Consider the following 273,362-nt stretch of genomic DNA (forward strand, 5'->3'; position numbering starts at 1 on the left):
ACCTGTCCCATGACCCAGCAATTGCACTGTTGGGGATTTACCCCAAAGATGCAGATGCAATGAAACACCGGGACACCTGCACCCCGATGTTTCTAGCAGCAATGTCCACAATAGCTAAACTGCGGAAGGAGCCTTGATGTCCATCGAAAGATGAATGGATAAAGATGTGGTTTATGTATACAATGGAATATTGTACTCAGCCATTAGAAATGACAAATAACCACCCTTTGCTTCAATGTGGATGGAACTGGAGGGTATTATGCTGAGTGAAGTAAGTCAGAGAAGGACAAACATTATATGTTCTCATTCATTTGGGGAATATAAATAGTGAAAGGGAATAGAAGGGAAGGGAGAAGAAATGTGTGGGAAATATCAGAAAAGGAGACAGAATATAAAGACTCCTAACTCTGGGAATCGAACTACGGGTGGTGGAAGGGGTGGAGGTGAATGGGTGACGGGCACTGAGGAGGGCACTTTTCGGGATGAGCACTGGGTGTTATTCTCTATGTTGGCAAATTGAACACCAATAAAAAATAAATTTATTATGAAAAAAAGATTATATTCTATCTTCATTCCCATTCTGCCTCCCATTTTATCTTATTTATGTTTTGGTGGTCAATGTTGGGACTTTCTACAAGTATTGCTGTTTTATATAAATTTGGGAGTGAGCATCTGTAACATACAGAACTTAATACACTCAGAACCAAGAGGATCACCCTCTGACCACTCAAGGTAGACTACATTCTCCCTCCACTACAACTTCATCACTACCACCATCTCCGAAGTCCCCCCTTTTTTTCTTCTTCTATGTTTTTCCCTCTTTATGTTAGCTTTCTTTTTTTCTTTTTTGGGATTCTTGGCCTTTTACTTTTTAGTATTTTAGATTTGTTTTTCACTTTAGTGGTCCTTTTGTTTTATTTTGTTGTGGTCTTTGTTTTCGTTTTCTGGTCTCTGACCTCAATCATCTAGGATGAAATTTACTTAGGTCATGGATGATATTCTTGACTCAGCCCACTCATACAGCCATTCTGCAATGAGCAAAGTAACTAGAAGGAAGAATTCACCACAAAAGGAACAAGCAGAAGCAGTACTCTCTGCCACAGAGTTACAGAATTTGGATTACAATTCAATGTCAGAAAGTTAATTCAGAACCACAATTATAAAGCTGGTGGCTCCGGAAAGAAAGCACTAAGGATTCGAGAGACTTCATGACTGTAGAATTTATATATAATCAGGCTGAAATTTAAAAATCAATTAAATGAGATGCAATCCAAACTGGAGGTCCTAAGGAGGGTTAATGAAGTGGAAGAAAGTGAGTGACATAGACAAGTTGATGGCAAGGAAGGAAGCTGATGAAAAAAAGAAACCATTAAGAGACCATGAGGAAAGGTTAAGGGAAATACAGGATAGCCTCAGAAGGAAGAATCTGCATATAATTGGGGTTCTAGAAAACACCGAGAGGGCCAGATGCCAGAAAGCATATTTGAACAAATCATAGCTGAGAACTTCTCTAATTTGGGGAGGGAAACAGGCATTCAGATCAAGGGGGTAGAGAAGTCCCCCCTAAAAAATAAAAAGTGTTTAACATCTCAACATTTAATAGTGAAACCTGCAAATTCCAAAGATAAAGAAAATGCTAAAAGCCAGCAAGAGACAAAAGATTTTTAACTTATAAGAGGAGAAATATTAGATTAACATCTGACCTCTCCAGAGACCTGGCAGGCCAGAAAGGACTGGCAGGATATATTCAGGGTTCTAAATGAGAAGAACATGCAACCAAGAATACTCTATCTAGCAAGGCTCTCATTCAGAATAGGAGAAATAAAGAGCTTCCAAGATAAGCAGAAACTGAGAGATTATGTGACCACCAAACAAGCTCTGCAAGAAATATTAAGGGGGACTCTGTAAAAGAAGGGAAACCCACAGAAATAATCCACAAAACCAGGGACTGAATAGGTATTAAAGTGACACTAAATTCATATCTTTCAATAGTAACTCTGACATTAATGGGCTAAATGATCCCATCAAAAGACACTGGGTTTCAGATTGGATAAAAAAAAGCAAGATCTATTTGCTGTCTACAAGTGACTCATTTGAGACCTAAGGACACCTACAGCCTGAAAATGAAAGGTTATAGAACCATTTATCATTCAAGTGGTCCTCAAAAGAAAGCAGGGGTAGCAATCTGCGTCAGAAAAATTAAAGTTTATCTGAAAGACTGTAGTAAAAGAAGAGGGACGCTGTATCATACTTAAAGGGTCTATCCAACAAGAAGACGAACAATCATGAATATTTATACCCCTAATGTGAGAGCTGCCAAGCTTATCAATTAATAACCAAAGTAAAGAATACTTAGATAATACACTAATAGTAGGAGACTGCAACATTGCACTTTCTGCAATGACAGATCTTCTAAGCACAACATCAAAGAAACAAGGGCTTTAAATGATACAGTGGACCAGATGGATTTCACAGATATATACAGAACTTTCCATCTGAATGCAACTGAATACACATTCTTCTCAAGTGCACATAGAACTTTCCCCAGAATAGACCACATACTGGGTCACAAATAAGGTCTTAACCGATACCAAAATATTGGGATTGCCCCTGCATATTTTCAAACTACAATGCTTTGAAACTAGAACTCAATCACAAGAAGAAATCTGGAAGACACTCAAACACATGCAGGTTAAAGAGCATCCTGCTAAAAGGTGAAAGGGTCAACCAGGAAATTAGAAAGGATTAAAGAGATTCATGGAAACTAATGAGAATGAAGATACAACCATTCAAAATCTTTGGGATAGGGAAAAAACAGTCCTGAGGGGGAAAATATATCGCAATACAAGCATCCATCCAAAAACTGGAAAGAACTCAAATACACAAGCTAACCTTGCACCTAAAGGAGCTGGAGAAAGAACAGCAAATGAAACCTACACCAAGCAGAAGAGGGTTAAGATTTGAGCAGAACCAAATGAAATAGAGACTAGAACTATAGAACAGATCAACAAAACCAGGCGTTGGTTCTTTGAAAAAATAAGATAGATAAACCATTAGCCAGCCTTGTTATAAACAAACAAACAAACAAAAGACTCAAATTAATAAAATCACGACTGAAAAAGGAGAGATCACCACCAATACCAAGGAAATAGAAGCGATTTTAAAAACATTATGAGCAGCTATACACCAATAAATTAGGCAACCTAGAAGAAATGATGCATTTCTGGGAAACCACAAACTACCAAAACTGGAACAGGAAGAAATAGAAAACCTGACCAGGCCAATAAACAGGGAGGAAATTAAAGCAGTCATCAAAACCTTCCAAGACACAAAAGTCCAGGACCAGATGGCTTCCCAGAGGAATTCTATCAAATGTTTAAAGAAGAAACCATATCTATTCTAGTAAAGCTGTTTGGAAAGATAGAAAGAGATGGAGTACTTCCAAATTCATTCTATGAGGCCAGCATTGCCTTAATTCCAAAACCAGACAAAGACCCCACCAAAAAGGAGAATTACAGACCAATATCCCTGATGAACACAGATGCAAACATTCTCACCAAGATACTAGCCAATAGGATCCAACAATACATTAAGAAGTTTATTCACCATGACCAAGTGGGATTTATTCCCAGGATGCAAGGCTGGTTTAACACTTGTAAAGCAATCAACACGATAGATCCAACAAGAGAAAAAACAAGAACCACATGATCCTCTCAATAGATGCAGAGAAAGCATTTCACAAAATACAGCATCCATTCCTGATCAAAACTCTTCAGAGTGTAGGGATGGAGGGAACATTCCTCAGCATCTTAAAAGCCATCTATGAAAAGCCCACAGCAAATATCATTCTCAATGGGGAAACACTGGGAGCCTTTCCCCTAAGATCAGGAACACCACAGGGATGTCCACTCTCACCACTGCTATTTAACATAGTACTGGAAGTCCTAGCCTCAGCAATCAGACAACAAAATAAAAGGCATTCAAATTCACAAAGAGTCAAACTGTCCCTCTTTGCAGATGACATGATACTGTTCATAGAAAACCCAAAAGACTCCACCCCAAGATTGCTAGAACTCCTACAGCAATTCAGCAGTGTGAAAGGATACAAAAATCAATGCCCAGAAATCAGTGGCATTTCTATACACTAACAAAGAGACTGAAGAAAGAAATTAAGGAGTCAATCCCATGTACAATTGCACCCAAAAGCCTATGATACCTAGGAATGCACCTAACCAAAGGGATAAAGGATCTATACCTTAAAAACTACAGAACAGTTCTGAAAGAAATTGAGGAAGACACAAAAAGATGGAAAAATATTCCATGTTCAAGGATTGGAAGAATATTGTGAAAGTGTCAATGCTACCCAGGGCAATTTACACATTTAATACAAAATCTATCAAAATACCATTGACTTTCTTCAGAGAGTTGGAACAAATCATCTTAAGATTTGTGTGGAATCAAAGGACCCCAAATAGCCATGGGAATATTGAAAAAGAAAACCACAGCTGCGGGCATCACAATGCTGGATTTCAAATTGTACTACAAAGCTATGATCATCAGGAAAGTGGGATACTGGCACAAAAACAGACATAGATCAATGGAACAGAATAGAGAACCCATAAATAGGCCTTCAACTCTATAGTCAACTAATATTTGACAAATCAGGACAGACTATCAGAAAAAGGATAGTCTCTTCAATAAATGGTGCTGGTAAAGTTGGACAGCCACATGCAGAAGAATGGAACTGGACCATTCTGTTACACCATACACAAAGATAAACTCAAAATGGATGAGAGATCTAAATGTGAGACAAGTTTCCATCAAAATACTAGAGAACACAGACAACACCCTTTTTGAACTTGGCCCACAGAACTTCTTGCAAGATACATCCATGAAGGCAAGGGAAACAAAAGCAAAAATGAACTATTGGGACTTGGTCAGATAAAAAGCTTCTGCACAGCAAAAGAAACAGCAAACTAAAAGACAACCTTCAGAATGGGAGAAGATATTTGCAAATGACCTATCAGATAAAGGGCTAGTATCCAAGATCTATAAAGAACTTAATCTCAACAGCAAAGAAACAATCCAATCCTGAAATGGGCAAAAGACATGAACAGAAACTTCACCAAAGAGGACATCCACATGGCCAACAAGCACATGAGAAAATGCTCCGCATCACTGGCCATCAGGGAAATACAAATCAAAACCACAATGAGATACCACCTCATACCAGTGAGAATGGGGAAGATTAACAAGACAGGAAACAACAAATGTTGGAGAGGATGTGGAGAAAGTGGAACCCTCTTGCACTGTTGGTGGGAATGTGAACTGGTACAGCCACTCTGGAAAACTGTGTGGAGGCTCCTCAGAGTTAAAAGTATGACTCAGCAATGGCACTGCTGGGGATTTGTCCCAAGGATACAGCTGCAGTGAAACACTGGGACTCCTGCACCCCAATGTTTATAGCAGCAATGTCCACAATAGCAGAACTGTTGAAGGAGCCTCGGTGTCCATCAAAAGATGAATGGATAAAGAAGATGAGATATATATACACAAACACACACAAAATGGAATATTACTCAGCCATTAGAAACAACAAATACCATTTGCTTGGACATGGATGGAACTGCAGAGTATTATGCTGAGTGAAGTAAGTTAGAGAAGGACAAACATTATATGGTTTCACTCATACGAGGAATATAAAAAATAGTGAAAGGGGGCAGCCCGGGTAGCTCAGTGGTTTAGTGTAGCCTTTCAGCCTGGGGCCTGATCCTGGGGTCCCAGGATTGAGTCCCACATTAGGCTCCCTGCATGGAGCCTGCCTCTCCCTCTACGTGTGTCTCTGCCTCTCTCTGTCTCTCATGAATGAATAAATAAAATATTTTAAAAAAATAGTGAAAGGGATTAAAGGGGAAAGGAGAGAAAGTGAGTGGGAAATATCAGAGAGGCTGACAGCCTGAGAGACTGGGAAACAAGGGGTAGTGGAAGGGAAGTTGGGTGGGGGGATGGGGTGACTGGGTGATGGGCACTGAGGGGGGCACTTGACAGGATGAGCACTGGGTGTTATGCTACATATTGGGAAATCGAATTCCAATAAAAAAAATATATAAAAACCCCAAAAAGATTATGTGCCCCTTTGAGGAAGACGACAGCTTTACAAAGACAATACTGAGTGAAGATTTTATACTATTGGGATCTGGTCTGATGCATCCAAACCATTGGCCTGGTGAAGAGGGCTATTGAAGGGACTATCTGTAGAGGCCTGGGAAGGGTTAAGGAAACTGACAAGGGGATTATGGAGGACCAACCTTGCACAGCATTACCTAACTCAGGCCTCACCACAAAATAGAAGATGCTATTGTCAGAAAACAAGAGGGGTCACTCTTCAGGAGCTGGTCCTTTTGTAGGACACTGTGGCTGTGCTATAGGTCTGGTAGGAAGGGAACTGGGGAACAAATTCCTGATCTCTAGTCTGACTTTATCTCCTGCTAGTGTCTCTTATTGGCTAAGACCAACTAGAAAACACAAGAGAGTGGAATCTGGGTGATGCATCCCATAAACATCAGCTTCTAGGGTCCTAGGATGGTGTTTCAGAGGGGAAAATGGAGAATGATTAGCACACAGGGTGAGAAAAAGAAGACAGTTTCCCCTTACCTGAGCTCCCCTCATCACTTCAATCATGGACTGCTGGTTTCTGTGTGCTTTGTCTTGCTGGGGCTGATAAGGCCCCACTGACTCAGCCTTCTTACCTTCCCTTTTCACTGCTATTGCCACTACTCTGTTCCCATTTGTAATGATCTAGGAGAACCTTGAGATGGAAGGGAAACCCAGCTCATGGAGAGAAATTCTGTGGGATAAAGTCACTACTATAGTTGTCATCCTAGTACCATGGCTTCCTACAGAGACAGATATCCCAAAGTTTCTTTGAATTTTATTGGATGCATTTTTTAACATTATTCAACAATTAAAAAGAGATAATGAATGCTTAGTATTAAAGTGTCAGACATTGTACTCCCCTTTAATACTCATGCCTCCTTTAGGCCACAACTGTTTAAGTTTGTTGTCAAATGCAGTCGTGTGATTGATAGGATAATGTCATTTGCCTCAGGTTCCTACAGCCACAATCTGAAGCCAGATTTGGAAAACCACAAAGCCCAGACTGCTGACTATCCTGCTATATTCAACCCAACAAGGCTCATTATGTAGAAAACAAAGCTTATGTGCTTTTCCATGTCCTTGAAATTCCTCTAATATAAATAGGAAACACATCCTAGTATTCTCCTTTAGATCCTGGAAAAGGAGAAAAAACAACCCAGAACTGCTTCTATCTTTTCAAAATATTAATCTCTTAAGCCAGGTTCTAAAATGTTCTAAATAGGACATTTCTTCTCCAGCCAAATACTCATCCTCTAGGCTTCTTGCCACTCAGAGCTGAAAGTGTTTTCCTTCCTAGAGATAACCGTTGCTTCTGCAATCTTATCCTCTATTTAGCCTCCATCAAGGGTGAAGGCCCTTGCAAGGACTTATATCTAAGACACACCAATGGATCTACATTCAGCAGCTTTCACCATTCAGCAGCTTTCACCATTCAGGAATCCCTTTGTTTCCATCCTCCAAAGTCTCTCTTCTTCACTGGCCCATGTCCCTGCTTTGTGATTTTTGCCCTTCAGATTAAATGTTTCAGTTCATCTATTAGCAAATGCTGGCCTCTAGCTTAAATCTTGATTTACTATAGAACCTAGTCAGTCTCAGGACTCTATCATTCTAGCTTTCAGCATCAACAGGTCTCCTTCCAAGGAGCTCTCATTTTGAGACCTCCTAATAGAATCCTGGGAGATATTACATAGCCTACCTGCAGAGTCAAATGACTAAATAGGTACCAGTCTGCCTCAGGTCATTTCATTTATAGATGCAAGAACATTACTCAGAGTCCTATTACAAAGAGATACTCTTACATTCATTCAAATATGTAGTTAGCATGTGCCTGGCAAATTTTTTCAATACCATGAAAGTAATAACATGACACTTCTAGGACTTTGTTCCATAGTTTTTCTAATAAATTTTTTATTGGTGTTCAATTTGCCAACATACAGAATAGCTTCTTCTAAGAAAGTTTATAGCATCTTATCAGTGAGCCTATTCTTTATTGCAGAACTTAAAAATATTCTTTTTTATTTGTAGAAAAGTTTCTACTGCATTTTGGGGCACGAGTGAAGTTCATTTATAAATCATGCTCACTTCTCATAATGTCTATTCAATACCTAGTCCCTTCCAGCTCACTGGCTAGAGTCCCTATATATCTGGCTTTCTATCCCCCTCAGCTCCATTTACCTGGTTGCTGTGGTGGGGAATGTCACCATTCTGGCTGTGGTAAAGGTGGAGCATAGCCTGCATCAGCCCATGTATTTCTTCCTGTGTGTTTTGGCCGTCATTGACCTGGTTCTGTCTACTATGCCCAAAATGCTGGGAATCTTCTGGTTTGGCGCTGGGAACATTGGCCTGGATGCCTGCCTGGCTCAAGTGTTCCTCATCCACTACTTTGCCACAGTGAGTCCAGCATCTTCCTTGCTGTAACTTTTAACCACTGTGTAGCCATCTGTAACCTACTCTGTTCCACTACAGTATGAGTGAGCACTGTGGTGTGATGTTTGGGGGTGGCTGCCCTCCTCTGGGGTATATTCTACATTAGACCCCTGCCTTTGATAATCCACCTGTGGCTACCCCTTTACAAAGCTCATGTCATCTCCCACGCCTACTGTGAGCACATGGATGTGAGCACCTTGGTTGTGGTGACAGCAGGGTCAACAATGTCTATGGGCTGAGCTTTGGCTTTCTGGTCCTGATCCTGGAACCAACAGCCATTGCTGCCTCTTATATGATGATTTTCTGGGCTGTGGTGGGACTGGCCACACCTGAGGCCAGGCTTAAAACCCTGGGGACATGTGGTTCTCACATCTGTACCATTCTGATCTTTTATGTTCATATTGCCGTTTCTTCTCTCATTCATCGATTTGGTCACCAGGTGCCTCCTCCAATCCACACTCTAGTGGCCAGCTTCTACCTCCTCATTCCTTCAATCCTCAAGCCCACTGTCTATGCTGTCTGCATCAAGCAGATCTGAGAGAGGCTTCTCCAAATCCTGAAGATAGAAACTAAGATCAAATGACTGTTACTTCCTTCTTAAGTAAGCACACAGAGAAGGGATTGAAATATGGGGGGCACCTTGCCAAATGGGAACTTCAAGCAGTCTGAGATGTTAGGCCAGTGTTCTCCAGTTTGTGTTTCCAATAGAATGCTAAGAATAGACAAGTCAATTCTAAGGGTAGTTGACTTTTTTGTTTAACAACTAAAGGATATTTGAGCTGTCAAGGTAAGATCATGAGGACATCAGTAATACAAGTAGCAATTTGCATTCAATTAGCACTTATGTAATTCTTACAGATGTCCTAACATATTAAAAGGTTGGTAGTATTGTTCACATTTTATGCATTGGGAAGAGGACAGGATATATTTTATAAACTGCATAAGGTTTCTAAGGCATGTAGATCAAATGCTTTAGCATTTATAACATTGTGTTATAGGATACACAGAAAATTTATTGAGTAGAAGGTATATTTTAAATAAATTCTAGAAAACTGGATTTCATTAAAATGGCCTTAATAAAGCATTTTTTATTTAAACCTTTATAGGAGATGCTGCTAAAAATATTTGTACTAAGCAAGCATGGAGTGTTCTAGGAGAACATGGCCTGGAAAAAAATGTCAGCTTAATGAGGCAAGACAACCAGTCTCAACATGACCCTGTACTTCTCCTGTAGACCCACTCCCATCAGGTAGCCTGAAGCATGTGACGACTCCATGAAGAGAGCCTCCCCTTCCCACAGGAGCTCTCCCTGGGTCCATCTGTAGGACCCCTGCTCATGATGTGTTATCTTTTTAATAGCTACAAAATAGGGTGAAGTTATGAATTCTATCGTGTCTAGGAACATTGACTTTTCTTTCTAAATTATTAGCTCAGTATTTAGAAGTATAAAGCACTTTGCTACTTAAGTAGCTGCTGTTGAATAATTACTAATGTAATTATAACCACACTGTATAGGCAGGCATTTTCCCTGTTTCACATATGATAAAAACTGACATTCCTAGAAGTGATAGAATTGTCCAAGGTGACTCAGTTTACAAGAGGTAAAGTCAAGAATTCAGCAGTTTAAACCTCCAGAGCTTCTAAGTCCTTCTGACCCTCATTTTAGTCAGCCATGGAAAAGCCAAAAAAGCGTCTTCCAAGGTCTGAATGGTTTTGCATTTCATGTTCCTTATACAGCAGATACTAAACTCCTTATTCCCACCTGGGAATGCACAGATCAGTCTCCTCTCCCACGGGTAGAGCTGCATTTCAATCTAAGTTCAATTACAAATCCTTAACTATAACTGGATGGAAGATGTTGAGTATATGAAGCTTCGGGTGTACAACAAATAATCACAGAGCTTAGCATGAAGGGAAATAGTCAAGTACAAGGGAAAGATCATTACATGACAACCAGACAAAAGGACTTCTCAGTTTGCTTTGGCTATTCCAGTTAATTGCCTCACTATTGTGATATCTAGAATGTGTCGTGTGATCATTTAGGGTTCTGATTATATTCATATTTCTTCTAATATATCTAACTTCTATCCCATTCCATACTTCCATCATGGTGTTTAGCTTTCTTGAACCTTATGTCCAAGTTTGGGAAGAAGTCAAGTACTCTTCTCCATATGAATGGAAAAAGCAAATCATAAGCAAAGTCCTATTCTGCCCATCCCCACCATGGATGGTGAGCAAGGAAAGAGGTTTAAAGTTAGTTCTAAGTATGTTATCACTGGCTCTTAGGCCATCTCATTGAAGGAGTCCAAGAAAGGGCAAAGCCCAAAGACTCCACTATTCCTGAAGCTCTAGCATTTAACTACCAGATTAAAAATTGGAGACTAAACAAGAATTCTAACGTTTCTTCAGTGCAGAACATTTAGGTTTTCTGAAGGAAAATATGCTCAAGTGAGTTAGTCATAAACTTGGACCCAATTTATGGCACCTAACCTTCAGAATTTAGCCTAGCACATGAATTTGCCTTTATACTCCAAAGACTGAGTTCTGTCAGACTGGCTATGGAATACCATAGTCTCTCCCTCAATTCTAAGGTCTTACTTAGATTAAGATTTTATTTATTTATTAAGAAAAAGAACACACACATAGGCAGAAGGGGAGAGGGAGAGAATCTCAAGTGAATTCACTGCTGAGCACAGAGCCCAACGCAAAGCTCAATCCCATGGCCCTGAGATAATGACCAGAGTGGGGGGGAGGGGGGAATCAAGAGTGGGACACTTAACTTACTGAGCTACCCCGGTGCCCGTGAGGTCTTAGGTATTTTATTATTGTGAAGCCTAGATGTAGCCTAAGAGGCATTAGGTTGGCTACCTAACCAGAAAGACTAAGTGGTTTAGAGAGCAGAAACCATGGAGATTGTTGTGGCAGCTTCTAAATATGCCTCCCAGATTTACAATGGTAGGAGTATGATCGACTGCCTTAGGTTTTGCTATCTAAAATCCATCACCATATTCTGCCAAGGTCACCATTTCCTCACTGTCACCCTCTAAGCCAATAACTAGGCATTACAACTAGGAATGTAAGGTAGGCCCAATTCCAAGATTCAACCCTTCTGATAGGTAACTATGGTTCCAGGTCTCTTTGCTGGCCTTGCTGATGACCATGAAGTCTGATCCTTTTCCTTCCTTAGTCTCCTGCAGTCTTTTACAGAGATCAGACTGGCATTGCATCTGACAGCTTTCCCAGCATCTGGGTCCCTATGCATTTCCCCTCATAGATATAGCTTCCCAATAAATCTCACCTGTCTAATCCTATCTTGTGGTTTGCTTTTTGGAGGACAAAAAGTGTGCAGAGCAAGTAGAAGGTAAGATGGGGATCTGACTGGCTCACTAACTGCCTTGGGAGGTAATGATGCCATCCTACTTTGTGTACGGTATAGGTAGTCCTTCACACAAGATGGTGGCCCAATTGCTAAAGATTTCACTGGTGGCAAACTAAAACAACATCTTAGTACGGGAAAACATTGTTGCAGGCATGATGACAGCATTTGAAAAACCTGAGGATACAGCCTACAAAGACCCTGGTATTTGGTTTTCCTAAGTTGCACTGATACCTTTTAAAATAGTAAGATTGAGGGTTATTAACAAGCAAAATGGATATGAAGCTGGGGATTGTTACTGCAATAGTCAATCTCTTACTCAATTCCCAAAACTGTGCGAATTTGCAGATCTAGAACTCATTAACCTAAGAAGTACCTGGTTCCCAAAGGGAAGGTCTCTGAAAAATCATGATTCTATTCTATGATCCTCTGAGATCTTCTCTAAAGGTAAATATGGCCATTTGTTTAGGCTGTTTTATACCAGGAAGAGAAAATACCCATACATTAGGGATTATTGAACAGTTTGAATTGACATGGATACTGAGGAACTAAAAGCATAGTTGTAGTACCTTCATTAGAACTGGGGCTCTACTCAAGGTTGTAGAGTCCAGTTAGTAAGGGAGTCCTGGAGAAAGTCCAGTTCTCAGTATGCTCTGTTCCACAAACCCACCTGGCAGTCATTTATTCAACCACTTAGGTTACTGATTACAACTACAACACTGGAGTTGGAATAACTACTAGATGGTATGCCTGACTTGTGAGACATGAGTGAGCAGAGGGGAAGGCTGAATGAAAGTCTCCAAAAACTCTAAAGTTTTAAAAATTGCTTTCCAGGTCCATGGTAGAGAATTTGTAAAAAGTAGCAGATATGTTTGTTTTAGGTCCAGTTATAGGGAAAGGCTAAAAACAGTTTCCATTCACATGGAATAGGCAATAATCCCTATTTCCCTCAGGGGCATCTTAACTCTTTCTGTACCATACTATTATCTAAGAGGACTAGACATCCCATAGAACATCAGAATGATCCACCAATGACATGTTGTGTTTATTGGGCAAAGAAGTAGACAATGAGGCCTTAGTAAGATACATACGCTCCAGAGGAGGAGATACTATTATTTAGGAACCTAGCACTTCAGTGAAGGTTTTCAGAGGGTTCAATGGTAAAGAATCCTGCTTAGTCTCATGTACCAGAAGACATGGAAGGCTTCCCGCTTTGAGTGGGCCCAGAGCAGGAAAAGGCTCCATTGCAGGTTTAGGCTGTGGTGCTCACATTGCTGCCACTTAGGCCTTAGGACCTGGCAGACTCAGATGTTCAAAAGTATCAGTAATAAGAAAAACCAAAGTTTATGGAATTACTACCATAACACATGCCCATGGTATTTGAGTCAGGTCGTGTCATAGCACAAAGTTATCTAACTTCTGATAACTCCTGGTAGGTCTCTACCCTGGTCGAGACAGAACCTGACCATAGGACAAATTGATTGTGCATCCAGAACTGCCCATTGTGAGTTGAGTCTGTCAGATCCACAAAGTCAAACTTGGACAAGTCCAGCATCAGTGAGTGATGGAATTGGTTCATCTAGGGTCAAACCTAGAAAGACCAGAAGGCATAAACTGCATGAGCCGGTATTCCAGACTCCTGTCCTCTTTGGCATTTGCATCAGTCCTTCTCCCCCAGATCACATCAGTGGCCATATGAAGGCATTGGTTAAACTGAAAGAGGAAAAAAGCCAGAGATTGGCTTACATTAAGAGTTAGGAAGACATGGGTTCTGCACAAGAGATTTTAATAGCAGTGTTTTATCTTAGAAAAGGAAATAACTTTGTTATAGAAGTCTAATAGAAGGGGAAAGCAATCTAACATAGAAAGTAATAGACAATGAATGAGAATAAGGCAACATTACATCAAATCAGGTACTTAACACCGCTAACCTCATTAGCTGGGGAAGCACCGTGGAAACAGCCAGGCTGGCATCCTGACTAAGAGGTCTGGGCAGAAGCTCAGTGGTTGAATGTCTACCTTTGGCTCAGGTTATGATCCCAGGTCAGGGGATTGAGTCCTATGTTGGGCTCCTGGCGAGGAGCCTGCTTCTCCCTCTGTATCTCTACCTCTCAGTATCTCATAAATAATTAAAAAAAAAAAAAAACAGAAAATGAGTGGGAAAAATAAGCGAGGGTAACAGAACATGAGAGACTCCTAACTCTGGGGAACAAACAAGGGGTAGCGGAAGGGGAGGTTGGTGGGGTGATGGGGTGATTGGGTGACAGGCACTGAGGGGAGCACTTGATGGGGTGAGCACTGGGTGTTATACTATGCTGGCAAATAGAACTCCAATAAAAAATATACAAAAAAATTAAAAGGGGAGAGGCCTGAGCAGAGAGCCTCCTCCCCTCAGCGGTGTCTTCCAATAGACCATCTTCAAAAGAGCCAAATTTTTAGAGCAAATAGGGTTTGAAATGAAATATCTGTTCACCTATGTGCAATTTTGGAGTGAGCTGCATTTCCACATTACCATGTTTCTATATTTTCAAGGAGCCTGGGGTATGTGGGTCTTCCTCCCTCTCAGATTCCATTCCAGGGGCCCAACTGAGCCTGGAGTAGGAAGAGATGTGAGACAACAGAAGGGCCAGTTCTGACCTGGTGGCTGGATAATATAGTTTGAACAGTTAGGGTCCCAAGGTTATTCACACAGCACAAGTCTCAACAGTCCTTAGCCTGCTTGTGTACATGCAGTTACAGGTGGTCAGTTATGTGGGACAAATCACAAAAGTATCTATCCATACAGCACAGCATAGTTTAAAATGGCAGACACATTAGAGTTATATACAGGAATATCCCTGAGGCTTTGAAGGAGTAGAGGATCAATTTTCCCAACTGGGACAACTTCAGGGTCAATTCATGCTCTGTGAAAGATTCTCCTCTTGAACCACTTGACCTAAGTCTTTAGGCAGGGATCCAGAAAGTAAGAGAGGAGATTTAAGGCAAAGAGGTCTGAGAGGTATAAAGATGGGCATATGGGAGTTAGGCCCAAATGGAAGACTTTTCTATCTGTATAAACACACATCAGAAGAGGCTCTGAACAACTAAGCCATTGATTGTGCCAATTGACATTCAGTGGTTAGCTCAGAACTGGTATGATGGGTTATTAGAGTGGCAGCAATAACAGCAAAGGAGACTGTGTGAGCCTAACCAAGTAGAGGTCCACTGATCAAGGTTGACTAGCTACTGCTGCCTCTGAAGGTCAGCAATAGAGATCAATGCTGAAACCCAGACATACAATTATTCCTCAAAGAGGCCACTTGATAGCAAGTCTAATACACTGAATGTTTGTATTTCTAGTGAGATGTACTTTTGGGTGTGGCTTTGCCTTTCTTGTCCACAGAGCCTTGGTCAGCACTATTTTGAGGGCTTCATGAATGCCTGATTTACAAGCAGGCAATCCTGCATGACATAGTAACAAGAATGGACATTCTTCACTGAAGGATATGCAGGATAGGGCTCATGGCCATGGGTATCCACGGGAAGAATTAACAATACTTCACCAACCAGGAATAGTTAGCCTCAGAACCCTGGAGCAGTCTTCTAAAGATAGCTAAAAAGCAACTCAGGCAACACTTCACAAAAGTAGAGTACCATACTTTAAGATGCCTATTTGTAGTAAATCACATCTAACTGGTGCTAAGTCCCCAGCAGAATACAGGAGTCCAGGAACAAGAGGGGAGAATCAGGAATATTCTATAGCCTTCGATCTACTAGAGGACTTTCACTTCCTGTCCCAGAAACTCTTGGTTCGGCTGTATTGGAAGTCCTGACCCTCAGAAGTTTACAGCAAGAGTTCTGTTGAACTATAAGTTACAGTTGTCATCAGTCTGTGTTGAACTCTAGTGCTTAGGGACCAACAGGTTAGAAGAGGCATTCCCATACTGACAAGAGTAATTGATCTAATTGAAAAGGCAGCTGCATTATGCAATGCATAAAGGAAGAAACTAAATGAGAAGCTGGGGGATTCATTTGGGCATTTTCTAGTACCCATGCCATATTATAAGCAGGAATGTACATATGCAATGATCCCCAAATGAGAAGAGTATGATTACCAAGGGTTTAGCCTCCTCAGGGATGAAGAATTGTGTTCTTTCATCAGGTAAGCCAAGATTTGCAGTGGTGAAAGCTGAGGGTAAAAGGAATTCCAAATAGACAGTGGGAGGTGAGGGACAGTTGTGGTTCAGATAGGTTTAGAGACTGGAGCTGCAGTTCTCCCTCCAACCTTCCTGTTCTAATTTACCCTCAGCAAGGGCCCATGGGAACAATGGAGATGTTGCTTCCAAAATCTGAAGGGCAGCTGTACAGTACAAGAATGGATTATGGCAGCCATGAAAATGTGCTGCTCAGATCTGACTGCGGAGAGTTTGACTGAAAGCCTCTATCACTATGCTCAGAAATCCATGGTACTGCCTAGGTTCAACTTTCAGCGGTGGCTTCCAATCAATGAATGAGCATAGCACTAAAAGGCAGACCCACTTTTGAAAGACAGTGGACTCCTTATGGATGCCGTTGGCACAAGAATTCCTTATAGCCTTGCCAAGATGTTCTTAGAAATACACAAAGTCTAAGACCTTCCTTTCCTTCTTACCTCCTTCTCAGATCAGACTCGCACTGTAATCTCATGGCTCTAGTCTCAAGTACAAATGACTTTGTACTTTCCTTCACAGGCATTTCCCCCTGAATGAAGCAACCTCTGACACATCTGTTCCATCTTGGCATCTGTTCTTTGGAGAACCTATTCTAATTCAATTATGGGGAATCTCACTGAAAAATCTTCAATTCACATTCCCAAGTCAGTCCTGTGGGAAGAGTTAATACCTCTAAGGAATATAAAGCCTTCTGTGAAAACTGATTTTCCAGAGACTGCTCAGACATTTGAGAATGAAGGCCACATAACCTTTATGATCTTCAGTATGCAGCTCAGCAGTGCCTTTCTTTCTTATTCTAGAACAGAAGATATGGGGGCCATTCTAGTGCCAATGTAAATCTGAAAGACCTAGTGTCAAATGGGCCTTATACCAACTGAGTTCAAAGTGCAGCCTAAAGGCAGAGCCACTCTTGATGTTAATACAGGCACTCCTCACAAATCAGTGACGTTTTATGGGAATGGCAACAGTGCAAGACTAGCCTAAGACTGCTCTAAAGACACGATTGGAACCCAGTTTTCCCAATTTCTCTGTAGCAGCTTGTTTTTATGTGAAGTCTGGTTATGGATAGAGAATTTAGGTTTCTACTCTAAGCTACTTCTCTCTCTCTCCCTCTCAACTCCTGGAATCAGAATAGAAGAGAATATAAGGGATATATTACCAACTGCCTAGCCCTTGCAAGGATAAAATTCTGAACAACTTCGGGTTCTAAGAGTAAGCAGAAAAAGCAATTTTCCTGGAAGAATGGTAGCCACTCAGCTAAGTGTTCATTGTGTGGATCTGAGTTGTTAGGATCTCTTGTGTGGAGGTTCCATTATCCATCTCTGTTCCCCAAAGCTGTCTTCCCCTCAGCTCTCCTCTATACTCACTCTTAAGAGAATGGCAGTTATTTGTTACCTAAAGGGACATTCTCAGCCCCAAACCAAGGATTTACTATTAGAACATTCATAGCTAAGTTTTTCCACAGCCTTTGTGACATACAATGAGATTTCTGTTTCAAATACAATACAAAATAGCTTCCTACTCAGACTCTACCTCTATCCACAGAGTGTTATTGAAAGATTTGTGTTAAGGTTTCAGCGTGGTTGTAGGTAAATATATACACAAGTAAGAATATTTTTCAAAGTTCTGCAACATAGTATCACACGCAAGTACCTCCAACATGAAGTCCTAGAAAAGCCTGTTAGTATCACAAGGGTAATTGTGAAAGACTGTTGAAGATTGATCATCTTTAAAGGTCTTTCCAGATGTGAGGCCACATTGCTCTTTTTTTTTTTTTCCCCACATTGCTCTTAAACTCAAATGGTACGCAAGTGGAACTGCCGGCTGCCTTCCCCAAGATTGATCTCAAAGGTATCCTCTATGGGTACTCAAAGACGTTGAAACTCTGAGGAACACTGGAAAGGGAAGAGACCAGAAAGTTTGTCAGTAGCTTTGGTCTGAGACAGGACATCCATGCACTGCTGTGGGAAAATGCAATAGATAATGGACTGTAAGAGCTTGGGTCTTGTTTCTGCCCTGCATTGCGTTGGAATAAGCAGTGCCTAGTTAACACTTGTTTGTGTGGAGTTAGTTATTCTCAAGTCCCATCATAGTAGTAGAGAGCTCTGTGCTGATGAAGTTACATGAAAAACAGGGTACAACTTCAAGAAACAGTTCTCCACCCTCTGACATTCTCAAAACTGTCAAGTGACCTAAGGAGATTTTTACCTCTAAATATTCTCTAGGGATCAGAGAAGGTTTTAATTTTTGTGTGGAATGGAAAGATTTGCTATCTATATTTGTTGCCTTGGGCTCTTGTTCTAGGGCTCATATACTTATTGGTGCTGGGAATCTGCAGTGCCATGTGCATCATTTGGTAGTACCCAAGACTATCAGGGAAATGAACTCACAGGGCAGAAGAGGTTTAAGAAACCATTATTTCAGAAGGAAAACAACTCCATGAATTGAAGTCCATTTCAGAAAATGAGTTATTAGAACAGATGAACCACTATTAGCATCAGTTACATGTTTGAATTAATACGTTCATAAGACAAAATAGGTTTTAACCTGGCATAAATTTGACTTTATAGAAGTATATAAGACAGGAAACAGCAGCTTACCATCCTCAATCCCATTATGACATTCTACAACTGCAGCTCCTTGGATCCCTCATCCCACAGAGATGTGAAGGATTGTTAAGAATGCTAAAATGTGTTATAGTCTGTGTTGGTATCTATCATGGCATGGATTTCCTATGGGAGTCCAATTATTTCAACTATAGAAGTCTAAGACCTATGTCCCAATGCTCCAAGCCCAGGAACAGTCTCACAGACCAGCAGACTCTAAGATCCAGGAATAGTTAGCCTCAGAACCCTAAGATCATGAGCTCTTTGTACACAACATTCTCTTAACCCTGTAAGATAACTTACTGAAAAAAAAAAAAAAAAAAAAAAAAAAAAGAGGGCAGTTCAATTAGTCTAGCCGGAAAGGAAAAAAAAAAAAAGAAATCACAGGAGATAACTAGATGCCTACCTTATTCCATATATAAAAGAGGGTATTATGCTGAGTGAAATAAGTCAATCAGAAAAGGACAAACATTATATGGTCTCATTCATTTGGGGAATATAAAAAATAGTGAAAGGGAATAAAGGGGAAAGGAGAAAAAAATGATTGGGAAATATCAGAAAGGGAGACAGAACATGAGAGACTCCTAACTGGGAAACGAACTAGTGGTGGTGGAAGGGGAGGTGGGCGGGGAGTGGGGGTGACGGGCACTGAGGGGGCCACTTGATGGGATGAGCACTTGGGTGTTATTCTATATGTTGGAAAATTGAACACCAATAAAAAAAAATTTATGAAAATATAAAATTCCTCTGAATTAAAAAAATAAACACATTAAGGACTTATATGTGAGAGTTAACGTTTTAATTCTTGGTAATGAAATATGGATGAATACATTTTAGGCCTGGGACAGATGAATTTTTAAAAACAAAATCTTCAAGTTAGAAATTAGGGAGGGGCAAGATGGTGGAAGAGTAGGGGTCCTCAGCTCACCTGGCCCCACCAGCTTACCTAGATAACTTTCAAAACATCCTGAACACCTACGAATTTGACCTGAGATTTATAGAGAACAGCTGGAACACTACAGAGAAAAGTTTATTTCTAACAAGGTAGGAAGGTGGAAAAAAAAAGTTGGGGAGGGGAACTGCAACTAGCAGGGCTAAAGCAGAGTGGGGAAAGCCTCTGAGGCAGGAAAGCCCAGCCCTGGAGAAGCAGGAACTTTAAAAATCAATGCCAGAGTTTTCTCTGACAGAAAAGTGCTTAGCAGGGAAATGGGACAGAATCACAGGAGGGGCTGTGAAGCCTCAAGATTCCCGGAGTCACTATAAGAGGAGAGGTGCCTGGGGGAAAGCTTACCACAAACCCCCATCTGATATGGGTAAAGGGCTGAAACACTGCAGCCCTCCAGGGCATTTGGGAGAAACCAGTCAGTTACACGGGCTGGCTCCAGATGTAGGTGGCTCTACCCTGTTGCCTTTGGTGGGGGGTTCCTGGGATCATGGGTCCAGCAGCACAGGGCCCTGGATCCCAGGGAACCCAAGCAGACAAGAGTAGCAATCCCAGATTCCCCCTGGGAGAGGCAGAAGTGGGGAGGGCACAGGAAAGCAAGAACTCTCCTGCCACTGGGCACCCAGAAAGCTGTGCAGATCAGTGCACCTGCACCTGTCCCCAGGAGCATCTAGGCCAGTGAGGACTGGGAGACTGGTTAGTTACCTGTGGGGAGCTCGATTCCAGAGCTGGAATCTGGCCACCACCATTGTTATTTTTCCCCTTTGTTTCGAATTGTGCCTGGGAGGCCTCTAGGGAACAAAGGCCTCACAGGATAAACAGCTCAGCACCTGGCAAGGGTTGGGGAATTTCTGCCCAGGCACAGACACCTACGAATCAGCACAGCAGACCCCTCTCCCAGAACTGCTGAAGTACAAGGGAAAAGCAAGTTTACTGAACAAGCAGCACTGGAAATCTCCAGGACTGAGAGAAAATAGTATATAGAACTAGAAGGTCCTTTTCCTTTTCCTCTTTCCTCTAGGACTCTTAGACTAAAAATTCCAATATTTTCCTCTTTTCCCTCCTTAGCTACGATATTTTACCAGCTCTTCATTTTTAAGTTTTTCCTTTTTGACTTTCATGTTCCTATAATTACATGTCTTAGATATATTTTTCACTTCTAGATTCCCTTCCATGTATTCAATTTTGGTAGATATAGGAGATATGAGTTTTTGTTCATTTTTTTCCTGCCCCCCCCCCCCCTTTTTTTTTTTTTTACACAATGGTGGAAGTTAGTACCTTCTAAAACACGACCAACATACAGCCAGAACCAAGTGGAACACCGTGGTGGTTCATTCTATGAGATTATATTCTCTCTTCCTTCCCATTCTGCCCCTGTTTTCTATCTTGTTTATGTTTTTGTGGTCAGTGTTGGAGTTTTAAGTAAGTATTGCTGGTTTATATAAATTTGGGGATTGAGCATCTTCTAACATACAGAACAAAATACACACAGAACCAACAGGATCATCCTCTAGGACCCCTAAGGCTAGACTACCTTCACTACTACTTCCTCACCATTACCATCCCCCTTTTCTTTTCCTTCTTTTTACTTTTGTCTTTTTTTCCTGGTCTTTGGCATTTTATTTTCACTACTCTGTTTTAAAGTTTTTCACTTTAGTGGTCCTTTTGTTTTGTTCTGTTCTTTTTCTTTTATTTTCTGGTCTCTGACTTCTTCAGGGTCATCTAGGTTTTATTTTACGAAGGTTGTGGTTGGTTTTTGACTCAGCCCATTCATACAGCCACTCTGCACTGGACAAAATGACAAGAATTATTCACCACAAAGAACCAGAAACAGTACTCTCTGCTACAGAGTTACATACTTTGGACTTCAATATGACATTAGAAATTCAGTTCAGAAGTACAATTAAAGCTACTGGTGGCTCTAGAAAAAAAGCATAAAGAACTCTAGAGACTTCCTTATTGCAGAGTTGAGATCTAATCAGTCCAAAATTAAAATATATTAAATGAAATGCAATCTAAACTGGAAGTTGTAAATGCTAGGGTTAATGAGGTAGAAGAATGAGTGACAAAGAAGACAAAAACAACAAAAAAAAAACAATTAAGAGCCCATGAGGAAATGCTTAGGGAAATAAATGATAGCTTAAGAATATACATTCTAATTGGTATTTCAGAAGAGGCTGAGAGAAGACCACAAAGTATATTTGAACAAATCATAGCTGAGAACTTCCCAAATCTAGGGAAGGAAACAGTCATTCAGATCTAAGATAGAGAGGACTCCCCGCAATAAAAACCTTAACACCTCGACATTTATTAGTGAAACGAAGAATTTTCTTTTTGAAATTTGCTGATGTGTGAGACAAGAGATTCTTGACTTATATGGGGATAAATATCAGATTAACAGCAGACTTCACAGAGACCTGGCAAGCCAGAAAGGGTTGGCATGATATATACAGGGTACTAAATAACATGCAAAGAAACTCTATTCTCAATGACAGACTTGCTGGATAAAGAGCTTCCAGGATAGGCAGACTGAAATATGTGATCACCAAATAAGCTCTGCAAGAAATATTAAGGGGTTTTCCTTCTAGTCCTTTTGCTCTGCAAGAAATATTAAGCGGTTTTCCTTCTATTCCTTTTGCCCCAAAGATACAGATGCAATGAAACGCCGGGACACCTGCACCCTGATGTTTATAGCAGCAATGTCCACAATAGCCAAACTGTGGAAGACGCCTCCGTGTCCATCGAAAGATGAATGGATAAAGCAGATGTGGTTTATATATACAATGGAATATTACTCAGCCATTGGAAATGACAAATACCCACCATTTGCTTCAACGTGGATGGAACTGGAGGGTATTATGCTGAGTGAAATGAGTCAGAGAAGGACAAACATTATATGTTCTCATTCATTTGGAGAATATAAATAGTGAAAAGGAATAGAAGGGAAGGGAGAAGAAATGGGTAGGAAATATCAGAAAGGGAGACAGAACATAAAGACTCCTAACTCTGGGAAACGAACTAGGGGTGGTGGAAGGGGAGGAGGGCAGGGGTGGGGGTGAATGGGTGACGGGCACTGAGGGGGGCACTTGACGGGATGAGCATTGGGTGTCATTCTGTATGTTGGCAAATTGAACACCAATAAAAAATAAATTTATCATTAAAAAAAGGAATTAAGGGGGACCCTGTAAAAGAGGGAGCCCCAAAAAACAATCCACAAAAACAGGGATTGAGTAGGTAATACAATGGCATTAAATATCTTTCAATAGTTACTCTGAACATGAATGCGCTAAGTCAAAAGACTCAGGGTTTCAGACTGGATAAAAAGTCAAGATCCATCTTCTGTCTATAAGAGACTCATTTTAGAACTAAGGACAACTCCCACCTGAAAATGAAGGGGTGGAGAACCATTTACCATTCAAATGGTTCAGAAAAAGCTGGAGTAGCAATTCTCACATCAGAAAAATTAAAGTTTATACCAAAGACTGTAGTAAGATATGAAAATGGACACCATCATACTTAAAGGATATATCCAACAAGACCTAACAATCATGAATATTTATGCCCTTAATGTGGGAGCTGCCAAGTATATCAATTAATAACCAAAGTAAAGAGATACTTAGATAATACGTTAATAGGAGAATTTAACCTGGTACTTTTAACAAATGACAATATAAGAATGTCACCAAGAAACAAGGCCCTTAAATGATACACTGGACCAAATAGATTTCAGATATATATGGAACTTTCCATCTGAATGCAACTGAATACATATTCTTAACTGCACATGGGACTTTCTCCAGAAGAGACTACATACTGGATCCACAAATAAACTCTCAACTGGTACAAAAAGATTGGGATTGTCCCCTGGATATTTTCAAACCACAATGCTTTGAAACTAGAACTCAATAACAAGAAATTTGGAAGAAACTCAAACACATGGAGGTTAGAGCATCCTACTAGAAGATGAATGGGTCAAACAGGAAACTAAAAAGATTTATCGAAACTAATGAAAATGAAATGCAACCATTCAAAACCTTTGGAATACAGCAAAAGCTGACCTAAGAGGGAAATACATTACAATACAAGCATTCCTCAAGAAATTGGAAAAAACTCAAATACACACACTAACCGCACACCTAAAAGAACTGGAGAAAGAACAGCAAGTAAAACCTACACCAAGCAGAAGAGAAGATTTGATCATAACTCCATGAAATAGAGACCAGGAGAACTGTAGAACAGATCAACAAAACCAGGAATTGGTTCTTTGAAAGAAGTTAGAAATGCCATTAGCCAGCCTTATTAAAAAGAAAAAAAGACTCAAATTAATAAAATCACAAATGAAGGAGAGATCACAACCAATACCAAGGATATAAAAAAGATTTTAAAAACATTATGATATTTCCCACTCATTTTTTCTCCTTTCCTTTATTCCCTGTCACTATTTATCAAAAAGGGAGACAGAACATGAGAGACTCCTAACTCTGGGTAATGAACTAGGTGTGGGGGAAGGGGAGGTGGGCGGAGGTGAGCGGAGGTGACTGGGTGATGGGCACTGAGGGGGGCACTTGATGGGATGAGCACTGGGTGTTATTCTATATGTTGGCAAATTGAACAATAAAAAATAAATTTACAAAAAAATAAAAACATTATGAGCAGCTATATGCTAATAAATTAGGCCTTTTAGAAGAAATGGATGCATTTCTGGAAAACCACAAACTACCAAAACTGGAACAAGAAGAAATAGAAAACCTGAATAGGACAATAACCAGAGAGGAGATTGACACAGTCATCAAAAACCTCCCAAGACTATTGGTCTATAAATCTCCTTTTTGGTGGGGTCTTTGTCTGGTTTTGGAATTATTTGTGTGGAATCAGAAAAGACTCCGAATAGCCACGGGAATTTTAAAAAAGAAAACCATAGCTGGGGGCATCACAATGCCAGATTTCAGGTTGTACTACAAAGCTGTGGTCATCAAGACAGTATGGTACTGGCACAAAAACAGACACATAGATCAATGGAACAGAATAGAATATCCAGAAGTGGACCCTCAACTTTATGGTCAACTATATTCGACCAAGGAGGAAAGAGTATCCACTGGAAAAAAGACAGTCTTCAATAAATGGTGCTGGGAAAATTGGACATCCACATGCAGAAGAATGAAACTAGACCACTCTTCCACCATACAGAGATAAACTCAAAATGGATGAAAGATCTAAATGTGAGACAAGATTCCATCAAAATCCTAGAGAACACAGCCAACACCCTTTTTGAACTCGGCTACAGTAACTTCTTGCAAGATATATCCACGAAGGCAAAGAAACAAATGCAAAGATGAACTATTAGGACTTCAAGATAAGAAGCTTTTGCAAGCAAAGGATACAGTCAACAAAACTAAAAGACAACCTACAGAATGGGAGAGATATTTGCAAATGACGTATCAGATAAAGGGCTAGTATCCAAGATCTATAAAGAACTTATTCAACTCAACACCAAAGAAACAAACAATCCAATCATGAAATGGGCAAAAGACATGAACAGAAATCTCACAGAGGAAGACATAGACATGCCAACAAGTACATGAGGAAATGCTCCATATCACTGGCCATCAGGGAAATGCAAATCAAAACCACAATGAGATACCACCTCACACCAGTGAGAATGGGGAAAATTAGCAAAGCAGGAAACCACAAATGTTGGAGAGGATGCAGAGAAAAGGGAATCCTCCTGCACTGTTGGTGGGAATGTGAACTGGTGCAGCCACTCTGGAAAACTGTGTGGAGGGTCCTCAAAGAGTTAATAGAGCTGCCCTATGACCAGCAATTGCACTGTTGGGGATTGACCCCAATGATACAGATGCAGTGAAACATCGGGACACCTGCACCCTGATGTTTCTAGCAGCAATGTCCACAATAGCCAAACTGTGGAAGGAGTCTTGGTGTCCATCGAAAGATGAATGGATAAAGAAGATGTGGTTTATGTATACAATGGAATATTGCTCAGCCATTAGAAATGACAAATACCCACCATTTGCTTCATCGTGGATAGAACTGGAGAGTATTATGCTGAGTGAAATAAGTCAGAAGGACAAACATTATATGGTCTCATTCATTTGGGGAATATAATTAATAGTGAAAGGGAATAAACATTATATGTTCTCATTCATTTGGGAAATATAAAAAATAGTGAAAGAGAATATAGGGGAAAGGAGAAAAGTAAGTGGGAAATATCAGAAAGGGAGACAGAACATGAAAGACTCCTAACTCTGGGAAATGAACTAGGGGTGGTAGACTGGGAGGTGGGCGGGGGGTGGGGGTGACTAGCTGACGGGCACTGAGGTGGGCACTTCACAGGATGAGCACTAGGTGTTATTCTATATTGACAAATTGAATACCAATAAAAAATTTTATATAAAAATAAATAACTAAAAGGAAGGTGATGAGTTACTAAACAAAAACAAAGAAAAACAAAAAAAACCCAAAATATTAAAAAAGATAAGCCATGGACAGCAAAACAAAACAAAAACAAAAAAACCCCAAAAAACCAAAAAAACAAAAAAACAAAAAACAGTCAACAAAACTAAAAGACAACCTCCAGAATGAGAGAAGATATTTGCAAATGACCGAGCAGATAAAGGCCTAGTATCCAAGATCTATAAAGAATTTATTCAACTCAACACCCAAGAAACAAACAATGCAATCATGAAATGGGCAAAAGACATGAACAGAAATCTCACAGAGGAAGACATAGACATGGCCAACACGCACATGAGGAAATCCTCTGCATCACTGGCCATCAGGGAAATACAAATCAAAACCACAATGAGATCCTACCTCACACCAGTGAGAATGGGGAAAATTGACAAGGCAGGAAACCAGTAATGTTGGGGAGGATGTGGAGAAAGGGGAATCCTCCTGCACTGTTGGTGGGAATGTGAACTGGTGCAGCCACTCTGGAAAACTGTGTGGAGGTTCCTCAAAGAGTTAAAAATAGATCTGCCCTATGACCCAGCAATTGCACTGCTGGGGATTTATCCCAAAGATACAGATGCAATGAAACGACGGGACACCTGCGCCCCGATGTTTCTAGCAGCAATGTCCACAATAGCCAAACTGTGGAAGGAGCCTCGGTGTCCATCAAAAGATGAATGGATAAAGAAGATGTAGTTTATGTATACAATGGAATATTACTCAGCCATTAGAAATGAAAAATACCCACCATTTGCTTCGACGTGGATGGAACTGGAGGGTATTATGCTGAGTGAAATAAATCAATCGGAGAAGGACAAAAATTATATTGTCTCATTCATTTGGGGAATACATAAAATAGTGAAAGGAAATAAAGGTAAAAGGAGAAAAAATGAGTGGGAAATATCAGGGAGGGTGACAGAACATGAGAGACTCCTAACTCTGAGAAACGAACTAGGGGTGGTGGAAGGGGAGGTGGGCGGGGGTAGGGGTGACTGGGTGACGGGCACTGAGGTGGGGGCATGATGGGATGAGCACTGGGTATTATTCTGTATGCTGACAAGTTGAACACCAATAAAAAATAAATTTATTAAGAAAAAAAATGCTCCGCATCACTGACCATCAGGGAAATAGAAATCAAAGCTACAATGAGATCCCACCTCACACCAGTGAGAATGGGGAAAATTAACAAGACAGGAAACCACAAATGTTGGAGAGGATGTGAAGAAAGGGGAATCCTCTTGCACTGTTAGTGGGAATGTGAACTGGTGCAGACACTCTGGAAAAGTGTGTGGAGGTTCGTCAAAGAGTTAAAAATAGGTCTGCCCTATGACCCAGTAATTTCACTGCTGGGGATTTACCCCAAAGATACAGATGCAGTGAAACGCCGGGACACCTGCGCCTGATGTTTCTAGCAGCAATGTCCACAATAGCCAAACTGTGGAAGGAGCCTCGGTGTCCATCAAAAAATGAATGGATAAAGAAGCCGTGGTCTATGTATACAATGCAATATTACTCAGCCATTAGAAACGACAAATACCCACCATTTGCTTCAACGTGGATGGAACTGGAGGGTATTATGCTTTGAAGTAAGTCAGTCGGAGAAGGACAAACATATGGTCTCACTCATTTGGGGAATAGAAAAATTAGTGAAAGAATAAGGGGAAAGGAGAGAAAATGAATGAAAATATCAGTGAGGTTGAAAAAACATGAGACACACCTAACTCTGGCAAACAAACAAGAGGTAGTGGAAGGGGATGTGGGCGGGGGTTTGGGGGCACTGGTGATGGGCACTGAGGGGGACACCTGGCGGGATGAACACTGGGTGTTATGCTAGATGTTGGCAAATTGAATTCCAATAAGAAATATTTAAAAATCAATATCTTCCAAGACACAAAAGTTCAGGACCAGATGGCTTCCCAGGGGAATTCTATCAAACTTTTAAAGAACTAATACCTATTCTTAAAGCTGTTCCTAAGGACAGAAGGGGATGGTGTACTTCCAAACTCATTTTATGAGGCCAGCATTACCTTGATTCCAAAACCAAAGACCCCACCAAAAAGGAGAATTCTAGATCAATATCCCTGATGAACATGGATGCAAACATTCTCACCAAGATACTAGCCAATAGGATCCAACAGTACATTAAGAAAATTATTCACCATGACCAAGTGGATTTATCCCTGGGATGCAAGCATGGTTCAACACTCGTAAGTCAATGTGATAGATCAGATCGATGAGAAAAATAAGAACCATATGATCCTCTATATATGCAAAGCAAGCATTTGACAAAATACAGCATCCATTCCTGATCAAAACTCTTCAGAGTGTAGGGATAGAGGGAACATTCCTCAGCATCTTAAAAGCCATATACCAAAAAAACCCACAGCGAATGTTTTCAATGGGGAAACACTGGGAGCCTTTACCCTATGATCAGGAACAAGACAGGGATGTCCACTCTCACCACTGTTATTCAACATAGTACTAGAAGTCCTAGCCTTAGCAATCAGGCAACAAAAAGAAATCAAAGGCATTCGAATTGGCAAAGAAGAGGTCAAACTCTCCCTCCTCTCAGATGAGAGGATACTGTATATAGAAAACCCAAAGGACTCCACCCTCAAGATTGCTAGAACACCTACAGCAATTCAGCAGTGTGGCAGGATACAATTAATGCCCAGATATCAGTGGCATTTTTATATATTAACAATGAGACTGAGGAGAAATTAAGGAATCAATCCCATTTACAATTGCAACCAAAAGCATAAGGTACCGAGGAATGAACCTAACAAAAGAAAGGATCTATACTCTAAAAACTACAGAACACTTCTGAAAGAAATTGAGGAGGACAGAGATAGAAAAACATTCCATGCTTAGGGATTGGAAGAATTAATATTGTGAAAAGGTCTATGCTACTCAGGGCATTTTGCATGTCCAATGCAATCCCTATCAAAATACCATGGACTTTCCTCAGAGTTGGAACAAATCATAAGATTTGTATGGAATCAGAAGGCCCCCAATAGCCAGAGGAATATTGAAAAAGAAAACCAATGCTGGCGGCATCACAATGCTAGATTTCAAGCTGTATTACAAAGCTGTAATCATCAAGACAGTGTGGTAGTGGCACAAAAACAGACACAGATCAATGGAACAGAATAGAGAACCCAGAAGTGGACCCTCAAGTGTATTGGGAACTCTTCAACAAAGCAGGAAAGAATATCCACTGAAAAAAGGACAGTGTCTTCAATAAATGGTGCTGGGAAAATTGGACAGCCACATGAAGAATGAAACTGGACCATTATCTTATACCATACACAAAGAAACCAAAATGGATGAAAGATCTAAATGGGAGACAAGAATCCATCAAAATCCTAGAGGACAACACAGGCAACACTGTTTTTGAACTTGGCCACAAAATTCTTGCAAGTTACATCTATAAAGGCAATGGAAACAAATGCAAAAATGAAGTCTTGGGACTTGATCAGGATAAAAAGCTTCTGCACAGCAAAATCAGTCAACAAAACTAAAAGACAACCTACAGAATGGGAGAAGATAGTTGCAAATGACATGTCAGACAAGGGGCTAGTCTCCAAGTTTATGAAGAACTTATTAAACTCAACACTCAAGAAACAATCCAATCATGAAATGGGCAGAAGACATGAACAGAAATTTCACAGAGGAAGACATAGACATGGCCAACAAGCACATGAGAAAATCCTCCGCATCACTTGCCATCAGGGAAATACAAATCAAAAAACCACAATGAGATACCACCTCACATGAGTGAGAATGGTAAAAATTAACAAGACAGGAAACATTTTGAAGAGGATGTGGAGAATAGGGAACTCTCTTGCACTGTTGTTGGGAATGCAAACTGGTGCAGCCAGTCTGGGAAACAGTGCAGAAGTTCAAGTAGTTAAAAATAGAGCTACCCTATGACCTGGCAATTGTGCTACTGGGTATTTACCTCAAAGATAGTGATGTAGTGAAATGCTGGGACACCTGTACCTCAATGTTCATAGCAGCAATATTCACAATAGCCAAAATGTGGAAGGATCCTCGATGTCCTTTGACAGATGGATAAAGATGTAGTGTATATACACACAATGGAATATTACTCAGCCATCAGAAAGGACGAATACCCACCATTTGTTTTGACATGGATGGAACTGGAGGGTATTATGCTGAGTGAAATAAGTCAATTCGAAAAGGACAATCATAAGGTTTCACTCATATGGGGAGTATAATAAAGGGATTATAAGGGAAAGGAGGGAGACTGAGTGGGGAAAAAGACAAACCATGAGAGACTCATAACTATGGGAAACAATGGGTTATGGAAGGGGAGGTGGAGGGGGATAGGATAACTGGGTGATGGGCACTGAGGAGGCATTTGATGGGATGAGTACTGGGTGTTATATGTTGGCAAATTGAGCTTCAGCAAAAAATTTAGAAATTGACTAAATTCTCAGGAAATGCCTTAAATTGAGACGTTATAAATGAAAATGAAAACTCAATATACACAAAGGACTTAAATAGCACTCCTATGTGGAATGTAAGAACAAAACAGGATCATAGGGGAGGGGAGGAAAGAAACCAAACAAAAGGATAGAGAGAAAAAACCATAAGAGTCTTAAATACAGGAAACAAATAGCGTTGTTGGGGTGGGGGGAGGTGGGTAGGGGAATGGAGTAATTGTGTGAAAGGCATAAGGAGAGTATTTGATGTGATGAGCACTGGATGTTATATGCAACTGATGAATTACTACATTCTAATTTAGACTAATAATTCACTATGTTAATATGAATATAATTAAAAACTAGAAATAGTGGCAAATATTAGTGTGGAATAGGACCTACATTCCTTTAATGCCCTTTGAAAGACCTGAGTAGAGATGAAAATTGTGATTATTAATTCTAGTAATATTTACCTGGACTATGTTATTTAAATGTATACTGCTCCTGACTGAGCCATATGGGTGATAGCTCAAACAGGTGGTCTCATGAGACTTATTGGGAGTCCAAATACAGGTAGGAGTGAGCCTCAAGAATTTCAGCTTGCGGGATCCCTGGGTGGCGCAGCGGTTTAGTGCCTGCCTTTGGCCCAGGGCGTGATCCTGGAGACCCGGGATCGAATCCCACGTCGGGCTCCTGGTGCATGGAGCCTGCTTCTCCCTCTGCCTATATCTCTGCCTCTCTCTTTCTCTCTGTGACTATCATAAATAAATAAAAATTAAAAAAAAAAAGAATTTCAGCTTGCTACTTGCTCACTGTTTAACTGCTATGCATCCTGACATGGGGGGTTCATTTTGGGAAATAAATGCTCATGCAATGAACTTTCATGTGGCATGAAACTTCAGAGCCTGCTCATCTCATGTTTACATGGTTAGATAGTCCTACAAACAGAAGGCTGACTTTCACAAGCAAAGCTAGTTGATCAAATAGTTAAGAAAACCCAGCTTTTTGTTCAGCCATCCTCTTTACTTGGGGTGTTTCACCTTGTGTGTGAATAACCCATTTGTTCACATCCTGGGTAGGGGCACTCATTGTTTTGGCTTTACAGCCCATCCATACTCCTTTTTTCTGTCAGGACTCAGTTGTTAATTTAACAAACATTTACTGAGCATTTATTGAGACGTGTGCTCAGTTCTGGTAGAATAGAGGGAAAATAAAGGTCCAGTCCCAGGCTTCATAAAGCTTTCATTCAAGAGGTAGAAACATATTTCCCAAGTAAAAACACATTTGAGATAATCAGACTGATAAGTACATCAGGACAATTAGAAAGGTGATTGGATACAATATAAGTGGATACTGTATATGAAGAATGAACCCTTTAGAAAAAAACAGCTCAACGAGAAATATTCTTCTGTAGGAAAAGGTAGTTGGAGAACATTTTAGGCTAAGGGAATAGTCTGTACAAAATTTCAGTGTCAGACGTTGAGAATTTGCCAATATGGCTCCTGGGTTGCAAAGATCTACTTTGGGGACTCTTTCTTTTAACAACGTTGAAAATTTACTTAACCTTTCTAAGCTTCAGTATCCTTATCTTCATTGCAGAAGGATATATTTTAGTAGTGTTATGTAAGTTAGACAAAACACCTAGGCCTCTATCAAATAACAGGTGTTTAGTAACTGATCTTTAATGGTCATAATCCCCATTAGAGAAAAAAAATGGCAAGGAAAGAACTTATTTTACTACCACAAAAAGTTCACCTTAGGCTGAAATATCCTTGACCAATGCCATTTCAGGAGGCAAGAAACCATACTTCTAATGTTCATCTGAGAATGTTTTTGTTTTAGGATTTCTTTAACAGGTTCAAAAACAAGATAGGAGGTGGAAAATTCTCCAGGAGATTGCAAACCAAGTGCTCAACCCAAGGGTTTGGGTATTGCTCTGCCAGCTCTTAAGGTGGAGAGGTTTGCTGCCCATCAAAAAACCTGCTCAAAATGGCTTTGGGTACCTCACTAGGGGGAAAAAAGTCACTAGTAGGCAAGCATAAGCTTGTTGAATTTTCAGGTAAAATGACTACCAATAGAAGGACATTAAAGCAAATCCTGAAGGAATGCCAGTAGCATGCCTGAGAAGACTAAGGGACAGCAATAGAATTTCTGCTTCAGAAGTGTCTGGTATGGTTAATGTTGCCAAATGGACACAAATTGAAGCCTTATATCAGACTGATAAAAAGCTCTGGGACAAAGTGAGGTGGGGATCTGGAGATGGCTGGTTTCTCAAGGCAAGAGAGGCCAGGAGTAGTCACTTCTCACCTAAACCTATCCATGGTCCTACCATTAACCCTCTTGAAACACCATCTGCCTGTGGGTGTTTGTCCACTTGAGCTGAGGATATGGGAAAGGAGAAGGAAGGGGCTAGTTTATGGATATAGAAGGGTGGGCCTTCTATAGACCAAGGAGTTGATTACTTTGAGAATTGAATTGGGCAGAGTCCATATTTAGTCCTCTTTGAGGAGCTTCATAAGGCTCTATAATAAAAGACCAGAGACTGAGTCCCTAGCTTAAAGAGCACAAGTTTTATTATTTTTATTTTTCTTGACCCATAAAGGAGGTCATGGATTATTTATCTCTTCCCAGCCATACAAGGATTAATCTATTTGAGTCGGGATTCTAAGTATCAGTTTTGAATATTATTTCATGAAATAACATCAAGAATTCTGATTTGACTGGATTCAAGGAGGCTGGGAAACTTGAAGTTTAAGGCCTAAGACACAAGAGATATTCAGATATCCCTTTAAGTGTAGTAGATACTGACATGCCACCCAGACTTTCCTTGTGAAGGACATTGCCCCAACTGTGAACAAACCGCCTTTTGCTGTTGGCTATTCCAGGGATTATCTCAGCCTCAGAAACTCCAAGGCCACATCCCTTTTAGGGCAGCACAGTGACTGAGGGGATGAAACACTGAACTTAATGTGGCCCAATTTAGGCTAAAACTGAAAGGCCATTTTAGAAACAGCTCTTAGAGGAGTTGGTCAAGGCTACCATTGGATCTGCATTCTAGCTTGATTTTTTTTTCTCTGCAAACTTTTTCACTCCCTTCCATGGGGGCACTCTTTAAATATCCTTTACAACCCTAGTGTTTGGTACAGGAGAGATTCAAGAAAGTACACACTAAGGGTAAGATGTTAGAGCTGTAACACGTGCTACCTGTCTGTAAATGAAAACCCCATCTCTATTGTAGGACAAGCACAGTTAACTGTTAGCAGTCTGATCATTAAGATTTTAGTGATGGTGTATTGGGATAATGTATTGGTGAATAGTAATACATTTATTGGCATAGTGTAGCAGGCACTTGTCAAAGTTACTCTAATAACATGTGTTCCATATGAGCCTAGATTGAAGACCACAAGAGAACTACTCCATCTGTATGAAAATCAAGATGGTCAGGAGGCTAAGGGCAGTTTACCCAATCAATACTCAATCCTTTGCCTGGTGTGGAGACATAGGATATACTGATTGACTACCTCCCCCTCCTGGGAGGAAAAACTCAGCAGAGCCTTGGGAATGGTGCATGGTGAGGATTCCCCCAGTTGTCTCCCCTAAGGAACCTACACCATTTATTCAGATTATTGCCACTGGATAAAGGATAACCATTAGAGAACGTTGGACATGAGTCCTAGGTAACCTTGATACCTAGAAACCCAAAGATGCATTATGGCCCCTCTTGTCAGAGAGGAGGCATAGGAGAGCCAGATAATAAGTGGATTCCTGAAAAAAAAAAAAAAAGTGGATTCCTGGGCAGTATATCTAGCTTTAGTGGGTCCTCTGGTTTTGGGATGCATCTTATGATCATTCAACTTACCTGAATGTATAGTCAGAAGGGATATACATATCTATCCAGGAGCTTGGCCTCGGAATCAAGAGGTATAGTGAAGAAGGCTCAACAGAAGCCTTTGGAATCTACCCTTTTCTCTGGATCAGAGAGTGACAATACTGTATACTTGAAAGGATGAAGTTAGTGACACTATAAAATGACCTGAAGGATGCAAGGGTGGTAGTTCCCATCACATCCTCATGTAGTGCATCACTATGGCACCCAAAATAGCTAGATCCTGGAGAATAAGCCTGCAGACTCAAATATTAGCCCCAATTTAACCATGTCCTCTGCTAGAGCATATTACCACCCTCAGGTACATGGCACACAGCCACTGATTTGGTGAATGCTTTTCTACAGCCCTGGGAAAGAGGCTCAGATACAGTTTGTTTTCATCCACCTGAAATCAACAGTGGGCACATTTATAGTTTTGCCTGAAGGCTAACTTTCACTTTGTTACAATGTAGTTCAGTCCTAAATCTGTGCTCTTCAGTGTTCTGTGATGGTGAATGTGATCAATAATCTATGCTGTTCAGTTTAGTATCCACTAGCCACACATGGCTTTTGAGTACTTGAAGTGTAGCTTGTCAGAGGCTTTAGATGACACACACACTTTAGAGCATCGGAGATACTAAGAACATACCTAAGTTTGACTCCTAGATCTACTTGGTATTTCAAGCCAAAGATGGATGGCTCCTGCACAGTCATGCCACTCAAAAATAACCTTGAAAAGTGGAGAGGGTTAAGTCCTCCCATTGGGTAAAGCTACAGCCAATGCTCCTGGTTACCCATTTTATGTAAAGAGACGTCATTGTGAGGTTTAAATACATACAAATATACTAACAGGCAGTGGCAAATGGCTTGACTACTGGTCAGAGGCATGGAAAGAAGAACTGAAGACAAGTTGGTATAGAATAGAGATAGGTGGGTGGGCATATGGGAGTAGATCAAAGTTTTATAGCCCACTAACATCCATCAGAAAAGATCGAAAAAGACAAGTAGATACTATATGAAGGTCCTGCAATATTTAGCAGTTCTGAAACTGGCATCTCATTTTATATCACTATAGGCCAAAAGAACAATGTTTCCAGAAAGGTTAAGATAGCTGCCACTTACATGAGACCTAAGTCCATGACATTGCTGTTGTGTCTCCAAAGTTTGAGTCACAGAGAAGTCTATAGTAGGCCCATCTAGGAAACAGGAGTGTAAAACTCTATAGATATGAAGATAAACCATAAATTAATATACAACTGCTAGGTTAACCAGAAAGACCATGATTGGCAGAATAAGCATTTCAAAGTTCGACATTCACTCATGATAAACTCCCAACAAAGTGGGTTGGGGCAGGTGGACATGCCTGTACATAATAAAGGCCATATATGAAGAACACAGCTAGCATCTTATTCAATAGTGAAAAACTGCTTGTCCTCTATGATCAGGAATGAGACAAGGAGGTCCACTTTTATCATTTAATCCACACTGTATGCTCTCCAACAAGGACCGAGCGGGTGGGTAGGAAAATGGGATAATTCTGTTTTCTTAGTGGTAAGTTTATCTATACTTTCTCAAAGATGATAGGCAGCTTAATTTCATGCCTTTTACACAATCACTCCATATATATATATTATCCCAATACTGGGTTTGTTCGATTTCCAGTCGTTGATCTTCCTTGGACCCTGTAAATTCAAACTTAAATGAAGTTGCCAAGTTCAAGCATCCATAATGGAAAGAGTCTTCCTAACTTATCTCAGTCAAGAGGCTTCGTCCAACAGAAGCCTCCACAATAGGGACACACTGCCCCTGAAGTAGTTCATTCCAAGCCTGGAAAGATTTAGCCAGCGTCTCTAGTAATGTCTAGTAACCCTCTAAAGAGGGTTCCCATAGCATCTGTCACAGATAAAGGTGTGAGAAATGGTAGATTGGAACTGAATGATAAACACTGCCTGGGCACAAATGAGCAAACTACTGGTAGAGGTAAGTAGGGGTCTTATGGGAGACTCTGGGATTTAAAAACTTGAGGTTGGGACATACCTCAAAGCTGCAATTATATAATTCTAGGTTGGAAGACTGCGCTGATCCATAATTAACTAGAAAACAGGATATCCTGGGTTTGTCCCCAGTAATCATCATGAAATAGATACTCAGTGACGTATTACAAGTGGTTTGGTTAACTTTGTGAGGGTTGAAGCTGAAGTATAAGAAATGATCGTTACCTTCCAAGGTAAGAAGAATCTGGAGTAAAAGAAAAGCATTTCCTGGGGTCAGGAACCCCCCTTCAGATGTAAGTATGGGCAGCCATACTTTCCTAGAGCTTTGAGTCCCACATGGGGAGTAGTAGCCTAGAAACTTCAATACAGGTGTCTTAAGGCATTGGCAGATGGCATTTTTGCTAACAGCTTAGTTTTCCTTGTTACTTCTAAGCCAGGATCACATTTTATGTTTAACCATTAAAAAGTTTTAGATGCATTCATCTTTCGATGGACACTGAGGCTCCTTCCACAGTTTGGCTATTGTGGATATTGCTGTTAGAAACATTGGGGTGCAGGTGTCCTAGCGTTTCATTGCATCTGTATCTTAGGATAAAGAAGATGTGGTTTATGTATACAATGGAATATTACTCAGCCATTAGAAATGACAAATACCCACCATTTGCTTCAACGTGGATGGAACTGGAGGGTATTATGCTGAGTGAAATAAGTCCATCGGAGAAGGACAAACATTATATGTTCTCATTCATTTGGGGAATATAAATAATAGTGAAAGGGAATAGGAGGGAAGGGAGAAGAAATGTGTGGGAAATATCAGAAAGGGAGACAGAACATAAAGACTCCTAACTCTGGGAAATGAACTAGGGGTGGTGGAAGGGGAGGAGGGCGGGGGGTGGGGGTGACTGGGTGACGGGCACTGAGGGGGGCACTTGACGGGATGAGCACTGGGTGTTATTCTGTATGTTGGCAAATTGAACACCAATAAAAATAAATTTATCATTAAAAAAAGTTTTAGATGATCTAGAAGTCCATGGTAGGACATCAGAGACTAGTAAGTTTATAGAGCTATGCACAAGTAGGTAGCATTATGTTAGTTGGTCCAAGTTATTTCCTGATTTGAGAAATTTTTAGGAACTAAAGGAATCAAACAGTATGTAAAAAGTAACAATGGATGTTTAAGAAGTAGTTCTATAGGTCATGTTAGAACCAGGAGTAATTGTTACAAAGCTGGGCTCCTCCCAAACGAACTAGCATGGAATTACAATTGATATTAAGCTCAACAGTTGAGAAAAATTCAGAGCTTTGGACAGGAGAGCAGGAGGAAATCCCTGTTCCCTGCCTTTCCTGCTTTCTTCCATGAGAATTTGTCTTATTTTCCAGAAATGAACATTTGTTTCTTGGACTTATTCCTTCCCAGGAAGAAAAAAAATTGTGTATTAATAAAGCTGATGTTCCATTCTGATCTGGTTCCTCATGCCTGCTCAATTGTTAGTGACAATTTCAGGAAGGGGAAGTTGTTTTGTGTTTTGGGAGGGCTGATAACATCTATTCCCAACTGTTTAGAGAAACAAGTTACTTACTCTGTGCAGCCCTCATGAAGACTGCTCAACTGTTTTCATTTCCTGTTCCTTTCAGGTTATGGAGCACAGTGAGCTTGGAGTAGCAAAGAGGAGACTATGCTTTGCTCCACTCTCAAGTGGCAGGAATCGCAGGATCCTAGGGTAGTCCTTATCAAGGGCCATCACAGCCTGTCTCAGAGGACTTCATTTGAGTTACACTGGATCCCAATCAGTTTGCCAAAGGAAGGTAGCTGCAGGTGAGGACAGTCTAACTAGCCCCAGTAATGGGATTGTGGGGCTAGCTAGGGATTGTTGTTAGGCATTAGTGATTGTTGAGAGGCATTTGTGAGCTGTTGTATTTAAGGATGGAGTGGTTCTCCGATTTCCTACAAGATACAATTATGAATCTTTGGAGTTTGAAGGTGATGACATGGGTAGACCCTCAAACATTCAGGAAGAATTTTTCATGTACCCCAAGGAAAAGTACTTGGGATTTTGTTGTTGAGAACCCATAAACAGATGTGAAGGCTGAGGAGCAGGAGGCCCAAATTTAGGTGCATAAAATTCCTTAACTATTTCATTTCTCCTGATCCAACTTACTGTATCAATTTTATCTAATTAGATCAGTTCTATAAGGTGGCTGGGTTTTCCTACTAAGTGGACTGTAGAGTCACTACTACATTGTTGCTGTTATGATCTGAGTTGCTTCCTGAGGGAAGAAGTTCTTGGGAATATAGGCTTTTAAGATTTCACTACTGCAAACTCTGGACTGCAAGCATAGCCCTTTCCTCAAGGGATAGAGCAGCTATAGCTCAGCCTTTCCTGGGCCTTCCCTGCTAGTCCAAACTCTGCTGCCCAGATATCACATCAAACATGGATCATTCTTGACCTTCTAAATCTAGGTTATCTCTCATTTCTGGTCTTTTGGTGAGACTCTCCTGCACTGGTTTTCACTTAGTCAAGATGTTGAAATATATTTTGCTGATATAATGTTCCAGCTATTGGTCATACAAAGGGGAGCATGTTCTCAATGTAAGTCTAGCAGAAGAAAGGGCCTCAAACATGGTTCAAACAGATTCCTCTGAAGGATAGCTCATAGCTAAGTGACATAGGATATAACTATGCTAAAAAATCTTCTAGACTAAGATTGGAAGTGTAAAGATATGGAGAACACAGCTTAGTATTTCCCAGGAAATAGAAACTTGGTGTGGTTCAACTGTTGAAGTGCTGGGGTTCAAGTGCAAATTTCTTTCTCCTATAGGTAAACAATTAAGACCTGGGAGCCAAGTCAATATTTTAGTGCCTGCTATCAATTAGCTAACTCTAAGCTCTTTATATTGGTTTACTCCCTTAGTTTTCATGACCACCTGTGGTTTAAGTACTATTATCCTGATTCTCTAGGCACTGAGGAGCAAAGGTTAGTTTGTTTCAAAGGACATACAAATAAGTAGTAGAGCCATGAAACAAGTCCAGGTAGTCGAATATCAGAATCCAGGGTTTTGACAAATATACCCTATCGTCTCACCATAGGAATTGAAGTATTTGTTTGACTTAAACTGGAGTACAGGACCAAGATCCAAAGCCATTCACTACTTGTCCACTTCTCAATCCAAGGGGATAGTTTGATTGGCTGAGCAGATATTAGCCTACTTCATAGAAGTCACTGGTCTTTCACCTACAGGCTACAGATGGCATAGATTAGAGACAACTACTTAGAACAATGCAGGTAATATTTGGCTTTTGTGATCTCTGTGAAGCCAATGGATCAATAAACATCCCTTGTGAAAGGGTCAGTGGGAGATGAAGAGTTACAGGGGTTTCTTCCAATGCTGCTCCCTTCATGGGGAGTGTATTGGTCAGACTTCATGGACATGGAGATTAAGTCCCACAAAATGGTCATCTTTTCATTGATCTAACAGACAAGCAGGAATGGGATTCTTAGAGTATACCAGAGTTTTTGGATTCAGAAAATTAGAGACTGTTAAGCAAATTTCCAATTTCAGCAACCAAATCCAAAGTTCTAAAGGAACCTGGATAAGTCTGGAAATTATCTTTGTGGGTAAGGGTAAGAAGCCTTTTTGAACACTAGCCACCAGTGAGGAAGGTGACTGCTTACAAGAGGCACTGTCAGTAGGATGGGTGTTTGTGGCTTGTTATTTGACAATCAATTGAATACACATTAAATCATTGTGGAGGAGATTACAAGTGTGGCCATGGACCAGCAGCTAGGAGGAAAAAAAAAATCATGTACTACCTTTGTATTAACTGTATGTTCCAATTTACGACCCCACACTTCATGGCTGTTGATGCCACCAGCTCTATAGAAGCTTAGAGTAAGGCAGTCAATCATAATTCTTATAGGAAAAAGGAGAATAGCTTGCATCATTTCTCCCCTGTTCTAGTTAAATATAGTCAAAATTAATTGAAGGTGGTAGGAATAGGTTCACAGATCTGTGCAACTGCAGTCATTAGTAAGGACAGGAAATTCAGGTATCCCTTTGCAGAAAGGCCTTTAGTGTAGCTTCGTAAGAGATTCTAGGCTTTCCTGTTCCCAAAAGGGACGCTTCCTATCTCCATCTACAAATGAAATCTTGGTACACAGGCAATATATGCAAACCCTGGAGAAGGCTTTCATGGGGGCTTGAGATGGTCTGTGACAGAACACAACAATGAGGGCTTAAAATGCAGTCACCACAGCATGATCTTTTCTGAGAATGACCAATATCCCTGCTTTGACCTGGACTGCTTTCACAAAACCAAACAGCACAAGTGTAAGTCTGTTCTAAAGCATTCTAAATTGAACTCCACTCAGGAACCATCAGGGAAGAACTATAAACAAAGCTCCCAGGTGATCTGAATAGTCTTCAGCTGAAGACATTACTTAGGTACATAAATCTAGTAAGCCACCACTGAACCATCAACCTTCAGTTATTAAGGGACAAGCGTCCTATGATAAAACTAAAGTAATACTGTTAGCAAAACAGGAAATAGGGAGAACTCCGTTGGGATGTAATATTAGGTCTTAAGTGCCAGCTGCTAAGACACAGGTTAGGTTGAGCAGCAACTCCTCCCATAGCAGTGCTGCATTTCCTCAAGGGAATCCCTGAGGCTACTCAGTTATGATACACTACAAGGGGTACCTTCTCTTGGATCCAGCAGGTCACAACTGTCCCCTGCCCTCATTTTCCCTGATGCAGACAACTTCAAAATTTATTCCAGGTTTTTACCACCTTCTCTTGCCCTAGAGGTCAGCTGCCACTTTCTATTACTCTAATTGACATTGTTAGGAGGTGGTTGGTTTGCTGTATGACCTCTTTTTTTTTTAAGATTTATTTATTTATTCATTCAGAGAGAGCAAAGAGAGAGGCAGAGACACAGGCAGAGGGAGAAGCAGGCTCCATGCAGGAAGCCTGATGTGGGACTCGATCCTGGGTCTCCAGGATCACACCCCGGGCTGCAGGTGGTGCTAAACCGCTGCGCCACTGGGGCTGCCCATGTATGACTTCTTTATCTAGATTTAAGGTTCTGTAAGAATTACTAAGAAACAGATCCTAAGATATCCCTATCATGAGGCACAGGACCTGAAGAGTTTTCATTTTACACTGGATCAACATAAGCACTCCAGAGGATGCAGCCACAGGTGAGGCTATCCAACTCTGCTGAGTGGTCTTGTAAGTGATGAACAGCATCTGGGTTTCTGAGTTAAGGACACAGCTCATTCATACAGGAGTAACTGCTTATACACTTCAAGAAAGAAAAAAAAAGCCCTTAAATCCCCTTTAATGGGTAGACAAAGGAGTCCACCTATAGGAAAGAACACTTAGATTTCATCCCTTAATAGGTGCTCAAAGCATTTCATAGCATCATCTGCTTGTATCAGGATTCCTTCCTTGAATATAGAAACATGAGCATGAGAGAATAAGGAAAGTTTTGAGGATCAGCATCACAATCCCATCTACTGGTCCAACTCCATCCCATACAGAATTCCTACACATTCCAGGGATCTTGTCACTTAGATCAGCAGGTTACTCAGGTGGAGCAAGGTCTAAACAGAAAACCCTATGAGAAAATGGGTTCCCAGCAGGGGTTCTTGAAAGAAAGCATCTTTAGGTTCAACATGAGGAAGTAGGAAAGGGAACTCTTGGGTCTAGGATCCCACAAAAAAAAAAAGTTGAAGATTTGGGTATCCCCCAGTAAAAGCCATTACCTTAGAGCTTGCCTCTCAAGATCCAGCAAGACAAAATGAATCCAAACCTAAATGAACAAAGTATTTCTCAGATTTCAAGCTACCTTATTGAGAGGAAGAATAAGAAGTGTTCAACTAAAAGCCCTGGGGTCTTGAAGAAAAGCTTTGTAAAAGATGAATCTCAGACAAAGCAAATATCCTATAAAGCAATCTAGATACTAGGAATCATGCCTCGAAGATTTGAATGAGTTGGAGGCAGAAAGTAGCTATAAAGTAAGCCTACTTAAGTTACCAGGAGGATAATGGGCTACAGACCTAGCTTCTGACATGGATTGAGTTCCAATAGGAAAGATAACAGCCTGTAACCCTATCAAGGATGGGTGCTGTTATCTTTAAGAAGAGATTATACCAAAGTTAGAACCAAGCTTGGGCCAACTAAAGAAAGTCCTTCCTGCAACTTTATATCATAAAAGACACTAAATCCACAAGCTAGAAATACCCTTCCTAATGAAAGAGTTAATTTACTCATCCCAACCAGTAGCTAGCACCATCTTGGAGAGTTCCAGTCCTAGGTTTTCCAAAAAGCCCATAACGAAGTAAAGAAAGCCTAGGTAGGAAGAATGAGCTCCACCTGGACTAAGAGATAGTTTCTACTAGTTGATCAGCTCAAAGCCTTTCTCTCAGCTCAGTACCAAGTTTTTCTCTTTTGTTAGTGAAAGGAAACAGTGGAGTTTACTGCCTAAGTCTCAACTAAATTTTGTGATATAGTGAGATAAAGGTAACTAAATCTAGGTGAAGAGGGAGAGGGTGTAGAGAGAGAACAAGAATAGGTTTGATAGCTGCTCCTACTACACAACACCAACCCTTGCTTTAGTCAGCAACATAATGCCCTAGTCCAGCACGAAGTCTCACTTAAATAGAAGGTGAGGGGACATGATTGGTCAGAGTTGGAAGCTGGATATGACTGGTCAGGCTGGAGCCAATGAGCTTTCTGGGCCTTTTAAACCATAAGTTAAGTGGCAGCCCAGGAATGAGGCTGATTTTCTTAAATTGGAGACCCCTGAGTGTGGACACCTCTATGATAATTAACTCTCCAGCATTTATTATCAGGATTCACAAGGGGAAAAAAGTTGCAACTGTCAGAAGTGGGCTAGAATCTGAAGTTTGATAGTAAATAAAATAAACTCAGTACATAGTGATAGGACTCCATTCCCCATTCCCTTTTTTTTTTTTGAAAGGAAATATTCAATATTTTATTTTTTAATAAATTTATTTTTTATTGGTGTTCAATTTGCCAACATATATAATAACACCCAGTACTCATCCCGTCAAGTGCCCACAGCCAGTCACCCCCACCCCTCACCCACCTCCCCTTCCACCACCCCTAGTTCGTTTCCCAGAGTTAGGAGTCTCTATGTTCTGTCTCCCTTTCTGATATTTCCCACACATTTCTTCTCCCTTCCCTTCTATTCCCTTTCACTATTATTTATATTCCCCAAATGAATGAGAACATATAATGTTTGTACTTCTCCGATTACTTACTTCACTCAGCATAATACCCTCCAGTTCCATCCACGCCGAAGCAAATGGTGGGTATTTGTCGTTTCTAATGGCTGAGTAATATTCCATTGTATACATAGACCACATCTTCTTTATCCATTCATCTTTCCATGGACACCGAGGCTCCTTCCACAGTTTGGCTATTGTGGACATTGCTGCTAGAAACATCGGGGTGCAGGTGTCCCGGCGTTTCATTGCATCTGAATCTTTGGGGTAAATCCCCAGCAGTGCAATTGCTGGGTCTTAGGGCAGGTCTGTTTTTAACTCTTTGAGGAACCTCCACACAGTTTTCCAGAGTGGCTGCACCAGTTCACACTCCCACCAACAGTGCAGCAGGGTTCCCCTTTCTCCACATCCTCTCCAACATTTGTGGTTTCCTGCCTTGTTAATTTTCCCCATTTTCACTGGTGTGAAGTGGTATCTCATTGTGTTTTTTTTTAATAAATTTATTTTTTATTGGTGTTCAATTTGTCAACATACAGGATAACACCCAATCCTCATCCCGTCAAGTGCCCACCCCAGTGCCTACCACCCAGTCACCCCCACCCCCCACCCACCTCCCCTTCCACCACCCCTAGTTCATTTCCCAGAGTTAGGAATCTCTCATGTTCTGTCTCCCTTTCTAATATTTCCTACTCCTTTTTTCTCCTTTCCCCTTTATTCCCTTTCACTATTTTTTATATTCCCCAAATGAATGAGACCATATAATGTTTGTCCTTTTCTGATTGACTTATTTCACTCAGCATAATACCCTCCAGTTCCATCCACGTCGAAGCAAATGGTGGGTATTTGTCGTTTCTAATGGCTGAGTAATATTCCATTATATACATTGTGGTTTTGATTTGTATTTCCCTGATGGCAAGTGATGTGGAGCATTTCCTCCTGTGCTTGCTTGCCATGTCTATGTCTTCCTCTGTGAGATTTTAAATAATATTTCCACCTCCAGCTTCTTTCATTTCATTCTTTCTTTCATCCTTGAAAGACTATTTCCCTTCAATTATGTTACTAGGATTAACACAAAATTAATATTTCTTTAAGTTATTTAACAAATATTTAACTGTCTATTACATGCTAGGAATTTCACTGGGGGAAAAGGGGAAAACCAGAAAGACACAGTACCTGCCTATATAGAGGACTATTCTAGAGTAGAAGCTTAAGAAGTGTCTTTGCCGGGGTTCTTCTGGAAGGAGAGCCTGAGTCATAGCTTATTTACTAGTGCTTTACTAAGGGTCATAATTTCAGAGACACAGGAGAGAGGAAAAGGGGAAATGATTTAGACAACATAGGTAAGTCAGTATAATAGTGTTTTACCAAGCTGGTCACCATTTTGTAATAAGTGTGACTGAATGTTACCATCATGGCACCGTCTTATCATTTTAGAAAACCAATTGAGAGTTGGGAGAGGAGGAGGAGAATTTATCTGCTAACTTCCATATCTTGTTAAAAAATAAAGGTTGGTTGCATTAGGAGTTAATTGGTCCTGCTTCTGGGTTGTCCCTGTATAAGCACCAAGTAGATTCAACATGATCTTATGACTCAGTGTCAACAAGAAAAACTAGAGGTGGGAAGTGAGAAATTAGCAGTTTGGGCATGAGGTGAAGGACTGTCTGGTAGTGCCCAAATGAACTTTTTCAGGCTTCATGCAGAGAAGCTGCCACAGCAGTGGTGGAATGAAACAAAGTTCCAGGGGACAGATGAAGATGAGAGGACCCAAAGTGGTATATATAAAGAGTTAGATATATTGCACTCCTTACACCATACATATCTACTCATGCCCCATTATATCTATCTCCTTTACCACAAAACAGCTGTAATAGAAATTCTGAGAACAATTGGAGAAATTTGAAAATGAAGTGATCACTATGGTTATGTAGGAGAATGTCCTTATGTCTAGGAGATGCATATTAAAGTAAAGGTACACTGTCCTTATATGTGTATCAGGTGTATGTATAACACATGGTTTGTATATATAAATATATATACATACATATATACACTCATACATCTATCCATATGTGCATTTAAAACAAATATGGCAAAATGTTAACAATCATTTAATCTAGATGGTGGGTTTACAGATATTCATTGTACTGTTTCAATGTTAATGCATATTTAAAAGATTTTATGGAGTTGAAAAAATTGTCCTACCACTCAGTCAACTTTGTTTTCATGATTTTTGTCTGAGAATGGATGACACTATCTTTAGAAAAGTTAGAACCCTGACCTTAAGAGACTTAATAAACTGATCCAACCCTAATGAGGATTATTCTACTGTTTGGAAAATTCTGCTTCATTTTCTATACAGAGACACTTTTGTGAAGAAGCAACTGAATTCTTGTAGGTTCTTCATTAGGTGGTATTGTGACTGGTTACTCATGGAACAAAATGAAATTCTTCCCTTGGAAGACATACCAGGGTCCTAATTAATATCTCAATCAAGCAAAAAGGCTGTGTGATTGAAATGGGATTGTGTATCCATGCTTATTTGCCTGCATACACATATGCACACAGAAACACTCATGCATATATACATCTTTTGCATACTTATTTGTCCTTATGCCTCAACTGCATGTTCAAATAAAGCTTTGGCCTAATGAATTATAGACAAAATTCCCTAGTTCCTCCAGTATAACTTCTGAGGTTCCAATGCCTGCAGGCAGTGAAGATTTCCACTGCTGCCAAAAATCCACCACCTGTTAACTAAACCCTCTCTTCCTTTCAGTTCTACTTTGTCTAATATGTGTCCTATACTAGTTAAGTGTCAGATTTCCATTTATAAAAAGACTGTGGAATAATATTCTATTGTATATATACCACATTCCTATCCATTCATCTACTGATGACACTTGGGCTGCTTCCTTAGTTTGGCTATTATAAATAATGGTATAATAAACATAGGATTTCCTTTATATTTTTGAATTAGTAATTTAATTTTCTTTAGTTAAATGTCCAGTTGTGATATTACTGGATCATATGACAATTCTATTTTCAATTTATTTTTTTATTTTTTAAATTTTTTTTAAAAATTTTTTATTGGTGGTCAATTTGCCAACATATAGAATAACACCCAGTGCTCATCCTGTCAAGTGTCCACCTCAGTGCCCGTCACCCCCCCACCCCCGCCAACCCACCTCCCCTTCCACCACCCCTAGTTCGTTTCCCAGAGTTAGGAGTCTCTCATGTTCTGTCTCCCTTTCTGATATTTCCCACTCATTTTTTCTCCTTTCCCCTTTATTCCCTGTCACTATTTTTTATATTCCCCAAATGAATGAGACCATATAATGTTTGTCCTTTTCTGATTGACTTATTTCACTCAGCATAATACCCTCCAGTTCCATCCACGTCGAAGCAAATGGTGGGTATTTGTTGTTTCTAATGGCTGAGTAATATTCCATTGTATACATAGACCACATACTCTTTATCCATTCATCTTTTGATGGACACTGAGGCTCCTTCCACAGTTTGGCTATTGTGGACATTGCTGCTAGAAACATCGGGGTGCAGGTGTCCCGGTGTTTCATTGCATTCGTATCTTTGGGGTAAATCTATTTTTGATTTTTTGAGGAACCTTCATACTGTTTTCCATAGTGGCTGTACCAGTTTGCACTTTCACCAACAGTGCATGAGTGTTCCTTTTTTCCCACACCCTTGCCAACACTTGCTATTTCTTGTGTTTTTGATTTTAGCCATTTAAAAAAGTTATTAGCTAGAGTATTAGCCTCTAAATTCTCCTTCCTGGCTGTACTCGGATTTAATGCCATACTCCTGGTGTGATTTTTAAAAAAGAAGTGGTCCATACTAGAGCTTCTCAAATGTTAATATGCATGTAAATCACCTGGGAGGTGTTGTTAAAATGCAGACTCTGGTTAAATGAGTCTGAAGTGAAAGATGAAATTTTGCATTTTTAACAAGCTCCCAAGGTGATACTTGTACTACTGGTTTGAGGATCATCCTTTTGAGTAGCAACAATTTAATAGACCCCAATCATTTCATATAGTATATAAACTCTTCGATCTTGAAATTTTGAAACTCTTATTAAACAACTCTGGGTGAAAAGGAAGAACTAAACAAATGCTGTATTTCAAAAAATGGTTTACACTGAAGATACTTCACATCAGAATATATATAATAAAAGCAGAAGTCAGAGAAAAAAACCTTAATTTTTTTAAATTTCCATTTTCCTTAGACAAGAGAGAGGGAAAGAGTCAGGAGGTAGGGGTCGAGGGAGAGGGAGAGAATCTTAAGCAGGCTCCATACCCAGCATGGAGCCTGATGCAAGGCTCAGTCTAATAACTCTGAGATCATGACCTGAGCTGAAATTCAGAGTCGGATGCTTAACCAACTGAGCCACCCAGATGCCCCAAATACCTATTTTAATAAAATAAGAAATAAAACTAAATTTAGAAAAAAACCCAAACTAAACTAAATTTACAAGGTTAGAACAAATTAAGCTAAAATAAAGCAAAAAGGATGAGGATTAGTGAATAAGTAAATAACATATATAATTTAAAAACAACTAATAAATAAAAATTCTGGTTATTTAGTACAATAAACACAGCAGAATAAACTAGCTGAGATAGGGAGACTTAAGGACTCTATAAAAATCTTTTTGCTCCTTTTCCTACTTCTGTTCTTGCTAGGACCTGCACCCCTACTCTATACATATGAGTAATGTATGTCCTTCTTGTAAGGGACAAAGAATTAATAATTTATTTGGAATTTTCCAGCATAATAGATAACATCTAAGGAATGATCATCATATGCATATTCCAGACCAGTGGCACTAGACATCAAGATGTCTAGATTCCCCGGCTCCAAGGAATAAATAACTTATGAAAGACACTTGGACCTTTCTCCTTGTTCTAACTGATTTCTGGATGTCTGAGAAGACACATACAGTAGCAGGCCACCATCCTCAATAAAAACCCCAAGCTCCAAGCAAAGACGAGCTCTCTTTTTCCTTTCTGAGTCTGTATTTGTTTCATTTCTGTCTGTGTCTACACCCTCTCACCTCATATCTTCAGTAAACTGCTCTCACTCCTTCTGGGCTCATGTTTGGTTTCCATCCTCTGTATAGACAGTCTGGCTGGTTCTGTGGGACCCCTCTGGGTATTTGGACCCAGCCTTCCTACATCATAGCTAATCTAACCAAGGATAAAAGGGATAGCCCAAATAAAAAAAAATTTAAAAATGACAAGAGGAAATAACCACTGAAGCTGGTTAAATAAAAATGACTAGAGATCACTTTGCACAAGTCTATGCAAATAAATTAGAAAGCCTAAATGAAATTGATACTGCACAATGCAATGCATTCTACCAAAATTGATCTCAGTAGAAAGCACAAATTTGCACTTAAAAAAAATAAAGTTAAGAATTACTTCTGATACCAAACTGAGCCCTTGGGGTCTATAAACAATAGAAATTGGTAGGAGGCCAAATGGGAGTTTCAAGCAAGGCTTTATTGGGTTTATGCTAGCACACAAGGGAGGCAGCACAAAGGAAAGAATCCTCAGGCAGATTTCCCAAGGAGAGGTCAGGGAGAGTTTTTTAAAGAAATATGATAAAAAGCTTCTGCACAGCAAAAGAAACAGTCAACAAAACTAAAAGACAACCCACAGAATGGGAGAAGATATTTGCAAATGATATATCTGATAAAGGGCTAGTATCCAATATCCATAAAGAACTTCTTAAACACAACAGCAAAGAAGCAAACAATACAATCATGAAATGGGCAAAAGACATGAACGGAAATTTCAAAGAGGAAGACATAGACATGGCTAACAAGCACATGACAAAATGCTCCGCATCACTTGCCATCAGGGAAATACAAATCAAAACCACAATGAGATACCACCTCACACCAGTGAGAATGGGGAAAGTTAACAAGGCAGGAAACCACACATGTTGGAGAGGATGCGGAGAAAGGGGAACCCTCTTACACTGTTGGTGGGAATGTGAACTGGTGTAGCCACTCTGGAAAACTGTGTGGAGGTTCCTCAAAGAGTTAAAAATAGACCTGCCCTACGACCCAGCAATTGCACTGTTGGGGATTTACCCCAAAGATTCAGATGCAATGAAACGCCGGGACACCTGCACCCCGATGTTTCTAGCAGCAATGTCCACAATAGCCAAACTGTGGAAGGAGCTTCGGTGTCCATCGAAAGATGAATGGATAGAGGGGGAGGGGCAAGATGGCAGAAGAGTAGGGTCCCTAAGTCACCTGTCCCCACCAAATTACTTAGATAACCTTAAAACCATCCTGAAAATCTACGAATTCGGACTGAGATTTAAAGAGATAACGGCTGGGATGCTACAGTGAGAAGAGTTCTCGCTTCTATCAAGGTAGGAAGACCTGGGGTGGGTTAGGAGGGGGGGGGAAGAAATAAAGAAACAAAAGGCATCCAAGGGGGAGGGGCCCCGCGAGGAGCCAGGCTAAGGCCGGGGTGAGTGCCCCCAGGACAGGAAAGCACCATCCCGAAGAAGCAGGAGTTAGAGCAGGACCCCAGGAGGGCGGGGATGCCCTCAGGCTCCCTGGGCCACTAACAGACACCTGCACCCCAGGGAGAGTGCGCGAGCTCCCTAAAGGGCTGCAGCGTGTGCACACGGCTGGACCCGGGAGCAGCTCGGAGGCGGCTCCGGCAGAGAAAGAGGCTCTGCGCAGAGGGGGCTGCGCGGCCTGGGAGCAGCTCGGTGGCAGCTTGGGCGGAGGCTCCACAGAAAGGGGTCTGCGTCACCGGGAGCACGAATCCAACAGCGCAGGCCCGGGAGCACAGGGCTAAGGGAAACAGCCCAGGATCCGGCCTCCCCCCGGGACAGGTAGAGGCCAGGAGGGCACAGGACAGCAAGGACGTTCCTGCCCCAACCTGAGCAGATCAGTGGCCCCGCCCCCGGAGCATCCAGGCCCCTGCAGACTGAGAGCTCTGTAGTTACTGCGGGAGCTGAAACCAGGGCTCCAGAGCTGGCCTCTGCCACTGTGGTTGTTCCTCCTGGGGCCTCATGGGGTAAACAACCCCCACTGAGCCTCACAGTGGCCTCACCGGATAAACAGGATAAACATTACTCACTGAGCCCTACACCAGGCAGGGGGCAGAGCAGCTCCCCCAAGTGCTAACACCTGAAAATCAGCACAACAGGCCCCTCCTCCAGAAGACCAGCTAGACAGGGGAAAAACAAATTATTGACCAAGCAGCACTGGAAAGTTCCAGGGGAAGTCAAGGGACTTACAGTATACAAATCAGAGGATACTCCCCCGTGCTTTTCCTTTTTTTTCTTTTTCTTTTTGATTTCTGTTTGCTTCCCAACCCCCTTTTTTCCCTTTCTTTCTTTTTCTTTCTCTTTTTATTCTTTTTTCTTTTTTTCTTCCTTTTTTCTTTTTCCTTTTTCTCTTTTCTTTCCTTTCTCCTCTCTTTTTCTCCTTTTCCCAATACAACTTGTTTTTGGCCACTCTGCACTGAGCAAAATGACTAGAAGCAAAAACTCACCTCAAAAGAAAGAATGAGAAACAGTCCTCTCTCCCACAGAGTTACAAAATTTGGATTACAATTCAATGTCAGAAAGCCAATTCAGAAGCACTATTATACAGCTACTGGTGGCTCTAGAAAAAAACATAAAGGACTCAAGAGACTTCATGAAAGCAGAATTTAGATCTAATCAGGCAGAAATTAAAAATCAATTGAATGAGATGCAATCCAAACTAGAAGTCCTAACGACGAGGGTTAACGAGGTGGAAGAACGAATGAGTGACATAGAAGACAAGTTGACGGCAAAGAGGGAAACTGAGGAAAAAAGAGACAAACAAAAGACCATGACGATAGATTAAGGGAAATAAATGACAGCCTTAGGAAGAAAACCTACGTTTAATTGGGGTTCCCGAGGGTGCCGAAAGGGACAGAGGTCCAGAATATGTATTTGAACAAATCATAGCTGAAAACTTTCCTAATCTGGGAAGAGAAACAGGCATTCAGATTCAGGAAATAGAGAGATCCCCCCCTAAAATCAATAAAAACCGTTCAACACCTCGACATTTAATTGTGAAGCTTGCAAATTCCAAAGATAAGGAGAAGATCCTTAAAGCAGCAAGAGACAAGAAATCCCTGACTTTTATGGGGAGGAGTATTAGGGTAACAGCAGACCTCTCCACAGAGACCTGGCAGGCCAGAAAGGGCTGGCAGGATATATTCAGGGTCCTAAATGAGAAGAACATGCAACCAAGAATACTTTATCCAGCAAGGCTCTCATTCAAAATGGAAGGAGAGATAAAGAGCTTCCAAGACAGGCAGCAACTAAAAGAATATGTGACCTCCAAACCAGCTCTGCAAGAAATTTTAAGGGGGACTCTTAAAATTCCCCTTTAAGAAGAAGTTCAGTGGAACAGTCCACAAAAACAAAGACTGAATAGATATCATGATGACACTAAACTCATATCTCTCAATAGTAACTCTGAATGTGAACGGGCTTAATGACCCCATCAAAAGGCGCAGGGTTTCAGACTGGATAAAAAAGCAGGACCCATCTATTTGCTGTCTACAAGAGACTCATTTTAGACAGAAGGACACCTACAGCCTGAAAATAAAAGGTTGGAGAACCATTTACCATTCGAATGGTCCTCAAAAGAAAGCAGGGGTAGCCATCCTTATATCAGATAAACTAAAATTTACCCCAAAGACTGTAGTGAGAGATGAAGAGGGACACTATATCATACTTAAAGGATCTATTCAACAAGAGGACTTAACAATCCTCAATATATATGCTCCGAATGTGGGAGCTGCCAAATATATAAATCAATTATTAACCAAAGTGAAGAAATACTTAGATAATAATACACTTATACTTGGTGACTTCAATCTAGCTCTTTCTATACTCGATAGGTCTTCTAAGCACAACATCTCCAAAGAAACGAGAGCTTTAAATGATACACTGGACCAGATGGATTTCACAGATATCTACAGAACTTTACATCCAAACTCAACTGAATACACATTCTTCTCAAGCGCACATGGAACTTTCTCCAGAATAGACCACATATTGGGACACAAATCGGGTCTGAACCGATACCAAAAGATTGGGATTGTCCCCTGCATATTCTCGGACCATAATGCCTTGAAATTAGAACTAAATCACAACAAGAAGTTTGGAAGGACCTCAAACACGTGGAGGTTAAGGACCATCCTGCTAAAAGATAAAAGGGTCAACCAGGAAATTAAGGAAGAATTAAAAAGATTCATGGAAACTAATGAGAATGAAGATACAACCGTTCAAAATCTTTGGGATGCAGCAAAAGCAGTCCTAAGGGGGAAATACATCGCAATACAAGCATCCATTCAAAAACTGGAAAGAACTCAAATACAAAAGCTAACCTTACACATAAAGGAGCTAGAGAAAAAACAGCAAATAGATCCTACACCCAAGAGAAGAAGGGAGTTAATAAAGATTCAAGCAGAACTCAACGAAATCGAGACCAGAAGAACTGTGGAACAGATCAACAGAACCAGGAGTTGGTTCTTTGAAAGAATTAATAAGATAGATAAACCATTAGCCAGCCTTATTAAAAAGAAGAGAGAGAAGACTCAAATTAATAAAATCATGAATGAGAAAGGAGAGATCACTACCAACACCAAGGAAATACAAACGATTTTAAAAACATATTATGAACAGCTATACGCCAATAAATTAGGCAATCTAGAAGAAATGGACGCATTCCTGGAAAGCCACAAACTACCAAAACTGGAACAGGAAGAAATAGAAAACCTGAACAGGCCAATAACCAGGGAGGAAATTGAAGCAGTCATCAAAAACCTCCCAAGACACAAGAGTCCAGGGCCAGATGGCTTCCCAGGGGAATTTTATCAAACGTTTAAAGAAGAAATCATACCTATTCTCCTAAAGCTGTTTGGAAAGATAGAAAGAGATGGAGTACTTCCAAATTCGTTCTATGAAGCCAGCATCACCTTAATTCCAAAACCAGACAAAGACCCCACCAAAAAGGAGAATTACAGACCAATATCCCTGATGAACATGGATGCAAAAATTCTCAACAAGATACTGGCCAATAGGATCCAACAGTACATTAAGAAAATTATTCACCATGACCAAGTAGGATTTATCCCTGGGACACAAGGCTGGTTCAACACCCGTAAAAAATCAATGTGATTCATCATATCAGCAAGAGAAAAACCAAGAACCATATGATCCTCTCATTGGATGCAGAGAAAGCATTTGACAAAATACAGCATCCATTCCTGATCAAAACTCTTCAGAGTGTAGGAATAGAGGGAACATTCCTCGACATCTTAAAAGCCATCTATGAAAAGCCCACAGCAAATATCATTCTCAATGGGGAAGCACTAGGAGCCTTTCCCCTAAGATCAGGAACAAGACAGGGATGTCCACTCTCACCACTGCTGTTCAACATAGTACTGGAAGTCCTAGCCTCAGCAATCAGACAACAAAAAGACATTAAAGGCATTCAAATTGGCAAAGAAGAAGTCAAACTCTCCCTCTTCGCCGATGACATGATACTCTACATAGAAAACCCAAAAGTCTCCACCCCAAGATTGCTAGAACTCATACAGCAATTCGGTAGCGTGGCAGGATACAAAATCAATGCCCAGAAGTCAGTGGCATTTCTATACACTAACAATGAGACTGAAGAAAGAGAAATTAAGGAGTCAATCCCATTTACAATTGCACCCAAAAGCATAAGATACCTAGGAATAAACCTCACCAAAGATGTAAAGGATCTATACCCTCAAAACTATAGAACGCTTCTGAAAGAAATTGAGGAAGACACAAAGAGATGGAAAAATATTCCATGCTCATGGATTGGCAGAATTAATATTGTGAAAATGTCAATGTTACCCAGGGCAATTTACACGTTTAATGCAATCCCTATCAAAATACCATGGACTTTCTTCAGAGAGTTAGAACAAATTATTTTAAGATTTGTGTGGAATCAGAAAAGACCCCGAATAGCCAGGGGAATTTTAAAAAAGAAAACCATATCTGGGGGCATCACAATGCCAGATTTCAGGTTGTACTACAAAGCTGTGGTCATCAAGACAGTGTGGTACTGGCACAAAAACAGACACATAGATCAGTGGAACAGAATAGAGAATCCAGAAGTGGACCCTGAACTTTATGGGCAACTAATATTCGATAAAGGAGGAAAGACTATCCATTGGAAGAAAGACAGTCTCTTCAATAAATGGTGCTGGGAAAATTGGACATCCACATGCAGAAGAATGAAACTAGACCACTCTCTTTCAGCATACACAAAGATAAACTCAAAATGGATGAAAGATCTAAATGTGAGACAAGATTCCATCAAAATCCTAGAGAAGAACACAGGCAACACCCTTTTTGAACTCGGCCATAGTAACTTCTTGCAAGATACATCCACGAAGACAAAAGAAACAAAAGCAAAAATGAACTATTGGGACTTCATCAAGATAAGAAGCTTTTGCACAGCAAAGGATACAGTCAACAAAACTCAAAGACAACCTACAGAATGGGAGAAGATATTTGCAAATGACATATCAGATAAAGGGCTAGTTTCCAAGATCTATAAAGAACTTATTAAACTCAACACCAAAGAAACAAACAATCCAATCATGAAATGGGCAAAAGACATGAACAGAAATCTCACAGAGGAAGACATAGACATGGCCAACATGCATATGAGAAAATGTTCTGCATCACTTGCCATCAGGGAAATACAAATCAAAACTACAATGAGATACCACCGCACACCAGTGAGAATGGGGAAAATTAACAAGGCAGGAAACAACAAATGTTGGAGAGGATGTGGAGAAAAGGGAACCCTCTTACACTGTTGGTGGGAATGTGAACTGGTGCAGCCACTCTGGAAAACTGTGTGGAGGTTCCTCAAACAGTTAAAAATATACCTGCCCTACGACCCAGCAATTGCACTGTTGGGGATTTACCCCAAAGATACAAATGCAATGAAACGCCGGGACACCTGCACCCCGATGTTTCTAGCAGCAATGGCCACGATAGCCAAACTGTGGAAGGAGCCTCGGTGTCCAACGAAAGATGAATGGATAAAGAAGATGTGGTTTATGTATACAATGGAATATTACTCAGCTATTAGAAATGACAAATACCCACCATTTGCTTCAACGTGGATGGAACTGGAGGGTATTATGCTGAGTGAAGTAAGTCCGTCGGAGAAGGACAAACATTATATGTTCTCATTCATTTGGGGAATATAAATAATAGTGAAAGGGAATATAAGGGAAGGGAGAAGAAATGTGTGGGAAATATCAGAAAGGGAGACAGAACGTAAAGACTGCTAACTCTGGGAAACGAACTAGGGGTGGTAGAAGGGGAGGAGGGCGGGGGGTGGGAGTGAATGGGTGACGGGCACTGGGTGTTATTCTGTATGTTAGTAAATTGAACACAAATAAAAAATAAATTAAAAAAAAGAAAAAAAGAAAATTCTTATTTTTTCTTACAAAGGATTACATTGATGGCAATACCTGATAAAAATTGTACAAAAAAGGAAAACTAAAAACGAATTTCCTCGTATCGATATAAAATTCTTTTTTAAGATTTTATTTATTTATTTATTAATGACAGACACAGAGAAAGAGAGAGGCAGAGACACAGGCAGAGGGAGAAGCAGGCTCCATGCAGGGAGCTCAATGTGGGACTCGATCCTGTGTCTCCAGGATCAGGCCCTGGGTTGAAGGCTGCACTAAACCGCTGAGCCACCCGGGCTGCCCATCGATATAAAATTCTAATTAAATGATCATCAACACAGAATTCTTCTACCACATGAGTTCTTCTGCTCTTTTTATTCCTTTTCAGGCTATGTATGACAGCTTTGTTCAATAATTAATTTCACGAAGTGCTGGGTGTTCTTCCATATAATGTAGTCTATGACATTCTGAAAGTAGGGAAAAAAAGATGCCGAAAACTCTTGCTTCTATACAGAATACCTTTCCTTTATCATATTCCATTACCTTGGGTCTTTGCCTTTTGGGGAGTGCTTATTCTCCTTCTTGGAACTCTTCTGCATGGGACTGGGTACAATGAGCTGAAGGCCACCCCTTGTTTGTGGATCCACTACTGCCACTGATGCCTCAGCAGGAGCCATGGTGAATCCCCAGGAAAAGCAGTCCATCTGTCCCCATTGGCACTGTTGCAGCTTGGCTGCCTCATCTCATGTTGGGGCTACTTGCATTATCATCCCTTCTGAAATGCTTCCTGCATTTCACTGCCCGTCCATTTTTCCTACCTATATTCCACATTGCTGTTTAGATTTACATTCTCGCCTGTTCTCTGACTTATCCTGTAGAAAATGGGGACCCACAGGTTTTAGAGTTTAAACTTTTAAGCAGAGCAGACTAGTTCTCTTGCTGGTGTGAAGACTGGACCTTCTAATAGATGCTAAACCTAGTAAATTGAACTTAAACCACCCTATATCATTATTAGGAATATGCTAGGTCAGGCTGAGGAAGGCATGAAGCACCTTTTCCACTGTCAAAGGCAACAGAATGCCTCTCACCATTCACATTACTGAGAACTCTGTCTCTGATGAGGAATTGGGGAGCTGGGAGCATGTAGCATTGTCTCTTGATTTTTTGTATTTCCATATATCTCTGTATCCTTTGCCATTAAAAAAAGAGAAAAATTATAACTTGTGCCTCTTGGCATCTCTTTTTCTTTATTGGCTTCTTTCTTCTCCATCCTGCCTCACGATGATGCCTAGGCAGAAGTCATGGCCTTTAAAACATGGCCCGTTCAGCCATCTAGCTTCATTTATTTTCATTCTCTTTCAAGTACCCTGCACTCTATCTTCTCTGTTTTTTTGTCTGTTTGGAGAATATTTTGTCTTTTCCTATTTTTGTGCTAAGGTCCATGCCCTTCCCCTAGTTTGAAAAGCTTATCTTCCTTGGTCTACTTTATATTCTTTCCCTTCTCTTTTTAAATAAAACTTTATAACACAGTGACATGAGATATATTTAGCCAGTAAAGCCCACCCCAAGACCCCAGGCAGAACTAAGAAACAGTGAAAGGGACTTTAAAAGATTAAGTATTCTATAGCATGAAGAATTCTACAACAAAGTAAAATGAATTATGACTGCTAGAATTTGAATCCTGATCCTCTGGTTTACAAGCTTTATGACCTTCTATGCACTTCAGTGTCATCTATAAAATGTAGATGTGATGATGGCAGCTGCTTTAGAGGATTGTGTAAATGGAACAAGACCATCTTTCTAAGTTTTAAGAAGAGCACTTGGCACAAAGCAGGCTTTCACAAATCTAACTCATTGTGGGCCTTTTGTTTTCTTTTCAGGATTCACTCTGTATTCTCTGAGATATCCTCTGAGCACTTGAAACAAAGACTCTTCATCCACTAAGCATCTGCTTCCTTCTATAATCTGGAAAGCCCCAGAGACCAGAACACAGAGAAAAGAAAAAAAAAAAAAGAGTCTCTGGAGGAGTCGCAGTATTTGGCTGTTGGCAGAGGCTAAGGGAAGCTGGGGTGTCCAGGGGAAAAGCAGGATGATAGAGAATCTAAAGGGGAAAAGAAGACTCCAGTGGGAGGTCTTTGAAAGTGACAACATTTCTCATCGTGACTCTATGTTGTTCATCTTTGATTTTTTTGCTCTTCCTGCTCTACCTGAAGGGTACTGAATAAATCTCCTTTATTTTGAGTGAAAGAAATGTGGACACATCAGAGGAAGCTGAATAGAGAATGCAACAGGAATGTGGGTAACTGACCGTGCGTTGGGCTGATGGAGTCTCAAGGCCAGGGTCATCCTAGAAAGGAGGATGTAAGTCCTTCATCATACTGTAAAGGGCTAGCCAGGTCTGATGGGTAGTGCTGATAAGATCACCTCTTGGAAATGATGAGAGGACAGAGGGAGAAAGAGGGAACAAAGAACTTCAAAGCTGAGAAAGGAAGAAGTAAGTCTTACCTTTTGATAGAGGAGAGACAGTTTTCAGGGTCCAAAGTGAATTTTGAGAAAAGAAACTGAGCAGTAGAACGGATTTGGAGCAGGTTTATTTGGTTGTAGAGGGGAGGCATAGGATTATCATAAACACAAAGCCTCATAAATAAGGTATGCATTACTGCTTTTACCTTTAAGACAATTTCAATTTGAGTTGTGTATTTTCCACTCTTTAAATAGGAATAAAAAATCCTCACATATCCTCTGATTTAGTTATTAAAGTTGACTTGTGTAAACTTTTCTTTAGTGATTGGCTTCCATGTATTCATTTAAATGTTTGCAGGATTGAAGGAAGAGATAGATTCTGGGCTGGAAATGTCTTAGGAGAGCTTGACCAGAGCTTTCTGAATAGTGCATCTCAACAATCAGGAAGCAATTGTGTCTGTATATTGCTCTGGGTAGTGGCTATGTGGGTGTGTCCATGTGCTAACTTTATAAAAATTTATCAAGATGTATACTTGAATCTATGCATTTTACAATATGTATGTTATACTTCTTCAATAAAAAGTTAGCAAATGAGGAGCATCTGCTTCCTTCTATAATCTGGAAAGTCCCAGAGACCAGAACACAGAGAAAAGAAAAAAAAAAAAAAAAAAGAGTCTCATCTCAAATGAGGAGCAGGCAGTTATGTTAAATGTTTTAGATAGGGCAAGTAAAATAAGAAGGAAAAATCACTGGATTGGCTACACATGATTGATGGGGACCATTGTTGATCTTAGCAAGAAAATTTTCAGTAGCCATAAAAAGTGAAATAAAAGTGAAAAAAGATGACTAAACCTGTCCTTTGAAATACTAATAAAATATATAAACTTCCAACTATGCTAATTAAGGAAAAGATATATAGTAAAACCCTCAAAGGAATGAAGGGTATGACCAGCTACAAGTTGTGAGGGCTAGACAGAGGAGAGATGAGCAGGGTACCAGCTAAGGTTGCCCTCAGAAGAAAGGTGCATTTAAATAGGGCATTGTGCTAGGAGAGGAGGATCCTGGATTAGAGGTGAGTGGCGTGATAGGAGAAGGCATTCTGGTTCCTCAGGCTCTTTGGCTCTTTAAGCAATGAGTTTGTGGCATCCGGAAAAAAACATGACAATCTTAAGGATATGCTGAACTATTAATTTTTCCCATTCTTTGCTACCATTCTACTTCAAAAAGCTTCCCATTGTCTTCTCATTAGACAACGAAGATGACCTACCCAGTGGCTATACAGAGCAAAGTTCTTTTAATCTGACTATGAAGCAGAGCTCAGCACTTTATTCAATCTGTTCCATTACAAGACATTTCTATGTTTAGGGATTTTTGCTGTTGGTGGTGGTGATGATAGTTTGTCTGTTTCAATAAAGATTAGATAGCAATCATCCCAGAAACCTGGATTTTCAGAAAACTTCTGAAGACTCCCATCAAGCTGCTATTGGTGCCTGGGTGTGAAGTCAATTAGTGCTAGATTCTCCAGGGCGGGTAAATGGAAAGAGCAAATGTATGTTCTATGGTTAGGACTGGGAATCAGGTAAGTGTCTACTGCTTGGTTAATAGAGAATATGTCTACTACAGTCTGGGATTCTGGAGCCAGTACTCTCCATCAATCTGACATACCCAATTATTTAGGGATACATCCCTGATGAGAAATTAAAGGGGAAGGTAGAGATCATAAATATTTCCAGTTTATTATCTCCTATGGAAAGTGGTAATACTGTTCTCTCATGGTAAATGGTAATCTCTAAGTGGTAATATTGTTCTGCTTTTTTCCCTGAATCCATCAATCTATTTCTTTAAGGATGCTTCATTTATCTATTGTCAAGGCACTATACTGAGGACACAAAATGTGACATGTGCAATCTTAAGTTCATTGTCTCATTCAATAATTATTAAGTATCAGGAAGTGAACATACAAAGAAGACAAACTCCTCTGTTTTCTCATTCATTCTATGGAAACTGTTTGCTATGAGTACACATATCTTCCTTTTTTTTTTTAAGATTTTATTTATTTATGACAGAGAGAGAGAGGCAGAGACACAGGCAGAGGGAGAAGCAGGCTCCATGCAGGGAGCCCGACGTGGGACTCGATCTGGGGTCTCCAGGATCCGGCCCCGGGGTGGAGGCCACGCCAAACTGCTGAGCCACCGGGGCTGCCCCAAATATCTTCCTTTAATGGACCTGTGCACTCTAGCTATGGGTCACACACTTGGTATAAGGCCATGAACAAGACAACATAGTTGACCTCATACAATGAAGTCATAGGTAGAATATTAGGATTGTCAGTTAGGTCTTTCAGAGGTCAACATGGGAGATTCCATGAAAGCTCAGAAAAAAAAAAGATACCTAATTTAGTCTCAGCCTGGGATGGGGAAGGAGGAAGAGAAGACTCCAGAGAGAGGCAGGCCATGAGCTGATACTTTAATAGTAAACATAAATTAATAAGGCAAAGAATACTGAGGAATATGGAAAGTGAAACAGGATAAATTTGACAGATGTCAGTTTCCTGATCCACTGAGCTGAAAATGCCACCAGGTGTTCCTAGCACTATACAGTTGGGAATAAGTCTTATGGGATTGCATACGTTTCTTACATCATTTTGTGTGTTAACAGGAATGCAGTCTCATCTGTAATGTTGGGGATACCTTATAACCACACAATGGAAACCCCTGCCACCTTCTTCCTTGTGGGTATCCCAGGTTTGCAGTCTTCACATCTTTGGCTGGCTATTTCACTGAGTGCAACGTATATCATATCTCTGTTAGGAAACACACTCATAATGACTGTTATCTGGATGGATTTCACTCTACAAGAGCCCATGTATTGCTTTCTGTATGTTTTGGCTGCCGTTGACATTGTTATGGCCTCCTCTGTTGTACCCAAGATGGTAAGCATCTTCTTCTCAGGAGATGGCTCCATCAGCTTTAATGCTTGTTTCACTCAGATGTATTTTGTCCATGCAGCTACATCTGTGGAGACGGGGCTACTGCTAGCCATGGCTTTTGACCGCTATATAGCCATCTGTAAGCCCCTACACTACAAGAGAATTCTCACACCTAAATTGATGCTGGTAATGAGTGTGGCCATCACCATCAGAGCTGTCATATTCATGACTCCATTGAGTTGGATGTTAAGTCATCTGCCTTTTTGTGGCTCCAATGTGGTTCTCCATTCCTACTGTGAACACATAGCTGTGGCCAAGCTGGCATGTGCTGACCCCATGCCCAGTAGTCTCTACAGTGTAATTGGCTCCTCCATTATTGTGGGCTCTGATGTAGCCCTCATTGCTGCCTCTTATCACCTAATTCTCCGGGCAGTATGTGGTCTGGCCTCAAAGAATGCTCAGCTGAAAGCATTAAGCACATGTGGCTCTCATGTGGGGGTTATGGCTCTGTACTATCTACCTGGGATGGCATCAATCTATGTGGCCTGGCTAGGGAGGGATACAGTGCCTCTGCATACTCAAGTACTGTTAGCTGATTTGTATCTGATCATTCCACCCACCTTAAACCCTATCATTTATGGCCTGAGGACCAAACAAATACGGAAGCGAACATGGAACTTGCTGATGAACTGCCTCTTTGACCACTCCAAGCTGGGTTCATAAACACACATTCTATTCGAATCTTGAGCAATCAAGAGGACTCAAGGTCAAGCATTCAGAGATGCCTTAGAAATCTGTAGAGCTGGTTTGGTTTGCCTAGCACCGTAAAGAGTTCTAAGATGAAGTTGTAGTATTCATGTCGAATTTTCCAAATTCTAGCAAAATACATATTAAATGATTTTCTGATAGTATTTTAATGATTTCAATCAACTAATATCTGTATACGAGGTAAGTCTGGGCAGAGAATATAGATTTGCGGATTTTCTTTCCTTGGCTTCTGAATTTTATTTTCAACTTAGTACCTGATCCCCTGCCCCCACTCCACAGAATAAATCAATTTTTTTGTCTCCCAGCTGACACCTGGCTGCTTTTCTCAGAATTATTCATTTACTCATGTGATTATTATGGAAGGAACTATTCTTATCTAACCCTGCCTTCTGGCCCAGTGATGAATCCACTCAACTTGGGTCATGTGCTTATACCCAGACCAAAGTTCTTCTCTAGCCAAATTGGATCCCAGTTTATCTGAGGAGATATAAACTTGGGATCATTGTCTGTGACCATTTTCTAACACATGAATTTATAATGAAATCTGTTCCACAGTGAGATAACCAGATTAGCAAGATGGGATAAAGAAACAAGAGTCTCTGGTTTTCTGATTCCAGTTCATTTTGGACACCCAGGTGCATCCCTGTTATTAAGTTCTGTAAGATACCTCTATGTCCTTTTAATTTATTCCCTATTGTTAAGCTAGTTGGAGGCAGTGTACTCATAATCATCAGCCTTTTGCTTTGAAGCAATAGAAGCTAAAGCAATGTGAGTTTCATTGTGGACATCTTTCTCTTTGCTTCCATTCTGTTCTGCATAACTTAACTGTAAGGCATAAAAGAAAGGGATCAAATATAACATAGGTCTCTGTCTGGACACCACCATGGAACTGTGCTCTAGAATGGGAAAGTTAATATAAAACAGTATCAATAATGAAGCTGCAATGTCCCTATTCTTCTCTAGTTCACCAGATATGTATTTTGTACTTGCTTTTATTTTCCCTTCAGAAAATCTTAAACTGAATAACCAGTATATGTTAAAAGAAAAAATTTCAAATGTAAAAGATACATATATTACATTTGAAATTCTTAATAAAAGATAATTTCCTAATAGTGTTCTTAACAAGTTATTATATCAGAGTCTTACTATTTCCTTGCTACTACTGATGGAGGATACAATGTTAATTCATAGAGGATATTAAAGAAAATAATGAATAGAAACCACATAACACAACATCTGACATAGTCTGTGCTTAAAAATATCCCTCTCAAATTTCTAATTCCATACTTTAAAGGAGTTCTAGGCACTACTGAAAATGTATTCCTGTGTAGGTCAACATTCATGTGATAGCTGTTCAAAACAGTAGGTTAGCAACTTGGCATCCATACCTTTTGCTAGTACTAACATTATTTACCTACCTAGTATGTATTCTATTTCCAAATACAAGTGAAGTAGGAATCAGTTTCAAAAAATCTAATAGTGATGCACTGAGTTCCCAATGAGTAGGAAAAAGAAATCAAGATCGAAAGACTCCTAACTCTGGGAAACAAACTAGGGGTGGTGGAAGGGGAGGTGGGCAGGGGGTGGGGGTGACTGGGTGGCAGGCACTGAGGTGGGCACTTGACAGGATGAGCACTGGGTGTTATTCTGTATGTTGACAAATTGAACACCAATAAAAAATAAATTTATTTTTAAAAAAGAAATCAAGATCATGAGATTTGGTTAAGTGCATTTAGTAAGATTTCCATTTTGGGAAGTCACACTATCCTTTCCCTATAAGCAACCCAAATAATTGACTATGTTCATCAAATACAAGAATATTAGATGTATTAAAGAATCTGATGTAAAGTGACAAAGGCATAATTCACCCTGCACTCAAAACAGAAATTCCTTCCCAGTATTTCCCTCAGAAATCTGCTCTGCTTTGTGTTTCATTTACACTGGTATTCCCTGAAACTAGCTGGGACCCACTGTTAGCACTCAGATATTGAATTACATACTTCCAAAGTAAACTAGTTTCCTGCCATGGCTATCCCAAGACAGAAAATCCTGTGCCTCTCCCAATAGATCAGATACCACCCCAGTCCTATTACACTAAGTAATATATCCCAGAGTCTGGGACTCACACAGATTCTGTGTTTGGATTTTAGATTAAAATCAATTTTGTTTGAAAAATGGGAGACTGTATTTCCTATGGAGAGTCCAAGAATTTTCCCTGTCTCTCTGCAGGACTATTTATTTTCTCCTTTCACAGTCTTTCACCTCACAGCTCAGGCATTGCACACCTTGTTTTTCTGCTAGTGAAATAAGGATGGGCAAAGCTCATCCCTGCCTTGTAGTAAGTGATCTCACCAAGATGGAGGAGATACCCTAAGTATTCCAGGGAGTGGTGCAGACATTCTACCCTCTGCATGACCACCTGCTTCCTCCCTTTCTGGAACACTTTTGTAATTACCCATTGAATCAGTATTTTATTTTTATTTTTTAAAGATTTTATTTATTTATCCATGAGACACACACACACACACACACACACACACACACACAGAGGCAGACACAGGCAGAGGGAGAAGCAGGTTTCACGCTTGTGGGACTCGATCCCGGGTTTCCAGGATCACGCCCTGGGGCTGAAGGCAGGTGCTAAACAGCTGAGCCACCCGGGCTGCCCCTGAATCATTTTTTTTAAACAAAAATATAATTAAGTACCATCCAGTTGTTCATGTCCCTATGAGACAAGAAGAGCTTATTTTTGTTTTGATTCTAGGCATGAGAATGAAAGGTCCCTCACTTAAATATTTATACACACCAGACAAATAAGATTCTTAAAAAGGAAGTATAAGCAACTATTCTAGAGAAACAGATTTCATATACTTAAGAACTTCAAGATTGTTGCCTGGTCCTAAAAATCAGGCAATATGAAATAAACAGTGTTTAACCTTGTACTTCTCACAAGTAATCATAGCACCATCAGCTTATAAATGTAAAACAAAAACAAAAACAAAAAACCCTCCCCAAAAACCTAATAATCCTTTTTCTAAGAGATTCCAGGATTTGTCCTAGTAAAACCATACTAAACACTGATTTGGTCCCTAGCCTCTTCCGCTAAGTGTCCATGGACATAACTGGGAGAACTTCATAAAAGTTGGATTTCTCAGGGCACCTGGGTGGCTCAGTGGTTGAGTGTCTGCCTTTGGCTCAGGTCATCATCCCAGGGTCCTGGGATTTAGTCTCACATCAGGTTCCCCATAGGTAGCCTACTTCTCCCTCTGCCTATGTGTCTGCCTCTCTCTGAGCATCTCTCATGAATAAATAAAATCTTAAAAAAATCGATTTCTCAAGTCTATAAATAATTCCCCAGGGTGTCTCCCCATACAGAGTGGTCCTTTTAATGTAGGTTAGCTCAGCTCAACCTTTTGCCAAGACCAGGTCTGTGACTTACCAGTTCATTCTTCTTGAAGCAGAAAATGGAAACTTCTCCCCCTTTGTTAATGCTTCTCCCCCTTTGTTAATGCAACTTGGAAGGATGGTGGGCAGAATGAATTTATTTCTTCATTTTAGCCTGTTTTATTTCCTCCAAAGATGAACAACCAATACAATTAAAGTAGAAAGACAATTTCTGCTATTCTTTATTACAGGAATTACTTTGCTTCTGCCTGTAGCTGACCTAGTATCTATTTTGCTGCTCAATCCTGACTCCACAGTCACTACCTTCAAGCTTAAACCACATCAGAAGTTGTGTTCCACAGCATCATGGTGACAACACGTGATGTACCCATCATAGCCCCTCGCAACAGGCAAGGCCACTGGTTTCCACATGTTTGCCTTGCAATTTGTCTCCAGGCACAAGCATTCTGACGTCATACTCTTAAATCCTGTAATGAATTATTTTTGGCACACATAACTGTCACTCTTAAGGCCAACAGCCCAGATATAGTTTTAATTCCCTTTCATTATAACGTATGGCTCCTAAGCTGGATTTTTGTGTCTTGTTCTTCTTCTGTCATAGATTTAGAAGAGAGAAAGGCAGAATATTATATAGATACCAGAGCCATGAAGATTTCCTTGGTGACAAAAAGATCCAAAGTTTAGTCCAACTAGCTTGTGGATGAGCCTTCTTTCCAGTGCATCTGTTTTACATTTTCCTTTTTATTATTTCCATTATCTAGCCTGATGTCACAGTCCTCATTCTAATCTAAACACAGACACATATAACAGTTGTACAACATATCACTGTGGCCCAGAGCCTACCACTGGCATGGGCACCTTTCTCTCTAAATGGCTGAGACTGTCCGCAGAAGTTCTAAGAAACAAAGGCACTGCTCTAAATATGCTAGCTCTAAGGTGAGGCAGGAAGGCTACCGCAGGTGAAATCCACAGCCTACCTTCCTTCATCCCTGAGAAAGGGACAAAAGTACAGGATGGATCTGAGATCTTCACAATAATCCTGTGAGGTAGGAGAGTCTGCAATTACTATACCAATTTTCCCACTGAGGACACCTAAAACCCTTCCAGCATGTGGGATGTTTCAGACCCAACCACAATGAATGATACGCAGACAGGGGACCTGAGAAGCAAGTTTGTCCATCCTGTTTCATTTGAATCTTCTTTCAACAGTTTTGTGAGAAGTAACTTACTGCACTAAGGCCACCTCAGTTTCTTCATCCGTAAAATGAACACAACAATAAGACTCATGGGTTTTCTGATCCTGACACTTGGAGAAAAGGGCAAGCCAGAACACAGGTTTCTTAAGAGTCTGAGAGAGAGTGATTTTACCAGCTTCTGTTCAGAGAGAAGATGCACACTGAGGTGGCCTGGGCAATGTTGCAAGGCATTTCTCTAGTTAAGGGGATCAGAGTTGGGTTCAAAAAGGGTTGCTCAATAGCAGCAAACCTCAGGCAGAGCATCCTTTATTGGTATCAGGACAGCAGCCAGCTCTGGACATGAACAGTTCTATCTTTTGGCTTTTTGGTAAGCCTTATGCAAAGGGTCTCCTGTAGGCTGGATCTACTTCAATCGTCCTGACTGACTTCATCATGGCACCCAACAAGGACTGGGCTTAGAGGAGCATGAGCTACAGAAATGACAGAGTCCTGACTCTTACACCAACATGTTATCTTACCACTGCTCTGATCCTCGCTCTCAGCCCCATTGTGCTTCCCTCCCAGGGATGCCATGCTCATCTGACTGAGCCTCAGCTTTTTCACTTGAGTAATTTAGTGAGAGATCTTGGCCCAGTAGCAGTAGACTATGGGGTCAGGCAGAGGACACCCTGAATCCTAGACTCAGCTCAGTTCAAGGGGATCCTTATTGGTGGCAGGGCCCTCCAAGGCCCTAGTGGGCCAGGCAAAACTTTCACGGCCTCTAGCTAGGATGGTGTCCCTCTTAGTCCTCCCCATCCAAGGGGCAGATGGCCAGAGGAGCCGTGTTGTTTTCTCCAATGCTGTAGCAAGGACTAAAGTAGGGCAGGAGACGTCCAGGGAAGGGATAGTGAGGGAAAGTGAAAATGTGGGAGCCGTTGTCAGTCACATTGTAGAAGGAGATATCATGGGCCTCATAATCCAAGAAGACCCCCACCCGGCGGGGAGGGACTGGCAAGGACAGGAGAGGGTATTCATCGGTGCCTGCTCGGTACTCCTTTCCCTTCCGCAGCCTGATCACCCAGAATCCGTAGTGGGGAGATAAATAGACCACCTCCTTCCGGTCTACATTTTCCTTACACACTCCCAGGCCCCATTCTGACCTGTCTCCCACTTCCACCTCCCAGTAGTGCCGGCCTGAGGAGATGCACTGGCTTCCCAGGACGATATTGTAGCGGTAAAATCTCTCAGGATTGTCTGGTAGATTCTGCTTGGTGTCTCCATAGTGCACACATTTTCTGTCCTCAGACACAACGAGGCGAGAATAGGCGGTGTCTGGATCCAGGCGCACATCAGCTAGGGAAAAAGACCCCGGTTGGTGATACTGACACACAGCAGAGGGCATGGGTGTGTCTTTCTGGTAAACACAGCCACAGGTTTCTCACAGATGAGCAGGACTAGGGAAAGCTGGGGCATCTAAAGGGCACTGAACCATTTTCATTCTCTAGAAGAGGTCCCTCTCACTGCCCACCATAACCTTTCCTAGCTTTCATTACCTGCATATGTCTTCAAAATCTCTCTTAGCCCCAGCACTCGGCAGTCTGTCTTCAGCTCCAGGGAGATTGTTTCTGGCCTCTGCAGACTCCAAGACTTGCTCCTGGCAGAGAAGGGGTAACGTCTTGGGGCCAGAAGTCCTGGTTCTGCCACATGGACCTTCCCTTACTATAGGAATGTCAAGGTTGGCCAGAGAGATAGTTAATGGGGTACCCATCCCTAGCAACACCAGGTAAAGCAGAGATGTGATGACCATCTGACTGTGCCTGAATGGTGTGTGGCACAGTGAGAATACTCACATTCCTGTGCTGGGGGGAGAGTTAGATGTGCATTTGGCAATGGGAGAGGAAATAGTGTGCCACAAAGAAGGCAGGCCATACTCAGCTAGAGCAGGAATGGAAATACCTGTGGCCTTTTTTTCCCTTTCTTGGGCAATCTACTTGAGACTGCACGTTTTATAACTTTACCTGAAATTTTTATGAGTGATACTTGCAATGAATTTGACCAAATACAAAGAAGGAAAAAGATTCATGAACACAGCATCTTTAGCAAATACAATGAAAGATGATGCTTATCCATCAGTAGCCACTCTTCTGTGCATACTGGGTTTATGTTCCCTCCCCATTTCTGCCTCTGGTCAGGCCCCACTATTCCTTATAGGGGTGCGTAGGGGCTATAAGGATGGGAACATACCTGTTTAAGACTTCCTCAATACCCTGGAAGGAGAACAACAACAAAAAGCAGCACATGAGTATTTACCATTCGTCAGAGGGACCAGACAACACTGAGCTCTGGGAAGGTGTTTCTCTGAGGGAAAGAGAGGCACAGAGCAAGGCTGGACTGCTTGACTTCAGGCTTCAGCCTGACTCCCAGGCCAGAGGGGAGGGACTGGTCTTATGCCAGAGCTGCCCGAGTGCCATCTCGTCTACATAAGGCTACAAAAGGCCATGCCAAGGATAGAGCAGAGAGAGCAGGGGGCAGTATATGGGACCATTATCTGGTGGGCAGAGTGCTGACAGACCCCACCAAAGACTAGCTAATCCTCTCCTGAAGTCCCATACCATCTTCAGCTCTCATCCAAGAGTTCTCAGAAAAACACACCATCTACCTGTAGCATCCAGTGGATAGGCCTCTGAGATCTCTCTTCCAGCTCTGCAATCATCTTCCACAGCGCCTGTCTCTGCTGGATGAGCTCATTGTGATTCTGCTCTAGTTTCTGCATGGTCTCCCCCTCTTCCTGCTCCAGGCTGGCCAGAGCTGCAGCTGCTTCTACTTCCAGTTGCCGACCTGGTGGCTGTTTTTTCTTTAGTAATCTCCGGTATTTCTCAAACTCCCATGTAATACTCTGCTTTCGGATTTCTACCTGTATCTGTAGAGCCAGGGCCAGAAATCAGCACTGACACTGTACTTGTAAGAGCCACCCAGGACTGAGTACACTGGCACTTGCTTACACACACACACTCTGGAATGTTTTGGTACCAATCGTGTATCCAGCACCACAGAAGCCAAGAAAAAGATACTGTTTTGCCTACCTCTGTTCCCAGAGCTCCAGTACATACTTCTGGGTCCCTATCACTACTCTTAATGACCCTAGTAAGGCCCAGGATAGTATCTTGGTACTATATGCTCTAGATTATTTTCTATTTTCAGAATCATATATTCTATTGTTAGAACAATGACCAGAAGGATGACACGTAAGCCTCTAAGGCAATGTAACTTAACTACACTGTGAGTTTTGTTCCTTACTGATATCATATCAATTCAATATGCTTAATTAGACTGGCTCTATGTTATCCTCTATGGATCAAAGTCTGATGGTTTGGCAATTATGGTCCTGAAATTTATTACAGAGTTGATTTTCCAATATTTTAATAACTTAACTTTTAGTAAAAATGATCCACCTGGGGAAAGTGAAACAGAAACCACGTTTTACTAAGCATTACCTAAGTGTTACCACTGTGAGCTAATGTATACCTGAATCACATAGTTCTCCTTTCTCATATATGAGGACATAAACCTAGAGGTTATCCCTTTATCATTAAAAAGCAGCTGGAACTGAGAGGGCACATAGCTTCCTAAGGCCATGCACTTGATAGAGAATACTGGCTGGAGAACCTTGGGCTCTCTGACTTCAACACCATATTCTCTCTTACAGAGACAAAGAAGAGGAAGCTACCACAGGCCAGCTCCAGGAGAACACAGGGACCATATAGCCTCCCTCCCCCAGGTGGCAACCTGCCTTCCAGTTGGCAGTTCGTTTCCTCTCATCAACTTCCAGCTTCCAGGCCTCATCTTGCTCTTTCCTCAGATGTTCCAGAGCCTCGTGGAGTTTCCACTGAAAGAAATAAACACCTTGTGAGGACATTTTAGTCAGCCCAGGTTGATGATGAGGCTTCCTAGTGTTGGCAGGCGATGGGAAAACAAGTGTCCCTTGGGCAATGGGTCAGAATGAATGCTGGAAGAAAAAGGAGTGCCACAGAGGAGAGTGATTTCTGCCCAGATGACATCCAGGGCGGCTCTCCACAATCATTTCAACTTCCACAGTTTCTAAGTTTCTGTAAAGTAGAAGAAAAGGTCCATTTCCAATCTTAGATATTCCCATCCATGTTTATTATTATTATTTTTTAAAGATTTTATTTATTTATTAATAGACACACGGCGGGGAGAGGGAGGGAGGGAAAGAGAAAGAGAGAGAGAGAGAGAGAGAGAGAGGCAGAGACACAGGCAGAGGCAGAAGCAAGCTCCATGCAGGGAGCCTGACATGGGACTTGATCCCTGGTCTCCAGGATCAGGCCCTGGGCTGAAGGTGGCACTAAACCGCTGAGCCACCTGGGCTGCCCCTCCACATTTATTTTTATCCTTACCTGCCCTGTTATCTCATGGCCTCTTATACCTTGTTATTCAAAGTGTGGTCCAAGTGAGTGAACAGCATCCATATTACCAGAGAGCTTGCTAGAAATGCAGAACCCCAGCCTACCCTAGACCTACTGAATGAGAGCCTGAACTTAGCGAGACCCTCCAGTGGTCCACACAAGTATTAAAGAAGCACTATCCTAGAATACTACAAGAGTTTATTGCTGGAAAGCATAAAGTGTTCTGATAAAAATATTAACTATTTCATTAAAGAATTACCAGGTGCCACACGTAGCTTTAGCACTAAACTACTACATTTAGTGCTCACAATCCCTTGAGTATTATCCCTATCTTATAGATAAGGAAACTGAGGCTTAGTGAGTGAACTACCCAGTCATTCAGCTAGTTAATGGTTGGACTGGGATTTAACCCAGCTCTCTAACTGCTAAACCTATATTTCACTGCCTCCCTATTTTAAAACTTGAAATAAAATAAGTAAATACATCTAAATTTTTAAACATTACTCTTGCATAGGAAAACACCTAATTCAAAGAATTTGTCTTACACTGTGACCTTCTATTCTCAACTTTGAGAAAGAGAATTAAGACCAGTAAGTACTAGATCAGGGGATCACGGAATCACTGGGATAATGAATCTGATAAAGATATTCAGTATGGACATCTGAGAAAAGAGCAAGCTGGAAGCTGATGAGAGTAGCATGAACTCATCCATGGCACTAAGAACCCCAGCTAAACCAAGTTGGTTTCCTTCAAATTCTCAATATGGAAAGCATGTTTGGATTATACATTAAGCCATCCTGGGATCAGGGAAGGGGTGTGAAGTGGGAAAGAAGGAAATGCAAGGAGAGGTGTGGCTCACTGCATCAGGTCCCCAGGATCTGTGGGTATGAGGAGCCAAAGGAATCAGCTCTCATTTATAGTCCCTGGGATTCCTGGTCAAGTCCTTGATTTAGAGATAGCCAAGAACGGGGCAGGGGAGAGACTGGGGTGGCTGGCCTCCATCTCCCACCTTATATTCCCAGGTGACATCCTCCATGGGCACAACACTGTGGGCCTCATGCTCAGAGGACTGGCTGCAGGTCTCACAGATGATCAGGCCATCCTCTTTGCAGAACATCTTCAGCTGTTCCCCGTGGAGCTCACACACATCGCCCTTCAGCCCCATTCCTGGATGTAGCCCCAGCAGATGAACTTTTTCTACAACATTGGCCAACTGCCAATTAGGCCGCAGGTTCCTTGGCTGGACAGGAGCCCGGCAGAGGGGACAGGTATAACCCCAGTTCTGGGATTCTCCTGGGACCTCCCATAGTCCAGAGAGACAGCTGTGGCAGAAGCTGTGGCCACAGTCGATGCTCACAGGCTCCCTTAGAAAGGTCATGCAGATGGGACAGGCCACTTCTTCCACAATGGCTTCCACCAATGCTGCAGGATCCATGGCTCCTTCTTACTCCTTCCTCAAAACATGAATAAAGCCAGGCAGAAGTAGTCAAGGCTGAGAAGAAAACAAAAACAAAAACAAGTAAGATAAAAATGTTCTTCTGTTGAAGAGCAAAGGAATAATTAGTGACTGAAAAAAGCAACTTTCTCCTTTGGATCTTTTACTGACTCTGTTTAATATATGTGTTGGGGATACATGGGTGGCTCAGTGGTTGAGCATCTACCTTTGGCTCAGGTCATGATCTCTGGGTCCTAAGATTGAGTCCTGTATGGGGCTCCCTGTGGGGAGCCTGCCTCTCCCTCTCCCTATGTCTCTGCCTGTCTCCCTGTATCTCTTATGAATAAATAAATAAAATCTTAAAAAAAAAAAAGAACTTCAGTTGGGAAGGCCAGCACTTATGTATATATATTTTAAAGATTTTGTTTATTTATTCATGAGAGACATAGGGAGAGAGAGGCAGGCTCCCCACAGGGAGCCTCATACAGGACTCAATCCTAGGACCCAGGGATCATGACCTGAGCCAAAGGTATCCGTTCAACCACTGAGCCACCCAGGTGGCCCCCCAGCTGAAGTTCTGACTGGGTCATATTATTCATACCATTGTAGAGACATCTGGGGATGCTTACATGAGTGGATATTAGGAGTTTTCAGTTTTCATCAACTAGGTTATCTCTGACTGTCCTGAGTTTGCTTACCAGACCATTCCCATGCTACTTTAATCACACTCTCCAAATCAGCATTATTTCTCTTGAGCTTGGGAAACGTCTCACAAAATGTGGTGCTTCAGTATCCAAAATAAGGCCAGGAATACCCCTAGCATTACTCTCTAGTATGCTTATATGTTTATATACTTTAAGGTTCAGAAAAGGTAATATGCCAGAAGTCCATTGCTCATATGCTGTTTGTTTTCTTGTGCTGCACACTTAAGTATATAGTATAAGGGAACTAGCAATACTTCCTCCACATGCTCTAAACCCCTGCCCATTTCCTGGCACTAACATTCACTAAGATGCCAAGACACTCTCCTCAGCCTTCAGTGATATATTCAAAAGCAGAGATGAAATAACACCCATTGGAAAATAAAAACACAGGTCAACTGATCACAGTCAAACCCACATTGATGAAGTCATTACCCCAGCAAGAAACCTGAGATTTTTGCCAGGGACAGACATAATGTGGAACTTGAATGATCAATAGCAGACTCTTGGCTCAGTAGACAATATTTCTTTGTTCACTTTCCAAGTTTGTGTTAAATTGCTAGAATCTATAAAGGGAAGAGCCATATTGGTCTTGGTCACAGAGGCATCCTCTGCACCTAAACAGCGTGCCTGCCACGCTGTTGTTGTCGAGTATCTGTTGAATGAATAAACCACCTAAACATAGGAGATAGCTTCTAGACCCAAAATGCTTTTAAAACTTGTTAGGTAACTGACAGCATATTATACAGTAATAACAACAATAGCAAAGATTCCTTAAGCGCTTACATTGTGCAGCAGGCACTATTCTGCGGCCTTAATACAGATTAACTCAGTTTATTTCACAACCCTCAATGGAAACCATTATTGTATTGTTTTCATTTTACAGATTCTTGGTCCTGGGCTTTACCCTTGTATCTTGGGCAAATTACTTAACCTCTCTAGCTTCAAGGTAGAATAAAAATTCAAGAGAGAGAAATCACTGTAATTTAGGGTAATCCAATAGGCTTCCTGAAGAAACTGGAGTAGTATGAAGATTTTGCAAGGCTCTGTTACAGGCCAGCAGCAGGTCATTCCTTCTCACTGACCTATCCCCTGATTTTCCACCTCTCACTATCACTGCCAAACTGTGGGATCCAGTGTCCTAAAAAGTAGTTTTGTGAAATGCCTAACCTACTGAGGGCCTCACCTGGTTCCTCGCCATCAGTCCAATAGGGAAGCTCTCTCTCTTCAACCCTAAAACAGCAACTGTGCCCAGTTAAGCAAGGAGAGAAACTTCCCCACTTTCTTGCAGACCCCACGGCCATTTATTCTACTCCAACCGGGTTCCTGCTGTTTTCACAGGTTGAAATGACTTCTCCGTGATCCTGCTCTTTAAAGTTTTTTTTTTTTTTTTTTTTTAATTTTTATTTATTTATGATAGTCACAGAGAGAGAGAGAGGCAGAGACATAGGCAGAGGGAGAAGCAGGCTCCATGCACCGGGAGCCCGATGTGGGACTCGATCCCGGGTCTCCAGGATCGCGCCCTGGGCCAAAGGCAGGCGCCAAACCGCTGCGCCACCCAGGGATCCCCCGTGATCCTGCTCTTAACATCATTTGAGGCACACACGTTTATTATCTCACTTCCCACTCTGGAAGCTTCATGATAAGGCTATTCTCTTACTTTGTTCACTACTATATCCCTAACATCAAGAAGAAGGGTTCCTTTAGCATTTTTTTTTTTGAATATGAAAGAATTAAGCATAAACGTTGAGATCTGATAGTAGGTTAGTACAGCAGGGCACCAAGAGCTACCACATAAAGTCGACATGAGAGAAGTTGATATCCGTGATTTAAAGCTACAAACATCAGTAAGGGAATGTGACTAGAAACCGAAAACTGCGAAGACGGTGATAGTAGGGAGGTGAGGTAAAGAAACATTAAAATGATAAATCAGGAAATGCAGCAAAAGCGTATTTTTAGGTTTCTGAGGCAAAGATTTAAACATGAAAAAGTTCAAAGTGGTGGCCTCTGCAAGAAGAACTTAGGGGCTGGTAGCTACTATTGCTATTCCATATAAGACCAGCTTTATTGATTTACTATTATTATACATAAATTACTTTGACAAAACCGTAATTATTAAACGTTTAATTGCTTCGATCTTGCCTTTGCCAGGGTGGGGGGCTCGTCTGGAAAAGACATCTGACGCAGGAGACGGCGTGGGGAAAAGCCTCGAGAGGAGAGACCGCCGCGGAGAGAGGGGCGAGGGAGGCGGTGGCCCCGGGGGTTCGGGGCGCGGGGGGATGGTAACCTCCCCGCCACACGACGGGGAGCAGAAGAGAGTGAGCCTGCACGACCTCCGACTTCAGAACGCACTTCCCGCCTCAGCGGCGGAAACCGAAAGTGGGGACGCCGGGTTCCCACAGCCGAGCGCCCCGGCGGCCTAGACGCCCGGCCAAAACCCCGCAGCGCTTACCGTCTGACGGAAGGCGAGGGCTCCCCACGGCCGGCTCTTCCGCCTCTCCCTCAGGCCTCCCAGGCCTCGCCCACATGACCGGAGCCAATGAGCAGCGGGCAGGGCGGGGCACTGGCCTCGCCCGCCGGCGTCTTTGAGGGAGCAGCCAATCACAGACAGGGATCAAGACAACCCTAGCCAATCGGAGATTGGCTCTCGGCGTGCCAATACCTTTTCTCTGCTACGTGGGTTTTTCTGGCTCCTTCTGCGGCTCGGAGTCACTTAAGCTGTGAAGGGTCCCGGGACTTAGTCCCACGACAGACGGAAGCGTTTCGGCTCCCCGATGAGCGCTCGAGCCCTGCATTAGGAGAGGCCCTGCTGACTCTTGACCCAAGGGACGCCCTCGGTCTCAGGCTTCCGCTCTGGCTGTCTAAAGACTCTGCAGAGCGAGCCTTGTTCCTTCCAGGGAATAGCCCCGGACCTAATGCTGTTCCTTTGACAGTTTTCTGTGTTAAACTCAGCAGCCTGTGAGGTCAGTCGCGTTTGGTTCTGTGTCCCAGTGTAGCCGCGGGCCTGGGCACACATGCAGTTTCTGTAAGATGAGTGACCTCTCGGCTTCAGGCTGCACGTACTGGGTTCTTAGGGAAAAAACTCCCCTGCATTTTCCTGGCAAGCTCTTATCCTTTAATACTTAAGCAGGCAGCTTCTCATCACTTATTGCCACAATCCACTTTAAAATTAGAAACAGAAGGGGTCCCTGGGTGCCTCAGCGGTTTAGCGCCTACCTTCAGCCCAGGGCGTGATCCTGGGGACCTGGGATCGAGTCCCACATCGGGCTCCCTGCATGGGGCCTGCTTCTCCCTCTGCCTGCATCTCTGCCTCTGTGTCTCTCATGAATAAATAAATAAAAATCTTTAAAAAAAATTAGAAACAGTGCACTTTTCCTGAAGAGCACAGGGTGTTGTATGGAAGGGTTGAATCACTATGTTGTGCACTTGAAATAATAACACTGTTAACTAGCTGGAAGTAAAAAACTTTTCAAAAAGGTTAGAAACAGATCCTGAGATATGATAGAGTGGAAGTGGACTGCCTGGTCACAAACTGTCATTAAATACGTATTTTTAAATTTTTAAATGACTGGTACCCCTCCCTAGCCTAAAGACATACGCTTAGTCTTGTGCACACACAAACTGCTACTTAAGGTAGTGATTTGGGTTTTTCTTTGCATTCACAGCACCTTGTGCTTTTTCTAATACTTAGGTGTTTACTGAATAAGCAAAGGCATATCCTGTCCATGTGGAGAAAAACCAGGAAATGCTCCAATTGAAGCCCAGTTCTGAACAATTTCATTGTTGGGACTGATAACTGGATCCTCATGCTAATGTCAGGGCTCAGTCCCTAGTTGAAATTCTGAAGAGTGAGGACCAGAAAATTCTTGCAAAAAATGGGACAGTGAGCAAAGGAAGAAGAAAAGAGGTAACTGCTGTCTCAGTCGGATCAGCTTACTCACCTTGATCAGGGGAAATGGCTGCTGCAACAGAAGAGGGCTAAATGAAAGAAGCCATTTTAAACATTATTTTTGTTGGAATTACAACTATGAGCCATTCGTTCAGTCTCTGCTCGCAAGAACTCAAGATGAAGTTGGTTGTATTCTGGAGCTTCTGTGAAATTAAAATAGTTAATGAGGAGATCATTTTCATTTGTAACTTCCAATTGTCTATGACCATGAGTGACTCTCAAGGGCCCAGACAAAGGAGCAGCTCAGAGTTGCTGGGGAAGAGGGCTCGTGTTCACCAAGGGAAGGCTAGCCAGAAAGCTTTTGAAGGCCTATCAGCCCATCACCTCTGCAGAGAAGCTGTCCTTCCCAGCCTCACGTATGGTGCCTTGTTTGCTGTGAAATGCAGACATGTGTGTGCAGGCGAGGCTCTGTTTTGGAGACATTCCAGGGCAGTAACTGCAGATCACAACCCTCTACCTGAATCCAAGACAGACCAGGACAATGAGGTGAGTGGCTTAGCTGTGAGATGATATCTGTGCTGTGGGTGAGGAATGTTACCATAAGAGAAGTAAAGACTGAGAACTGATTAGGGAAGCAGGGAAGAAGGTGAGGGCATAGAAGAAGTAAGGCCAAGGAATGGGTAGGAAGTTGGTACAAACCCTGGGGCCTCACTAAGCTTCATACAAACTTAGGCTTAAACTTTAGAGGGTAGGAGAGAGTTGCCCATGGTAATGGGATAACAGTTGGAAGAAAAATTTGCAAGGCGTGGAGGCTAGGAGGAGTGCAGCTCAGACAATGGGTAGTTACTCTCTCTACCTCAAAGGTCTCTTTACGGACCTTTTATGATAGAATAAGACTTCCTGTTCTTCCAGTATTCTAGATGGTCTTCAGTTTCCAGAAAGCAAGGCTGATATTTCCTCAGAGTCCAAGTAGGGGAAGTTAGGGCCTCCCTCCCCCATCTGCCCAGACTAAGAGGGAAGAAATCTCAGCATAGAACAGCAAAGCCACAGGCCTTTGTTAATTCTCTCACTTAGGCAGGGAAAGAGAGTCAGGGATAGAGGAGCATGGGGAGCCTAGAAGCTAAAACCTAGAATTCTGTCTAGAGGACGTGGAGAGACTTTTTGGAAGTGCTCCTATGTCACTGGAGGCAAGTGAAAGTGACTGGGGAGTCACTGTCCCAAGAGACTGAGAACAGGGAGTAGAGAGAAGGGAGCAAGTTTAGAAGGTTAAGAAAGGAGCAGTAGTAGGAAGAAGATGTACTTCAATGTGGCTACAGTGTGAAATGCCATGGATGGGAATATAGCAGTATGTATACATGGGTGAGATATTTTCAAAACTAAATAAATATGTAGTATATTATTTTTTATTTATAGTTACCAAGATATGTTTATAGCTTTGTGTATTTATATATGAAAATTTAACTATATGTGACAATAGCAAATGTTAATAGTTATATAACTATAACTATATAAATAGTTATATGTTAACAGAAGGGTATCTGGATGGTTGGGTGAGGAACTGAGCCAGATAAATACTGTTAATTGGTTTTGATATTAAGTGTTATGTTGGATTAAAAAAATAAGAAATAGCTTTACAGTTCATTGTATTGATAGCTATTTAGATTTCTTTCAACTTTTAACCTCTTTCAGTAAGTTATTATCCTCAGAATGTCAATGTTTCTATGATTTATAAAAGTATAAGTATGCAAAGTTGTAAAATTGTGATTTATAATAAGAAATATATATATTTGGCCTTCTTTCCTGTGTTTGGCACAGAGCTCCTGAAACCCTTGGAATTTCCTATGTGGTGAGAGCTGTGAGGTTGTCTTTTGTTGTGTTCGTGAGATCACTTTTGGGCCTCACCTAAGGATGGGAGCTTATGGCCAGGAGAACCCATATTATGATTAGAGGGTTGTAAGTTTCAGTCATACTCTCCCCCTGCCTCTGATATCCAGGGGAGGAGAGATGGGTTGGAGATTGGATCAGTCCCCAATGGCCAGTGATTTAATCAGTCATGCCTATGTAATGAAGCCTCCATAGAAACCCAAGAGGACAGGGTTGGGAAAGCTCTGGATTAGAAACTGTGTGGAGGTGCTGGGAGAGTGAGTGGTACACCTAGAGAGGGCATGGAAGCTCTGCACTCCTTCCTGTATCTCACCCTAAGTATCTCTTTCATAGGGCTGTTCCTGAGTTGTATGCTTTAATAATAAACCAGTAATCTAGTAAGTATGATGTTCCCCTGAATTTTGTGAGCCCCTCTAGCAAATTAAATGAATCCAAAGAGGAACCTCTGGTTTATAGCCAGTAGGTAGAAGTATAGGTAACAACCTGTTGGTGTGTGTGTGGAGGGGGGTGTGTGTGGGGGGGGTGGAGATCGGGGGCAGCAGTCTTGTAGGACTGAATGCTTAACCTGTGGATCTGATGCAATTTTGGGGTAAATAGTGTCAGAATTGAGTTGAATTCTCACTCTGCTAATGTCTGAGAATTGCTTGTTCACCACCCCCACTCCTTCACAGGATAAATTGGGTCCAGCAACCCAAATTAAAAGTATAACTTATTTTTCTCCATTTCTAGGCCTTTTCTTGATTGTGATCTCTAATATTATGTGTTTACCACTATTTTTTTTTCTGAGAGATTTATCTTTATTGCCAAAGGTACTTATTGTTCTATTCAAGGAATCTGTTAATTTATGATTATTTTAATTTGCTTTTTTTTTCCCCCCTGATTTTATCCTCACTGTATTTTTCTTTATTTTACTTTTGGTCATTCTCTTTTTTTTTCCCCTTGTTTCTTGCATTACTTTTCAGTTTATTTATTGAGGAGTGTAAAGTTTTCTCTAAATTTATTGTACATTGTAATGGCACTCTTATTGTATTAAATAAGCTGTTTTGAACTTAGTTTTCTCCAGAAGTTGTTGGGTTAGATTTTGTTTGTTTGTTTGTTTGTTTTTGTTTTTTTAATGGAGCATAGTTGACACACAATGTTACATTAGTTTCAGGTATATAACATAGTGATTCCACAAGTCTATATGTTATGCCATGGTTACCACAAGTAAAGTTTTATTTTTTTTTATTTTTATTTTTATTTATTTTTATTTTTTTTTCATTTTTTTTTTATTGGTGTTCAATTTACTAACATACAGAATAACACCCAGTGCCCGTCACCCATTCACTCCCACCCCCCGCCCTCCTCCCCTTCTACCACCCCTAGTTCGTTTCCCAGAGTTAGCAGTCTTTATGTTCTGTCTCCCTTTCTGATATTTCCCACACATTTCTTCTCCCTTCCCTTATTTTCCCTTTCACTATTATTTATATTCCCCAAATGAATGAGAACATATAATGTTTGTCCTTCTCCGACTGATAAGTACAGGAGACCTTGAACAACACAGATTTGAACTATGCAGGTCCACTTATACACAGACTTTTTTAGAGTACACTATTATAAATGTATTTTCTTTTCCTTATGATTTACTTAATAATTTTTCTTTGGCTTACTTTATTGTAAGTACAGTATATAATACATATACAAAACACGGGTTGACTGTTTATCAGTAAGGCTTCTGGGTAACAGTAGGGTATTAGTAGTTAAATTTGAGGGGAGTCGAAAGTTAAATGTGGAATTTTGACTGTGCAGGCTGTATGTGCATACAACAACCCTAGAGGGTGGCTAGTGCCCTTAATGCTTACATTGTTAAAGGGTCAACTGTAATTTTTTTAAGGCTTGCTATTATTTTATGACCACAATGCATAAAAATTTATTTTTAAAATACAATTACAATCTTGCTTTGGGAAAATATTTTGTGCTAACTATATAATTATAGGTTTATTCAGTAGGTGATGGAAAAAGGTATATTTCTAGAAAAGATTAAATTAGTATAGTCTCTTTATCAAAGCATGATAGAGTTTAGACATATTTGGCCAAAGTTAGTGCCTTGGACGTGGGTAGCAGAAGACTGAGTCAGGTGCCAGGCAGCCAAAATAATAAGAGTTGAAAATCATAGAGTTGAGATAAGGTATAGAAAAAAGATAAGAAATAAGATAAGAAATAATAATAAGAGTTGAAAATTCTGGAAATGTAGTTTAGTCAGAAAAAGAAACTTATTAGGTAAGAAAAAGGACTTATTAAGGAATATTAGGTAGCTCATGGATGATGCAGGCAGGAACATCATCAAATGACTCTGTAGGTTCATTCTGGTAGAGATATCACTGCTCCCTCCACTGAGCAAGGTCAACTCAGATCTTACTCCCAAACAAGGGCACTAGAAGCTATCACTAGAATCTCTATCTCTACTTTCTCTAGAAGATGGATTCTTCTATTAATGATTTTCACCAGTATGATTCAATGTGGCATCTGGTTTTTTTTTTTTTTTTTATGTTATTAGCTTCTGAGTCTTCTTCTTGCTGGTTTACCTTATTGATTGCATTTAGATCACATACTTTCACCCATGGTAGTAGATTGGATTATTGTTTCCATCTATTTTCTTGTAAAGGCAATGTCCAGCCTCATCCATGGCCTTATGACTCATAGTGCCTCCCTATAGGTGGAGGATATGTCCCTATTAAATTAGACTTGGCTATGTGACTGCCTTGAATCATCAGAATGGGAGCTAAGGAAGTGTTTCAGTTCCCTACAGAAGATGTGTGAGATGTGCTTGCACCACTTCTTTATATTTTCCCTCTGCCACAGTAAAAACAGATTAGAAAGAGGAGCTCCTCCTTAAGCTAGTGTCCCAGGTGAGAAGACCTGTGGATAAGAGTCACAGCAGTCTACCTGCAGCTAAGAACATGATGTATAAATGAAAAATGTTTGTGGAAAGCCCCTATGATTTTGGAGTTTTTATTATGGTGGAAAAACTGATCAATTAGCCAGGAACTTGAGTTTATGGCTTCTATCTTGGGGAGATGTAGGATCATAAGGAGGGAAGTTCCTCAAACAAGAAGATCAATCCAAATGCTGAATGGCTGCAGTGAATGACAAATACCCACCACATACACTAACTCTATATTCATAAAATTTAGAAAACACACATAAGCTCTCGGAACGAAGTGTGGCTACCACACTGTACAATAGCGTTTCCCTTGTCGAAAAGAAGTTCAAATGCACATTGCCATCACAGGCCATAGTTCTTAAACAGAAATATAATGTCATCTTTGGAGGGGCAAGGAAGGAAAAACAAGGATTGATGGTTTCAAGTTTTTGAAATTGAAAATTTTCTTTGTTAGTTTGTGCCCATTGTTTGTTGTCTAGAGCCAGACTCAAGAGTGTCTCTAAGAAGTTAGGAGTGATGCTATGATTCCTACACAATGTGAGAAAACAAACAAACACAAAACTTATTTATATAAACAATTTTTTTGAGAATGGTTTATGAAAGACTTGTTTTCTCAATTTGGAAATTTCCAATATCCCATTCTTCCCCTAAGTATTATTATGCGTATTATAAAACCTCTACATTTTCCTTTCCATCTCCTCTTTGTCCCCATACTTTCCAATCATCCCAAATGCAGCATGGAGAGTATACTTTTTCTGAGGATACAACATCTACTTTCTTTCGAGCAGGATGTATAATATTCAACAAAAACAAATTTCAGTCATAGGTTAGGGCTAAACATTTTCCACACTCCTTATTACCTGTTTTTTTTTTCTTTGTGTTTCTCTGTATCTACTGTGGGATTACAAGGACTCCCACTCTTGCCAAAGTGGCTATCACAGCTACTTACTGTGCTGGACTTCCTTATATCTGTGAATCTGTTCTTCTTGTGAGGTTTCCCATTGTTTTTTAATATTCATGTGCTAGAAAAATCATGATCAGCTCATTCTTGAGCCAGATGCTGTTTTATTCCAGAGCTTAAGTCTTCAGGGACCCAGAGTGGCCTATCCTGGTCTAGCTTCGTCTTCCTATATTCTTGCTCCTTCTCGTTGAGCTTTTAAATTTTCTGGGACTTCTATAAATATTGTCACCTTTTCTTGGTTAGTAAGATATGACTCTAACTGACTTTACTATTGCATTTCCTTCTTTCTTTTCCTGTCAGTTCAAGGAGGTACAGCATTTTTAAAAAGCTTCTAACATTAGTTCCATATTTTTTTTACCACTTGTAGAAGCAATACACTTACTGGATCAGAATGTTTTCCAGTGCTCCCTCACTTGCTTTTTCAACTCAACTCCTGAGGCCTCTTTTCCTTCAATTTCTGACATACCCTTAGTTTGTTTATTATTACTTTCTCTTTTTTTTGTTTATTATTACTTCTAAAGTTCATAGGTATCTCTCTGTCTTGTCATGAATACAAACCATAATAATTTTACGTGGTAAGATGAACGTACAACTGCCACTGTTGTTTCTATGCAGGGAAAAAAGAAGGCCATTTTGAAATAATGCTAAGGAAAGGTCAAGATTCAACATTGCACTCAGGAGCATTTTGGGAAGTTGGCAACTTAATTTTGATTTCTGCTTTCTAATTTTGTGTGTCCAAAAATTCAACTAAGAAGATAAAATTTATCAAGAATGTATAATCCTGTCACATAAAAGAGAGCAAAATTTATTAAAGTTTGGAATTAATGTGAATCTGTTGAGAATAAGGTAGAGGGAAAGCTCTCATGAGACCATGTAGGAAGGCCCTCACTTCAAAGCCTCCAGTATTTGGCACCTGTGGAAAGAGCTCTGCCTCATGTCTCTATAGGTCTTAGAGTAGGGGCTGGCCAGCTCATATGCACTATTCCTCATAACCCTTCTAGGAAGAATCCCAATCGACAATTCATTGAAAAGGCAGAACATTATGAGAACCTAAGTCAGCTAAGAAGAGTAATTTGTCAAACCATAATTCATAACCATGAACAGATCAAAGGAACCTAATAATGTTCCTAATAATGTTCTGAAAAATATCAGAGCTTAAAAAAAGAACAAATATGAGAAATCAAATCAAATGGCCCAGTAAAAAACAGGGAACAAGTGAGAGAACCTTCAAAAACAAATGCATAACATTAGTTAGACTGAAAAAATCCTGTTGTCTTATTTTTTTAAATTTTTATTTATTTATGATAGTCACATCAGAGAGAGAGAGAGAGAGAGAGAGAGAGAGAGGCAGAGACACAGGCAGAGGGAGAAGCAGGCAGGCTCCATGCACCGGGAGCCCGACGTGGGATTTGATCCCAGGTCTCCAGGATCGCGCCCTGGGCCAAAGGCAGGTGCTAAACCGCTGCACCACCCAGGGATCCCAATCCTGTTGTCTTAAAACAAGAAGATGACTACAGAAGAAAAGCAATGTGCAAACAATTAGAAACAATAATAACCATAAAGCATAGTGTGCAAATTTTGTGGGCAAAGTTTGGTTGTTTGGAACGAAGAGGGAGAAGAGATAGGAACATTTTCTTGAATCCCTAAAACTCTGAGGTGTAAATTAAAAAAAAAAAAGAGAGAGAGAAACTAAATAGGAACAGAGTAGCCATTGTCTTTTAGCACAGTATTCTGGGAAAATCTCTCAAGTTGATCATGCATATAGTTCTTTTTTTTTCAGCAAATACATAGACTTGAGCAAAAAAAAAAGACAATACACGTGGAGGGCAAATATAGACATTCCAGAAGAAAGAAAAAGAGGGGTTGGAGTAGATGGAATGAAATCAATAATCAAGGAAATAACTAGGAAAAATTTCCATAAAGACTCAAATCTTAAGATACTCTCTCATTCATAAAATGAAAGTTCTATACTTAATTTCAGATAAAATTTCTGAACTCTAAGAAAAGTAGACTATTTGGCATACATCTAGACAGATATACCTACAAAGTAATGCTAAATCAGAGTAAGTAGTGTTTAAGTTCCACAAAAGCATTTATCTTTTCTGTTCACTGATGTATTTCCATCAATTAGATGAGCTCCTGTCACATATAAATAAATATTCATGAATGAATTGGCTGGCATTAAGAAATCAATCTTTACCTGATGTCATGAAAATATTCTTTTATATTACTTTGAAAAGTTGAATTGCTTTGCCTTTTATAATTCCATTTATAATCTATAAAGAATTGATACCCGTGAGTGGTATAACCTGAGGGTTCAAATTTAATTTTTTTCATATGAATATTCAGCAATTCCAGTATCATTTATTAAAAATACCATTTCCTCATTGTTCTGTTGTACTACCATTGTCCTGTAACAACTGGTCCTTGGGGTGCCTGGGTGGCGCTGTTGGTTAAGGGTCTGATTCTTGGTTTTGGCTCAGGTCATCATCTCAGGGTTGTGAGATTGAGCTCTGTGTTGGGCTCTACACTCAGTGCAGAGTCTTCTTGAGATTTTCCCTCTTCTTCTGCCTTTCCTACTTGTGGGGTTGCACATGCTCTCTATCTCTTTCAAATAAATAAATTGTAGAAAACAAAAATGAAAACAGAAAAACCCAACTTGTAAATGAGTAGGTGTGCTTCTGGGCTTTTATTTCTGTTCATTGGCCCAATTGTCTACTCTGCACTAGTATCAAACTTTCATAATTACTATAGCTTTAAAGTAAGTCTTGCTATTTGATATATCAAGTTTTCCCATTTGGTTGCATTCTTCAAGAGAGTTGTGGCTATTTTCAGCCATTTATATTTTGCAATAAATTTGTGGTTAATCTTAACAAATCTTACAAAATGAGCTGTTTAAATATTATTAAGATTGCATTGAATATGTAGAAAAATTTTTGGAGATAATTACTCACATTATTGAATTTTCCTATAAAAGAACATAGTTTTTTTTCTTCCATTTATTCTTCAGTTTCTCTTAAATGCCTTCTGGTTTTCTGTGTAGAAGGTCCTCTGTATCCTTTGCTAGATTTATTCTTAGATACGTGATTTTTCTATACCATTGTACATGTTTTAAAAAATCATGTGTATTTTATAAAGAAATATAGTGTAATTTTATACATTGACTTTGGATTCAGTAACCTTTATATATTATTAATTCAAATTATCAGTGTTCAGCAACCTTTATATACTTTCTTATTAATTTAAATTACTTGTCGATGGATTCTTTGGATTTTTATACATATACAACCACTAATCCATAAATAATGATTAATATTTTTTCCTAAATCTCAGCATATATTTCTTTTTCTTGCCTGATTATTGGTTGTTAATGCAAGAAATCATTTTTATATTCAGGTAAAATCATGCTCTCCTTTCATGGTGAGCATTTGTAGCTTTGTATCAACACATCCATCAGTATCTTTTAAGAAAAATGAATGGCTTTATTCATCTACAAATGGAATTTGGATACCCTTGGAAGTAAGAGTACATTTTCTTAAGGAGAGATTTCCTTGTAGAAGCATCACCTAAAATGTAATGGTTGCTACTGAAAATGGTTAGTATATAGAGGAGAGAAACAAAGGGATTGACCTTCCAGACAAAGCTAGAGTTTGAGCGAATGCTTGATAATGGGTGTAAGAAAAGAGAAGTTGCATTTGAGGAACTGAAAGAATGAGAATGCCAGTGCAGGTCCATATTTATGGACAGTTAGAGTGTTATGAGATGGGACTGGGGAAATATTATTGGTGAGTTCCTATCATTTAGGACCTCCTAAGCCAAGAATTTGAGTACTCCTTGGCCAGAGTTCTCCACTATTGGATGGATCTTTTAACACTGTTTTCATTAAATGATTTTTTCTTTATTTCTTGTGAAAAATATAGAAAAAATACAGGGATATGCTATTATTTTAAAAGTCATACCATGGGGATCCCTGGGTGGCGCAGTGGTTTAGCGCCTGCCTTTGGCCCAGGGCACGATCCTGGAGACCCAGGATCAAATCCCACGTCGGGCTCCCTGCATGGAGCCTGCTTCTCCCTCTGCCTGTGTTTCTGCCCCTCTCTCTCTCTCTGTGACTATCATGAATAAATAAATAAAATCTTTAAAAAAAAAAAGTCATACCATGGCCCACCTTACTAGAAAGATACTATTCTTATTACTGTAACGAGTGAAAAAATGTTTGAAAAGTTCCTGTGAAAAATCTCTATTCTAAAATTGTGCTGGCTTGTTCCTTCATGTTGTTACCAAAAATTAAAGGGGTCTTGCCCATTAAACATGCCTCAGTTGAAGTATAGAGTTGAGAGTTATTAATGAACATCAAGAAGAGGACCACTATTACAAGTGAATGAAGAATGACTAAATATTTTCTTAAACATGTGCATCAGTATCCATCCCCCTACAAAGAAAAGGATGATAAGATCTACTCATAAGTATGAAAATAATCTGATAATGCTAAATGCTCTAAGTGAAACAAAGAGAAAAGAGTAAAGTAGTCTCACCAAGGTTAGGGGTCAATAAAAATCTTCCTAAGAAAGGAAGATCTGAAGGCTAAGAGTTCATCAGAACAGGGAGTGGTGTGAGTATTCTTACCATGGGAAAAAAAAAAAAAAACACATGAAAGCTGAAGGATGAGAAAAAGCATGGACATTGGAGTGATGACATAATTTCAGTGCATCTGGGACTTGGTAGGCAAAAAATGGAGATAGAGTAGTTGGAGATGGAGATGGTGAGGTGCACTGAGATGGCATGGTGGCATTATGAACTTCATCTTTGCATTCTAATCTCAATGGAAAGGCGCTACAGAGTGATTCATGTTTGGAAGATCGTGCTAGCCACAGTGTGGACAGTAATTGGTAGGAAAGATCTTAAGTGGAGTTGGTCAGTGAAAGTTATTCTGATCATCAAGGTGAGAGATTATCATGGCTTGAACTGGACTGAAGGCAAAGGAGATGGAGAAAGATCATCTGTTTCATAAGCTCTCCTGAAAGTAAAATGAGGACTTGGTAAATGATTGTATGTGGCTAGAGAGGGAGGTATGAGTGTGTGTGTGTGTGTGTGTGTGTGTGTGAGAGAGAGAGAGAGAGAGAGAGAGAGAGAAGCAAGGAGAGGGAGGGAGAAAGCAGAGATTATGACTTCTAGGTCTTTGGCTTGGGTAACAGTTATTTTGTGACAGGCAACAGAAAACAGATTGGGAGCATAGACTGGGGATCAGAGATAATGAGCTTAGCTTGATGCATTGAGTTTGTAGTGCCTAGGGAGCATCAAAATAGTGATTTCCAATAGACATTACCGTGTCTGCAGTTCAGAATATTGGTTCTGGTCTGTTTTGGAAATAGAAACTAAGAATAGGCAAGATTCCTCATGGTTACTAAATAGAGGCTGAAGGGTCATAGCCTTGAAGACCCCCACCAGGAATGTGGGGAGAACAGGGAGATTCTCTATTAACTCCGTCACATATACTTGTGTTCAGTCTCTTGTAGCTCCAAAAAACACACTTAAAAACTCCTGAAAGCTATCAGTTCTTCACATATTGCCCATGTCACTTCTCTTCATATGCAAACTTATTCGGAGTAATCTACATCCACTTTCTCCCTTTCTTCCCAACATGCTGACTCACTTGCTGCATTCAAGATTTTCTTCCCACAAGCCTTTCTCTAGGTAGCAAGTAATCTTTTCTTTTCAGTTCCTGTAGTGCTTGATCCCTCAGCAGCCTCCTGTACTGCTGTCTGCTTTTCCTTCCCAATGTATTTTCTCCCTCTGGCTGCTGTAGCACTATCTCAACTGGATTTCCTATTTCTTTGGGTCTTCCAGTTGTTTCAAGTAATAAAAATGAACACATTCACTGGAGAATTGCTAATATCACATTAAATTGAGGCTGAGGTGGTCATATGATGAACAAGTGTTTGGACTTCAATTTGGAGACCTCTGTTTCTGACAGAGCCCCACATCTAAATAACCACTGTACACTGTCCCATTTCTGGTACTACAACAGCCTTGGGATTAACGGCCCAACGAAGAAAGAGCTGACTTGAGAGGGAAGAAGAGCTAAGGGGCAGTATACTGCAATGGAAGGAGTTCAAATTCAAGACCATGGAGTTAGGTCCAGGAAGAGACAGTCTCAGAGCTAAGGCTCCATTAGCCATGAGACTGCAGTTTCCCAACATGACCACAAGGGGACAAGGTAAAAAAAAAAAGGAGGCTGTTATTTTTATTTTTTTAAGAATGTATTTATTTATTCATGAGAGAGAGAGAGGCAGAGATACAGGCGGAGGGAGAAGCAGGCCCCATGCAGGGAGCCTGACGTGGGCCTTGATCCCAGGTCTCCAGGATCACGCCCTGGGCTGAATGCAGGCACTAAACCGCTGAGCCACCCGGGGATCCCAAAAGAGGCTATTATTGAGCATAGTCTGGATCCCCTTGGATAGCACTGTTGGGGAGTGTGAGCATAAGTATCCTTGGCTGTGCATGTCCATGCCTTTCTTCCAGTGCAGGTAATCCCTCTTCTCTCTGCCTCATGGCATTCACCTTTCCTCTAGTCTTCTGAACCTTAGAATAGTGTGGAGGCCAAGAAAAGACCATTCCACCTCAAGTTTAGCATTAGCACAAGTACAGCCATCTTAGGCCCCTGTGAATAAGACCTGAACTTTACAAGAAAAACTGCAGAATGTCCTTGACAGGGAATCCCATATCAGAAAGACAGCAGAGCTCAGAATGCCCTCGGCAGAGAATCCCATATCAGATCTTAAGAAACTCCCCCACCCTTTCCCCCATATTGGAATGGGAAAAATTCCTCCACCCCTTCTGAAAATCCCCTAGACCAGCCCATAAAAAACCCAGCTGTAACCCACTTCGGGGTCCAAGCCCTTGCTCTGCTGTGTGGAGTATACTTGGACCCAGACTCGAGCTTGTAAATAAACCCTCGTATGTTTGCATCGGTGTCGGCTCCTTGGTGGTTTCTCTGATACGTAATCATGGGCACAACAATAGTAGTAACAGAGAACAGCCACTTTGGGTAGGGTCAGGGCTCAGCCTTTCTTGGGCACTTGAGTGGAGTGTGGCTACCAGGGAGCTCAGACTAATTTTTTTTTAATAATAAATTTATTTTTTATTGGTGTTCAATTTGCCAACATACAGAATAACACCCAGTGCTCATCCCGTCAAGTGCCCCCCTCAGTGCCCGTCACCCATTCACCCCCACCCTCCGTCCTCCTCCCCTTTCATCACCCCTAGTTCGTTTCCCAGAGTTAGGAGTCTTCATGTTCTGTCTCCCTTTATGATATTTCCTACCCATTTCTTTTCCCTTCCCTTCTATTCCCTTTCACTAGCTCAGACTAATTTATTCTTCATCATCCCTCACACTCCCTAGGGCCCGGGAGAAGCTATAAACATGTGGGGACCTAGGTCAGAGGCACTATTGTTGAGTGAGCCAGGCTCAGCCCAGGGAGGGGAGGACGGGACGGGAGGGGAGGGGAGGGGAGGGGAGAAGAGGTGTGGCTGGGAGGCTTGCCCCCAGATCCAGCCAGGAATCACTGCAGGAGAAGCCCAGCTTCTGTTCAGCTCACTGGATTGCTTGGAGAGGTCTGTCTGCAGCACACGTCCCAGATTACAGCGGCCTGGATCCCAGACCTTGTTCAGCCATCTACCAAAGTGGAGTTTCTTCAAACATTGTGAGGCCCATTCCAAACTATGTCTTAGAGCCAATAAGGATTCCTCAGTTCCAGCCTCCTACCCTTCACCTAAGAAACAAGGCAAGGGGAATGAATTTATCCAGGGAAATTACACGTGTGGGACAAATACATGTCCGGTGGTGGTAGTGGTGGTGGTGATCGATAATGAAAAAGGAGACCGAGAAACATGTCTAGTTTTGCTGTTGGAAAAGTAAAATCCCAGTGTGGAGTTAAAAGAGCAGAAAAGTCAAGATGAGACTAGCTGCCCTGACCTGGATAACCTGGGTGAATGGGTGGTACCATTTAGAAGGGGTTTTATTTGGGGCAAGATGAGTGTGAGGTCTATAAGCTATCCAAGTAGAAATATGAAGAGGGAACAGATTATAAGGTTGGATCTCAGAACAGAAACCTAGAACAGAGTGGTATGTGAGACAAAGGAATTTGAGCCTGGTGGTTATGTGATCACTGGGGAGAGTAGTGAGTGGCAGAGGGGGGCGATGCCTTGTGGATACCACACAGCACCAGCAACAGCATTGACTGCTTTTCTTTCCATGTCTTAGCTGTATCTCCTTTCCATGTCATACCCCAGCCCTGCACAATCTGGGACTGACTCTCATGTCGCTCTCCAGAGATCCTGATGAAAAATGCTGTTTATTGAGGGCTGGAAAAGATCATTTTTCTTCACCCCCATCTCCCCACCTCCCAGAACACCAGAACTGCTTTTCACAAATCTCCCTGATTAAAAACAAAAATCACCTGGGGAGAGGGGAATTACTGTTTTTTAATTAGGTTCCTGGACCCTCTACCCTGGAAATTCTGATACTGTGGGCATGGAGTCAGACCTTAGGGATAGTGTTTTCAGTAACTGCTTCAGATGATTCTATCAGGGAAATTTGGGAATGTTCCTCAGGCCTAAACACAAACCTGTCTCTTGAAACCTAATGCCAGACCAAACCCCTGCTTTCTGCCCTAAATCAGATTAGAGTGGGTCTTAGCAACCACAGTCAGAGTCTTATACTCTGGTCCCAAACCAACTTTGAACTCACATGCACTAGAAGAGCTGGGGTCAGTGTGAAACGTTCTGGGCAGGTCCACTGTATTGAAGAAGAAGTTAAGAGCAATGCCCTGATCCACAGCTTCAGTTCTGGAAAAGCAGAGCTATTGTCATACACTGAGATTAATGGGACTTCTAGGAAGTGTGTATAAGGAGAATCAGAGCACAGAGAGGCTGAAGTTCAGAATCACAAATACTTAATTTTCTATTTGCTACTGTCATCATGACTCCAGTGCCTTTTCCTTGTAAGTCCTTTCTCTCTTCTGAGCTGTGACTAAATGGTGTTTCTCCTTTTCCCCTTCATAGACCCTGGACTTGGCATGCAGAAGCCTCAGCTCATGGTTCCTGTCATGGCCACTCCAAATGGAACTCTGGTCCACCCAGCATATTTCCTGCTGGTGGGCATTCCTGGCCTGGGGCCTAACATACACTTTTGGCTAGCTTTTCCACTGTGTTTTATGTATGCCTTGGCCACCCTGGGGAACCTGGCCATTGTCCTTATCATCCGTGTGGAAAGGCGCCTGCATGAGCCCATGTACCTCTTCCTGGCCATGCTTTCTACCATTGACCTAGTCCTGTCTTCTGTCACTATGCCCAAGATGGCCAGCCTCTTCCTGACTGGCATCCAGGAGATAGGATTCAATGTTTGTCTGGCTCAGATGTTCCTTATCCATGCTCTGTCAGCCATGGAGTCAGCTGTCCTGCTGGCCATGGCTTTTGACCGCTTTGTGGCCATCTGCCATCCACTGCGGCATGCTTCTGTGCTCACAGGGCCTACTGTGGCCAAGATTGGACTAGCTGCCCTTACCAGGGGATTTGTTTTCTTCTTCCCACTGCCCTTCATCCTGAAGCGGTTGTCATATTGCCAAACACATACTGTCACACACTCCTTCTGTTTGCACCAAGATATTATGAAGTTGTCCTGTACTGATACCATGGTTAATGTAGTATATGGACTCTTCATTATCCTCTCAGTGATGGGTGTGGACTCCCTCTTCATTGGCCTCTCCTACATCCTCATACTGAAGACTGTATTGGATCTGTCTTCTCGGGGCGCAGCACTCAAGGCTTTTAACACATGCGTCTCCCATCTCTGTGCTGTCCTGGTCTTCTATGTGCCCCTCATTGGGCTCTCAGTGGTGCACAGGCTGGGGGGTCCTACCTCCATGCTCCATGTGGTTATGGCTAATATCTATCTCCTGCTACCACCTGTGGTCAATCCTGTTGTCTATGGAGCCAAGACCAAGGAGATCCGTTCACGGGTCCTCCATATCTTCTCACAGGGTGGTAGGTGAACAGAATAACGTCCCCAATGCCTTCAGTCCCTGCCAGAGCTGAGAGGATTAGGATCTTGTTCAATGTCTTAGTGATTGGAGCATCCAACCCACTGGACTGTTTCCAGATATCTAAATAGATCTTGGATTCCTCTTTCCAGGAATGTGTTAATACAGAAGTATGGTTCTGAGAAGGTTTTGGCCAGGCCAAAGAAGCAGGCCCAAGCAAAAATTTCTCATCAGAAGACTCCTACATTGGCAAGAATGGGTCAGTACTGTCATTAGCAGGGGAGGGGGAGTAGCCTGGGCAAGTGTGGCCTTCCTGCTAATATGGTGGTAGAGCCAGGGAAGCAGCAGCTGGCACTGTCAATCAGCTGTGCTCCCAGCAGCAGGCTCTTGTGAAGGAGATGAACTTCACACCTCCATGGCTGCTACAGCATCTGACCTTAGACATTTCAACCACTTAAGACCTGTGGAATGGGGACTTAGGTATTTTCAGGTATTTTCTGCCTTCAGCCCCTGGGTGTATTTAGTTTAATCTTTAATAGTTTACTGATGTATAATGGACATACAACAAAGGGCACACATTTAAAGTGTAGAGTTTGATAAGTTTTGACATGTACATAACCATAAAATCACATCACAATCAAGATATGAACATATTCATCACCCCTAAAAGTTTCCTTATACCCTTTTACAATCTCTCACATCTCTCTCTCCTGGTCACCCCCCACCCCTGCTCCAGTCCCCAGACAACCACTGAAATGCTTTTTGCTACATGAGTTTGCATTTTTTAGAATTTCAAATAAATATAATCATACAATATGTACTCCTTTTCTTGCCTGGCTTATCTTACTCAGCACAATTATTTTGAGATTCATCCATGCTGTAGCATATATAAGTAATTTAATTCTTTTTATTGCTAGATAGCATTCTATTTGTAATTATATCATAATTTGTCTATCTATTCGTCTGTTAATGGACATTTAGGAGGTTTCTGAATTGACTGTTACAAATAAAGCTGCTATGAACATGTAAGTCTTTGTTGGACGTGTGTGTGTGTGTGTGTGTGTGTGTGTTTTCCTGCTGTGTAAATACTTATGAATGACATGACTGGATCATACTGGAGGTATGTGTTTAACTTTTTAACTGCCAAACTGTTTTCCACAGTGGTTGTACCATTTTCCAAAGTGGTTGTACTATTTTACATTTCCACTGATATTATATGAGAGTTACAATTTTTTGGCATCTTAGCTTACATTTGGTTGTAGTCTATATTTTTAATTTTAGCCATTTTAATAGGTCTATAGTAGTATCTCATTGTACTTTCAAAATGTACCTAAGTCACATCTGTTCATGTGCTTATTTGCCTGTAAGTCTTTGCCACTTTTCTATTGTTTTTTGTTATTATTGAGTTTGAATTAAAAAAATATGTTGCATATAACCACTTTATCAGATATATACTTTACATTTCCCACCAGTCTGTGACTTGTCTTTTGCTCCTCTTAATGGTCTTAAAAAAATAAAACATTCTTAATTGATAAAGTCCAGTTTATCAAGTTGTTATTTCATAGCACATGCTGTGTAAAAACTCATCACCACAATCACACACACATAAAAAATCCACGTTTTTTTTCTTCCCCTAGAAGCATTATAGTTTTGGGTTTTACATTTAGCTCTGTGATCTATTTTGTGTTAGTTTTTGTATCTGGCACAAGGTATGGATCAAAGTTAATTTATTTTCATATAGGTATCTAGTTATTTTAATGCTACTGGACTATCCGTGGTCAACTATATTGTTTTTGTGTCTTTGTAGAAAATCAGTTATCTATATATGTGTGGGTTTCATTCTGATTCTTCCTTCAATTTACTGACCTATTTTTCTGTTTTTATGTCAGTAACATTGTCTTGACTACTGTAGCTTTATAAGAAGTCTTGAAATCAGTATTGTCAATCCTTTCACTTTGTTATTCATTTTCAAGGGTGGTTTCAATGTTTGTACTTTCATAGGAATTTTAGTAGCAGTTTTAAAATTTATACAAAATAGTCTTTTGGAATTTTGATTTGAATTGTACTGAATTGATATAGGTTAGTTTAGAAAGAATTAACATCGTTAAGTTTTTCAACTCACAAACAAGGTATATCTCTTCATTTTAGGGTTTCCCTCAATTTCCTTCAGAAATGTTTTTTAGTTTCATTGTACAGGTTTTTCTTTTTTTTTTTTTAAGATTTTATTTATTTATTTATTCATGAAAGACTGAGAGACAGAGAGAGAGAGCGCGCCAGAGACAAAGGCAGAGGGAGAAGCAGGCTCCATGCACCGGGAGCCCGATGTGGGATTCAATCCCGGGTCTCCAGGATCGCGCCCTGGGCCAAAGGCAGGCGCTAAACCGCTGCGCCACCCAGGGATCCCTGTACAGGTTTTTCATGTCTTTTAGTAGACTTACCTGAATTTCATATTTTGATGATATTATAAATGGTATTATGTATTTGAGAAAGAGATGGGGGTGGGGAGAGAGAGAACATAAATGGGGTGGGGGCAGAGGGAGATGGAGAAGCAGGCTCCCCACTGAACAGGGCTCCATTCTGGGATCCTGGGATCATGACCTGAGCTGAAGGCAGACACTTAACCTACTGAACCCCCCATATGCCCCTGATTTCAATTTTTAAAAATATCTTTCATGTCTCTACTTAACTTTTTAATCTATTTAGTGCTATTATGATTATCATCTTAATATCTATCTTATAGCTCTAATAATCTGTTTTAGTTCTGGATTAATCTTTTTTTTTTTTTTTTTTTTTTTTTTTTTTTTTTTTTTTTTTTTTTTTTTTTTTTTTTTTTTTTTTTATTGGTGTTCAATTTACTAACATACAGAATAACACCCAGTGCCCGTCACCCATTCACTCCCACCCCCCGCCCTCCTCCCCTTCTACCACCCCTAGTTCGTTTCCCAGAGTTAGCAGTCTTTATGTTCTGTCTCCCTTTCTGATATTTCCCACACATTTCTTCTCTTAATTATTCTTTTCATTATGGGTAATTCTTTCTTGCTTCTTTGCATATTTGGCAATTTGATCAACTATGAGACCTTACAGATTTTATTTTGATGCTGCATAGTTTTGCATCCCTCTAGATATTCTTCTGCTTTGTTCAGGGAATCAGTCAAGTTACCTCTACATAGTTAGGTCATTTGGGTCTTGCTTTTAAGATTTGTTAGGTGGAACCAGAGCCATGCTCACTCTAAGGTTAATTATTCTCTGCTACTGAGACAAGATCCTTCTGCATTCTCTAAAGCTATGTGAATCTTGAAGTTTTCCAGTCTGGCTAGTGGAAACAGTCACTGTCCTTGGCCCTGTGTGAGCACTGGATAGTGTTACCTTTCATCTTTTCAGGTGGCCCTTTCCCCAGCTTTAGGTAGCTTGTTCACATGCATGTGTTGATTGGTACCTCAGCTGAAGGAGGGCCCTCTACATCTCTGGAGTTCTCTCTCTCTGTAGATCTCTCATCTTTGATACTCTCTTCAAATCTAGCTGGCTTGATCTTCCTGAACTCTTCATCTTCATGTCCTTAACTTAGGGTGTCTTCTGGACTCTACCTGGACTCTCCTTCCCTGTACTGTAACATGGAAGCTTTCTTAGGACAGTAAGCTGGGAATCCACAAACAAAACTATTTGTTTCCCTTATCTCAGGGCTCACTGTACTTTCTTGCCTGATGCCCACTGTCTTGCATACCATTGTTTATGTATATTGTCCCTTTCTTGGTTCTTTCAGGGGAATTTTACTTCTTGCTACTCCATTTTAGCTGTTTGGAAGGATTAGGGAAACAACAGAGATAGCTCAAGGATGATGGCAGTGAGTGTCAGGCTATACTTCTGCAGGTACCTAGAGCTCCTGTCATCACTAGTTTTGACATGGTTTGAGATGGAATGGCCTTATCTGACATGGTCTATTTTTGCATAGTTTGAGTTAGTGTGCTCTGGGTTGTAAATACAAAACTTAAGAGTTGTAAAACTGATAAGTAGACAACAAGGAGAAGCCAACTAAAATTCGCTTGCTTTATTTATAGACTTTTAAAAAGCTTACTCAAATACATAAGGGATTTAGTTTTACATTAAAATTGTTCTCTAGCTCTCTAAAATATTCTCTCACTACTTTTTCTCTTAAAAGAGAAACCAGATGGCATTGGTCTTATATGGTTAGTGTTGGAGGCAGGGGAGGGTTAAGGAAACCACATCCTCCTTCCTCAGCCAGAAGTTCAGAAACCCAAGGCCAGAGAGTAGAAGATAGCATGGTCCCCAGGGATCCATGTTATGAGTTAGCTAGACACAGGGCCCAGAGCCTGGGAGACAAAGATAATGCAGCCCTAGAGCTTTGAGGAAAGGCAAATGGGTCCATTGGGATCCAAACTCAGCAAGGACCCAAGCAGAGGACACCAACAGGAAGAAGGCAGAGGACAGAGAAAGCTCCAGGAAGAAGAGGGGCTGGCACTTAATTATGGGGCCTCACTGAAAGGTTATTCTGTTTTTCCTCTGGCTGATTTTAATGAGCCTGGGAAGAAACTTGGAAAAAAGCCCCTCATAAAGTTCATGGTAACACAAATGAATTTCTTCTAGCCTTTCCTTACTCATCCCCCTGTCTAACTTTACACTGGGAACTGGCCAATATCCAGCTTGGTACAGGGCCCATCTTGGGAGGACTCCAGAGACCCTCTCTACCCACTGCCCCCCCTTCCCCATACCCAGCGTATACTTTCCCAGGACACAGAAGCCAAAAAGAACACCAGATCCACAGTTGGCTATTGAGGAGTACCTGCTAATAGACCCTCTGGGCAGTACCTCCACTCCCCCAGAAGGGAGAAGAAGAAGAAGGGAGGAGGTAAGACAGGGAATAAATAATGTTGATCAGGCTGGCCCAAAGGAGGGGGTGGGGACAGAGAGTGCTGTACTTCAGCGCAGTCTGCCAAACCTCTTTGGGAAGAGGACTGGAGAAAAAGACACATTCCTTCTAGGCCATTGAGGTGAGTGCAGGAGACCAGGGGGTATGCATAGGTGTGTGGATTTTTTGCAGCTAAGGGATTTCCCGGTAGACCTGCCCAGTGAAGGAAAAACCAGGCTGTGATGAACTAGAAGTATAGGAATGGAGCCAGGGAGCATGAAGAGGCTCCTGACTCAAAGGACAGTGTTAGCAGTTTCTATGTGGAATGAAGGGAAGCATGGACAGTGGTAGAAGCTGCCTATGGGTAGTTTTTAAGCAGCTTTTTAACTATCAGTTTCCTGGAGTGCTCATGTAGGTCTTACAGGAGTTGGCCTAAATGATTAAGGTAAATGGCGACAGAGAACAGACTGGGTTGGGATTGGGTTAGAGTTAGATTAGGGTTTGTGTGTTAACAGGACCAGTTCCAGGTTGTTAGTGTGGTGGAAGCTCAGTTTGTGATTGGGGGATCGTGCTCATTCTGTAACCTATATCAGGCATCAGACTATGGCTGATATTGGAATTTAACAATCCTCTGGGGCTGTGGTCCTGACTCAGTCTGTGCCTAGGATCAGGGTCCAGTTTTCATCCCATATAAAAAGTGGATTCCCACCTACACTATGACTTCCACTGTTGTGCATTCCATTCCCAGCCCCACTGAACTACTTGCAGCTTTCCAAACAAGGTATGTTCTCTCTGGGTCTTCAAATTTGCCAGTGTACACTTTTAACAACAAATAACATCCAGTCTGTTGCTTTACTTCCCCCCACATCACTCAGAATTAAATCAAAGCCCTTCACCATGTCCTATAAGCTATTACATGATCTGGCCTTTGTCCTCCTTTCTGACCTCATCTTCTAAACCTCTCCTGTGCTCTTGATACTCTGGCTATATTGACATTCTTTCTGTTCTGTTAATCCCCAGAACAGAAAACCTCTTCCTTTCGTTGTCTCCTTTGATCTTTCCCTAGATCTCAGAATGGCTGGCATGTTTTTATCATACAGTTGTCAGCTCCTATGTCACCTCCTCAGATAGGCTGTCACTGATTCCTTCTCAAATATGGGTGCCCTCCTTGTCCTTTTCTGACCTCTCACTCCACTTTATCTTCAGTGCACTTATCTTTACCTGATATGCTCTTGCTTATTTATTTGTTTACTTTTTGTTATTTCCCTCCTAGTACATGAGCTCTATGAAAACAGTGATCTTTTCTGTTTCATCCTCTGTTTTAACTCCAATTTTGGGTACTGGTAGGTACTCAATATGTTTTTATAGTCTAACTGAGTGCTGCTGTTCCTGTACTCCCAATCATGCATGGTTAACTGTGATTGGCTCCACAAGTCTTGGTTCAGAGGTCACCTCCTCAGAGAAGCCCTCTGAGCCTGACAACTTGATAAGATATTGTCTTCTTTGCTCTTGAGGCCCATACTTCACCCTGTCCTAGCATTTATCACATGTTGTAATAGCTGCATGTTTTGTCTCAATTTCTCCCCACCCCTGAAATTCTGAGCTGTGCCTTGTTTATTCTGTGTCTTATTATCTCCAGTGCTTAGCACAGGATCTGGCACATGGCAATCACTCAATCAATAATTACTGGAAAAACATCAGTATATCAATCAAAATCCAAGATCACACTTTTTTATTGCACTGCATTTCCCCAGGTGAAGGCAGCAGAGTAGCTCTGATGGGCACTGATTACCAGTTCAAACTTTGCAAGTCTGTGGGACTTTTATTGACTCTGGTCCTATGTGGGAAGTGGAGGGGCAGGGACTTGAATCCCTGGAACTCTGTTTAGGGGTGGTTTTTGGGGGCAGGCTGACTTGAGTGAATAGAGTGGGACAGGGAACCTCACTCTACTTTTTTTGAGTTCGGAAAAGAGAGAATTTCTGTTCTCATTTTGGCTATTCTAAAATGAGTGGCCAAGGCCCTACAAGGGTTCATCTGCTTTATCAAATCCAAACAAGGTAGGGGGGAACTGAGGATGTGGATGATTTGGGGTGGAAGTGATTCTAGGGCTACCACACTCATGAAGTATTTTTAAAAAAAAATTTTTTTTTTATTTATGATAGTCACACACAGAGAGAGAGAGAGAGAGAGGCAGAGGGAGAAGCAGGCTCCATGCACCAGGAGCCCGACGTGGGACTTGATCCTGGGTGTCCAGGATCGCGCCCTGGGCCAAAGGCAGACGCCAAACCGCTGCGCCACCCAGGGATCCCACACTCATGAAGTATTAAGGAAAGCGCCCCCCTCTCATGAACTGAGTGATGAGATTCTATAGTTCTTGTCCACCACAGTATTGGCTTCATTGCCCCTGAAGTCAGCCTTCCCTCTCTGTGCCTGGGAGTAGGAGTCAGAAGCTTCCAGGTATTCCAGGATCCCTCAAAGGATATTCTCTTCTAGATGTTCCCACAGAGGCTGGCAAGGGCACCAGAGATCCCTACACTGCTGCATAATTTGTCTCAATGCATGGTGCATTCTGTGTGTTTAGCCCAGACAATGGCAATAACTATGAATCCCTTCTTCCATTCTATGCTTGTTTACCTTCCCTGCTGCACCTAAACAGGGAGAGCTGGTTAGGTATCCTGAATCCTGGAGAGGCCTTCTCGACTCATAGGTTCTCAGAGTTTAGATTTCTTAGAGATTTACATGAAAATAATCCTTATAAAACATCGGTCCATTCTTAAGGAGACTGGGAAAGGACAGGGCAGTAGCCTGGTCTATTGGAAAGCATATGGATTTGGCATGGAGAGCTCTAATTAGCCCTCAACATCCTTATTAGTCAAATGGGATTAATAATACCTGCCTATCAGATTGATGAGAGACTCATTATATAAGAAGGAAGTACTTGGTAGAGGATAAAGTTTTTTAATATCCACTGTGGGACCTACCCAGAGTCAGCCAGAGGAATTGGGGCTGAAAGGAAAGTTCCCAAGTCCTAGTTCAGGGAGGTCCTTTTTGCTGCCCTCTTGAGTTCCCTTCCAAGCATCTACCAGGGCCAGCTGTCCTACTTACTAAGCTCTTCTACCCTTCCTCTTGGGAAGATTTTATTACTTTCAGAAAGTGCAGCACAATTAAGGGCAGCCCAGAATAGTAGAAAAAGTACAGGTCTTGATGTTAGACAGTCCAGATTAAATTTCCGCTTTACTAGTCAACTGTTAATAACACTCTGGGAATATTATTTAATCCCTTGGGACCCTGTTTTCTGAGCTTTAATATAGAGAATAGAATTCCTATCATGTAGAATTGTTCTTAGTTTAGAGAAAATCTTTTTACAGTGTCCAACATTTTGTAGACATTGAGTTATTTCTGTTATCATAAAAAGCAATAAAATCAGCATTGAGAATGACCTCATTATTATTCTCTTGGATCAGAAGAAGTAGAGTTTGTAGCCCTGGTCAACCTCCCTGACTGCCTTTCCATCAGTCTCTGAGAAGAATGTGAGGATGGACTGGTCATAAGGGCTGAGCTGCCACTGGGGGACAGAGTCCTGGAAGCCAGGAGGAAGGAATGAGGATTGAAGGACTCAAAGTGTATTTTTACCCTGTGTAGCTGACAGCTTCTGCTCCCTCCATCCTCAAGAAAGATCCAAGATGTCCTTCATAGTTCTCCAAGGTATATGGCTGGGACTTGCTGAGATAGTTTAACTTTTTCAGAGAAAATCCCAGGTCTATTCCCTGGGGCTAGGGGAGTGCAAGCTTTCAGGAAAAAAAAAAAAAGGAAGAAAGAGAAAAAAAAGAAAACAAAGAAAGAAAAAAAAACTTTGTTTATTTTCCTTGAGTATTTTTTATTTCAAAATAGAGTGACGTAGTTCCGATTTCTCTCTGAGTGTGTGCAAATGGTTTTAATTACCAACAGCCCATTTATTTTTTTCACACGTTTTATTTATTTTTTTATTGGTGTTCAATTTGCCAACATATAGAATAAGACCCAGTGCTCATCCCATCAAGTGCCCCCCCTCAGTGCCCGTCACCCAGTCACCCCCACTGCCTGCCTACCTCCCCTTCCACCACCCCTTGTTCGTTTCCCAGAGTTAGGAGTTTCTCATGTTCTGTCTCCCTTTCTGATATTTCCCACTCATCTTTTCTCCTTTCCCCTTTATTCCCTTTCACTATCCTTTATATTCCCCAAATGAATGAGACCATACAATGTTTGTCCTTCTCCGATTGACTTGTTTCACTCAGCATAATACTCTCCAGTTCCATCCACGTTGAAGCAAATGGTGGGTATTTGTCGTTTCTAATGGCTGAGGAATATTCCATTGTATACATAAACCACATCTTCTTTATCCATTCATCTTTCGGTGGACACTGAGGCTCCTTCCACAGTTTGGCTATTGTGGACATTGCTGCTAGAAACATCGGGGTGCAGGTGTCCCGGTGTTTCATTGCATCTGTATCTTTGGGGTAAATCCCCAGCAGTGCAATTGCTCGGTCGTAGGGCAGATGTATTTTTAACTCTTTGAAGAACCTCCACACAGCTTCCAGAGTGGCTGCACCAGTTCACATTCCCACCAATAGTGCAGGAGGGTTCCCCTTTCTCCACATCCTCTCCAACATTTGCAGTTTCCTGCCTTGTTAATTTTCCCCATTCGCACTGGTGTGAGGTGGTATCTCATTGTGGTTTTGATTTGTATTTCCCTGATGGCAAGTGATGCGGAGCATTTCCTCATGTGCTTGTTGGCCATGTATAGACATGCTTCCTCTGTGAGATTTCTGTTCATGTCTTTTGCCTATTTCATGATTGGATTGTTTGTTTCTTTGCTGTTGAGTTTAATAAGTTCTTTATAGATCTTGGAAACTAGCCCTTTATCTGATACGTCATTTGCAAATATCTTCTCCCATTCTGTAGGTTGTCTTTTAGTTTTGTTGACTGTTTCTTTTGCTGTGTAAAAGCTTCTTATCTTGATGAAGTCCCAAAAATTCATTTTTGCTTTTGCTTCTCTTGCCTTCATGGATGTATCTTGCAAGAAGTCACTGTGGCCAAGTTCAAAAAGGGTGTTGCCTGTGTTCTCCTCTAGGATTTTGATGGAATCTTGTCTCACATTTAGATCTTTCATCCATTTTGAGTTTATCTTTGTGTATGGTGCAAGAGAGTGGTCTAGTTTCATTCTTCTGCACGTGGCTGTCCAATTTTCCCAGCACCATTTATTGAAGAGACTGTCTTTTTTCCAGTGGATAGTCTTTCCTGCTTTGTCGAATGTTAGTTGACCATAAAGTTGAGGGTCCACTTCTGTATTCTCTCTTCTGTTCCATTGATCTATGTGTCTGTTTTTGTGCCAGTACCACACTGTCTTGATGACCACAGCTTTGTAGTACAACCTGAAATCTGGCATTGTGATTCCCCCAGCTATGGTTTTCTTTTTTAATATTCCTCTGGCTATGTGGGGTCTTTTCTGATTCCACACAAATCTTAAAATAATTTGCTCCAACTCTCTGAAGAAAGTCCATGGTATTTTAATAGGGATTGCATTAAACGTGTAAATTGCCCTGGGTAACATTGACATTTTTACAATATTAATTCTTCCAATCCATAAGCTTGGAATATTTTTCCATCTCTTTGTGTCTTCCTCAATTTCTTTCAGAAGTGTTCTGTAGTTTTTAGGGTATAGATCCTTTAGCTCTTTGGTTAGGTTTATTCCTGGGTATCTTATGCTTTTGGGTACAATCCAACAGCCCATTTAGACTGGATAACATTGGTTTCTTCTGCGTGCCTTCTGGCAGGACTGTCGGAGATTGGGATGCTTCAGGGCTTGTGCCTTCTGGCTGGTCCCCCTACTACTCTTTCATTTTTCTTTTGCTGGAGTGTTCTGTGGCCTAGCCTGATATTTTCCACCAGTAGTAGGAACCCACTTTATAACACTGAAGTGCCTCTCTTCCCAGACAACTGAGTCCTCTTCTTGTTGTCTGATTTCTCCACATCAGTGCTTAGTCTTTGCCATTGTGAGAGATCAACTGCTAGTTACCGTGTGTGTGTGTGTGTGTGTGTGTGTGTGTGTGTATGAGTATATGCCCAGGGTGGGGTGGCAGTTTAGGTGATGAATAGGAGGAAATGAAGTTTTTGGAAACTTTGTACATACTCAGGGACCTTGTTCCCCATTTTAATGGAAAAAAATGTAAAAAGTGCTTTCTTTGTACATTGTGATACAGTTTTGCAACATCCTTTGACATGCCTTACCACATAATTTTGCATCAGCAATATAAGGTTGTTATTGTCTTCTGCATTTATTCTGAGCTGAGACTTGAATTTCCAGCCTCAGAATTCTGCTAACCACATCACTTGGCCCTGAGAAGTAATAGGGTGGAATATGCCAATCCATGATTCTTTCCCAGTGTTTCCTAAGGTGGCACATAGTGATCCCATTCTACCATGTGTGCTCATGTGAAATTTTTGGATGGTGTAGATATCTGGCCCTCTGGAGTAGCAGAGCATTCTTGCTGATGTCTGCAGAAAAGGGATCCTAGGTCACCCCATATTTCAAGCGTAAACTACACTGCATGTCTACTTTGCAGACACTACTTTGTCTCTATTTATGTAGAGCCAAGGCTTTGTACCTGCCCCATTCTCTGTGTATTCTCTCATGCCTTCTGGCTCCTTGGGTAAGAAAGGCCTTTTCTGTTTGACCCTAAATATTCTTGTTCCAAAATTAAGGCTACTCTGCACTGACCTTCTAAACATTCTTTCATTCTCCAGAGTCTCTATAGGTCATACAACTGGCAGTCCTTCCTACCTCCTTGTCTGTGCCATCCTCATTAGATGTCTGTTGAAGGATTCTTCTTTTGATAAAACTCACTTTTATTTTCAATAAATGTTAACTAAATACTAATTAATAAATATGGTAGGATTCCTGCCATTCAAGAATCCATAATTCAGGGGAAAACAAACATAGTAATGATTATAGTTCAGGAATGTAAATGCTTGAAAAGAGACCTAAAACACATTCTTGGGGAGCACAGGGCAGTAAATATTTAATTATACCCAGGGGTAGAAGGTTAGCAAAACAGCATAGGAGAAAGACAGTAAACCAAGTTGTGAAAGATGAGTAAGATTTTGCTCAGTGGGAAGTGAAGAAAGGGGATTTAGGAATATCTTGAAGGTATGAGAAGTAAAGAGGACAAAAAGACATAGAAGCATGAGACTGAATGCCACCTTCAAGAAACAGCATGCATTCTACTGTGGCTGGAGCACAGAGGCCATGGTCAGCAGTGGCGAGAGAGAAGCCTAGGGCCAGATATTGGAAGACAGAGTTTTTGCAACAATCTTAATCTTTTTTTCTAGAATTAATTTGGAACTTTGAGAGGTATTTTTTTTATACAATAGATAGTGAGCTGATTTCATTTGGTTGGAAGATTGTTGGAATTGTGCAGATGAAGAAGGATGCACTGGAGGCATGACAGACAGAATCAGAGCATCTGAGCTTGTGTGGCTGTTCAGGCCACCCCTACAGAAGAAAGAACATGCTAGAAGAAAACAGTAAACAACATATGTAATTATTGGCACATTTACTGTGTGTCAGGCATTGTGTTAAATGCTTTATAATCATCATCTGACTGAATCCTTACATTGAGCTCTGTTAGGCAGCAACTATTTTCCTCATTTTAATGATGGGGAAACTGAGATTTAGAAAGATTAAATGGTTTTCCCAGATGGCACAGCTAGTGAAATTGTCTACTAGGATATGAATCCAGGATTAATTTCAAAGTTCATAGTCTTAACAACCACCTAATACTGCCTCTGGAAGAGTTGTTTTTTGGACAGGGAGAATTTGATGTGTTTGAGAGACAGAAAGGTGATTCCTTTCAGTAAGACTTGGCACATTGTGATCCTGTTCTACCATGTGTGTTCATGTGAAATTTTTGGATGGCATAGATATCTGCCCCTCTGGCGTAGCAGAGCATTCTTGCTGATGTCTGCAGAAAAGGGATCCTAGGTCACCTCACCTTTTGAGCGTAAACTTTACTGCATGTCTACTTTGCATTTATGTAGAGCATAAATTCTGTGATCCAGAATTATGAATCTGGATCACAACAGACAATTCAAAGCTTGCTAACAAATTTGGGAATCAGTAGTTCATATATAACAAATGGATTTATCAAAAGAAACAAGATGGCCAAGGTGGAGGGTATGTAACAAGAGGAGAATGAGGGATAAAATACTGAGAGCATTATTATCTAAAAGTATACTTAAGGGTCAAGGAGAGGAGGCTGAAGATCCATAAAGGAGACTAAGAACTGGTAAAGAGAGAGAGATTAGGAGCAGCAGGAAGAGGAGGGAGAAATTTTTGAGAAGGAGGGAACTGCTCATAGTGTCATAGATTACAGAGAGGTCAGTAGGAAGATTAAGACACTGATGGCTTTGGCTTCTTTGCCTGAAATTCTAGGTTAAATATGGCTCCTTCTACCATCTCTCTCCAGCAGTTTGGATTAAACTTTCACTATCTGTTCTAAAACTCATGTTCCCAGTGCTTTGCTCTCTGGATGGTTTGAGGAGACCTCTGCATAATAGCTCAATAGTGACACAGAGATTACTGACACATCCTAAGCCCAGTGAATGGTATAAATCTTTCCTGATGCTGGCCATAAGTTCTTTTTCACACTTTGCTGCTCTCTGGCAACTTGTCTCAGTATTTCGCTAGTTTTCAGGATTGATTTTAGTGATATTAGTGATTAGGCTGGGCCTTGAGTTATGAATGACATGCGCACAACTGCTCTCTGGCAATTCCCATCCCAGTTGTCAAGATCTTAGGAATCTGACCTTTCTTTTTTCTTCCCAAGATAAGATTATCTTAGATATATCCTAGCAGTAAGTGACATTATATCCATAATGGAAAGAGGAGATATCTTGTTCCCAGATTATTATTTTCATGTATATAATGAGTATAGTATAAATCTATATAATCATAATATAATAAATCATAGAAGTACATGAATATTTATGGATGGAAAAATGGAAAGGAAGAAGTAAGTTAACTCTATAATTATTTCAATAGAGAGAAAGGATCTGAGAAAACTCAAGTCTGATATTTTCCATCTCAACAGTATCTACTTAGATCCATCACTTTTGTAGCCAGATTCAGGGATCTGCTATAGGATTGGTTTTTCCTGCAGTGCTTCTAATGCTACCATCTTTCAGATTTAGTTTCCTGTGTCAGTCCTACTCTTACACTTGGTGGATCCCCTAGAAACAGAGCTTGAGATGGTGATTCTTTTTTAAATGATACAATGACAAATGACTGTCTTGAGAAGAGGAGTGAGAGAAGCAGGATAGAGGAGAGGAAGAAAGCTAAGCAAGGCTGTGGTCTCAGCAAGGTCTGGTTCTTCAGGAAGTTCTGAAGAACACAGTGCAAGATTTGGTCTTACCTAAAGGCAAAGCAGTTGGCCTTTTGGCCCTTTGAGTCAGACAATCACTGACCTCTAGATTTGTCCTAGAGGATAGTATAACTTCTGGGTGAAGTGTCTCTCATTTGATCAAGGATAATTTTGTGGGGAAAGGGAGAACTGTGAGCCTTTATCACTCAAATGGATATATATATATATAGGTTTGGTGATGGGGATTTAGTGGGATACCAGTGGCATCCAGTGCAGCCATTGTTTGTTTTGTGATATAAACTGGGTAGTCTGGACAATGTAAGACTCCAGATGGACATTTGGGCAAGAGTAAAATGTAGAGTTAGAGTTTAGAATAAAGTTAGTATGTCAGTTTAAAACTGTAGATTAGGGTTTATCATAATAAAATAGGTAGTATTAAGTTTTAGATCAAGTTTGAAATAGCTACCAGAATTAAGTGTTAGATTAATGTTCAAGTTAGGGTAAAGGTTAGAATTGGAAACATCATTAATATTAATGATAAAATTAGGTTACAGTGTTGCTCTGTGTTAGTACTGCTACATTTGGATTGGAATTAGTTTTATAGAATTACAGTTGGTATTGAGCATAGAGGAGCATATGGGTAGGAAAGGGTAGAGGAAGTGATGGGATTTGTTATCATCTAAGTCTGATGTATACTCAGTCAGTATAGTCAATAGTCAACAACCATTTTTGGTGAATTAAATGACTTAAAATATACTTAGAATTTTTGTCCTAGTATTTCTGTTGTTTTTAGAATTGACTTTAGAGGTAGGATTAGTAATTAGAACTGGGTCTTGAGTTACAAATGGTGGTTAAATTGAGTTTAGAATAGAATCAGAGTGTGGATAGGCAATGAAGTTAGTTTGGGTCAGAGAATAGGACATCAAGTTGGAGGGGAAAAAGCATGATATTGAGATCCTGGAGCATCTGACAATGGCTTGTTTTTGTATTCCAGTGTCTAATTGCCTGGCACTGGTTGAGGCTCAGCTTCTTCACTATGGTGGACCCCAATGGCAATGAATCCAGTGCCACATATTTTATTTTAATAGGCCTCCCAGGCTTGGAAGAAGCTCAGTTCTGGTTGGCCTTCCCCTTGTGCTCCCTCTACTTTATTGCTGTATTGGGTAACCTGACAATCATCTACATTGTGCGGACTGAGCACAGCCTACATGAACCCATGTATGTTTTTCTTTGCATGCTTTCTGGCCTTGACATCCTTATCTCCACCTCATCTATGCCCAAAATGATGGCCATCTTCTGGTTCAATTCCACTACCATCCAGTTTGATGCTTGTCTACTACAGATGTTTGCCATCCATTCTTTATCTGGCATGGAGTCCACAGTACTGCTGGCCATGGCCTTTGACCGCTATGTGGCCATTTGCCACCCACTACGCCATGCCACTGTACTAACATTGCCTCGTGTTATGAAGATTGGCATGGCTGCTGTGGTACGGGGTACTGCACTTATGGCACCCCTGCCTGTTTTTATCAAACGACTGCCTTTCTGCCACTCCAACATTCTTTCCCATTCCTACTGCCTACACCAAGATGTCATGAAGCTGGCTTGTGCTGACATCCGTGTCAATATCATCTATGGCCTCATTGTCATCATTTCTGCCATTGGCCTGGACTCACTTCTCATCTCCTTGTCATATCTACTTATCCTCAAGACTGTGTTGGGCTTGACACGTGAAGCCCAGGCAAAGGCATTTGGCACTTGTGTCTCTCATGTATGTGCTGTTTTCATATTCTATGTACCTTTCATTGGATTATCTATGGTGCACCGCTTTGGCAAGAGACATGACTCCTTCCTGCCCATCATTATGGCCAACACCTACCTACTTGTACCTCCTGTGCTCAACCCCATTGTTTATGGAGTCAAGACAAAGGAGATCCGGCAGCGTATCCTTCGTCTTTTCCATGTGACCAACCATACTTCAGATCTCTAGGTGTCAATGAAAACTTCCTTTTTACTCAGTTTTTCAATTCAGATTTTAATATCAACATTTTGGAAGACAGTATTAGGAAAAAAATCTTCCCTAGTAGAAACACAACTGATTCTTTTTTTTTTCTTTTTACAACTGATTCTTTAAATATGAAACTGGTTGGAGAATTTCTCTATAGGATAGGGGCAGAACTATATACTACTGATCCCCATTTTAAAATATTATTTTCCCTTTATAATTCTCTCTATATAATTATTAGAACCCTGAGGTAGTTGTAGCTGGAGGGTTATTATTTCCCACTTAACCATTTAGTACAGATCTCTAATTGCTTTCACTGATAGTCCTTAGCATTCTAAGTTGAAGATGGCATTCTAAGATGAAGATGGCACATCTTTGATTTTGATCAAAGGATTAAGCATGGCAAAGTAAAATAAACACAAGAGCATAATACAGTCAGATAATCTGGCTTAAAACTGTTATTTCTTCTTCAGAATGCCTAACCATATTGGATCCTAGGAAAAGAAATATAGCTTGATCTCCTTCTTCAAGATAATCTTCACAGAGAATAAATACTTTCTGTTCTCTTGGGCACCAGCCCTTAAGAGGGGAATTAGAAATGGAACCTTGAAAAGACTAGTTACCTACAAAACTCTGTTTTGAGAGTTTTCACAGCTCATGGACACTTTTCTATGCTTATTTTCCTTATCAACTTTTTGATCTAGGCAGTAATATGTTTAGTATCACTATTATGCTAGTGGGGAAACTGTTAACGGGGATCAGTGGATTATATGAGGTCACAAAGAATTGTCTTTTGATGCTCAATCCCATACTGTGGGGAGGGACTATCAGAGAAATCCATGAGGTAGTAAGTTAGACATTTCCAGAGTCTTGTATTTTTTAGAGGAGGTATTTAATTTCCTTCCTAACTCATTTAGCATTGCATATAGGAATTTCCTGTTATTTTCCACCTACCTGGGTAGCAGCAGCAGAAGTATGTTTGGGTCATTCCCAAAAAGTGGCTAGTTTGGAAAATAGTGTAGTTAGAAGTGGAGGAACTCACTGGATACCTGGAGAGACACTTTATGGAGAAATGCAGTTGAGAACACCTAGAAGCACATGTCAGAAATGGTGGGTCTCTCACAGACCAGGACCAAGAGCAGGAAGCATCATGAGGCTGAGCAAAGCCAGTGGCCCATGTGGCTAGCCAGAAATCAAGATTAGGACAAGCATGGCTCCAAAGAAACTGAGTAGTTCATATAAATGGACACCACATATCTCCTAGGCTCTGAATGGCCTGCCAGGGAAGCCCAAGCATTAGTGCTTGTAAAACAAGACTGTAGGAGAAGTGCTAGCTATACTTAGCATGAATATGGTCCCAGAGGTCTATGTATGAGCCTCATAAGGTAGACACGACACTTCTAGAAGGAAGCAGAATGGTAAGGAGAAGGTATGGGTGCAGTGGGAATAGACGGGGCAGAAATGAGACTACCACCCATGAGGGTGCCATAGCAGGTCCAAAGAGAAGTACATGAGTGTGAGAAGCAGGTAGTATAGTAGAAAGCATAGTACAGAGCCAGCCAGAAATTCCTGGCTATAGCTGGAAGATTGCTTGGTAGAGAGAGTATGGAGAGAACACATCTGATTTCTTGAACTGGAAACTAAAAGATGAGAATTGTGAGCCATATGGAATCTGATATGCTCAGATGTGTGGTGGCCAGCAGGACTAGGAGTATAAACTAGAGTCAGTGCAGACTTTGGCTGTTTTAGATGGAGAAGTAGCCTCTTACCCAGTAGTACCCTGATACTGGGATTGAGAGAAAGAGAATGAAAGAGAAAGAGACAGATCCTCTTTCTTATTAGGAAAGCAGTATATGATCACTGTAAATAAACTTTTATACTCTCAAGATATAAATGTAAACTTATTACATTAAAAGACGAACACTCGGGATCCCTGGGTGGCGCAGCGGTTTGGCGCCAGCCTTTGGCCCAGGGCGCGATCCTGGAGACTCGGGATCGAATCCCATGTCGGGCTCCCGGTGCATGGAGCCTGCTTCTCCCTCTGCCTATGTCTCTGCCTCTCTCTCTCTCTGTGACTATCATAAATAAATAAATAAATAAATAAATAAATAAATAAATAAATAAAATTTAAAAAAAGACAAACACTGTTAGAATTTTGGTGATTATTTGTCCAGATTTTTGTTTTAAGTAGGTTCCATGCCCAGCATGGAGTCCATCATGGAACCCACTCCAGGCCTGAATCCACCACCTCAAGATCAAGACGAGCTGAAATCAACAACTGGATGCCTAATTAACTGAGCTTCTTGAGGCACGCTTCTCCAGATTTTTTATACATGTTTGTATGCATGCTTCTGTATGGACATATGATGAATGAATGTATGCATGCTTCTGTATGGACATATGATGAATACACTCATATGATGAGTGTATCTGTTTTTATATTTGAAAGCCTATTGGAGACGTGGATAATAAACAGATGAATCAGACACATTTTAATTTTTTTCTAAAGATGCAGCCACTAGATTTTAGAAGGGATTTCAAGTTTGTGATAGTTTATATGTTCAGGAAAAGTTTCATGGCTTTGATCTTAAGTGACATAGCCATTTTGTGAGTATAAACACACATACACCACCACCACCACCCCTACCACCACCTTATTTATGTAATTTCTTAATAAATACTAAATGCCAATTATAGAGACAAAACTATAGAAGGGCTCCTTTGGCTTCTTCCTCACTTATTTCATGAATACTCACTGGGTCACCTAGAAGGGCCTAGAGTTAAGGACTAGAATGAGAGGGATTGGCTGCCACTTTTAGGAGATTTGGCTGGAAGTTACGGTATGTTCTGGACAAAGTCCTTCATCATGTGCCTTTCACATGGGTATCTTTTTACCTTACCCATTTCCTTTGTTTGGACATTGCTATTTCTGTCCCTACCATCTCAGCCACTTGGATCTTTGTTAGGTCCTGGAGAAGTCCGAATGATATTAGATCTCAGTCTATAAGTTACCTGTTTTTTAGGTTTATTTAGAAATGTATCATAAACATGTTTGTGTTCTCCATTTTGACAACTAGTGCTCTAGTCCAGACAATTACCTCTTGCTTAGAGGATTGCTATATCTCCACATTTGTCTTCTTGCCTTGAATATCTTTGGCATAGTCCTAAATCCCATGTAGTTTGCTGGAGTTTTTCCAAACACAATTCTGATTATCTTGCTCCCCTACTTAAAATCCACTGAGGATCTTTTATTGCCTACCATATAGCATAACATTTTAGAATGACAGTAGGCCATTCTTTTTCACATTTACACCTGTTCGCATCTTATTTTTTTCAGTGTAATATCTCTAATTTTTCCATATAGTATGTTTTTCAGTTACCAGCGCTTACTGTCAATGATTTCATTCACTTTTAAATCCTCTGTTTCACTATTTCCTTTGAACTACTTTTTGCCATTTTTTCTTTGTTGTAACACCTTAAATTTTTTTAAATCTTTACTTCTTTAATATTTTTTTATTGGAGTTCTATTTGCCAACATATAGCATAACACCTAATGCTCATCCTGTCAAGTGCTCCCCTAGGTGCCCATCACACAGTCACCCCATCCCCCCGCCCACCTCCCCTTCCACTAGCCCCCATTTGTTTCCAGAGTTAGGAATCTCTCATGTTCTGTCATCCTCTCTGACATTTCCCACTCATTTTCTCTCCTTTCCTCTTTAATCCCTTTCACTACTTTTTAATATTCTTATTATTTCAATTGAATTTTATTTATTTAATTTTTTTAATAAATTTATTTTTTATTGGTGTTCAATTTGCCAACATATAGAATAACACCAAGTGCTCATCCCATCAAGTGCCCCTTTCAGTGCCCATCACCCAGTCACCCCCACCTCCTGCACACCTCCCCTTCCACCACCCCTAGTTCTTTCCCAGAGTTAGGAGTCTCTCAATTTCTGTCTCCCTTTCTGATATTTCCCACTCATTTTCTCTCCTTTCCCCTTTATTCCCTTTCACTATTATTTATATTCCCCAAATGAATGAGAACATATAATGTTTGTCCTCCAATTGACTTGTTTCACTCAGCATAATACCCTCCAGTTCCATCCACGTCAAAGCAAATGGTGGGTATTACTCTAAAGGCTGAGTAATATTCCATTGTATACATAGACCACATCTTCTTTATCCATTCATCTTTCCAAGGACACCGAGGCTTCTTCCACAGTTTGGCTATTGTGGACATTGCTGCTAGAAACATCGGGGTGCAGGTGTCCCGGCATTTCATTGCATCTGTATCTTTGGGGTAAATCCCCAGCAGTGCAATTGCTGGGTCGTAGGGAAGATGTATTTTTAACTCTTTGAGGAACCTCCACACAGCTTTCCAGAGTGGCTGCACCAGTTCACATTCCCACCAACAGTGCAGGAGGGTTCCCCTTTCTCCACATCCTCTCCAACACTTGCAGTTTCCTGTCTTGTTAATTTTCCCCATTCTCACTGGTGTGAGGTGGTATCTCATTGTGATTTTGATTTGTATTTCCCTGATGGCAAGTGATGCAGAGCATTTCCTCATGTGCTTGTTGGCCATGTCTATGTCTTCCTCTGTGAGATTTCTGTTCATGTCTTTTGCCCATTTCATGATTGGATTGTTTGTTTCTTTGATGTTGAGTTTAATAAGTTCTTTATAGATCTTGGAAACTAGCCCTTTATCTGATACGTCATTTGCAAATATCTTCTCCCATTCTGTAGGTTGTCTTTTAGTTTTGTTGACTGTATCTTTTGCTGTGTAAAAGCTTCTTATCTTGATGAAGTCCCAAAAATTCATTTTTGCTTTTGCTTCTCTTGCCTTCATGGATGAATCTTGCAAGAAGTTACTGTGGCCAAGTTCAAAAAGGGTGTTGCCTTTGTTCTCCTCTAGGATTTTGATGGAAACTTGTCTCAGCAATCAGACAACAAAAAGAAATAAAAGGCATTCAAATTGGCAAAGAAGAAGTCAAACTCTCCCCCTTTACCAATTACATGATACTCTACATAGAAAACCCAAAAGCCATTGCTGCTATAAACATCGGGGTGCAGGTGTCCCGGCGTTTCACTGCATCTGTATCTTTGGGGTAAATCCCCAATAGTGCAATTGCTGGGTCGTAGGGCAGGTCTATTTTTAACTCTTTGAGGAACCTCCACACAGTTTTCCAGAGTGGCTGCACCAGTTCAAATTCCCACCAACAGTGTAAGAGGGTTCCCTTTTCTCCGCATCCCCTCCAACATGTGTTGTTTCCTGCCTTGTTAATTTGCCCCATTCTCACCGGTGTGAGGTGGTATCTCATTGTGGTTTTGATTTGTATTTCCCTGATGGCAAGTGATGCAGAGCATTTTCTCATATGCATGTTGGCCATGTCTATGTCTTCCTCTGTGAGATTTCTGTTCATGTCTTTTGCCCATTTCGTGATTGGATTGTTTGTTTCTTTGGTGTTGAGTTTAATAAATTGTTTATAGATCTTGGAAACTAACCCTTTATCTGATATGTTTATGTATACAATGGAATATTACTCAGCTATTAGAAATGACAAATACCCACCATTTGCTTCAACGTGGATGGAACTGGAGGGTATTATGCTGAGTGAAGTAAGTCAGTCGGAGAAGGACAAACATTATATGGTCTCATTCATTTGGGGAATATAAATAATAGTGAAAGGGAATATAAGGGAAGGGAGAAGAAATGTGTGGGAAATATCAGAAAGGGAGACAGAACGTAAAGACTGCTAACTCTGGGAAACGAACTAGGGGTGGTAGAAGGGGAGGGGGGGGGGGTGGGAGTGAATGGGTGACGGGCACTGGGGGTTATTCTGTATGTTAGTAAATTGAACACCAATAAAAGATTAAAAAAAAAAGAAAACCCAAAAGCCTCCTCCCCAAGTTTTCTAGAACTCATACAACAATTTGGAAGTGTGGCAGGATACAAAGTCAATGCCCAGAAGTTAGTGGCATTTCTATACACTAACAATGTAACTGAGAAAAGAGAAATTAAGAAGTCAATCCCATTTACAATTGCACCCAAAAGCATAAGATACCTAGGAATAAACCTAACCAAAGAGGTAAAGGATCTATACCCTAAAAACTATAGAACACTTCTGAAAGAAATTGAGGAAGACACAAAGAGATGGAAAAAGATTCCATGCTCATGGATTGGCAGAATTAATATTGTGAAAATGTCAATGTTACCCAGGGCAATTTACACGTTTAATGCAATCTCTATTAAAATACCATGGACTTTCTTCAGAGAGTTAGAACAAATTATTTTAAGAGTTGTGTGGAGTCAGAAAACACCCCACATAGCCAGGGGAATATTAAAAAAGAAAACCATATCTGGGGGCATCACAATGCCAGATTTCAGGTTGTACTACAAAGCTGTGTTCATCAAGACAGTGTGGTACTGGCATAAAAACAGACACATAGATCAATGAAACAGAATAGAGGATCCAGAAATGGCCTCTAACTCTAGGGTCAACTAATATTCCACAAAGCAGGAAAGACTATCCACTGGAAAAAGGACAGTCTCTTCAATAAATAGTGCTGCGAAAATTGGACATCCACATGCAGAAGAATGAAACTAGACTCTATTGCACCATACACAAAGATAAACTCAAAATGGATGAAAGATCTTAATGTGAGGCAAGTATCCATTCATCTTTTGATGGACACTGATGCTCTTTCCACAGTTTGACTATTGTGGACATTGCTGCTATAAACATTGGGGTGCAGGTGTCCTGCCATTTCACTGCATCTGTATCTTTGGGGTAAAACCTCAACAGTGCAATTACCGAGTCATAGGGCAGATCTATTTTTAACTCTTGGAGGAACCTCCACACAGTTTTCCAGAGTGGCTGTACCAGTTCACATTCCCACCAACAGTGCAAGAGGGTTCCACTTTCTCCACATCGTCTCCAACATTTGTTGTTTCCTGTCTTGTTAATTTTCACCATTCTCACTGGTGTGAGGTGGTATCTTTTTGTGGTTTTGATTTGTATTTCACCTGGGGCCAGTGATGCGGAACATTTTCTCATGTGTTTGTTGGCCATGTGTGTGTCTTCCTCTGTGAAATTTCTGTTCATGTCTTTTACCCATTTCATGATTGGATTGTTTGTTTCTTTGATGTTGAGTTTAAGAAGTTCTTTATATATCTTGGAAACTAGCCCTTTATCTGATAGGTCATTTGCAAATATCTTCTCCCATTCTGTAGGTTGTCTTTTAGTTTTGTTGACTGTTTCTTTTGTTCTACAGAAGCTTTTTATCTTGATGAAGTCCCAAAAATTCATTTTTGCTTTTGTTTCTCTTGCCTTCATGGATGTATCTTGCAAGAATTTGCTTTGGCCAAGTTCAAAAAAGGTGTTATCTGTGTTGTCCTCTAGGATTTTGATGGAATCTTGTCTCACATTTAGATCCTTCATCCATTTTGAGTTTATCTTTGTGTATGGTGCAAGAGAGTGGTTTAGTTTCATTCTTCTGCATGTGGATGTCAATTTTCGCAGCACCATTTATTGAAGAGACTGTCCTTTTTCCAGTGGATAGTCTTTCCTGCTTTGTGGAATATTAGTTGACCCTAGAGTTAGAGGCCATTTCTGGATCCTCTATTCTGTTTCATTGATCTATGTGTCTGATTTTGTGCCAGTACCACACTGTCTTGATGAACACAGCTTTGTGTACAACCTGAAATCTGGCATTGTGATGCCCCTAGCTTGGGTTTCTTTTTCCATATTCCACTGGCTCTTCAGGGTCTTTTCTGATTCTACACAAATCTTAAGATATTTGTTCCAACTCTGTGAAGAAAGTCCATGGTATTTTAATAGGGATTGCATTAAACATTAAATTGCCCTGGTAACATTGATATTTTCACAATGTTAATTCTTCCAATCCATGATCATGGAATATTTTTCCATCTCTTTGTGTCCTCAATTTCTTTCAGAAGTGTTCTGTAGTTTTTAGGGTATAGATCCTTTAGCTCTTTGGTTAGGTTTATTCCTAGGTATCTTATGCTTTTGGGTGCAATTGTAAATGGGATTGACTTCTTAATTTCTCTTTCCTCAGTTACATTGTTAGTGTATAGAAATGCCACTGATTGATTGATTTTGTTTCCTGCCACACTCCTGAATTGCTGTCTGAGTTCTAGCAATCTTGGGGTGGAGTCTTTTGGGTTTTATATATACAGTATCATGTCATTGGTAAAGAGGGAGAGTTTGAGTTCTTTGCCAATTTGAATACCTTTGATTTCTTTTTGTTGCCTGATTGCTGAGGCTAGGACTTCCAGTACTACATTGAACAGCAGTGGTGAGAGTGGACATCCCTGTCTTGTTCCTGATCTTAGGGGAAAGGCTCCCAGTGCTTCCCCATTGAGAATGATATTTGCTGTGGGCTTTTCATAGATGGCTTTTAAGATGCTGAGGAATTTCCCCTCTATCCATACACTCTGAAGAGTTTTGATCAGGAATGGATGCTGTATTTTGTCAAATGCCTTCTCTGCATCTAATCAGAGGATCATTGTGTTTTGTCTTGTGATATGATCTATCACATTGATTGCTTTACAAGTGTTGAGCCAGCCTTGCATCCCGGGGATAAATCCCACTTGGTCATGATGAATAATATTTTTAATGTACTGTTGGACCCTGTTGGCTGGCATCTTGTTGAGAATTTTTGCATCTGTGTTCATCAGGGATATTAGTCTCCAATACTCCTTTTTTGTGGAGTCTTTGTCTGGTTTTGGAATTAAGGTGATGCTGGCCTCATAAAATGAGTTTGGAAGTATTCTGTCCCTTTCTATCCCTCGGAAAAGCTTAAGTAGAATAGGTATTGTTTCTTCTTTAAATGTTTGATAGAATTCCCCTGGGAAGCCATCTTGCCCTGGACTTTTGTGTCTTTGGAGGTTTTTGATGACTGCTTCAGTTTCTTCCCTGGTTACTGGCCTGTTCAGGTTTTCTATTTCTTCCTTTTTTTTAAATAATAAATTTATTTTTTATTGGTGTTCAATTTGCTAACATACAGAATAACACCCAGTGTTCATCCTGTCAAGTCCCCCCTCAGTGCCCACCACCCAGTCACCCCCACCCCACGCCCTCCTCCCCTTCCACCACCCCTAGTTTGTTTCCCAGAGTTAGGAGTCTTCCATGTTTTGTCCCCTTTCTGATATTTCCTGTTTCGGTTTTGGTAGTTTTTGGTTTTCCAGAAATGCATCCATTTCTTCTAGATGGCCTAATTTATTGGCATATAGCTACTCATAATATGTTTTTAAAATCATTTGTATTTCCTTGGTATTGGTTGTGATCTCTCCTTTCATTCATGATTTTATTGAGTCTTTTCTCTTTTGTTTTTAATAAGACTGGCTAATGGTTTATCTAATTAATTCTTTTTTAACTAATTAATTCTTTCAAAGCACCAACTCCTCGTTTTGCTGATCTGTTCTACAGTTCTTCTGGTCTCTATTTCATTGAGTTCTGCTCGAATCTTTATTAACCCTCTTCTGCTTGTTGTAGGTTTTATTTGCTGTTCTTTGTCCAGTTCCTTTAGGTGCAAGGGTAGCTTGTGTATTTGAGTTTTTTTCTGATTTTTTGAGGGATGCTTGTATTGTGATGTATTTCCCTTTTAGGACTGCTTTTCTTGTATCCCAATGATTTTAAACCATTGTATCTTCATTTTCATTAGTTTCCATGAATCTTTTTAATTTTTCTCTAATTTCCTGGTTGACCCTTTCATCTTTTAGTGGGATGCTCTTTAACCTCCACGTGTTTGAGTTACTTCCAAATTTCTTCTTGTGATTTACTTAAAATTTCAACGCATTATGATCTGAAAATTTGCAGGGGGCAATCCTAATCTTTTGGTATCCTTTGGGACCTGATTTGTGACCCACTATGTGGTCTATTTTGGAAAAAGTTCCTTGTGCACTTGAGAAAAATGTGTATTCAGTTGACTTGTTTCACTCAGCATAATACTCTCCAGTTCCATCCACGTTGAAGCAAATGGTGGGTATTTGTCGTTTCTAATGGCTGAGGAATATTCCATTGTATACATAAACCACATCTTCTTTATCCATTCATCTTTCGATGGACACTGAGGCTCCTTCCACAGTCTGGCTATTGTGGACATTGCTGCTAGAAACATTGGGGTGCAGGTGTCCTGGCATTTCATTGCATCTGTATCTTTGGGGTAAATCCCCAGCAGTGCAATTGCTGGGTGTTAGGGCAGATCTATTTTTAACTCTTTGAAGAACCTCCACAAGGTTTTCCAGAGTGGCTACACCAGTTCACATTCCCAGCAACAGTGCAGGAGGGTTCGCCTTTCTCCACATCCTCTCCAACATTTGTGGTTTCCTGTCTTGTTAATTTTCCCCATTCACACTGGTGTGAGGTGGTATCTCATTGTGGTTTTGATTTTGTATTTCCCTGATGGCCAGTAATGCGGAACATTTTCTCATGTGCTTGTTGGCCATGTCTATGTCTTCCTCTGTGAAATTTCTGTTCGTGTCTTTTGCCCATTTCATGATTGGATCGTTTGTTTCTTTGCTGTTGAGTTTAATAAGTTCTTTATAGATCTTGGAAACTAGCCCTTTATCTGATACATCATTTGCAAATATCTTCTCCCATTCTGTAGGTCGTCTTTTAGTTTTGTTGACTGTATCCTTTGCTGTGCAAAAGCTTCTTATCTTGATGAAGTCCCAATAGTTCATTTTTGCTTTTGCTTCTTTTGCCTTCGTGGATGTATCTTGCAAGAAGTTACTGTGGCTGAGTTCAAAAAGGGTGTTGCCTGTGTTCTCCTCTAGGATTTTGATGGAATCTTGTCTCACATTTAGATCTTTCATCCATTTTGAGTTTATCTTTGTGTATGGTGCAAGAGAGTGGTCTAGTTTCATGCTTCTGCATGTGGATGTCCAATTTTCCCAGCACCATTTGTGAAGAGACTGTCTTTCTTCTTTCCATTCTTTTATTATCTCTCTTCTTCTTTAGGATTCCTGGCCTTTTATTTTTTACTACTTTGTTTTAAATTTTGTTTTACACGTTTGTGGTCCTTTTTTTTCATTTCTTTCTGATCTAAGTTTCCAATATCTGGCCTCTGACTTGGCAGAATCACCTAGGGTGAAATTTATTTAGGTCGTGGTTGATATTCTTGACACAGCCCACTATACAGCCACTCTGCACTGAGCAAAATGGCTAGAAAGAAGAACTTGCGACAAAAGAAAGAATCATAAACAGTCCTCTCTGTCAAGAGTTACAGAATTTGGATTACAATTCAATGTCAGAAAGACAATTATAAAGCAATGTCCACAATAGCCACTGGAAGGAGCCTCGGTGTCCATTGAAAGATGAATCGATAAAGAAGATGTGGTCTATGTATACAATGGAATATTACTCAGCCATTAGAATCGACAAATACCCACCATTTGCTTCAACGTGGATGGAACTGGAGGGTATTATGCTGAGTGAAGTAAGTCAATCGGAGGACAAACATTATATGCTCTCATTCATTTGGAGAATATAAATAATAGTGAAAGGGAATATAAGGGAAGGGATAAGAAATGTGTGGGAAATATCAGAAAGGGAGACAGAACATAAAGACTCCTAACTCTGGGAAAGGAACTAGTGGTGGTGGAAGGGGAGGAGGGCACGGGGTGGGGGTGACTGGGTGGTGGGCACTGAGGGGGGCACTTGACAGGATGAGCACTGGGTGTTATTCTGTATGTTGGTAAATTGAACACCAATAAAAAATAAATTTATTATTAAAAAATGAGAGAAAAACGGGGGGACTGGGAGGTGATGGTGGTGATTAAGTTGTTGTGGAGGGAGAATGTAGTCTACCTGAGGGGTTCTAGATGGTGATCTTCTTGTTTATGAGTATATGAAGTTCTGTTGGCTATAAGATGCTCAGTCCCAAATTTATATAAGCCAGAAATACTTGTGGAGGGCCTCAACATTGACCACCATAACATAAATGAGATAAAAGAGGGGGCAGGGGATCCCTAGGTGGCTCAGTGGGTTGGTGCCTGCCTTTGGTCCAGGGCGTGATCCTGGAGTCCTGGGATTAAGTCCCACATAGGGCTCCCTGTATGGAGCCTACTTCTCTCTCTCTGTCTTTCATGAATAAATAAATAAAATCTTAAAAAAAGAGGGGGGCAGAATGGGAATGAGGAACCTCACAGAATGAACTAGTACAGTATACCACTTGGTTCTGGGTGCATACTGGTCATGTTTTAGAAGGTATTAACTTCCACCATTGTAGAACAAAAAGAGGCAGAGAAAACAAAAAACAAAAAACAAAAAAACATATTTTGTATATCTCCCAAAATTAAATTGATTATGTTGAAGGGAATCTAGAAGTGGAAAATATATCTAGGACCTGTTATTATAGAAATAGGAAAGTCAAAATGGAAGAATATTAAAAATCAAGAGGTGGTAAAATAATTTAGTTAAGGTGGGAAAAGAGAAAAAAATTGGAAATTTACAGTCTGATATAAAAACGAGTTGTACTGGGAAAACGTAGGTGAAAAAAAGGAGGGGTACCCTCTGGTTCTATATACTGTAAGTCCCTCGACTTTCCCTGGAGCTTTCCAGCACTGCTGGGCCAAGAACTTGCTCTTCCCCTGTTCCTCAGCTGGTCTTCTGGGTGATGGGCCTGCTGGGCTGATTCTCAGGTGTGGGCCCTTGGGGAGCTGCCCTGCCCCCTGCTGGTGCTGGGCTCAGTGGGAGCTCTTTTCCCCATGAGGCCTCTGTTCCCTGGCGGCCCCACTCTGTCCCAGGCACAGGGTGACTGACACCAGGAGGAACAACCCCACTGGCAGTGGCCAGGTCTCCATCCCTGGAGTCAGCTCCTGCAATAACTACCGCAGTCTCCCAGTCCTCACTGTCCTGGATGCTCCGAGGGTGGGGGGCACTGACCTGCCCAGCTTGGGGGCGCCCAGCGGCAGGAGAGTCCTTGCTGTCCTGTGCCCTTCCCGCCTCCGCCTGCCCCAGGGGAGCGCAGGATCTTGGGCTGTGTCCCCCATGCCCTGGGATCTGGAGCCTGTGCTGCTGGAATCGCACTCCCCGGCCGTGGCTTCCGAAGGCAGCAGGGCGCAGCCCCCTCCGCCTGGAGCCCCGGCGGACCGACCATCTGCTCCCGAGGCCCTGCTGGTGCGCGCTCCAACCCTTTACCGAGATTGCCCTTGGTGTGTGGTGCGCTCTCCCCAGGGGCGCACTTCTATTAGTGACTCTGGGAGACTAGAGGCTCCGCTGCCCCTCCTGCGATTCTCCTCAATTTCTCTGCTAAGTGCCTTAAAGTCCGGGAAGAATGTTTTAAAGTTCCTGCTTCTCTAGGACTGGGCCTTCTGTCCCTGAGTCGGGCCTTAGCCTGGCTCCTCGCGGGGGGGGGGGGGGGGGGGAGGCTCCTCCCCCACTGGATTATTTGATTATCCACCCCCCCCACCTTCCTACCTTGTTAGAAGCAAAAACCCTTCTCTCTGTAGCGTTCCAGCTATTCTCTCTTTAAATCTCAGGTCGAATTCATAGGTTTTCAGGATGATTTTAAAGTAATCTAGGTACATTGGTGGGGCCAGGTGAGTTGAGGCACCTACTCCTCCACCATCTTGCCCTTCAAACCGCATTCTGTAACATGTTATAAAATGAAGCTGTTTATCATTTTTTGGGGCCAAAAGAAGCCTTTTCCCTTCATTGCCCCCAGACCTCTTGGCTCATACTTTAAAACAGGACCATTTACAGTTCAGAAAAGTTTGGGTGAGACTTCTGCATCATACTTGTTCATATTAATAAGATATCCAATATTTAATTTAATTTAATTAAGTTGAGATAAGACTCTCTTGGGTGCAATGAACATACATGTGAAGGTTTAACCCTCTACTTGTTTGTCTTTAAGATAAACAGACCGAATTTAGGAAATGACCATGTTATACCATTGGTTTAGGATCTCAGAGTTGATGTTTATTGTTTATCTCTTAAGGTACAGTAGTCCCCTCTTTATCCACAGGGGATACATTCCAAAACCATCAGTGGTTGCTGGAAACTGCAGATAATATTGAACTTTATATATATATATTGTACTGTTTTTTCTATATATACATACCTATACATACCTAGGTTTGATTTATAAATTAGGTACCATATGAGATTAGCAACATAATTAATAATAAAATAGAACAATTATAATGTACCATAATAAAAGTTATGTGAATGTGGTGTCTCTTACTCAAAATATCTTATTGTATCATACTCACCTTTATTCTTGTGATGATGTGAGATGATAAAGTGTCTACAAGATGAGATGAAGTGAGGTGATTGATATAGGCATTATAATGTAGAATTAGGCAACTATTGACTTTCTGATGATGTGTCTGAATGTTATGTCTGCTTCCAGACTGTGGTTGACTGCAGATAACTGAAGCTATGGAAAGTGAAACCATGGGTAAGGTGGGGGTAGTAGCTTCTTGTCCATTCCCCTGACATCTCATAACTTTCTTTATGTTAGACTTGATCCAAAGAGAATGAAACTAATGGGGAGTCAGATTGGAGTCTGCCTTTTCCACTCCTGTGGAAGCTAATGGGGGTGTTAGACTTCACCATGGAAACTGGTAGGCAAGGGAGTCTCTTGGAAAAATGGACATTCCTGAGAAAGGTTACAGGAAGAGTTAGTGCTGAGGCAGGTGGCACCATATCACCATGTCATGAGCCAGCATCAACTAATTAACACATTTATGTATTTACTTATTCAGCATAAAGTAAGAATTATTTTTTGGGAGGGGGTGTTTAAAACAATACAGAAGAATAAGACAGAGAACCTGACCTTAGGGAGCTTTCATTTACTACATATTCTCTTAGCAATACCCATGTGGGCTTTTTCTTTGACCCCAAAGTATCCTTTATAATATCTGTCACTTAGAGCAGAATTGAGGTGGATGAGAGAAAGTCTACTTTAAATCATAGGTTCCAGGGTAGTTTGTATAGGAAGTAGATCTGCTTTTCTTCCAGAGTCTTCTTCCCAGACATGTCCAGAGCCCTGATTTACTTCTGAACCCATTTCCTCCTCTTCCTTTTCTTATTCTTCCTTTCATCTTTTTCCCCACCATAATAATAATTATTTTTTAAATTCATTTATTTATTCATGACAGAGAGAGAGATATTGAGAGAAAGGCAGAGACACAGGCAGAGGGAGAAGCAGGCTCTGTGCAGGAAGCCTGACATGGGACTTGATCCCGGGTATCCAGGATCACACCCCAGGCTTAAGGCGGCACTAAACCGCTGAGCCACTGGGGCTGCCTTCCCCCACCATAATTTCTAGGAAATCTGTTCCCTCCCTTTATTTTTAAGCTGTTCTTGTGAGTTATTTTATGTTAAAATATAGACATATAAATTTAGAGAGAAGCCACACTTTCAAAGGTAAGAAGTATGGAATTTGGGAGTAAAAATTGCGTCTAGTGAAAATCACCAGAAAAAGTATCTTTAGAAAAGATGAGTGATGGGAAGGAAGACTCTAAGAAAGAGTGAAAGATGATCCAGACTTAGGATGTTTTAGGTCTTTCAAGAAGTTTTCCATCTCATCTAAGTTGTGAAATTTATTAGCATAATATTTCTCATAATCCTTTTAATATCTGCAGCATCTGTAGTGAGGTCACCACTCTCATTCCTAGTATTGATAATTTGTGTCTTCTCTCTCTTTTTTTCTTTTCTGTTCAGTTTGGCTGGAGGCTTATCAGTCTTAATTCTTTTCTCAATGAAATAGATTTTGAGTTCATTGATTTTCTTTATTGTTTTCTTTTTTGTTGATTTTTCTCTCTTTATTATTTTCTTTCTTCTGCTTATATTGCTTTTAACTTCCTCTTTTTTTCTAGATTCTTAAGGTGGAAGCTGAAGTTACTGGGATATTTTTTCTTATATAGGTCCTGTACTGTTATACATTTCCTTATAAGTACTGCTTCAGCCTGCATATCACAAATTCAATATATTTCATTTTCATTCAGTTCAAAAAATTAGTAATTCCCCATTTCATTTTTGCTTTGACCTATAGTTATTGTAGATTCTGTGTCCAGGAGGTCTGGCATAGGGCTCAGGACGGGCACTGGGTGTTATTCTGTATGTTAGTAAATTGAACACCAATAAAAAATAAATTTAAAAAAAAAAGAAAGCTATAAATTTAAAAACACTCCATAAATGATTCTAATAGTTAGCAAGATTTGGGAGTCACCAGCTAAGATGGGAAGTATGAGATGGCAGATGGAGATAACATTGGCCATTTGAGGATGACTGGTAGCTGATGAGAGATCTTTCAGGACTTCAGTTTATTTGAGGTCTTGTGTGGTATGGAACAAAAAGACAATCTGGCTATAGAAGCATAGGAATCAGCTCTGCTTCTAAGGGTGCTATTTCCAAGGCTTAACAGGTTTTGTCTTCAGTATGATGTGAAAACAGTCTTAACCAAGAAATTCAAATAACAACCTCTGAAACATGATCTTCTATGTGATTCAGATTCATTTTGCTTCTCAATCTTCAGGTTCCCTGATAGGTATTCCCACAACACACTTCCTTTTTCTCTTGTAACACTCATTATGTTTGGGAAATGTTTATTTAATACAATATTTGCTACTGAGTTGTATGTGAATTTATGAGGACACAGTTTCATTGAACCCCTTTATCATTGCATCCTTAGCATTCCACAGTGTACCTGGGCCATAGTAGGTGCTTATGACAGACATTGACTGTTGTTCCCCAGATCTAATTCCTCCCCATCCTGGACACACAGAGAGGCATTTTCCAGCCTCCTGTGAGTTGAGTATGATTGAATTCTAGCCATTATTTTCAATGTGAGTGGAAGTGACATGTGCCTCTTCTAGGCTTGGCTTGAAAACCCTTCTCTATGCATTCTTCCATGTTGGTATCACATGTGACTTGGGAACCCAAGTAAATCACCAGCAGCCTGAGTTACCAAAAAGTTATGTAGAGCCACACCTTTCTCCCACCAACCTATATTTGCACCAGTTTAATAGATGAAAACTGAATGTGTCAAGTCTCTGAACTTATTTTTGTTGTTCTTAGTTTAGCCTTGTAAATACAACACTGAATAAATAGTTATTGAATAAATAGCTTAGAAACTAATGAAAATAAAACCTGGAAAGTGAGGAACTAAGGTTAGATTGCTATTTATCCTGCCAGAGAAGACATTGGAAGTATGACTTTATCAATTTAATGTAAGGAAGCTTAGATTATTGTTCCTCCTCTCTCTTGGTCATTCAAACCTACCATCTCAATCACTTCTCACATTCATTATTCATTATGCTCAAGTCTCTTCCATATTAAAAGCAACAAGTATAAACCTGCCCAGATCCCGGTTCTCTTTTTTTTCTTAGCCAGATCTCTTAGAGAAGTTATCTATAACTTATCTCCATGTATTCATCTTTTATCTAACTCTTTCATTCCTCCAGTATAACTTTAGCCTCAAACTACCAAAGAGCATTTACTATCATCATTAACTATCTCTATGTATCTAATATTTTAAGTCCTTATCTTCCTTGGCTTCTCAACAACATTCAACACAATTAACCGCTCTCTCTTTCTTGATACATTTTCTTCCTTTGGCCTCCATGGCATCACACTAATGGCTTTCCTCTAATATCATTTAGTACTTCCAAGTTTCCTTTGCCGTATACTTTCTACTCTGCCTTATGAGAGAACATGGTATAAGAGATCCTGGAATCAACCCTTTAATTGTTATGCAGTCATACTTGGGTTGATGGATTTCATTGCCATCTGTATTTCATGACTTAAATTTTATCTCTAGACAGACCATTTGGCTAATCTAGAGTACTGGGCTATAAGTCTAATGGCCTATGTAATCTAGTCATTTGGATGCTTTTAAGGGAGTTCAGGCTCAGAGTGTCCATAATTGAGCTCATAATATTCTTTACCCAACTAAGTTTCTCTATTCATGTTTCATATTTCAGTTAATCACACTACCATTTACCCTGAAGTATTCCAAACTAGCAGTCATGCTTGGCCATTCCTTTTTCTTCTCTTACCCTTCATATTTGATCCAAAATCAAGTTATATATTTTCTACTTATATAAATTTGAGCCCATCATTTTTTTCTTTCTTTTTATCTCTATACCACTGGTCCAAGTTTCCACTAAATTTCATCCCAACTATTTCAATAGCCTTCTAACTGATAAATTTGCATGCCTTATCACTTTAATCTGTTCTCTATAGCACAACATAAAATGCTATTTTTAAAATAAATGTGATCATGTTGAAACCACCCTCATCCACGATTAGCACATTAATAATTTCTCATATTTCCGATTGGTTCTCATTTATGTTTTCATACTGGCCTTGAACCATAGGCTCTTTGCTCTTTGACTTCCAGTCACACTGATTTTCATTCCGTTCCTTCACTGTGCCATGCTTACCCTTATACAAACTCTTTGGAGACAGGGGTTTCTTTTTTTTTTTCTTTTTTTTAATTTATTTTTTATTGGTGTTCAATTTACTAACATACAGAATAACCCCCAGTGCCCGTCACCCATTCACTCCCACCCCCCGCCCTCCTCCCCTTCTACCACCCCTAGTTCGTTTCCCAGAGTTAGCAGTCTTTACGTTCTGTCTCCCTTTCTGATATTTCCCACACATTTCTTCTCTCTTCCCTTATATTCCCTTTCACTATTATTTATATTCCCCAAATGAATGAGAACATATATGTTTGTCCTTCTCCGACTGACTGACTTCACTCAGCATAATACCCTCCAGTTCCATCCACGTTGAAGCAAATGGTGGGTATTTGTCATTTCTAATAGCTGAGTAATATTCCATTGTATACATAAACCACATCTTCTTTATCCATTCATCTTTCGTTGGACACCGAGGCTCCTTCCACAGTTTGGCTATCGTGGCCATTGCTGCTATAAACATTGGGGTGCAGGTGTCCCGGCGTTTCACTGCATCTGTATCTTTGGGGTAAATCCCCAACAGTGCAATTGCTGGGTCGTAGGGCAGGTATATTTTTAACTGTTTGAGGAACCTCCACACAGTTTTCGAGAGTGGCTGCACCAGTTCACATTCCCACCAACAGTGTATGAGGGTTCCCTTTTCTCTGCATCCTCTCCAACATTTGTTGTTTCCTGCCTTGTTAATTTTCCCCATTCTCACTGGTGTGAGGTGGTATCTCATTGTGGTTTTGATTTGTATTTCCCTGATGGCAAGTGATGCAGAGCATTTTCTCATATGCATGTTGGCCATGTCTATGTCTTCCTCTGTGAGATTTCTGTTCATGTCTTTTGCCTATTTCATGATTGGATTGTTTGTTTCTTTGCTGTTGAGTTTAATAAGTTCTTTATAGATCTTGGAAACTAGCCCTTTATCTGATATGTCATTTGCAAATATCTTCTCCCATTCTGTAGGTTGTCTTTGAGTTTTGTTGACTGTATCCTTTGCTGTGCAAAAGCTTCTTATCTTGATGAAGCCCCAATAGTTCATTTTTGCTTTTGTTTCTTTTGCTTTCGTGGATGTATCTTGCAAGAAGTTACTATGGCCGAGTTCAAAAAGGGTGTTGCCTGTGTTCTTCTCTAGGATTTTGATGGAATCTTGTCTCACATTTAGATCTTTCATCCATTTTGAGTTTCTCTTTGTGTATGGTGAAAGAGAGTGGTCCAGTTTTATTCTTCTGCATGTGGATGTCCAATTTTCCCAGCACCATTTATTGAAGAGACTGTCTTTCTTCCAATGGATAGTCTTTCGTCCTTTATCGAATATTAGTTGCCCATAAAGTTCAGGGTCCACTTCTGGATTCTCTATTCTGTTCCACTGATCTATGTGTCTGTTTTTGTGCCAGTACCACACTGTCTTGATGACCACAGCTTTGTAGTACAACCTGAAATATGGCATTGTGATGCCCCCAGATATGGTTTTCTTTTTTAAAATTCCCCTGGCTATTCGGGGTCTTTTCTGATTCCACACAAATCTTAAAATAATTTGTTCTAAAAAAAAAAAAATTAAAATAATTTGTTCTAACTCTCTGAAGAAAGTCCATGGTATTTTGATAGGGATTGCATTAAACGTGTATATTGCCCTGGGTAACATTGACATTTTCACAATATTAATTCTGCCAATCCATGAGCATGGAATATTTTTCCATCTCTTTGTGTCTTCCTCAATTTCTTTCAGAAGTGTTCTATAGTTTTGAGGGTATAGATCCTTTACCTCTTTGGTTAGGTTTATTCCTAGGTATCTTATGCTTTTGGGTGCAATTGTAAAGGGGATTGACTCCTTAATTTAAAGGGGATTGACTCCTTAATTTCTCTTTCTTCAGTCTCATTGTTAGTGTATAGAAATGCCACTGACTTCTGGGCATTGATTTTGTATCCTGCCACTCTACCGAATTGCTGTATGAGTTCTAGCAATCTTGGGGTGGAGACTTTTGGGTTTTCTCTGTAGAATATCATGTCATCAGCGAAGAGGGAGAGTTTGACTTCTTCTTTGCCAATTTGAATGCCTTTAATGTCTTTTTGTTGTCTGATTGCTGAGGCTAGGACTTCCAGTACTATGTTGAATAGCAGTGGTGAGAGTGGACATCCCTGTCTTGTTCCTGATCTTAGGGGAAAGGCTCCCAGTGCTTCCCCATTGAGAATGATATTTGCTGTGGGCTTTTCATAGATGGCTTTTAAGATGTCGAGGAATGTTCCCTCTATCCCTACACTCTGAAGAGTTTTGATCAGGAATGGATGCTGTATTTTGTCAAATGCTTTCTCTGCATCCAATGAGAGGATCATATGGTTCTTGGTTTTTCTCTTGCTGATATGATGAATCACATTGATTGTTTTACGGGTGTTGAACCAGCCTTGTGTCCCAGGGATAAATCCTACTTGGTCATGGTGAATAATTTTCTTAATGTACTGTTGGATCCTATTGGCCAGTATCTTGTTGAGAATTTTTGCATCCATGTTCATCAGGGATATTGGTCTGTAATTCTCCTTTTTGGTGGGGTCTTTGTCTGGTTTTGGAATTAAGGTGATGCTGGCCTCATAGAATGAATTTGGAAGTACTCCATTCTTTCTATCTTTCCAAACAGCTTTAGGAGAATAGGTATGGTTTCTTCTTTAAACGTTTGATAAAATTCCCCGGGGAAGCCATCTGGCCCTGGACTCTTGTGTCTTGGGAGGTTTTTGATGACTGCTTCAATTTCCTCCCTGGTTATTGGCCTGTTAAGGTTTTCTATTTCTTCCTGTTCCAGTTTTGGTAGTTTGTGGCTTTCCAGGAATGCGTCCATTTCTTCTAGATTGCCTAATTTATTGGTGTATAGCTGTTCATAATATGGTTTTAAAATCGTTTGTATTTCCTTGGTGTTGGTAGTGATCTCTCCTTTCTCATTCATGATTTTATTAATTTGAGTCTTCTCTCTCTTCTTTTTAATAAGGCTGGCTAATGGTTTATCTATCTTATTAATTCTTTCAAAGAACCAACTCCTGGTTCTGTTGATCTGTTCCACAGTTCTTCTGGTCTCGATTTCGTTGAGTTCTGCTCGAATCTTTATTAACTCCCTTCTTCTCTTGGGTGTAGGATCTATTTGCTGTTTTTTCTCTAGCTCCTTTATGTGTAAGGTTAGCTTCTGTATTTGAGTTCTTTCCAGTTTTTGAATGGATGCTTGTATTGCGATGTATTTCCCCCTTAGGACTGCTTTTGCTGCGTCCCAAAGATTTTGAACGGTTGTATCTTCATTCTCATTAGTTTCCATGAATCTTTTTAATTCTTTCTTAATTTCCTGGTTGACCCTTTTATCTTTTAGCAGGATGGTCCTTAACCTCCACGTGTTTGAGGTCCTTCCAAACTTCTTCTTGTGATTTAGTTCTAATTTCAAGGCATTATGGTCTGAGAATATGCAGGGGACAATCCCAATCTTTTGGTATCGGTTCAGACCCGATTTGTGACCCAATATGTGGTCTATTCTGGAGAAAGTTCCATGTGCGCTTGAGAAGAATGTGTATTCAGTTGAGTTTGGATGTAAAGTTCTGTAGATATCTGTGAAATCCATCTGGTCCAGTGTATCATTTAAAGCTCTCGTTTCTTTGGAGATGTGCTTAGAAGACCTATCGAGTATAGAAAGAGCTAGATTGAAGTCACCAAGTATAAGTGTATTATTATCTAAGTATTTCTTCACTTTGGTTAATAATTGATTTATATATTTGGCAGCTCCCAGATTCGGGGCATATATATTGAGGATTGTTAAGTCCTCTTGTTGAATAGATCCTTGAAGTATGATATAGTGTCCCTCTTCATCTCTCACTACAGTCTTTGGGGTAAATTTTAGTTTATCTGATATAAGGATGGCTACCCCTGCTTTCTTTTGAGGACCATTCGAATGGTAAATGGTTCTCCAACCTTTTATTTTCAGGCTGTAGGTGTCCTTCTGTCTAAAATGAGTCTCTTGTAGACAGCAAATAGATGGGTCCTGCTTTTTTATCCAGTCTGAAACCCTGCGCCTTTTGATGGGGTCATTAAGCCCGTTCACATTCAGAGTTACTATTGAGAGATATGAGTTTAGTGTCATCATGATATCTATTCAGTCCTTGTTTTTGTGGACTGTTCCACTGAACTTCTTCTTAAAGGGGAATTTTAAGAGTCCCCCTTAAAATTTCTTGCAGAGCTGGTTGGGAGGTCACATATTCTTTCAGTTCCTGCCTGTCTTGGAAGCTCGTTATCTCTCCTTCTATTCTGAATGAGAGCCTTGCTGGATAAAGGATTCTTGGTTGCATGTTCTTCTCATTTAGGACCCTGAATATATCCTGCCAGCCCTTTCTGGCCTGCCAGGTCTCTGTGGAGAGGTCTGATGTTACCCTAATACTCCTCCCCATAAAAGTCAGGGATTTCTTGTCTCTTGCTGCTTTAAGGATCTTCTGTTTATCGTTGGAATTTGCAAGCTTCACTATTAAATGTCGAGGTGTTGAACGGTTTTTATTGATTTTAGGGGGGGATCTCTCTATTTCCTGGATCTGAATGCCTGTTTCCCTTCCCAGGTTAGGAAAGTTTTCAGCTATGATTTGTTCAAATACATATTCTGGACCTCTGTCCCTTTTGGTGCCCTCGGGAACCCCAATTAAATGTAGGTTTTTCTTCCTCAGGCTGTCATTTATTTCCCTTAATCTATCTTCATTGTTTGTCTCTTTTTTCCTCAGTTTCCCTCTTTGCCATCAACTTGTCTTCTATGTCACTCACTCGTTCTTCTATCTCCTTAACCCTCGTCGTTAGGACTTCTAGTTTGGATTGCATCTCATTTAATTGATTTTTAATTTCTGCCTGATTAGCTCTAAATTCTGCAGTCATGAAGTCTCTTGAGTCCTTTATACTTTTTTCTAGAGCCACCAGTAGCTGTATAATAGTGCTTCTGAATTGGCTTTCTGACATTGAATTGTAATCCAGATTTTGTAACTCTGTGGGAGAGAGGACTGTTTCTGATTCTTTCTTTTGAGGTGAGGTTTTCCTTCTAGTCATTTTGCTCAGTGCAGAGTGGCCAAAAGCAAGATGTATTGGGAAAAAGAGAAAAAGAGAGGAGAGAAAGAAGGAAAGAAAAGAGAAAGAGAAAAAAATGGGAAGAAAAAAAAACGAAAAAAAAAAAAAAAGAAAAAGAGAAAGAAAAAGAAAGGAGAAAAAAAGGGGGTGGGGGAAGGAAACAAATTAAAAAGCAAAACAAAACAAAACAAAACAAAAAAAGAACCACGGGGGAGTATCTTCTGATTCTGTGTTCTTTTTTTTTTTTTTTTTTTTTTTTTTTTTTTTTTTATTTTTTTTTATTGGTGTTCAATTTACTAACATACAGAATAACACCCAGTGCCCGTCACCCATTCACTCCCACCCCCCGCCCTCCTCCCCTTCTACCACCCCTAGTTCGTGATTCTGTGTTCTTTAAGTCCCTTGGCTTCTCCTGGAAGTTGTCCGTCTAGCTGATCTTCTGGGGGAGGGGCCTGTTGTGCTGATTTTCAGGTGTTAGCACTTGGGGGAGCTGCTGTGCCCCTGCCTGGTGCAGGGCTCAGTGGGGGTTGTTTACCCCGTGAGGCCGCAGGAGGAACAGCCCCAGTGGCGGGGCAGCTCTGGAAACCTGGATTCAGCTCCGGCAGGAACTCCGTCTGCAGGGCCTGGAGGCTCCGGGGCGGGGCCGCTGATCTGCTCAGCTCGGGGCAGAAGCTTCCTTGCTGTCCTGGGCCCTCCCGGCCTCTGCCTGTCCCGGGGAGGCCGGATCCTGGGCTGTGTCCTGGCGCCCTGTGCTCCGGAGCCTGCGCTGTTGGATTCGCGCTCCCGGGCCGCGCAGCCCCCTCCGCGGAGCTGCCGCCCAAGCCCCTCCGAGCTGCTCCTGGAACCGCGCAGCCCCCTCCGCACGGAGCCTCTTCCTCTGCCCGAGCCCCTCCGAGCTGCTCCCGGGGCCGCGCAGCCCCCTCCGCGGAGCCGCCCCCCGAGCCCCTCCAGCTGCTCCGGGTCCCGCCGTGCGCGCTGCAGCCCTTAGGGAGCTCGGCGCACTCTCCTGGGTGCGCAGTTGCTGTTACTGTCCCGGGGAGCCCGAGGGCATCCCCGCCCTCCTGGGTCCTGCTCCACCTCCCCACGAGCCCCTTTCTGCCCGGGAAGGTCGGTGCAGCTCCTGCTCCTCCGGGACGGGGCTCTCCTGTCCTGGGGACACTCGCCCCGGCCTCAGCCCGGTTCCTCGCGGGGCCCCTCCCCCTTGGAGGCCTTTGTTTCTTTACTTCTTTTCCCCCGTCTTCCTACCTTGATAGAAGCGCGAACTCTTCTCACTGTAGCATTCCAACTGGTCTTCTTTAAATGTCAGGCCGAATTGATAGATTTTCAGGATAATTTGAAGGTTTTCTAGGTAATTTGGTGGAGACAGGTGATTTGGAGACCCTACTCTTCCGCCATCTTGCTCCTCCCCCCGAGACAGGGGTTTCTGTGCCTAATATACCTTTCCCTAAACACTCTCTTTTTTCCTAGTTAACTTCTCTTCAAAATTTGGATATCCCCATAATTACCACTTTTTGAGAAAAGCCAGATACCCTTATTGTGTACTTTCATAGAACTATCCATTAAATAACCCATTTATTTTGTCACTGTGGTCGGTGGAATTTTAACACCCCATGAAAATATCCTGTTCTAGTTCCCAAAACCTTTGAATATGTGAAATATCACTTCTGTGATTGTGTTATTATATGGCATAGCTGACTTTAAGATAGGTGGGCTTGAGCCCACATGGGTCCTTAGAAAAGAAGAGACTTTTCTGCAACTAGCTGGTGACAGAAGAAACAGAGATATTCAAAATACAAGAAGCTGTGATGCATTGTTGATGGTTTGATGATGAAAGGGCTCATATGAGCAGCCTTTAGGAGCTGAGGAAGGGCAATAGATAACAGCTGCACAAACTCAAGGAACTGGCTGGCTTCTACCAACAGCCCAAATGAACATGGAAACAAATTCTTGTCTAGGGCTTCCAAATAAGAACTCAGTTGGCTGACACCTTGATTCTGGCCTTATGGGACTCCCAGTTAGAGAACCTAGCCAAGCCCATCCATATTTCTGACCTGCAGAATGTGAAATAAAAAATGGGTGTTGTTTTAGATACTAAATTACATTTATTTGCATCAATACTTACTCTAATTCCCCAAACCATTGAATATGGTAAAATGCCTCTCCTATGATTGTGTTATGTTAAATGGCACAGTTGAGTTTAATATAGGGAATTTATAGTATTCCTTCCATAAGAATAAAGTTTGATTTTGGTACCTCTGTATTCTCATTACCTAGTAGAGTGCCTGGCACATGGGGGTCACTAAAGAAAAAACTTCTTTTTGTTAATACATAAAAGGCAAAATGCTCCCAAGTTAGATAGCTGGTAAATGTAAGAGACAGGTTTGAGAGATTTTGAATAAGATTTCTTTCTTGACTCTAAAGATTGTGTTCTTAACCACTATAACACATGAGCCTTCTTACCCAGTACAGACACTATTATACTAAGATCTTAAAATACTGAACCTCATACTTTTGGGAGGAGTAGGGGGTGGGTAAGAAGAAAGACACATCCCCTTTTATCTTCACTTTGTAATAAGGTACACTCAAGGGGCTCCTGTGTAGCTCAGCCGGTTAAGTGTCTGACTTGTGATTTTAGCTCAGGTCATGATTTCAAGCCCCACATTGGGCTCAGTGGTCAATACATATTTTCTCTGAGAGACTAGAGGCTCCTTGGAGTAAACATCTCCAGGTTATCTCTTAATTAATCTATTGCCCTTTTCCCCATTCAAATTCATGTATACATTCAAAAGAATTATTAAGTAGCTATTATTCCACAGATGCCACTAGAAACTGAATATATTTTGGCACCTTTGCTTGGGGTTTACAGTCTAGTTAAGTAACTGTTAAGTGACTAGTTAAGTGACAGACTATGGAATATTACATATGTGCATATTTCACATAGTGACACAGTTCAGTGAATAATGTGGAAAAGAGAATTGGGCAGGATTTTCTGAGAAATTAGGTTTCTACTTGACTAATGAGAAGTGAAACTGGAAATATAAGGGGGGGAGATGAGAACATTACAGGCAGAGTAAATGGTGTCTGAGTAGACCCTGAGACCAGATAAGAGCTTAAACTAATAAGTCTTTTTGGCTTAAGTCTTGCTTATATGTCAACACACGTCTCTTTTTTAAGATTTTATTTATTTATTTGATAGAGAGAGTGGCACAGGAGCAGTGGGGAAGAGCTGAAGGAGAGGGAGAAGGAGACTCCCTGCTGAGCAGGGAGCCTGACATGGGGCTCAATCCCAGAACCCAGGATCACAACCCGAGCTGAAGGCAGATGCCCAACTGACTGAGCTCCCCAGGTACTCCTGTCAACACACTTCTATCCTGCAATTCATACTCCTAACTTATTTTATAGTAAAAATATTTAAAAATGATTCATATGTTTTTGGACAAACCAAACTACTCAGCATAGTATGTGCAATTCTGTACAATTCTATACAGTTTGTGCAGCCCAAACCATACCACTTTCATTGTTTCATTTTCTTTCTGGCTTTGTCCCATACCACTCCCTCTTCAAACTCTATGTCACAGTCACACCTATACAGATATAACAAGTGGTAGAGATATAAAGAAGTGCAGGAATGCTTATCTTTACACAAACACATTTACTTCTTTGAAACATGGAGTCTTTTTGTTTTCATTTTGCTCTTTCTTCCTAGGTTTTTCTCTTTTTTACTGAATTCCTATTTTGCCTAGAAAAACCCTAACTTTTTTTTTCAAAATTAAGTAAAAAGTATTCTCTCCTTTGTAGAGGTATATCTGATCTTCCCAGGTAAGTTCTGGCAACTACTATTTGCAGTCCCTCTAATAATCAATTACACAGAACTTTATTACGGTACTTGTATTCCAGTTTTGGATTTACCTGCCTTTGTGTGTTTGTGGAGAGAAAGGATCATGTTTAATATATTTTAAATCTTTAATCCTCAGCACTATTTCCAGTACGAAGTAATGGTAAATGTAAGTTTGCAACATGAATAATCCTGATCATCTTCCCACTAGCCTTGACTAGGAATTTTCAGTACTTGCTGAGGTAGCAGATTCCTGAAAGGTACAGGAAGTTTCTTTTATGGTACCCAGACCCTGCTATATTTCATAGTTTCATCAACCTTGGCCTTACCTCTTTAGCATCCTAATCATGGCCTCCCTGATGGGCTTGGATTTCATACTGTAGATGATGGGGTTGAGCACAGGGGGCACCACCAGGTACACATAGGCAACCAGGGCATGTACAACAGTGGGTAGGTGCCTCCCAAAACGGTGGATCATGGACATAGTAATGACTGGGATGAAGAAGACAAAGACAGCCAGGATATGAGAGACACAGGTGTTGAAGGCCCGGATGCGCTCCCTGGGGGAGGCCAGTCCCAGGACTGTGTGTAGGATGAGAGCATAGGAGAGGATGATGAACAGAGAATCTATGCCACCAGTGGACAGTACCACATAGAGCCCATAGAGGATGTTTATGGTGATGTCAGCACAGGCTCTTCTCATCACATCAGGATGGAAACAGAATGAGTGGGACAAGAGAATCTTGTCAGGGCAGAAGTTCAGACGTTTAAGCAGGAAGGGCACTGGGAAGAGAGACAGGGTAGCACGGGCCACAATGGCCAGCCCAATCCTAATAATGACATTATTGGTGAGGATAGCTGCATAGTGAAGAGGGTTAGAGATGGCCACAAAGCGGTCAAATGACATGGCCAGGAGCACTGATGACTCCACCACAGAGAAGGAGTGGAGGAAGAACATTTGGACCAGGCAGGCATTGAAGCCGATTTGCCGATAATCAAACCAGAGCACAGCCAGGGTGGTGGGCAGTGTGGACAGAGTGAGGCCCACATCAGTGAGGGCCAGCATGGACAGGAAGTAGTACATGGGTTGATGCAAGCTGGGAGTTCTCCTCACAGCCAAGAGAATCAAGCAGTTTCCAGTGAGGGCCACAGTGTACATGGAAGAGAAGGGGATGGAGATCCATCCATGAACAGCCTCCAGCCCTGGGATGCCAATCATCAGGAAGGCATGTGGCTAGAAGAAGGAGATGTTGACATAGGAGTGGGAAGGGAGCATCTTTGGAAAGCAGTTGAGGTCTCCAGAAAGATGTGACCTCTTTAGTCTGGACAGACAGAAAGACAATGACAGGACACTTGTTATTAGGAAGACATTTATTTATGCTCTATAGGTCTTTTCATTAATTATTTCCCACTTTCTCAGCTCTCTGTATTATTAACTGTTCCAGGAATGTACATATGTTAGCTAATATGTCCTCAAACAAATGTAGAATGTAGGGGATACTTTAAATTCCTCATGATTACCAGAAAATAAATGACTGAAATGGACTTAGAATTTAGTTGTTTCTAAATGTAAATTCTATACTGTTTCCACCCTAGCGAGCACTGTCTTCATTACATGAAGTGATGTTTGTTAATACTCTTTAATATGTAAAGCACTTTAAGTACTCATCATCATCAATCATTGTCATCATCACCATCTTTATCTAGATGTGTCCTGATCATTATTGTTATCCCATTGATATTGCATTTTGCAGTATTCTAAGTACCTTCACATAATTATCTCATTGTTGTCTCATAATTACCTTGCTGAAAGAGAAGGGAAATATTTTAGCTAAAGTAAAAAAAGAAAAATTCTGAAGTCCATCTAAAGAAGAAAATACTGCAGCTTTCCCCTGAGCCAGTTATTAGAACTCAAGGTCTTTTTGTGTTTGGAGGGTTTGAATATAAATCCTAGGACATACTCTTTTAATTATGTCCCAGTAATGATAAAGTCCCAGGCTGAAAATTAACATAAGTACTAGGAAAGTTTTGGTAAATGAAGAGACATTTCATTTTCCCCAGGTCATTGAAAACACTTAAATATCTGTGGTTCATCTATGCCTTGTCCAGAGTATTCAGCCTGGGTAATTGGATGTCCTTGTAATCCAGGCTACATGTTGCTTTTCAGGAATAATCCCCTAATTCCATTCATTCAGCAGTCTCCACATCCTTTAGAAATCCAGCCAAACATTTTGTTCAGCTCTCAGCACACCCACCTTGAGGTCTTGACTTGTCCTTGAGTGTGCCTTCCTGTAAATCAGTCAGCAGAGAGACCTGACCTAGCTGTGAGGGCCATAGCCCCAGGGAATATGGACCTGAGATACTTTTCCAAGAGTTAGAATATCCATAGACATCAACTGAAAACATGAATCAAAGACATAAATTTAGTCTCCTTTAGTGTTTAGTAGGATCTGTCCTATTAATGTCACTAATTTTAGTATCTAATACTGAACAAATAAATTTACCAATTATTGAATATCTATTATGTTTCAGATGTTAGACCCCTCACTTATTGTTTGTTTGTAAATAATATCTCTTGGTCTCAAAAGAACCATATAAGTTTGGTGCCCCTGGGTCGTACAGTTGGTTGAGTGTCTGACTTTTGGTTTTTGCTCAGGTGGTGACCTCAGGGTCATGAGATCAAGCCCCATATTGGCTCTGTGCTCAGTCAGTGTGGAATCTACTCAAGATTCTCTCTCCCTCTCCCTTTGCCCCTCCTGCTCATGCTCTCTCTCTTTCAAATAAATAAAATCTTAAAAAAGAACCATATAAGTTAAGTATTATATCTTTTTAATAAATAATATAATAATGATAATATCAAAAAAATAAAACTGGAGGGGAGAGGCTTAATGAGTTCTTATAGGCCATTCAGGAAATGAGTCCAAAGTCAGGACTGTTTGGCTTATACACTTTCAGTGGTTTTACATTGCTTGTATTGGCCATGAGTTGTCCTACATGGTGGAGATTTATAAAGTGTGGGGCAGGTTGGACCAGATTATTTGGAAGAGCTTGTTCTCTTCTGATGTTTCATGGTTACATGTTTTGGAGCCCTGCAAATAAAGCACTTTCTTATTTCTCACAAAATCTACAAAATCATTCTTTTACTCCTCATTGTGACCCTTTGTGTCCTTCTTATAAAGCCCTTTGCCTCTTATTTTGCTAATTATTTCTTTATTCCTGCTTTTATTTCTGCTAATCTAAGTCACATTTCTTCAAAATTCTCATTAAGTCTCATTGTTCTGATTTTGATGATTTCAAAGTTAATGTCTTCTTTTCAAATTTTATTTTTAAAAATTTTTCAAGGATAATCAATAAATGAATAAGAAAATGAATAACTGAGTGAAGGTTCCTTAATTTTATAATTCAGTTCTCCTTTACCCAAAACCTTAATACAGCACCTCTTATGTGCATATATTCATAATTTATACTATATGATTTATATATAGTAAAGATACATGACTCCTTTAGATTAATGCAATTAGTATCTACTTTTATACTACTATTTTAGGATCAATCCAGGAAATACTCTTTGTCATTGGTAGCTTAAATCAGAATAGAGGATGAATTCTGTGCTCTCTCTTTAATTTGAAGGAATCTGAGAATTAATTATATCTAAGAATAATATCACCATTCTCTCTCTTGTTTTATCCTGCGTTGATCTATCTAATACTGAGTAAGTGGCAAATCCTCCATTTTATTGTAGAAATTGCCTTGTCTGCTCATTGATATGTGTGGGTCCTATGCTACTCTGGGAATTTATGTGATCTATTGCTCTTGACTGTGGTGGAAGTATCCAAATGCTAAATTAAACAATATTACAAGAAGCCTAGAGCTCACAAGGGAAAATTAGAGGGTACTATTTAAGACAAGTTGCCAAAAATTAAGGACAATACTTAAACAGTCAAGCCAATTTCACCCTTTCTATCCCTTTTCATGTTTTGGGAATATTATAGTTTTATGAAGAGCCTGACATTGAGAAGGGATTCTCTGTGGTGAAAGGACAGATTTTGGCAGCCCAGGTGGCTCAGCAGTTTACCACCACCATCAGCCCAGGGCCTGATCCTGGAGACCTGGAATCGAGTCCTGTGTCAGGCTCCCTGCATAGATCCTACTTCTCCCTCTGCCTGTGTCTCTGCCTCTCTCTCTTTCTCTCTCTCTCTCTGTCTCTCATGAATAAATAAATAAAATCTTAAAAAAAAGGACAGTTTTTTTTTTCCTGCTCATTTTAGTAGCCAGGTTGGATTGACATGTTTTGTGGCTCTCATGAAGTCCAAAAACATTATATTAAATTACTTAAACCTGGAATTCACACTGGGTTTGGTCTTCTGTTATTATCTCCAGGACATCAAAGGGTCAAAGATACTACAAATTATAGCTCTCCCTTAAGGAAATAAATAATTTCTGTTTGAACACTTTGGGATTCTGTGAACTTGTTACTGGGTGTGTCTGGGAAAGTCAAGTTGCCAGAAAACAAAGGGCTGAATCCACCATGCTTTCTTAACCCAAAGCCAAGTCCATTCCTTTTTTTTCCCCCACAAAAAAGAAATGACAATCATGTGATGTGAGGGAGGTGCTATGTAATGCTATGCTGTAATGATTTTGCAATATATACACCTAGTGCTTTTCTAAAAGGCTCTTACTCAGAAGATTTTGAAGGTCAATCTTATAAGGAGAGTTGGGACACCAAGCAAACATTGAGATCACCTGCAGGATGCTCTCTGGGATAGGATTTTAATATACTGTTATGCTGTTGCCCTACTTAGAGAAGCAAAAGGATACAAATCTGCTTGGACACTGAGTCTGGGTTTCTTTTTTCTTTTCTTTTCTTTTCTTTTCTTTTCTTTTCTTTTCTTTTCTTTTCTTTTCTTTTCTTTCTTTCTTTTCTTTTCTTTTCTTTTCTTTTCTTTTCTTTTCTTTTCTTTTCTTTTCTTTCTTCTTTCTTTCTTTCTTTCTTTCTTTCTTTCTTTCTTTCTTTCTTTCTTTCTTTCTTTCTTTTTTAGAAATTTTCTTAGTCCTTTTTTTAAAGATTTTATTTATTTATTCATGAGAGCCATGGAGAGAGAGGCAGAAACATAGGCAGAGGAAGAAGCAGGCTCCCTGCAGGAAGCCTGAAGTGGGACTTTATCCCAGGACCCCAGGATCACACCCTGAGCTGAAGGCAGACACTCAACCACAGAGCCACCCAGGTGCCCCAAGTCTGGGTTTCTGAATAATTATCTGAATCAGGAAATTTCTGTGCTTTAGGAAAATAGCCACTTACATTTTCTTTGCATTATCTAGGGATGTAGATGTGCTGTCTTTGGAAGTCCTGGCCTCCTTCCTTTCTTTCCTGCTTCTGACATCTGTTCACCCGCATCCCATTGACTCCTCCTCTTGGCAGCAGCTGATGAAAGGGGATCTTACACTAATTAACCAGGCCCCTATCCTTCTAAATAGTGTATAAGGGATTGTATCTAGGGCCTAACATACTCACCTTACTTGTTACAGCCTTCTCTACCTCTCCAGATCCTTAAGAAGCCCAGGCAAACTCTGCAAGTAAGATACTCCCTTTATACCACTGGCTAGATGCCTTAGTGAGTTGCTACTCTCCAGGGATGTCCAAGCCACAGCCACAGAGAATAATAGTCTGTGCTTACTTTTTCCCAGGCAATAGAAAATGTATGGGGATATATGTGTTGATAGAGAGTTATAAGGCAAGTGAGATATTTGAGTAACTGAATTGTGGAGGAGAGGTTTAGAATCATCATCATCTCTAGGTTTAGCCATTCTTTACCACAATCTGCAGGAAGTTTTATTTGGCATTTCAATTTTCCCCTTTACTTACTGTGCTCTTTAATGATATTAAACCAGGCATCTGGAGTCACATTGAATGCTTTCTGGCCTCTCCAAGTAGTACCTTTCAGAGACTCAGGGTTCATTGTATCTCCCTCCACTCTGTCTGTGGCCCCTAGGGTTGTTCATGCAGGTTAAGTACCTTTACTTCCTGTCTATTCTTCATGTAACATCATTGTTAAAGCCCCATTCTGTTGCACAGCAAATGTGTATCAAGTGACCTGAGATGATAGATGGGAAATAAATGGCCCAAGGCAGAGAGAGAGAGAGAGAGAGAGAGAGAGAGAGAGAGAGAGATGAATGGGAGCACCAATGTTTACTGGGAGCTTCTGCATCTCTATTTTTATGTTTTTAAAGATACAGAATGTCTTCCAACCTAGGAAATTTTCTTTGCTATCTTTTTTTCTAATAGAGTGAAGTAAATTGAAAACATGAAGAGGCCACAGATCTGAAATGCAAAAGTATCTGTGTGTATGTATGTGCATAGCTGGTTTATTGAGGTATAATTGATGTGCAAAAAATGGCACTTAATGTATGCAGTTTAATGAATTTGGACATATGCATACATTCATAAATTTATCATTACAATCAAGGTAATAGACATATCCATCAACTCCAAAAGTTTCCTTGTTAAAAATGATAGGATTTCCTTTTTTTTTTAAGGCTAACTACTATTCTACAATATGTATATACTACATTGTCTTTATCATTCATCTTTTGATGAACATTTGGATTGTTGGATCTTGGCTATGGTGAATAATGCTGCAATGAAAATGGGAGCACTGGGTATGTAAGAAGTGTATCTCGACATAAAAAAAGATATACATGACAAACCCACAGCTAACATCATACTCAACAATGAAAAACTAAAAGATTTTTTTCCTTTAAGATCAGGAACAAGGCAATGATACCTATTCTTTCCACTTTTTTAAACACAGAACTAAAAGTCCTAACAAGAACAATTAAACAACAAAAAGAAATAAAAGCATCCAAAAAAAAAAAAAAAGAAATAAAAGCATTCAGATTGTAATGTAAGAAGTAAAATTATTCTTCCTTGGAGGCAACATGATCTTATATATAGAAAACTCCCAAAATGCCATTAAAAAACTGTTAGAACTAATAAAACAATTTAGAAATTACAGGAAACAAAATCAATATTCAAAAATCAGTTGTGTTTCTATATACAAACAGTGAACAATCCAAAAAAGAAATTAATAAAACAATCCCATTTACAGTAACATCCAAAAGAATAGTACTTAGATGGGGTGCCTGGGTAGCTCAATTGGTTAAGCCACTAACTTTGGTTTAGGTCATGATCTCAAGGTCCTGGGATTAAGCCCCACATAAAGCCTCATGTTGAGCTCTGTGCTCAGCAGGGAATCTGCTTGTCCCTTTCCCTCTCCCTTTGCCCCTCCCCTGCCCTCCCTCAAATAAATAAATTAAATCTTTAGAAAAAATAAAAGGGGCCTCTAGGTGGTGCAGTCAGTTGAGTGTCTGACACTTGGTTTTAGCTTAGGTTGTGATCTTAGGGTCTTGAGATTGGGCCCCATGATGGGCTCCATGCTCAGTGCAGAGTCTGCTTCAGACTCTCTCTCTCTCTCTGACCCTCCCTGCTGTGTTCTCTCTTTCTCTAAAATTAATCAATAAATCTTAAAAAAAAAAAAGAATAAAATACTTAAGAGTAAACTTAACCAAGGAGGTGAGACTTATACTCAAAAAACTAAATTATTGATGAAAGAAATTAAGACCCAAATAAATGAAAAGACATTGCATGTTCCTGAGTTGAAAGATTTAATATTATCAAAATATTCATCTTACCCAAAGTGATCTGTGAATTCAGTGCAATTCCTATGAAAATCTCAATGGCATTTTTTTATAGAAATAGGAAAAAATAATCCTAAAATTCATATGGAACTACAAGAGACCCAAAATAGTCAAAGCAGTCTGAGATAGAAGAACAAGGGTGGAGGCATCACATTTCCTGATTTCAAAATACTTTGTAAATCTACAGTAATTTAAAACAGTATTGGTACTTGGCACCTGGCTGGCTCAGTTGGTAGAACATGCAACTCTTGATCTCAGGGTCATGAGTTTGAACCTCATGCTAGGTGCAGAGATTATTTTAAAAATTAAAAAAAATCAGTATGGTACTGGTATAAAAACTGATATTTGGGATAGAGAACCCAGAAATTAATGACATACCTACAGTCATCTGATTTTTGATAAGAGTCCCAAAAATATGCAATGGAGAAAAGACAGTTTCCTTAATAAATGCTTGGCAAAACTGGGTATCCTCATGCAAATGAATGATGTCATATTCTTATCTTATACCATATACAAAAAACAGACTTGAAATTATGAAACTCCTAGAAGAAAACAGAGAAGAATCTTGATGACATTGAACTTGGCAATATTTTATTAGATATAGCACCAAAAACACAATCAATAAAGGCAAAATTAGATAAGTATGTCTACATCAAACTAAAAAGTTAATGCGCAGCAAAGGAAACAACAGAGTAAAAAGGCAGAAAGTATTTGTAAACCATGTACCTGCTAGAGGATTAATATAAAAATATATATAAGGAGCTCTTAAAACTCAGTAGCAAAAAACCAAATAACCTGATTAAAAAATGTGCAAAGGAATTGAATACACATTTCTCCAAAAACATAAAAATAGCCAACAGGTATATGAAAGATGTTCAACATCATTAATTATTAGCAAAACGCAAATCAAAAATAACCCAAAGTGATCTCATGGTTTCCAAAACCATGATGAGATACCATCACATAATATTTAAGGTAGTTATCATCCAAAAAAAGAGAAAGAAAAAACAAATGATAACAAATATTGATAAGGATGTGGACAAATTGGAGCCTTTGTGCACTGTTGGCAGTAATGTAAACTGGTATAGCCTCTATGGAAAACAGTATGCAGGTCTTCAAAAAATTAGAAGTAGAACTACTGTATCATCCAGTAATTCAACTTCTGGATGTACATCCAAAAGAATTAATATCAGGATTCAAAGAGATATTTACAGAAGCATCTTAAGAGAACATTTATATTTCCAAACATTGGCCTCCAAATCCTACTTCAACTTGACAACTCCCTCAATTTTCTGCCAGTGTGCCTGCCAGTGAAGAAAGTGCCTGCCTCAGTGGTCCCTTGGGATGACTTTGGAATGAAAGTGTGTCTATCCCAGAGACATTGAAATTTAAGAGCTGAGGCAAAATAGCGATGCATAGCTAAAGCTTAGTCTCTGATATTATAATCTCCGGCAACCAAGAAGGCCAGGGGAAAGCCATTTTTGAGCAAGAAGAAGCCCTTTATGAGCATAGGATGCCCATTTGCTCCACAGCTGTGAAGAACTAAATCTATAGCTTCCATTGCTTGGAGGGTGGTGTGAACTTAGTAACTAGTTATTAAATAAACATCAGGATATTTGTTCAGGAATTTTGATTTATACATAGATTTATTCAAATAATGTCCCTGAAGCAATGTCTGGGCCAGTCCCTTTTATAGGTAATGAAGGCATTCGGTGTGAATGAGTCAATCAGTAATTGCCTTCTAGGAACAGGAATAGATCAGTACAAAAGATGATTTCAATAGCAAGTGATAAATTCTCTGAAAGAGGTGTGTGCCAGCTTCAAAGAGCTTGGAAGAGAGATTAAGGAATAAAACACAGAAGACAGAATCTTTTTTTAAAAGATTTTATTTATTTATTTATTAATGAAAGAGAGAGAAAAAGGCAGAGATACAGGCAGAGGGAGAAGCAGGCTCCGTGCAAGGAGCCCGATGTGGGACTCGATCCTGGGACTCCAGGATCACACCCTGGGCTGAAGGCAGGTGCTAAACTGCTGAGCCACCCAGGGATCCCAGAAGACAGAATCTTTAATCTCTTCCTGGAAGGATAGAGTGTTCCAGTTAAGATGGAGAAAGTAGTATTGACCACTACAGCAGTAGATGAAGCTGGGAGATCCACTCCCCAGGGCTGTATAGTTATACATTCATCCTCTGTTGCCTACATTTGCACGTAAACTGGGGGAGCAGTGCTAGGATCTGCACCCAGAGATCTTTGTTTCTGACCAGACCTATAAGCTTTGTGCTACCTTCCTTTACTATCTTCTTTCCTTCATTCATTCACTAGAACATTATTTATTAAGCAATGTGTTTTTATGTGCCAGGCCTGAGTTAAGCATTGAGAACACAGAAATAGATAGAACATCATCACTGTTCCCTAGCTTCAAGGATTTCAAAGTCTCATATGCAATTATTTATAATTACAGTATAGTGTATTAAGTACTGCAATTGAAGGAAACACAAGGTACTTAGGGATCACTGTGAAAGCAAACTCCTTACTTGGCTTGGGATGGGAATGGGCAAAATCCCAATTCAAGTCTTAGTGGAAGGTATATTCTAACCAAGAAGAAATATAACTATTTTCCTTCCTTTGCATTCTGATTCTGCATTCTTGACACCAACAGATTAGCATGCCCATGCTTAGTTTTAGGATCTCTCTCAGCATTCATTTAATAATTACTTGAGAGACTAAACTATCTTTCTTGAGGTTATAGGATCAGGGGGTTGGGGTTCACTTGCTTTCTCCCTCCACACCGTCTCAGACATGTATGCACACACACACAAACACACACACACCACATAGTTACACACTTTTTCTGCAGAAAAAGTAGATCGTAAACATTATAGTGTTACTCCAATAAAAATATATAAAAAATAAAAAGTAAATATTAACCATTCATCTTCTAAAAATAGGTCCTCCTACATAATCACAAAACTATTTTCAAATCTAAGCAAATTGTGCTAACCTAATAATGTTATCAATATATAATACATATTTAGATTTCACAATTTGTTCCTAATAATGACTGGTTAGTGCTAGTATTTGGTTGTAATGTCCCTTTAATCTCCTTTAATTTAGATTAATTACCCAACACTGTTTTTGTAAAATTGCATTTTTAAAGATACTGGGCCAGTGTGTGTGTGTGTGTGTGTGTGTGTGTGTGTGTGTGTGTGTGGTGGTAGCCATATTCAAGATTTTTCTATTACTTTCTCATGATTAGATTCAAGTTGAACATTTTTTAAAAGATTTTATTTATTTATTCATGAGAGACACAGGGAGAGAGAGAGAGAGAGAGAGAGAAAGAGAGAGAGAGAGAGAGAGGCAGAGACACAGGCAGAGGGAGAAGCAGGCTCCATGTAGGGAGCCTGACTTGGGACTTGATCCCAGGTCTCTAGGATCAGGCCCTTGGGCTGAAGGCAGCACTAAACCACTGAGCCACCCAGGCTGCCCCAGGTTGAACATTTTGATAAGAATTTTACATATGTGATTTTTGTGTCCTTATTTTCAAATCAGAAAGTACATAAGGTCAAATTCTTATTATTGGTTAAGCTAAATTTGATCATTTGCTTCAGGTGGCAATTGGAGGTCTCTTTATTGTAAAGGCATATTCATCCTTTTCTATTTAGTAAATGGTATGTACAGTGATACTTTCAGACTGTTTGAATATTATTTTCCAATACTTTTAAGGCTTTGTTGGTTATCTTAAAATTACATTAAAAACTACAGAAAAGTAATTTTTTAAATCTATCAATACTTTCTAAAGAAGAGTTCTTTTTTCCTTTTTTCCCTCTTTGTTTAGAATATCACTATGAACTCACACTTTCTTTAAAAATTCAATTTGTTACAACTGTTTGCTGTCAAAATTATTTTTAATGTTCTGTTTGATCCATCTGTAGCCACTAGCCACTGGTAGCCCTTTCAAATGAGATTCTGTGTATTCTTTTTAAGTGAACTTACTGTCTTTGTGTTCTATATTGCTTTGGATCATAAGCTATTCCACTATCATTTTATGTTTTTTCTGGTTCGTACCTAGAATTAGCCATTGCTCAAAGGATTTTAGGTTATTTGTGGTGGGGAATGGTATGTAAAAACCAATACATAGGCCCTAGCTTTGCTCATTGCTTCCAGCACTTTCAGAGGACAGAGAAGAGAAATATAGAGATAAAATTTTAAAGAATACATTTAGTTTTTCCCATTATCGACTTAACTCTAGCTTCCACTCTTTTTTTTTCCCTAGACTCTTAAAAATCTCTTAAATGCTTTCCTTGTATTCTTTTTCTCCACTTTCACCTTTCAAACTTGTAGCACATAGTTAAACCTATGTAACCTTTTACAAAGCAATAGGCTTTCCATGACTGAGTCTTAAATAAGGAATGAGGGCAGATATTTCCATGAGGTCTGAAAGGCCCCTAGAAGCACAAGGAATGTTCATCATTTCTATCTCATCTCCTGTCGATCTCCCTCCAACATACACACTGATTATGCTGAGCCACATCTGCCTGACTGCTCACCTTTCCACAAACACACCAGATAATTCCACATCTTAGTGTTTTGTTTTTGTTTTAAAGATTTATTTATTTATTTTAGAGGAGGGGTGGAAGGGGCAGAGGGTGAGGGAGAAGGAAAGAGAGAATCCCAAGCAGACTCTGCTGGTATGGAACCTACCATGGGCTTGATCTCACGACCCTGAGATCATGACCTGAGCTGAAATCATGAGTTGGATGCTAACTAACTGAGCCACCCAGGTGCCTCACACTTCATTGTTTCTGTTTTTTACATTCTTTTACCTTTATTAAGTTTGCCTTCCCCTTGCCCACCTTTTCTGTGACAAACTCCTACTCACCTTTCAGCCTCCTTCTTCCCTGACTTTTTTCTCATTTCCTCTTGATGAGACAGGAAACCCTCTTCCAGGTTTCTATAGCACTTTGTGTATATCTATCATAATCTCATTACACTTAATTATAATTGTGTATTTAGAAGTTTATGTCCTATAGTGGAGGGACAAGATCATGTATAATTCATTTTACTATCTCTAGTAATGAGCACAGACTCTCTCACACAGGTAAATACTGAATTAAAAAGATGTACATGAGTGCAGGAAAGAATCAAGACTATTTGCCGCTGGGACACCTGGGTGGCTCAGTGGTTGAGCATCTGCCTTTGGCTCAAAGTGTGATCCCAGGACCCTGGGATTGAGTTCCACATAAGACTCCTTGCAGCAAGCCTGCTTCTCCCTCTGCCCATGTCTCTGCCTCTCTCTCTCCATGTCTCTTATGAATAAATAAATAAAATTTTGAAAAAAAAAAAGAAGACTGCCACCCATCAGTCTGAGGGGATCTATTTGCTTGTCATACTCTTGATAATGTGTCTTGGTCAGGTATCTGAGTAAGGGCTTTCTGGACATAAGACTGGCTATGTTTTTCCTCAGATTCTGTGGTTATTTCTTGGTTTCATCAGCCTTTCCTCTTCTTTCTCAGCAGTCTGAGCATAGCCTCCCTAATGGGCTTGGATTTCACACTGTAGATGATGGGGTTGAGCACAGGGGGCACCACCAGGTACACATAGGCAACCAGAGCATGTACAATGTGAGGCAGGTGCCTCCCAAAACGGTGGATCATTGACACTCCTATGACTGGGATGTAGAAAATCAGAACAGCTAATATATGAGACACACATGTGTTGAGGGCTCGGACACGCTCCCTGGGAGAGGCCAGACCCATCACTGTATGAAGAATAAGGGTATAGGACAGGACAATAAACAAAGAGTCTACACCTACTGTGGATAAAACTACATATAGCCCATAAAGGATGTTGACAGTAATGTCAGCACAAGCCCGTTTCATGACATCTGCATGGAAACAGAAGGAATGGGACAGGAGGATCTTGTCAGGGCAAAAGTTCAGTCGCTTCAATAAGAAGGGCCCTGGAAAGAGGGATACAGTGGCTCTAGCCATAATGGCCAGCCCAATCCTAATAATGACATTATTGGTGAGGGTAGCTGCATAGCGAAGAGGGTTAGAGATGGCCACAAAGCGGTCAAATGACATGGCCAGGAGCACTGATGACTCCACCACAGAGAAGGAGTGGAGGAAGAACATCTGAACCAGGCAGGCATTGAAGCCTATGTGCCGATAATCAAACCAGAGCACAGCCAGGGTGGTTGGCAGTGTGGACAGAGTGAGGCCCACATCAGTGAGGGCCAGCATGGACAGGAAGTAGTACATGGGCTGGTGCAAGCTGGGAGTTCTCCTCACAGCCAAGAGAATCAGGCAGTTTCCAGTGAGGGCCACAGTGTACATGAAAGAGAAGGGGATGGAGATCCATCCATGAACAGCCTCCAGCCCTGGGATGCCAATCATCAGGAAGGCATGTGGCTGGAAGAAGGAGATGTTGACATAGGAGTGGGAAAGGAGCATCTTTGGAAAGCAGTTGAGGTCTCCAGAAGGACGTGACCTCTTCAATCTGGGAAGAAAAATAAGGATAAAATCATTGGAAAATATACCAGCTCTGATATTAGGTGACATTGGTTCCTACATATTAGAAAATATGAAATGTGAAGGGATTTAGAAATGTATTCATCTAAAGGCCAATTAGAGAATAACTATAATTTAAATCTGTTGACAAGTGTCATTTTATAGTGTAAAACACTGATTTCTTCATGTATTGAAGAAAGCAGAGCTTTCTTTAAGAATATGTGATGATCCTAAAAGGTCTCATCAGAAATGCTGTAGAAACATGGTCTCATGGAAATAAATTGCAAACATGTGGTGGAAGCCTGAAGGCTTGACAGCATGAGCTTGTTATCTTTATTTTCTTGAATTCACCTTCAAAATTCCCAGATAAACAAGTAAATAAATAAATAACCCTCTAAAGATAGGTCAATAACAAATGACATAAGGGGAAAAGCTACTGAAATACCTTTTAGCAAAGATTAAAAAAAAAACACTAAAAATAAATCTGTGAGCTAAAATGGCTTTTAATATGAACCCTGGGTATACAGTTATGCTATTGCTAGCCAGTAATCAGCTCAATCTGAAGGTAAGAGTGGCCTTTTGTTTCCTTTGGGGGAGGTGAATTGCTTTTAGAATTGGGTTTTTAAAACAGATTGCACATATTCTAGTAGAGTATTTTAAAAGAGAATATAATGAAATAAATTTTTGACAGTGTCAGTTTTGTCATCCTCTATTTCTTCTTTCTCAGACACTATTTTGAACAAATATTAATCTGTGGTAGAGCTCACCACATTCAAAGATGAGTAGCAGAAAAATTCCAACATAGAATTTGTGCAGACATGTTATGTCAAATTAAAAGGGTTAAAACTTGTTATAGATATGTGAAAATACTCTTTGAGATAAGGAATTATTGGGATGTCTGGGTGGCTTAGTGATTGAGGGTCTGCCTTTGGCTCAGGGTGTGATCCGGGGGTCCTGGGATCAAGTCCCACATCAGGCTCTGGGCAGGGAGCCTGCTTCTCCCTCTGCCTATGTCTCTGCCTCTCTCTTTATGTCTGTCATGAATAAGTAAATAAAATCTTTAAAAAGAGAGAGAGATAAGGAATTATTAAGGAAGAAGAGGAAAATTCTGGGTAAAAATTTTGTAAATAAATAAATGAAAGAAATCATGAACCAAACTAAAATTTTTGGTATTAGGGTATAAAAATGACTTGATAATAAAAAGAAAACAAATATCAAAATGGTAAACCAAAGAAAATAACAAGAGAAAAATAATAAAAGCTAGTATAAAATAGAGAATACTTTTATTACAAAAGGACTACTGTTTAAAACACTCAGAGAATAGAACTGAGAATAATGAACTAAAATGAAGACAATGATAAAAGTAATTAGACTATAATAGAGCTGGATGACGGGCACTGAGGAGGGCTCTTGATGGGATGAGCCCTTGGTGTTATACTATATGTTGGCAAATTGAATTTAAATAAAAAGAATAGACATGTAAAACAGTGGAATTTTAAATATAATAGATATTCCCGAAGAAAAGTAAAATAAAAACAAAAACCAGAAAGATCTTAAAATATAAAGTTTTTTTTTCTGAAAAATGAAAGAAAACCTGTCTACATTTAAGTGCTTGTCATATACTAAGAAATAAATACTAATAAGCAAATTTAGAGTATTTAGGTATGATAATTATATTGCAAGGATAAGCAAACCTATACAAGTGTTCTGATAAAAGTAATAAATCTTAAAATGAAAAAAAGTCACTTATTCTAGAATCTTTTAAGACCACTAGACCACAAAAAATGGATCAGTGTGTATGGAGAGTTGCAGAAAACTATAGGGCACATCATTTGAGTCGTTATTTTAATGCATTTGGGAAGCAAAACTTTAAGGGTAGGAATAGAGGATATGTAAATTCAAACAAGTTAGTTAAAATGCTATAATCATAAATTTGAGAGTATCAATTTGGGAATATCAGAATAAACTCAAGAAATATTTCTCCTTTAAATAATACATATCTCTTAGCTTTATTTATAGAAAATACCTACAAACCAGAACAATTCAGTAGCAAGGAACACACCTAATGCTTAGATGTGGTCTCTAAATATCTTTTTCCCCAATTTCAGGTATCCTTTCATAAATGGCTGTTAAGTCTTCCACTGGAAATATACCAAATGACCTTAGATATCTTTTAATAATAGAAAACAGGGAACCAAAGACAACGGAGATTATTTTTAAAAGACAAGTCAACTCAGAGAGGCTTCCACTTTCCAAATATGGGTCAACGAAGCATCAGTGAGAATAATAACTGGTACAGATGGAAACACATTGAGAGAGAGAGAATGTGTGTGTTTGTGTGTGTGTGTGTGTGTGTGTGTAAAAATGAGGTCAGCAAGGCTAGGCATTCAGTATTCAGTATTCAGTATTCTGAAAACTGGCAAATAACCTACTTTTCTATTCAGTATTCAGTATTCAGTATTCTGAAAACTGGCAAATAACCTACTTTTCTTCTACATGAAGTTAAGAAAGGAACTGATGGAGGAAAGTTTCTTTTTACAGAAGTATTCCAACTAGTAAGAAGTAATAGAACTGAAGTGTTACCTTTTAACAAACCCAATGAAATAATGGCAAAAAAAAATATCAGGAGCTGATTGCATTACAAATGAGAGAAAACTAGATACTGTATTTTACCAAAATAACAAGCCTGATTCATATCTGACTACCAACTTCTAGAGAATATAGGAGATACCAGGTAAGCAGGTATGTTAAAAGACATAAAGAGATGTGATGAAAAAAAAATCCAAGCTGCAACAAAAACAAAACCTTCCAGGACAAAATTCCAGTTTCTTCCACAAAAAAATTACAAGAAAATAAACAGGAAAGGGTTAAAACCTATAGATTAAGAGAGATTTGACTCATAGCAACTAAATCAATAGACAATAGAGAAACCTTGTTAGGATCTTGTTCTGAACAAATCAAACATACAAAGTGAGCAAACTAGCATTCAGAAATACTTCCATGGGATAACTGGGGAAATATAAATACTGGTTGAGTTCCTGATGATGATCTTTTATTTTGGTGTGATTATGAAACTATGGCTGTATTTTAAGATTTGAAAATATTTGTAAAATAAAGAAGGATCTTATGTTGACTTCAAAATAATTGAGAGAGTGGGGGCCACCTGTGGCTGGAATCGTGTAGAGCCAAGCTGCCAAGAGTGGCTATGAGCGGATGATTTTGGTAGCTGGGTATGGGAATATAGAGATCAAGTTTACCCTTTCTCTAATTTGGAGAGAGGATTTGATTTTTCATAATAAAATATTAATACTTTTACTCTGGAAAAAGTAACAACATTTAATGGGAAGAGTTTTCCAATTAAAAATGGTGAATTGCATACAAGCCTTTATCTCTGCTTTCTCTAAAATCTCATTTAAATGATCTATAAAGAACTTATTAAACTCAACATCAAAGAAACAAGCAATCCAATCATGAAATGGGCAAAAGACATGAACAGAAATCTCACAGAGGAAGACATAGACTTGGCCAACATGCACATGAGAAAATGCTCTGCATCACTTGCCATCAGGGAAATACAAATCAAAACCACAATGAGATACCACCTCACACCAGTGAGAATGGGGAAAATTAACAAGACAGGAAACCACAAATGTTGGAGAGGATGTGGAGAAAAGGGAACCCTCTTACACTGTTGGTGGGAATGCGAAATGGTGCAGCCACTCTGGAAAACTGTGTGGAGGTTCCTCAAAGAGTTAAAAATAGAACTGCTCTAAGACCCAGCCATTGCACTGCTAGGGATTTACCCCAAAGATACAGATGCAATGAAACGCCGGGACACCTGCACCCCGATTTTTCTAGCAGCAATGTCCACAATAGCCAGACTGTGGAAGGAGCCTCAGTGTCCATCGAAAGATGAATGGATAAAGAAGATGTGGTTTATGTATACAATGGAATATTACTCAGCCATTAGAATCGACAAATACCCACCATTTGCTTCGACGTGGATGGAACTGGAGGGTATTATGCTGAGTGAAGTAAGTCAACTGGAGAAGGACAAACATTATATGGTCTCATTCATTTGGGGAATATAAATAATAGTGAAAGGGAATAGAGGGGAAGGGAGAAGAAATGGGTAGGAAATATCAGAAAGGGAGACAGAACATGGAAGACTCCTAACTCTGGGAAACGAACTAGGGGTGGTGGAAGGGGAGGAGGGCAGGGAGTGGGGGTGTCTGGGTGGCGGGCACTGAGGGGGGCACTTGACGGGATGAGCACTGCGTGTTGTTCTGTATGTTGGCAAATTGAACACCAATAAAAAATAAATTTATTATTAAAAAAATAAATGATAGTAAAAATAAAATAAATTATCTCAGTAATCATAGGAAGAGTGGAAAGAAACAGGCAGAAATAGAAAGTTAAGTTCTTAGAGAGAAGGTTATGCCACATATCCACTTCAAAAAACTAAGGAGTTAGAGTTGATAAAGGTAAGACTAAGCAATGGGGATTGAAAACAATGACTTTTTTAGGGAGCAGCTCTAGATTTCTTCTCCTGTCCCCTGCATTCTTGCAGAAGACAGATTACTTTCTGGAAAAATTGTCCCAGCAAGGCTCTGGATTCAGAGATGCTAGACAGAAATGAAAGATGGCCAGTACTGTAAACAAATGAATTGAGGAAAGGTAGACGTCCCAGCTCTCTTTTGCCACTTGGTTCCCAGAGTCCTCGTAATCAAGATTACTCTGTACCACCATAGGGCCACTGTGGGAAGCCAGGCCAGTGTGACAAAGAATGCCTATGGAGAAATGCCAGTCTGGATAAGGAGAATGATAGCTGAGATGCTGAACCAGAGCTCAGATGACCTCAGAATGCCAGAGGAGAAGAGAACTTAGCACATTTTCTCATCCACTCTCTGGAGAGACTATGAGGGACATCTTTCCCTGAAATGTGGTCTGGGATTCCAGTTCATCTCTGAGCTTTAAACTCCCTGAACCTCAGGCAGGCAGCCCCCTTCAGGTCCTCTTCTCCAAGCAGGAGATGGGACTAGTACCTTGCATAGTCCATGACTGATTACTTCTCTATCTTCTGTGATATTTTCAGACCTTCCACCGATATCTCCATCGGAGGCTAAGGTGCTGGCAATCACCCATCTGGGGAAGCAGAGAAGGGGATGTGTTGGGGCTCCAAGTACTCACCCTGGCTATTGTTCCAGCCTGCTCTGCCACTCCACATCCTACAAGAGCCCAAGATGTCTTTATGGCAGGGGGATTGAGTTTTATCCCATTACATGGGATGTCTTGGCAACAGTGCCTATCTCCAGGGGAGGCCAGGCTTGGCCCACAGTGGAGTCACTATGCTCGAGTCCCTGGGGAATAGAAAAGTCGAGGCTAGCCTGGAATCAAGGGAAGTGTTTGAGGAACTAAATAATAAAAGGGCAAGGGAGAAACACAATCATGGAATCTATAATATCCCAACACATTTAGATGGTTATATTCAGAGACTATCAGCTTCACTTGCCCATCTGCATTTGAGATCTTTCCAAGACAATATTCCTGAATCCTCCTCTTCACCAGGCTCCAGGATAAGTCCTATGGAAGCTCTTAGTTTTTGCAGAGGGAAGAGATATGGAGCCTCGAAATCATGGCCTAATCCAGCCTGAGGAAGTTGGGGAAGGCTTCCTGGAGGAGAGGGAGTGGACTTCTGAAAGGCCTACAGACCCTGTTACAAACTCTTGGCACTCATTCTGAGACAGACACTAGGACTTTTGGCTTGCAGCTCCAGACTGGGGCTGACACATATTCTTCCCACACTTAGCCTGGAACTGACCTACTGAATTAATGTTCAAAAAGGAGGGAACTTGGACAATGGAAAGAACATACACCACAGAGCTAGGCAGGCCAGGATTTGAATTCTTGCTTTGTTTTCCTCACTACATATAAGCTCTCTCTCTATTCTTTCTCACTTTCTGGAAAGTTCTGCCACAAAATTACCTCAGCTCCTGCCTCAATCGGTTTGGATTGTGGTCATTCACCTGGAGCTGCTTTCTAGGGATACACTGACTTTTCTGTTTTGATTTTGTCTGTACTTGCCCATCTGAACTGGGCCCAGCCTGTCTACTTTTCTCCCCCTGAGATGATACATAAACTGGGGGGGAAATCACACACCTTTGAAATCTTCTTTTTTAAAAGATTTTATTTATTTATTCATGAGACACACACACACACACACACACACACACACACACACACAGAGGCAGAGACACAGGCAGAGGGAGAAGCAGGCTCCATGCAGGGAGCCTGATGTGGGACTCGATCCCTGGTCTCTAGGATCACGCCCTGGACTGGAGGTGGAGCTAAACTGCTAAGCCCCCCCGGGCTGCCCCTGAAATCTTGTATCAAAAGAAATTCATGGCTATTAATCTGAGCAGAGATTTTTGCATCCCCCTGTAATTTCTTTCAGTTTTTAAATTATCACCATTCTTTTCAAGCTTTTCACTCAACCTGCTGATCTTCTCCTAGCAGCTAATTTGACATTCCTCCTGACTTCCCATGGGAAATGGAGGCTGTCATGTGTGCTTTCTCTAAGGTTCTTGCCCATCCCATCTACTCTCTTACCCGCTTCCACTCCAACATCCACATCCTGCCAGAGAGACCATTTGATGACATTTCATGTCAGCGCCCTCTCCATCCTCTAACCACTTCATTTTGGGGGAACCCATCACTTACAGCCAAAAGAAAAAAATTCCAAATGCCATAGCATGTAACCTAAGACACTTTAAGATATTTTTCATTACTTATTTATTAAGGTTTTTAAGTTTTTATGTTAATTCCAGTTAGTTAACATACAGTGTTATATTAGTTTCAAGTGTACAGTATAGTGATTCATCACTTCCATATAACACCTGGTGCTCATCACATCAAATGCACTGTTTAATCCTGATCACCTGTTTCACCCATCCACCCCACCTCCCCTTTGGTGACCATCAATTTGTTCTCTATAATTAAGAATCTGTTTCTTGATTTCTCTCTCTCTCTGTCCATTGTTTCTTTGTTTTGTTTATTAAATTCCACACAGGAGTGAAATCATTTGTTATTTACCTTTCTCTGACTTATTTTGCTTAGCATTATACTCTCTACATCCTTCTGTGTTGCTGCAAATGGCAAGATTTCATTCTTTTTTTAAATAATAAATTTATTTTTTATTGGTGTTCAATTTGCCAACATACAGAACAACACCCAGTGCTCATCCCGTCAAGTGCCCCCTCAGTGCCCGCCACCCAGTCACCCCCACCCCCATCCTCCTCCCCTTCCACCACCCCTAGTTTGTTTCCCAGAGTTAGGAGTCTTCCATGTTCTGTCTCCCTTTCTGATATTTCCCACTTATTTTTTCTCCTTTCCCCTTTATTCCCTTTCACTATTTTTTATAATCCCCAAATGAATGAGACCATATAATGTTTGTCCTTCGATTGACTTATTTCACTCGGCATAATACCCTTCAGTTCCATCCATGTCGAAGCAAATGGTGGGTATTTGTCATTTCTAATGGCTGAGGAATATTCCATTGTATACATAGACCACATCTTCTTTATCCATTCATCTTTCGATGGACACCGAGGCTCCTTCCACAGTTTGGCTATTGTGGATGTTGCTGCTATGAACATTGGGTGCAGGTGTCCTGGTGTTTCACTGCATCTGTATCTTTGGGGTAAATCCCCAGCAGTGCAATTGCTGGGTTGTAGGGCAGGTCTATTTTTAACTCTTTGAGGAACCTACACACAGTTTTCCAGAGTGGCGGCACCAGTTCATATTCCCACCAACAGTGCAAGAGGGTTCCCCTTTCTCCACATCCTCTCCAACATTTGTGGTTTCCTGCCTTGTTAATTTGCCCCATTCTCACTGGTGTGAGGCGGTATCTCATTGTGCTTTTGATTCGTATTTCCCTGATGGCAAGGGATGCAGAGCATTTTCTCATGTGCATGTTGGCCATGTCTATGTCTTCCTCTGTGAGATTTCTGTTCATGTCTTTTGCCCATTTCGTGATTGGATTGTTTGTTTCTTTGCGGTTGAGTTTAATAAGTTCTTTATAGATCTTGGATACAAGCCCTTTATCTGATAGGTCGTTTGCAAATATCTTCTCCCATTCTGTAGGTTGTCTTTTAGTTTTGTTGACTGTTTCTTTTGCTGTACAAAAGCTTCTTATCTTGATGAAGTCCCAATAGTTCATTTTTGCTTTTGTTTCTCTTGCGTTCATGGATGTATCTTGCAAGAAGTTACTGTGGCCAAGTTCAAAAAGGGTGTTGCGTGTGTTGTCCTCTAGGATTTTGATGGAATCTTGTCTCACATTTAGATCTTTCATCCATTTTGAGTTTATCTTTGTGTGTGGTGTAAGAGAGTGGTCTAGTTTCATTCTTCTGCATGTGGATGTCCAATTTTCCCAGCACCATTTATTGAAGAGACCATCTTTTTTCCAGTGGATAGTCTTTCCTGCTTTGTGAATATTAGCTGACCATAAAGTTGAGGGTCCACTTCTGGCTTCTCTATTCTGTTCCATTGACCTATGTGTCTGTTTTTGTGCCAGTACCACACTGTCTTGATGACCACAGCTTTGTAGTACAACCTGAAATCTGGCATTGTGATGCCCCCAACTATGGTTTTCTTTTTTAAAATTCCCCTGGCTATTTGGGGTCTTTTCTGATTTCACACAAATCTTAAAATAATTTGTTCTAAATCTCTGAAGAAAGTCCATGGTATTTTGATAGGGATTGCATTAAACGTGTAAATTGCCCTGGGTAACATTGACATTTTCACAATATTAATTCTGCTAATCCATGAGCATGGAATATTTTTCCATCTCTTTGTGTCTTCCTCAATTTCTTTCAGAAGTGTTCTATAGTTTTTAGGGTATAGATCCTTCTTTACAGATGAGTAATATTTCAATATATATATGTGTATATATACATATATATACACATATATATATGTATATATATATAGCCACCACATTGTCTTTATCCATTCATCAGTCAGTGGACACTTGGGCTACTTCCTTATCTTGGCTATTGTAAATAATGCTGGCATAAACATCTGGTGCATATCCCTTTGAATTAGTGTTTTTTGTATTCTTTGGGTGAACACCCAGTAGTATGATTATTGCTGGATAATAGAGTAGTTCTATTTTTAACTTTTTGAGGAACCTCCGTATTGTTTTCCACAGTGGCTGCACCAGTTTGCGTTCTCACCAATGGGGCAAGAGGGTTCCTTTTTCTCTACATCCTTGCAATCACCTGTTGTTTCTTGTATTTTTTTTATTTTAGCCATTCTCACAGGTGTGAGGTGATATTGCAGTTTTGATTTGCACTTCCCTGATGATAAGTGGTGATGAGCATCTTTTCATGTGTCTGTTGACCATCTGGATGTCTTCTTTGGAAGACATCTTTTGGATGTCTGTTCATGTCTTCTGCTTATTTTTTTAATTGGATCTTTTTTTGGGTGTTGGGTTTTGTAAGTTCTTTATAAATTTTGGATACTAACCCTTTATCAGATACGTCATTTGCAAATTCTTCCATTCTGTAGGTTGCCTTTTAGTTTTGTTGATTGTTTCCCTCCCTGTGTAAAAGATTTTTATGAAGTCTCAATAGTTAGTTTTTCTTCTGTTTACCTTGCTTCAAGAGACCTATCTATAAAATGTTGCTATATGTGGAGGTTCCTCAAAAAGTTAATAATAGATCTGCCCTACGACCCAGCAATTGCACTGCTGGGGATTTACCCCAAAGATACAGATGCAATGAAATGCTGGGACACCTGCACCCCGATGTTTCTAGCAGCAATGTCCACAATAGCCAAACTGTGGAAGGAGCCCTGGTGTCCATTGAAAGATGAATGGATAAAGAAGACGTGGTTTATGTATACAATGGAATATTACTCAGCCATTAGAAATGACAAATACCCACCATTTGCTTCGACGTGGATGGAATGGGGGGTATTATGCTGAGTGAAATAAGTTAATCGGAGAAGGATAAACATTATATGGTCTCATTCATTTGGGGAATATAAATAATAGTGAAAGGAAATAGAGAGGAAGGGAGAAGAAATGGGTAGGAAATATCAGAAAGAGAGACAGAACATGGAAGACTCCTAACTCTGGGAAACGAACTAGGGGTGGTGGAAGGGGAGGAGGGCAGGGGGTGGGGGTGTCTGGGTGGCGGGCACTGAGGGGGGCACTTGATGGGATGAGCACTGGGTGTTATTCTGTATGTTGGCAAATTGAACACCAATAAAAAATAAATTTATTATTTAAAAAAAGAAAAATGTTGCTATGGCCAATGTCAGAGAAATTACTGCCTGTGCTCTCTCTTCTAGGATTTTTATGTTTTCACGTCTCATATTTAGGTCTTTAATCCATTTTGAATTCATTTTCATGTATCATGTAAGAAAGTGGTCCAGTTTCATTCTCTTGCATATTGCTATCCAGTTTTCCCAACACCATTTGTTGTAGAGACTTTTTCCCATTGGATATTCTTTCCTGATTTGTTGAGGATTAATTGGCCATATAGTGGGTTTATTTCTGGGTTTTCTATTCTATCCCATTGATCTATGTGTCTGTTTTTGCACTATACCATGCCGTTTTGATTACTACAACTTTATAATGTAATTTGAGGTCTGGAATTTTGATGCTTCCACCTTTGATTTTCTTTTTCAAGATTGCTTTGTCTATATGGGGTCTTCTGTGGTTCCATGCAAATTTTGGGAATTGTTTTTTCTAGTTCTGTGAAAAATTCTGGTGGTATTTTGATAATAATTGCAGTAAATGTAAATGTGTAGATTGTTTTAGGTAGTATAGACACTTTAATAATATTCATTCTTCTAATCCATGAGCATGGAATGTCTTTCCATGTCTTTGTGTCATCTTCAATTTCTTTCATCAATGTTTTATAGTTTTCAGAGAACAGGTCTTTCACCTCTTTGGTGAGGTTTATTCCTAGGTATCTTATTATTTTGCTTGCCATTGTAAATGGGATTGTTTTCTTAATTTTTCTTTTTTGCTGCTTCATTATTGGTGTATAGAAATGCAACAGATTTCTATATTGATTTTGTATCCTGCAACTTTACTAAATTAGTTTATCAGTTCTAGCAGTTGTTTTGGTGGAATCTTTTGGGATTTTCTATATAGAATATGATGTCATCTGCAACTAGTAAAAGTTTTACTTCTTCCTTATTGATTAGGATGCCTTTTATTTCTTTTTGTTGTTTGATTGCTGTGGCTAGGACTTCTAGTACTATGTTGAATGGAAGTAGTGAAAATGGACACCCTTGCCTTATTCCTGACCTTAGGGGGAAAGCTCTTAGTTTTTCTCTATTGAGGATGATGTTAGCTGTGGGTTTTTCACATATAGCCTTTATTAAGTTGAAGTATGTTTTCTCTAAACCTATTTTATAATCATTTTGACAGATGCAGAAAAAGCATTTGACAAAGTACAACATCCATTCATGATAAAACTCAACTGTTTTATGTATCTGGGTACTCCCATGTTGGGTACATAAATATTTACAATTGTTATATCTTCTTTTTTTAAAAATATTTTTAAAAGATTTTATTTTTTATCTACTTATTCATGGGAGACAGAGAGAGAGAGAGAGAGAGACAGAGACAGAGAGAGGCAGAGGGAGAAGCAAGCTCCATGCAGGGAGCCCGATGCAGGACTTGATCCCGGGACTCCAGGATCAGGCCCTGGGCTGAAGGCGGTGCTAAACAGCTAGAGCGACCCGGGCTGCCAAAATTGTTCTATCTTCTTGATAGATCTGCTATCATAAAGAAGAGGTCCTGTAGTCCCCTGCAGTTTAGTGCTCCTTATTCCCCAGAGTCTGGTACTTCTGGGAGTGTCTCCAATGTGTGCTGCATGTGCTCTGCTGTTGTGCCCTGACCCCTTTATCCTTCAGGCCAGTCATTTGCAGAGGCTCTCTTTGCCTGTTGTGGCCAGTGTTGGGTCCCTGGCCTGAATGTGGTGCATTTTAACTTAAGTGTATTCTTTTTAAGTTTTTATTTATTCTTGAGAGAGAGAGAGAGAGAGAGTCTCAGAGACACAGGCAGAGGGAGAAGCAGGCCCACCACTCTGGGACTGAGGCAAGTGTGACAGGGAGGGGCACTTCTGCTGGACTGCAGGTGGGGCTTGGTCTAAGCAAGTATTCTGTCAGCATGGCATTGGTTCCCACTGGTGGCCCTATACTTATGCTGAGGGGCAGGGGAGGGAAATGGTGCTGACCAGTTCCTTTTTTTCCTGCTGGGGTCTCCCCAAGATTGCTGTCTCTCTGGGCTATGATCTGAGAAGAGCAAATAACCTCCCCACTGTGCGCCCTAGGTGCTTTTCAGATCCCTGTTTCCATGCTGTCTGTGGGCTGTTTGCCTGCTTCATCTATAAGAGCACCCCCAGTGCCCTCCAGGCTCCTCCTAAGCCAAACATACTCACCATTAAAACTCCTGGTTCTAAACCATTCTGGTTGTAAGAACTCCTTAAATTTGGCCCCTCTGTCAATCTCTAAGCCAACCGCTACGAGAATTCATTTTCCCCCTGTGTGCACCTCTTGTGCTAGTCTGTCTCTTGCCCTTCTCTGTGACTGCAGCTCCCTTCCGCCTGCATTAGCCATGAGGGAGCTTGTTCCACCAGTCTTCAGGTTGATTCCTGCGGTATTTAGGATGAGTTAATAGTTATCTAGTTGTTGGTGGGATGAGGTGCATCTAGGGTCCTACTTCGACACCTTATAAATTCTTTTTTTAATAAATATTTTGTTTATTTATTCATGAGATGCAGAGCCATAGATCGACGGAGAAGCAGGCTCCCCATAGGGAGCCCGATGAGAGACTTGATTCTAGGGCCCCGGGATCAGCATCTGAGCCAAAGGCAAACACTCATCCACTGAGCCATCCAGGTGTCCCTTATGGGCTCTTCAAGATTTTTTAAAGCTTTTTATTTTGAGATGTTTGTAGATTTGCATGCACTTACAAGATTTAATACAGAGATCCCATGTACCCTTCACTCAATTCCTCCTTGCAAAACAGTAGTACAGTATCAAAATAAAGATATAAACATTACTACAGTGAAGATACAGAACACTTCCAGAACCACAAGATTCCCTCATGTTGTCCTTTTATAGTTTCATCAACTTTTCTCCCTCTCATCCTCCTTTTAGTCTTTGACAATCACTAATGTATTTTATATCTCTTTAATTTTGTCAATTCAAAAACATCATGTAAATGAAATCATATAATATGTAATCTTTTGGGATTTTTTTTTTCCTCACTGCATCATTCTCTGGAGATTTATCCAACTTATTCTGTGTGTGAAGAGTTCATTCCTTTTATGTGCTATAGGCATAGCTATACCACAGTTTGTTTAAGCATTCTCCTGTTGAAGAACACCTGTGTTTCCAGTTTGGGGCTATTATGAATAAAGCTGCTAGAAACATTTGTGTGCAAGCTTTTGTGAACATAGCTCTTCATTTATCTGGAGTAAATGCCCAGGAGTACAAATGCTCAGCCATATGTTAGTTGTATGTTTAGTATTTTTAGAAACTGCCAAAATGTTTTCTAGAGTGGCTAGCTATATCATTTTACATTTCAACCAGCAGTGTATAAGTGATCCACTTTCTCCATATCCTTGCCACCATTTGATGTTTTCACTTAAAAAAAAAAGCCATTCTGGGGGTGCCTGGGTGGCTCAGTCAGTTGAGCCTTCAGTTCAAGTCATGATCCTGGGGTCCTGGGATCAAGCCCTGCATAGGGCTGTCTACCCAGTGGGGAGTCGCTTCTCCCCCTCTCTCTCCCTCTATGCTTCTCTCACTGTTGCTCTCAAGTAAATAAATAAAATCTTTAAAAAATTACATTAAAAGTTTTCAAAAGCCATTCTGATAGATATATAGTGATATTTACTGTAGTTTTAATTTTTATTTCCTTCCAGCTAATAACTTTTAACATTTTATATATTTGTTTGCATCTGTTTCTTTTTCTATGAAATGTCTTGTCATGTCTTTTACTATTTCTAATTAGATATTTTTCTAGTTGAGTTTTCAGAGTTCTTTATTCTAGATACTAGGCCTTGGATAGATATGTAATTTGCAAATATATTCTCCCACTCTGTAGGTTGTTTTTTTTTTTTTTTTTGTCCTTTCAACTGAATCTTTGACACAAAAGCAGTTTTTAATTTTAATAAGTTTAATTTATCAAATTTTCCTTGAGGGAATCATGCTTTTGGTGACAAGACTAAGAACACTTTGCTCTAGATCCTGAAGACTTTCTCCTTAGTTTTAAAAAAAGTCTTAGATTTATGCTTACATTGATTTTTTTTACATTCAAGTCGGTGGTCAATTTTTAGTTTACATATGTATTGAGGTACATTTAACAAATAAATTTGTAATATATTTGAAGGCTATAATGTGATGATTTGGTATCTATATACACTGTGAAAGGATTCCCACCATTGAGTTAATTAACACATCCATCATCTCACATATTTATCCTTCCTTCCTTCCTTCCTTCCTTCCTTCCTTCCTTCCTTCCTTCCTTCCTTCCTTCCTTCCTTCCTTCCTTCCTTCCTTCCTTCCTTCTGTCCTTCCACCCTTCCTTCCTTTCTTCCTTTCCTTCTTTCTGCTAAGAACACTTAAGTTCTACCCTCTCAGAAAATTTTAATATTATCAACTATAGTGTTCATGTTATACTTAGATCTTCACAATTCAATTTTCTTATAATTGAAATTTTATATTCTTTTACCAACTTTCCTGTTTCCCCATCCACAACCTCTGGCAACAACCGTTCTACTTTCTGTTTCTATAAGTTTCACTTGTTTTCTTCTTGATTACACATATAAGTGGTACTATGCTGTATTTGTCTTTTTCTGTCTTGCATATTTTGTGTAACATCATGCCCTTTAGATTCCTCTATCTTGTTGCAAATGGCAGGATTTCCTTCTTTTTTAAGGCTGAATATTCCATGCCTTTTCTTGTTTCCATGCCTTGGCTATAGTGAATAATACTGTAATGAATATAGGAATAAAGATATTTCCTTGAGATAATGATTTCAGTTCCTTTGGATATATATCCAGACAGAAGTGGAATTGCTGAATCATATATGGTAGTTCTATTTTTAATTTATTAAGTAAACTCTATGCTGTTTTTCATAGAGACTGCACCAATTTACATTCCCACCAAAAGGTGTACAAGTGTTTCCTTTTCTTCACATCCTTGTCAATGCTTGATATCTCTTGTATTTTGGATAATATCTGACACCCATTGTAATATCTTCTATTGTTTATTTTGTATTCCTTTCACCTCTTACAGGGCCTGGAACATTGTAAATGATTCTTGAACATTTAACATTGAATGATATAAAAAAATGAACATTGAGGATGAATTTTGTCATGGGCTGGGAGTACTGGTCGTGATCATCATCGGAAAGAATCTCAGATATGTGATGCTGGTAATCTCTGCTGGTAAATATGTATTGACAGTAAATCTTTTCTTCTAATGACAAAAAAAGCTTGGGGAAATCTCTGTCCCAGAAACATATTTATGTTCTATCTTTATTTCTTGTCAGCCTATCTGGAGTAAATGATTTGCTGCTCAGAGATGAGGGCTAAATGAAATTACTGGAGGTGGGAGCTGTCCTGCTTATTGGGCAACCTCCGACTCTGGCTCTCAAGGGGAATTGGCTACCTAAACTAGTGCCTTCCATTGACCAGGCCAACATAAACATGACTGGGAACAGGGCAGTGTTTTTATGATCCTCAGTCCCTGGAGACCCTTGTTCACTGGGAAAGATACTCTCACTTCGTGACTACTTGTCTGAGACCCAGAGGCCTCTCACAGCAGGGACTGCCTGGGACTACCTCTGTGAGTTGACTCACCTCACCAAGTACCCAGAGGGCCTCCTCCTTGAAGCTCTTCCAGATCAATGGGAGCCACAAGGCAAACACTCTCCCAGAACTGTGTCCTATGTGAACAAGGAATGGCCATAACACCCCCTTTTTAGTTTGTCACCTACTAGAATGAAATCACATTTTACTGAGATAGCTTTGAAAACTATGGCCTTCTGTTGTTTTTCCTCCTTTTGTGCAGAAGATCAGTCATTTCCATCCCATGTGAATTCCAGTTGAATCCTACTTCCCCCATTTACCACACTTAGTCCTAATGTAGGTGAGAGAGAAAGACAGACCCAGTTCTTAGACTCCAGGCTTCCAAGTTGATGTGACTAGATGAATATTTAAGACAAATCTGTAGCTTATTTGCCATGGTCAGAAACTCACATCTCTATCCCCTCAATATCACTATGAGGCAGGGATTATCGCCTGCTATCCCCTCCATGGTAATAATGAGTATTTATTGAGTTTGTACCATGTACTAAAAATTCTGTGCTAAGCATTATGTGTGGATTATTGTATATAATTCTCACAAAACCCTGAGGGGCAAACAATGTTATCATCCATCCCTAATAAACACATGAGGTAAACAAGCCTCACAGAGGGTGAATTGATTGTTTGCTATTTCTGTTGGATTGAGCTTCCTTTTAGAGAGTTTGTGAACATTTTTTTGGGGGGAAAATCCCCATTTTTGAGAGTAGTTTTGGGTTTTAGAAGATCCTTAATTGCAGAATCAGGGGTAGGAGAGCAAGTTGATAAATACTGTGTTTGGGCAGATGGCCAATGTGGCCTCAGGGAAGGGGCTTGGCTTTCATGTGTGGCAGAAGGCAGTTTCCAGGAGTTCCTGTGGGGTTCCAGCCTTGAAAACCTTTAGGATTGTTCGAGGCTTCTCAATGTTCAGAGCACATAATATTCAGAATGGAATGGAATTTGGAGATTATCTAATTTAATCACCACATTTTGTAGAGTTAATTCAGAGAGATTATGTTTATTAGACAGGTCACCCACCTAGAGGCAGAATAGGAACTATAGCTCAGAGCTCATAAATCCCATCCTAGGGCTCTTTCCTTCCCTTAAATTTGGGTACTTTTATAAAAGGGTGTTTACTTTTATCGAATATATCCAAAATATAACCATTTCAAGATTTTTAAAAAGATTTTATTTATTTATTCAAGAGAGACACACAGAGAGAGGCAGAGACACAGAGGGAGAAGCAGGCTCCTCCCTGGGAGCCTGATGTGGGACTCAATCCCCGGACCTGGGATCATGCCCTGAGCCAAAGGCAAATGCTTAACCACTGAGCCACCTAGGCATTCCCAACATATCTTTTTTTAAGTTTGTTTATTTATTTATTTAGAGTATGAGCTGGGGGAGGAACAGAGGGGGAGGGAGGAGGAGGGGGAAAGAATCTTAAGCAGACTCTGCGCTGAGTGCTGCAGGCGACACAGGGCTTGATCTCGCAGCCCTGATATCATGACCTGAGCTGAAATCAGGAGTCAGATGATGCTTAATTGACTGAGCTACCCAGCTGGTCCTCAACATGTTCTTGATAAAAGAATTGATAATGATAATAATAATTTTACCTTTTTACTTTGGTGATTATTTATTGTGGTAAAATAAACATAACATGAAATTTACCATTTTTTTTACCATTTTAATTGTACAATTTAGTGATATTAAATTAGTCCCACATTGTTGTGCAACCCTCACCACTATTTCTAGAACTTTCTCATCAGTCCAAATTGAAACTATATACTCATTAAATAACACTTCATCCTACCCCGGCCCCAGCCCCTGGTAACCTCTATTGTACTTTTTATCTCTCTGAATTTGCCTGCCCTACATATTTCAAATAAGTGGAATCACATACAATTTGCCCTTTTGTATGTAGCTTGCTTCACTTAGCATAATATCTCAGAGTTTATCTATATTGTCAAATGTATCTAAATTTTATTACTTTTTATGTCAGAATAATATTCTGTTGTATGTATATACCACCTTTTGTTTATGTTTATCTGTTGATGAACACTTGGGTCATTTCCACTTTTTGGCATTGTGAATATAGTGTTGCTATGGATATTGACAAACAGTTCTCTGGACTCCTTTTCTTTTAAGATTTTATTCATTTATTTGAGAGAGATAAAGAGAGGGAGAGAAAGAGAAGAGAGCAGAAGGGGAGGGAGAGGGATGAGCAGACATGGGCTGGATCCCAGGACCCTAAGATTATGACTTGAGCTGAAACCAAGAGTGGGTTGTTTAACCAACTGAGCTACCCAGGTGCCCCTGAACTACTTTTAAAAAATGAAAATCTTATTTCACTTAGCATAAATCAATCAGAGAAACACAAATACCATGATTTCACTCATATGTGGAATTTACAAAACAAAACAAATGAACAAAGGGAAAAAAGAGGGAGGGTCAAGCCAAGAAACAAACTCTTAACTATAGAGAACAAACTGATGGTTACAAGAGGAAAGGTGGGTGGGGGATGGGTGAAACAGATATTAGGGATTAAGGAGTGCACTTGTGATGATGAGCACTGGGTGGTATATGGAATTGTTGAATCACAACATTGTACACTTGAAATCAATATTACACTGTATGTTAACTAGAGTTACTATACTGAGTGAAATAAGTCAATCGGAGAAGGACAAACATTATATGGTCTTATTCATTTGGGGAATAAAAAAATAGTGAAAGGGAATAAAGGGGAAAGGAGAAAAAATGAGTGGGAAATATCAGAAAGGGAGACAGAACATGAAAGACTACTAACTCTGGGAAACAAACTAGGGGTGGTGGAAGGGGAGTTGGGCAGGGGGTGGGGGTGACTGGGTGATGGGCACTGAGGGGGGCACTTGATGGGATGAGCACTGGGTGTTATTCTATATGTTGGCAAATTGAACACCAATAAAAAAATAAATTTATTAAATAAATAAATCAGTAAATAAATAAATAACTTAAAAATGAGGTTTAAAAGAAAAAAATGAAAATCTTAGGGCACAGGGAAAGGTGGGGGAAATGGCAATAGAATATGAACAAGTTGGGCTACAGTGGGATACTGTAAGATTTGAAAGGAAAAGATACATGCTTTGTTAAATTGTTGATCTGGCTATGCTTTTAGACATGGAGGTAGGCAGGAGCATGTGATTTAAGGTTAAGTAATGCACAGAAGATAGAAGAAGATGGAGGTTGTGGGAAGAGATATATTGAGGTTCAGTTTCATAAAATGAGACTCTAGACCTCATTATTTGGGTAGTCCTAATACCCGGATCTCTATTTTTGCAGAATATAGGCATCTCTTTGTTTCTTTAAGGAAATCACCTATTTCCTACATTCTATCTCTTTCTCTCAGCCTTAGTTTATGTGTGTTGATTTGCTCCAACTTTGGAAGCCACTTTACTACCTCTGAGCAGGGAATCACAATTGAATGTTCACAGATACATATCCTAGGAGGACACTTCTCCAGGGGAAAGGTTAAGTGTCTGAGGTTTACTTTCCTAAGAAGAGCCCACAGGTTGGAGAGTCTTCCCCATGGTTTATCTACTCAAGTCCTCCACCAATATTTGTTCAGTGAAACTACTAAAGGAACACAATGACTTTAGCTTCTCATGAGATCTGATTTCAACTGTACAATGGAGATAGCTCACCTTGACATATTAAGCGTCTTTGCAAAGCTATAAACAATAGCTGGGGTGGAAAAGTAGCTACAGGACCTTCTGTATTTTAAAATCTGAGTTTATAGGATTTTATAAATATAAAAGCAGTAGGCATAACACTTAGCAAAATTTAAAATAAAAATTTATTATATCTTATACCTAAGTTAAAACCCAGACATTCAAAATGTTTGACAGGTACAGAATATACTTAAAAAAAGAAGATATGATTGAGAAGATGTAAGAGATAAATAGGCAAAAATATTCTTTCTTAATCTGGAAAGAAGCAGGCTGTAGAACATGAAAGGTGACTATAAAACATAAAGAGTAATCAGGGTTTGTTGCCCATGAGGGCAGGGTTATCTCTCAACACAAATATAGTCATTCATCTTTCAAGGCACACTTTAGAGAGAAAACAGAGAATTTGCACAGGCTGAGGAAATAAATGGCAGATGTTAAACAGGAAGCAATATAACGTGGAAATTCAGTAACTGTATTTGATTATCAAGTTCAATTTCAAATCTTGGCACCGCACCCACAAATTGTATGGATTAGTTACCTTGTTAATGAAAGCTTCATTTCTCTCACTTGTAATGGAGGACAAAAGTGGTACCTACTCCAAAAAATTGTTGTGAAGATCAGATAAAACCTCTAAAGCACATAACATAGTGCCTAGAACATGGTAAGCACTCAACACATGTTCCATGGCATTATGTGCAAGGACGTAGATAAATTCCCAGATAATGAATAATAAACCAACAGTGAGGTCTGTGACAAGCTTCATTTTATGTAAATTATCTATTTCATTTCTTCATTTTGAAGGTCACACATCAGCTAAACAAGATCATAATAAATAAATTTAGAAAGTAAAAACAAAAATGAGTCACTACTAACTTGAGCACATTTCCCTCAAGGCATAGGTGCTTTTCAAGTTAGTTCCAATCATGTGTCCTTATTGTTTTATTTTTAACATTATATGCATGTTTCATTTTATAGCAGATTCTTTAAAGGTCACATAATATTCCTTTTATATAGATTATTCCACATAACATTCCATTACATAAGTGAACCATACTTGAGTTTACTATTCCTTACTTTTGTATATTATATCTTAGGATTTTTAATATATGATTTCTCTAAATGATTATGTAACAACATATTTTATGAAAAACCTGCTTTCGGCACTTAGGGATATTTTGTTAGGATAAATTTCCAAAAGTGAGAATATAGCATTAAAGCATGTAACTTTCAAAAAGTTCTTGCTACACATTGCCAATTACACCATTAGCTGTGGTGGTCAAGAATTTATATTTCAACGTTATGAATTTTCATTAATAAAAACTGCTAATAGACAAAAATGCTGCCTAATTATTATTTTAATAAATGGTTTCTCAGATTACTAGTCAGGTAGAATAACTTTTCCCTTGTTAAAAAGTCAGTTGTATTTTTGTCACTCTTCTTTATGTTCTTTTTACTACATATCGGGGCATTGATGGATTTTCTAATTTAACCTTTTTGTACAATAATAATATCAATAACATTTTGACCTATGGAAATCATGATCGCTTCCAAACTTTCACCCCAAGCAGAGGTAGACTTTGGAGGCCACAGCAGAGAAAATCATTGATATGATAGGCAACTAGAATTAAGCTAGCATTAGGAAACCATTATGTGAAGGCATTAAAGATAAGGTAAAGTAGAATGGTAAGGATCATCTGCTCCCCACAGCCTGAGGGTCCTTGTCACAGCTGATCTTGAACATAGCTAGCACCCGAGTTCTGATCTGTTTGGTCTTGGCACCGTAGATGATGGGATTGATCACAGGAGGCAGAAGTAGATAGACATCACCCATGAGAACATGCACAATGGGATCAAGGCTGTTTCCAAAACGGTGTACCACTGAGAGGCCAATGAGAGGAACATAGAAGGCTAATACCACACCGATGTGTGACACACAGGTTCCAAAAGCCTTGGCCCGCTCTGACTTGGAAGGCAGTTGTAGAACTGTTCGTATAATCAGAAAATAGGACAAGGAGATGAAGAGGACATCCACACCCATAACCAACAGAATGGCTGTAAGACCATAGATCACATTGGGCAATGTATCTGCATAGGCCAACTTCATCATATCCTGGTGCACACAATAGGAGTGTGACAGCACATTGGAATGGCAGAAGGCCAGCCGCTTGATGAGCAGAGGCAGTGGGATAAAGAAGAGTGATCCACGGGCCACGGCCACCATGCCAATCTGGGCTGTTACTGTATTGTTGAGCACTGCTGCATGGCGCAGTGGGTGACAGATGGCTATATAACGGTCAAAGGCCATGGCCAGCAGGATAGTGGACTCAATAGCTGAAAGAGCATGAATAAAAAACATCTGGGCAATGCAGGCATCAAAAGTAATCTCCCGGGAATCAAACCAGAAGAGGGCGAGGATCTTGGGCATGGTGGATGTGGACAAGGCCAAGTCAATGGCTGCCAACATGCAGAGAAAGAGGTACATGGGAGCGTGTAGGCTGCGCTCTGTCCTTACGATGAAGACAACGATGCAGTTTCCAAAGAGTGCCACGGCATACATTGAAAGCAGGGGGAAGCCGATCCAGAAATGGGCTTCTTCTAATCCTGGGATACCAATAAGTACAAAGGTGGTATGTGTGAAGTTGCAGGAACTCATAGCTGGCATCGAGAAGGGGGTGCTGGTGAGGGTGAGGTCACCCTGGCAGCCTGCTAGCCTGCTAGGACATGGAGCACAATCAGAGAGGCCAGCCCTGGAAACCTAGGAACTGGATGAACCTTAGATCTCCCCCTCCTACTCTCTCTTTCCACTCTTGTAAGCCATTTAAGCTCTTTCATAAACTCTGAAGCCCTCTTCCAAAGGGAAAATGATAGCTCAAATTCATTTATCAATTGCTACTCTCAAGATCTATCTCATTTAAAAATTTTTTTATATTTGTTTGAGAGAGAGAGAGAGAGAGCTTATATGGGGGGAGGACCAGAGGAGAGGGAGAAGCAGACTCTGCCCTGAGCATAGAACCTAACTCGGGGCTCAATCTTAGGATCCCAAGATCATGACCTGTGCCAAAACCAAGAGTTGCATACGCAACCAACTGAGCCACCCAGGTACCCCTTGCCATTTACATTTTTAAAAGGGAACCTGGGGAGAATAGTGCTTATCCGAAAAATGTATCCTTTCCAAATTCCTTCAGACTCCGCCTGGCCTGCACCTTCATTACCTGGATATTGGGTGGTGCTTTTCTCAGATAGGTATTAAGAGATACCCTATTGAAAACCCTTTCCAGGTATGTTTCCTTTCTTTCCTCCAATTATTAATTCATTTTATAAGCATTTACTTATATGATCTATGTACAAGGCTATTTGTTAGGGCGAGGATCTTGGGCATGGTGGATGTGGACAAGGCCAAGTCATTGGCTGCCATTTTATAAGTATTTACTTATATGATCTATGATACAGAGATAAAAGACACATCTTTTGCCCTTCAGATGCCCTACCTGTGGTGGAAGATAGACAAATAACCAAATTCTTTGAGTTTTGGGATAAGTGTTAGCTTAAGGAGTGCATTTAATGCATGGGACAGGGAGAGGCATGATCAGAGGAATCTTCTTGACAGAAATGATTTTTTGTTCAGTCTTCAAACATGAGTAGGAATTAGAGAAAGGGAAAATGGGTATACTGAGCCAGTGGGGCTAGGGAGTTTTGTTTTGTTTTGTTTCCTTCAGATTTTCAGGATTCTAGGTCTCCAGGCCTAGCAAGGGGAGAAAGAAACACAAAACAACAATTTTTAAAAGAGGAAAAAAAACTAATAAAAAAAGCGACAAGTCAATCTATTAAGTGAAAAAAAGAAACTCTTTTGGGGTCCTCTGAGGAAAGAGAGTAGATCTCTCCAGTGACTTATCCAGAGATGAAGGTGCTGGCAGGGTGTGTGGCCTCCAGCAGATCCTACTTGCATTGTATGGTCCCTTGTGAAGGCTCTTCTCTCTGCTCCTGATGTTTCTCCACACTTGAAATCTGCCTCCAAGCCCACACTCCTTACCCCAAAGAGAACTTGGGTCGAGTCCTGATACTCCCAGGGCTTTCTCTTTTCTGGATTCTCTGGCAACAAGCCATTCATGTTAGGGAAAGCTTTTTGTTTTTGGAAGCCCAGCATTACTCTGCTCCCATCCTCCCACCCAAACACTTAGGCTTTGACTTCATCAAACACTTTCCCTGCTAGGCTCCTTAAGCGCTCTGGTCTCTAGAGCTAATTGTCTCTAAAGAGCCAAAGGCTTGGCTTTAATAAGAAGGACCTCTGAATCTTGGAAATAAATCTGCATGTGTCTTCATTACTGGTGGTACGGTAAACCTGTTCAACTCCCCAGGATTCTTCTTTACTACTAATCTGGGTCCTTACTGCAACTAGAAGATGCTCTTTCATTTGACTTTAGAGGGGGGAGGGGTTGGAGACCAGCAGTCTTAAAATATAGTGTGATAAAATGGGAACTAAGAGATTTGACTTGGACTATCCCCATCATGGATAAGCAAGGAAGAATAAATCTAAGATTCAAAGGTAACAAAATTCACACCTTTGACCACTCTTTGCTCTTCTCCCTATCCTCAGATCTTATGCAAAGAAAATAGCTACTCTCCTTGACAAATATGATATCACAAATTTCCCCCCAAGTTGCCATCAGAGAATGAAAAACCCTTTTCATAGGCAGATAATTGCATCCTTCAGTGAGATAAAAATAACTTATGTCTTGCATCCATCCAACCATCTATGTATCTATCATAGGTAGCTTGAGGAGAGTCAGAAATCTAAGCAAGTCAGGATGAAAGGTATGAGTAATGCTAAGGAAACTTCCCCGGAGGGAGGCCAGCTCACTGGATCTCTGTGTCCAAGAGAAATGGGGCCCGGAATGAAGGAAAAGACGTGGGGAGGGGTGTTACAGGGAGAGCACAGTAATGTATTCCCCCTTTCCCAAAGCCTCTCACCCATTATATTGTATGAGTACCCACAGATATAAGAGTCTCTTTTGGCCACAGAGTTGGACTCTTTCCCCACTTCTCTTTCTGCAAAGCACCTTTTTCTGCTTTGCGGGTAGCAGTCTAAGATTTTGGGCCATTATCTTGTCTCCCCAGTCACCTATCCCAGAAGAACTCAACTCTCTATCCCATGTTGTCCAGCCTTCTACCTAAAGTAACTCTTGGCCAGACCAAATTTCAGCTTCTCTTTGGGTCTAAATGTGGCTATTGCATTCATTCTAACTTGCCTTTCTGGACTGTCCACTAGTACTCTGGGACATTTCTTCTCAGCCCATGAAGATGTGTGTGGGACACAAGGGGGCTTCTCCCTCCTACCATGAGACAGTTGTGGGGTCCTCAAGGTCTCTTACGATGGCAGGGATTTGCCTTTCCCAACCCTAGGTGAAGTTGTACTCACTTGCAAACCATGCAGTCCTACTGAGAGAGAGCAGCTGGAGCTGGCTTATCCTTTCAAGCACAGGCCTATTTATAACACTGCCTAGGAGGCCCCTGGAAACAAGCTATGGACTGAGGCCCCTGGGGCTTGGCAGGCAAGGAACAGCATCTCTATGTTCACTTGTGTGTCACTCCTACAGGCTTCTCACTATTTCTGTCTGGTATATGTGTTGTAGAGGGGTGATTATGATGATCTATCCCCACTCTTAAATATAACTCAAACTCCCCAGGTAGCAACAGTGATTAGAGCTTTTCATCATTAGCCACTTTGCATGACAGACATCATGGAAGTATAGTTATGTCCTTGAGCTCTAGAAGTTCACATCCTTTTTAAAAATCAAGATAGGTGGGCAGCCCCAGTGGCACAGCGGTTTAGTGCCATCTGTAGTCCGGCGTGATCCTGGAGACCCAGGATCGAGTCCCACGTCGGGCTCCCTGCATAGAGCCCGCTTCTCCCTCTGCCTGTGTCTCTGCCCTCCTCTCTCTCTCTCTCTCTCTCTCTCTCTCTGTGTGTGTCTATGAATAAATAAAATCTTAAGAAAAAAACAAGATAGGTACACAAAACCAGTAATTCCCAGAACTCAGAAAAAGGGCAGGCACTTCTTCAGTTTCTCATTCTTGGCTTTACTTTCCATTGATGAAATAGACTTTGAGGTAGGAAAGCCACTCTCTGTAACCTGTGTTACAGATAAGGAATGGATAACATGAAGGCTCTTTGCCTCAGTTACAGAGTTATTAGTGATAATATTGGTTGGAGAACTAGGTATTCTGATTCTATATTTATTAACATTTAACAAATATTATTAGGGACCTACAGTGTAATAAAATATGCAATTTTTTTAAAAGCTCACCCTCATAGATTATACATCCTGGTGAGAGGAACACACAGTCCATGATTAACATGAGAAACAATAGTTTCTCCTTATGACTACCTAAGGAGAAAAATAGAGGTAAGAAGAGAACAACTAAATCCTGGGGTGGGTGGTTGAAATTTTAAATGAACTTGCCAGGGAATGCCTCACATAATGGAGACATTTGAGAGCCCTACAGGGAGTAACAAATATATCCATGTGATCACTGAGGAAGACAATTCAAGGAAAGAAGAACAGAAACTACAAATCTTCTGAGAAGGGATGTATCTGGATGTTTAGAATAACAAGGAGGCCAGTGTGCCTGAGTAGAGAGAACAAAGGGATGAGTAATATATAGAGAGAATCAGATACATAATAGGGAATTGGATCATATAGGGCTTTATGGGACTTTATACAGGACAGTTAAGGATTTACTTAGAGTCTGCATTCAGGTAGCTATAAGAGCAGCCATGTTTCTACTACTGCTCTGGCTTTCAGGAAAGTCTCCAAGGCATTGCAAGCTTGTCCACCTTGGTGAGAGGTGACGTCCATCCTGCAAACCACCCATTCCAAAATTGTCCAAAATACCCACTCCCTCATGAGGAAAGCTTGCATATTTTCAGGATAGTGGGGCCACCCATAGGTTAGGATGTGTGTAGGGGGTGGTGAGGTAGGAGAGAAACATCTGTAGAAGTAGTATGAACATCTTGGCTGTCTGGTTCTTTAGTCTAAAGTTCCTTCTTATTCTGATTTTTAGGACTCTGTTCCCCAACATTTTTCTCTATGTTTATCCTTCTCTCCCACAAATAAACAAATATTTAGACTGTAAATCTACAGCATCTTAACTTTTCACTTCTTTCCAACAGTGAATGAATGAGTCATAGACATTCCCTGATCCTGGGAATAAGAGTCTATGGTGAGGAAACAGTTACAGGAGAATCTGAAATGGGATGTCCTGAGAAAAAAGCACTAGGTACTGCAGAAGCACTTGGAAAGGAGTGAGAAGCCAGGAGATGTTTCTGAGAGAAAGTCATTTCTATTCTGAGTCAGGAGAAGGGAGATAGTGAGCGTGCTGAAGAGGGAGGTGATCCAGAGCAATCACAGCTAAGAAATGCAAGTGGTTAGTTGTGTCTGGAGAACTGAACAGAGGGCAAGCAATGAGGCTTGAGAGGTACAGAGAGCCAGCTCATTCAGGGTTGTTATTATTTTATTATGTGGCAGACCCCAGTTTGGGGTCTGGAAGACAGTATGAATGAAACAAAATTATTCCCAAAGAACTTATCTGGTAATGGGGAAACTAGGGAAGAAATAATGGGTATGTAATATTTTGATGGGAAAAGGGAGTGCCAAATATTAAAAATGAGACAGGTAAGGAAGACAGTGAATGCAGACAGAAATTGAAGGAGAGGTGTTGTTATTTTTAAGTCAAGGGCCCTGAAATAAGGTAACACTTAGGCAGAGACCTGCATAAGGTGAAGGAGTAAGTCACGAGGGTGTCTGGGGGAAGAACATCAAAGTAAGGCGGACAGAAAGTGTGAGGTTTGATGATGAAGCATGGTTTAGTGAGTTTAAGTAAATATTTGGAGGCTGGTGCAGGTATAGTAGAATGAATAAAGAGGACAGAAGTAGGAGATGAAGTTGGGATGATAGAGGGGAGTTAAATCATGTAGATCATTGTGAGATATTATAATGACTGTGAATTTTCCTTGGGCAAGACAGAGACACTGGAACATGTTGAACAAATGACGTGGCATGATCTGTTTTATGTATTAAAATAATCATTCTAACTGCCATGGGGAAAGTAAAGCAAAAGTAGATGAAGGAAATCTGCCAGGAGACTATTAGATTTCATATTCAAGATGATGATGGCTTGACACATGGTGGTAGCAGCAGAGGTGATAGAAAGTTAAATTCTAGGTATCAATATCTGGAATATCTGAAAGAAAGAGTCATCAGGATTTGCTGATAGGTTGAATGTGGAGTGGGAGAGACAGACAGGTGTGTAATGACTCCAAAAGTTCTATCTCAGCAACATGAAAAATAGAGTTTCAGAGTTAGGGAAGACATGGTTGATATGAATATTGGGATATGTATGTATGTATGTATGTATTTATTTATTTATTTATTTATGATAGTCACAGAGAGAGAGAGAGGCAGAGACATAGGCAGAGGGAGAAGCAGGCTCCATGCACTGGGAGCCCAACGTGGGATTCGATCCCAGGTCTCCAGGATCGCGCCCTGGGCCAAAGGCAGGCGCCAAACCACTGCGCTACCCAGGGATCCCTGGGATATGTTTTTGGATATGATGAGTCTGAGATGACTATTAAACATTCGAGTAGGATTACTGATACATAATATATTAATCTGGACTATGAATATTAGTTTGGGATTTACCAGCACGTAGATGAGATTTAAATCTATGATGCTAGATGAGATAATGAAAAATGAGAATATAATGAAGAAAAAACAGGTCTGAGAACAAAATTGTGGAACATTCCAACATACAAAGATCAGGGAAATGAAGACCAACTATTGTATTGAGACGAAAATGTTATTGTCAAGCAAACTGAGAATTTTGATGTCATCCTGGTTACTAAATAGTTAGTACTATTGTCACTTAATAAACTTCCTGTAGATATGACTGACTACTACTCCTTCCTTGCTGGATCTGATACCACCTATAGGGCCCATCTTTACTGAATGATATCAGTATGTCATTGAAATACGTACTTTAAATATTTGAGAGTTAATGGACATACCCAGGTGGGAAAAAAATAATTTACTTGCTGGATTAAGCCATTATCTGAAGCATATGCCACAGATTAAATATTTGCAAGTAAATGACATGAGGTGAAATTCATTTGCAATTCTCAATCATTTTTTAGTTTCTGCTAGGACAGAAAGTTCATGGAAGGCAGAGAGAAATTCTAGAATATGTTTAGTTGGGAGAGAACATCAGGTAGAAATACACTTGTATTTTCAGGTCTGAAAATTCTGTTTTGGGCTTTTTCTCCATAATTTGGTCAAAAATTTCTAGAGGATAGAGTTGTGGGTTTTTTTTGTTTATTTATTTGTTTTGCTTCTTTATATTCCCTAGTACAAATTACATGACCCATATATATGTATATATACAAATTATATTCATGTATAATTATACATAGTTTATATTATAGATAGCAATATAGCTAAAGTTAAGAGTGTTGGGGGACCCTGGAGTCAGTTTGCGTGCATGTGAAATACGGCTCTGTTGTTTATGAGCTATTTAAGCAAGTAACTTAACATTTTTGTCCTCAATTTTCTCATTTATCAAAGAAGAAGCTACCTTACAATGTTGTTTTAGATATGTTAATACATGTAAAAAACACTAAGAACCATGGCTAGTCAAAGGAAGTAATACATGCTAGAAAAAATAATTATTGCAGCTAGAAAAATACTAACTGCACTAACTAAAGGAGTGGCTTTCTCATAATGTGTCATTCTAACTGATCTAAAGTGGACAAAGTCAGGAGATACAGTTTGTTGGCAGGATAAATAACAGTTTAGAATAAACAGTGATGAGTGAGATAAATGCTAGATTTGGGGCTTTATACTATTCATCCTTCTATTCTTATGTCTTCATCTCTTCTATTCATCCCTTCTTTTTTTAATTAATTTTTTATTGGAGTTCAATTTGCCAACATCCCACCAAGTGCCCCCCTCAGTGCCTGTCACCCAGTCACCCCAACCCCCCGCCCACCTCCCTTTCCACTACCCCTTGTTTGTTTCCCAGTTAGGTGTCTCTCATGTTTTGTCATCCTCACTGATATTTTCACTCATTTTCTCTCCTTTTCCCTTTATTCCCTTTCACTCTTTTTTAATATTCCCCAAATTCTATTCTATTCTTATGTCTCTATCTCATCTGTAAAATGTCAAGCTAACTGATGTTCTAAATATATGCCAGCTTTAATTTAAAATTTTTGTTTTATGTCACCAGTTTTATTTTTAAATTGATAACGTAGGCCATCTCTAGAATTCTCTGATTCTACATGTCTTTGGAATAGAGAATTTTTATCACAGCTCTGCGTATCTGTTTTGTCTTCACGCTGTAGATGATGGGGTTCATTACAGGAGGGATCAAGAGGTAAGTGTTAGCAATCATTGTATGAACATAGGCTGGAGCTCGTTTTCCAAATCTGTGAACAAAGGACAGACTGATCAATGGAAAATAGAAAATAGCAACAGCCCCAATATGGGAGATACATGTGCTGAAGGCTTTCTTCCTCTCTTCTGGGGATGCAATGCTGAGGACAGTCTTAATAATCAAAATGTAAGAAAGGAGGATGAGGATTGAGTCCACACCAACAGTAGAGATCATGGCTGTCAGCCCAACTGCATTGTTGATCCTGGTGTCTGTGCACGAGAGCTTCATCACATCAGGGTGGAAGCAGTAGGAGTGGTGGAGCACGTGGCTGCGGCAGAAGGACAGTCTTTTAAGAAGTGCTACCATTGGTGTCAGCATTAGTGTTCCCCTGATGACAATTGTCACTCCAATTTGAGCTATTCTGGAATCGGTTAAAATGGTGGCATACCTGAGTGGATTAGAGATGGCCACAAAACGATCAAAGGCCATGGCCAACAGCACCGAGGATTCCATGACAGTGAAGAGTTTAATAAAGAACATCTGTGACAAGCAAGCATTAAAGCTGATCTCCCTGGCATTGAACCAGAATATACCCAACATGGTGACCAGGGTGGATATGGATAGGCCGAGGTCAGTGGTAGACAGCATGGAAAGGAAATAATACATGGGTTCGTGGAGGCTGGGCTGAGTGACAATGGCAAAGAGGATCAGGCTGTTTCCTGAGAGGGCGGTTATGTAGAGAAAGCAGAAGGGAATGGAGATCCAGGTGTGGAAGGCTTCCAGCCCGGGAACACCAGTTAGCAGGAAAATGATGGAAGTAGATGTGGTATTCTGGAAGTTTGGCATGCTGGATTAAAAATATAGAGTTCCAAGATGAAACTCTGGAACAACAACAAAACTATATTTTTTGTATTAATCCAATTATGAATAATTTTATTCAACTAAAAACTGACCAAAGATAAATATTTATATGCTATGTAAAAATGAATTGCTCATTTAAATTGATAAAGGAATTGTAAGTTTTCAACTGCCGTAGTAGGTACCATTCCTTCTTTTTTTTTTAAGATTTTATTTATTTGTTTATTCATGAGAGACACAGAGAGAGGGAGAGAGAGAGAGAGAGAGGGGCAGAGAGAGAAGCAGGCTCCATGCAGGGAGCCTGATGTGGGACTCGATCCCAGGACTCCAGGATCACGCCCTAGGCTGAAGGCAGGCGCTTAACCGCTAAGCCACCCAGGCGTTCCAACCATTCCTTCTTATATGTGCCCCAGCCCATCATTTTTTTTTTTTCTGTGACCCCTTGCTGGTAGTTATGTTTATACTATGTGACCTTTCCTTCCACTTCTCTAGCCAGAGATGACTGGACAAAGTGAAAACACTTTACCTGAGATTGGACAATTATATTTCATCCTTTCCGGATTTTCAAATTGTGATAAGGAGGTAGTAGGTTATTTTTTTCCGTATGGTTGGCATCAGAGAAAAATAAACTGGGACTGTGGAACAGCAATATTACATCAGCCTCAAGTATAGAAAGCAGAGAAGCTTACAAACAAGTTGGGAAGCCAGAAAATATTGAGAAAGGGATACTTATAATACAATGTAACACATATGAAATGCTAATAGATGGCCTAGGCACCAGTACAGTCATGTGCAGATGTGTAAGGTATCTAACCTTGAAAGTGACACCTGCAATGTAGCATCTAGTGTCTCATTTAGGAGGTGGAGTTAGAACACAGACCTATTGCCTCAGGGATAGAGGCCTCTGCCTGCCATATGATATAGCATACTGCCATATTCAGTTAGAGTTCGCTCTTCATCTGCCTAAAGAATAGTTGTTCTCTGTGTTGTGAAGACATACTTCTCAGGAGATATTTAATAGAATTTTACTATTTTGCCTTGGAGAGAAAGATACCTTTTCTGGGAACATCACACTTTGTTTTTTATTGAGTACAGAATTACAGACTATTCAGATGGGTATGTATGAGTTGGAAGAGGGAGTCTTGGAAAAACAGACATTGGGGCTGTGACTGGAGAGGTTCAGTCAGCAAAGTAACTATTCCTCAGGAGAACCTAAGTATTTTCCAGACCACTCAAATTCACCCAGATAAAGTGCCTCAAGGATTCACTAAAGAAATCTTAGTTTAAAAAATTGGGAAATTTTAAATTGAAATCAATGAAAAATTAGAGGGAAAAGATGTTCAAAGTTACATGAATTGACCCAATAAGTAAACCATAACTTTAGACTCTATAGTTTAGAGTCTTGAGAATGTCCTCAGGGAACCAATTAAATTACTATCAGAAATGTTTAATCAAACCTCCTAATGGGAGTAAGAGTTGACAGAAAGGAACCATTAAGAAAGGGCACATTTTGGGGCACCTGGGTGGCACAGTGGGTTAAGCCCCACCTTGGGCTCCCTGCTCAGTGAGGAGACTGCTTCTCCCTCTCTTTGTGTGTGCTGGCTCTCGCTCTCCTTAAAATAAATAAGTCTTAAAAAAAAGGGGAATATTTTCTTGTGGTCACTGTTTCTAGTGACTATTGATTGTCATGAATACAACTGACATTATGCTGAAATGAATTCGATACAGACTTGCTCAAATGGCATGCATTTCAGTTAATTATGAAAGTTTGAGAGTTGATAAGTTTAACAAATCTGATGTTTAACAAGTTCTGTTAGCCCTTTTCATAAATATATTGATTTCTGAAAAATATTTTTAGTAACTATATTTAGTTTTAAAAATACATATTGATCAGAAGTGCAAATTAAAACTCTACTTATTAAATTAATAGTACTTATAATACTTAAAAATGGATTCACCTCTCAAATGAATGGATTCATCTCTCCACAAGTCTTTTTTTAAAAGATTTTATTTATTTATTTATTTTAAAGATTTATTTATTTATTCATTCAGAGAGAGTGAGAGAGAGGCAGAGACACAGGCAGTGAAAGAAGCAGGCTCCATGCAGGGAGCTCGACGTGGGACTCGATCCCAGGTCTCCAGGATCACATCCTGGGCTGAAGGCAGGCACTAAACCACTGAGCCACCCAGGGATCCCCCTCTATAAGTTTTTTTATTTTTATTTTTATTTTTTTATAAATTTATTTTTTATTGGTGTTCAATTTGCCAACATATAGAATAACACCAAGTGCTCATCCCATCAAGTGTCCCCCTTGTCTTTGATCTGTTTATTTACTGTTAATTTCCAGAACCTGGGTCTCAGCTTTTGAAGTTAACAACTTCCTGGATTCCATGGCAGCTAGAGTATTTATGAAAAAGGGAACAGTTCAATTGTGTGTTAAAAGGGTTGAGGTATCTTTTTAGAGAAACTAGTACTTGAAAGATTGCTATGTTTTGTGTAAATAGAAATAAATTATTCCAAGGCTTCTAGAATGGTATAGTGAAAGTATTGAGCCAGAATGAACCTGTAATATATATCCCTTCCTTTGTTCTTGCCTTATACGCTCAGAAACTTTAACTGAGCACCTACTTTGGGCATAGTGTTGTGTTAGAAGCTAAGGCATATGCCAACAAAACCCTTCTTAGTTTAAAATCAAGTGAGGGAGAAAGAATTATAAATAGTTATTTATAAATAACTTTAACATCTAGTATACAGTGGTGAATGACAAAAAGGGTTATTAGGGGTACAGAGTGCCTCCATATGTGTCACTTAAGTCTGGCTATCGTGAAGACTTTCACAATGCTTATCACTATGACATGCACTGATTGAGTTGTAACTTTTGTTATTGAGTGCTAGGAAATTTTATAAAGAAATATTTTTTTAAGTTGCTATCAGAACAATTTCTCTTTCATCCTGACTTCTTCATGGCTCCCTTATTATTTTAAGAAATTTATTCATTACACATTTTCATTCTTGTCAGTTTTTTCCCTTCCCTTTCTTGTTGAGAGAGATCAGAAGAAAAACAATTGTAGGCTGAACTGATCTGAGTCTGGCAGAAGAGAATTCCCTCAAATTCCCTCCTTTCCATTGCTGTACAACTGAGTCTTCCTGTACCCTCTCCTCATCCATGCTGGGTGCAGATGTAGAATATTCCTTATTCCTTTTCCATAGCTAGTAACTCTATCTAAGCTCTTGATCATCCATCATCAACACTTAGTTCATTTCATCATCAAACTGGGAGCTGATTGGGTATTGTGTCAGCACTAAGGATATGAAGCAAATAAAATAACAGTGGTTTGGTGCTTGAGAAACCAAAGTGTTGTCAACACTTCATCTTTTTAAGACTGAAAACTTTATCTCTAATAAGAGCCCAGTGATTCCTATGAAAACGAAAAGTTACCAGTTTGGAACACCTACTACATGCTAGGCACTGCATATAAGAGGAATCAAAGATAAAGAAATACCACTAGCTATAAAAGTACATCAGATAAAGTTTTTCTAAGTTAAAAAGACAGAATAGTGTGGAATGACAGATTCTGAGTATGTGTATACATGAATGTGCCTGTGTGTCAAGAGGAATTAGTTCCAAGAACTCTTACTTGAATAAATGAATTAGAACTGTGTAATGTTTTGATGGGTGGATATAAGTTTATAAGGATGAAAAGCAGAAAAAGGATGTTCTTGACATAAATAAAAAAGTGAGCAGAAACCAAATGAAGTAATAACATGGTTTGTTAGCTACAATAAAATTTAAATACTGGAGCCTTAAATATGATGCTGGGTGACATGGGAGATGATCTAGAGAAATCAGCAGAGCCAGGACATGAACATCTTGCATTCAATGGAAAGGAGAAGGAACTTCAATTTTAGCTGCAGAGCATCAAGAGCTAGGCATTTCAAAAATATTTTATGAATAAGTAAACAAATCATTCTTCATTTCTTTTCCCTTAACTCTAACAAAATTCCTTTCCTTCTTTAGTATCTTAGATAGTGCCAGTGGCTCCCTTTCTGCAGCTTCAATTCTCAGGTTTTGCCCCAAACCATTAATGAAAACTTCCCACAAATTTATACAGATGTTTTCAACACATTCAATTCAACCAAGATATATTGACCATCTTTCTTAATTGGTCCCTGGGCTTTGCTAGTAAGGAAAATAAGAGACGAACCATTTTTTCTCCCTCAATTTCCTGCCTTCTCTTTTGTAACAACAACAACAAATATTCTTTGAAGGACAGTCTGCCTGTGTTTATTATTCCTTCACCTTCGGTAATAATCTGGGTTCTTGCTCTAATGACTCTCAGGAAATTCTCCAACTTAGGTCACCAATGACTTTCTAAATACCAAGCCTTAAAGTTTATCTTTAGATTTGTTTTCCTCTCCTTCATTTCAAATTTTTGCAGTTTTTAGGCACCGTTTCTTTGAAACTTTCTCCTTCATTAATTTCAATGATGGTTATTTTATGTTTTTTTTTAAATTTATTTTTCTGTCTTTCAGTTGTGGTATTCTTTAAGAGTCTTTTTCTTTCAAGAAGCCCCTGGTTTTTGTTTTTGATGTTTTGTTTTGTTGTTTTTGCTCTCTGATATACTCTCCTTGGGATATCTTAGTTTTTCCCATGGCTTTAAATAGCACTTATATTCAGATGACAGCAAATCTGAAATCTAATTATAGATTCTCCTTGGTTCTATATTTTTTAAGTTAACAGGATCTTTGAAGCCATGGCAAAATGTCTGGCATGAAACTTGAAGGCAGTAATGAATCCTGGAACTAGAGTGAGGTGATCAAATAGACAATTTGGAAAGCTAATAGGCAGCACTTTGGAGAACAGGACAAAGTTCTCTGCTTAGTGCCAGTGAACAAAAGGTGAATAAACTACTTTATCTACCCCTGAGGGATACTCCCACCCATAATCCATCAGACAGCTCAGCCTCAATATGAGCCAGACAGAACTCATTCCTTCTCCCATTCCAAACCTGGCTCTCTCTCCTATGCCTCATTTTCCAGTAAATTACATCGAACTAACAAATCATCTAACACAGTTACTGCCTTCATGCACACACATACACTCTTCTTCTCTCTCATCTACTACATGCAAATGTTCATAAAATATTTTTTTAATTTACTTCTAAAGTGTCAAAAACTGGAAAATCAGGAGGTTTCTATTTGAGGAATAGCAATGTGATTCAGAGTGGGTGTTTGAAGTTGTACTTTATTGTCTTTCTCTTAATTGAAAACAAAAATACCCACTCATATCAAAGAATAAAGAAAGGCTAATGGATTTATCAGGGAGAGGTACTAAAATTCCCCAAACTACTCTTTGTGCTACCATCACCCTGGAATCTGTTTAATCCATCCTTTCCAATCTGTGTACAACCTTTCTTCTCTCTTGTGAGATATAAGGTATAGTCTCCTAATTAATTTTCCTGTCCTCTCAGATCACAACAATGCTCTTGTTTCGTTGCACTGTTATGAGCTATAGTTCATGGCTATGTCTTTTACTGCTGAACAGATTATACACCATTATCAATATTGTCCAAACCATTGCTAATGGCATCACTGTAATGTCTGACTGATCTGGGTTCAGATCCTTGTTCAACCACTAACCAGTTTTGAGACTTTTTACAGCAATAATAATCAAAAAATATTAGTCATAATAACAGCTACCAATTATTGGAATTTGTTCTGTGAACATTACAGAGCTAAGATTTGAGAAACATTCTTTTAATTCTCACACGGGGACGTCTGGGTAGCTCAGCGGTTGAGTGCCTGCCCTTGGCCCAAGGTATGATCCTGGAGCCCTGGGATCGAGTCCCACATGGGCCTCCCTGCGAGGAGTCTGCTTCTCCCTCTGCTTGTGTCTCTGCCTCTCTCTCTGTGTGTCTCTCATGAGTAAATAAATAAAATCTTAAAAAAATTCTCACTACAACATCATTTGGAAAGTATTATTAAATTCATTTTGATTCCCTTTTTCTGATAAACTGAGTGTCAGAGAGATTATGAAACATATTGAGAATCACACACAGCTAGTGAATGTCAGATTTTAAACCCAACTTAAAAAAAATTCCCACATTCATAATCCCCAAAACTATGGTTTCATGTATAAGTAGTATAAACTTTCTTTGATCCAGTTTCCTTATCTATAAGGTAGATTATATTCTGCACCTAATACAGTTCCTGGCATGCAGTAGGTGTTCAAAATTTGTATTTTTTTAATTTTTAGTAAGAATAATTGGGATTAGAAATGAGATCTTTGGCTCCTGTTAACCTCTTTGGTTTTCTTAAGCACCAAGCCACTATTATAAGTTACATAGCAGCCTGAGTCATTTTCTTAACAAACCATAAGCTATCCAACCCACACTGGGCAGAATAACATGCCCTTTTCTGCAGGTTTCCTGAGAACAAATAATTCTACAAATTCTGCCTCCCACCTCAGCCCACCATCCCGTGGTATCTATCCTAATTCTGCACATTGTGAGGAAAGTCTTCCTGTGAATAAGAAAGTTCAGCTCACCTAGAGTCAAGCCTTTTCACTGAATAAAAGTTTTACTTACAGAGTTTGTACAGCAGTTCTGCTTGTCACTCTCAGGCTACTCAGAAGGCTGAGGAGACTTTAGATTCCAGGAGAGGACTGAGCTTATGAGGAGACTTAGTCCAGCCTGAATGGAGACAGGCACAGAGCTGAGAGACCCGTTCCTGGTGGTGGTTTCACTCACTGTGCCTCCAGGGGTATGCTGGTTCCCAGAGGACTTCTTTTGCCTTATACAGTCTTTGTCTGTCTGTTCCATTACGCAATTACTTATTGTAGCAAAGTGCTTTATAGGCTGATGTATTTTTTTTTGTCCTTGTGCCCTTTTATTGAAGTGTGTTTTGTAAAAACAGTTTTGAGACATAATTCACATATCATAAAATTCACCCATTTAAAATGTACAATTCAATAATTTGTAGTAAATTCACCAAGTTGTACAAGCATCATCATGGTTTACTTTTAGAAAATTTTTATTACCATAAAAAGAAATCTCATGCCCGTGAGCAGTCACTCTGAAGATGATTTTTAAAAATGAAATTCTATGCTAAATTGGTAAAAGGCATTTCCTTTGTTGTATGTAAATCATACTCTACTCCATAGATCCTTAGCATCTATTACTATTCATAACTGTCCTATTTCGTTAACCTACCTATGCTTCTTAGCAGCTTGTCTCTTTCAACTCTTGCATAAGAGTATCCTGTATTCCTTTTTTTTTTTTTTTTTTTTTTGAGTATCCTGTATTCCAAACATCATCCTAAGTGCTGGACATTTAAAAAAAAGGGGGGGGGGGAACTGGAGGGTGTTTTGCTGAGTGAAATAAGTCAATCAGAGAAGGACAAATATTATATGGTCTCATTCATTTGGGGAATATAAAAAATAATGACAGGGAATAATGACAGGAGGAAACGAGAAAAAAATGAGTGGGAAATATCAGAAAGGGAGACAGAACATGAAAGACCCCTAACTCTGGGAAACGAACTAGGGGTGGTGGAAGGGGAGGTGGGTGGGGGGTGGGGGTGACTGAGTGACGGGCACTGAGGGGGGCATTTTATGGGATGAGCACGGGGTGTTATTCTGTATGTTGGCAAATTGAACACCAATAAAAAATAAATTTACAAAAAAATAAAATAAAATAAAAAGGGGGGGGATACAACATAGTTTTTACTGTCCAGGGTTTCTTAGTTTAGTTTAGAAACACACTGTTAGCTGATAATTACCAATACTGATAATCAATGATAATGTTTTCTAGCGGCATGAACCAAGTACTTGGAGAACATCATAGTTAAAAATCTCAGTCTACAGTTAGGTGTGCAGAAAATACATTTTTAATTACTTTTTCATAGTTTAACCTGTTTTCTGTTTTGAGTCCAAGCCTACTAGCTGGGAGGAAACTAACAACAATAATTTGGGATTCTCTCCACTTGTGTTTAAATTTTGAGGATCTTGCATTGTACCAAGGGCTTTAAGTATGTGGATGATGGATCTGGCCAGTGTTGCAAGCTAAACAGGTGACAGTTGTTCCCCCTAGTCTTGAGAAAATAGAGTACCCACAGATTGCTATAGACTGTCCATATTCTCTACTTATGGACTCTTTAGGTCCTCAGATGTTTTACCATTTCTGGACTACTCTAGAGCATATGAGTCTTGGAGTCTACCCTTGATTTCTGACTCTTATACTCTTATATAAGCCTGCAGATCTTAATATCTTTGAAACTATAACTGAAATGTAATTATTCTTCATCACCCCCAAGAGTGCCTCCCTTTTCCAAGGATCCATTATCTCTCACTTGGATAGTTTCAGTGGCTTCCTAACTATTCTCCCTGATTCCATCCTTCTCTCTCCCTATTACCCAGTCTGTTTCACCACAGAAAATATCTTGGCCTGAAATATTTTATTCTTTTTTTATTTATCAGAGTTATTTTATTCTTTTTTTTAAATAATAAATTTATTTTTTTTATTGGTGTTCAATTTGCCAACATACAGAATAACACTCAGTGCTCATCCCATCAAGTACCCACCTCAGTGCCCGTCACCCATTCACCCCCACTCCCTGCCCACCTCCCCTTCTACCACCCCTAGTTGGTTTCCCAGAGTTAGGAGTCTCTCATGTTCTGTCTCCCTTTCTGATATTAATGAAAAAATAATTGTAATGATAAGTAATAACAATAAACATTAATAATTGCTTTTTTAAAAAAGATTTTTGCTTATTTATTTGAGAGACAGAGCACAGGCAGGGGGACAGAAGGCAGAGGGAGAGGGAAAAGCAGGCTCCTTGCTCAGCAGAGAGCCTGACATGGGGCTGGATCCTGGGACCCTGAGATCGTGACCCTGAAGGCAGACACTCAACTGACTGAGCCACCCAGGTGCCCCAATATTAACAATTGTTAATAACCTATTATGAGTGAGCACAAACTAAACTGTGGTGACTTTTCTATGGATTGATACTGAGTCACTTTGTTTATTACAAAAAGTAAATGTATGAAGTGGATATAATTATTTTCCCCATGTAAAAATGAAGAAATGGAAGTGAAGTGGTTACATAATTAGCCTAAGGTCATACGTTTGGTGACAGAGCTGAGCTTTGGAGCCTGGCTATCTGGTTCTAAATACTTTGATTTTAACTAATGTTTGTCAACTCTACATGTTGGAAACATCTCTTTGAATTTTCAGTACATTTTTTTTTTCCCATTGAGTCTCAGTCATTTCATGGCAGACTTATCCAGCGCTATGAAGATGTCTGCCCCATCTGTTGAAGCGCCTTCTGTGGGAACACTGTGTTTCTCTTAATTCTGAAGATATCTAAATTGATAGCATATTTATCAGGCTTTTTTTTTTTTCAGGCTTTTGATGAACTCCTGGAAAGAACTGTGTCTTCCCAGGCTTTCCTGGGATCTAGAATCTTGTGACAGAAGGAAAAAAAATTAAACAGGATGGAGATCCCTGGGTGGCTCAGCAGTTTAGCTCCTGCCTTCGGCCCAGGGCATGATCCTGGAGTTCCGGGATCAAGTCCCACATCGGGCTCTCTGCATGGAGCCTGCTTATCCCTCTGCCTGTGTGTCTCTCATGGATAAATAAATAAAATCTTTTAAAAAATTTAAACAGGACAGCTAAGGCCTGAAGTATGTTTAATTAGTTATTGTTCTTGAAACTACCAGCCCTCGCAATTTGCCACTAATTGTCAAAGGCTATATTAATGGCCAAAGGCTGAAGGCCACTTATGAGTATCCACAGTTTTAACAGAAGCTATCTGTCAAACATATTTAATGTCTCCACCACAGAGGTGATTGGATTAGTGTCAATTTTAGAACAGTTATCAGAGCAGCCTCGTGCCTTTGTAAGCTTGCAAGGGACATACAAAGGACTCACAAAGCTTTGTAGTCTTTTTAATTGCTTCTTTTAATAGAAATGACAAATACCCACCATTTGCTTCAACGTGGATGGAACTGGAGGGTATTACGCTGAGTGAAGTAAGTCAATCGGAGAAGGACAAACATTGTATGTTCTCATTCATTTGGGGAATATAAATAATAGTGAAAGGGAATATAAGGGAAGGGAGAAGAAATGTGTGGGAAATATCAGAAAGGAAGACAGAACATGAGAGACTCCTAACTCTGGGAAATGAACTAGGGGTGGTGGAATGGGAGGAGGGCGAGGGGTGGGGGTGAATGGGTGACGGGCACTGAGGGGGGCAACTTGATGGGATGAGCACTGGGTGTTATTCTGTATGTTGGTAAATTGAACACCAATAAAAAAATAAACAAAAAATAAATAAAAAAATTTTTAATAGACTATTCTCTAGAGAAGTTTAGATTCACAGCAAATTGACTGGAAGGGACAGAGATTTCCCATATATCTCCTGTGCCCACATATCGATAGCCTTCCCCATTACCAACATCCTTAATTAGAGTGGTTCATTTCTTACAATTGATGAACCTTCACTGACACATCATTACCACTTGAAGTTCATAGTTTACATAGGGTTCACTCTTGGTGTTGTGCATTCTATTAGTTTGGATGAATTTATAATGACTATATTATTCAACATCATAGTATCATATAGAGTATTTTCGCTGCCCTAAAAATCCTTAACATTCCACCTATTAATTCTTCACTCTTCCCTAGCCCCTGGCAAGCCACTTATTTTTTATTGTCTGCATAGTTTGCATTTTCTAGAATGTCACATAGTTGGAATTACACAGTGTATTGCCTCTTCTGACTGGCTTCTTTCACTTGGTAATATGTGTTTAAGTTTCCTTCATGCCTTTTCATGGCTTAGCACCTAATTTCTTCTTAGCACCTAAAATATTCCATTGTGTAAATGTATCATACTTTATTTATCCACACTTATTCAAGGACACCTTGGTTGCTCCCAAGTTCTGAATAAAAGCTGCTATAAATATCCATGTGCAATTTTGTGTACATATAAGTTTCCAGCTCCTTTGGTTATATAAGGGATGCAATTGCTAGATTGGTAAGAATATATGTTTAGTTTTATAAAAAACTGCCAAATTGTCTTCTAAAGTGTCTCTACCATTTTGCATTTCCACCAGCAATGAATGGGAGTTCTTATTGCTCCACTTCCTTGCCAGGATTTGGTGTTGTCAGTGTTCTGGATTTGGGCCATTCTAGTCATTATTGTTTTAATTTGCATTACCCTGATGACATATGATTCACAGCATCTTTCATATTCTTGTTTGCTGCATCACTTTCTTTTAAGTTAATATTTTGTATGCCAGCGTAAAAGTTAGCAACAGCTCCCAAGATATTCAGAATGCCCAGGAACAGTCATGGGCTCTGAACCAGATACTATTACACTAGCCTCAGTGAATACAGTTATTCAGCAATGCTTTTCCTACCTGGTTCAATGTCTTATGATTGCTGTGATATTGGTGAATGACTGGTGATCCATTAATACTACTTCTCCCTTACTTTTACCCTGTGGAAAGCTTTGACTTATAGCTAGCTGTTCAGGGGTCAGAAAGCTCTTCAATGAGAACTGGACTCCTGGAATCTCCAGGATTTTATTTTGGTCCTGTAAGAGTGAAGCTAGACTGCAAAGAAATTGCCCCTCTTGGTCTGTCTTTCATAGAACAAAGGGTTAGTGGGACACAGGTGCCTAGAGTTCTCTCTTAGGAATTTGATTTTCCATTGGGAAAATGGCTCTTGCCAGGCAGCTGCTGGGCCCCTTATATAGGCTTCTTTTTTGAGATCTGATACCTAAATAGTCTTTGTGAGTTCTCTTGGCAAAAGAGAACCTCTTTGGAGATAGTTTAAGGGGGCAGGACTGATGGGGAGTGTTTCCCTAGCCTTAGGACAGAAGGATCTTTCTGCCCGTAAGTTTGAAATTGAGATAATCTCTCTACCTTTGGCTTTAAAAGACTCTGCTGCTGGCTGAGATGACTCTTCAAAGAGCAGGGGGTAGGAGCAAATGACCTCCCTTTCCAGACTCAAGATTTCTTCTTTACATGAGGTCAGTGTTTTAGTGCATTGAAAACTTTTCTGAATACATCAAGGACTGTTCAATCTTCAGATAGTTTATGAAACCAACAGAGAAAATTGGTAAACTTAGTTGTATATATTCAACAAATTCATATACTATGTATATTCATGCATTATATAAATTTAAAGACAATTGATATAATACGCTATACATTAAAGTCATAAAGCCATCACAATGTGTTCATTCAACATATTTTAAAAATTCAGTTCCTTTTAAAATAGTAGTGGTAAATCCTGGCATTTGAAGTCAGAGAGAACAAAGTTTAATTCTTGGATCCACCATTGTCATGTTAGATAAATGTGAAAAAGTAATATGATTCTTCTGAGCCTTGGTTTTCTAACCTTAGCTTCAATTTTCCCATTTGTTAAAAGGAACTCATAATACCAGTGCATGTTGTGATAGTGATGGATGGAAAGCTTTATAGTGGGAGCAGTCTATATATTCTTGGTTGTCTGGTTACAAGGTTGTGTAAGTCATAGACCTTTTCTTAGAATTCTCCATTGGGGAGAAAGAGAAATTTAAGTATATCTTTCCATGGATAGTTATTTAATATTGCTTGTAGTTTTAGTGCAAGAAGACCCAAGGGGGTTAAGAATCATAGAATTTAAAAAAAAGGAATTTAAAAAAAGGTATTCTTTTCCCATAAGCTTTACTAATGGAGTTTCCTGCATTAGAATAGTTCTACTCAGTTTCCCTTTGATTGAAAAAAGAGACCATTAGAAGCATGCAAAGCAGTGGAAAGAGGATTCGGCAAAGGAGATATAAGTAAATTGTTACATAGTAGGCATTTAATACATTATCACTATTATTAAATAGAAGGCTAGTTTGTATACTTAAATATCCATTGGGATCTCTTAATTTATTTAACTATGATAAAAAGAGCATTAACTTGAGAGCCTGCTTTCTCATCTTTAAAGAGGATATGATTTAAAGGTCCTTACAACTTCACATAGAAACATTTATTTTTGTCACCAAGTCTATCTTTGAGCAAAGTCCTAGTATCAAGAATGAATACCAGATTAATCAGAAAAATGTTAGCTGATCTCCTACTTTAATATATGGCAATATTGTCATGAACTTTATTCATCATTTGAAGGAGCTGTCTATTGGGAATCACAATATATGGCTGAAGTTAAGTGTCTAGGGTCTATCACTGCTGTCAGATACAATGAGTTAATTCACTCAACAGATATTCTTAGACAATGTTGTGCCAGACTTTTTCTTGGCTCTGAGATCAGAGGTCTGAGAAAAACTGATGAGGGCCTTGTGTTTTTCTGGGAGTTATTTTCACCTTAGTAGCAGGCCTATGCCATCTCATCACTAGGTGCCTCTTCTGTATTTTTTGAAAATACTACTATTCCCTAGTGCTCTTTCCTCTGACCTTTTCACTGCTCCTGTGACTTTAACCAGCCATCAGTTAGACAAGTCATAAGCCTTACTGTCGAGGCAGGAGTCTCTTTGTTAGGAAAGCAAAGATAAATATATATTCCAATCATTGCATGTAAGTAACAGGTGAAAAAGTAAGGTTTGTTTTCCAACTGAGGTCCAAGCATTGAAACAAAACTCATGAATTTAATTTTGTTATCCATTGCTCCTCAATTCAGATTTTCCAGTCATTAATTTTTTTGTGTCTTTGAGTTCTCAAGAGGTGTCCTATATTGAACATTTTTTTCTTTTCTTCTTTTCATGGGCTGTGTTTTATCTTCATCATACTTCATGTAATGAATTATTTCTACTCTAGCCAAAGCTACTGCTTGTTCATATAGTGGTTAGAATGAAACTCACCAAGTTGACTTACACTTAGATATTTTCTTTCCCAGAGTTACAGACAGATCTTCTTGGTGTACCAGATCTAATTCTTTTTTATTTTTTATTTTTTTAAAAATTTTTATTGGTGTTCAATTTGCCAACATATAGAATAACAGTGCTCATCCCATCAAGTGCCCACCTCAGTGCCCGTTACCCAGTCACCCCACCCTTCGTCCACCCTCCCTTCCACCACCCCTTGTTCGTTTCCCAGAGTTAGGAGTCTCTCATGTTCTATTTCCCACTCACTTTTTCTCCTTTCCCCTTTATTCCCTGTCACTATTTTTTATATTCCCCAAATGAATGAGACCATATAATGTTTGTCCTTCTCTGATTGACTTATTTCACTCAGCATAATACCCTCCAGTTCCATCCACGTCGAAGCAAATGGTGGGTATTTGTCGTTTCTAATGACTGAGTAATATTCCATTCTATACATAAACCGCATCTTCTTTATCCATTCATCTTTCGATGGACACTGAGGCTCTTTCCACACTTTGGCTATTGTGGACATTGCTGCTATAAACATCGGGGTGCAGGTGTCCTGGCGTTTCATTGCAACCAGATCTAATTCTAATTCTGTTCACTGCACATATTGGCATTTTGTAGATGTTCAAATATTTGTTGAGTGAATGCATGCATGAATGAATAGAAAAGGAGCACATACCTTAAAAACCAAGCATTATTTCTATATACAAAAATAGGGGGTGTCAGGAAACTTAGAATAAGAATCAGTACAGAAAAGCTACTTTAATCCTACAGATGTCTTGATCTGGGTGACCACATGCTCATATCCTCAGAGAGAAGATGGTTCATAGTCATCATCCTCCAGCTGAACAGAAATGAATCCAGACTCATGAGGGTTTCTGAAGGGACAACACCCCCAAACCCTCCACTCATTTTCTTATCTTTTTGCAATAATGGAATATTAAGAATCTTAATCAGATAATCCTGCCCAGTTATTAACTGTTCGTTCATTGCAATGAATAGTTCCTTTGTTCTTAAGGTTAACCTTTCCTTTAAAGGGGATTTGGGGATCCCTGGGTGGCTCAGCAGTTTAGCACCTGCCTTCATCCCAGGGCATGATCCTGGAGTCCTGGGATCGGGTCCCACGTCAGGCTCCCTGCATGGAGCCTGCTTCTCCCCCTGCCTGTATCTCTGCCTCTCTCTCTCTCTGCATCTCTCTCATGAATAATAATAATAATAATAATAATAATAATAATAATAATAAAAGTATCAGATTTGTAACTACTACTTGCATAATGAAACACTTTACCAACTGTCACCCATTATAGTCTATTTGCCAGATTGAACTTGTTCTTTTATATTTCTTTTATAATATTTAGTTTTATGAATAGTAATTTTATGAATTAATTTAATGAGTGGTGTTTTTCTAGAAAATATTTAATATTTATGATCCTATTTTCATTGGGTGCATAAGGCCTTATAAGTCTTAAAGGGCTCTTAAGGGCAACTGAGAAGTAAAGAAAAGCAGGATGAGTTGGCAGGGTTGCACAGAAGAGTCCTGTCTGTCCATGTACAAGGAATCATAGAACTGGAAAATATGTTACCATTATCTATTCTAACCTTCTGTTTTATACATTTATATGAGACTATACTGAAGCCTAGATATAGCATGTTACTTTTGCTAAACCCAAGTGTCCTCATACAATTAAATATTGTACAATTGTACAATTGTCCTCATACAATTTAATATTCTGTCTCTTTTCCTAGTTCACTATGATCAATTCTACATCTAAGAAAAGGACTTACTGGGCCTGCATTTCCATGGAAGACAAGACAAGGCTCCCTAGTGATACTAAATTATATGATATGTAGAAGAGAGTGAAAACGTCTTTTTTGCCTATTTTACAGGACATGGTCCTTTTTCTCCTGGGAAGTTGGCTCCCTTTACTCATTATGCCATTTTTCAATCAAAGCATTTTCCACCCTGCAGTCTTCCTTCTTACTGGCATCCCTGGTTTTGAAAGTTACCATGCCTGGCTCTCCATCCCTTTCTGTTGTCTCTATGCCATTGCCATCTCTGGGAATGGTATGATCTTGTTTGTCATCCTCACTGAGTCAAGCCTTCATGAACCCATGTACTATTTCCTCTCCATGCTCTCCTTCACGGACCTAGGGCTGTGCCTTTCCACATTGGTCACCATGCTGCGTATTTTCTGGTTCAATGCTCAAGAAATCAGTTTTGATGCCTGCATTAGCCAAATGTTCTTTATCCATGGTTTCACATTCATGGAGTCCTCTGTACTTCTGGTGATGGCCTTTGACCGCTTCATTGCCATCTGTAACCCACTGAGATATGCCACAATCTTAACCAATTCAAGGATCATCAAAGTGGGCTTTGCCATTGTTATTAGAGGGACAACGGCTCTAGTACCTTTACTCCTGCTCTTAAAGCGTCTATCCTTCTGCCGTAGCCATGTTCTGCACCATTCATATTGTTTCCACCCTGATGTGATGAAGCTTTCATGCACAGATACCAAGATCAACAGTGCATTTGGTTTGGCTATTGTTATCTCTACTGCTGGCATAGACTCTGTCTTGATCCTCCTCTCCTATGTTCTGATCATCCACTCTGTGCTCAGCATTGCCTCCCCAAAGGAGCGGAAAAAGGCCTTTGGTACTTGTGTCTCACACATAAGTGCCGTTGCCATCTTCTACATCCCCATGATCAGCTTGTCACTGGTACACAGATTTGGGAAGCATGCCCCTCCCCTTGTGCACACCCTTATTGCCAATGTTTACCTGCTCATCCCTCCTGTGATGAATCCCATAATCTATAGTGTGAAGACCAAGCAAATTCGTAAGGCTGTGCTCAAAATTTTCCTTTCTAAGCTGATTTAGGAAATTTTCAGTACATTCTTCTTTATATAGTCTTTCTCACTCATTTTGATTTTCTACTAGTGTGAGTTACAACTATACCATGAGAAAGCATGTTTATACAGGATTTCACTCTTTTCTGATAGTCCAGTAATTTATGACTCATACAAAAAAATTAAAAAAAATTTATGACTCATACAGTTCTAGAGTGTGAACATTTTGAGAGCAGAGATCATGTCTTATGTAATTCTAGCACTCCCACAAATACTGCTTTTGGCTTAGAATAAGGCCATAGGTAAAATATGCCTACATGCGTAGATAAATGAGGTCTTTCCTTGGAGCTCTAGAGTATGTACCTACCCAAGGAATGTCTGATGTAATTTAAAGATTTTCTTTATCTATTTAGAGAGAGCATGAGCGAGGATGGGCAGAAAGGGAGTGAAAGGGAGAAAGAATGTGAAGCCGACTCCCCACTGATCCGGAGCCTGATTTGGGGCTTGATCTAATGACCTTGAGATCAAGAGCCTAGCAGAAACCAAGAGTCAGAAGCTCAGCTGACTAAACCTCCCAGGCTCAGTCATCACTGATATAATTTAGATCAGTAGCAAATTCTAGGCTTCGTAAATATCTATTTTGGGGAATAATTTCAAGGTCCTGGGATCAAGCCCCAAATCAGACTCTGAGCTCAGTGGGGAGTCTGCTTCAGATTCTTTTTCTCTCTCCCTCCCTGTCTGCCCTTCCACTCATGAACTCTCTCTCTCTCAAATATATAGATAAATAATAAAATATTTATATCAGACATTCCTTGGATAGCTACACACGCTAGAGATGGTAAAACTGTCTAAATCCCAAAGAAAGACATCACTTGTCTATGCATGTAGGCATATTTTACCCATGGCCTTATTCTAAGCCAGGTGCAGTTATTTGTGGGAGTGCCATAATGATAACTATCCCCCAAAATAGATGATTCAAGGCTGAGGAACATGAATAAGCACAATAAATAAGAAATGTGAATGAAAAGGGTACTTTCTTAATTCTTTAAAGAGTCCTACAGATTAGTTTGGTAAATGTATTATTTTATTATCCAATATCTATTGATTCATAATCTAGATATATGTCTAAAAGGGGAAAATGGGCAGGAATGCAGAGTTGTATTATGATGTTCAATATATCATTATACATTGTAATGAAAATTTGGAAACTGCTTAAACAATTTTTAGGATATTGGTTAAATAAGATATAAACTATCATGCAAAAAAACTAAAACTGATATAAATATACATGATAAATGATTAAGAGATAGATTAGTATACAGAGTACTTTATACTGTTTGTATATAAATTTCATGTGAATACACACATACACACACACACACACACACACACACACACATTAAAAAGTATGGTCTAAGGATGCCTGGGTTGCTCAGAAGTTGAACATCTGCCTTTGGCTCAGGTCGTGATCCCAGAGTCCTGGGATTGAGTCACACATCAGGCTCCCTGTAGGGAGCCTGCTTCTACCTCTGCCTATGTCTCTGCCTCTCTCTGTGTGTCTTTCATGAATAAATAAATAAAATATTTTTTAAAAAAATTATAGTCTACCACAGGCTAGCAGTCTGTGGAAAACTGGAAACTCAGTTTGGGCTCACAGATTCCATAGTTCTGCATGTTGGTCAACACAGAGAAAACGGATGAAAAAAATTAGCTGTCAGCTTCCTCTTGGGGAATGAAAGTGTAGAGCCATGCATACAGCACTGCAGTATAGAAAACGGATGAAAAAAATTAGCTGTCAGCTTCCTCTTGGGGAATGAAAGTGTAGAGCCATGCATACAGCACTGCAGTTTCCCCAAGAGGCCTTCCAGAGTACTGGCCTCTGTCTTGCCACTCTTGGAACCTGAATGTGTTGACCACAGCCTGATAACCTGGGGGGAGAATGGAGAGAGCATCTTGGGCTCGAAGACACCATAGCCCAGATCCTTCTCATCACAGAATGAGCGGATAAAAAAGGGACCTCTCAGCATTCTTCTGGGTTGGGGAAGAGTTGAGCTGTATGTACAGTGTCCAAGCTTCTCTAAGGGGATCCTCCACAGGACTGCCCTCTGTCCTGTCAGTCTTAGGACTCAGATGGGTTTTGCAGAGTCTAATAGCATGGGGGAGAAGGAAGCCATAAGGTTGGGCTCTTAGAGGCCATAGCTCCACCTCCTGGTTCCCCACAGAGTGACATGAAAAGTCCCCCAGCCACCTGCTCCTCCCTAGAGAGGGAGAGCTGATAGGACCCCAGACTCGTTCCCTAGGCATATTGGTGGAGGTTGTCTCCTCTATAAGGCCAGTCTGTGAGGACGGGGAAAGAAGTCTGCTTTATCTAATGCGCAAATATCAAGGAAAAAGGAAAATCAGCCAAAGAAATTTCAAACAAAGGAACAAGAAAAAATCTTCAGAAACTGACCAAAATGAAATGGACCTATATGATTTACCTGACAAAGAATTCAAAATACATGTCATAAAAAGGCTTACTGAGATCTAGAGAATAATGCATGAATAAACTGAGAATTTCATCAGAGATAGAACTATAAGAAATACCAAACAGATATGTAGACAACACTGTATTTTTTAATAATAAATTTATTTTTATTGGTGTTCAATTTGCCAACATACAGAATAACACCCAGTGCTCATCCCCTCAAGTGCCCCCCTCAGTGCCCGCCACCCAGTCACCCCCACCCCCCGCCCTCCTCCCCTTCCACTACCCCTACTTTTTTTTATTAGTTCTAACAGTTTTGTGATTTTGAGGGGTTTTCTTTTTTCTTTTTTATTTTTTTTTTATTTTTTTTATAAATTTGTTTTTATTGGTGTTCAATTTGCCAGCATATAGAATAACACCCAGTGCTCATCCCGTCAAGTGCCCACCTCAGTGAGGGGTTTTCTATACAAAAGATCATGTTATCTGCAAACAGATAATTTTACTTCTTCCTTTACAATTTGGATGACTTATACAAAAGGGAATACTATTTAGCTTTAAAAAAGGAAATTCTGCAATATATGACAACATGGTTGGACCTTGAGGACATTATGTTAAATTTAGCAAGCCAGACACAGAAGGACAACTACTGTATGACTCCACTTATATGAGGTGTCTGAAATAGTCACGTTCATAAAGTCAAAGACTGGAATGCTGGTTACCAGGAGCTGATGGGTAGTAGGGGGGGAAAGGAATTATTAATCAATAGGCAGAAAGTTTCAGTATAAATAAGATGAATAAAACTCTATACATAGATTTGTGCTACAACATTGTATCTGTAGTCCACAGTAATGTGTGCTTGGAATTTGTTGAGTATGGATCTCATGTTAAGTGTTTTTATCATATACAAAAAAAGATAAATAACATAAACCAAATGTTAAAAGCATTTATCTTTTAATAGATATTGGTTTACTTATATTTTTATTTTATTTTATTATTTTATTTTATTTTATTTTATTTTATTTTATTTTATTTTATTTTATTTTATTTATTTTATTCCTGAGACACACACAGAGGCAGAGACATAGGCAGAGGGAGAAGCAGGCTCCCCTTTGGGAGCCTTATGTGGGACTTGATCCTGGTACCCTGAGATCATGACCTGAGCCAAAGGCAGATGCTCAACCGTTGAGCCACCCAGGAGTCCCACTTATATTTTCTTTATACTTTGCTGTAGTTTAAAAATAATAATGTCTCTTAAATAATGTCTTTAAAGAAAAGCTCGATAATGTCTTAAATTGTTTTTCAGATATTGAAATAATTTCCATTTAATAACCCCCTCAATTCCCCAACACAGCTTTTCTCCCCCACCCCCAGCTTTGTTTTGCTCTTCACCTTCCTCAAGATCTTCATTTCTTTGAGTCTTCATGCTACCTTCTTTCCATTTTTATCCATCACTGGTCTCAGTGTGGTCCAGCACCAGTACATCCAAATTGGTATTTTTTAAAAAAAATATGTATTTATTTATTTGAGAGGAAGAGAGAGAAAGAGAAAGAACACAAGAGCAGGGGAGGGAGAAGCAGACTCCCCACTGAACAGAGACCTGAATGCAGGGCTCAATTCCAGGACCCTAGGATCATCACCTGAGCTGAAGGCAGATGCTTAACTGACTGAGCCACCCAGGCACCTCAGCTGGTAATTTTTTTTTAAGATTTTATTTATTTATTTATTCATGAGACACACACAGAGAGAGAGAGAGGCAGAGACACAGGCAGAGAGAGAAGCAGGCTCCATGCAGGGAGCCTGACATGGGACTCGATCCGATCCGGAGTCTCCAGGATCACGCCCTTGGCTGAAGGCGGCGCTAAACCGCTGAGCCACCTGGACTTCCCCAATTTTTTTTTTTTTTCTTAAGCACAGATTCCTCAACTTCATCCCAGAACTGCTTAATCAGAAACTCTTTAGGTGGAACCCAGGAATTTGAATTTTAACAAGCTACCTACAGATTGTACAGATTAGAGTAACACTCTTCTGGGGTCTAGGCTAAGACCTACATTTGAAAAACACCATGAATATCTTGCCGAGTCTTTTATCATTTTGCCCTCTCTAACTGAAATATCTACCTGTTTTGTTGTTGTTGTTGTTTTAGCACTGGGTGTTATTCTGTATGTTGGCAAATTGAACACCAATAAAAAATAAATTTATTATCTACCTGTTTTTTTCTCTTCTGTTATTTGCTTTCATTTCACTAGGAGTCCTTAGTGAATCTTTTATTGTAGGCTCTTAGTTTCCTACTGACTTGAAACTTTCTGTAAACTCACTGTAGTGTTTTCGGGAGATTGGTATATCTTGCAGAGACCCAAGAACTGTGCTTTATTAATAATAGCTAACTTAATATATGCTTATTGAATTAACAGTGTGTTTACATAATTTTGCAGATATTCTTAAATATTTGAGCATCTTCATTTTGGCAAACACTGTCAGAGGTACTTGGGGATGAAAGAGTGAACAATGATGACATAGATTCTATTCTTAAAAGTAGTAACAATCTGACAAAACACCTCTAAATTGACATATTTTGCAGTTGTTTCTTTTGAATAAGAGTCAATAAAACACTGTGGCAGATACTAAAAGGAGTCATAGATGGTGATTTCTCACTTTTCCAGGCAAAGCTTGAACTAAAGGGAAAATCATCAACCTAAAAAATTCATAGCCTGGTGAGAATAATATAGCTTCTAGAAATTTACTGTTTAACAGAGGAGGTTGGACAGCCCCAGCGGCTCAGTAGTTTAGCGCCACCTTCCGCCGGGCGTATGATCCTAGAGACCCGGGATCGAGTCCCACGTCGGGTTCCCTGCATAGAGCCTGCTTCTGCTTCTGCTTGTGTGTGTCTCTGCCTCTCTCTCTCTCTCTCTCTCTCTCTCTCTCTCTGTGTGTGTGTCTGTCTTGAATAAATAAAATCTTTAAAAAAATAACAGAGGAGGTATAATACACATAAGCAATACAAACAAAACATGATTCCAATTTCATGAATGTGCAGGAATTGTTTTGAAAAAGGAGGGTTTTGAGGATGGGGCGACTATCTTTTGGGATATGCTTTAAAATAAATATATAACAAATATTCTTATGAAAGCTACACCTCTGACTTTTGGTGCAGTAAGAAAGATGATTCATGAAGTGTCACTTACATACAATTTTGCATAGTATAGCCACATATACACTAATAAAAGCCATTTTAAAATACATCCTTTTTCCTTCTTTATAAAGTGATATTATTTACAGAAAGTACATAAGCAATTTTTTTTTAAATCTTACAAGCTATATTTTTTACTTCTCCTCACTAGCTGTGTTACACTGTAAATTCAACACCATCCATTATGGAGGTTGCTTCATGCTGGTCTGAACCTGTCAATAACCAACATATGGATAAACTGGTTTTTATTATGATTGCAAGGCATCCTTCAGTGAAGGCCATCAGGAAACTTAGAAAGTGAGAGGGTTTATTACTTACAAATCTTGGAAAGTACATGGCACATCTGGGGTCACACAGTGAGATTACAGAGAGAAAGTAGGGGCCTGGGGTTCTGCTTTTATTGAGGTCAGGGGTGAGGGCCTAGGGTTTTGTGGGTTCACTTTTTATTGGTGAATTTAAAACATAAGTTTAAGAACTAAAGCACAGAAAGAAAAGAAAAAAGTAGCTAAATATTCAATTGTTTAAATCAATTGATCTCTAAAGCAAAGGAAATATGGGGGTGGAGAGGGTGGCCTGGCTCTTTATCTAGTCCTGTGGCTGGCAATGTGTTTATTTTTTATTTTTTATTTAAATTCAATTTAATTAACATATACTGTATTATTAGTTTCAGGGATAGAACTTATTGATTCATCAGTTGCATATAACACTCAGTGCTGATTCCATCATGGGCCCTCCTTAATGCCCATCACCCCGTTACTCCATCCCCCTTTCTACCTCCCCTCTAGCAACCCTTAGTTTGTTCCCTATAGTTAAGAGTCTCTTAGGGTTTGTCTCCCTCTCTGTTCTTATCTTATTTTATTTTTCCTTCCCTTGACCTATGTTCATCTAGAGGGTATTATGCTAAGTGAAATAAGTCAGTCAGAGGAGGACATATACCATATGATTTCACTCATATGTGGAATTTAAGAAACAAAACAGATGGCAATGTGTTTTTAAATTTTTTTCTGAAATACTCTCTTGAAGTGGATGATGCCTCAGTGATCAAAGCTTAAATCAGGCACTTACATAACAAGAAGAAAAAACAGCTGTCAAGACTTCTACTACAGAAGTCTATATATTTTTACATTTTTAAAGATATCTAGACCTATGAAACAATGCTTAAGACTGTCTGAGCTAATGCTGAAAATAAATCTGGCCAATCTGATGTAGAATTTGGAAGGGTAGGTAATAGAGTATCTGCTAAGACCTTACTAGTACATCAAGATTCTGTTTGAGGGATCCCTGGGTGGCGCAGCGGTTTAGCGCCTGCATTTAGCCCAGGGCGCGATCCTGGAGACCCGGGATCGAATCCCACATCGGGCTCCCAGTGCATGGAGCCTGTTTCTCTCTCTGCCTGTGTCTCTGCCCCTCTCTCTCTCTCTGTATCTCTCATGAATAAATAAATAAAATCTTTAAAAAAAAAAAAAAAAAAAAAAAAAGATTCTGTTTGAGAGCGTTTTCTGCATTGATATTTTTGTATAATCAGTGTATTGTGGCTGAGAGGAAAATACATTTGCTATTATTAATATTCAGGCTTATATTGATGCCAAGTAAGGAATCACAATAGCTTATGGGCCCTCAAATAAGGTTCCCAACTCCCTCAGTTGCTTCACAAGAAGCTGCAGAAATGTGTGTTTCTAAGAAAGGAGAAAGATTAAATTCCATGCTGAGCAATCTCTGTTGTTATTTAGATTCATTTGTCTTTGAATGCCAGTACTTTGGTACATGGATCTGTTTAGCTTCATCATCACTTGCCACTTGCACCCAGGATTCCAGGCAAGCTGAATATATTATTAGTCTCCGTTCCTTATATGCTCTGTGCTCCCTTGTTTCTTGGTGCTAATCTTTCTACAGGATAAATACATGCCCTTATCATAAATATGACCTGTTTTAATCACTGAGTTTTATGAGTGTTTCTTTAGTGGATTTTGAGTGACTATTCTATTTTCTGTAATATCATTGCAAAACCCTTGGAATGTGATCAATGATCAAAGTGTTTTATGAAAGAATCAATGAACCTTTTTGGGGGGCATCAATGAAAATATTTCTTTAAAAAGTACAAAATTCTGAATGCCTGGGTAGCTCAGTCGGTTAAACGCCTGCCTTTGGCTAGAGTCATGATCCTAGGGTACTAGGATGAGCCCCACATCAGGCTCCCTGCTTGGTGGGGAGCCTGCTTCTCCCCCTCCCTCTGCTGCTCCCCCTGCTTGTGCTTGCTCTCTCTTTTTCTGTCTCTGTCAAATTAATAAAATATTTTTTAAAAAATAAAAGGTACAAAATTCATCATAATGTTGGTGGAAGATAGAATTGCCAGCTGGCTTGAGGTAGTGTGGGGATGAGGAATGAGCTCATGCATAGAGCAGGTGTTTTTATCTGGAATTATATACCTACAAATTTACTTTTAACAAAATTTAATCAAGATATAAGATTAATGAGTGGGGTGCCCAGATGGCTCAGCGGTTGAGCATCTGCCTTCAGCTCAGGGCGTGATCCCGGGTCCAGGGATCGGTCCTGTATCAGGCTCTCTGCAGGGAGCCTGCTTCTCCCTCTGCCTATGTCTCTGCCTCTCTCTCTCTCAGTCTCTCATGAATAAGTGAATAAAATCTTAAGAAAAGAGATATAAGATCAGTGAGCTATGGCATCAGTCCCTACAAAAGTAAGTGCAGTGAAAAAGGGAAGGAATCATGAAGTAGAATGAACCCTTCAGAAACTTCATACTCTGGGGACCACAAAAACATCCACTAGGAGTTTTCTGATGTACAGATTTTATGCAGCCTCGGTCTTGGCTCCTTTATATATGCTACATATCCCTGAGTAAAAAAATCTCCCCAGCTCCTCAGTCCCTTCCTGGCAAACAGGGCAAGAAAGAACACATCTCCATGTTTTGTAAGTAATAATGCTGCATTCAGGGAAAACATCAAGCTTTACACACATCTGGTTTCTTTTGAGAACGAGGAAGATTTATTAACTGCAAAAAGCCCAAGGAAAATTGTGGAAATCTCTTTCCTGAAATCTATTTCTGTGAACATTCTATTATAATTGATGTGATACAGTTGATCTATGGGCCATACGTCTTGCAGCTTGGACAGGTTGTTAGCATACTTATGCAATGAATTGGATATGGGTTTTAGCTATGCTACATTTCAAACTGTTGCTTAAGGTCAGCTGGCATACTACTACTGCCCACCGCCACTATCATCCTCATTCTCATCCTTATTTACCATTATTAAATGCTGCCTATGTAACAGCATTTACATAACAAATGCTTTAAAAATGATATATCATTTAACCTGTATAAATTAATGGTATTGGTGAGCTACTAATTTCACAGAAGTAGAATCTAATGTAAAATTATTATTTGAGAACTCTAGCTGTTAATGACAGATCTAGCATTTGAAACTAGTTTTGCTGGACCTTATAACTATGCTGGTGAATTTCCATAATCAGAGGAGAGAGGTGACTCTGTGTAGAGTCCCACACAGAACCTGCAAATGCTCTTAGTGCAGTTAGAATATCATAAGGAGAAAACTACTATCAAAGAATGTGTGTGTGGGGATGGGCATACAAACATTTACTCTACAATAAAAAGACACAGTGTTCTGTCAAACTACAATAAACTTCCCAATTTAACATGCACTCACATGGACACATACACAGGCACAAACACAGATATTACTCAGTCTGTGGGAATGAGGGAGAGCTCAGTAAGATAATTCCAACAGTTATATTGTAATTTCAGGAAACACAGCATGCTTTAAATGGACAAAACTAGGTAATGATATATTTCCAAATCCATGATTTACAACTCATAGATTTAATTTATACCTGTAAGTATATATTATTGTTTCCCACTATACAGAAAATAATACAGAGCATTTGGAATATAATGATGACTGAGCAGTGATTCACTTGCTAGTAGCTGATTTCAGTTGGAGAGGCATGTTTTTGGATTACTTATGACCATGCAATGGCATTAACACTCTTCTAGATGTATAAATTAAAAAGAATGTGACTCCAGAGGAAGAAGTAATTCCTTCTGACTTGACATGGAGAAGGAAATGCCACAAAATTTTTAATAGAGAAAATAAATTAATGTTGAATGTATAAATGGATCCATGGAGCAAACAATAAGTCTAAAGAATGTAGCCTCATTCAAAGAAGAGTGGGAAGCACATGAATTAATAAGCAAAGCACAGCACAGTGAAAGAACTTGCTATCTTTGATAGTTTGGTGAGGTAGGAAAGGTCCAGGCTGATCATATCAAAAGGTCCCTGGCAAAAGGTCCCTGGGGTAGGTGATTGGGCAGCAAGAACAGTAGATTTTTGTCAGATTGGGAAGATCCTTGACTGCTATAATAAAGAGGGAAAGAATTTTTAGTTCATGCTGAAGGCAATGAAGAGTTCTGTGTGAGGAGGGCCATGAAGTGGTATTTTTGAGAGCTCATGCTAGCATACATATGGAGAAAGTGTGTAAACATTTGAAACTCAGGGCAGGGAAATTACTTATGAGAAGATTGCTGTAGTTCCTGCAAAAAACTAATGTTATATAAAATAGAGGTGATACAAGTGGAGGGTAAGGATGGTCAGTCAAAAGATACTTTAGAAGTCAAACCATAAAGGTTTGTAAATTTGCTGACCTAGACAGCTGTGGTAGGCAGCATTCTAAAAGGGCCCTCAGGATTGCTGTCCCCTATGAGCACAGTACAGTATGAAACCCAAGCCTGGAGTGAGTGGACTTATGAATGTGATGGGATATGTTGCATTGTATGTATGGCAGAGAGAGTTTGCAGATATCAGTAGGGTTTGTGATGATTGACTTTGAGTTAATCAAAAGGGAGAGTATGCTAGGTAGACCTGTTCCAATCATGTGAGCTTTTAAATGAGACAAGGAGCAACAGAGAGATTCCTCTGTTGGATTGGAAGATGTCATGTGTCATGTTGTGAGAGGTCCATGTGACTGGGTAGAGGACAGTCTCCAGGAGCTGAGAGCAATGTCCAGTCTACCGCCAGCCAGAAAGCGGAGACCTCACTTCTATGGTGCAAGCAACACAATGCTGCTAACAACCTGTTTGGGTTTGGAAGGGACTGACCTCTGGCTGAGCGCACAGTCCTGGCTGAAATGCTGATTTTAGCCTCGTGAGATCTTGAGTTACGATCCTGCTATTGCCATGCTCAGACATCTGACTTGCTGAAATATGAGATACAGTCTTTTTTTGAACCATGAATTTGTGCTAGTTTTTTATGCAGAAGTATACAATTAATGCAACCGAGTATGCTTCAGACCAAGAAGTAAATTTCAGTGATAGTTGTGAACCATTTACGAGGGAAATGAGAACAGACAAATTTTTAGTAAGTTGTTGGTGAAATGAAGGAGATATGTGCATCAAGAAGGGGGCAGTGTTATGTTTAGGTTGAGAAAGAAGTTGAAATACTTATAGACGGTGGTTATGGTACAAATGAAAATGTCTAAATTTTAATAAAGAAGGAAAATCGAAAAAAAAGAAGGAAAATCATTGGTATTATTTCACAGTATAGAAAAATATCTATGTATTCTCTATTTTTTCAGTGTTTAGAAAACATCCAAATTCCTTACCCTTTGATGGTGATAAAATAATTCTATAATGGATTCCTGTTACCTTTAAACACTCTTAGCACTTTGTATTATCTCAGATCTTCAGTGGCAAAATATCTGAAACAATATATCTTGGATATGCTTAGAGTATCTTCATGGTGATTTTTACCTATCTTTCCCTGATCAAGAAAATTTCTTCCTGTGCTCATGGAAGCCCTTCTTGACCTTTCCCCCTACATGACTTTCTAGTATAGTCCACCTGTATTTTAAACACAAGCTCATTATTGTATATATAAGATTGCATTTTATTTGCTTGTTTACATGTTTGATTTCCTAAATATTTTATCCTTTCCTGAATATATTTGAGGGTGGGTACCATGTTTAACTTGGTTCTGTATCCTTGTAGTATTACAGCATGCACTCAGTAATTTAATGTTAAACTAAACAAATATCCATAATTGATTTAGAAGCTGCATTGTCTTTGGAAGTGAGCATGAGTTCTTCTTCTGAATCAGGAAAGAATAAAGAAGAAAATCAGCTGTGGTGGAAGAAGGGACCACATGAAGAAGTTATTAACCAGTAGTCATTGCCCAAATCATACTTAGATCATATTTTCATCTTTTGCCTTAACTCAGACAGTAAGACCTGTGAATTAGAAGATGGGATGCAAATAGATATGGGAAAGGAAGGAAAAGAAATTATTATATTTTAAATTTATTTTTAAACATATAATAGCTAGTACTTAGTGACCTTCATATACATTAACTAATTTAATCCTTATAGTAATTCTATGGGCTTTATATGTCATTATTACTTTAGAGATGGAGAAGTTCAGGGCACACATAATTTAGGAACTTATCATGTGGGTAACTTAGCCAATAAATATATCAGTCCATGCTTGAATGCATCAGCATGTAGAACATGCAATCCTAAAAAAATTGATTTGAGATGCCAAATAAAAATTTATAACATCAAAATATCCATATTTACTTTTGAGGCCCTTTATGCTCAAATAGTTCTGTTTGTAATTGTCTTGATGGCTTACTCGTTATGTGGTATGAAAGTTACATAGATACAGTTCAAGTTATGACACTACAAATAAACTGTATCCATACAAGATATTAACACAGCTACTAAGAGTAGGCGCTCAGCAAATGTAGGTTATTTATTATGCCTGGAGATATTCAACCTGCTTGAATGGAGGTGTCCAGGAAAAGAGGAGAGCATTGTTTTTGGGCCTCCAAAGCTAGTTTACTTTACTGATATAGTTATCAGAATCTCTGCATATAGTTTGTTTGTTGTTCATCTATGATTTCATACAACTCAATATACACATTTCAAAAAATATTTATTGACTGCCTACTATGTAAAGTGAGGAAATGAAGGGTGCAAGCTACTTAAAAATGAATTAAAATAAAATGGTCATTGTTAGATTTGTTTATATATAAATTCTGTACCCTCACATAATTGTTCAAACTTCATAATTGTTCCTGTTTTCTTCTTTATTAGATGTGATTTTAGTTTTCTTTATTTTTTAACCAATATTCATAAACTCTATCTATATTACAGAGGTTGGTTTTTATAAATAGTTACCTAGTGAAATAATTACTTTCAGGTTGAATTCATTATAAAGAAATATAGTGGGTTACCTGGGTGGCTCAGTGGTTAAGCATCTGCCTTCGGCTCAGGGCATGATCCTGGAGTCCTGGGATCGAGTCCCACATCAGGCTTCCTGCATGGAACCTGGTTCTCCCTCTGCCTGTGTCTCTGCCTCTCTCTCTCTCTGTATCTCTCATGAATAAATAAATAAAATATTTTTAAAAATAAAGTTTATCATTGCAGGATATTGAGTTTAAGATTCAGCAGTTTGAGTTCAACATGCCAAACTTTCAGAATATCATATCATATCATATCATATCATATCATATCATATCATATCCTCTTCCATCATTTTCCTGCTAACTGGTGTTCCCAGCCTGGAAGCCTTCCACATCTGGATCTCCATTCCCTCCTGCTTTCTCTACATAACCACCCTCTCGAGAAACAGTCTGATCCTCTTTGCCATTGTCACTCAGCCCAGCCTCCATGAACCCATGTATGATTTCCTCTCCATGCTGTCTACCCCTTGGCCTATCCATATCCACCCTGGTCACTATGTTGGGTATATTGTGGTTTGATGCCAGGGAGATCAGCTTTAATGCCTGCTTGTCACAGATATTTTTCATTCAACACTTCACTGTCATGGAATCCTCAGTGCTGTTGATCATGGCCTTTGATCATTTTGTGGCCATCTCTAGTCCTCTTAAATATCCTTCTATCTTAACTGACCTTAAAATAGCACAGGTTGGAGTAGCAGTCATCACCAGGGGGACACTAATACTGACTCCTATGGTGTTGCTTCTCAAATGATTGTCCTTCTGCCACAGCCACGTACTCCACCACTCCTACTGCTTCCACCCTGATATGATGAAGCTCTCATGCACAGATGCCAGGATCAATAGCGTAGTTGGGTTGACAGCCCTGAAGTTCACACCATTGCTGGAGTGAACTCCATCTTCTTTATTTTTTCTTATGTTTTAATCTTTAAGGATGTCCTCAGCATTGCATCTCCAGAAGAGAGGAAGAAAGCCTTCAGCATATGCATCTCACATATTGAGGTTGTTGCTGTATTCTGTATTCCATTGATTAGACTGCCCTTTGTTCACAGGTTTGGGAAATGGGCCCCACCTTATGTATGTACTCTTATTGCCTGCACTTACCTGCTAATCCCCCTGTGTTGAACTCCATCCTCTATAGCATGAAGACCAACAGATACGCAGAGCTGTGTTCAAAGTTCTCCATCCCAGTACAAGAAAGAAATAGATGGAGTCTACTTTTAAAAGCTTGAAATTTGTTTTGGATTTAAAGTAGATTGAATTTTGGACTAGAAATTTGAATTTTCCAATTCTGGTCACTGTGTAGGTAAGTACAATGCCATCCAGAGAAGTTAAAATGTTGACTCATGCTTGAGCTGAAAGAATTCCAAAAGATCATTTTAGCTTTAAGTATAAGCTATGAGTTCTCTCTCTCTCTCTCTTGCTCTCTCTCTCTTTCCTCAATAGCCACAATATTATTAACATTTACACATTTAGGATAAAATATTTTCAGTGACCTAGACACCAGTGAGCCAGTTTCAGTTTCATATGTGGAATTTTTTTTTTTTGAAGAAGGGAATAAAAAGTGTATTGATTGCAAATCACTGAATTTTATCATCTAAATTTGCACATTCTCTATGGTTTTAGGATTGTTCCAGATATTCTTAATTTTCCTCTTGGCCTTCTGCTCTCCCTGACCTTTAATATAATTGGTAGTAGCATCATCAATACATGTTGTACTGCTTTGTCATCAACCTAACCCTTTTTGGTCAGATATACTTACTTTCCCCCAACTCTTCAGGGAAGATTTATAGCACAAGCATTTTGTGAAAAATGATTCTGCTTAATTCAACTCCAATCTGTATGTTTTTTTTCAGAAGTACTAATGTCATGCTTAACACTTATTAAGTCTGCTTTTGGTTTTGGTAAATATCAACTCAAAATAGTTTTTCTTTGAAGATTCAAGAGTACCAGGAACCAAATGCAGAGATATTTTAATCTGGTTGGATATGCAATGCTTTATTTGGACTTTCTCTTCAAGGAATGTTAAAGTCGGTATGTTAATCGTCTCTAGATAGGAAGACAAATCATACCAGTGGTTAACACTGGGAGGATTTAATCCAAGGAATCTGATAAAGTCTAGGTGAACTGATGGCACAAATGGAATGCAGAAATAATAGAGATAATAACTACAGGATGTCACTTCCACCTGTATGTCTGTGGGAACGAAGAGAGGAGTTTGATGTTATGAAAATCTAGAAACTTGGTGGAAGCTCTTCCCAGAGCTGACACTCATACCTATAATGAGGGGGTGCTATCCTACTGGTTGTAGTACCTAAGGAGTGAGAAAATGGACCACAGGGATCCAAGCTCCAAATCTCAGGGAAAGGGCACTTTGTAGCTGGAGCTCATGCCACTGGAGCACAGAGGAGGACTGCTCATGGACCTGAAAGTCAGACCCCTGAAAAAGCACCCCACTGGTGTGTGGTTCTGTTTTTTCCAAGGGAGCATGATGAAAATTTCCTGGGAGTGTTGGAAAAAATAAAAGTAGAAAGTGGAACCAGTAATGTTGGCATGGTTATGTGGCAATGACAGGAATAGCAAGCAAACATGCTGGGATACTTATCCTTCCAGTAGCTTCCAGTTTCCTTCTCGAATATTTCAGTTAACACAGCTGGCAGAGGATAATTGTGTTTCCTGATTCCCAGCTTACTTATCAAAACAGAGTAGAGAATATTGATTTTAGAGCTGAGGTTCAGTATTTTCATAGCCAGCACAGTTGGGTAACATGCATGTTACACAGTTAAGTTTTATATAGCCATTACAAGGACTTTCTTAGTTGCTCTAATCTAGACTGTTGATCATAGCAACAGTGTCTAGTAAATAAAAGCTATACAAGTGCTTCCACAATTCACCAAGTATTTCTACATTCAATCTTCTGAAAGACTGATAGGTGACAAAGGGGGGATGCTTTTGCTCCTTTAAAAAAAAAAACAAATTTCTAGTTCTTCTAGGACCACCCAGGTGTTTGTTCAATGACGAACAGTAGAGTTCCAGGCTTTGCCTGTGTCAGCTTCTAATTTGGTTTGCTGGCTACTCATGGAGTTTTCTGCAAAATTTTACATGCTCTTTGTTTTTAGGACACTTGTCATCTTTTCCCAGTTACTTTCACTTCTGTTAACTTTGGATAATTTCTGAAGACTGAGCATATGCCATATCTATTCTCATTGATAGATTTTGATTGGAAACCTGTGCTCATTATTCTCACTTCCCTTCCCGGTGTCATAGATCTGCTCATTCTTCTGTGCTTTTCTTGATGCTCTAGATGTTGACTTAAATGTGCTGATATGGTCCAGTTTCTCTTATATACTGACTTCTAATTGGGTTATAAAATGGAGGGCATGAAGAGAAGAAGGAAGGGTGAGAGGAGAGGTCCTACTTTGATAAATATCTTTTATCCTGTTGGCTCCTGGGCTAGTAATGTTTTCTCACTCTCCCTGGTCTCTAGATCTCTCAGCATCCCCTGTTTGTCTCCTTAACCCCGTCTTCCTTTCTGTAATTAAAACTTTCATTAAAGTCTCTTCATTTAAGTTATCCACGTAGTTTTTGTTTCCTGGTGGTTCTGTAACTGATATGTAGTCTTTAATGAGCGAAGATAATGGCTCCTTGATCTGTCTGGATATACTGCTTCTATTTGAACTTCATTTATAAGTCAGTTTTGAGTATGAGATGCATGAGATGGGTACTAATTAATCTTTTTGTCACCTGAGGCATAAAGTAATGCCTTTTTCTGAGCCTCTCATTCCAGGTCTTAGTACCAAGAGCCTTGCTTCAGACACATAGAAGAAACCAAGTCCAGTCCCACCATGGTGATTCCTAGACATAGAGGGTAATATAGGATTTTCCTCTACATCCTCTCAGGGTCTGGACCAGAAAGTTGGATGGAGTAGACATCTGACATCTTGGCTGGCTGGTCTGTGGGAATCTGGGTACACAACCTGGTATATTTTCTCTAGTGCAAAATATATAGATTGCTGTCTGACAGCCAGAATTCCAGACTGGGAAGGGGGAGAGAAGCTTTGATTATTTCCCAAAATTCCTTCTTTGGACTTTACTATCATAAAATTATAAAGTTGAAAGAATATACTCATTGTTTAGTTTGTGCTTAACCTTCTAGAATCCAAAGTTTATAAGATAAATAGCTATTAAGGATGTAATGTATATAATGATAACTATAGTTAGTATTGCTGTATGGTATATATGAAAGGATTTAAAAGTGAATCCTAGGAGATTTTTTGGTATATATTTTTGTTGGAAGTCAATTTGCCAATATATAGCATAACACCCCGTGCTCATCCCCTCAAATGCCCTCCTCAGTGCCCGTCACCTAATCACCCTAACCCCCTGCCCACCCTCCTTTCCACCACCCCTTGTTCGTTTCCCAGAGTTAGGTGTCTCTCATGTTCTGTCACCCTCACTGATATTTCCCACTCATTTTCTCTCCTTTCCCCCTTATTCCCTTTCACTATTTTTTATATTCCCCAAATGAATGAGACCATATAATGTTTGTCCTTCTACGATTGACTTACTTCACTCAGCATAATACCCTCCAGTTCAATCCACGTTAAAGCAAATGGTCGGTATTTGTCCATTCTGATGGTTGAATAATATTCCACTGTATACATAAATCACATCTTCTTTATCCATTCATCTTTCAGTAGACCGTAGCTCTTTCCACAGTTTGGATATTGTGGACATTGTTGCTATAAACATTGGGGTACAGGTGTCCTGCAGTTTCACTTCATCTATATGTTTGGGATAAATCTCCAGCAGTGCAATTGCTGGGTCGTAGAGCAGTTCTATTTTTAACTCTTTAAGGAACCTCCACACAGTTTTCCAGAGTGGCTGCACCAATTCACATTCCCACCAACAGTGCAAGAGGGTTTCCCTTCCTCCACGTCCTCTCCAATATTTGTTGTTTCCTATCTTGTTAATTTTCACCATTCTCACTGGGGTGAGATGGTCTCTCATTGTGGCTTTGATTTGTATTTCCCTGATGACAAGTGACGCGGAGCATTTTCTCATGTGCTTCTTGGCCATGTCTATGTCTTCCTTTGTGAGATTTCTGTTCATGCCTTTTGCCCATTTCATGATTGGATTGTTTGTTTCTTGGGTGTTGAGTTTAATAAGTTCTTTATAGATCTTGATACTAGCCCTTTATCTTGATATGTCATTTGCAAATATCTTCTCCCATTTTGTAGGTTGTCTTTTAGTTTTCTGCACTGTTTCTTTTGCTGTGCAGAAGCTTTTTATCTTGATTAAGTCCCAATATTATTGTTGCTTTTGTTTCCTTTGACTTCATGGATGGATCTTGCAAGAAATTGCGGTCACCAAGTTCAAAAAGGGTGTTGCCTGTGTTCTACTCTAGGATTTTGATGGATTCTTGTCTCACATTTAGATCTTTCATCCATTTTGAGTTTATCTTTGTGTGTGGTGTAAGAGAATAGTCCAGTTTCACTCTTCTGCACGTGGCTGTCCAGTTTTCCCAGCACCATTTATTGAAGAGATTGTCCTTTTTCCATTCGATAGTCTTTCCTGCTTTGTCGAATATTAGTTGACCATAGAGTTGAGGAGGGCATTTCTGGGTTCTCTAATCTGTTTCATTGATCTATGTGTCTGCTTTTGTGCCAGTACCACACTGTCCTGATGATCACAGCTTCGTAGCACAATCTTAAATCTGACATTGTGATGCCCCTGGGTCTGGTTTTCTTTTTTAATATTCCCCTGGCTATTCGGGGTCTTTTCTGATTCCACACAAATCTTAAGATGATTTGTTCCACTCTCTGAAGAAAGACCATGGTATATTGATAGAGATTGCATTAAATGTGTATATTGCCCTGGGTAGCATTGACATTTTCACAATATTAATTCTTCCAATCCATGAGCATGGAATATTTTTCCATCTCTTTGTGTCTTCCTCAATTTCTTTCAGAACTGTTCTGTTCAGTCTCTTCAATAAATGGTGCTGAGAATATTGGACATCCACATGCGGAAGCATGAAACTAGACCACTCTCTTGCACCATACACAAAGATAAACTCAAAATGGATGAAAGACCTAAATGTGAGACAAGATTCCATCAAAATCCTGGAGGAGAACACTGGCAACAACCTTTTTGAACTTGGCCACAGTAACTTCTTGCAACATACATCCATGAAGGCAAGAGAAACAAAAGCAAAAATGAACTATTGAGACTTCATCAAGATAAGAAGCTTTTGCACAGCAAAAGATACAGTCAACAAAACTAAAAGACAACCTACAGAAAGGGAGAAGACCTTTGCAAATGACGTATCAGATAAAGAGCTAGTATCCAAGATCTATAAAGAACTTATAAAACTCAACACCCAAGAAACAATCCAATCATGAAATGGGCAACAGACATGAACAGAAATCTCACAGAGGAAGACATAGACGTGGCCAAGAAGCACATGAGAAAATGCTCTGCATCACTTGCCATCAGGGAAATGCAAATCAAAACCACAATGAGATAGATACCACCTCCCACCAGTGAGAATGGGGAAAATTAACAAGGCAGGAAACCACAAATGTTGGAGAGGATGTGGAGAAAGAGGAATCCTCTTGCACGGTTGGTGTGAATGTGAACTGGTGCAGCCACTCTGGAAAACTGTGTGGAGGTTCCTCAAAGAGTTAAAAATAGATCTGCCCTACGACCCAGCAATTGCACTGCTGGGTATTTACCCCAAAGATACAGATGCAATGAAATGCCGGGACACCTGCACCCTGATGTTTACAGCAGCAATGTCCACAATAGCCACACTGTGGAAGGAGCCTCGGTGTCCATCAAAAGATGAATGGATAAAGAAGATGTGGTCTATGTATACAATGGAATATTACTTATCCATTAGAAATGACAAATACCCACCATTTGCTTTGACGTGGATGGAACTGGAGGGTATTATGCTGATTGAAATAAGTCAATCAGAGAAGGACAAACATACATGGCCTCATTCATTTGGGGAATATAAAAAATAGTGAAAGGGAATAAAGGGGAAAGGAGAAAAAATGAGTGGGAAATATCAGAAAGGGAGACAGAACATGAAAGACTCCTAACTCTGGGAAACGAAGTAGGGGTGGTGGAAGGGGAGGTGGGCGGGGGGTGGGGGTGACTGTGTGACGGGCACTGAGGGGGGCATTTGAGGGGATGACCACTGGGTGTTATTCTGTATGTTTGCAAATTGAACACCAATAAAAAAATAAATTTATTTAAAAAAAGAACTGTTTTGTTGTTTTTAGGGTATAGATACTTAACCTCTTTGGTTAGGTTTATTGCTAGGTATCTTAGGCTTTTGGGTGCAATTGTAAATGGGATTGACTCCTTAATTTCTCTTTCTTCAGTCTCATTGTTAGTGTATAGAAATGTCACTGATTTCTGGGCATTGATTTTGTATCCTGCCACACTGCCGAATTGCTGTATGAGTTCTAGCAATCTTGGGGTGGTCTTTTGGGTTTCCTATGAACAGTATCATGTCATCTGCAAAGAGTGAGAGTTTGACTTCTTTGCCAATTTGAATGCCTTTGATATCTTTTGTTGCCTGATTGCTGAGGCTAGGACTTCTAGTTCGATGTTGAATAGCAGTGGTGAGAGGGGACATCCCTGTCTTGTTCCTGATCTTAGGGGAATGGCTCCCAGTGTTTCCCCATTGAGAATGATATTTGTTGTGGGCTTTTTGTAGAGGGCTTTTAAGATGCTGAGGAATGTTTCCTCTATCCCTACTCTCTGAGGAGTTTTGATCAGGAATGGATGCTGTATTTTGTCAAATGCTTTCTCTCCATCTATTGAGAGGATTCTATGATTCTTGTTTTTTTCTCTTGTTGATAGGATCTATCACGTTGATTGCTTTATGAGTGTTGAACCAGCCTTTCATCCCAGGGATAAATCCCACTTGGTCATGGTGAATAATATTCTTAATGTACTGTTGGATCCTATTGGCTAGTATGTTGGTGAGAATTTTTGCATCTGTGTTCATCAGGGATGTTTGTCTATAACTCTCCTCTCTGGTGGGGCCCATGTCTGGTTTTGGAATTAAGACTATTCTGGCCTCATAAAATGAGTTTGGAAGTATTTCATCCCTTTCTATCTTTCGGAACAGCTTTAGTAGAATAGGTATTGTTTCTTTAGATGTTTGATAGAATTTCCTTGGGAAGCCATCTGGGCCTGGACTTTTTTGTCTTGGGAGGTTTTTGATGACTGCTTCAATTTCCTCACTGGTTATTGGCCAGCTCAGGTTTTCTGTCTTCCTGTTCTAGTTTTGGTAGTTTGTGGTTTTCCAGAAATGCGTCCATTTCTTCTAGATTGCCTAATTTATTGGTGTTTAGCTGCTCATGATATGTTTTTAAAATTGTTTGTATTTCCTTGGTATTGGTGGTGATCTCTCCTTTTTCATTCATGATTTTATTAATTAGAGTCTTTTCTCTTTTGTTTTTAATAAGGCTCGCTAATGGTTTATCTATCTTATTAATTCTTTCAAAGAACCAACTCCTCATTTTGTTGATCTGTTCCACAGTTCTTCTGGTCTCTATTTAATTGAGTTCTGCTCGAATCTTTATTAACTCTCTTCTTCTGCTTGGTGTAGGTTTTATTTGCTGTTCTTTGTCCAGTTCCTTTAGGTGCAAGGTTAGCTTGTGTATTTGAGTTGTTTCCAGTTTTTTGAGGTATGCTTGTATTGCCATGTATTTCCCTCAGGACTGCTTTTGCTGTATCCCAAAGATTTTGAATGGTTGTATCTTCATTCTCATTAGTTTCCATGAATCTTTTTAATTCTTCCTTAATTTCCTGGTTGACCCTTTCATCTTTTAGTGGGATGCTCTTTAACCTCCACGTGTTTGAATTTCTTCCAAATTTCATCTTGTGATTTAGTTCTAGTTTCAAAACATTATGGTCTGAAAATTGCAGGGGACAATCCCAATCTTTTTGTATCTGTTGAGACCTGATTTGTGACTCAGTATGTGATCTATTTTGGAGAAAGTTCCATGTGCACTTGAGAAGAATGTGTATTCAGTTGCATTTGGATGTAAAGTTTTGTAAATATCTGTGAAATCCATCTAGTCCAGTGTAGCATTTACAGCCCACGTTTCTTTGGAGATGTTGTGCCTAGAACATCTTTCATTTGTAGAAATCACTGTGTTAAAGTCTCCCAGTATAAGTGTATTATTAAGTATGTCTTAACTTCCATTATTAATTGATTGATATACTTGGCAGCTCCCATATTAGGAGCATAAATATTCATTATTGTTAGGTCCTCTTGTTGGATAGATCCTTTAAGTATGATATAGTGTCCCTCTTCATCTCTTACTACAGTCTTTGGGATAAACTTAATTTATCTGATATGAGGATGGCTACTCCTGCTTTCTTTTGAAGACCATTTGAATGGTAAATGGTTCTCCAACCTTTCATTTTCAGGCTGTAGTGTCCTTACTTCTAAAATGAGTCTCTTGTAGACAACAAATAGATGGGTTTTGCTTTTTTTTTTTTTTTTTTTTTTACTTTCATTTTTTTTTATTGGTGTTCAATTTACTAACATACAGAATAACACCCAGTGCCCGTCACCCATTCACTCCCACCCCCCGCCCTCCTCCCCTTCTACCGCCCCTAGTTCGTTTCCCAGAGTTAGCAGTCTTTACGTTCTGTCTCCCTTTCTGATATTTCCCACACATTTCTTCTCCCTTCCCTTATTTTCCCTTTCACTATTATTTATATTCCCCAAATGAATGAGAACATATAATGTTTGTTCTTCTCCGACTGACTTACTTCACTCAGCATAATACCCTCCAGTTCCATCCACGTTGAAGCAAATGGTGGGTATTTGTCATTTCTAATAGCTGAGTAATATTCCATTGTATACATAAACCACATCTTCTTTATCCATTCATCTTTCGTTGGACACCGAGGTTCCTTCCACAGTTTGGCTATCGTGGCCATTGCTGCTAGAAACATCGGGGTGCAGGTGTCCCGGCGTTTCATTGCATTTGTATCTTTGGGGTAAATCCCCAACAGTGCAATTGCTGGGTCGTAGGGCAGGTCTATTTTTAACTGTTTGAGGAACCTCCACACAGTTTTCCAGAGTGGCTGCACCAGTTCACATTCCCACCAACAGTGTAAGAGGGTTCCCTTTTCTCCGCATCCTCTCCAACATTTGTTGTTTCCTGCCTTGTTAATTTTCCCCATTCTCACTGGTGTGAGGTGGTATCTCGTTGTAGTTTTGATTTGTATTTCCCTGATGGCAAGTGATGCAGAGCATTTTCTCATATGCATGTTGGCCATGTCTATGTCTTCCTCTGTGAGATTTCTGTTCATGTCTTTTGCCCATTTCATGATTGGATTGTTTGTTTCTTTGGTGTTGAGTTTAATAAGTTCTTTATAGATCTTGGAAACTAGCCCTTTATCTGATATGTCATTTGCAAATATCTTCTCCCATTCTGTAGGTTGTCTTTGAGTTTTGTTGACTGTATCCTTTGCTGTGCAAAAGCTTCTTATCTTGATGAAGTCCCAATAGTTCATTTTTGCTTTTGTTTCTTTTGCCTTCGTGGATGTATCTTGCAAGAAGTTACTATGGCCGAGTTCAAAAAGGGTGTTGCCTGTGTTCTTCTCTAGGATTTTGATGGAATCTTGTCTCACATTTAGATCTTTCATCCATTTTGAGTTTATCTTTGTGTATGGTGAAAGAGAGTGATCTAGTTTCATTCTTCTGCATGTGGATGTCCAATTTTCCCAGCACCATTTATTGAAGAGACTGTCTTTCTTCCAATGGATAGTCTTTCCTCCTTTATCGAATATTAGTTGCCCATAAAGTTCAGGGTCCACTTCTGGATTCTCTATTCTGTTCCACTGATCTATGTGTCTGTTTTTTTGCCAGTACCACACTGTCTTGATGACCACAGCTTTGTAGTACAACCTGAAATCTGGCATTGTGATGCCCCCAGATATGGTTTTCTTTTTTAAAATTCCCCTGGCTATTCGGGGTCTTTTCTGATTCCACACAAATCTTAAAATAATTTGTTCTAACTCTCTGAAGAAAGTCCATGGTATTTTGATAGGGATTGCATTAAACGTGTATATTGCCCTGGGTAACATTGACATTTTCACAATATTAATTCTGCCAATCCATGAGCATGGAATATTTTTCCATCTCTTTGTGTCTTCCTCAATTTCTTTCAGAAGTGTTCTATAGTTTTGAGGGTATAGATCCTTTACATCTTTGGTGAGGTTTATTCCTAGGTATCTTATGCTTTTGGGTGCAATTGTAAATGGGATTGACTCCTTAATTTCTCTTTCTTCAGTCTCATTGTTAGTGTATAGAAATGCCACTGACTTCTGGGCATTGATTTTGTATCCTGCCACGCTACCGAATTGCTGTATGAGTTCTAGCAATCTTGGGGTGGAGACTTTTGGGTTTTCTATGTAGAGTATCATGTCATCGGCGAAGAGGGAGAGTTTGACTTCTTCTTTGCCAATTTGAATGCCTTTAATGTCTTTTTGTTGTCTGATTGCTGAGGCTAGGACTTCCAGTACTATGTTGAATAGCAGTGGTGAGAGTGGACATCCCTGTCTTGTTCCTGATCTTAGGGGAAAGGCTCCCAGTGCTTCCCCATTGAGAATGATATTTGCTGTGGGCTTTTCATAGATGGCTTTTAAGATGTCGAGGAATGTTCCCTCTATCCCTACACTCTGAAGAGTTTTGATCAGGAATGGATGCTGTATTTTGTCAAATGCTTTCTCTGCATCCAATGAGAGGATCATATGGTTCTTGGTTTTTCTCTTGCTGATATGATGAATCACATTGATTGTTTTACGGGTGTTGAACCAGCCTTGTGTCCCAGGGATAAATCCTACTTGGTCATGGTGAATAATTTTCTTAATGTACTGTTGGATCCTATTGGCCAGTATCTTGTTGAGAATTTTTGCATCCATGTTCATCAGGGATATTGGTCTGTAATTCTCCTTTTTGGCGGGGTCTTTGTCTGGCTTTGGAATTAAGGTGATGCTCGCTTCATAGAACGAATTTGGAAGTACTCCATCTCTTTCTATCTTTCCAAACAGCTTTAGGAGAATAGGTATGATTTCTTCTTTAAACGTTTGATAAAATTCTCCTGGGAAGCCATCTGGCCCTGGACTCTTGTGTCTTGGGAGGTTTTTGATGACTGCTTCAATTTCCTCCCTGGTTATTGGCCTGTTCAGGTTTTCTATTTCTTCCTGTTCCAGTTTTGGTAGTTTGTGGCTTTCCAGGAATGCGTCCATTTCTTCTAGATTGCCTAATTTATTGGCGTATAGCTGTTCATAATATGTTTTTAAAATCGTTTGTATTTCCTTGGTGTTGGTAGTGATCTCTCCTTTCTCATTCATGATTTTATTAATTTGAGTCTTCTCTCTCTTCTTTTTAATAAGGCTGGCTAATGGTTTATCTATCTTATTAATTCTTTCAAAGAACCAACTCCTGGTTCTGTTGATCTGTTCCACAGTTCTTCTGGTCTCGATTTCGTTGAGTTCTGCTCGAATCTTTATTAGCTCCCTTCTTCTCTTGGGTGTAGGATCTATTTGCTGTTTTTTCTCTAGCTCCTTTATGTGTAAGGTTAGCTTTTGTATTTGAGTTCTTTCCAGTTTTTGAATGGATGCTTGTATTGCGATGTATTTCCCCCTTAGGACTGCTTTTGCTGCATCCCAAAGATTTTGAACGGTTGTATCTTCATTCTCATTAGTTTCCATGAATCTTTTTAATTCTTCCTTAATTTCCTGGTTGACCCTTTTATCTTTTAGCAGGATGGTCCTTAACCTCCATGTGTTTGAGGTCCTTCCAAACTTCTTGTTGTGATTTAGTTCTAATTTCAAGGCATTATGGTCCGAGAATATGCAGGGGACAATCCCAATCTTTTGGTATCGGTTCAGACCCGATTTGTGACCCAATATGTGGTCTATTCTGGAGAAAGTTCCATGTGCGCTTGAGAAGAATGTGTATTCAGTTGAGTTTGGATGTAAAGTTCTGTAGATATCTGTGAAATCCATCTGGTCCAGTGTATCATTTAAAGCTCTCGTTTCTTTGGAGATGTTTTGCTGAGAAGACCTATCGAGTATAGAAAGAGCTAGATTGAAGTCACCAAGTATAAGTGTATTATTATCTAAGTATTTCTTCACTTTGGTTAATAATTGATTTATATATTTGGCAGCTCCCACATTCGGAGCATATATATTGAGGATTGTTAAGTCCTCTTGTTGAATAGATCCTTTAAGTATGATATAGTGTCCCTCTTCATCTCTCACTACAGTCTTTGGGGTAAATTTTAGTTTATCTGATATAAGGATGGCTACCCCTGCTTTCTTTTGAGGACCATTCGAATGGTAAATGGTTCTCCAACCTTTTATTTTCAGGCTGTAGGTGTCCTTCTGTCTAAAATGAGTCTCTTGTAGACAGCAAATAGATGGGTCCTGCTTTTTTATCCAGTCTGAAACCCTGCGCCTTTTGATGGGGTCATTAAGCCCGTTCACATTCAGAGTTACTATTGACAGATATGAGTTTAGTGTCATCATGATATCTATTCAGTCTTTGTTTTTGTGGACTGTTCCACTGAACTTCTTCTTAAAGGGGAATTTTAAGAGGCCCCCTTAAAATTTCTTGCAGAGCTGGTTTGGAGGTCACATATTCTTTTAGTTGCTGCCTGTCTTGGAAGCTCTTTATCTCTCCTTCCATTTTGAATGAGAGCCTTGCTGGATAAAGTATTCTTGGTTGCATGTTCTTCTCATTTAGGACCCTGAATATATCCTGCCAGCCCTTTCTGGCCTGCCAGGTCTCTGTGGAGAGGTCTGCTGTTACCCTAATACTCCTCCCCATAAAAGTCAGGGATTTCTTGTCTCTTGCTGCTTTAAGGATCTTCTCCTTATCTTTGGAATTTGCAAGCTTCACAATTAAATGTCGAGGTGTTGAACGGTTTTTATTGATTTTAGGGGGGGATCTCTCTATTTCCTGGATCTGAATGCCTGTTTCCCTTCCCAGATTAGGAAAGTTTTCAGCTAGAATTTGTTCAAATACATATTCTGGCCCTCTGTCCCTTTCGGCGCCCTCGGGAACCCCAATTAAACGTAGGTTTTTCTTCCTCAGGCTGTCGTTTATTTCCCTTAATCTATCTTCATGGTCTTTTAATTGTTTGTCTCTTTTTTCCTCAGTTTCCCTCTTTGCTATCAACTTGTCTTCTAGGTCACTCACTCGTTCTTCCACCTCGTTAACCCTCGTCGTTAGGACTTCTAGTTTGGATTGCATCTCATTCAATTGATTTTTAATTTCTGCCTGATTAGCTCTAAATTCTGCAGTCATGAAGTCTCTTGAGTCCTTTATACTTTTTTCTAGAGCCACCAGTAGCTGTATAATAGTGCTTCTGAATTGGCTTTCTGACATTGAATTGTAATCCAGATTTTGTAACTCTGTGGGAGAGAGGACTGTTTCTGATTCTTTCTTTTGAGGTGAGGTTTTCCTTCTAGTCATTTTGCTCAGTGCAGAGTGGCCAAAAGCAAGTTGTATTGGGAAAAAGAGAAAAAGAGAGGAGAGAAAGAAGGAAAGAAAAGAGAAAGAGAAAAAAAGGGGAAGAAAAAAAAGAAAAAAAAAAACAAAAAAAAAAAAAAAGAAGAAGAAAAGAGAAAGAAAAAGAAAGGAGAAAAAAAAGGGGGTGGGGGAAGGAAACAAATCAAAAAGCAAAACAAAACAAAAACAAAAACAAAAACAAACAAAAAAAGAACCACCGGGGAGTATCTTCTGATTCTGTGTACTTTAAGTCCCTTGGCTTCTCCTGGAAGTTGTCCGTCTAGCTGGTGTTCTGGGGGAGGGGCCTGTTGTGCTGATTTTCAGGTGTTAGCAGTTGGGGGAGCTGCTGTGCCCCTGCCTGGTGCAGGGCTCGGTGGGGGTTGTTTACCCCGTGAGGCTGCAGGAGGAACAGCCCCAGTGGCGGGGCAGCTCTGGAGCCCTGGATTCAGCTCCGGCAGGAACTCCGTCTGCAGGGCCTGGAGGCTCCGGGGCGGGGCCGCTGATGTGCTCAGCTGGGGCAGGAGCTTCCTTGCAGTCCTGGGCCCTCCCGGCCTCTGCCTGTCCCGGGGGAGGCGGGATCCTGGGCTGTGTCCCGGCGCCCTGTGCTCCGGAGCCTGCGCTGGTGGATTCGCGCTCCCGGGCCGCGCAGCCCCCTCCGCGGAGCCGCCGCCCGAGCCCCTCCGAGCTGCTCCTGGAACCGCGCAGGCCCCTCCGCACGGAGCCTCTTCCTCTGCCCGAGCCCCTCCGAGCTGCTCCCGGGGCCGCGCAGCCCCCTCCGCGGAGCCGCCGCCCGAGCCCCTTCAGCTGCTCCGGGTCCCGCCAGGTCCCGCCGTGCGCGCTGCAGCCCTTAGGGAGCTCGGCGCACTCTCCTGGGCGCGCAGTTGCTGTTACTGTCCCCGGGAGCCCGAGGGCATCCCCGCCCTCCTGGGTCCTGCTCCAACTCCCCGCGAGCCCCTTTCCGCCCGGGAAGGTCGGTGCAGCTCCTGCGTCTCCGGGACGGGGCTCTCCAGTCCTGGGGACACTCGCCCCGGCCTCAGCCCGGCTCCTCGCGGGGCCCCTCCCCCTTGCAGGCCTTTGTTTCTTTACTTCTTTTTCCCCGTCTTCCTACCTTGATAGAAGCGCGAACTCTTCTCACTGTCGCATTCCAGCTGGTCTCTCTTTAAATCTCAGGCCGAATTCATAGATTTTCAGGATAATTTGAAGGTTTTCTAGGTAGTTTGGTGGAGACAGGTGATTTGGAGACCCTACTCTTCCGCCATCTTGCTCCTCCCATCTTAATGCACTATTTTGGATAAAAGGCAGGTATTTGAGTGGTGTTGGGTAGTTCTTTGGTAAAATATTTTCCCTTTTCTGGTAGACCCAAACATAGAAGTAGGCCCAATATAGTCCTGATACACATGAACCTGATTAAGTAATACTAGGGACTTAGATACCTGACTCAAGAAGGGTCAATCAAATATTTTCTCATGAGAATTTTTAATTTTTTATTTTATATAGAGAGATAGTGCACAAGCAGGGGTTGGGTAGGGCCAGAGTGAGGGGGAGAGAGAATCTTGAGCAGGCTCCATGCCCAGCAAGGAGGCCAACATTGGGCTTGATCTCATGACCTTGAGATCATGATATGAGTCAAAATCAAGAGTCAAATGCTTAACTGACTGAGCCACCCAGGCATGCCTTCTTATGAGAATTTTTAACAGTGAATTTCAAAATAATTTCTGGGTTATAGAAAAGCTGCAAAAACAATACTAAAATTTTCATATCCTTCACTTTGGTATTCAATTTTCTGAGTATTTGAAACTTCAAGGGAAGCCCATGATCCTGAGAAATGGCAGACTGTTAAACTTCTCCTGAGCAGCCCAGAGCTGCTCTGGCTTCTCTGTCTCAAGGTGTGATTCTTTGGCTCCTTGTATTGCCCTACATAGTTTCCTCTTAATTTAATAGATATGGTTATTGTTAAATGTGCCCTTCAAATTTCTGATTAACTCAGTGGTCCTAGTTTTCATCTCTTAATTCATCATCACATTCCCCAGAGGTCACATTTCCATGAACTGCTTTCAGCTAATGACTGAATGTAGTCGGGAAACTAGGGCAGGCCCATTCATAGAAGGTGCAGGACACTTCTGATAGATGACTTTGACTTGAGGATAGCCAACGGCCTTGAATAACTGTTTAGAACTGCCTGACAATCTCAGATGTTTCTTTGTACCAAAACCTCTTTCCTTATTTTCTCCCTAACTCAAGGTGAAGTTTATATCAATGTATGACAGTTCTTCTTATCCATTCTTGTCTCCTTGTTACCTAGCACCTTGTTGGCTCTTTGTCTATTTTGCTTCAGGGATGTCATGCTCTATTAACCATACTCATAACTGCTTGAAGTTTAAACTCTCTTGCATGCCCTTTGGGTCTTGTTTGTTTGTATGATAACTGCAGTCCTCCAGTGTTTGGTGGTTACATAACCTCTGTTATGTCCAGACCTCATCACATGTATGGATACTAATAAGCTTGGCTCAGTGACTGCATCTCTTGTTGTCCCTGTCAGCAGAGAAGAGCCACTTTTCAACTCTCAGTGATGCTAGTATCATTTTTGCAGCTCATTCCTAATTAGCTTTATGACCACTGTATCCTCTAGGCTTCTTATGGAATGCCATCTAGGATAGGTCTTCTGACCTTGTATGATTTATCCATCCCAATGTGCTCACTTTCCTCAGCTACTTTATAATTCTAAAGAATTATTCATAAAAGTAGAATCATGAATACAATGTGGATTAAAAGAAAAAGTGGAAGGAATGTGGTATTTTAGCGTGGGAAGAAGCATGATTTAACTTGAAGTTAAATTTGACGAATGGTAAGAATACAAGTCAGTTGGAATACCTGGCTAATGAAGTAGATAAGCAAGCATGTTTTACTTCAAAACTGAGAGACTTGATCCATCCTTCTGAAGGAAATATTTTTATTCCATTTTTTCCATAATTGAACAGATGACAGTTTACTGGATGGACCAAATGAAGAGAAAAAAAGGCAAGGAACACAGTAGATGTACACAAATGAAAGAATCAGGACATATACAGTGTATACAGTGTATGGAAAAACATAATGAAAATAATCAAATGCCTTCACATGCAGAGGACTTGTTTTTTTCTTTCTTGCCAGTCGCTTTTGTTTCTACATGTAACCTATAGGATGACCTATTCAGATCCTCAATACTTTCCTGGGAAAATCTCTTTTTAAAAGATTGATTGATTGATTGATTGATTGACTGATTGATTTTAGAGAGAGAGAGAGGGAGTGGAAGAGAGAGGCAGAGAGAGGGAGAGAGAAACCCAGGCAGACTTGATGTTGAGCCTGACTCGGGGCTCAATCTTACGACCCTGAGATCATAATCTGAGCCAAAACCAAGAGTCAGTGCTCAACCAACTGCAGCACTGAGGCATCCCATCCTATGAGAATCTTTTTAATAGTTCCCCTTTGAACTACTGAACTTTATTAGAATGTTAATTTAATAAATTTACCTAAATCCCACTCTATACACTAAGCCAAGCACTAGTTTATCCTCTTTAATGAATTACACTAAGTTACATGTATATGTAGTATCCTAGACATTTTGGAGATCAACAGTACAACTCAAACTAAATAAGATTATCCAATGTTTTGCTTGGACCTCATAAAGTTCCCCCAAAATGTGTCCCTTTTGCTATTACCTTGTTCTCTTACTCAATTGCAGGTAGGTTTCCAGAGATATCTAGAGTCTTTTCTTGGGCAGACTGTTAGGAGTAAGCTTTGTAATATTGTAGCCCTTTGAATATTTCAATATGTAAGTCCCTCAACTTTAATATTATCATGTATTCTATCTTTCTGAAGCTCTAAGCACCTAACAGGCATGTGGAATTACCAGAACAGAAGTCCCCCATACATTCAGGTAGCACATCCAAATTTCTAAACCAAATCTACAAATCAACTCCTTCATAAAATAGTATTGTTTAAGCAAAAGATGTTCTTTTAGCAACTAATAAAAACTGCAGTCTAAATTCACTTAAAAGAATCTGATGGATAGAGAAGAGAGAGGAAAAAAGGAAGTAAAGTTTTGTGTTTTTATATTCTTCAACACTATATCCAGATTGGACTAATGAATTTGAAACTCAGAAGAATATTCTCCTGTGAAGAGTAAAATGGTGATAAAGTACTTCTCACATTCTTCTACAGAACAGAGTTGCTTCCGAAATGCACATCTCCTCTATTTACCTTTGGGAACATTTTCAACTTAGATGACAACAAAAACAAGGGGTATAATTTTGTATTACCAAACATCACAACACTTAATACATTACTTTATAATTTTTTTGTCTATGTCATTGCTTCATACACTAGACTTTAAGCTTCTAGTGCAGGGGGAATATGTTTTTTTGAACTTTTAATTTCTGTTGCTTCTCACAAAGCCAAACATAAAGTTGACTCCCAGTCACTGGTATGCTGGTAAACTGAATCTCTGAAAAGTAAAAATTCCCCATTTGTAGCATTTGTCAGTTCCCAAGTATAAATGGTGATTTCAGGCTGCCAATATGACATTATTGAACATAAGAATTGAGATGAGATGCACAGTATGGCTACTTGCAAAGCTGATATGTGCTGGCTATAGCACATTGCTGCCTCCAGTGTTTGTGGGATTTGTGAAATATCCCTCCTTTTGATTACTTTTCCAACTGCAAAATAATTGATGTGATTACCATCAGCTTTCCACCTCCACTTTCTTTTCCTTTTTTTAAAGATTTTATTTATTTATTTATTCATGAGAGACAGAGAGAGGAAGAGACATAGGCAGAGGGAGAAGCAGGCTCCCTGGAGGGAGCCCGATGTGGGACTTGATCCTAGCTCTCCAGGACCATGCCCTGGGCCAAAGGCAGGAGCTCAGCCACTGAGCCACCCAGGTGTCCACAACCTCCACTTTCTAATGCTTTTTTTTTTTTTTTTACCGTTTTATACGGTAAAAAAAGTTTTAAGTTTGAGTTTTAAGCTTCTGCTTGCTTCTTAATTTGATTTGGTTTTAAGTTTTAAGTTTTAAGTTTGAGTTTTAAGCTTCTGCTTGCTTCTTAATTTGATTTGGTTTTAAGTTTTAAGTTTGAGTTTTAAGCTTCTGCTTGCTTCTTAATTTGATTTGGTTTTAAGTTTTAAGTTTTAAGTTTGAGTTTTAAGCTTCTGCTTGCTTCTTAATTTGATTTGGTTACCAAAAAATTATTTTCTTAAGGAACCATATTTTAGGTACCACTAAGTATAGCCATTTATAGGCTGAGCATTATGAATTATTTAACTTTGTTCTTTGGTTGGTTAAGATAGCTATAGTAGGTCCTCTGTGGCATTTGTGAAACCTCTGAAATTTTAAGGAAAATATAAATGTATTTATTTATTTTTTTATAAATTTATTTTTATTGGTGTTCAATTTGCCAACATATAGAATAACACCCAGTGCTCATACCATCAAGTGCCCCTGTCAGTGCCCGTCACCCCCACCCCTCGCCCACCTCCCCTTCTACCACCCCTAGTTCCTTTCCCAGAGTTAGGAGTCTCTCATGTTCTGTCTCCCTCCCTGATATTTCACACTCATTTTTTCTCCTTTCCTCTTTATTCCCTTTCACTATTTTAATACCCACATTTGCTTCGACGTGGTTGGAACTGGAGGGTATTATGCTGAGTGAAATAAGTCAATTGGAGAAGGACAAACATTAAATGTGTTTATATGTGATTTTTCTGTGGAGAAGGGCTAATAGATTTCATTAGATTCCAAGGGAACTGTTATGCTTAAAAGGGGTTAAGAAGCTCTGCTTCAAACTTTTTCCAGTGCTCCAAAGTTCCCATTTCCTATAATAAATTAGCAAATGCCCCTAATCACTGAAGCCATGCTATTGACTATCCAATAGTAGATACTGATCTGTGGCTTACATGGCATGACATATCTATTTCTACCTTTTGAAATATTAACTGTGAATGAAGAAACAAGCTGAAGTATTCTCTAGGAAGACAACACACTTTTTCAAAAGGCATGATGTATGAACAAGACTCAGTTCTTATTTTTGATCTCATAACATTTTTCCTAGATGCTTTTGGAGCATTAGAGTATTAGTACACTAGTGAAGAGCATGGCATCTAACATGCAGAAAGCCTGGATTCAGATGAATGTTAGATGTCTGGTTGATGGCCTACATGTCCTTAGGCCTCAGTTTCTTCATCTCCAAAATGTAATTAATATTATTATTAATTAATATTAATATTATTATATATCAATTGGGTTGTGGGGTTTTTTTGTATACTTTTCTATTGGGGTTCGATTTGCCAACATATAGTATAACACCCAGTGCTCATCGTGTCAAGTACCCCCCTCAGTGCCTGTCATCCAGTCACCCCAACCCCCTGCCCACCTCCCTTTCCACCACTCCTTGTTCGTTTCCCAGAGTTAGGAGTCTCTCATGTTCTGTCACCCTCACTGATATTTCCCACTCATTTTCTCTCCTTTCCTCTTTAATCCCTTCCACTATTTTTTATATTCCCCAAATGAACAAAGCCATATAATGTTTGTCCTTCTCTGATTAACTTACTTCACTCAGCATAATACCTTCTAGTTCTATCCACGTTGAAGCAAATGGTGGGTATTTCTCATTTCTAATGGCTGAGTAATAGTCCGTTGTATACATAGACCACATCTTCTTTATCCATTCATCTTTCCATGGACACCGAGGCTCCTTCCACAGTGTGGCTATTGTGGACATTGCTGCTATAAACATTGGGGTGCAGGTGTCTTGGTTTTGCACTGCATCTGTATCTTTGGGGTAAATCCCCAGTAGTGAAATTGCTGGGTCGTAAAACAGTTCTATTTTTAACTCTTTGAGGAACCTCCACACAGTTTTCACAACACGGAGTGGTTGTACCAGATTATTCACCATGATCAAGTGGGATTTATCTCTGGGATGCAAGGCTGGTTCAACACCCATAAAGCAATCAACGTGATAGATCATATCAACAAGAGAAAAAACAAGAACCATAAGGTCCTCTCAATAGATGCAGAGAAAGCATTTGACAAAATGAACAGCATCCATTCCTGATCCAAACTCTTCAGAGACTAGGGATTGAGGGAACATTTCTCAGCATCTTAAAAGCCATCTACGAAAAGCCCACAGCAAATATCCTTCTCAATGGGGAAACACTGGGAGGGTTTCTCCTAAGATCAGGAACACAACAGGGATGTCCACTCTCACCACTGCTATTCAACATCGAACTAGAAGTCCTAACCTCAGCAATCAGGCAACAAAAATAAATCAAAGGCATTCAAACTGGCAAAGAAGAAGTCACTCTCCCTCTTTGCAGATGACATGATACTGTACATAGAAAAGCCAAAAGACTCCACCCAAGATTGCTAGAACTCATACAGCAGTTTGGGAGTGCGGCAGGATACAAAATCAATACACGGAAATCAGTGGCATTTCTATATACTGAGACTGAACAAAGAGAAATTAAGGAGTCAATCCCATTTACAATTGCAGCCAAAAGTATAAGATACCTAGGAATAAACCTATCCAAAGAGGTAAAGGATCTATACCCTAAAAACTACAGAACACTTCTGAAAGAAACTGAGGAAGACAGAAAGAGATGGAAAAATATTTCACTGAGTTGTTTGAAGAATAAATGGAGTATGTCTTAAAAGCTGTTAATAGAACACATAGTATTCGAAAGATGAATGGATAAAGAAGAGGTGGTTTATGTATACAATGGAATATTACTCAGCCATTAGAAACGACAAATACCCACCATTTGCTTCAACGTGGATGGAACTGGAGGGTATTATGCTGAGTGAAGTTAAGTCAATCGGAGAAGGACAAACATTATATGGTCTCATTCCTTTGGGGAATATAAATAATAGTGAAAGAGAATATAAAGGAAGGGAGAAGAAGTGTGTGGGAAATATCAGAAAGGGAGACAGAACATAAAGACTCCTAACTCTGGGAAACGAACTAGGGGTGGTGGAAGGGGAGGAGGGCGGGAGGTGGGGGTGAATGGGTGATGGGCACTGAGGGGGGCACTTGACGGGATGAGCACTGGGTGTTATTCTGTAAGTTGGCAAATTGAACACCAATAAAAAATATATTTATTATAAAAAAAAAGAACACATAGTATAAAGTGGTCGCTCAATGTTAATTACTCTTAATATTTTTATTATTTCATTATTAATGTTTTTATATTTCCCTTATTGGACTATAAAACTATTGAGACATAACATTTTATGACTGAAAATACAAAAATGCTCTCTAAATATTTGTTGAATAAAGCAATAAAATTACAAAAAAGGTATCTGATAGACAGTAACCTACCAGAGTTGCTGTTCTACAGTGAAAGTCACTTTTTTCAGTTTTTTCCTCAGGCAATCATCTGTTTATTTTGTAAGGAGAAGACTGAGTATATAGCCTTGCGAATCTGTTTTGTTTTTACACTATAGATGATGGGGTTGAGCACAGGAGGCAAAAGCAGATATATATTGGCCATCATCGAATGGACTATTTTGGGTGCTGATGGACCATAACGATGAACCAAAGACAGGCTCATCATGGGGATATAGAAAACAGCCACTGCTCCAATGTGGGAGATACAAGTGTTAAAGACCTTATGTCTCTCTTCAGGGGAGGCAATACTGAGGACAGAATGAATGATCAAAATATAAGACAAGATAATGCATGGTGTATCTATTCCTGTTGTCAGGATGAGATCAATTAATCCACAGATGCTATTGGCCCAAGTATCTGAACATGCTAATTTAATCACATCTGGGTGGTAGCAGTAGGAGTGGGAAAGGACATTTGTTCTACAGAAATAGAGGGGTTTAAGGAGCAAAAGTGGTGGTACTACTAATACTAAAGTGCGTATAGTCATTAACAGGCCCATCTGAATGATTCTAGAATTAGTGAGAAGGGTAGTGTACCTCAGAGGATCACAGATGGCCACATAGCGGTCAAAGGCCATAGCCACCAGCACCCCAGATTCTATGAAGGTAAATCCATGAAGAAAAAACATTTGGATAATGCAGGTATCCAGATTGATTTCAATTGCATCAAACCAGAGGATACTTAATGTTGTTGACATTGTAGAAACAGTCAAGCCTAAGTCAGCAGCTGAAAGCATGGAGAGAAAATAGTACATGGGCTCATGGAGACTCTTCTGGGTAATGATGACAAACAGGATCATGCTATTCCCGGAGAGGGCAGTGGTATAGAGACAACAGAAGGGGATAGAGATCCACACATGGGCAGATTCTAGGCCAGGAATGCCAGCCAACAAGAAGGTTGGAAATTTAGATGTCAGGTTGCTTAAGATCTGCATGTTTTCCTGGATTTGTAGCATTTGTCCTCTCAATTCTCACATCCTATAGAGATAATGAATTACATTGTCACACATAAATATTCAGAGAAATTTTCTTTTTAGTTAGGAGAGCTATCTAGTCATGGATAAGTATTCTATTATTGAGAAAACACAGATCAAAGTCTATTTTAATTATTTATATAAATAAAATGCACACACACATATACATTTTACTTTTAAATTCAAGAAAAATATATCTAAATAATCTTATACATTTTGATGATAATTATTTCCTATATTGATCATAAGATTCTATGAATAGATAATAAATAATAAAAATCAAAGCATTCAATTTTGAATATGTTGTATGTGAAACGACCAAGGGAAACCTACCTAAAGATTTCTATGGATCTTAAGTGCCCACATGGATGTGAATTTCCAGGCAAAAGTCACCTGAACATTTTGAAGTTATCATTGTATACATGCCATTTTAGTCTAACAGTGTGAGTGAACCTCAGTGAGAACATTTACAAAAGAAAACCAATGAAGACAAACTCTGTAGAAGTTATGGGAAAGAACTATATACACTAAAGCAAGATGAGCCTAGACGGCTTTACAGAAACTATTAAAACCAAGAGAGGTGGTGTAATGACTGGGTGTTACATGAACAACAATGTCAAATTACTGAAGTGCTCAGGTCCTCTAAGGATTAAAAATTTCAAATGCAGCCAAGAGCATAATGACCCTAGAAAAAACAGTTGAAGTCCAGTGAATAAAGCTGAGAACCTGCTACAGTGACTTGAGGATGAAGGAACAAATAAGTGGTAGAGCTACAGTGTATATTATTTCTAGAAACTCATCAGTGACGGCAAGGAGAGTAACAGGCCATAACTAAGAAGACCATAGATGGATGGAGAATTTTTACCAATTGGACAGACTTAGATAAATGTAAAGTTATAGAAGATAGTGAGAGATGGAAAATATAGAACACTAGAGACTAATTGGTATAGAAATCTCATTAAGGAAGTAGTAGGTGATTGAATATGGAGCATGATAGTAATTAGCCCTCAAAAAGATGAAGATCATCATTTCCACTGACCCTCGGAGATAAGTGGCAAATGGGTAGATTGGTGGAGAGTTGTGTGAGGGCATTAGAATGCAGTGCCTACTTGGTTTGTTCTTTTTTTTCTTTTTTAAAAATGTTGGTCAAACACAACTAATATAAAATTTACTATGGTAAGCATTTTTTAAGTGTACAGTTCAGTGGTATTAAATACATAAATAATGTTTAACCATCACAACCATCCATCTCCATAACTCTTTTCATCTTGTAAAACTGAAACTGTATACCCATTAAACATTCCTCATTCCCGGTTATCTATTTAGAGTTCTGACTACTCTTAATATCTCATATAAGTAGAATCACACGGTATCTGTCCTTTAGTTACTGGCTTATTTCACTTAGTGTAGTATCCTCAACAGTCATCAGTGTCATATGATATGTCAAAACTGATATGATATGTCAAAACTGAGCACCTGGGTGGCTCAGTGGTTGAGAGTCAGCCTTCAGCTCAGGTCAGGATCCTGGGATCCTGGGATTGAGTCCCACATCAGGCTCCCCACATGGAGCCTGCTTCTCCCTCTGCCTATGTCTCTACCTCTCTGTCTCTCATAGATAAATAAAATTTTTAAAAAAGAATTTCCTTCCTTCTTTCTTTCCTTCTCTCTTTCCTTCTCTCTTTCCTTCTCTCTCTCTCTTTCTTTCTTTCTTTCTTTCTTTCTTTCTTTCTTTCTTTCTTTCTTTCTTTCTTTCTTCTTTTTCTTTCTTCTTTTTCTTTCGTTTTCTCTGTCTCTCTCTCTCTCTCTCTCTCTCTCCCTCCCTCCCTCACTCCCTCCCTCCCTCCTGCCCCTTTATGAGTTAAGAGGGGGAATTTACTGCTGTTCAAGGAGTATGAGATGATGGATGCTGGTTTGAGGACATGATAGAGGTTTTCAATAGATATTATAGGGAACAAAAGAGGCAGCCAAGTACAAACAGAAATGTTATAAATGTTATAAAGTGTTGTTCAAGTAAAATGTTAAAAATAATTTTGAAAGCAATACATTTATATTGTAAAGATTTAAACCAAACAATGGGAATATTAGTTATTGTAATATTAATATTTTTCAAACAAGCTTTTAAAAATACTAGGTAAAATGTATTACCTGGGGGGTAAATACCCTGTAGTTAGCATATATGTTATCAATACTTTTAGGCTAGTTCCTCTTTAAACTCCACTTCTGGGGTTTTCATTCAATCTGAGAAAAACTATTACAATATATACAATAAACTAGTCAGAGTCAGATATCTGTGTTATGTGGATCCCTGAAGACATTGAATCCTAATGTACCTGATTTTCTGGAAGTTCATATGAATATTTGTTAATAGGTAACAATCAAAGCATAAAGTCAACAAAATGAAAAATTTTCTCCATCTTCTTACCAGCTTTATGTGGAAAGAGAAGCCTTCCTTGTCTATACTACCAGAGAGAGAACAAGTTACAGATCTGGAGCCATGGACTTTATAGTAAAGTGGGATTGAGCTGTGGGGCTATCGTTATAATGTGCATCTCCCTTGGGCCATATTCAGAGAAAAATTGAAATCCCTCTTTCTCCATCTGTAAATATAGGACAATGCTATATAATCTCAGAAGGATTTTAGTTACTAACTCAAGTGACTAGTGATCCACAGGCATTAAATGCAAAGCAAAAAGCCTAAATTATCCATATAAATGGAAAGTTTAGATATGTTCTAGACATTGTGGAATAGAGAGATGCATGTTATGGGCTATGGATTATCAGTTCACTGGAAAGATAGTAATGCAAACCAGTGTTCACTGGAATAATAAGTATGGTGACAATGAAGAGAGAAAATATGCACCCCAGCTTCCAAGCCCCTGGTTCTACATTATCACATTGACACGTGGGAAAGATGATACATCTACTCCCCTATCCATCATTGTCCAGTCATTCACTAGCTTTTTCCCCAAGAAATAGGTCAGCTCCTTATATATTAATTGGGCCCTATTTAGCTAGTGGCTGGGTCACTGTGGGTGAATGATAAGTTCTCATATGTATGTGTATTTGCTCTCACCTTGCTATTTTTCTGTGGTAATAAGTTCAAGGACCTAAGATTCTTGGGGAAGTTTGCCCATTATTGTCAATGTAGACAATTGCATAATGGAGGAAGGTTGCTTTTCAGACTTAGCAATTCTAGATTCATGGGAAAAAAGAAGACCCAGATCTGAACATTATGTTTCTCCTTTATAGAGAAGTCCCACATTGGCAAAGAGAGTCTTGTGTTTACCTGTATATCAATAAAATCAGTAATCTGCTATGCACTTGGCCATTTTTCTTTATTCTATTTTTCTATTATACCTATGGTTCCTGGTTGAGACTCTTAATAACAGAGAATGTAAGGGGTTCAATTCAAGTATTATAACTCTATCTGGAAGCCCTGTCAAGTGTCTGATACTTAGACTGATACTTCAACCACAAAAAGTGAACTATAAGCAAATCATGGCACCAAATTTTATGAGTCAGTGTAAAAAAAATTAGTTTTATCACTGCTGCCTTCAAAGAGCTTACAATCTAATTAGGGTTTCAATCCAAATTCTTCTATGATGGACAGATTATAAAATAATAAATAGTCCCCAATTATCATTGCCTCCTTAACTCTTGTATAATCCTTTGCTCTTGAATATGGATAGGGCCTGTGATATGCTTCTAACCAATGGAATAAGGGCAGAGGTAATAGGATATACTTTCATGCCTGTGTTACCTAAGATGTGGCTCTGATGAAATGACGGTATGTTGTTTTACCACGTAGCAGAGAACTGAGGGCCAACTGTAGCCAACAACCAGCCAAGAACTAAATGTGGCCTCCTCTAGCTGACAGCCAGCAAGAAACTGAGTCCCTCAATCTAATAGGCCACAAGGAATTGAATCCTGCCAATAACCATGTGATCTTGAATGTGTATCCATCTCCAGTTGAGCCTCAAGTGAGACCCTGATCCAACCATACCTTGATTACAGTCTTACAGACTCAGGTAACCTGTACCTAGACTCCTGACTTACTGAAACTGTGAGATAAATACTTTGAGTTTTTTGAAGACACAACAGTTGTGGTAATTTGTTATGCAGCAATAGATATTTTCTTTTCTTTTTTTAAGGATTATATTTATTTATTCATGAAAGAGAGAGAAACAGAGACAGAGACAGAGACAGAGACACAGGCAAAGGGAGAAGCAGGCTCCATGCAGAGACCCTGATGCGGGACTCGATCCCAGGACTCCAAGATCACGCCCTGGGCCTGAAGGCAGGTGCTAAACCTCTGAGCCACTCGGGGATCCCCAGCAATAGATATTTTCTAGATAAGGTCTAAAGAAATCTGTTTCAGTTGCTTTTCACTGCTTTACTATCTTGGGGTTCCTCATGAGCATTAAAGCACTAACATATAGAGTGACATTTACTTATCCCCTGAGTGATATGGCATGACTCTTTATGGAAGTTTTGAGGTTACTGAGGAAAAGCTTGGGCTTTTTACAGTTTACACACAGGAAGCAAATAATAGATTGTTGAATTGGAGATGAAAGTCCAAAATAAAGATAATAACATACATTCAGCAGACTATCCATATGAGTGTACTGCTCAATGATTTATCGCATATAATTGCACCCACATGATAATATAGAATGGAGGCCATCATGTTTTTTTCTTTAATATAAGGAATAGATTGTAAATGTTTTAGTTTTTTTCCAGGCCATATATTCTCTGTCTTGACTATACAATTTTGATACTGTAGCATAGAAATAGTTATAGATAATTTGAATTGGTATGGCTGGGTTCAAATTAAACTTCTTTTATAAAAATAGGTGGCAGGCCAGATTTGGCTTGCCAGCTATAGTTTAATTTTGGTCCTTACTACATATACTCTTCTGTCCTATCCCAATAACTGTCCCCTCCTACATCCAAAGTAACTACTATGCTGACTTCCAACATTCTAGATTTGTTTTGCCTAGAACTTGCATTTATAATATAATATTAACATATGAATTGAATAATACAGTATGTATACTTGTGATTCTGAGTCATTTCACATTACCTTTATGAGATTTTTTCCATGTTGTATATGGCAGCTGTTTCATTCTTTTTCTTTTTTTTTTTTTTAAGATTTTATTTATTTATTTTAGAGAAAGAAAGTATGATCAGGGGGAGGAGCAGAGAGAGAGGGAGACGACCTTCAGCAGACTCCTCCCTGAGTGCAAAGCTTGACTCTGGGCTGGATCATAGGACCCCGAGACCATGGTCTAAGTCTAAGCCAAGAATCAGATGCTAACACACTGATTCCCCCAGGCACTCCTGTTCATTCTTCTTAATTATTGTAATTGTATGAACAATACCAAGAGTTATCAATGTTCTTTTCCTGGACACTTTCATTATGTTTGGTTTTGGTTATAAAAAATTATACTGCTATAAACATTATTATATCTTTCAGAGCACCCATAAACATTTCTGCTGGTGAATATTCCAGGCGCTAAATTGCTGGGTCAAGTTTGAGGTACTACCAAACAGGATTTGTAAGAATTTGTACCAGTTTACACTCACACCAGCAGCAGCATGTGGGAGTTTCTGTTGATTCATATCTTTACCAATATTTGATATTATCTGTATTTTAAAAGTCAGGCATTCCTGTGAGTTTGTAGTCTGGTTTTAGTATTAGTTAGCATTTTCCTAACTAATGATATCATATACCTTTTCATATGTTTAATGGTACTTTGAGTGTAGTTTCTTATAAGCCTGTTCCAGGCTTTTCCCCATGTTTTCACTGGCTTGTTTGCTTTTTCTTTTGATTTTTATAGATTTCCTTGTATACAAAAGGACACAAATCCTCTTTTTAATATTCACTTTCTTGAAAGTATCTTTTGATGAGTAGATTTCCTGTTTTAATTTAGAGCAAGCTGTTTTCCCTTTATATTTAGTGACTTCTATGATCTGGTTAAGAAACACTTGTTTGCTTTACTCCAACAATGTAAAATATCTTGTTCAATGGACAATAGGAACCTATTGTCCAAATGGGAACTTAATTGTTTCATTATCCACATTTAAGTCAATAATTCATTCGGAATAGCTTTTTGTTTGTGGTATAATAGGGAGGTCAAGTTTATTTTTTCTATATGAACATAAAATTAACTCCAACTTTCATTGGGAAGATTGTCTTTCCTACATTGCTGTGTGGTTGTACATTTATTATAGAGTGTCCATATGTTCCTTGTGTCCACTTTGGACTTTCTACTCTGCTTCTTCCATTTGTCTAATTCTAGGCAAAAATCAAATTCTCTTAATCATTGTAGCTTTGTAATAGTTCTCTACTGAATTGAGTAAGACTTCAAACAATTTTTAAAATTTCATTATGAATTTTAGAATCATCTTGTTAATTCACAAATACACGTGCAACACACCCACAAATCCACAGAGAAATTCTGAGATTTTGATGGGATTACATTGAACCTATAAATTGTCTTGTGGAGAATATTTCACAAACTTAAACATACTAAATTATCCAGTCATTGATTATACTTTGTCTCTCCCTTTTTTAGGATTTTTAAAATTTCAATACCGTTTTACAGTTTCCAGAGTAGAGATGATTTATATCGTTGTAAAATTTATTAATAGATTTTTATGTATTTTAAATGGTAACCCTTTAAATAGACTCTTCTAAGTGTTTGTTAAAAAATATAAAGAGCTATCTGTATGGTGACATTGTGTTACCAATCTTGCTACATCCTTTTCTTAATTGAAAAGTTTGTGATTTTTAATATATTATGCATAACCTATCACTGTTCCTATAAGTAAAATTATTTGTAATTTTTCCATTCTATTTATTCTCTGAATGTGTTTATGTGTGTGTCTTTGTGTTTCTTGTAATACCATAGGTAATTGAATTTACTGCAATCAATTATGAGAAACACATTGATTTATTAATATGTTTTAGGAAAAGAAAAATCATACAGTGGTTATATATGCTGATTGTGAAATACATTCTTAATTCATACACTTTAGGTGTATAAACAAATTCATGTTAACATATTACAAATAAGGATACTAATCTTTTATTACAAATGAAGAATTTTATTACAAATTTTCTAAATTTCATAATAACTGTATTAACACTGGCAAAGTAGAATGTGTTGATTAGAATGCAGTCATTTTCAATCTTCACATTAGTATCAACTGGGAAGCTGGCACTTTTGGATCTGAGTTCTATTTGATTTTTTAAAATATTTTATTTATTTGAAAGAAAGGGACAAAGGGGTGTGGAGCAGAAGTAGAGGGATGAGCAGACTTCCTACTAAGCAGGGAGCTGGACACTAGACTTGGGACTCCATCCGGACCCTGGGATAATGACCTGAGTCAAAGGGAGATGCTTAACTGACTAAGCCACCCTGGTGACCCCTGTATGATTTTGTTGTCAAATAAAAACAGAGAATTACTATTAACATCTAAGAGTGCAGAGTGGAATTCTAGGGACATCCCATCCTGATTTTTTCCAATAGCTATTTGCAGTTCTTCAAAAACTTGATTTACCTCTCTGGATCTTACCTTCTTAAAGTGAAGGTAGGGCATAGTAATAGTAATTGCATTTACTGAGCACCAAAGTGATTTAATTATCTGATTCCCATAGCTGCATGCAAGTAAACAGCAATATCTTCACTTCATATGTTAAGAAATGAAGAATCAAAAAATTAAGATCCTGTCAAAGTTTATTTAGATAGTATCAAAGGTAAAATTTGAACACAGCTATGTCTAAAAATTCTAAAACTTTTGCACAGGTTGAAAGTTTAATGGTAAGGTTTTATTTTATAAAATATACATTGCAGTGCACCACTTACAATTGTACAGCTGAGATTTGCGCATTTGAACATAACGGTGTCACTACTAGCCAGGTACAGAAATAGAAAATTATAACACCCCAGAAGCCACCTTTCTAGATCTTTCAGGTCTTTTTCTCTCTCCTCAGACGCGACCACTATCAGGACTTCAATTAAAAAAGATTAATTTTGAGGAACCTCCACACAGTTTTCCAGAGTGGTCACTCTGGTCACACCAGTTCACATTCCCACCAGCAGTGCAGGAGGGTTCCCCTTTCTCCACATCCTCTCCAACATTTGTGGTTTCCTGCCTTGTTAATTTTCCCCATTCTCACTGGTGTGAGGTGGTATCTCATAAAGAAATAAATTTAAAAAACTAATTTTGCCTGTTTCTGACTGTAAGTGAATAGATTAGTACTATATTTAAATGTAATCTTTTAAATCTGGATTTTAAATGTTTTATTGTTATTTTTTGTTTCACATTATGTTTGTGGAATTTATCCATACAGTTATGTCTAATTATAGTTCTTTCATGTTCGTTGCTCTATGATGTTCCACCCTGTGGCCTCACTTCTCCTCAATTAATTCATCCATTGGTTATTACTGGGTATTTGTTGGGATTTCTGTTTTTTTGTTTTTTGTTTTTTGCCAATAATTGCCAATAATTGCAATTGCCAATAATTATGCTGTGAGCATCATTCTCCTTGGCATTCAGGAAACATATGCATGCACTGCCCATGGTTGCAAGCCTGAGAGGGAAATTGTTGAGCTAAGTGCTAGTAGACATGACTAGGGGGTTTTCTTTTATTTATTTATTTATTTATTTATTTATTTATTTATTTATCTATTTATTTTATTGGAGTTCAATTTGCCAACATATAGCATAACACCCAGTGCACTCATACTACCAATTGCCCCTCCCCACTTCCTTCCACCCAGTCATCACCACCCCCTGCCCACTTCCCTTTCCACCACCCCTTGTTCCTTTCCCAGAGTTAGGAGTCTCTCATGTTCTGTCTCCCTTTCTGATATTTCCCACTCATTTTTTCTCCTTTCCCTTTTATTCCCTTTCACTAAGGGGTTTTCATTTTAGCCATTAGCACCCGCACCAGCTGGACAAAGAAGGTGAACTTAATTCACATTTTTCTCTATAGGTGGAACTGCTTAGATTTTTTTGTTTGTTTTGCTTTCTGGTGGATGTTTACTGGTACCTCACTAAGGTTTTATTTTATTTTTTTAAAGATTTTATTTATTTACTCATGAGAGACAAGGAAAGAGAGAGAGAGGCAGAGACACAGGCAGAGGGAGAAGCAGGATCCATGCAGGAAGCCTGATGTGGGACTGGATTCCTGGACTCTAGGATCACGCCCTGGGACACTAAACCACTGAGCCACCCAGGTGTCACCTCACTAAGGTTTTAATTTGCATTTTCTTTGTGGCTAATCAAGTAGACCCTCTGATATATATTGTCTTGTTTGGATATCTCCTTTTAGGAAATGCCCTTCCAAGTTTGTGTTTTTGTGAAGACAAGTTTAATTTTCTATAGGATATACTTGCAAACAATACAAATGGCCAATTAGAATGGTGAGAAAGCAAAGAGATAGGTGCTATTTGTAACTTATTCCCACAACAGAAAGCTCCTTGTTCTGTGGTTGCTGACCAAAGCCTGGCCTTCCCAAATATTTTGCCTATTTTCTACCCAGTGATGTTCTTTTACCTCCTCATTACTCATTCATGCTTTCATTTCCATATGGCTCTCCAGAGATCAAGCAGCAGTTACTGGAGTAAGTATTCTTATGTCATCACCATGAAATCACTTTTAGTACAAGTCAAGTGACTATGTTTCCTTTGAGGTTTTCTGTTGTGTCCTATTGTCCATTTTCCTCTCCTTGTGCTGATACGTCACTGTCTATAACATGCTTCGATGTCCAGTAGTATCAGTCCTTCAGTTTTATTTTGCAACAGTGCCTTGACATTCTAGATCCTTCACCTTTCCATGTAAATATTAGCATAATTTCCACAGGAACACCTCCTAGGAGTTCACTAGGATCGAATAAGATCTCTTGGCTCTTTTTGGAAGACTAAACCATAGAACCTTATAATTCATGAACATGATAAATGCCTGTATTTGGATATTATCTTTAATTTCTTAATATCTCCAGCTGATGTTTAATCATTTTCCTATAGATACCTTTCACAAAGTTTTTGATGTAATCCAACTTATGGGATTTCTGGTGGTATTTTATTATATATCATGTGAGCACTTTACTTTTTAATTAATAGTTGTTGATATATAGAAATACAATCAATATTTTAATAATGTTCTTATATCCAGTTATCTTGCTTTATAATACTAATCACTAATAATCACTTATGTCACTTATTTTATATAATACTGTGCTTGCTTATTGTTTCTGATTATGTGAATGCACAATCATGTCATCTGCAAATAATTTGTTTTGTTTCCTTCGCAGTGCTAAACAGTCTTTTACTTTTCTTGCCTTATTGTAGTTGTTAACATCTCTTTACTAAATCAAGTAAAATAGTGATGGTAGTTATCATCATCATCATCCTGTGCCCAAACTCAGAGAGAATATTTTCAGTATGTTCACAATAATCGTGATTTTTGATAGGAAATTTCTGTCCAGTTTACTAAGTTATCATGAATTACTATTGGAATTTATCACTTTTTACAAATTTATTATGGAATCACATAGTTGTTTTCTCTCTATTCTGTTAATGGCTTAAATATATTAAATGATTGTTCTGTATTCTTGCTAGGTTATTTTTAATAATATTTTATTTGGTATTTTTGTCTCTGTGTTCAGCAGAGATTTAATTTCATTTGTTCTTGTTTTATAATATCCTTTCAAGGTTTTTGGCCTCACAAAATAAGTTAGGAAATGTTCTTTCTTCTCCCCCTACAGAACCATCACTTCAATCTCTGCCTTTGTATTCACATGTTCTCCATGTGTGTATGTCTCCGTGTTCAAATTTATTTTTTTATAATAAGTTTATTAGTCACATTGGGCTGGAGCACACTAAAATGACCTCATTTGAACTAAGGTACCTTTGTAGAAACCTTATCTGCAAATAAAGCCATATTCTGAGGTACTCCAAGATCACAACATATTCCAATCAACATGGAATAGTTTTGAAATGGAAGGCACCAGGGGGAGGCACTGAGCAATGATGTTGGAGCCATTCTGGTGAAAACACAAAAGAAAGCAGAGCACTGAGATAGATATGCAGGGACAGAAGGACAGAAATGTGAGAGGCATGTATGCCAACTATCCTGAGCAGGGCTTCTCCACAGAGCAGCTACATGGCTTGCAGTGTCATAATATATGGTGTTGTAATGACAAATACATCAAATCCAACCACAAAGAAGACCACCAGAGACCATAGATATGGTCTGGTGTCAGCATTTGCCACTTTTAGCACAGCCATATGCTCACAGTATGTCTTTGAGGTGATCTGTTTGAGGCAGAAGGGCAACCAGGAGATCATGAAGAAAAGGGGGCTCACATACTGCACGCTTTGTGCTATCACAGTTTTCCCCCAGCTGTGCTTCCAGTTATTGGAAGAAAATGAACATGGTGGAGTAGAAAGGAGATTGGTACATCTAGTACCCAAAAGCACATGGCCACCCCTGAGTGACAGATGACAAAGTATGGACGAAGCCAACCAGCATTGTAGAGGCAGTTATCTTGGTTTATTTTATGGGCTTGCAACCAGTAAAATGGACAACTTCTTAGGTGAGGTAGATGTAAGAGGCCCTTTACCATGCAAGCTAGCAGGGCCAGGAAGAAATACATGGCTCATAGAAGTAGTCAGAGCTGGCCACATTGGAGAAGTGAGCTATTTTTCACAACAGCCACAGCATAGCTGATATAGAGCAGGACCCAGATCCAGAATTGTGACTCCTCATGCCTTGGAAAGACACAGGAAGTGGGTGGGAGGCAGTCCCTGGTGGTAGCAGCTGAGGATCACTGCTCCTGGGGAAAGAACCTACCTTCTGAAGGGTCTAATCAAGTCATAAATCTGTGCTGTTTTTGAGAAGGCTGGGAACTATGAGAGCTGAGTGATCAGAACATTGTCTTAACAAGAACCCACTTATCATATGTTATAAATATACTTTTTTCTCCTAAAGTACGCTTAAAAAAATGGGTTATATCCAGTTATTCCTGATGGCAGTGTTTATCCATCACAGGCCCAGATTTATAGAATGAGGAATATACATTTCAAGCATTAAATCTCTAAATGAGAATGAGTCACAGTAAATGCTGTGTTGATCTTCATCCTTTTCTACTCCCAAAAGTCAATTGCATCTAAAGAAAGAAATTACTCCTTCATAATGCCTATGGAGGTATCTGAACATTGATCTTTCACATAGGTTTAAATGAGGTAAATTTGAAAAATCAAGGGAATGGGGAGAGGGAGGGAGGGTGTGATGTGATTTAGAATCAGAAATATATATATATTTGGTCTTTGTCCTCTTTTCTGGCACAGAGCTCCTAAAACTCTTGGAATATCCTAAGTGATAAGAACCATTAAGGTGTCCTTTGTTATGTTAATGAAGTAACTTTTGTATCCCACCCAAGGATGGTGGCTGGTTGTCAGAGGAACCAACCTTGTGACAAGAGAGTTGGAAGTTTTAGTTCAACCCAGACACCCAGGAAAGGGAGAGAGAGGTTGGAGGTTGAATCAACTTCCAGGTGGCCAATGATTTGATTAATTAATGCATGGGTATATAATAGAGCCTCCATAAAAATCCCAGGAGGACAAGGTTCCCAGAGATTCTGGGTTAGTGATCATATGGAGACTGGGGGGCCTAGCACAATGGAGAGAGCAAAAAAGCTCCATGCCCTTTCCCAATCCCTTGCCCTAGGCATTTCTTCCTTCTGACTGTTTCTGAGTTATATCCTTATAATAACCTGGTAGCTAGTAAGTAAAATGTTTATCTGAATTTTATGAGTTGTTCTAGCAAATTCATGGAGCACTAGGAGCAGGACATGGGAACCTCTGATTTATAGCCAGTAGTAAGGAACACAGGTAACAACAATTTGTTCTTGTGATTGGTATCTGAAGTGTGGTGGAGAGTGCACTCTTGTAGATCTGAATCATTAAGTTGTGGAATCTTATGCCATCTCCTGAACTGAATTGTAGGAAACCCAGCTGGTGTCCTGAAAATTACTTGTTGATGTGGTGTACCCCATACACGCTGGAACTTGGCCATGGAATATCCCTTTAGAGGGAGAAAGAGAGAGAGAGAGAGAAAGAGAGAGACCTAACTATCAGTCTTGCCCATCCTTCTCCTTCTGTTGCCTGGTTGACTAGGGAGACCTTGAGGCCTGAGGCCTCTGCCTGGTTTGTCCTCAGGACCTTGTGTGAGTGGGGGAGGTCTTAGTCTTATTGAAAGAAAATAATTTAAGGATTGACCAGACACAGTGGTTGAGAGGTTCAAGTGAACAGTTTATGAAAGAAAGCACACTCTGCAGCTGTGAGAATAGGCATTCTCAAGGGACAGCTATGCAACTCAGGGTTTGGGTTTCTGTCTTTCATTGATAGTTGTTAACTAGGGGGTGGAATATTTATTTCTTGGGGAGGGGATTTCTTGGGAGCAGGGCTTAATGCCTTTTCTCCCAGCTTTGGTCAGGGTCTCTGGCCTTCTCTTTCTTGGGTCTGATTGATCTGGCTTCCTGTGGACTGCTACTAAGACAGCCTTCTGACTTTTCCAATAGCAGATTATGATTTCTTCTTTGCCTCTAGGTATCCTATTAAAGTTTAACTGCCTATTCTAACCTGGGGAAGGGTGGAGGCTTGCCCAGTCACCCTGAAGAAAGAGGCAAGAGCTGGGTCAAGATCCCAGGTCTACTGACTCTAGGTAGTGCTTCTCTCACTCCCATGTTATTTCAAGGGAAATCTAGGGCCTAATTTCTGGGAAACTCAGGGAAAGGGATGTTGCCTCAGGGCTAGTTTCTTCAGTAGCTTCTACTTGAAGCATTGTTATTGCCAGGAGCCAGTGTGCCTTATGAAAGTGAGAACTCCCAGAGAACCCATAAAACAGTTTATATGAAACAGTGTTTTAGAATCCAACATGAGGCTTTTCAGAATGCATATTCATCATTCCCTCTTTTGTCCATTTAACTAATATTTAAGTATTGTCTCTTTGGAGGAAACTGAGTGTTGGGCCTGCATCAGTAAGAATATTTGGTGTCTGCCCTCAAGAAATCTCAATCAGTTAAAAGTTGAAATAAAAAACCTAGCTGTGGAGGAGTAGTAAGATAGAAGACAGAGAAAAGTAACTATTGAAAAATTACTGAATAAATAAGGCCATGAATGAATGACTGCTTCTCCCATGTGGATACAAGAAAAACTGACTTCAACACTAAGGCCACTACCCCAACTGGGTCAGAAGCTACATTGTCTCATGCTAGACTTCTCCATTCCTTTTTCAGACTCATTCTTTCTCTTCCCTCAAAGGTTTTAACTTCCTTTTTTTTTTTTTTTTTAAAGATTTTATTTATTTATTCAAGAGAGACACACACACACAGAGAGAGACAGAGACAGAGAGGCAGAGACAAAGGCAGAGGGATAAGCAGGCTCCTTGCAGGGAGCCAGATGCAGAACTCAATACCTGACCACAGGATCAGGCCCTGAGCCAAAGGCAGATGCTCAACTGCTAAGCCACCCAGACATCCCAATGATCTTTCCTTCTTGATGTCTTGCCTACCCATTCCTGCCCCAGTCACTGTGCTTGTATTACTGCTGTTTCTTGTGGTAAGAGAACCACTGCTACAGATCTGGTTTAGGACACCCATGGAGCCTTTTATACTCCATTCAGGAAGCCAGTTGAAATGGGGAACTACTCCACAGCTTTCCTATCTCTATCCCCTCCCCTCCAGGCTGAGTCTTTTTTTAAATATGTGAGGTTTAAAATGAAGCTGCCACATTCAAGAAATGGAAATGGGCAAATTTCTTTTTAAATCTTTCTCTTAAGGTGTAGTTTTGTACAACTCCAAAGCTGTCAATAATATGGATTATCATGTAAATTCCTCTTTAGAGTTTTCTAATCCACAACCCTTTATTTGTCAGACTAAGACCTATAGGTGATTTCTTAAAAAGGGTCAACTCCTACCTAGGAATCTGTTTTTTTAAATTTTAGCTTGTTTATTCCCTCCCATCCCCATTTCTTGGCTCTGCTATATATTTTGGCTCCTAAATATACCCCAAGATGTTACTTAGATTGTTTGGATTCTGTTTTTTTCATGTACAAAATGTAACCGGATAATTATACCTACTTGTACATATGTACCTGCAGAGATGCAAAACCCTATAAGAAATATCCTGGCCAGTATTTACCGAGAATCCTGTATCTTTTCTGTGGTGGTCCTTTGGGAACCCAAAAACTGAGACTCCAGGTTTATCTGGAATGGAGATGAGGTGAAGGCTCTGCAAAGTAAGACAAAATACCTACTTGGGCCATTCTTCTTTCTCTGGGCATGGGAGTTTTAGCCTCAAAAAGAAAAAAAAAAAAGAGTTGCATTAGTCAGTAACTTCAGGAGTAGCAGACTGAGAATCAATAAACACAATCAGATCATTAGGGATAAATTTATGATAATAGCAGATTGTAGCAGGTGCTGTGAGAGCTTGGAGAAGGGGTTTTTAGGATGATGAACTTGTTATGTACATAACTATAGCACCAAACACAGTGCTGGCACATACTAAGTGATGAAGTAATGCTTGCTGAATTTTGGTGTAAAATGCCATACTAATAACAAGGTGTTTGGCTCTGTGCAGAGTAGTCATACTGAAAATGCATGATTCTCCTTTTGAAGTTACTCTGGAACTGACTCCAGGCAGGCATAGTTGGACTCTGAGTACTATTTAAAATCCAGGAGAAACTGACCTGATTTCGTTAAATATTTCCTGGCCTCTCCTAGTCAGTAGGTCACCTAGAGGTGTGTGCTCTCTGAGAGAAGAGACACACTGTGATGACTCTGACCAACTCACAAATGGGAAGTCCAGTCCCAACTCAAAGCACTCCCTTAAAAGGTTTTGGAGATGAATACAGACATGATGGAGTCAGTTACAGAATTTATGTCCTGGACCTAATGCCCTCTGGTTCTTCAGGTTTTAATGAAGGCAATAATCTGTTTTCACTGATTCAGAATATTTGAGGATACTTCTAATCATGACAGAGCTGCATGGCTTAAGTAATTAGTTTTCATATTAGAGCTGGAATCGTAGCTGTCCAGTGTCCTTCTTTTGGTCATTTGATACTAACTACGTTCTCTGCCAGTCTCTCTTGGTCACTATGCTCTCCCATACTTTTAGAGAATGTTTGGTGCAACAAAATTTTTCAATAGATATTTCTTGGATAGAAACTTAAAATGTTCCAAATATTTGATATTTGTTAATAAAAAGAAGTGAGTGAGGGAGAAATTGTTTTTTATATATCAAATTTACCTTCTTTGACAACAATATCCTTTCAAGTTTCCATGAAATAATGAAAAAGTCTGGTATCCCACTTGGCATCCCACAATACCTGCACATGCCATCTTGTGGTCAGCAATGGAATTGTTGTGACAATGGTACCAGGCAACTGTAACCATTTAGTCATTCTTTCATGGAAGTAGGTTTTGTTTTGTTTTTCTTTGTTTGTTTTCTAGTGAGCTAGGGTTGAGTATTGGATAGTGAACACCTGTGCTATGCTTTTATGGAAGTTATATTCAAGTCAGAGGAACAGATGGTGAATAAGTAACTTGAATAATTACATATTGTGTTAAGAGAGGGAAGAAATGAAATATTTGCGTTGACAAAAATTACAGGAGCAAGAACTAGATGAGATGAGGAAATTAAGAAACATCTCGCTGTAAAGGAGGGTACTAGTTGAGACCTAAAGGATGTCAAGAGGAATATCGTATGCTTTAGAAAATAACAGCTGAGGAAAGAAGGAAGATGTAGAGCAAAGCTGTAGGCAGATAAGAAGTGGATATGTTTGGAAGAAGGCCAGAAGGGCTGTAGCCAAGGAAAAAGGTAACAATTGGTATGGTAACAATACCTCAGTGAGTGTGTTGAAAACATTGACTAGACTACGCAGCAATAACAGGAAAGGACCTACTTCTCATACATGCAACAGCACAGCTGAATCTGAAAAACTGTATACTGAGTGGAAGACACCAGACTCAAAGAATGTACTACTTATTCTGTCATCTATCAAAGTGCTAGTGAGAGAAAAATTAATCTATAGTGAAAGACATCAGATCAGGGTTTGCCTGGTTGGGGTGCAGAAGGGGTTTTGACTCCAGAGAGGCAAGAAAACGTTCATGAAGTGATGGCAATGTTCTATGTATTAATCGGGCTGGTAGCTACAGAGGCATGCTGTATGTATCAGAACTCTTCAAAGTGGGTGTTAAACTATTTATATTTTCTTGTCACAGTTATGCAGCAACCAAAATGATTTGAAAAAGAAAAAGAGAGCCTCACAATCGGTAACAGATTTGCTGATGTCACAGTCATTACTGGTTTGCTGATAACAGGGTCATGGTCCCTTTAGATCTCTAATATTTGGGAATCATGAAAATGCTCCTTCAGAATACCCATTCATTTCTGGGGACACTTTTTGGCTCTAATAGTTTCTCCTGGGAGAAGCAAACATGGTCCTGATTCCTCTTCAAGCATCTTCATCTGATGTTGGTTTTACTAACATGAGAGCCTGAGGTCTAGAACCTTCTTCACTATTGGCTTTGACAGGAGAATGGTGAAAGAGGATAAAAGGACAAATGCAACAATTGTGATGGAAGGTTTTCACCTTGCTTGTGATGATGCTATCATGTGTGTATGCATATGTTCAAATTCATCAAAATGAATACATTAAGCATGTGCAACTTTTTGTGTAAGGACACCTCAATAGAGTTGAAAAAATAAGAAAAAATACAGTTTTCTAAAACAGCTTAAATTTTTAATTTAAATTATTTATTTATTTATTTATTTATTTATTTATTTTTATTTATGATAGTCATACACAGAGAGAGAGAGAGGCAGAGACACAGGCAGAGGGAGAAGAAGGCTCCATGCACCTGGAGCCCGACGTGTGATTCGTTCCCGGGTCTCCAGGATTGCACCCTGGGCCAAAGGCAGGCGCTAAACCACTGCACCACCCAGGGATCCCTTAAATTTTTAATTTAAAAGGAAATTAAATATTAACAAATACTCAAATTTCTAGTGACTTTCTCACTACCCGTAACCATACAATATATCTTCAGAAGACAATCTCCTTTTTATTTCCTTTCCAAAACTTCTTCATTGTGAAATTTTTTGGCAACAGGGAATAGGCCATTTGTGGAAAGAGAGATCAACACACAACATCCCTAATTCTCACTGTCAGCAGTCTCAAGGAGTTGTGATTCTGTCAGGACTCTTAAGATTTTCAAGCTTTTCTGGAATTTGCTGTATTCAGGAGTCCTTCATCTTCTCAGATTACCCCCTCCGTTCCCCTGGGCCTTGGCACTGAGTTAACCTGTTCTGTACACTTTTGTTGTTGTGTCAGTTACTTTTTCCTCATACAAAAATTAAACTTGCTAAATCAAGGGTAATTTTTAAAAAATCCATGAAAGTGCAAAAGGGAAATTGAAATACCACAAATCTCATTACTCTGAGTTGCTATTATACGATTTAGATGTATTCCCAGAATCTTTTTCTATGCAAATTGTTATCAGCATTATGTGCAAATGTTATGTGTCTTTTTTCTTTACCATTATATCTTGATCATCTTTCACATCTATAAATACTTTTTGCAAATACATTAGTTAAATGATACATGATACTCAATTGTTCATTCTTCATCTGGGTCTTACAGATCAATATGTGGACGTTTCCCTGTTTTTATAAATGACCAATCTATACATGTCTTTGTACTTTTTCCCTCAATTCTATTTTTATAATGAGTTTCCAAGATGGGAAAATATGTATGCTTTTTAGCTGTCTTAGTGACAAGTTCTAATCTCCTGTTTAATTAGGTGTAGCAACTTATAATTCTCCTGGTGACATAAAGATCATTTTCCCTTTAATAGTCTGTAGAAGATGGCATTCTGTTGAAATCTTCAGTAATTTGATAGATGGACATATTTCTTATTGTGTTTTTGTGATGATGAACGTTTGTCCACTCAGCGTTTATGATCAGTCACATGCCTCAGAGAGCTCTTGTTCTGGACATTCTGAAAATTGTTCCTTTTGCTGTGGGGATTTCTAACCTCTGGGCCTTTTGTTCACAAAAATGACTTTGTGCTGAATGCGATGGCCTGGCAACCTTTTTGTGTTTAGGTTCCTAGATCAGTGGGGTGATGGGGTTGGTTGTAATGCGGTGACCCTTGGCTTAGGGATCTTTTCCACAACAACCTTGAATATCCCTGTCCCTGATCTGCTTGGTTCTGACTCCATAGATGATGGGGTTGAGCATGGGAGGTACCAGGAGATAGAAAATGGCGAACATGATATGTACCACTCGGGGCACATGGTGTCCAAAGCAGTGGGTGAGGAAAGTAAAGAGGGCTGGGATATAAAAAGCCAAGATGATACAGATAAGGGAAGCACATGTGCCAAAAGCCTTGAACTTGGCTTCATCAGAGGGCAACCCCAGAACAGTTCTCAGAATCATCACATAGCATATACTGATGACAATTATATCAAAGCCAACCACAGAGAAGGCCACAAAGAGCCCATATGCACGGTTTACTCTAGTGTCTGCACACACCAGCTTTAACACAGCCATGTGCTCACAGTATGACTGGACAATGATGTGTTTGGGGCAGAAGGGCATCCTGGAGACCATAATGCAGAAGGGGCTCACCCATAGCAATCCTCTCATCATCACAGCTACTCCCAGTTTACCCACTACAGCTGGGGTCAGGAAAGTAGAGTGGTGGAGTGGGAAGCAGATAGCCACATAATGGTCCAGGCCATAGCCATGAGCAACCTGGACTTCACAGAGGAAAAGGCATGGATGAAGAACACCTGGATGAGGCAGGCATGGTATTCAATCTCATGAGCACGAAACCAGAGTATAGCCAGCATTTTAGGTTGCGTGGAAGAGGATAGAGCCAGGTCAGTGATAGCCAGCATGGCTAGAAAAAGGTACATGGGCTCAAGCAGGGTGTGGTCAGTTCAGATTATATGAAGGATAATGATATTGCCAACTATAGCTATGAAATACATGGCACATAGAGGAGAGGCAATCCAAAATTGGTAATTCTCCAGTCCTGGGATTCCAAGTAGGATCAAGAACACAGGATGTGAAGAGCTGTTCCCTGAAGCCAGTATCATACGATGGGTAAATTGTTCTCCATTGCAAAGGCAATCTACTCTCTGTCATTGATAATAAGCAAGTAATTATTATTTTTAATATTTGAAAGAATCAATTGAACAGTGAAGCATTTGACATTAATGGAATAATTTAATTTCAACTGTTTTAATTAATAATTTTTACAACAAAAGTTATGATACTTTTTTCCTCATTTATATTTATGTCATCAAAATAGGATCAGAACACACTAGCTGTGTGATTTTTGTGGAACAATCAGTATGTTCCTTGAAAGTAGAATCTTCCCACAGAAAACTATTCTGACACTTAAGTCACTAATATTCATTCTTGCTCTTCTATTCTTCAGAACTAAGAGATTTGTTTAACCTTCCCATAGATTCTTTTCATCTCTCTGTTTAAGTCAGTTAGGCATTTTTTCAGGGTTGGAAGCCAATTGGAAAACACTTTGTCTTAAAGGCTCATAGTAATAATGTATATAGTGATGCCAAGTTTGCTCTGACTCTAGGAGTTACCAGGAGAATTTGGGCTGGAGGATAACTGACGATTGTACACCTCTAATTAATCCTACTATCCTTAGTGTATGTCCTCCGAGATTAGAGGCAAGCAAACTTTTTTCTTTTTGTTAAAAGTTATATCATACATTTTTTTAGGCTGTGTGAACTATAGTTGCAACTAGTGAGCCTAGCCACTCTGGCATGAGAGCAGCCACAGTCAATACAGCAATGTGTGAGTGTGGCTATATGTAAATAAAATTTTATTTATAAAACAAGTCTGCAGGCTGGATTTGGTCTGCAAGCTATAGTTTTCTAATTCCCATGCTAGATGATAATTTTTATGAGGTGAGCCCTGAGCAGTGCACCATTCCTAGCACCTCTGTGCTTGGCACAGAATAGGGATATAATAAATATTTGTTGAACCAAATAACAAATATAAGTCATGGTTCAGTAGCAATGGACTTTTTAACTGATGAGCCATATCTTAAAAATATCCTGATATAACTCTCTAAACACTACCTTGATGGCATGTCATTAGACCACTGTATATATTTTTTATACCAAACTCTGCCCTGCTGGCCAGTGAAAGAAATGAAAGTCCTCCTCTGCCTATGCTTTCATTACGTGATTGAACCTGTCTAATCCCTCTGGTGACTATCACTTACGTAAGAGTCAATGACACAAAAGTTTACATGGTTCTTACTCAACACCTTTTCACTATGTCATCTTAGTTGACTCCTTTGTATGAGTCTCCTCCATAGGAGAAACACTCAGACAAGAGGAGTATCTTTTCAAATCCCCCTTAACAAATCACCTCTTTTGACTAACAAATGTTTCATCCAACCAGACCTAATGCTTCCTAAAATGGCTATCTTTGAGATCCCAAATAAACCTGACCTCTTTCTGATTTTCCCTACCTCTATAACATTTTGAGAGAAATGGAGTTTACGCTTTATCAATCTTGTTGTAAATTGGAAAGTTTACTATCCTATCTTGAAAATAGCTATAGGCTTGTTCAAAACAAATACTTCTCTCTAGAATATGGTGAAAATTCAGACATGCATTATCTAGAGTCTGCAGCTGAGCTTTACCCCTTCTGTTGGCTTGGTCTTCTAATTGGATGTTCCCTTTGAACCAGAGTCTTCCTATCTCATCTCCCTCTGCCCCCTGTATGTCACCCTCCATTTGTCAGGACATGGTCACTGAGACTCATGGGCACCGGAAAAACTACTTAGACCATCTTTGTTCCTGTACTGGGTGCTGGTGAAGGTGCTGGATAAACCTACAATTTCTCAAAGTCCATAATAATCTCTTTAATTAATTGTGGAAGACATTGCTGTTTTTGTAAATATAACACTGTAAGCTTTTACATTTATTGTTTTTAACTCACACCAAGTTTCTGTCCATGAGCCTTAATGGAGAACTCACCTGTTCTCCATACTCCTTTTGGAGTAATGAGTCTTTGTAGGTGGTGAGCTGGGACCTAATTCTGAAACAGGAGATGGGGGCTCTTGACAGGTGCCTTTCTTTCTTCTCTACACTTATAATACCATGGAATATGGTATCCTCACTATCAGCAATCCTTTTGCCTTTTTCCCCCTCAGACTTATGAACCCAACATGTGTAGAGTAAGAACTGCAAGTCATGTGGCTTGGAGAGGGAGTTAACCAATGTTAGATCATTCTCTATAGTGTGTGAGGTTTGCAATAGTATTTCTGAGGGGGGCACAGGTTATCAACTTGCTGCTGGGGGGAGGGATGGAAATGTGCATTCCCTAAAGAGTAGGAAAAGAAGAGCAGTATACTTTCCCTTCTTGCCCAATATTCCTTCCCTCTTTCCTTGCTTTTATGTATGTACCTGTCCCTGCCCCTCAGGGGCTAGACGACTTCTGAGTCCCATATCTAGTGAAAGAAAAATTAAATTATCTTTTTTTTTTTGGTCTTAAAGCTAGGGTGATCACACATTGCACTTCAGAGTCAATTTTTCTGTTCTCCAAAGTACAGGCTAACTTGTGCAAACTTGGCATAGCTTTTGGTTGAGGAAATACGGTTGCAAGAAGGATGTTCTTACACTGAAGGAGCTCATTTCATCTGTGAGTGTTGGTTTGAATCCAGTGCTGGTACCACTGGCTCTATTGGCCTTCAAGTACTCCACTCATTAGGTGGAGTTATTTATGTCCATCGTTTTAACCATGTTGCTCAAGCCTGAAAGGGTGGAGGATAAAGTGGACTGAGAGCTTGCCAAGGAATATTTCAGAGACATTTAGTCTGTTTTCTCACTTTGGGGTATCTAAACCCAAGGCACAGAGTAATGATGCTGGAGCATGGTTTCAGATACAGTGTCCTTCCTGGAGGGACTGTGTGTGGAGGCCGCCTTCTTACTTTTCCAGAATTTCCCTGGAGGACACAGTGTGAACAGCAGATATTCTCTCCATCTCAAAAGGAAATCCATCAGTCAGAGATCTCTGGACCCGGAGCGCCAACGGAGGCAGGCCATTCTCCACAAAGTATTGCCTTGTCTTCCAGCTTCTTGAACCTCCGTGAGTCTTGCTGTTCTCTGGGAAGGGCAGAAGTGACTGGGGCACAGGGAAAGCACTCACCTTGAATTCTGCTTCACCTCTGACCATGAGCATCTCTAACTGGCTCCTGTGATTCAGCTTTTAGCAGAGACTGTAGATTAGGACCTATTTAAAGACCTTTAAAGTCTGGCCTTTCCCTTCCCCAAGCATTAATTTTCCCCCTCCTGCTACGCCCCCCTGCCTCCCACTCTGGCTTTCTCTGAGACCAGAGAGTGAAGCTAGAAGCATTAACCCCTAACTTTCCTCTGTCCTCTGTGTACACAAATGCAAAGGGTGGGGAATTGAATGCATGGCCAAGAATGTGTATTGTTGAGAATACACAGTTGTGAGCTTATCGCTATGCATGTATTTTTGTTAAAGAGTATTTACAATTGAGGAGATATTTTATACAATGTGAAAGCATGTTGATGCTTGTTGATGTGTATACCTGAGAGATGTGTTAAGAAACGTGTGTAAGGGGGATCCCTGGGTGGCGCAGTGGTTTGGCGCCTGCCTTTGGCCCAGGGCGCGATCCTGGAGACCCGGGATCGAATCCCACGTCGGGCTCCGGGTGCATGGAGCCTGCTTCTCCAACTGCCTGTGTCTCTGCCTCTCTCTCTCTCTCTCTCTCTGTATGACTATCATAAATAAATTTAAAAAAAATTAAAAAAATTAATAAACGTGTGTAAGCCTGGATTTGCCTGTGAATGTATGTGCATAACCTTGTGAATAATCATTTGTGGTAAGTATACACATTTAGTGGGATAGCATGGCTCTGTGAGTACAAGGCCACTGCATACACATACTTTGTGAAGACATATGCTGAGCTCCAAAGCTGACAGTGTGAGATTATACATCAGTGTGTGTATATACATGGGCATGTATAGACAAATTGTGTGGTTTGAAGAGGTGTTGACAATTTGTTGGTGATATCATATGTACCTAGGTAGCTCTGGTTTTGATGTCCTCTTTCTTCGAACATGGAGAGGCAAGAGGACTTCCAGATGGAGGACTTGCCATAGTTATTTTTGAAACTTAGTGAAGTTGGAAGGCCCTCCTCACTCAGCCTGAACAGTTAAGCTTATGCAGAGCTTCCTCTCACTCACTCCCCATATAGGGCCTTCCTGGAATCTCTTTCTTCTTTTTTTCTCAGCAGTCCCTGATGTCTGATATGTCAAATGAAGATTTGAGAAGAAAAGTATATAAAAACAGAAAGTAAGAATTTATGTGTAGAATTCAAAACTGTCAGATTTCAGAAGCTATGCCTCACAAAATCCACAACCCCACATACATTTATAGGGAAACAAATCATTCAGAATTTTACCATGACTTTTAGGTTTATAGTAATCTGTTTATGGTGAATTGCCATCATCATGTTCACAAAGTCAGGATTTATTTTAAGATACCACCATAACAAAAATCTGGGATAGAACTGTTTTTGTGAGAGAGTCCAGGTTTACAGGACAGATTCAAGGTTTTTTTTTTTTATTTGGGGGATCAGGCTGGTATTATAGATTTATCTCTGCTTGCAAATTCTTTTTCTTTGTCTGCTTCTTTTATTCCTCGTAGATTAAAAATTCAGTTTTAGGAATGTGGAAAAGAATTCCAGTCTCCCTTCTTCTCGCTTCTTATCCTCCTTCTTCTTCTCTCCCTCTGCAACTCCCTCCACCCTTTCTTTCTCTCCTACCCCCCTGCCTTCCTATTCTTCTGTCCTTCTCCCCTTCATCCCCAACTTCCTCCTTTTTCTCCTTTGAATATTCTTCCTTCTTATCCTCCTTTGGGTCCTTCTCCCCCTCCTCCTCCTCCTCCTCCTCTCCTCCTCTCCCTCCCCTTGCCCCCTCCTCCTCTTCCTCCTCCTCTCCTCCTCCTCTTCCTCCTCCTCCTCCTTCTTCTCCTTCTCCTCCCCCTTCTTCTTCCTCTCCTTTCTCTCCTCTTCCTCCTCCTCCTCCTCCTCCTCCTCCTCCTCCTCCTCCTCCTCCTCCTCCTTCTCCTCCTCCTCCTCCTTCTTAACTAGAGGAACTTTTATCCTCAAATAAAATGTGATATCTAGGGATAGGTCCTGTGTGTCATTATCTCTTGAATCTTCCCCAGTTGCAAGTGCCATGGTGGCTCCAAACACACATGACATCCAAGCTCTTGTGGAAGTTATTGTTAGGATAATTACATTGTTTATCAAGTGTAGTTGGATATGAATTGCTGAAATGAGTGCACTGTAGGCAGATGAGTCCTTTCCTGATTTATCCTCTTAAAGTTATCCTCATGGTTATTATCACAAAAGTTGGTATCTCTGCAGGATGCATTGAAGATTTGGGCACTTGACTCATAGCCCTGCTCTAAACCTCAGTCTCCAGTAGAATGTGCAAAGTTTTGTGGGCTGTATTAAGAGACTAGTTACAGTTGGTTACTATAAACTAGGCACACACATGTGAATTATGTTTGGTAGCCTTGTGAGGGGGGAGACAGAGAAAAATGTTTGGAAAGGAAGTTTTGATGGAAGAAAACTTATTGAGAATATAGACATGAGAATTCTGGGACAGTTCAATATAACTATGTTGAAAACTCATCCACATTCATAACTTCATAACTTCTATATCTTCACTTGTGTTGACCTTTATCTACATAGTACTCAGTCAATCGTGTATGGACATGGACTGTACCTTGTCACAGCTCAGAGCTACTCAATCTCTGAATTCTCGAGCATCTAATAACCACATTATCTTTCTAGTTTTTTTTAAACTCATTCCATATTTTCTACATCAACAAATCCTTTAAACCCTATATATTTGTTCCAATCCTTTTAGCCCTCTTTTCTTTTCTATGAAATCTAGTCCTCATAGTTCATCATTTCAACCATACTCATATGAATAATCTCAACACCTATCTATGCATCACAGCTACTACTCCGAGTGTGATAGTCTCCTGCTACCCCTGCACTACAGAGCAACTTCAGGAAGTAGTAACAATCAGATTGGAGCCATCTAAATTTCATAGTAACTGACTTTATCTGAGCTTCCAAAACAGCCCTATTTTCACATTTCTCTCACTTTAATTGTCCTGAGACATGGTACTAGGAAACTATAATAACTGACTTCCCTAAGTTCAGACTCTGCCCCCTAATTATAATTAAAATCTTTTTTCTTTTCTGCATCACCTCAAGAAGCAGAACTTCCAACCATAATGTTGAAGAGGAAACCTCCTTCTGTTGGGCCTCAGAAGGTGTAACACCAGATGGCTTTTGCCTGCCTCATTTCTTACATACCTGAGCCAGGTGTTCTCACTGCCAGTTGCTCCAGCATTAATGGTTCATTACCACATTCAAATAAGGAAATCAAATCTGGGTAGAGGGGAAATAATTTGGTCTATGCTCTGCTTCCTCAATCTTCAGGGAGTACCTTACTGATGTCAACATTATAACAAAGGTCCTAACCACTACATAAAGGCAAGAAAATGTATGTGCATTGATTGGAGAATTGTTATGGTTTGAATTGTGTTCCCCCCTCAAATTCACATGTTGACGTTCTAATCCCTAGTACCTCAGAATATAACCTTATTTGGAAATAGGGTCATTAAAGATGTAGTTTAGTGAAGATGTAGTCATAGTGGAGTAGGGTAGGCCCTACTCCAATGTGACTGGTGTCCTTTTATAAAGGGCAAATTTGACACAGAGACATATAAACAGAGAGGAAATGCCATGAGGGTAAGAAGACAGAGATCAAGATGATGTATCTCCAGGGAGGCCTGGGTGGCTCAGTGGTTGCCTGTCTGCCTTCAGCTCAGTGCATGATCCTAGGGTCCTGGAATTGAGTCCCGCATCAGGCTCCCAGCAGGGACCCTGCTTCTCTTTCTGCTTATGTCTCTTCCTTTCTCCTTGTGTCTCTCATGATTAAATAAATAAAATTAAAATCTTAAAAAAAAAAGATGATGTGTCTCTAGTCAAGTTTCCAGCAAACCACCAGAAGGCAGAGAAAGGCATTGAACAGATTCATCTTCATAGCCAACAGAAGAAACCAACCTGGATGATTCTTTAATCCTGGCCTTCTAAACTCCAGAACTATGACACAATACATTTCTGTTGTTAAATCTATTTAGTTTGTTGTACTTTGTTATGGCAGCTTTAGAAAACTAATACAACATTAAATACATTTTTATCCATTATTTCAAGTCTTCATCTATAAATGTCTCTACATAAGCCATGGATTTTAAATATAATTTTAATAAATGTTTTATCTAGACAGGGATCCAGCAGCATCCTACATTGTGGCCTTGTTTTTATATTAGGATAGATCAGTACATTATTGAGAAATGATAAAGAAAGCAGAAGTAGTTCCAAGCATAGTTCATTTGCAGTGGAGATCAATGAAATTAAGGGACAGAAAAATGTCATGGCACTAAACTAATTGTATGAAAACAAAATGCACCTCAACTCCTACCTCAATGAAAGGGTATCACCTCCTAGTCCTACCTCAAAGAAAAACCTTTGAGTTATAATAACCTGAAAAAAAAGCCAAAGCTGTATAGATTTTTTTAAAAGAAAAAATAGAATATTTTTATGAACTTGAGAAATGGAAAGATTTCTTACTCTGCAAAAAGCATTAGATAGAAAAGAAAAAAATTGATCATCAAGATAAAAAACATCAATTTCAAATGACAGCCTTATATATTTGAAAAGGCAAGTCACAGATGGAGAAAATATTCACAATGCATGTAACTGAAAAATAAAGTCCCACAATCATTTAATGAAAAGACAAGTAATTCACTAACAATTTAAGGAAATGATTTAAACAAGCACTTGAAAAAAAAAAGAAAAAATAATGAACAAGCACTTGACTAAAGGCAGTAGATGAATGGGTATTAACCCATGGGTATTAACCATTTATCTATTGCTTTTACCTAATTACCATTAATGGTTAATACAATTTCTTATTATTCATAAGAAAAAAATCAGAATGAGATACTAATAAAAACTTATTAGTATAACTAAAATCAAATACAGTAACAACACTAAGTAGTGGTGAAAATGTGGGTCATTTGGAGAACCCAGGACTGAGTACAGCCACATTGCAACCCTTTTGGCAATTTTTAACAAAGGTGAGCACCTTTTTGACATAGCAATTCCACCTCTAGTTAGAACCTGAAATAAATTTTTTAAGTATGCACCAAACGCCAAAGAATATTTATAGTAGTTCTATACATTTTACTCTATTTTAAGCATTTCTGTGTCTCTACAAAACACACACACACACACACACATATATAAACATTTTTACTCTCAAATTCAAAGTAATTCAACTAATCTTATACATTTTGATAATTTTTCCTACACTGACAGACTTTTAAGCACCATTATATCATAAGATTCTATGAATAGATAATATATAATAATAAAAATCAAAGCATTCAGTTTTGAATATGTTGTATATGAAATGAGTAAGGGAAAACCACCTAAAGATTTCCATGAATCTTAAGTGCCCACATAGGTGTGAATTTCCAGGCAAAAGTCACCTGAACATTTTGAAGTTATCAATGTATACATGCCATTTTAGTCTAACAGTGTGAGTGAACAACCTCAGAGAGTACATTTACAAGAGAAAACCAATGAAGACAAACTCTGTAGAAGTTATGGGAAAGAACTACATACACTAAAGCAAGATGGACCTAGAGAACTTTACAGAAACTATTAAAACCAAGAGAGGTGGTGTAATGACTGGGTGTTACATGAACAACAATGTCAAATTACTGAAGTGCCCAGGTCCTCTAAGGATTAAAAATTTCAAACGCAGCCAAGAGCATAGTGGCCCTAGAAAAAACAGTTGAAGTCCAATGAAGAAAGCTGAGAACCTGCTACAGTGGCTTGAGGATAAAGGGACAAATAAGTGGTAGAGCTACAGTGTATATTATTTCTGGAAACTCCTCAGTGAAGGCAGGGAGAGAAATAGGCCATCACTAAGAAGACCATAGATGGATGAAGGATTTTTACAAGCTTGAACAGACTTAGATAAATGAAAAGTTATAGAAGATAGTGAGAGATGGAAAATATAGAACACTACAGATTAATTGGCATAGAAAACTCATTAAGAAAGTAGTAGGTGGCTGACTATGGAGCATGATAGTAATTCGCCCTCAAAAAGATGAAGATCGGCATTTCCACTGACCCTTGAAGATAAGTGGCAAAAGGGGAGATAGGTGGAGCGTTGTGTGAGAGCATTATAATGCAGTGCCTACTTGGTTTGTTCTTTATTCCTTTAAAAAAAAATTGATCAAATGCACGTGATATAAAATTTACCATGAGAAGCGGGAGCTTTACCAATCTTCCCGGATGGAAAGGCGCTCGCGGAGAGCTCAGGCAGGATCCCAGGAGGGGCAGGGATGCCCTCAGGCTCCCAGGGGCACTAACAGAGGACCTGTGCCCTGGGCAGAGCGCACCACACCCTGTGGACGAGCTCCCTAAAGGGCTGCAGCCCACGCCCGCCTTCCCAGGAGTAGCTTGGGTGGTGGCTCCACGCAGAGGGGGTTCCATGGCCCAAGAGCGCGATTCTAGCGGCACAGGCTGCAGAGCCCAGGGTGCCGGGGAACACAGCCCAGGATCCTGCGCTCCACAGGCAGAGGCCGGGAGGACACAGGACAGCAAGGCGCTCCTGCCGGTTGGCCCCAGAGCTGTGCAGATTGGCGCCCCTCGCCCCCGGAGCATCCAGGCCCCTGTGGACTGGGAGCTGTGGTAGTTACTACAGGAGTTGACTCCAGGGATGGACAACTGGCCACCGACACTGTTGTTCCTCCTGGTATTGTCTTGTACCTGGGATTGAGCAGGGGCCTCACAGGATAAACAGCACCCACTGAGCTGTGCACCTGGCAGGGGGCTGAGCAGCTCCCCCAGGTGCACACACCTGAGAATCAGCACAGAAGGCCCCTCCCACAGAAGGCCAGCTAGAAGGACAAGGGAAAAGCAAGTTATTGACCAAGCAGCACTGGAAAGTTCCAGGGGAAGTCGAGGGATTTACAGTACATAGAATCAGAAGATACTCCCCCTTGTTTTTTCTTTTCTGTTTGTTCCCCTCCCCTTTATTTTCTTTTTTCGTTCTTTCTTTCTTTCTCTCTTTTTCTCCTTTTTCCAGTACAACTTGTTTTTGGCTACTCTGCACTGAGCAAAATGACTAGAAGGAAAAACACAGCTCAAAAGAAAGAATTAGAAATAGTCCTCTCTGTCACAGAGTTAAAATTCAATGTCAGAAACCCAATTCAGAAGCACAATTATAAAGCTACTGGTGGCTCCAGGAAAAAGCATAAAGGATTCAAGAGAATTCATAATTGCGGAATTTAGATCTAATCAGGCCAAAATTAAAAATCAATTAAATGAGATGCAATCCAAACTGGAGGTCCTAACGACGAGAAGGGTTAATGACGTAGAAGGACGAGTGAGTGACATAGATTACAAGTTGATGGCAAGGAAGGAAACTGAGGGAAAAAGAGAAAAACAATGAAAAGATCATGAGGACGGGATCCCTGGGTGGCGCAGCGGTTTGGCGCCTGCCTTTGGCCCAGGACGCGACCTGGAGACCCGGGATCGAATCCTACATCAGGCTCCCGGTGCATGGAGCCTGCTTCTCCCTCTGCCTATGTCTCTGCGTATGTCTCTGCCTCTCTCTCTCTGTGTGACTATCATAAATAAATCAAAATTAAAGAAAAAGATCATGAGGATAGGTTAACGGAAATAAATGACAGCCTCAGATGGAAAAATCTACGTTTATTTTTTTTAATTTTTATTTATTTATGATAGTCACACACACACAGAGAGAGAGAGAGAGAGAGAGAGAGAGAGAGGCAGAGACATAGGCAGAGGGAGAAGCAGGCTCCATGCACCAGTAGCCCGACATGGGATTCAATCCTGGGTCTCCAGGATCACGCCCTGGGCCAAAGGCAGGCGCTAAACCACTGCGCCACCCAGGGATGCCGGAAAAATCTACGTTTAATTTGGGTTCCCGAGGGAGCCCAAAGGGAGAGAGAACCAGAAAGAAAGTGTATTTGAACAAACCATAGCTGAGACTTCCCTAACCTGGGGAGGAAAACAGGCATTCAGATCCAGGAGATAGAGAGAGCCCCCCCCTCAAAATCCATAAAAACTGTTTAACACCTCGACACCTAACAGTGAAACTTGCAAATTCCAAAGATAAAGAGAAAATCCTTAAAGCAGCAAGAGATAAGAGATCCCTAACTTTTATGGGGAGAAATATTATATTAACAGCAGACCTCACCACAGAGACCTGGGAATCCAGAGAGCTGGCAGGATATATTCAGGGTCGTAAATGAGAAGAACCTGCAGCCAAGAACACTCTATCCTCAAGGCTCTCATTCAGAATAGAAGGAGAGATAAAGAGCTTCCAAGATAGGCAGAAACTGAAAGATATTATGACCACCAAACCAGCTCTACAAGAAATATTAAGGGGACTCTATAAAAGAAAGAGGACGCACAAAGAACCCACAAAAACATGGACTAAATAGGTATTATGATGACACTAAATTCATATCTTTCAATAGTAACTCTGAACGTGAATGGGCTTAATGATCCCATCAAAAGACACAGGATTTCAGACTGGATAAAAAAGCAAAACCCATCTATTTGTTGTCTACAAGACACTCATTTTAGAAGTAAGGACACTACAGCCTGAAAATGAAAGGTTGGAGAACCTTTTACCATTCAAACGGTCCTCAAAAGAAAGCAGGGGTAGCCATCCTCATATCAGATAAAGTTTATCCCAAAGACTGTGGTAAGAGATGAAGAGGGACACTATATCATACTTAAAGGATCTATCCAACAAGAAGACCTAACAATCATGAATATTTGTGCCCAGAATGTCGGAGCTGCCAAGTATATCAATTAATAACCAAAGTTAAGACATATTTAGATAATAATACACTTATACTTGGTGACTTCAACCTAGTGCTTTCTACACTCAATAGGTCTTCTAAACACAACATCTCCAAAGAAACAAGAGCTTTAAATGATATACTGGACCAGATGGATTTCACAGATATTTACAGAACTCTACATCCAAATGCAACTGAATACACATTCTTCTCAAGTGCACATGGAACTTTCTCCAGAATAGACCACGTACTGGGTTGCAAACCAGGTCTTAACACTACCAAAAGATTGGGATTGTCCCCTGCATATTTTCAGACCATAGGCTTTGAAACTAGAACTCAATCACAAGAAGAAGTTTGGAAATATTTCAAACACGTGAAGCTTAAGGACCATCCCGCTAAAAGATGAAAGGGTCAACCAGGAAATTAGGGAAGAATTAAAAAGATTCATGGAAACTAATGAGAATGAAGATATAACCATTCAAAATCTTTGGGATAAAGAAAAAGCAGTCATGTGGGGGAAATACATCGCAATACAAGCATCCATCCAAAAACTGGAAAGAACCCAAATACAAAAGCTAACCTTGCACCTAAAGGAGCTGAGAAAAAAAAAAACAGCAAATAGATCACACACCCAGCAGAAGAAGAGATTTAATAAAACATCAAGCAGAACTCAATGAAATAGAGACAAGAAGAACTGTGGAACAGATCAACAGAACCAGGAGTGGTTCTTTGAAAGAATTAATAAGATAGATAAACCATTAGCCAGCCTTATTAAAAAGAAGAGAGAGAAGACTCAAATTAATAAAATAATGAATGAGAAAGGAGAGATCACCACCAACACCAAGGAAATACAAAGGATTAAAAAACTTATTAGGAGAAGCTATACGCCAATAAATTAAGCTATCTAGAAGAAATGGACACATTTCTGGAAAACCACAAACTACCAAACCTGGAACAGGAAGAAATAGAAAATCTGAACAGGCCAATAAGCAGGGAGGAAATTGAAGCGGTCATCAAAAACCTCCCAAGACACAAAAGTCCAAGGCCAGATGGCTTCCCAGGGGAATTCTATCAAACGTTTAAAGAAGAAACCATACCTATTCTCCTAAAGCTGTTTGGAAAGATAGAAAGAGAAGGAATACTTCTAAACTCATTCTGGCACTGGGGGTTATTCTGTATGTTAGTAAATTGAACACCAATAAAAAATAAATTAAAAAAAAAAACTCATTCTATGAGGCCAGAATCACCTTAATTCCAAAACCAGACAAAGGCCCAACCAAAAAGGAGAATTATAGATCAATATCCCTGATAAACAGAGATGCAAAAATTCTCAACAAAAATACTAGCCAGTACGATTCAACAATATATTAAGAAGTTTATTCATCATGACCAAGTGGTATTTATCCCCAGTATGCAAGGCTGTTTCAACACTGGTAAAGCAATCAATCTGATTGATCATATCAGCAAGAGAGAAACAAGAAGCATATGATCCTCTCAATAGATGCAGAGAAAGCATTTGACAAAATACAGCATCCATTCCTGATCAAAACTCTTTAGAGACTAGGGATAGAGGGAACATTCCTCAGCATCTTAAAAGCCATCTAAGCAAATATCATTCTCAATGGAGAAGCATGGAAGCCTTTCCCCTAAGATCAGGAATAAGACATGGATGTTGACTCTAACCACTGCTATTCAACATAGTACTAGAAGTCCTAGCCTCAGCAATCAGTCAACAAAAAGAAATCAAAGGCATTCGAATTGGCAAAGAAGAAGTCAAACTCTCCCTCTTCGCAGATGACATGATACTGTACATAGATAGCCCAAAAGACTCCAACCAAGATTGCTAGAACTCATACAGCAATTTGGTAGTGTGGCAGGCTGCAAAATCAATGCCCAGAAATCAGTGGCATTTGTATACACTAACAATGAGAGTGAAGAAAGACAAATTAAGGAATCCATCCTATTTGCAATTGCAACCAAAAGCATAAGATACCTAGGAATAAACCTCACCAAAGAGGTAAAGGATCTCTATCCTAAAAATTACAGAACACTTCTGAAAAAAATTGTGGAAGACACAAAGAGATGGAAAAAGATTCCATGGTCACGGATTGGAAGAATAAATATTGTGAAAATGTCAATGCTACGCAGGGCAATTTACACATATAATGCAATCCATATCAAAATAGCATGGACATTCTTCAGAGCGTTGGAACAAATCATCTTAAGATTTGTGTGGAGTCAGAAAAGACCCCGAATAGCCAGGGGAATTTTTAAAAATAAAACCATAGCTGGGGGCATCCCATTGCCAGATTTCTTGTTGTACTACAAAGCTGCGGTCATCCAGACAGTGTGGTACTGGCACAAAAACAGACACATAGATCAATGAAACAGAAAGAGAATCCAGAAGTGGACCCTCAACTTTATGTTCAACTAATATTAGACAAAGCAAGAAATATATCCACTGGGGAAAAAAAAGACAGTCTCTTCAATGAATGGTGCTGGATAAATAGGACATCGAAATGCAGAAGAATGAAACTAGACCATTCTCTTACACCATACCCAAAAATAAACTCAAAATGGATGAAAGATCTAAATGTGAAACAAGATTCCATCAAAATCCTAGAGGAGAACACAGGCAACACCCTTTTTGAGCTCGGCCACAGTAACTTCTTGCAAGATACATCCACGAAGGCAAAAGAAACAAAAGCAAACATGAACTATTGGGACTTCATCAAGATAAGAAGCTTTTGAACAGCAAAGGATACAGTCAACAAAACTAAAAGACACCCTGCAGAATGGGAGAAGGTATTTGCAAATGACGTATCAGATAAAGGGCTAGTTTCCAAGATCTATAAAGTACCTATTAAACTCAACACCAAAGAAACCAACAATCCAATCATGAAATGGGCAAAAGACATGAACAGAAATCTCACAGAGGAAGACATAGATATGGCCAACATGCACATGAGACAATGCTCTGCATCACTTGCCATCAGGGAAATACAAATCAAAACCACAATGAGATACCACCTCACACCAGTGAGAATGGGGAAAATTAACAAGACAGGAAACCACAAATGTTGGAGAGGATGTGGAGAAAGGGGAACCGTCTTACACTGTTGGTGGGAATGTGAACTGGTGCAGCCTTCTGGAAAACTGTGTGGAGGTTCTTCAAAGAGTTAAAAATAGACCTGCCCTATGACCCAGCAATTGCACTGTTGGGGATTTACCCCAAAGATAAAGATGCAATGAAAAAAAATAAAAATAAAAAAAAAATAAAGATGCAATGAAAGGCCGGAACACCTGCACCGTGATGTTTCTAGCAGCAATGTCCACAATAGCCAAACTGTGGAAGGAGCCTCGGTTTCCATAGAAAGATGAATGGATAAAGAAGATGTGGTCTACATATACAATGGAATATTACCCAGCCTTTAGAAACGACAAATACCCACCATTTGCTTCAACGTGGATGGAACTGGAGGGTATTATGCTGAGTGAAGGAAGTCAATCGGAGAAGGACAAACATTATATGGTCTCATTCATTTGGGGAATATAAATAATAGTGAAAGGGAATAGAAGGGAAGGGAGAAGAAGTGTGTGGGAAATATCAGAAAGGGAGACAGAACATAAAGACTCCAAAGTCTGGGAAATGAACTAGGGGTGGCAGAAAGGGAGGAGGGCGGGGGTGGGGATGAATGGGTGACGGGCACTGAGGGGGGCACTTGACGGGATGAGCACTGGGTGTTATTCTGTATGTTGTTAAATTGAACTCCAATAAAAAATAAATTTATTATAAAAAAAAGAATGTAGTTCTTTCCTACTTGCAGCATTCTAGCAATTCTTATCCTACAGGAAAGTTTGAATTCATGGACATTCATAATGATTTGATTGGTATCTACCTAAGTTCTAATGACGGGTGATATGAGGTCCCCTATTCTTCTACCAGCTAGCCCCTTCTCTATAATATTTATTTTCTAAATGTATTTTGTTACTGTTTTACATAGTTAACTCCATTCAATTATAAAATAGATTTATTCTTGAGATGACAATAATCAATTTTAAAAGTTTCCTTGGGGAGTTGATACATACAAAATGCCTAATGTCTACTGTAAGTTCCTGTGAAAGATAGACTATTGTGCAAAAGATATTTTGAGTTTATTATGTACATAGACACATTGTTAGAGGATTTTAATATCTAGGTTCATAGCAAACATTAATAATAGATGCCTTTAGGGACAGTTGAATGTACATTGGGTGAAACCTCCCCTCTTTCAGCCTTGGAGAACAAAGGGGCAACTTGCAGGTGAAAGGATTAGAAGCAATGAGCAGCCAGCATTGAGGGTGGAAATGATGCTTAGGGCCTGGAGTCGGTGTGAGCATGTCTGACGTGTCCTCATGCTCCCCTCATCCCATTGCTTACCTTCTCTTGATATTGAAAGACTATTTGTCCAAGTAAGCCTGAGTGGAGTCTTGGTAGCAACGTTTTTGGTAATATACAACCAGCACCAATTTGAAAAAACAGGGCACCTACACAAAGAAATGACAAACTACCGTGTAAGACGATGACTTACAGCCTTGTATGACAACACACTTCTTTTCAGGAAATTAGGTGCACAAAAAAATATTGAGAAAGTCAACCTATAAATATGGAAACGCTTGATAATTTTTGGAAATGCAAAGAGGAATGAAATGCTTCTATTTCAGGAGTTAAATGCATCCTGCCTGGTTAGATCATGTTGATTAAATCACAGTCCTTTCACAATCCACCGCCCTCCCTTTGACTGAAGAGAAGATGACCGGCAAGGACCCTTCTCCCTCAGGGAATTGCTCCATATCCCAGCAACTCTAACCTGTCCAGAACACTATACTATCATCCATCTGTGTGACAATCTCCTGACAAAGAAGAGGTGGGCACAGGATTTCAGATCACTTCCACTCCAATTTTGGTCCTTGGGTGACACCTCAGAAAGACATTCTCAACTGAATGATTGTGGGCTTTGAGGTTAACTAATGGATGCTAGGTTACAATTATATTTCTTAGGGGTAGATTGACTAAATCCATTGTTGAAAGGTAATTAATGCATGATTATGCAGATTCTTATCATTTGGGCGATCATTCTCATGGTGTTTTAAACTGGTCAATATGCATGCATTTAAGGTTTCAATTATTTCCTTTCAGAATGGAGTATAACATGCACGTATCACAGTTATTAGAAAATAATGTGACCGTTTGAATCGTGTAGAGAAAATATCAGGGTGTTTTTTGACATTTTATTTATTCATTAATCCAATTGAGATAGAAACCTAAGGCGATAGATCTGTGCCAGTTGGAGAGTGAGATGGAGCTTCTCACTGAGCAGGGACCCAGACTGTGCATGGCAGACCCAAAAACTAAACCACATTGTTGGAGAAGTCTGCACAATGTCCCTGAGTTGGAAGGTGGATTGGATGTGAGAGAGGAGGTCAGTGTAGCAAAGTCCAAAGGACTTCAATACTTCCCACACCATGAAATACTGAGTAACACTGGACTCCACGGATCTAATTGACTTGGATGTGGGAACATTGATGCAAAGATGCAAACATGTTTCATTGTTTGTTTCTTGTTTAAGATAAATAGATAGATAGATAGTAGATAGATAGATTGATAGATTGATAGATTAATTGATTGATTTGAGACAGGAAGAAAGCAGAGAGAAACCACAGAGTAGCAGGAGAGTGGGGGCTGAAAAATAGAGGGAGAGAGATTCTCAAGGAGATTACCCAGCAGCCATGCTGCTGGGTTCTGAGCTGCCTCCCATATTCCTGAGACCAA

General features: G+C 39.8%; 9 protein-coding genes, 1 long non-coding RNA gene and 5 pseudogenes across 16 annotated transcripts; 7 read left to right on the top strand and 8 right to left on the bottom strand.

The window, feature by feature from the left end:
• Positions 1 to 8,230: 8,230 nt before the first annotated feature.
• OR52M6P lies at positions 8,231 to 9,166 on the top strand (annotated as a pseudogene).
• A 52,192-nt stretch (positions 9,167 to 61,358) lies between these two features.
• OR52I1 (olfactory receptor family 52 subfamily I member 1) lies at positions 61,359 to 62,333 on the top strand. Its single transcript, NM_001388951.1, has one exon. The coding sequence runs from the start codon at positions 61,359 to 61,361 to the stop codon at positions 62,331 to 62,333; it is 975 nt and encodes a 324-aa protein (NP_001375880.1).
• A 3,569-nt stretch (positions 62,334 to 65,902) lies between these two features.
• TRIM68 (tripartite motif containing 68) lies at positions 65,903 to 76,085 on the bottom strand. 5 transcript variants are annotated; one of them, XM_038568840.1, is made up of 8 exons: positions 75,971 to 76,085; positions 72,392 to 72,874; positions 70,749 to 70,844; positions 69,618 to 69,878; positions 69,203 to 69,225; positions 68,512 to 68,612; positions 68,119 to 68,311; positions 65,903 to 66,822 (listed from the first exon to the last, which is right to left on the bottom strand). In XM_038568840.1, exons 2-8 carry the CDS (start codon positions 72,815 to 72,817, stop codon positions 66,606 to 66,608), a joined length of 1,317 nt encoding a protein of 438 aa, XP_038424768.1. In that variant the 5' UTR covers positions 72,818 to 72,874; positions 75,971 to 76,085; the 3' UTR covers positions 65,903 to 66,605. The 5 variants fall into 5 exon arrangements, with proteins under 5 accessions (XP_038424768.1, XP_038424765.1, XP_038424767.1 ...); XM_038568837.1 differs by lacking the exon at positions 65,903 to 66,822 and having other exon boundaries at positions 67,270 to 68,311; XM_038568839.1 differs by lacking the exons at positions 65,903 to 66,822; positions 75,971 to 76,085 and adding an exon at positions 75,661 to 75,949 and having other exon boundaries at positions 67,270 to 68,311.
• Positions 76,086 to 76,180: 95 nt separating this feature from the next.
• Positions 76,181 to 168,020, top strand: LOC111091538. 2 transcript variants are annotated; one of them, XR_005375693.1, is made up of 3 exons: positions 76,181 to 76,481; positions 77,210 to 77,953; positions 166,349 to 168,020. It is a non-coding gene; the product is annotated as an uncharacterized LOC111091538 (long non-coding RNA). The 2 variants fall into 2 exon arrangements; XR_005375694.1 differs by lacking the exon at positions 166,349 to 168,020 and adding an exon at positions 79,625 to 79,730.
• On the top strand, positions 92,283 to 92,964 carry cOR51D2P (cOR51D2P olfactory receptor family 51 subfamily D pseudogene; annotated as a pseudogene).
• OR51E1 (olfactory receptor family 51 subfamily E member 1) lies at positions 108,514 to 109,467 on the top strand. Its single transcript, NM_001388690.1, is given in 1 exon segment — positions 108,514 to 109,467. A coding segment is annotated over 1 exon segment (954 nt).
• On the bottom strand, positions 137,138 to 138,100 carry OR51A21 (olfactory receptor family 51 subfamily A member 21). Its single transcript, NM_001389102.1, is given in 1 exon segment — positions 137,138 to 138,100. A coding segment is annotated over 1 exon segment (963 nt).
• cOR51A20P (cOR51A20P olfactory receptor family 51 subfamily A pseudogene) lies at positions 137,536 to 138,120 on the bottom strand (annotated as a pseudogene).
• On the bottom strand, positions 150,008 to 150,970 carry OR51A25 (olfactory receptor family 51 subfamily A member 25). The gene has a single exon (XM_038568842.1). It carries the CDS (start codon positions 150,968 to 150,970, stop codon positions 150,008 to 150,010), a length of 963 nt encoding a protein of 320 aa, XP_038424770.1.
• Positions 168,021 to 172,290: 4,270 nt separating the features above from the next.
• Positions 172,291 to 173,262, bottom strand: OR51E2 (olfactory receptor family 51 subfamily E member 2). The gene is given in 1 exon segment (NM_001389131.1): positions 172,291 to 173,262. A coding segment is annotated over 1 exon segment (972 nt).
• A 7,664-nt stretch (positions 173,263 to 180,926) lies between these two features.
• Positions 180,927 to 181,871, bottom strand: OR51F23 (olfactory receptor family 51 subfamily F member 23). Its single transcript, NM_001388692.1, has one exon. The coding sequence runs from the start codon at positions 181,869 to 181,871 to the stop codon at positions 180,927 to 180,929; it is 945 nt and encodes a 314-aa protein (NP_001375621.1).
• Positions 181,872 to 191,775: 9,904 nt separating this feature from the next.
• Positions 191,776 to 200,016, top strand: LOC119864882 (olfactory receptor 51F2-like). Of its 2 annotated transcripts, XM_038568147.1 has the most exons (3): positions 191,776 to 191,914; positions 193,826 to 193,917; positions 197,488 to 200,016. In XM_038568147.1, the coding sequence occupies exon 3, from the start codon at positions 197,632 to 197,634 to the stop codon at positions 198,616 to 198,618; it is 987 nt and encodes a 328-aa protein (XP_038424075.1). In that variant the 5' UTR covers positions 191,776 to 191,914; positions 193,826 to 193,917; positions 197,488 to 197,631; the 3' UTR covers positions 198,619 to 200,016. The 2 variants fall into 2 exon arrangements, with proteins under 2 accessions (XP_038424075.1, XP_038424076.1); XM_038568148.1 differs by lacking the exon at positions 193,826 to 193,917 and having other exon boundaries at positions 191,787 to 191,914.
• An 11,847-nt stretch (positions 200,017 to 211,863) lies between these two features.
• Positions 211,864 to 212,260, top strand: cOR51C6P (cOR51C6P olfactory receptor family 51 subfamily C pseudogene; annotated as a pseudogene).
• A 22,206-nt stretch (positions 212,261 to 234,466) lies between these two features.
• OR51F1 (olfactory receptor family 51 subfamily F member 1) lies at positions 234,467 to 235,444 on the bottom strand. The gene has a single exon (NM_001388960.1). The coding sequence runs from the start codon at positions 235,442 to 235,444 to the stop codon at positions 234,467 to 234,469; it is 978 nt and encodes a 325-aa protein (NP_001375889.1).
• Positions 235,445 to 254,692: 19,248 nt separating this feature from the next.
• On the bottom strand, positions 254,693 to 255,639 carry LOC119864883 (annotated as a pseudogene).
• Between the last annotated feature and the right edge of the window lie 17,723 nt (positions 255,640 to 273,362).

The sequence above is a fragment of the Canis lupus genome, chromosome 21 (genome assembly GCF_011100685.1).
Source record: "Canis lupus familiaris isolate Mischka breed German Shepherd chromosome 21, alternate assembly UU_Cfam_GSD_1.0, whole genome shotgun sequence".
Classification (NCBI taxonomy): Eukaryota; Metazoa; Chordata; class Mammalia; order Carnivora; family Canidae; genus Canis; species Canis lupus.

Coding starts and splice junctions, on each gene's coding strand:
- OR52I1 (NM_001388951.1), top strand. CDS start 61,359: ATGTTGGGGATACCTTATAACCACACAATGGAAACCCCTGCCACCTTC.
- TRIM68 (XM_038568837.1), bottom strand. CDS start 72,817: ATGGATCCTGCAGCATTGGTGGAAGCCATTGTGGAAGAAGTGGCCTGT. Junction 69,879..70,748: donor AACGAACTGCCAACTGGAAG/GCAGGTTGCCAC, acceptor CTGGCTCTACAG/ATACAGGTAGAAATCCGAAA. Junction 68,312..68,511: donor GATTTTGAAGACATATGCAG/GTAATGAAAGCT, acceptor CTTTTTCCCTAG/CTGATGTGCGCCTGGATCCA.
- OR51A25 (XM_038568842.1), bottom strand. CDS start 150,970: ATGCTCCTTTCCCACTCCTATGTCAACATCTCCTTCTTCCAGCCACAT.
- OR51F23 (NM_001388692.1), bottom strand. CDS start 181,871: ATGCCAAACTTCCAGAATACCACATCTACTTCCATCATTTTCCTGCTA.
- LOC119864882 (XM_038568147.1), top strand. CDS start 197,632: ATGGTCCTTTTTCTCCTGGGAAGTTGGCTCCCTTTACTCATTATGCCA.
- OR51F1 (NM_001388960.1), bottom strand. CDS start 235,444: ATGCTACAAATCCAGGAAAACATGCAGATCTTAAGCAACCTGACATCT.